Here is a 281,299-nt window from a genome sequence, read left to right on the forward strand (position 1 = left end):
AACTTAAATTTAAGATTATATAGTTTAATATAAAATTTATGTAATATAATATACGAAAAGTAATTCGGATCAAAATTTGGATCACGCTGCTGGAGTTGGTCAAAAATTTGGATCAGAATTTGAATCAGTTAATGATCTAAATTTGAATTTTTGGATCAACCGGGACCAGAACACAGGGACAGAGTTGGTTGGAGCTTGGAAAGCAAAAGCAGGACTTTACCAGATTTGTCATTTGTGGTTTGACCTCATCTCACATAAGATTTGGGTGATAAATCTTGGCCATTGAGATTAAAAACACAGTTTAATATTGAGTTCAAATTTAAACAATATAAAATTATACACTAGATGTATGGTTCATTGTAATATTTTTGCCTTATAATTTTTATATTTAACCCTTCGTGTCATAAGTTATAACTTTAAATGATTTTTGAGATAATTGCATATCGCACCCCCTAACTATCGTTCAAAAACGATATTGTACCCATATTTTGAGAAACTCAACTCGCACCCCATATCTTTACAATTTAAGCCCGAGATGCACCCCTTTGCCGTCAACGCCGTTAACTCCGTTAAGTCACTGTACAAGTAATTGCAAATCGGACCCTCTAACTTACGTTCAAAAACGATATTGTGCCCATACTTTTGGAAACTCAAATCGCACCACCTATTTTTACATTTCAAGAACGATACGCACCTCCCTCTGTTAACTTCCGTTAAAATACTCCATCCGTCCGAATTTACATGTTCTTTTTGCTTTTCGAGGAGTTAAATTGACTAATTTTTTACCAACTATTAGAAAATATTTATTTATTATTTTAGGAAATGGAAGGTTACATATTAAAATAGACTGGATTACTTTTTGATGATTTTAGATTTTTGTTTAATTAAGCTATTCCCAAGTCAAAATGATTTTACATATCGAATGATTTTAAATTTTTAGTGACATGTGTATTAAGTACTTAAAATATACACTATTTTAAATATAAAAATAAATATTATGTGATATTTATTATAAATAATACTTAAATTTATATAAATTTATATATTTTAGGGGGTGCGATATGCAATTACCTTTATATTTTATTCAATATATAATTTTATGTATTATTTATAATAAATATCACATAATATTTATTATATATATAAAATAGTGTATATTTTAAGTATCACTAATAATTTAAAATCATTTGATATGTAAAATCATTTTGACTTGAGGATAGCTTACCTAAACAAAAATTTTAAAAAAATATCATCAAAAAGTAAATCTAGTCTATGCTAATATGTAACTTTCTATTTCACAAAATAATAAATAAATATTTTCTAATAATTGTTCAAAAATTAGTCAATTTGACTCCTCGAAAAGCAAAAGAGACATGTAAATTGAGACGGATGGGCTATTTTAACAGAAGTTAGCGGAGGGGGGGGGGGGTGCGTATCGTTCTTGAAATGTAAAAATCAGTGGTGCGATTTGAGTTTTCAAAAGTATGGGTATAATATCGGTTTTGAACGTAAGTTAGTGGGTCCGATTTGCAATTACTTGTATAGTGACTTAACGGAGTTAACGGCGTTGACGGCAGAGGGTGCATCTCGGGCTTGAACTGTAAAGATATGGGGTGCGAGTTGACTTTCTCAAAGTATAGGCACAATATCGTTTTTGAACGATAGTTAGGGGGTGCGATATGCAATTACCTCATGATTTTTTTACAAGTAAGATTGCATGATAAAAGAACAGGTTTGTTAATATGATATAAGACATGTGTCAATATAATTTTAAGAATTTATCAAGAGTATATTTAAAAAAATTATACATTTTTTTAATTTTATAGGATATAAATATTTTTGATATATTTTGTATTCACTATGTGACAAAAAACAAGAATTTGGTTCAGATAAAATAAATCACATATACTTTTCTTCAAAAATAGGTGTTTATTTCTAAAAACTAAATTTAACCAAAAAAAATATAATAAGATTCAATTTGAAATTTTGAATATACAAAATTATATGTATAGCTAACTCTCTATTCGCAATTAAAATACATTTTCGAATTATTTAGTCTTTGTAGATGAGCACACATTAACAACCATTATTCAGGTAGGTGGTGGATTTTTATTAGTTATAATCGAACTAATAATAATGCTCCTGCATGTACAAAAGATTTTGACAGATATATTTCTCCTTCTGAAAAACATAGCTGCTAACGTGTCTAGAATGACAATATAATTATTCTATTAAAAAAGAGCACATAATATTTACTTTGAAAAAAATTCTAATAGACACACTAACAATTTACTTTTTATACAGATGAGAAATTTTAATTGATAAAAATTTTCGGATCAAAATTCACCATCTAAATAAAAAAATAGTACAGTAGTTAGCCCATGCCATGGCGCATGCTAGAAATTCGGTTGAAAAAAGGTTGCCACAAGTTCAAACAAACGCCTGTCGCCTGGTCTTGGCATTGTGGAGATTGGAGAACGATCAAAACTCAAAACCCCTTGAGCTGCCCTCAAGAAATGGCTACTACCAGATCTTCCATCACGCGTCTCCTACGCGCCGCCTTCTCTCACCACCCTGCCACCAAAACACTCCTCCGTCCCCACCACAACTCTCACCATCCTCTCCACACCTTCACACCCACCTCCCCACTCTCCTTCCTCCGCTCTCGCCCTTCCAACCTCCCCATTTCAAACTTCCACTTATTCTCCACTTCCCGGCCCGGACTCCCACGCGCCACCGAATCTGAACGACCTATATCCTCGCATTTGCCAGCTTCGTGTACGTTACCCGTTGCAGTAGTTGCATTCCAATGTTGGGTATTGTATGAGTTGTATAAAAAATTTCTAACACGTTTAGGAGATGGAGAGGGGACCAAGTTTAAAGGATCATTACCCAATTTGCTCCGTGAGGGACACTCTCTTGTCGTTGAGGGTAAAATTACGATGAATGAGCTGCCCTATCTTGAGTACTGCTTTGCAGCTACTGAGGTCTTGTCCAAGCCCGAGGAACTTGCTGCTGCAATGGAGAGAAATAACTACATTCTCGCCCAGAAACTCAAGGTTGCAGAGGAGGAGAAACTCAAGGTTACAGCGGAGGATAAACTAAATGTCGAGGACGGGGATAAGCTCAATGTTTCGGAGGAGACACAAAATATTGAGGATGAGAAGCAAAATGTTGCGGTGAAGGAGCCAGAGGTCATGGTTGATAGGTACTTTCTCCATTGCAATTCAAGAGTCTGTTCTTTTTTATTCTGTTTTGTTAATGTATGTTTTTATCCACTTGATTTGTTTACTGTTTTGGTTTGAGTTGTATCAGATTATTGTTTTACCAAGATATTAACAGCATGGTTTAGGGTTTGTGCAGTCATAGGAAAATGGTTGAACATAACTGGGGGAATTGAGATCATTTTTGTTATATGTATTATGTTGAGGGTCCTGGGCAATCAATTGCCAGGAGGACCGGAAAAGTAACATATAGTTTTTGGACCGTTGGAATGAATATCCCGGGGTCATGATTATAACATATTTTTAATAGGTCCGGCCCTTTTACCTGCCCAGTGGGTTAAAAAGCGCTGGACTTGTTAAAAAAAATTGTCCTGGATATTCATCCAACAGCCCAAAAACTGTATGTTACTCAATAGGTTCCTTGGCAATATAGCCAGGGACCAGGACCCTTATGTTTATTCTAGTTATCTAACCCATTCATCTGTTTATAATTAGCTTCTACAAACCTTTTTATGTTAGCATGGCCTAAATGAGTAAAGTTAATTTACGCTTAATCTGTAATTTATTTGCTTTTGTATTCTATGATCATTGGTATTTTATATGCAGTCCATTTCGAAGAATATGTACACACACTTCTTTGTAAATGCATGCGTCTGCTTTGTTGCAAGAAAGAGACTACTATCTTGTTTGTGATTGAGATACACTGTTAATTTAGGTGCACAATTCCCAGTGACAAAATCTTAAATGATGTCACCAATCGGCCAGAAGTTAAGATCTGCCCTGATGGATTAGTCTTTGAAGGAAGGGTAACTCAATCAAGAGGATTAACTCACACATGTGAGGTACTATCTGCCCCAATGATTAAGGTTGTTTTGGCCAAGTTTAAAGGCTTAACAGATGCGCTGCAAGAGGGATGCTCAATTGTCGTTGAGAGCTCTGTTAAATTGATTAAGCATGAGAGTAAGGAGGAAGATGAGTCAGGTAAATGTGTACTAGTAAAAGTTTCGGGTAAGGAACATCATTACTCAGCTGCGGTGTTCGCTAAGCATAACCACGAGAAGTATGTGCCACAGAATGAAGTAGGAGAAAGCTCTGGTTGATTTTAATTATGTTTATCTTCTGAAAGACTCTTCTACATTAAATGCCTTAAATCCTTAAAGTTATTTTGTTCCTAATCTGAAACATTTGTTCTAGGTGTAAGACTGCTAAGATTGGTTGTACTCTGGATCATATATTTATTAATCTTATGTTATTGCTTTTGATGGAAAGACGCTATTTATTTGAGCCTATTTATTTGTGTTACAGCTCATTCAATCTAATTCCATAATAATCACACATTAGACTATGATGTCTTCTCAGTCTGTATATCTTCGTTGGAATTGTTATATGTATCAGACATCCTTGCTAATCGTCATTCTAGCGCTCTATGTGACTATGTCATGCTCGGACTGGCCAGCTCATAAAACGAGTAAATATGTGTTCAGTGTGCCGTCTCACTGCCCTTCCACCACAACACTCCTCCGTCCACACCACAACTTCCACCATCCTCTCACCTCCACACCCACTTCCCCACTTTAAAGAATAAGTATAGAAGTACACTTCTTTGTGTCTGTTTGCTTTGTTGCTAAAACAATTAAACTACTATTTTGTTTGTCACTGAGATATGCTATTGATTTAAGTGTGTAACTCCGAGTGTCGATTACCCACTAGTCTTAGAAGGAGGTTAAAGCAGTCACTAGCATCCTATCTCAAGGCTGGAATAGTAATTTTTATGCTGAATTTGTGTAGTCTAGATTCTGTGAGGGCTTACGCCTTACAGGATGGGTTGCGTGAGGGACACTCATTTGTTGTCGTTTATGGGTCTTTTAAACTGATTAAGAACTGAATCACAAAGGAAGATGAGTTGGGTAAAAGTGTGGCAGTAAATATTTGGGTTTTGGAACGTCATCTCCAGCTGAGGTGTTCGCGTGAGCATGTGAAGTATATGCCAGAGGACGCTGCTGCTGCTGCTGCTGCTGCTGGTGGTGGTGGTGGTGGCGGCATTGATGAAGAAAAAGAAACAAATCAGGAAGTTGCAAAAAACTGGGTTAAAGGGTAGTTAATTTCTGCACATCCTCTGTGAAACTCTTGGTATGTCAATCCTTCAAGTTATATTCTTCTTATTCTCTAAGTTTTGATCTCTGTGTAAGCTTATTTTTACAAACATGTCAAATGTGTTCCTCATGTACCCTAGGAGCTAGGACTGTCAAATTTTAATGGTTTAGTTTTATGTTCTTTTACTAATAGTTTAGAGTTGAGTGTTTTATTGATGCGTAAATATTAAAATGAATATGAATGGGTCAGGCAGTAAATTGAAAGTCAAATATAGAGTTAATGACACCTTGTACCCCCTAACTTTGGCCCAAAAACAGTTTAGCACCTAGACTTTGAATTTTGACAGGTTGCAATCCATAGTTTACAATCTCCTGCAGTGTGTAACCTCTGCTCACTTTTCCGTTAAAAACCAGTGTTAACGTTAAGTGGCAGAGGGTAGCCTGGTAATTACATGCATGCATGGCAGAGTTTGCAGCTGATGCAAACTGAACATAGAAATACACATTCCAACTTCAGCAAAAATCACACACAAATACAGAACTAATGCAAATTGAACACATAACACAGAGCCATTAATTTGAATATATTAGCCAATACAATACCAACATTTCAAGAAATCCCACATTCCAGACTACAAAACAAACTTCCAGGCAATATAAAAGCCAATGCAGAAATGTCAACAGTCGACAAAATGATATCTCTCAATTTCTGTTCCATTAGTACCTAAACATGGTACAATGTTACCAAAAATAGCTGACTTCAAAAAGATAGTAACGAAAAGTGGCATTTATCCATGTGCTCCCTCAAAGTGTTGTAGTTTACATCTGAGCCAACCTCCTTCTCTGCTTCAGTTTCAGTGATCTGGTTCTTCTTCTCTGCTGTAATTTCACCGATCTGCACCCTCTCTCTGCTGTAGTTTCATTGACCTGTACCCCTTTCTGTGTTAATTCAGGCCCTTCATCTTCTATTATTACTGGTGTTTCTGAAGTGTTCTTAAATAAGCCCTGCAATGAGAATATCAATGCATTTGTCATATGCAATTCATAGTAATTGAACAAGAACAAAACTAGAATGCAAAAGAAAAAAAAAACTTACTCTTAGCATAGAATATCTGCCTTTTTTCCTTGTTCTGAATGGAGGGTTGGGGGGAGGAATCCTTCTCTTCTTTTTAGCCGGTTTCTTAACTACATCATCTGCCATTGGAGCTTTCTCTGCCTCAACCTCCACTCTCATATTCTCTATCCTTTCTATCCTTTCATCTTCAAAGAATTGAGTGAATGAAAAATCCATAAGCTCATTCGAAAGAGTAATCTTCTTAGTAGTGGCATAGAGCACCTGATGATGACTATAAGGTACCATATTCACAAAATCATCCAAATCAGTCTGAGTTTCCACCGGCAATATACCATGTGGCAATCCAGTTCCGGGGATAAGATAGAACAGCTCTATCTCTTGGATTTTCAGTCCCAACTCACCCAACATTGCACCTAATTCTTCCAATGTCATGTCAACTACACAACACATGTCAAAATAGTCTATATTTCCACCAACATACTCCGTACTAGTCTCGTTCAACTCTCCACCGTGATATAGTTTTATCGAAAAATACAAGGAATCATCTACATATAAAAATATAATATTTTAATCAGTATTGAATTACAAATTGCTACAGCAACAAAGAATGATCATTAAACAACCCTTTTTTGGTCAAAAATCAACATTCACTAAGCAACTTCAGTACAACGAAAAAGGGGCAACAGTCTTAAATACACTTCATCTACCCTATTTCATAATCAATACATAACCAAAAAGGGACAACAAAAGGACCACACTCATAACCCTAGCAGATATCACATGCATGCAAATATTCATCAAATTGACTGTTACAACTACTAAAACGCAAAGAGTAAAAGAAAGAAGAAGATTGCCTGCATAATCCGGATGTTCTGAACCCTCGACTGCGCTCCGATCAGTCGAATCATCATCCGGATTTTTAGCTCGAAGTCGCCCTCTCATTTTCTTTTGCTTTTTCGAACTGATTACTTCTGATTAGGGTTTATCGCAAAATGGGGATTGAGATTTGAGATTGCTTCTGATTAGGGTTTATCGCAAATGGGGGGAAAATGAAACGGGGATGGGAGGGAAGAAGTGCGAGAGTAGCCAGTAGGGGTATACAGACGAGCAGGGGTTTTCTTTTCCAACATACTCCTTTTTTTTCCGTTAAAATGTAACGTTAACTCTTTTTTTTTAACGGAAAATGTTAGCAGGGGTTACACATTGCAACGGATTGTAAACTATCGATTACAACCTGTCAAAGTTCAAAGTCTAGGTGCTAAACTGTTTTTGGGCCAAAGTTAGGGGGTACAAAGTGTCATTAACTCTCAAATATAAATACAAAGCGGCTCCCTTCAGCTCGGTAAAACGAATAAGGATATATTTTTACTATAAAATTTATATTTATCTGTTATTTTAATCCTTGTATTTGAATAAATAAATAAATAAATTTTTTAAAAATAAGTGACTTATTTCAACTTTCAAGACATAAATATCATTGTCATAAAATGAAAGATAATCTTAAATTTATATATGTCACTTATCTTTTTTATTATATTTTCACTTTGAATTACTCCAAAATGTTGTAAGGAAAAGATTTAGAAATTATATTTTTAGAAATTAAAAGATATTCTTCAAGATTTTTTATATAAATAACTTAAAAATCATCTACAAGAATTAATAAATTATAATAACATCATCCCAGAATAACTCTTCGAATCGTATAAAAAGCAAAATCGTGTTTGTGAGAACGCAGAAGACAGCGTGCATAAAATTCTGTCTTAAAGTTTAATCACTTGTTAATCATAAATCTTAAAACCCCATTTGTAAATGGCGACTCGATCACTACCTCGTCTCCTCCGCGCCGCCGCCGCCTACCACCGCATCACCATCCCCCTCCTCCGTCCCCACCACACCCTCACACTCACCTCTCCGATCTCCTTCCTCCGCTCCCACCCGACCAATCTCCCCTCCCTCCACTTCTTCTCCACCGCCCGGCGCGTCCCTACACGCGCTCCCAAAGTCGACATCGCCGCTCGCGCTCGTCAGATGCAGACGCGCCGCCTCTGGACCTACGCGCTCACCTTCAGCTGCATAGCAGGATTCATAGTCATAGTCCTCAACCAATTCCAAGACCAATTAGTCTTTTACATCACACCAGAAGAAGCAATCAACAAGTACTCAGCCGATCCTTCGAAATCGAAGTTTCGACTCGGCGGACTGGTGCTCGAAGGGAGCGTTAATCAGCCTGCCTCATCCTCCGAAATGGAGTTTGTTATAACCGATTTACGGAAAGATATATTAGTCCGGTACCAAGGCTCGTTGCCTGATTTGTTTCGAGAAGGTCACTCCGTTGTTGTGGAAGGATTTGTTAAGCCGTTTACCGAGGAAATTAGGGAGTGTAAGGAGGCGAAGAGTGTTACGATGAAAGCTAGGGCGTGGGATTGTTATTTCTCAGCGACTGAGGTTTTGGCGAAGCACGATGAGAAGTATATGCCTGCGGAAGTTGCCAATGCGTTGGAGAGGAATAAGAAGATTATTGCAGAAGAGGCCAAGGCAGCTGAGGAAAAGGCAGCTGCCGTGACTGGGTAGTTTTTTTATGAATTTTGACTGATGTTATCGATTTTGAGGATCATAGATATATATTGCTAATTGATTAATTAATCATTGTTGTGATGAGATATGGATTATAGTTATATTGTTTGCGGTTTGGCAATCATAGGGAATTTTTACGAATAAATGTCGAAAATTTTGGGGTTTCAGTTATATATGTTCATGCTGGATCAAATTCTTGATTGTAAGAAGTTTTATCTAGTTGGCTAATGCACGGCTTTGCAAAATTATTAATCTAAATGTCATAGTTTTTGGAGTTCATTTCTCTTGTTCTTTTACATTTGATTGCTTTTATATATACTCCAAGATTATTGATGGTTGATTCAACACCTATTTATTGATAAATTCATCTTTTTGAGTGAATATGATTCGTTTCGAGAACTGATTCCCATTTTGTTTGTAGTTATTAACTGAGCTTAGAGCCTTAAACTCTGATAATTTTGTTCAGATAACATACTCTTTTCATATGTTTCTTGTTTCATCCATTACTCTTCTCTATCTTTTTTGGTTTCATTGGTTAGCTTACTTGCTAATTGTTGTTTTTGACATCTATTTTAAACTTATACCAGTCTCCTTATAACAGCTGCTGATGTGTCCCCTGTTCAGTTAAAGTAGATTCTTTATCTTTGAATACAGTTGTCAAGTTTTACAAACTGGTTGCTCCCTACTGCCTTATTAAATTTAAGAAACAAATATATGTAGACATTGCGTTGTTTATAATTAGTGGCATTGTGTACCTTGTATAAATATGTTGTATCATATTGTCAGTGGAGTTTAGGCCAGGCAAGTAAGCAAGTCGTGAAGCATCTCTGATTAAATTAGCGTATGAAGTGTTAACAAGTTGAGTGTATGAACTTACTTTTACTTGGCATATTTAGCTTTGTTGTATTAAATGGTATATTCGTAATGTTACCTCATATTTGCAGTCAGATTTGAGGATGGCAGGAAAAATTAATGAATGTAAAAGTGAAAAATTAATGGTATATCTATATGAGATGATCTTTGCAACATCAGAAAGTTGACGTTATGAAGTTAAATCTTTATATCCAGCTTAATATGTTAAATGTTTTATTCTAAATATTGCTCTCAGAGTTTCCTATCAGAATTGCCATTGGTGGCTTACTGGTTTGATACCTTCACATTTGCATTAAATTCAGGTGTATTGCTATTAAGCAAGAGATGAAGAGAATAACTAGGTCTTAAGTAATGAATCGCAGAAGACCTTTTCTAGTCTGATGTATGTATGGGATGATCTTTGCAACATCAAGGACATGTTTAGACCACCACTATTTGGTTTATAAGATGCCCTGCACAGAACTGCTCTTAAAATATATTAAGGACACTTTCTTAGAATTTGCTTCTGTAAGGGGTATCTTTGCATCATTTAGGATTTAGATTTCACGACAACTATTTGTCCTCACAGATGCTGTGCTGGATTTGATTTATAATAAGAAAACATTTTCAGCATTCAAGCTTCAAACCCTCTGTGTTGCTAACTTGAATGTTGAATCGTTGGCTATTTTATATGAAATTGTAGCTACTTAAACTGTAAATATATTGCTCAGTCTTTGTTCTCTGTCCACAAAATTTCACATAAAAATATTAAATATCAATTTATGTTGCCTTCTTGGGAAGGGACTTTTCTTTTTTGGATATTCTTCTAGCTTTTTTGTGAATTATTAGTTACTTAGTTCATTTACTATCGTGGGTGCTCAGTTTTCAGTGGTAGAGTACTTGGTACTTGGTGTATCAACCAGGTACACCTCCTAAAGTGCCCTCTTAAATTAGCATTCTCACGATCCCATCTTTTGTTTGAGTAATAATTATTTCACTCTTTATTGACTGGACAGTTACTTGCTGAATGCTTTCTTTGTATGACAGGTAATATATTCCCATTTATTCTGTACTAGACCACTTTGAATTATAATTTTATTTATTTATTTAAGCTGTTACCTTCATCTCTCTGTTTGTTTTTGCAACACTCTATTTCTGGTTTCAGGTGTGTATGATAGAGTACTTTGTATTATTGACAAGTATATTTCTGTTTCTAACTTGCTTGTGATTAATAATTTAATCTATCAACTGTCTTGGATGCTAAGTTTTTAACAGGTTTGATGGAAATATACTTCAAGAGTGTATGAATCATGATAGACTACTTGGTGTTATTGACCAGGTACGCTTACTAAAAACCCTCTCAAATTGTAAAGCATACTCAACTTCGGTTTGTCATTAGACTGATTACAAAGCATGAGTATCAATTCTTTCACTGTAAAGTCTTGACTGGGGTTGTGACTTGTGAATATTGGTTGCTTGACTAATGGTTTCTTTTTATAAGGATGCCAGGATGTCTTAAAGATTGATAGTTTGGTATAAATTACTGCTACCTGGCGGTCATTAGATTGGAATTTGATAAATATATGTGTGCATGCATGGAGTTGTGTGCTTGTCTTTGTGCTTTGCTTAGTCATCACCTATGCAAATACAAACCTGAATGTCTTAAGGTGCAGAACCTTAGTGCCACTTAGTATTTTTTTTTCTTTGTCATGGCCCCCCTTGTTGTGTGTGCGCAAGCTATTTAGGCTTCCTTGATGGCCGACTAAAAAGCGAAAAGATAAGTTACTTGTGTCATCATGGACGAGCCTGTTTGTGCCGGGACTTAAAGTTGTATCCAACTTTAAGCTGAAAAATGTCTGTTTGTGTAATAAGTCAGAAGTTGACTTAAAGCCAGAAGTTAGTTTGAGTTACTTTTTTCAGTGACTTGTTTTTTTTTGATAAAAATTACCCCCAAGTCATAAATTACCCATAAACCAATTTTATTTTTATTTTTATATTTTTAATAACCTTCAAGTCATAAGTCATTAATAAGTCAAAATTACCCAAACGGACATTTTAAACTCCCAACTTATCATATACAGTAAGTCACTAAGTCATAAGTCACGGGCTCCCGGAGCCCCGTTTAGGTAACAACTACTCCCTCCGTCCCCCGTGGTTGTTTACGTTCACTGTTTGCACACATTTTGAGACTCCTATAAAGTATAGTTATATAACTTTTTTCTAAAATTTTCTTTTTTTGAATAAAAGTTTAAATATCAAATTTTTATTCAGAGAAAAAAATTTTAAAAAATATATTATGAAACTATACTTTAAATGAGTGTGGAAAAGCGTGCCGAAAAGTAACGTAAAGAAATGAGGAGATAAAGGGAGTAACAAGTATCCTCTTGTTTCGACTAAACTATAGGCTTATTGTACTACTCTATAGGCATTATATATACTAAGCAAGTAAATCCATTACTACAAGACAAAATGTTGGCATTTTCAGTGACACGTTCCTAATTTTTTTTAAAAAAAAAAGACAACTTGAAAAGGATATAAAACATGAAGCAACCCCATCATACAGATTGCTAGATTTTTCCCAAACAGGATCAGGAAGACAAATCGCAACAACAAAATATTTACACTTAATATTAAGATAAACACCCAAGACAACATAACATAATATGTACACTTTTAAGGTTAGACAAACAGCCAAGTGAAGTTAAAAGTTACTTCCCAAGTTCTAGTGCTGACTCCACTGAAAGGGAATTCAGTTTCTCCTCATCTTCTTGTTGCTCCAAGGTCTCATAAAGTGGTGCATCCTTTGTCTCAGGAAGCCAGAGGCTAAGCGTTCCACTAAAGATAGAAAGTATGCCGAAAACAAGGAATGAAAGTGAGGGGCTCAACCTTCCAAGAACTACGAATAGAGGAGCTATTGATGCACCCAACATCAAGGACTGTCGTAACATAGAAACCGCAAAGTTCCTTACATTGGTTGGGAAGAGCTCCACACAGTAGATATATAAAACATCAAAGGCTGTTGAAGCAGCCATGAAACCTATCCCTTCAACAAGTAGTTGAGTCCAGGCTCCTTTTGATTCAACTCCCTTCTTAAGCCCCCGAGAGAATAGGATGCAGATGATGGACGATATTCCAGCAATGTAAGCTGACCATGAGAAAAGTGAACGACGGTTTGTGAAGCTCAGTAGTACACTGCCAATAAAAACAGCTGGAATCTCCATCATTGCGTTAAGTCCAACTGAGAAGTAAAGATTAAAATCCAAGTTCTCAACATTGAGTTGCACCCCGTAGTAAACAGATCCAACCCCAAATCCTGCAATCATGAGAGTGATCATCCTTTTAGCAGCCCATTTAGTCGACCAGAGATTCATCCTTGCCTCTCCACAGCCAGTTTTCCCTTGAGAGGGTTCCAAGAGACACAGATTTGCAGGCAACTTCCTCCCATTGAGGTGTGCGTATCTTTTTAATATATCAAATGCTTCTTTGCTTCTTCCCTTAACAAGGAGCCACCTGGGTGACTCCGACACAAAGGGAATTATAATTAATGAGTATACAAGGGGTGGAATAGATAATATTCTATATATATTCCTCCAGCAGGTTCTATTAGGATAGGCGATTAATGGCAGGGAAAAGAAGCCAAATGTGAAGAAAAAGAAGCCATATTGCCCTACTTGGCCACGCCACTTGCGTCCAACGGCTTCTGTAGAGAGCACGAGGCAGCAAATGCCAATGCCAGATCGTGCAAACCCATTTGAGAAGCGAAGGAGAGCGTATACCCATATATTAGGGGAGAAGGAGGTGAGGAAAGAGGTTATGGATGACAAAAGGCATGATAGGAGTACTGTTTTCTTCCTTCCTAAATATGCATCTGCAATCCACCCATAAAAACCAGAACCTGCACGCACACATATTTTCTTATCAGTAATTAGGAAATTATGAAAAGTTTATAGTATAGAAGTTACATTTAAGTAAAATCTGAACATTTAAATGCATATTAATTTCATCTTTTGAATTTCTATCTGTTCTAAGCTTGTGTTATCCTATCGTTCAGCTCTCTTGAACATGATGTCTGCTGGTTAATTTCAATCTCATGAACTATTTGTTATTTACAGTTTGGGGTAATAAGGTTTGTACTTTGTCTTGTAATAAGTAGTGATAGAGTGTGAAAAATATTAGGTGACTATTCATCTGAGTTTTAGTCACTTGAATAGAATAGTTTCTATTTTCCGCTTTTTGAACAACTTATTGGTTCTGTATATGCTATATGCTTTTTGAACGACTTGTTGCTTCTTAGAGGCAAATCTACGAGTACTAGCAGTCTAGAAGAGGAAAGGTAAGGTCTGCATAAAAACACCCTTCCCGGACCCTATAACATATATTTACGGTTGCAGCCTGGAGTTTCACATCATATGCTTGGCTCCAAGTGGTAAGTCTGCCTATGTCTTAACTACCTTGTTAAAAGTAACCTGTGTTTGGCTGTAAGTCTCACCCTCTGTCCAGAACTCCTAATATATTAAGTACAGATAATTGTATATACATAATGAGTCTGTTATCTGTATGAATATAGGAGGTGATGTAGTGATCAGTGCTCTCTGAGTCATACTGTTTTATTCGTTCTAGGAGGCTCTTTTAAACTACATGTGTCTCATAAATTTACGTGGCAGATAATCGCTTCTTTTGCTGCCTCAGTCTAGACTCTGCCTTTCTTGGTTCGGGTGCCGATGTTTTATCATATTCATCCACCATTATATCTATTTATGAATAAATAAATTACATGAGATAATTGTATGTGCATACTAAAACTGTTGCCATAGTTTCAGAGCTTGCAAGACCAGGGTAATTTGTAAGAATGAATATCTGGAATCAAGTTTATAAGTTATAATTTGTAAAATCAAAGTAGTCATCTTTATCCTAGCATATGTTGTAGCTAGAGTTTGAATAGCCATTTCAGAATCTGTGTAAGTGTAATATTATAGATGTTTGTATAGTAAATATACCTAGTAGCGAACCAATGAAGAACAATGAAGCTGGAGCAGCAGCAAGAAACTTGCGATCACAAACAAGGCTCCATTCTGCAATAATCGAGCTCTTACTTCCTCCCATCCACTCCCAACTTCCTGCAACCATGCTACACACGGCAGCTGCGTTGGCAGTGTCATTGCGGATGCAAGGAGGCGATATGCACTGCCATGCAGCTGGCTGAGCGTCGGTGAAGATGGTGACCAGAGTGTTCTGAGAATCAAAAATCCATGCAAGTGAGACTAGAAACACATGAATTATTTGAGAGAATCCCAAGGAACCAACATACTCTTCCACTACTTCGTCTACTGTTAACTCTAGCTTTGTTGTTGTGTCCCTTATTCTATGAGGTGACACTGATATGGGTACTAGGTTTTGTGTTTCTTCCTCCATGCTTCTCCTCTGTTTTGTTTCATTTCTTGCACTCGCAGAGAATATATAGAATGAGTTATTACCTACTTACCTAGTGCTTTGTCATTATTATCATTATTTTAATGTAGCTGTGATGGAATATTTTTTCTTTTCTGAACCAGAGAAGAATAGGAAGTTTTAAAGTCACGTCTTGTGGCTGTAGTTCGAGTATTGAGACAGGGGAATGGATTACTCATCTTTTTAACTCATGATGACAAATGAAATTTACAGAAAAGGGTCTGTATATCGCTATTTTTACATTTAAGGCCGAATATCATAATTCAAAATGTCACCTGATAAAAACATATTAAATATCATTTTTAAATCGATTTCTAACACTAAATCATGTGACCTTTTTTTTATAAAATTTTAAATTTCAAAATATAATGGATAGCTATGTTTTTGTGTACTTGAGATACAAATGTGAATGGATGTGAAGAATGGACATAAAAATGTTAGGATTTATAAGAGAAGGTGAAGAAGATGACGGTCATGATTTGAAGAGTGTAGATGAGAAAACCCGCATGTCTCTTGTATACCTCCCGGAGCCATCATTTCATCTCTCTAATGTAAACACGGTGGTTAGATGGGTTTTACTTTTTTATTAACAGTATATAGATTTGAACATCAGGCGATGTAACTCTAGAGGTTCAAATGTTATATTATCCCGAATTAACAAGTGATATTTGAAATAATTTTTTAAATAAATGATACTTGGGAAATTATTTGTCGAAGTTGACCGACACCCCCAAAATTTATACTCTCATCCGACTTTCTTCGCGTAATATATTATCAGTTTTTTGTGATGATCGATAACTGAATCCAGAAACTTATATCATCTCCATATACAGAAGAACAGACCCTGTCAAGGGATGAACTTTTTAGTTTAACCTTAATTTTCCAATTTCCAAACTTACGAGTTCGATTTGGGATTCTCCCTACGGCCTACACTTTACTGTTATCGTGCGAAAGAATATAAGTTAAGTGTCTAAATTAATAACTAGCAAAAAAAAAAAAAAAGTGTCTAAATTAACCCGAGGAACCTTTTTAAGGTAAGTTATGTGAGTAAGACGAATATACGGGTATCAAACAAGGTGATGTGACCTCCGAATTTGATTCCGTAGTGGGGGAAGCAAATGGAAAACATATAGACATGCATTATTTTTTAATAGCCATCAATTGTTTGTGTTGTATGACGGATTAAGAACACTAATACAGTGTTTACGTTTGTAATCATAGTTATCTGGTGTAATCTGAGCAAGCCTAAACTAATTATATCACCATTCACCTGCTCCCCCATTCTTCAGCACATAGCTCTTATTCATTGATTTAGAAGCCGGTCATTAACGGTGATTAATTACCGATTAAAATCCCTATTTTGTAACTCGTCAAACTGATTAAATTTATGATTATTCGATTAATCATCTGATTAATCTTAATCAATCTAATTAATTCTTGTTTAATGTTTTCATCGATTAAGTCTGATTTTCTCTTTTTACAACATTGCTTGTGCTTGATCCGTTGGTATAACCTAAATGATGCCTGTTTTAGCACAAAAATAGTCGTAAAGGATGAACATTTTTGCTACAATCTTATAGCCTAGATGGTCAATATTTCGTATTAGTTTATCGCGTTAATTACAACTTTTTGTACAATATATATGTACTCGAAAAAATAATTTGAACGATTAATGGATGGCGGAAAGACAAAAATACAATACGGATTGGATGAGGTTTGTGTGCAAAGCTGGGGGGGACGTGTGTGGCACTAATTATGATCTGTTGGTGCTTTGTTAACTGATTACTGGGCCTAAACAATCGAGAGCAGCTAATAATGGACATTTGTTTACGATAAATTCGTTCCATATTCTTCCATTTATAATCGTAGTTAAGTTTTATTGGCTACTTTACACATCTTTTGTGACCTAATCTTAGATGATCGTGAATATAAGGCTGTGAACCTCTTTCGCCACCTCGTTCCTATTTCACAAAACACAGTTTTCTTTTTTATATCATAAAAATAAAAGAATATGGTTGTTGGCTTTGTGAAGTGAAAATGTTCTTTGGTTTTACTTTTGTTTTCTATTATTTCAGTATTAATCTACTCTTAAAGCTATCGATGGATCAAAATCAGACGACTCGCAGCTGATTATAGCATCTTAAACGAAATTGGTTGATTGATCGGTTACGATGATCGGTTTGAATATAAACAACAATATAAAATGTAAAACTTCAATAGTATCGCTTACCATGATCGGTTTGAATATAGACAACAATATAAAGTGTAAAACTTCAATAGTATCGCTTACCGCTTCTTATATTTCAGTAGTTAACTAAGATTCCAGTTCTTACGGATATGAGCAGGGATTCCAGGGCTTCTTATATGGTAAATTCTTGTTTAAACCCGTAAATTCTCACCCAAAACTTTCGATTTTGGTGTTTCGATCGGTTTCATCCAGAATTTATAACCGCTAATTCAAGCATGTACACGCTGGTTAGGGAAGTATAGAGTGTTAGCTTAAATTGACATAAAAGTTGTCTTTGTACCATTTCACATAGCTCATTTACCTTTTTACTCATCAGGTTGCGCTGGAATTATCTTGTCAGGGATGGTTCTCAGACAAAGGTTATAGTTCCGCCTCCTCTGCTTTAGGAAAAACCTCTTCATCCGTATCTGCTGATGGCCAAAGGCCTAAAGCACCAAAAAAACAACAGGATCCATGTCCATCTGCCGCTGCAGCTGCTGCTTAAAATCAATCTTGCATGTTAATATCAGTTTGAAGTGAGTATTGTGTTATCACAGAACCTAGAATAGTAGAATCTATATGATCACAGTCCAATCTCCAGTGCACCTCAGTGCATTCAAAAATAGGAATAACAAGATCATATTACCTGATGAACACTTTAAAGCTGTAACATCATTCTTCTCAATCCATCCTTTCTGGAGGCAAGTTCCATCTTTTATAAAACAATGACTTGTAAGCATTTATCCTACTTTCTTAAAAACTGAAGAACATATGAGATTGAAGTCTGAGCTTTGGTACCGGGACTCACGTCCTCATGAAAGCATGACTGTCTGAATTCTTTTTCCAACAACCTAACTAGAAGAGAGAAGGAAAAAACTGAAAATACTTCAAAAGAAAAGGAATAAAGCAAGCCTTTCGAAGTGAATAAGGGCTGCATAAGTGACAGTCAACTTGAGAATAATGCATGGTCTTGTAGTTGTTAAGTACATGTTCATGGGTAAAAATAAGGAACCAAACACACTCATTGTTTCTCCCTCAGAACTAGGATTTCTGGAAGTATGATTTAGTGGGGAGATGTTTAAGTTTTAGAAGGTTTGCTAGAGGAAACATGTACGTGATGTTTGTTGAATAGAAGTACATATACAGAAGTCAGCGGAGTATTATTCTTAATGAAATTTGATTACTTGCAACACGAGCAAAGAAAACAACACCTATATCGTAAGTGAAATAATAGCTCAATTAATCATGGTTAACCATCAATCTATTATACATCTTTAGATAGTTATGTGTATACAAAGACAGGTGGCGAAACAGAGGTACTGAAATCAATGAAATTGCATTCAGAACTCTTGCATCTGGAAATAAACAGATAAATGATGATCGCAAGTTTGATTCTGACGGTTGGACAGGCTGAAGCACAGTGCTACCATATACTTAGAAGCCGGTAAAATGCACCAACAGCTGGGGAACGAGACAAATATAATTCAGCTCGTCAGAATGTTCTTGAATTCTGATTTTGGCTTTTACGAAGCTCTGATCTGGGCTTCGCAACTTCAACAAATATGACTCTGCCATCCAGAAACTGAGGGCAAAAACTTTAGCATGTTGGTAGTTCACAGTTCACATGTTCTATTTAGAAAATAGGAAACAATGCCTAATAAAACTAGAACTGAGAACTTCTTGAATCTAAAGATCAATTGACATCCATAGCATATTTAGAAGGGAAAAACTAATAGAAACGGAACAATATGTAATATACTTTAGGGAGGAAGAGAAGATGAAACTTCTTATATAACTTTAAGCACATGGTACAGCATATCTGCATACATGGAATCCAAATCATATGTTGGACAACAGATATCAATTTCACTAAATATCAGCTACTACTTAGTTTCCACTTCTCATTCATACTAAACCATAAAGGACTAAAATGTAAACTGTGCATATTAAAAGAATCCACAGAGTTTAAAACCTTTCATGAGCTAATCAACAGTAAAAACTTAACTCCACAAACACAAACAATCAGGACTTCTGGATGATACCGATGTCTCATTTATCCCTATAAACATAAAATGATAGCATACCTTCCCATGCATCCCCTCGATGGCCTTCTTAGATTCCTCCTCTGTTGTGTAACGCAGAAAAGCAAAGCCCCTTGGCCTATTTGCTATTTTGTCCATCACCAAATTCACTGCAAATACAATTATACAGATAACCTATGTCAGTCAAGTGGCCTTACAGCAAAGCAACTTAGCATGTGTCCAATCACAGACATGGACATTGTAAGTATTGAAATCCAAACCTTCTGTGAGGTTCCCATATTTTTCGAAAGCATTTCTTAGACCCTCTTTAGTAGTTCGAAATGAAAGTCCTGCAAAGCAGAAATCTAGAACATCAATACACTGTTCGCTTGGGTTATTGGTCACCACTTCAATTTTGGAAGTGTAAAAGACAATGTAACTATTTTGTATGCAACAGAAACGACATAACTTTCATGTAAATTGCAAACTGAGAAATTAAAAAAAAAACCCATCACCCCCTGTTTGGTTGGAGGGAATTTAATATGACTGAATAAAATATGGAGTAAATTTTGAACTATTTTGGGAGATTTTTTCGAATTTTCAGTCACTCCTCCATTCCATTTTATTTCATGCATATCTAAAACAGAACCTCCTTATAACAATACAAAAAATAAATGTTCGTTTTTACCTCCCACTCATATCTTTCACAAATTTTATCACGAGAATATCTGAACTGTCATTTGTTTCCAGACCTCTCTCTTCTATCATATTCTTCCACCTAAACTATTCTTCACCGTTTCTCATTTCATTCCTTCTCCAATCCTTTTCTTCCGACCAAACAAAGCAGTATGATTTCATACATTCATAATCAAAATTATTAAGTAGAGCCCAATCGTACCCATAATAACGGTAAGTATATATGTGTGTGTGTATATATATATATATATTTCTACCATATAACCATCTCTCTCGAGGATTGTACGGTCATGCTTTTTCAAACTCATGATTTATCACTCTTATCATCTTCTTCCGCAATTACATTTCTTCACAATTATTCATTCAACATTTTACTCTCCCCAACCAAATCAAACGTGACACTTAACACTTATAATACATTCACAATCACAAGTCATAACTATAAAAATTAATTCCAATTTTCAAGCCTCGCATTCTAACAGAACCACTGCAATAAAAACCAAAACGTGAATTAAATTTTGAATGATCCACTTAACTCAAGTTCACATACCACACATAGATTACACCTAAAATTATCATATGAACCACTACAATAAAAGCTGAAATGTGGAACTAACTTCCATATTGATATAACGCAATTATATCAAACTCTAGTGTGTGTGTGTGTGTGTGTGTGTCCGTGTGAGAGATAGAGAGAGAGAGAGAGAGAGAGAGAGAGAGAGAGAGAGAGCGCGCGCTAACCACTAACATACAGCCTGGTGGAGGGCGAAGTGAAAGTAGCAGTATCAGGCGAATCCAAAGACGCCACTAACTGAAACCCTAACCTGGAGGAGGATAATTTAGAATTTGACAAGGAAGAAAAGGAGAGTGCTGTAGATAATGGTAATCTGCATCTAAATTGTAGCCTTGAAACTGATGATGATGATGATGATTGTAGTGGAACTGCAGGAGCAAAAACAAATGTTGCCAGCGCCATCTTATTACTTACTCAGTAATCAGGAAGAATCAAGTTCATAGATCAGTATATGTTGTAAATAAATTTCGATTGAGCCGGTTAACATCAGACGTGGAACCACTCTTTGGGGGTTTTCCTTTTCCGGAGCATTTGGGTTAATAGATTTTGTTAATTTTTTCATAAACATCCTTTTTTGTAAAATAAATAATAAATTTTGTAATTTTTAAATAGATATATCACAAATGCAACATTTAGTAATCATAAATATAACTTTTTCTAAAAAAATATTCAAAATAATTTTAATTAAGATGGGTGTCTCTCCGCCAAGAGGGAGGGCATCCAGATCCGTGGTCCAAATAATCAAAGGACTCAAAAATTATATAGTCCATGTTTTGTTACTAGTATATATATCATAAGAGTAGAAATGACTTAAATTTTTCATTATATTTTTTATTATTTTAATTTTCATATTTTCATGTGTGTATCATCTACCCTACACTATGCCCCTACCTAAACTAATAATACTATTAGTTAATATTCTAAATGCTGCACATTGACTACGTGCCCTAAGAGCATCTCCAATAGTCTCTTAACTCACTCCTAAATATAATATAAAATGTTGACTCTTACTGAGTTAAATGTGGGTTCAACTCCAACAACACTCCTTATATTCACTCCTTATTTTATTTTATATTATTAAAAAGTAAGTCATGTGCAAAAGAAAGTGGATGGAGAGAGAATGTTTGCTTACAAATTTATTATTAAAGTTAAGAGTGATTTAGTAGCTCCTAAAAGTGAGGGGAGAGAAGAGAAATTTAAGGAATTTAAGAGTGACTAGGAGCCTATCGGAGCAAGTAAAATTATAATCCTCTTCAAATTTCAATTTAAAAGCCTTTATAAAGAAACTATTGGAGATGCTCTAAACTAATAACACTATCACATGATGCGCACACGTAAATATTATTAAGTATTTGTTTAATCTTTTGTTTTCTACATTTAATACACATTAACTTACTAATCACATACGCATTAAAGATACGTTAATTAACTGACAAAAAAGAAGATACGTTAATTAAATATATACCCACACCAATATAATATATATTCTTAATATTAATTTTCATTTCATTAATTATATTTTAACTTTTTTTGTATATAATAGGTTCGAAAAATGAAGTATATAATTTTAGATACTCCGAGTTTGAGCTATTATCAATTTGTCTACTTCATATAAGGTGATTTGTTCCTTTTTTACCACTCCAATTATCCCTCTCCTTTCTTTATACTTTTTTTACATCGCGCTACACGTATTTAAAACGTATTTTAAAGCAAATATAATACATAATTTCATAATCTATTTTTAAAAAATTTCTTTTATGTACAAAAGTTTAGGTGATAAATTTTTATTTTTAAAAAAAATACAAAAATAATTTATCAAATTATATCATCTCCAATATACCTGTATGTACGATATCTAACCTCCTATATTTACCATATTAACCGGAGAACTTCCTGTTATCTAGTACTCTAGCATGAAACAATAACCTAGTCCTGTCATCTTCTCATAAGTAAATCAACTAACAGGCACCACAATCATCTAAACGGAAAAGGGGTTGTCTACCGTCTACCTGCTAACTTATGTTTACTTCAACAAATTGATAAATTTGTTCAAATAGTTAGATTTCAGCAAGTCAGCAACAATCACAAGTTAGGTTGATGAAAAACAAGACAGATTCACAAACATCAAAAGTAATGTTCAAAGCAACGGCAGCAATAAATAGTTCACACAAGGGCTCCAATTTTCCAAGACTTAGCAGTTGATTATAACCCTTATCAAATTCTTTGGAAAGGTGCTAGCAGCCGCATCAGCATTTGCTGTGGTGGTGCTTCCCCTGATCCCCATTCCTCCCTGGCTATCAGCAGCACCACTCACTGTTGACTCGCTATCCGATGTCTCAGGTTCCATTCTAAGGCGAGCTAGGGATGCTGCCTCATGATCATAACATGCAGGTACCACTGTAACAGAAAATTGGAGAATCAAAACACGTTGCATGATATGATAACCAGATAAAATTTGTTTAGAACTAGTTGAACACTAAAAATCGGTACTAACCTATTGAAATGGATCTTGGGTCCCTGGCATATCTGCAAACCATAAAATTGAATGTATATATCAAGCCACTAAGATAAAGTAACTTCGTATATCAAATTTTATTATGCCATTCATGTGCAAACTGTTGCAAAAGTGAACTTACATGTAAAATATATTTTTAAAGATTGACTGCACTCCAAGTTGCTCTGTAACAGAAATATTGAGACTCAAAACAAGTTGCATCGAATGTGATAACCAGATAATATTTGTTAAGTAGAATTAGTCGAACACTACTAGACAGTACTCACCTATTGACATGGATTTTGAACCCCCGGCATATCTGCAAATCACAGAATTGAATTATCAAGCAACTATGATACAGTAACATCATATATCAATTTTATTATGCCATCCTTGTGCAAACTGTTGAAAAAGTGGACTTACATGTGAGATAAATTGTTAGTGAGTGACTGCAACCCATCCGAAGAGAACTTGTTCTCGTCGTAAATCACATGATAATGTACTGGTGGGCTAGTATTCTGCTACACAACATACATATTAGACAATTTTCCACAGATTCCCTCAATTTTTTCCACCACTTCAAATTTATAAAAATTGAAAGTAATAATTTACTTGGACATAGAAGTCAAAGTCGGTAATTTGACAGTTTTCAGAATCCAAAACAGTCCCTGCAATTTCAGTATGTTTAACAAGTGATGAAGTATGACTCTTACAGTATGCATAACAACATAAATTACAATGTGAGAAACAAAGGAATACCAGGCAGAATATTTCCACTCCCAACATCTGAACTACGGACATGATGATTGTTGGCAAACCCGGTGAGATCGTTTTTCTGAACCACTACATACGTAACTGGAGGCTTATAATCTTGATCCAGTGCAGCACAAGCCTGATTTTGGCAGTTGATGCCGTTAAAAAATGCAAAAGATGCATTAGCTTAGAGCCTTAGACACAATAACTCACAAACAGTTGGAACCTAAACAACATAAATACCACCTCGCGAATTGCATCAAGTTCATACTGAAAAACTTGATTGATCTGCATCTCACTAATACCATCCCTGCAGGTTGCTCGCCATTAAAACATATCAACGGTAAGGACCATAAAAGTGCCTAGAACACTGACAATTATATAATAATAAACACCTGTAAAATATAACACGCTGGGGTTTCTGTCCAGTTGATCTGCGGAATGATATAAAGAGGTCCCTATAGCACAGAAACAAAATTGATATTATGAAAGCTTGATGATAAAAAATAAAAAAGGAACATTAAAATGAAAAAAGCACATCCAGGTCTACCACTTCCTATTATTTATCAGATTAAAGGGTGGGAAATGAACATACTTGATTATGCCACCTCTCATAGTCCCTCTTTTTGGATCCTCCCAGCTCTTGTAAAGATCCTGGATAAGCTCTTGTCCATGTGCTTGGGTACAAACCAAACCAGCATACTTTGTTAGATCTGGCCAATCCTGGGAGGCAACAACCTGGATTTCATACAACAAAACTTGTATCAAGATTATGAAACAACAATAGATAATAAGATCTTAATATTTAAATAGAGGCAACACATATTGTCACGTGAAAACATTGAACCAAGTGTGAATAAGTAGCTCTTAAAAGCTTCATATCATACTGCTGCAATTGAGTGGATAGAATCTTCTCCAGGATGAGGATGGATGACATCAGCACCAAAGATAATCGTAGGACGGTCGCGAAAAAGTGAATGTGGATGTGGAAACTGCGGCTGAGGGTGTGGAGGATGCTGAAGTACATTCTGTCTGGCACCAGAATCCTGGTGCTCTGAGCTCTCTCCCTCACCCGGAAGTTCAGTTAGCCTCCTTTCTGCCATGATGATAACTGTGTCCAGTGAATACATATAGCAAAATTAAATTATAGGGATTACAAAATGATACATGATAACAGTAAGACAAAGCACTATTAGATACAGGTGATAGCCAGCAATAATATGAGAAAACACACGTAATTTGACAGAGCTTCCAATAAAGCCATCAAGCTAATTAAATACACAAAAACCAAATATTCTCCCTGCACGAGTAATCAACTCTCATTCATATGTAAGACAAGCATAAGGAGCTTGCAACTCTAATACACAAACGGAACACCCAAACACACCCAAGTTGTTTACACAAAAAGATAGTTTTAATAATCAAACATGTATACAATCCCTTGCACCAATTTTAACACTAGAATGTTCAAAACTCAACAGCTTCAAGAATTAAAACAATAAATAGAAATATATTAAGATCAAAATCAGAAAATATGTTTTACATACACTAACCTGACTATCAAAAATCCCTAACATCATAATTTCAAACTTATATATACAGAAAGAACAGCCATACATGCAGTATGGACAATTATTAAGACCCTCCTTAAAATATTAGTACACAAACAACAACAGCAACAGATACATATGTACAATAATAGATAGATATATGAGCATTAAGACTGTAAACCATGAAAGCCATCAAAGTAAAGAATCGGTTGTGCATATGCAAGTAGATAACCTAATCTAAATACTTCCCTTCAACTTTATAAAAAAAATATAGAAAAATGGCCAAATCGCATTGAAGATGTAAAAAAAAACAACTAAATTAAAATTTCATATAATGATTAAACGAACACCTCAAATCAATACAGATCTAAGCAAATACACTGTAAAAAACATAAAAAAACAACTAGATCTAACTAAAAGAAATACAATTGGTAAAAATTAACGAGATACAACCGAAAACAATGTAAAATCTATTTAAAAAAGGGGGCATAGGAGACAAGCACTGTACATCTCATAGAATGATTAAACCAATACCTCAAATCAACACAGATCTAAGCAAATACGCGGTGATTAACCTAAAAATCAACTAGATCATCCAACTAGACATATACAATTGGTAAAAATTAATGAGAGTAACCGAAAACAATGTAAAAGCTAGTTAAAAAAGGGAGGATGGGATACCAGTAAATGCACGTCGACCACTCCTTGATGGAAAAATACTATATCTACCAACCGCACTACAGAGCCGCACACCCGCTACCTATAATCCGATATCTATACTATACTATTAACGCCGGAGCATTCAAAGTTTTGATTGGTTGTTTGGTTGGTCGGTGAGTATTTGGGCCGGTTATGGGCCTCTTTATTTTATAGCATGTTTTAATGAGTTCTTTTTTATCATAACTATAACACATTTAAACATTCGTCTTAAAACATGTCTCTCGGGCCTATTTATTTTTAAGTCTTTTAACGGGCCTAATCATCAAAAATCATTTAACATGACCAATAAAAATACATTAACCCAAAGAGGCCTATTAAAATTTAAAATTCTTTTAGTTAAAATATGTATATCATTCCAACATAAATGTATCTTCAAAACAACACAAAATATTATAACATATATAACAAAAGAAAATATATTTCAAGTCACCCGTGCATTGTACGGGTTATAAGCTAATATATATGTGAAGTGTATTATTAAACAACAAGTCTGCTACTTTGTATTATTTATCAGATTAGAAGGTCAGAAATGAACATACGTGATTATGCCACCTCTCATAGTCCCTCTTTTTGGATCCTCCCAGCTCTTGTAAAGATCCTAGATAAGCTCTTGTCCATGTGCTTGGGTACAAACCAAACCAGCTTACTTTGTTAGATCTGGCCAATCCTGGGAGGCAACAACGTGGATTTCACACAACAAAACTTGTATCAAGATTATGAAACAACAATAGATAATAAGATCTTAATATTTAAATAGAGGTGACAACACATATTGTCACGTGAAAGCATTGAACCAAGTGTGTATAAGTAGCTCTTAAAAACTTCATATCATACTGCTGCAATTGAGTGGATAGAATCTTCTCCAGGATGAGGATGGATGACATCAACATTAAATATAATTGTAGGACGGTCACTAAAAACTGAATGTGGATGTGGACCCTGAAGCTGAGGGTCTGGAGGATGCTGAAGTACATTCTGTCTGGCACCAGAATCCTGGTGCTCTGACCTCTCTCCCTCACACAGAAGTTCAGTTAACCTCCTTTCTGCCATGATGATAAATGTGTCGAGTGAATACATATAGCAAAATTAAACTATAAGGATTACAAAATGATACATGACAACAGTAAGACAAAGCACTATTAGATACAGCCATACAGGTGATAGCTAGCAATAATATGAGAAAACACACGTAATTTGACAGAGCTTTCAATAAAGTCAGCAAGCTAATTAAATACACAAAAACTAAATATTCTCCCTGCACGAGTAATCAACTCTCGTTCATATGTAAGACAAGCATAAGGAGCTTGCTATTGAGTATACAACAACGAAAGCAAAACCCAAAAGCGAATTAACAAGAACAAGAAAATAAACGACAATCACACAAAACAAAGATTTACGTGGTTCGGAAAATCCTACTCCACAAGCCCCACTAATTTTATTGATCTCTCACAATTTGTTGTGTTGTGATTTTACAATTACATGGGAGTATTTATAAGAGAAGAAACTGGCTTAACCAAAATAGGAGTCTGACTTTGAAATACCTAACTCTAATAGGAGTCCAATATTTCTAACCAAATTATAATCCTATTCTGAATCTGACTCCACAAACCCAACAATCTCCCACTTGGAGTCTGACCTCATCTTCACTTCACTTCACTTGTAAATCTAGTAAAACCCATTACTTTAATCAATAACTCAAACTAGTGTGGCGCCTTCTCATCAATCAATTCTGAAGGCCAGTTGAAGCTATGCAAAGTTTCAACTTTTCACTGGTAACCACCTTAGTCAACATATCTGCATGATTCTCTGAACCAATGATTTTCTTCAAGGACAAAGTATTATTTTTCTCGAGAGAATTCATCTCTTCTTCCATGGCTGATTTTCATTGAACTGAATCATCCACTTGAACTGCCTTTGAATAACACTGAGACTCTCCATCCTCGATCAATAACATATAATATGCTGAAGGTGAAAATCTTTGTGGTGGCTTCACAATTCTGCTAGATCTTCTTACCTCAGCCTCTAGAATAACTGGAACATTATCTGCACTCCCACTATTTCTTGCAAGATCTTTTTCTGTAATATCATCAAGCACCGCCTTCTCTTTTTCAGGTTGTTCCTTTGTAAATTCAGAATCGACTGCAAGATTATCCTTATATACTGCATTCTCATTAAAAGTAACATCTCTACTTCTAACAACCTTCTTCATTTGTTCATCCCAAAAACGATAACCCATATCATCGAGCCATAACCAATGAAGATACACTTCTTCGCTTTCGAATCAAGCTTGTCCCTGTCAGAATCTTTAACACGCACATAAGAAACACACCAAAAAACTCGCAAGTGTGAAAAATTTACCTCCTTTCCCTGCCACTCTTCTTCCGGAATCTTGAACCCCAAAGGAACTGAAGGTCCCCTATTTATGAGATACGCCGCTGTGCTAACTGCATCTGCCCAAAACATCTTTGGCAACCCTGCATGTAATCTCATACTCTTGACCCTCTCATTCAAGGTTCTATCTATGCGCTCCGCAACCCCATTCTGTTGTAGTGTCTCTGGAATAGTTTTAGTCATTCTAATCCCATATTCTGCGCAATAACTTTTAAACTCATCACTACTATACTCACCACCATTATCTGAAATCAAACTCTTAACCTTGAAACCAGTTTGATTTTCAACTCAGTCTTCCACTTCTTAAAAGTAACGAACACCTCTGATTTATTTTTCATAAAATAAACCCATACCTTTCTAGTGGAATCATCAATGAAAGTGACATAGTAGCGAGATCCTCCAAGTGACGCAACTATTGCTGGACCATATACATCCGTATGAATTAGCTCCAACTTCTCCGCCTTGGGTGTCCTCCCTGATTTTGCAAAAGTAACCCGTTCTTGTTTTCCAAGAACACATGGCTCGCAGAAACCAACTTCCACATTCTTCAGCTCTGGAATCTTCCCCTTGGAAGCTAACATCTTCATACCCTTTTCACTCATATGTCCAAGCCTTTGGTGCCAAAAAGTTAAGGAACCAATCTCATCTGCAATTGAATTTACTTCACAGCTAGATCGTTCAACTATATACAACGTCCCTTTTTCCTCACCGCGAGCAACAACAAAATTCCCCTTTATAACCTTCCATTGTCCATCTCCGAAAGTAACTCGATACCCCTCCTTGTCTAACTGACTCACATATAACATCTTCGGTCCAGGAATATACCTTAAATTCCAGTCAGTTCCTAAAGAGGTTTTGAGATTAATATCTCCCATGCCCACAATATCCAAAGTCTCATCATCAGCAAGACAAACTTTACCAAAATTTTCAGCTCTGAAATTTAACATAAAATCCTTGCAAGGGGTAGCATGGAATGACGCACCGGAATCCATAACCCTGATTCAACAGAACATTCAACACAGCAAATCAACGCATCATCATTCACCACTTCTTCAACTATATTAGCCGAATCATCCTCTTTCTTCTTACCTTTAGGAGCTGCGGGAGCCGTACACTGATCTGAAGTGACCCTTCTTTTGACAATTCCAACAAACAATATTCTTGCGATCTTTGGATTGTCCTCTCTTCTGTGACTTTGACCAGTGACGCCCCTGATTCTGCCCCCTTTCGGTCTTTCCGCCTCTACCCTCAGCACTCAACAAGGAACCTGACGACTCTCCTAAGTTTCTCCTACGAATATCTTCTCCAAGAATCGAATCTCGAACTCCATCAAAAGTCATCTTACCACTCCCTGATGAATTACAAATTATAGTGACAAATCCTGACCACCTATCCGGTAAAGTGGATACCAACAATAAGAATTGTACTTCATCATCGAATTTAATATCAACAGATGTCAGTCTTGATAGGATAGAATTAAATTCGTTTACATGATCAGCAACACAATCACCTTCATTCAATTTCGTGGCAAATAATAAGCGAATCAGATATACCTTATTTGAAGCAGACGGCTTCTCATACATGTTTGATAAAGCCTTGATCAATCCATAAGTTGTCGTTTCCTTGACAATATTGTAAGCAACGTTCTTCGCCAAAGCCAATCTGACAACACCCAGAGCCTGCCTGTCCAATAACAACCCAAAATCTCTTCCATTGAATTTGTTGATCTTTACTTCCCCATCTTCTGCCATCGCTCCCACTTGCCTGAAACCTCAGCTCTTGATACCAGTTGTTGGGCCAGCTAAGCGAGCCTAACTCCACAATAGTACGATATTGTCCGCTTTGGGCCTAGCCCGCACGGCTTTTTTTTTTTGCACCTCCCAAAAGGCCTCGTACTATTGGAGTTGTTGTGGCTGCTTATATTCCAGCTTTATGTCCCTCCCACAACCAATGTGGGACAACTCCTAACACTTGCAACTCTAATACACAAACTGAACACCCAAACACACACAAGTTGTTTACACAAAAAGATAGTTTTAATAATCAAACATGTATACAATCCCTTGCACCAATTTTAACACTAGAATGTTTAAAACATAACAGCTTCAAGAATTAAAACAATAAATAGCAATATATCAAGATCAAAATCAGAAAATATGTTTTACATGCACTAATCTGACTATCAAAAATCCCTAACATCATAATTTCAAACTTATATATACAGAAAAAACAACCATATATGGAGTATGGACGGCCCTCCTTAAAATATTTGTACACAAAAAACAATGGCAACAGATATATATGTACAATAATAGATAGATATATGAGCATTAAAACTATAAACCATGTAAGCCATCAAAGTAAAGAATTGGTTTTGCATATGCAAGTGGATAACCTAATATAAATACTTCCCTTCAACTTTATAAAAAAAATTATAGAAAAATGGCCAAATCGGCAATCGCATTGAAGATGTAAAAAGAACAACAAAATTAAAATTTCATATAATGATTAAACGAACACCTCAAATCAATACAGATCCAAGCAAATACACTGTAAAAAACATAAAAATCGACTAGATCTAACTAAAACAAATACAATCGGTAAAAATTAACGAGATACAACCGAAAACAATGTAAAATCTATTTTAAAAAGGGGGCATAGGAGACCAGTAATGTACATCTCATAAAATGATTAAACAAATACCTCAAATCAATACAGATTTAAGCAAAAACGATGTGATAAACCTAAAAATCAAGTAGATCATCCAACGAGACATATACAATCGGTAAAAAATTAATGAGAGTAACCGAAAATAATGTGAGAGCTACTTAAAAATGGGAGGACGGGATACTAGTAAATGCACGTCGACCACTCTTTGATGGAAAAATACTATATCTACCAACCGCACCACAGAGCCGCACACCCGCCTATTTATTTTATAACATGTTTTAATAAGTTTTTTATTCATAACTAAAACACATTTAATCATTCGTCTCAAAACATATCTCTCGGGCCTATTTATTTTCAAGTCTTTTAACGGGCCAAATTATCAAAAATTATTTAATGCCCAATAAAAATACATTAACCCAAAGAGGCCTATTAATAGCTAATAATCTTTTAGTTAAAATATGTATATTATTCCAACAAAAATGTATCTTCAAAACAAAATAACATACTATAACATATATCTTAAATCTTTGTAAGTTTATCATATTAAGTGCTTCTTTCCTAAAGCAAGCTCAACAATTTTATCCACTAAATTCGAGCACAATTTCAAATCATAGCCAACTAACACAATTAATACTGCCTAAACTAATCTCTCACAAGATTGCACATCAAGGTGGCACTTTTTACTTTTTTTATGTATCAGCACTGAAGGAATCAAAACATGGACTTGACATTGCTAATAAGTAATATTCTTTACACTGCAATAATGTTTCTCAATTTCAAACAAATAGTACAGCAATAATCAATTTATTTGTGGGTATTAATATGAGTTATATTGCTTGCTATGGTGAAGCGTTGTTAAGTTTCAAATTAAATTTCCATCATATCTAATCATTTGCATGTTATTGGCAATGAAAGTAATGTCGTGCAGAACACTTAAGCAGTTGCAGATGAGGAGTTGTTAAAGATATTTCAAGAGTAGGTATGCATAATTAATTAAAGAAGTGGTGTTGTATATTAGTTGTATTGATTAATGAAGCATAACAAGAAGACAATGGGATTTTTGTTATGCACCATATGGAGAATTGACTTATATGGTAACGTAAATAGGTTTAGATGTGGACTACCTATTAAAAATGTAAGTGATGCGAGAGCGAGACATGGGTTTACTTTAATTTCATGTGTTAGCAATAGTAAGTGTGGCAAAACAATTGAAACTGCATTTTCTAACAAACATGGCTATCAACATTTTCTAGTCGGTAAGCCGGGTAAGGTATATTGCTGCCATATCCTTACTTAGACAAGAAACAGTAAAAGACAACTAACTGCGGATGGGGTAGCAACTTACATCATAAACGGAAACTGAAAAATGAAGCAATTGCAGATGATGATCAGTATAACGATTGTGCAAGGAAACCCACAGCAAAGCTGCATGTCCTTGAAATTGAGATGATATGGTCTTTAATTTAATAGAAGTTGTTTAAATTACTGAGATTCTGTTGAGAGTTTCTGAATATATGAAATATTAGACATATTGCAAACTTTAGAGCAGGTACGGGTTTAGTTTTGAGTCTTTAACTATTATATTGGTTATGATATTTACTCCCTCCATTTTTTCTACTAAGTTTTGGCACGCAACTTTAGATGCTTTAACTGCATAGTAAAATTCATTATTTGCGATTAATTTTTTTGTGAATTAAGATTTTAATCATATATTTTAATTCAGAAAAATAAAATTAAAAAAATAATAATTTTAGCTATCTGGTCAAAGTACCTAAAGATGTATGCCAAAAGTCAAAGCATCAAATTGAAAAAACAGGAGTACTTCAAGATGATTTTGATATAATGCAAGGATGCAGTTTCTTTTGTTTTGATGTGTATAAGTTAGTAAGTTTATTATGATTGTTTTTTTTCTATAAAAATATGAAAAACTATGGTTGCAATAACAATGTTTGTGCTAATGTGCACAAAGGTCAGGTGATTAGAACAACAGGGGTACTGCTTGTGATTAAAGTGAAGTGGCATGACAAAGTAGTTGGTTAAGTCTTGATTTGGAGTATAGCTTTGTGTATTGCCATTAAGCTTATCTGGAATAGGTTGTCAGAATATGAGGATGATGATGGATACAGGGCAGTAGAACGTAGTGTATTTGTTTTGACCATAATGATATGTGTGGGACTAGTTGTTGTAGAGAATGTAAAGGACAATGTCCCAGTGAATGTAGCAATACAGAATCTTTGTATACAACTTTAGCACATGATACATCAGTAGATTAGTCACATGGCTATGCTCAAAACTGGTACTTCATTTTACAGTATGAAATCAGTTGACATGGCAACTTAAAGCATGCAACATTTTTCAGATATTAGTGTACCACACACTAGAACATAGATTCATCAAAACATTAGTGCAAGTAGATATCCTAAACTTAATACTTCCCTTCAACTTTATTAAAAAAAATATATAAAAATGGCCAAATCGCATTGAAGAGTAAAAAGAACAACAAATTTAAATTTTCATATAATAATTAAACGAAAACCTCAAATCAATACAGCTCTGAGCAAATACACTATAAAAAACATACAAATCAACTAGATCTAGCTAAAAGAAATACAATCGGTAAAAATTAACAAGATACAACCGAAAACAATGTAAAATTTATTTTAAAAAGGGAGCATAACAGACCAGTAATGTAAATCTCATAAAATGATTAAAATAATACCTCAAATCAATACAGATCTAAGCAAATAAGCTGTGATAAACAAATAAGCAATTTGAGAATTTGAAATTACAACTCAAATCATGTCATTTGAAATCCATCGTTTCAAATGAAATGCATGTTTCCAAACGGCCCCTAAGATTAATTAGAAATGAGTGGCTTAGATATTAAATAACTGAACGGCAAACTAGTATATATTACAACAGTGGGACTGCTTGTGATTAAAGTGAAGTTACATGACAAAGTAGTTGGTTAAGTCTAGATTTCGAGTATAGCTTTGTGTATTGCAATTAAGCTTATCAGAATAGGTTGTCAGAATATGATGATGATGGATACTGGGCAGTAGAACGTAGTGTATTTGTTTTGAGTATAATGATATTTGCGGGACTAGTTGTAGTAGAGAAAGTAAAGGACAATGTCCCTGTGAATGTAGCAATACAGAATCTTTGTATACAACTCTAAGCACATGGTACAGCACTAAATTAGTCACATGGCTATGCTCAAAACTGGTACTTCATTTTACATATGAAATCAGTTGATATGGCAACTTAAAGCATGCAACATTTTTCAAATATTAGTGTACTACACACTAGAACATAGATTTATCTAAAACATTAGTTCCCAATGGAAGGATAGCCTATTAAAGGACTAGAATTTGAGCTGTCTATATTAAAAGAAACCACAGAGTTTGAAACATGTCATGAGCTAATTAACACCAAAAACACAAATCCACAGACGAAAGCGCTCAGGACTTCTGCAAAATCTTAGCCACTATATATTTGATATTAAAAACGTGGTACGGTACCATACCTTCCCACGCATCCCCTCCACGTCCACCTTCGACACAAAAAAACAAAGCCTATTTGCTACTTTGTCCATCACCAAATTCACTGCAAATACAGATCAGCAAGCTTAATAGCAAAGGCACTTAGAATGTATCCAATCACAAACATGGCCATTGTAAATATTCCGATTCAGACCTTTTATGGGTTTCCCAAAATTTATAGAAGCATTTCTCCTACCATCATGAGAAGTCCGAAATGAAAGTCCTGTGAGGAAAATAAAAAAAAAAACATCAACACATTCTTCATTTGAGTTAATTGGCATTGCTTCAACTATAAAAAGCGCTAGTATGGGTGTAACTATTCCATTTTCTACCAATATAGGAATAATTTTTCTTTTTACCTCCTACTCATTCTTTCACAAAATTGATCATAAAAATGGGGCACTCTATCATTGTTTTCACACTCTTCTATTTCCATCCACAGAATTTTCATTTAATTCCCTTTCCATTTTATTCCTTCCAATAATAAAACGCATTATAGTTATCATCTATATACTATTTATGATCACAAATTCAAAGTAGAACTTAATCCTAAGGATAAAACAGATAATATTCATCTTTACATTGCAGCGGTATCTCTTATGAACTCGGTACTATCTGACCGAAAGTTTGCACACTATCTCATTTTTCACTCGTATCAATTTTCTTCGATTGCATTCACTTCCAAATAATTCAAATTCACATATAGTCCATAATATTCAGGCATACAAAATCTAAAACACTATAATATTGGCTGCACTGTGAAAATAATTCCATATTATGATATCATCCAGCGAAATCAAACATACAACACACGCACATTTATAGAGAGAGAGGGGGGGAGGGAGGAAAAGAGAGAGGGGAGGAGAGGGAGAGGGAGAGGGAGAGAGAGTACAAACTAATCTCGAAAGTCGAAATGGATGATAATTTGCATCGAAATCGAGTTGTTGAAATAACGTTGCTACCGCCATTTTTCCTGATCGAGCTTGTATCCTTATAATGTGGTGCTGGTGCACTTATGCAGTTGTCCAAGTAATATCGAGTCAGGGTTGGGTTTTGATAAAAAGTCCAGATTTTTCCATCTTCGAATATTTTCATAATGAACTAATTTAAAAAAAAGTAAATTTCGAACAAATATATATATAAATCAATCAGCTTGAAGTTCTTATTCTCACTAGCTTATAACTCGTGCAACGCACGAGCGGTTATAATATTTGTTATTTTATTGTATATATTCTAAATTTAACTAATTTTATTTTAAAAATAAAATTATGATAAAATAATATAATTAAGTAAAAATTTTATTTAACAGCGGAATAAATTCTTAATAGTTAAGTCTGTCAAATAGTAAATTAAAAATTATGTCGAACATATATATTTTAATGAGGATGTTAAAATATATTTTTTATACGTTATAATTTAAGAATACCTATAAACCCAGATATATATCAACCAATCAAAATATCGTTATTAATGATTAATAATATCGTATAGAATATATTATAAGTTAAAAAGACGCGTAAATCTAAATATCGACCCATCATACTGATCTAATTTACAATATTTTAGTCTAATTGGAAAATAAAAAATATACTATAATATGTTATAAATTAAGGAGGTCTGGGTCGAATACCAACCGGTTCGCCAAACTCGACAGACCGACCAACTGAACTTTTCATATTTCGACTTAAGTGATATAATAATATAAGTATAGTATAGCTTTATAATATTACTTTTAAAGTGAGACTATTAGAGTATTTAAAATAATGTCAATGTATTTTAATTGAAAAATATCACCGGTTATTTATTAATAATTATATATAATGATATTATAGTTTTATGTATGTGCCGCCCGTGTTAACTGTAGAAGATCTGTCTTTTTAAGTTAGAAAATCTAAAAAAGGATAATGTGTTTCAGTTATAAAGATAATTACTATGTTATTCTATGTTATTTTAGAAGATTGAGTTATTTTAGTTAGAAAATATAAAGAAGATAATCTATATTAGTTAAAAAGAATAATTTGTTATATAGATAGGCTGTATTTCGGCCCATGTATCGACTAATGTTTTACTTATAATAATATAGTATAAATATATAATAATATTGTCTTTTTTATACGTATGTTTCATGTGTTATATTTAGAAAAATCCGTTTTTAGTTAGGAATGTGAAAATGATAACGTGTTTTAGTTCGAATGGGTAATTTCATCATGTTGTCTAATATTATTTTAGAAAATTGAGTTTTTCTAGTTAGAAAATATAAAAAAGATAATAGTTTAGTTAAAAAGGATGCTTGATTATATAGATAGACCCATAACTCAGCCCAAGTACCGACCAACCAAATTTTTAATGTTTCAACTTTAATCTTGTTCTCGTATGAGTAGAAATATTCAGATTTATTCATTTTCAAATTATTTTAAAATCAAGATTTTCTTTAATATATGAATATTTTAAATTTTGGATCGAGTACACGTGTATATATAAAAGATCCAGATTTGAATTCTAATTCTGACAACGATTAAAATGTACAAAGTTCACTTGAAAATATCAAAGGTGCATTCCAGGCACCAAACGTTTGCAATATATAGGCCATGCTAGCTACATAATTATTTGCATGCTAATAATTAATAGGTAATTGTATTTTATTTTATCTTAGCCTTTTTGTAAATATAATCTTCCATTTTCCACATTTACTAAAAACGCTCATGTACTCTCTTAATTTTAATGGAACAAACTCCTAGCACCAAGAAACTAAATAAATATCTTAAATTAAACAAACTAATAGAAAAAAGATTTCGGGTGTTGCTAAATGCAATAAAAATTTACTTTGTGCAGTAACGAGTAATTACATCTAAACCCTTCTCACCATTAAATGGTTCACGATCCGATAAGTCTCTGTATCGAATGTTTCTTGCTAAATCAGTAGGACCGGTGACTATTACAATCTTAAACTAACCTGAACACAAATATAAAGTTTACTGAGTTTCTTGGCATTATCTTACGATCAAATACAAATATTTTTACAAAACAAATCAAAATATTCCTACACAAAACAATTCAACAAATTCCTAAGCAGAAGTATGCATAATCATATAATTTGAATTAAAATTATAGTATATAATAAATTAAATAAAACTTAAGTAAGGTAATCGTTAAAACTATATTATAATTATAATAGATAATAATATAATAACATCGAAGTAAATCTTAAAATTTTCTAAAGTTGTATTACATAATATTATAACTATTCATACCTATTTAACACACAGGAAAATAAAATGATATTATGTTTTTAATATTATAATTTGAAAACAAAAATTAATATTAAAAAAATAAATAAAAATAAAATCAATGAAATTGACCGATCAAATTGTAAGTAGAAAAAAGATTCAATGTGTAGAAATAATTTATATATTTAAATTTTGTATATTATAGAATGATAGATCTTTGAAAGAGTAATATGTTGTTTTTAGTAGTTATTTTAAATAATAAACTAAAATAATCATGTCGTCCCAATCAATTGTATACATATTTTTTTGGTATATTTTTTAAGATTTTTTAATATATATTCTCTCTATTTTGAAATATCGGTCGCTTCATTTTTTGGCCCACACTTCTAAGTTTTTTGACCGCATAGTAAAAATTTTTATTTTAAAATTTTTATTTATTTTAATATAATAATGATCATATATTTTTATTGAAAAAAAATTTTAACGATAGTGATTTTAACAATGGGGTCAAGAGACTTACAAGAGTGTGTCAAAAAATCAAACGACTTATATTACAAAAAAGAGGGAGTATATTTTTGCAATTTTTTTCAAAATAAAATTTTGATATTTAAACTTTTATTTAAAAATTTTAAAATTTTTTAATCTGAATTATATGAAATTGAACATAATTAAATATATGTTAATATGTTATACAGCCTACAGGCGTGAATGAGGAATAGTACGATAGAGGAATGAATATACTCCACAAGTCCACGGACAAAAACAAGACAGGGATATGTATGTAATTTGTGATTACTGCACAAAGCAAATTATCACTGCATTTAGCAATCATGATATATTCTAATCAACTCTTACTCCACCGAACTCATATCTGTTTAATAATTCAAATTCGAGCGGCAATAACTCTTCTAAGTAATGCAGATCAAAGGAGGTGGAGATTCAAAAACATCAAAAGTAAAGTTCAAAGCAACAGCATAAAGAGCTACTATCACACGTTTTCCGGTTCTCAAACATTTCTAGCAATAAAACATAACCCTCTTCACATTTTCTTTAAGAGCGGGCAAGGGCCTCACAGCTGCATTAGCATTTGCTGCCCTGGTGCTTCTTCCAACCCCCATTCCTCCACGACCACCAGCAGCACCACTTGCCATTGACTCACTATCAGATGTTTCAGGTTCCATATAGAAGCGAGCTCGAAATGCTGCCAAGTGAGCATAATATGCTGGAGGAACTGTAAAAAAAAACATGACTCGTTAAAGCAAGTCGAGTAAAATGACAACAATCAGATAAAAATTCTGAAATAGAACCAGTAAACATCGCTACTCACCTATTGAGACAGATCTTGTGCACCTGGCATAACTGCAAGACACACAATGAAGCCAGTAAAATGCAGTAACTTTATATATTAATTTTAATATGTTATTCATGAGCAAACAATAATAAAGGTGAACTTACGTGTAACATAGATTGTTAGTGAGGGACTGTAATCCATCTGCCGAGAACTTGTTCTCATCCCAAAGAACATGGTAATGTGCTGGTCGGCTAGTTCCCTGTTGCATAAAGGAATAATTAGATCAGACAATTGTCCTTGAGTCCCCCTCATTTTGTCCATAAACCACTTAAAAATCAACATGAATCATTTACTTGGATGCCAGCATGGCTGCAAAGGTAAAAGTCAAACTCCGTTGGGTGACAGATCTTGGAATCCACAACAGTCCCTGTTATTTCACAAGCAGAGAAACACTCTTAATACTGATACAGTGTGTACAACAATATAGATCAAGATGAAAGGAAAAACAAAGGAATACCGGGCAAAATATTTCCACTCCTATCAACTGAATTACGGTCGCGATGATTGTTGGCAAACAACCTAGTGTGATGGCGTTTCTGAACCACAACAAATGTAACCGGAGGCTGATAGTTTGGCTCTAATGAAGCACAAGCCTGTTTTATAAGTTCAAGCCATGAAAAATGCAACAGATATATTAGGTTGGACATCATGAGTCGCACATTTAAACAAAAAAAAAAAGTACAGATAATAGTACAATTATATTAGAGGACCAAAATTTTAGAGAAACAAAGATACCACCTTGCGAATTGCATCAAGTTCATACAGAAGAACTTGATAGAACTGCCCCTCACTAACACCATCCCTGCAGTTTGCTCATCATTAGGACACGACAATTACAAGTACCATACAAGCTCACTATAACACTGAGTAATTAATAGATACCTATAGAATATAATGCGCTGGGGTTTCTGTCCAGTTGATCTGCGGAATGAAATAAGGAGTTCCCTATAGCACAGAAACAAAACTGATACTGTAAAGAGCTTGATTTAAAAATTACCATAAACAGTACACATAGGTCTATTATCATTTATTATTCAGTCAGATAAGAGGTTGGGAGAGGAACATACTTGATCATGCCGCCTGATACAGTTCCTCTGTTTGGATCCTGCCAGCTCTTGTACAGATCCTGAATAAGCTCTTGTCTGTGGGCTTGAGCACAAACCAATCCAGCATACTTTGTTATCTCTGGCCAATCTTGTGAAGCAACCACCTGAATTTTATATAACAAATCTCATATCAACTTTAAGCAACAATAGATTATAAGACATTAAAAATAAACACATAATCCTGTCAAATACAGGCAAATCATATTAACACGTGCAAACATTAACTAAAGTACGTATAAGCAGTTCTACAAAATTTTATATCATACTGCTGCAATCGAGGGGCTGGAATCTTCTCCAGGATGAGGATGGGTGACGTCAGCACCAAAAATGATTGTAGGGCGGTCACTGACAAGTGGAATACGCCTCGATAAAGCATCAACAAGAACTGTATTTCTTCCCCCGACTTTGACGTTAATCTTTAAAGCCACATTCGCTAGGTATTGCTTGCTCATCTTGAAGACATGTTTTGTCAAGCAACACTGTGAAACTATTCCAAGGTCGGTCTCACAAATTCTCTTTAAATCGCCTTCATGAATAGTCAAAAACAGCGATCAGTGAGACAGATACCATTACACAGAAGTGTGAATGCAAGCAAAACCACGGATAGACAATCACACACACAGTCAATATAAGCACTGGACCTTTACAATCATCATAATAAGAATATTGAAAAAAGTTTACGTACCATATAGTGAGCCATTATTATCTGGAAGAATGACAATCAATAGGTCAAGCTCCTTCTTCAGTTTCTGTACCTCTTGAAAACGTGATTTTAACACTCTCTCCACCTGATCAGTGTGTGCGCCGGTAACTGGAAGCACCGGATTGGGATTGAACCGCTACACAGGAAAATATAGTTCAGTTTTAGTTCATATACTTGCCAATATGTCGATAACATCAACACAAACAGAGGTCTTCCGATATATACCATTCCCGATATTGTGCACATCTGTGCGAGTTCTGAACAAAACCCGCTAGCCAAATTATCTTGAACATTTCGTGCAAAGTTCACACACATCCAATTATTAACAATTCCTCCATCAACCATTTTCTGAAGCAAACATTAATAAATTAGAACAAAACGGTACACGGTGTGCAACTTTTAATCAGTGTTTGTTGTACTGTTCCATACAGGAACAAATGCAATGCCCTGACTTCAAAGGAACAGATTCAAGCAATATTGTCAATTACATTTTTATTCTTCAATAAAAAAGGATAAAAATCACGATCACAGAATGCCAATGTAATTGCAGTCTGCGTCGCCTACACTACCATATCAGAAATACAAAACTTGCCTTGTTCATCATATTCCACTGGCCAACTTGGGGTAGACATCGTGTCTCACGTCCAGTCTCATGGTATTTTAGCTGGCACAATAATGACTCATTCACTAAACCAACCAAAACAATTCGTCTTTCGGTATATGACTACAAAAAACTAAATGAAGATATATATTAAGTGAATACCCATGGTGGAGAGAGAATTCTGGCTTCTACAGAGGCTAGTTTGTCACTAATTTTGATACCAAACTCCTTCGCATAGGGATCATCAGCGTATGCATTGTGCTGAACAGTCTGAATAACAGGCACAGTAGAGAGAGTACAACATGAGTGCTGACTTGTATTATTAAGTTTTTAAAAACAAAAGACCTGACTGAACCACATACATTAGTAGACCAAGTTAAAATCAAGTCACATGCATATACAAAAGATAGAACATTACAAGTCAACTCAGAAGCACAAATCAAATGAACATCTAGCAAGCGACAAAGTACAAGACAGCTCCCAAACACCAAAACAATACATTACTGCAAAATACAGAAGAACTTCTGCATTAACTAACCCGTAGAATGTCGGCCTCCCTGTCACTAGGACGTTGACAAGTAACTTTAAGCAATGCAGTGATTTGCCTCTCGTTTAATCTTTTTGAGTACCTCTGCCCCTCCACAATTTTGCAAACCTGGACCAATAATTACATGAGTACACCTGTAGCTTGAAAAAATTAGAAGTAGAGAGCTAAAAGCACAAACCTCCATGGGCAGATAATTTGGCCTTCGCTGGTTACCGACTTCCAGGCAAGGTAATTGAGTTTGCTTGAGGATAACATCATAAGTCTCGCGGAAATACTCAACCACAGCTTTCATTGTACCTCTTTCATCAACTGGAAACCTAAAATGTAGGAAAAACAGTACCATGTCATCCAAGGCAAACATAACACCAGTGACTATTACCAAAGTTGGAGAAAATGCAAGTAACTCATACGTGAGCCCCCTGGTCGCCTGTGATGTTAAACCAGAAATACAATACTTCCTGCGCATTGTTCCACGGTGCAAAACCTCAACCTTCACTCCCTTCAAGGCCTTTCTGATCTGGCATGCAAAGGGAAGAATTAAAATTGATACCATCAGCACAATGTGAACAGAAGAAAGCTGAACATTATACAGAGCAAACCACAAAATAAAATAAGACGCACTAACAGGAGATACTTAAAGAGGAATATATTTAGGCCTAAGGGGGAAACATAATTCATAAAAAGACACAGAGGACAAGATATACTTGTTTATACTGTATATCCAATCCAAGCTGCAGTACAACACAAGATAATGCATAATTTACATCACACCATATTCAGGAACAATATCCTTTTTGCTCATAAAATGGAAGCATTATTATGCATGAATATATTAAACTTCAAAACACCAATAGACACCACAACTCCCGAACTTTTGCTATACAGCACCCATACATTGTGAAATACTAATGATAATACATAAAAACACCAATGACAACCTATGTTAGGATCTACCAGTAATAGACTGTATATGTAAATTTTGACTAATAGTAATCTAAATAATAAAGTGTTATCTAGCAAGTAGTAGGCAGAATAATGAAATTAGACCTTCACACGATCAGCATCTGACAGTGGCCTGGACGAAACGTCCCTATTCAACAGCTGTGAGGCAAACTCGATAACAGGAAGAGGCTCAATAAATGCAGTCGAGGACATATCTGTAGCATGAAAGTCATCTTTCATTGTCAATACAAAAGGACATTATGGAAAAAGAATTCGCTGATGATCATGTGATTGATGATAACATTAAAAAAACAGAACTAAAATAAACGAAACAAAACACATACCAATATTAAGAGACAATCCCATCTGCGTAGGGCGTATACTTTGATAAAAGCCTCTCCAGCTTTCCAAGCCTTCACCCAGTGGCTGCCTTTGTCGAATATCAGCTGAATAAAATGAGCGCCCCACAGGGGAATACCTATCACATAAAAGCCGAATAATTATTACAAATTGCTGTACATTGTATCTATACACATACATCAATAATTCTACATAAAAACACATGAGTATTGATGTGAATATTCATATAGCCTTTACCTGGCAGTAGGCAATTCCCTCAGAACAATGTCCAACACCTGCAAAGCTTCTTGGGGCGCGTCAGCCTGACTGCCCTTTAAAAACATTTCCAGGTGGTGCAGGTCAGCTCGAGAAGCTAATTTGATTACAACTTGGAAGTCCCTTTCTCTTCTGCATATAAGACAGCCAGTATTCAATTGTTAAATCAACACTTACTTGAAGATTTACGAACCTATGATTAATGCAAGGAGGCAATCCAGAATATACCTGGCACCACCTGACCCGTCATCTTCGTCGGTCAGAACTATTTTGAACTCCTTGTTGACAAAAGGAAGAGGCCCTGCTGTATACAAACTCTTTCTACCATCATACGCAGGGAGACGCTTCCCAAGATGAGATTCTCTATACAGTTTGACAAGCTGTTCCATCACAGCACGATTGACACCACGTGAACCGACTTCAGGGGAGATTGTTACCTAAATATGAAGACCGGATCTATTGGATGAGAAGATTGCACTACAGCAACGATATATAAAATTATTTTTACACACACACACACAAAGCAAATAATGCAAATGAACGTCAGTTCTTGGTGAAGAGTTCATATTCCGGACTGGAGGAATTTAAGAAAAATTTCTAGGTAACAAACGATGCAAGCACCTACTTCAGAGGTTTCATTTAATATTAAAGACAATAAGAGTAAGACATATAATAAGTATATAACAAAACAAGAGTACATTCAATCACACTCACATCATACTGATGCAAATCCTTATCAGGCAACTCTGCAAAGAAATGGTTGGCCTTTACAACGATACGAGAACCAGTGCTACCCCTGCCTGGACGGAGTGGAAATCTAAGAGCCTTGCTAGAAACAGGATTAGGCTGAGTATCCCCGATAGATGAGGATTCAGACTTCAAAGAAATATGCTGAAGCTGCTGCGTCACTTGCGAAGATGATGCTTCAACTGCACTAACAGAAGAGCTACCTTCTGACTGTGTCACTTCAGCCGGTATAATGCGGGGCATGGGATGAGTCGATACCCCTGCTTGAGGTGGAGCCTGGGAAGCTTGGTGCAGCTCGGGGACGGATGGCCTAGCACCAGCAGAAGGTACAAATCCTCCACGACCACCACCAGCTACGCCACCGCCACGGTGTTGGGGCAATGGTCCACGTGGTTGCTGCTGTTGGGCACCCCTGCCTTGCTGCTGATAAAGAGATTCACCAGTATACTGCTGAGAAGCCATACCACCCCGCGGGCCACCGCGTCCACCTTCATATCCTCCACGTCCTTGGTATCCTCCTCCCTGTTGTGGGGCAAAGCCTCTACCACCTGGACCCTGCTGCTGTGGGGCAAAGCCTCTACCTCCAAGAACCTGCTGCTGTTGGGGAAAGCCTCTACCTCCTGGTCCTTGCTGCTGTTGTGGATAGACTTGAGGTGCACCTCGTCCTTGCTGCTGTGGAGGGTGTTGAGGTGCACCCTGTCCAGCATTAGAATCCTGAGGCTCCGAGCTCTCTCCCCCACCAGCCTGGTCAGTTCTCCTCTTTCTTACCATGATGGTCACTACATCCAGTGAATACAAAGAGCAACATTGATTATTTGAACTTACAAACGTTATGTTATGTAACAATACTCAAAGACCCAACTGCTATTGACAGGCAACGACAAGCAAAACCTGAGAAACCAACCACATAGAATTTGGCAGAATGTACATTTAAGACAGTAATCTAAATAAATCCTTAACATCATAATTTCAAACTTATAAAAACAGAAAGAACAGCCATATACGGGGGTACGGACAGTTATTAAGACCCTCCTTAAAATATTAGTACACAAAAAACAACGGCAACAGATACATTTGTACAATAATAGATAGATATATGGGCATTAAAACAATAAACCATGTAAGCCATCAAAGTAAGGAATTGGTTGTGCATATGCAAGTAAATAACCTAACCTAAATACTTCCCTTCAACTTTATAAAAAAAATATAGAAAAATGGTCAAATCGCATTGAAGATGTAAAAAGAACAACAAAATTAAAATTTCATAATATGATTAAACAAACACCTCAAATCAATACAGATCTAAGCAAATAAACTGTAAAAAACATACAAATCAACTAGATCTAACTAAAAGAAATACAATCGGTAAAAATTAACGAGATACAACCGAAAAACAATGTATAGTCTATTTAAAAAAGGGGGCACAGGAGACCAGTAATGGACATCTCATAAAATGATTACACCAATACCTCAAATCAATACAGATCTAAGCTAATACGCTGTGATAAACCTAAAAATCAACTAGATCATCCAACTACGCATATACAATTGGTAAAAATTAATGAGAGTAACCAAAAACAATGTAAAAGCTAGTTAAAAAAGGGAGGATGGGATACCAGTAAATGCACGTCAACCACTCTTTGATGGAAAAATACTATATCTACCAACCGCACTACAGAGCCGCACACCCGCTACCTACAATCCTATATCTATATTATACTATTAAAGCCGGAACAATTAAAGTTTTGATTGGTTGGTTGGTCGGTCAGTATTTGGGCCGGTTATGGGCCTCTTTATTTTATAAAATGTTTTAATGAGTTTTTTTTATTATAACTAAAACACATTTAAACATTCGCTTAAAACATATCTCTCGGGCCTGTTTATTTTTAAGTCTTTTAACGGGCCTAAGTATCAAAATTTATTTAACATGACCAATAAAAATACATTAACCCAAAGAGGCCTATTAAAATTTAATAATCTTTTAGTTAAAATATGTATATTATTACAACATAAATGTCTCTTCGAAATAAAACAAAATATTATAACATACCCGTGCATCGTACGGGCTATAAGCTAATATATATGTGAAGTGTATTACCAAACAACAGGTCTACTACTTTGTTTTATTTATCAGATTAGAGGGTCGGAAATGAACATACTTGATTATGCCACCTCTCATAGTCCCTCTTTTTGGATCCTCCCAGCTCTTGTAAAGATCCTGGATAAGCTCTTGTCCATGTGCTTGGGTACAAACCAAACCAGCATACTTTGTTAGATCTGGCCAATCCTGGGAGGCAACAACCTGGATTTCATACAACAGAACTTGTATCAAGATTATGAAACAATAATAGATAATAACATTTTAATATTTAAATAGAGGCGACAACACATATTGTCACGTGAAAACATTGAACGAAGTGTGTATAAGTAGCTCTTAAAAACTTCATATCATACTGCTGCAATTGAGTAGATAGAACCTTCTCCAGGATGAGGATGGATGACATCAGCACCAAAGATAATCGTAGGACGTTCGCGAAAAAGAGAATGTGGATGTAGACCCTGCACCTGAGGGTGTGGAGGATGCTGAAGAACATTTTGTCTGGCACCAGAATCCTGGTGCTCTGAGTTCTCTCCCTCACCCGGAAGTTCAGTTAACCTCCTTTCTGCCCTGATGATAACTGTGTCCAGTGAATACATATGGCAAAATTAAATTATAGGGATTACAAAATGATAATGACAACAGTAAGACAAAGCACTATTAGATACAGCCATACAGGTGATAGCCGGCAATAATATGAGAAAACACACGTAACTTGACAGAGCTTCCAATAAAGTCAGCAAGCTAATTAAATACACAAAAACTAAATATTCTCCCTGCACGAGTAATCAACTCTCATTCATATGTAAGACAAGCATAAGGAGCTTGCAACTCTAATACGTAAACTGAACACCCAAACACACACAAGTTGTATACACAAAAAGATAGTTTTAATAATCAAACATGTATACAATCCCTTGCACCAATTTTAACACTAGAATGTTTAAAACTTAACAGCTTCAAGAATTAAAACAATAAATAGCAATAAATCAAGATCAAAATCAGAAAATATGTTTTACATGCACTAACTTGACTATCAAAAATCCCTAACATCATAATTTCAAACTTATATATACAGAAAGAACAGCCATATATGGAGTATGGACATTTATTAAGACCCTCCTTAAAATATTAGTACACAAAAAACAATGGCAAAAGATACATATGTACAATAATAGATAGATATATGAGTATTAATGTGAGCCATCAAAGTAAAGAATTGGTTGTGCAAGTAGATATCCTAAACTTAATACTTCCCTTCAACTTTATAAAAAAAAATATGAAAAAAATGGCCAAATCGCATTGAAGAGTAAAAAGAACAACAAATTTAAATTTTTATATAATAATTAAACGAAAACCTCAAATCAATACAGCTCTGAGCAAATACACTGTAAAAAAGATACAAATCAACTAGATCTAGCTAAAAGAAATACAATCGGTAAAAATTAACAAGATACAACCGAAAACAATGTAAAATCTATTTTAAAAAGGGAGCATAACAGACCAGTAATGTAAATCTCATAAAATGATTAAACTAATACCTCAAATCAATACAGATCTAAGCAAATAAGCTGTGATAAACCAAAAAATCAACTAGCTCATCCAACTAGACATATACAATGGGTAAAAATTAATGAGAGTAACCGAAAACAACGTAAAAGCTGGTTAAAAATTGGAGGATGGGAAACCAGTAAATGCACGTCGACCACTCGTTGATGGAAAAATACTATATCTACCAACCGCACTACAGAGCCGTACACCCGCCTAGTTATTTTATAACATGTTTTAATGTGTTTTTTAATCATAACTAAAACACATTTAAACATTCGTCTTAAAACATATCTCTCGGGCCTATTTATTTTTAAGTCTTTGAACGGGCCTAATTATCAAAAATTATTTAACATGCCCAATAAAAATTCATTAACCCGAAGAGGCCTATTATAATTTAATAATCTTTTAGTTAAAATATGTATATTATTCCATATAAATGTATCTTCAAAACAAAATAAAATATTATAACATATATAACAAAAGAGAAAATAATTCAAGTCACCCGTGCATCGTACGGGCTATAAGCTAATATCTACGTGAAGTTGTATTATATGTAGTACTAATTAAATTGTAGAGCCTCTAGAATTATCAACCACCAAAATGGCTTGTTTGGGAACCTGGATTTCATTTGATATTTTGGATTTGATCAAATAACCTGTTTGAGAATTTGAATTTGGATTTCATTTCACATTCAAATATTAGTATAAATTTGAGAAATTGAAATTACAACTCAAATCATGTCATTTGAAATCCATCGTTTCAAATGAAATGCATGTTTCCAAACGGCCCCTAAGATTAATTAGAAATGAGTGGCTTAGATATTAAATAACTGAACGGCAAACTAGTATATATTACTACAGTGGGACTGCTTGTGATTAAAGTGATGTTACATGACAAAGTAGTTGGTTAAGTCTTGATTTCGAGTATAGCTTTGTGTATTGCAATTAAGCTTATCAGAATAGGTTGTCAGAATATGATGATGATGGATACTAGGCAGTAGAACGTAGTGTATTTGTTTTGAGTATAATGATATTTGTGGGACTAGTTGTAGTAGAGAATGTAAAGGACAATGTCCCTATGAATGTAGCAATACAGAATCTTTGTATACAACTCTAAGCACATGGTACAGCACTAAATTAGTCACATGGCTATGCTCAAAACTGGTACTTCATTTTACATATGAAATCAGTTGATATGGCAACTTAAAGCATGCAACAGTTTTCAAATATTAGTGTACTACACACTAGAACATAGATTTATCTAAAACATTAGTGCCCAATGGAAGGATAGCCTACTAAAAGACTAGAATTTGAACTGTCTATATTAAAAGAAACCACAGAGTTTGAAACATGTCATGAGCTTATTAACACCAAAAACACAAATCCACAGACGAAAGCGCTCAGGACTTCTGCAAAATCTTAGCCACTATATATTTGATATTAAAAAAGTGGTATGGTACCATACCTTCCCACGCATCCCCTCCACGTCCACCTTAAACACAAAAGAACAAAGCCTATTTGCTACTTTGTCCATCACCAAATTCACTGCAAATATAGATAATAGCAAGCTTAATAGCAAAGGCACTTAGAATGTATCCAATCACAAACATGGCCATTGTAAATATTCCGATTCAGACCTTTTATGGGTTTCCCAAAATTTATAGAAGCAATTTCTCCCACCATCATGAGAAGTCCGAAATGGAAGTACTGTGAGGAAATAAAAAAAAAACATCAACACATTCTTCATTTGAGTTAATTGGCATTGCTTCAACTATAAAAAGCGCTAGTATGGGTGTAACTATTCCATTTTCTACCAGTATAGGAATAATTTTTCTTTTTACCTCCTACTCATTCTTTCACAAAATTGATCATAAAAATGGGGCACTCTATCATTGTTTTCACACTCTTCTATTTCCATCCACAGAATTTTCCCCTTTCCATTTTATTCCTTCCAATAATAAAACGCATTATAGTTATCATCTATATACTATTTATGATCACAAATTCAAAGTAGAACTTGATCCTAAGGATAAAACAAATAATATTCATTTTTACATTGCAGTGGTATCTCTTATGAACTCGGTACTATCTGACTGAAAGTTTGCACACTATCTCATTTTTCACTCGTATCAATTTTCTTCGATTTCATTCACTTCCAATTAATTCAAATTCACATATAGTCCATAATATTCAGGCATACAAAATCTAAAACACTATAATATTGGCTGCACTGTGAAAATAATTCCATATTATGATATTATCCTGCGAAATCAAACATACAACACACGCACATTTATAGAGAGAGGGGGGGGGAGGGAGGAAAAGAGAGAGGGGAGGAGAGGGAGAGAGAGAGAGAGAGAGAGAGAGAGAGAGAGAGAGAGAGAGAGAGAGAGAGAGAGAGAGAGGGAGGGAGGGAGGGGGAGAGTACAAACTAATCTCGAAAGTCGAAATGGATGATAATTTGCATCGAAATCGAGTTGTTGAAATAACGTTGCTACCGCCATTTTTCCTGATCGAGCTTGTTGTAGACTTGTAATGTTGTGCACTTGTGCGGGTAATATCCAGTCGAGTCAGGGTTTGGCTTTTGATAAAATGCCCAGATATTTCCATCTTCGAATATTTTCGTAATGTATTTAAAAGATTAAAATCTCGAGTATACTCAGGTATATATATAAATCAATCAGAACATTTGGCTTGAAATTTTTATTTTCATATTCAGGTCTTGTTATCGTATGACGGTATGAGTAAAAATATCCAGATTTATTCATTTTTTAAATAATTTTAAAATCAACATTTTTTTTAATATATGAATATTTTAAATTTGGATCAGCTACACTTATATATAAAAGATCCAGATTTGAATTCTAATTCTGGCAGCTATTAAAATGTACAAAGTTCAGTTAAAATTATCTAGGTGCACTCCAGACACCAAACGCAATATATATATCCCATGCTAACTATATAATCATTTGCATGTTTTTTTTTTTTTTTTTTGAACCCATAATCATTTGCATGTTAATAATTAATTGGTAATTGTATTTCATTTTATCTTAGCCTTTTTGTCAATCTAATCTTCCACTTTCCACATTTACTAAAAACACTCATGTACAAGCTCCTTGCACCAGAAAACTAAACAAATATCTTAAATTAAACAAACTAGTAGAAAAAGATATATTCTAATCAACTCTTCACCGAACTCATATTTGTTTAATAATTCGAATTCGAGCGGCAATAACTCTCTTCTAAGTAATGCAGATCAAAGGAGTTAAGAGATTCAAAAACATCAAAAGTAAAGTTCAAAGCAACAGCATAAAGAGCTACTATCACACGTTTTCCGGTTCTCAAACATTTCTAGCAATAAAACATAACCCTCTTCACATTTTCTTTAAGAGCGGGCAAGGGCCTCACAGCTGCATTAGCATTTGCTGCCCTGGTGCTTCTTCCAACCCCCATTCCTCCACGACCACCAGCAGCACCACTTGCCATTGACTCACTATCAGATGTTTCAGGTTCCATATAGAAGCGAGCTCGAAATGCTGCCAAGTGAGCATAATATGCTGGAGGAACTGTAAAAAAAAACATGACTCGTTAAAGCAAGTCGAGTAAAATGACAACAATCAGATAAAAATTCTGAAATAGAACCAGTAAACATCGCTACTCACCTATTGAGACAGATCTTGTGCACCTGGCATAACTGCAAGACACACAATGAAGCCAGTAAAATGCAGTAACTTTACATATTAATTTTAATATGTTATTCATGAGCAAACAATAATAAAGGTGAACTTACGTGTAACATAGATTGTTAGTGAGGGACTGTAGTCCATCTGCCGAGAACTTGTTCTCATCCCAAAGAACATGGTAATGTGCTGGTCGGCTAGTTCCCTGTGGCATAAAGGAATAATTAGATCAGACAATTGCCCTTGAGTCCCACTCATTTTGTCCATAAACCACTTAAAAATCAACATGAATCGTTTACTTGGATGCCAGCATGGCTGCAAAGGTAAAAGTCAAACTCCGTTGGGTGACAGATTTTGGAATCCACAACAGTCCCTGTTATTTCACAAGCAGAGAAACACTCTTAATACTGATACAGTGTGTATAACAATATAGATCAAGATGAAAGGAAAAACAAAGGAATACCGGGCAAAATATTTCCACTCCTATCAACTGAATTACGGTCGCGATGATTGTTGGCAAACAACCTAGTGTGATGGCGTTTCTGAACCACAACAAATGTAACCGGAGGCTGATAGTTTGGCTCTAATGAAGCACAAGCCTGTTTTATAAGTTCAAGCCATGAAAAATGCAACAGATGTATTAGGTTGGACATCATGAGTCGCACATTTAAACAAAAAAAAAAAGAAGTACAGATAATAGTACAATTAAATTAGAGGGCCAAAATTTTAGAGAAACAAAAATAACACCTTGCGAATTGCATCAAGTTCATACAGAAGAACTTGATAGAACTGCCCCTCACTAACACCATCCCTGCAGTTTGCTAATCATTAGGATACGACAATTACAAGTACCATACAAGCTCACTATAATACTGAGTAATAATAGATACCTATAGAATATAATGCGCTGGGGTTTCTGTCCAGTTGATCTGCGGAATGAAATAAGGAGTTCCCTATAGCACAGAAACAAAACTGATACTGTAAAGAGCTTGATTTAAAAATTACCATAAACATTACACATAGGTCTATTATCATTTATTATTCAGTCAGATAAGAGGTTGGGAGAGGAACATACTTGATCATGCCGCCTGATACAGTTCCTCTGTTTGGATCCTGCCAGCTCTTGTACAGATCCTGAATAAGCTCTTGTCTGTGGGCTTGAGCACAAACCAATCCCGCATACTTTGTTATCTCTGGCCAATCTTGTGAAGCAACCACCTGAATTTTATATAACAAATCTCATATCAACTTTATGCAACAATAGATGATAAGACATTAAAAATAAACACATAATCCTGTCAAATACAGGCAAATCATATCAACACATGCAAACATAAACTAAAGTACGTATAAGCATTTCTATAAAATTTTATATCATACTGCTGCAATCGAGGGGCTGGAATCTTCTCCAGGATGAGGATGGGTGACGTCAGCACCAAAAATGATTGTAGGGCGGTCACTGACAAGTGGAATACGCCTCGATAAAGCATCAACAAGAACTGTATTTCTTCCCCCGACTTTGACGTTAATCTTTAAAGCCACATTTGCCAGGTATTGCTTGCTCATCTTGAAGACATGTTTTGTCAAGCAACACTGTGAAACTATTCCAAGGTCAGTCTCACAGATTCTCTTCAAATCGCCTTCACAAGTCAAAAACAGCAATCAGTGAGACAGATGCCATTACACAGAAGTGTGAATGCAAGCAAAACCACGGACAGACAATCATGTAGACATTCAATAAAAGCAAAGGACCATTACAAATATCAGAATCAGAATATTGCAAATGGTTTACATACCATATAGTGAGCCATTATTATCTGGAAGGATAACAATTAACAGGTCAAGCTCCTTCTTCAGTTTCTGCACCTCTTGAAAACGTGATTTTAACACTCTCTCCACCTGATCAGTGCGCGCGCCGGTAACTGGAAGCACCGGATTGGGATTGAACCGCTACACACAGGAAATATAGTTCAGTTTTAGTTCATATACTTGACAATATGTAGAGAACATCAAAACAAACAGAGGTCTTGGGTATATACCATTCCCGATATAGTGCACATCTGTGCGAGTTCTGAACAAAAGCCGCTAGCCAAATTGTCTTGAACATTTCGTGCAAAGTTCACACACATCCAATTATTAACAATTCCTCCATCAACCATTTTCTGAAACAAACATTAACAAATTAGAACAAAGTGGTAAACGGTTTCTTCAGCATTTGTAGTACTGTTTCATACAGGATTACAAATGCAATGCCCTGACTTTAAAGGAACCAATTCAAGCAATATTGTCAATCACATTTCTATTCTTCAAGAAAAAAGGATAACAATTACGATCACAGAATGTCAATATAGTTGCAGTCTATGTGCCTGCCTGCACTACCATATTAAGAATACAAAACTTGCCTTGTTCATCATATTCCACTGACCAACTTGGGGTAGACATCGTGTCTCACGTCCAGTCTCATGGTATTTTAGCTGGCACAATAATCACGACTCATTCACTAAAACAAACTAAAGAATTTGGCTTTTGGTATATGACTACAAAAAACTAAATTAAGATATAAATCAAGTGAATACCCATGGTGGAGAGAGAATTCTTGCTTCTACAGAGGCTAGTTTGTCACTAATTTTGATTCCAAACTCCTTAGCATAGGGATCATCAGCGTATGCATTATGCTGAACGGTCTGAAAAACAGGCACAGTAGAGAGTAAACCATGAGTGCTGACTTGTATTATTAAGTTTTTAAAAACTAAAGACCTGACTGACCCACATACATTAGTAGACCAAGTTAGAATCAAGTCACATGCATATACAAGAAATAGAACATTACAAGTCAACTCATAAGCACAAATCAAATGAACATCCAGCGACAAAGTACAAGACAGCTCCCAAACAACAAAATAATACATTAGTGCAAAATACAGAATTAACTAACTCGAAGAATGTCAGCCTCCCTGTCACTAGGACGTTGGCAAGTAACTTTAAGCAACGCAGTGATCTGCCTTTCATTCAACCTTTTTGAGTACCTCTGCCCCTCCACAATTTTGCAAACCTGGACCAATAATTACATGAGTACACCTGTAGCTTGAAAACATTAGAAGTAGAGAGCTAAAAGCACAAACCTCCATGGGCAGATAATTTGGCCTCTGCTGGTTACCAACTTGCAAGCAAGGTAATTGAGTTTGCTTTAGGATAACATCATAAGTCTCGCGGAAATACTCAACCACGGCCTTCATTGTACCTCTTTCATCAACTGGAAACCTAAAATGTAGGAAAAACAGTACCATGTCATCCAAGGCAAACATAACACTGGTGAATACTACCAGAGAGAGAAAATGCAAGCAACTCATACGTGAGCTCCCTGGTCGCCTGTGATGTTAAACCAGAAATACGATACTTCCTGCGCATTGTTCCACGGTGCAAAACCTCAACCTTCACTCCCCTCAAGGCCTTTTTGATCTGGCATGCAAAGGGAAGAATTAAAATTGATACACCATCAGCACAATGTGAACAGAAGAAGGCTGAACATTACATAGAGCAATCCAAAAAATAGATAAGACGCACTAACAGGAGATACTTTCGGAGGAATATATTTCGGCCCAAGGGGGAAACATAATTCATAAAGACACACAGAGAAAAAAAATATACTTCGATGCTTGTTTATATTGTATATCCAATCTAAGCTGCAGCACAACACAAGATAATGCAAGATTCACATCACACCATATCAAGGAACAGTCTCCTTTTTGCTCATAAAATGGAAGATTATCAAACTTCAAAACACCTATATACGCCACACCTCCCGAGGTTTTGCTATACAGCACTCAATACATTGTGAAAAAACAATGATAATACATAAAAACACCAATGACAGCCTATGTAGGATCTACCAGTAATGTACTGTATATGTTAATTAGAATACATAATAGTGATTAGGATCCAAATAATAAAGTTTTATCTAGCAAGTAGTAGGCAGAATACTGAAATTAGACCTTCACACGATCAGCATCTGACAGTGGCCTGGACGAAACGTCCCTATTCAACAGCTGTGAAGCAAACTCGATAACAGGTAGAGGCTCAATAAATGCAGTCGAGGACATATCTGTATCATGAAAGTCAGCTTTCATTGTCAATACAAAAGAACAATATGGAAAAAGAATTCACAGATGATAATGTGATTTATGATACCATCAAAAAAACAGAACTAAAATAAACGAAAGAAAACCCATACCAATATTGAGTGACAAGCCCATCTGTGTAGGGCGTATACTTTGATAAAAGCCTCTCCAGCTTTCCAAGCCTTCACCCAGTGGCTGCCTTCGTCCAATATCAGGTGAATAAAATGAACGCCCCACAGGGGAATACCTATCATATAAAAGCCAAATAATTATTTCAAATTGCTGTACATTGTATCTATACACATACATACAAATACATCAATAATCCTACATAAAGACAGATGAATAATGATGTGAATATTTATATAGTCTTTACCTGGCAGTAGGCAATTCCCTCAAAACAATGTCCAACACCTGCAAAGCTTCTTGAGGTGCGTCAGCCTGACTGCCCTTTAAAAACATTTCTAGGTGGTGAAGGTCAGCTCGAGAAGCTAGTTTGATAACAACTTTGAAGTCCCTTTCTCTTCTGCATATAAGACAGCCAGTATTCAATTGTTAAATTAACACTTACTTGAAAACTCAAGAACCTAAGATTAATGCAAGGAGGCAATCCAGAATATACCTGGCACCACCAGATCCATCATCCTCATCGGTCAGGACAATTTTAAACTCCTTGTTGACAAAAGGAAGAGGCCCTGCTGTATACAAACTCTTTCTACCATCATACGCAGGGAGACGCTTCCCAAGATGAGATTCTCTATACAGTTTGACAAGCTGTTCCATCACAGCACGATTGACACCACGAGAACTGACTTCAGGGGAGATTGTTACCTAAATATGAAGACCGAATCTATTGGATGAGAAGATTGCACTACAACAACAATATAATATATGTATACACACACACACACACACACACACACGCAAATAATGCAAATGAACGTCAGTTCCTGTGAGAAGTTAATATTCCGGACAGGAGGAATTTAAGAAAAAATTCCAGGTAGCAAATGATGCAAGCACCTAATTCAGAGGTTTCATTTAACATTAAAGACAACAACAGAATAAGACATATACTTAGTATATAACAAAACAAGAGTACATTCAATCACACTCACATCATACTGATGCAAATCCTTATCAGGCAACTCTGCAAAGAAATGGTTGGCCTTTACAACGATACGAGAACCAGTGCTGCCCCTGCCCGGACGGAGTGGAAATCTAAGTGCCTTGCTAGAAACAGGATTAGGCTGAGCAGCCTCGATAGAAGAGGATTCAGATTTCAGAGAAATATGCTGAAGCTGCTGTGTCACTTGCGAAGATGATGCTTCAACTGCACTAACAGAAGAGCTACCTTCTGACTGTGTCACTTCAGCCGTTATAGCACGAGGCATGGGATAAGTCGATACCCCTGCTTGAGGTGGAGCCTGGGAAGCTTGGTGCAGCTCGGGGACTGATGGCCTAGCACCAGCAGAAGGTACAAATCCTCCACGACCACCACCAGCTACGCCACCGCCACGGTGTTGGGGCAATGGTCCACGTGGTTGCTGCTGTTGGGCACCCCTGCCTTGCTGCTGATAAGGAGATTCACCAGTATACTGCTGAGAAGCCATACCACCTCGCGGGCCACCGCGTCCACCTTCATATCCTCCACGTCCTTGGTATCCTCCCTGTTGTGGGGCAAAGCCTCTACCACCTGGACCCTGCTGCTGTGGGGCGAAGCCTCTACCTCCAGGAACCTGCTGCTGTTGGGGAAAGCCTCTACCTCCCGGTCCTTGCTGCTGTTGTGGATAGACTTGAGGTGCACCTCGTCCTTGCTGCTGTGGAGGGCGTTGAGGTGCACCCTGTCCAGCATTAGAATCCTGAGGCTCCGAGCTCTCTCCCCCACCAGCCTGGTCAGTTCTCCTCTTTCTTACCATGATGGTAACTACATCCAGTGAACACAAATAGCAACAAGAGATTATTGAAATTACAAATGTTATGTTATGTAACAATAGTCAAAGACTAATCAACTGCTATTGACAGGCAATTAGAAGGAAAAGCTGAGAAACCAACCACATAGAATTCGGCAGAATGTACATTAAAGACAGCAATCTAATTAAATACAGAAACATCAACATAGAATTCGGCAGAATGTACAATAAATACAGCAATCTAAATAAATACAGAAACATCAACATAGAATTCGACAGAATATACATTAAAGACAACAATCTAAATAAATACAGAAACATCAAAACCAAATCAAACACCAAATTCAAAAATAATATTCAGAAGTCCAAAAACATCAATTTCAAACCAAAACATATGAAAAATCAACAGCTTCAGCAGTTTTATAAACAGTGCACATATAAGCAACAACCCAACTACCACAAACCCACTAACATCACACCTGCAACACACACCTACAACACAAGCATATATCAACTCTACATAAATAAACAAAATCATTTCTAAAAATAATCATAACCAACTGCAATACACGCATATTAATTCTGAAGTTAATATTTAGGTTAGTTGCAATTTTAATGGTGTATCCATAAGCATAATATGTGTATTTATGTTCATTTATTATTTTACTTTTTGCTGAACATGATTAATTACTAATTTAACCCAACTACTTCTCCTACACTAAAACTTCAAACACACACACACACTGAGCAGGTACTTAAAAAACAAAAAGCAAAAATAAAATAAAATCATGAAATGATTGAACAAACACCTCAAAAACAACACAGATCTAAGCAAACACAGTCAAACAAGCCTAAAATCAGCTAGATCTAGCAATTAAACACACAAACATCACTAAAAGTCAACAAAAACGAACAAAAAATACACTACAACAGTAAAAAACGGCTAGGAATGCGATACCGCTAACGCACGCCTGAAAACCGGAGCCGGAATACCGCTATGAGCTCAAAAACCGCCGTCTACCGACCGCTGTGTGTATATATGGTGGCTGTATATGTGTGTATGTATAGATGAAGGCTAGTGTGTTTGCTTTGTGAAAATGCAAAAACAAGGCTCCACAGAGTGTATTTAAAGAGTAATAGGTGGGGGCTGGTGGAAAATGACGTTTCTGTCCCTACTTATGCTTGCCCTTTGGTCCTTATCATGTCCCTTGAGTTTCTCACTGAGTTGACTCGGAAATGACATGACCATCTCCTGTGGGCTCACTGTTCGGTGTGTGACGTGGACATGCCACGTGGCGGGAGAATGAGCGATGTATGGCATCCTATGCTTGTGTTTACATTATTGGGGTACCACTGTGTGACATAAGCTGAGTTTTAGTATATATTTTTGATGTTTTTGTATGTTAATATATTATTATTTTCTTATGGAAAGATGGTCATGTATATTTGAATAATTGTACTGAAATGTTTTTGCCAAGACACGATTATATTGGGTACATGAACCCAACTTTCTAAAATATATTCGAAAAAGTGAGGTGAGGTTTACGAATATATATATATATATATATATATATATATATATATATATATATAATTTTATATATAATTTTTTAAATATAAATTAATATTATAATAAGAATGAGGAGTTTTTTGGACCATAAATGGATCTTGAACTCGATCTTAGTGGGATCTATTGGACTGGGGAGTGACCAAATATTGATTTCGGAGTTGCGTAGAACCTCCGAGATCTATTTCGATACTTAACAACGCTCTGGTGGGTCCGAGATGGAGGATTATGTGGGGTCTGGGATGGGTTGGATCCCAGTTTATATTTAGTAATTCGGTGGGATCCATTGGACTGGGGTATGACCAAATATTGATTTCGGAGTTACGTAGAACTTTCGAGATCTATTTCGATACTTAACAACGCTCTGGTGGGTCTGAGATGGAGGATTAAGTGGGTCGGGATCGGTTGGATCGCAGTTTATATTTAATGTTCACGTGGAGGTACAAAATTACACAGATACAAATTATTAATATTAACATTGTAATGTTATAATAAAATTTAATAAATATTATTTTATAATTGATTTGTCATCATTTCATTATATATAACAAATAATTTACTAGTTTATAATATATTAAATGTTTTAACTTCAAATCATAATTTGTTTACCTTTTTTTTTGAAAATTAAAGACGCTTTCAATTATTAAGTTTTTGTTATAATTTAGTTGGTTCTAAAAATAAGAACTACATGTTTCTTATAATTTTGTTGGTTGTAAATTTAATAGATATGACGAATCACGCGTGTCCACACTAACAAATGTCTTTTGATTTTCTTGAAAATAAATATTTCCAAATCTAAAATGTATATCAATTATGAGCTAATATAAATATCAGTTACATTTTTTTTGTGAAAGATGATGTTATACTAGAAATATGTTTACATATGTGAACTTATCATAAAGTAGCTCATTTAATTGGAATAAAAAATGATATTTCTTAGATGGAACAGAGAGATGTATCCCAGCGAAGAAAGAAAGTTTCATCGTAAATCAAGAAATGAAAATTCTTCTGGTTCTAAAAAGGAAAACTCATTTTCTAGGTTAATTAGTGCGAGAGATCTTTATTTATTAAAAGATGATTCCACTTTTATATCAACAAGAAGAGGGTGCATTTTATGAACGGAAGAAAAAAAATTCTTGAAAGTAACAATCATTCTAAATCAAGGAAACAATTTCTTATAACCAAAAAACAACATTTACTTATAAAAGATAACTTATAATATTAAAATTCAGAGGCTTCATGAAAGTTTTTTCAAAAAAAATCATCGGAGATTACCGTGATTAGGGGTATACACGAATCAGATTAGACGGGTATTAAAAAATTTGAAATCCAAACCAATCAAATCGGGTTTATAAATTTAAACTTGTGATTCAATTCAATTTGTAATACTTCTATTCAGATTGGTGTCCACCAGATTAATCGAATTAGTAAATGTACGAAATAGTTCGGGTAGTTAAGCAAATACCCTTCCAGCTTTTCACTTGCCAACTGTATATTGGATGCAAAATTCTTTTAACGCCATCAAAGATAAAAATTAATTTTCAAATATTGAATATGGTTAAAACTCACATCCAACCAGCTAATATCGAGTTGACGTTTCATTAATCGAAACATATATCATATTAAAAAAATCAATCTAGATCAAGCGAAATAGGGTCGGTCCACATATTTAAATCATGTGCTCTGACAAATACTTTTCATTTTGGGATTGAGGTGATCACATGACTGAATCATTTACGAAAAAATCTTTCTTGTACTCTCGTAAGTTATCCTTGTCGGGAGGGAGCGTGTCTTAACCATTAAAATACCCGTCATGTGTTATTTGAGCCGCCACCCAATAGAAACTTTACAAACAAAGATAGCTTTTTAAGAACCAATGTGGGAAAAAATAAGTGATTTGACCACTAATCCTGGACATCAAACAAAACAGAACTCAACAGTTGTAAACAATCAACAATGTTTAGGCAAATATTTGGCCAATTATGAATATGATAGCACGTCTTCATAATTAAAGAATTGCAGCCGCTCCAAGCGTGTTTAGTGGTTTTAAGAGGCAAACATAGATATTTGAAAGGAAAAGTGTTTTGTTGGAAATTCGTAAAAGTAGTAGCAAAATTGCAGCAATTAGGCTAATGTTAGAAAAAATCATTACTTTAATATTTGTTTGGTATAAGCCCAGAACAAACTTTACATTCGTTTAAACTTTCAACAATCAGACTAATGCATCGATTGTCATCGTGACAATATAACATCAAATCATCCGCAAAGATCAGATTATGAATACCCAAAATTTTGATTAAGCAATTAGCCCAAGATAGGGGGAAATTAGATCCCTTATTTCAAAAGTGAACTTGCAATGAAAGAAATCTATTTTTTCTTCTAGAATATGCATATAATAATTTTTGTGATATTATAATTATTTTTTCTTATTTTGAATTTTCAATTCCCGTCCATACTTTCACGATGACATGTATTTTGGGGAAGAAACATATATACACTATGACAATTGACGAAAGAACAACAATACTCAAGTGGTAATATGGGGTTGTTTAGGTGAGCTAATTTTTTTTATTAAAATAAAAAAATGAAGTAAAAGTTAGAAACAAGTTAAGATTTATAAGTGATTAAAGTATGTGAGAAAAAAGTAGAAAACATGAAACAAAAGCTAGTATTTCCAACTTCTTATAAGTACTTCTTCACGTTTTATCTAAACGATACCAATAAGTGTTTGTAACTTATAAACTCAGAAACCATACTTTTGAACCCCGCCAAACAAAACAATCATGTGTATAGTATATTCCGTACATTTACTATAAACTTGATAAGATTGCGACTTTGTGAGCGACTATTATGCACTAACAACCTGTAAACTAAAAGGGGGAGCACATTTTTCACAAATAGTTTTCGTGTTTAGTGACAATATCCAATTTGATATGTCTGGTGGGTTACACGGGTCTTCCATTATAAATTTATACACCGCTGCTTTCATATCAATTACATTTACTAGTTATAGTGCTCTCAGTTTAATTATTCTGTACCATATTTTGTTTAATTTTTAGTATTGACAGTCGGAGTGATTCAGGAATTTCGTGATTGCTAAATAGTCAAGCAGTGGTTTTTTTTTTTTTTTTTTGACAGAAGTCAAGCAGTGGTTTAGTTAGCCACATTGGACTTGCCCAACAATGATCTGCAGGCTGCAGCTGTCGGAAAAAAATATGAACTCGCTAATTAAAAAGAGAAGAGTGATATGTATACATTCTTTACACCTTATTATTTTTAAAGCTCTCAATTTTATTTATGTATTCTCTAACCTGTTTGTCATGTTTATCGATTAATTTCATCTTTTATTTAATAAATATAATTAAATTAGATATTATTAACTTTTTATCATTCTTCCATATTTTTAACAAAAACAAGATAAAATTTATTATAAAATAATGAACAAATCTTTTGGAATAAAAAACAAAGAAAAGGGGATTCGAAAACAAAAATGGAGGGAATAATTCTTGTAAGAACCGTGAAAAAAAGTGATAAGATGATTTAAAACAAAATTTAGGTGTGCATAAATAAAGGTGTGCTTAAAAGAAAATAACTTACTTTTATTGGTGCTTGGAAATGAATCTGTTTTATATGAATTAGTTTTCTTCTTAATAAGTTAATTTGTTAAACGTAATTATAATTCCAAAAAAAATAAATAAAGAGCTTCTAAACTCAAGTGAAACTTAAAAACAAAAATTCTCTTTAATTTTATCTTTTATTTTGTAGCCAAATTTAGAAAAGTTATTTTGATTTCACCTTCTGTCACTTCACTTGGAGTTGTGCAGGCTGACTATTACCGTTAAGCAGTCTCTCTTTGTCAAACAGCCATTTGCAAATTCAAAGAGCTGTACTGAGCACCCCCAACATTACAATCTTCCTTTCCTTTGTCTTTGATCACAGGTTGGCACTTTTATGTATATGTTAATTATATCTTTTTTGTGTTCTTAGGCTTTGCAGAACAAGTGTTTGCTGAAATGTTTAAACGAGCATCTTGAATTAATCGTTCTTTGTATTTTTGGTGTAATTGAAACATCAAAAAGGGTTATGGAATCTTACTTTACTTTTACACGAGCCAAAGGCATTTAGAAATGCAATTTGCATTACACATCCACCTCGTTTATTATTACACGCAACAAAGAGAGGGGGAAGAGGGGGGAGGGGATAATATTAAGTAATTTCTGAATAATTATAGTGTTCTTTTAATGTCAAGTAATTTAGTCAAGTGTCTTCTTCAAGGCAATGAAAAGATGATCAAGGTTAGATACTTTTATAAACATAGTAGTTGTTATGATAAGTATTAAGAGTAAAGGTAGTTACGTGGTCACATTTGCATATGCCTATGTGCTGGATACTATAAACTTATACATATTTGTCTGGCACGGCAGTAATCTTGCAAATGTCCATTTTTATGTCTAAAGTTGGAACATAAAATAGATAATTTTTCCCGACTTTTTTACAGTGAAAACCAAAAGCTTATACTTTAATTGTATAAGAATTTTCATTTATTTGATACATGGCTTTGGTTTCTCAAGTCTCAACTAAGTTTATCATGCATTGTTTCTTTTTCAATTTCATTTTTAACCCTGTGCACATCCTTGTGAGTTGTGAGTCTTCTGACAATTTTTCTGTTTTGCAGCTTATTGCAGATATCTCATAATAATTTACAAGAAAAAGAATGGCACGTGATAAGAATCTTAGATGTGTTCACTGTGGGTTTCCAGTAAAATTATTATATATTCAATATTCACCTGGGAATATTCGTCTAATGAAATGTGTAAGTTGCCACCAGTTTTACTTTTCTTTATAAAGATGCCCCCTTCCTCTTTCTGTAAAAACCTTGTAATTAAATTTGACAGGAAAAATGCAAACAAGTTGCAGATGAGTACATTGAATGCGAAAACATGGTAATGTTACATCATCATGGTTAATAACATTTTTCTTACATTTGGATCATAATTTTATCTTTTGGGTTGGTCAGTATCATATAGTATTTTGTTGTTGCTGCAGATTCTCGTAATTGATTTAATCTTGCATAAGGAAAAGGTCTACAGGCATTTGTTTTATAATATGTTTACTAGAGAAACGCTGAACTTTGAGGTAAAAAATATTCATTTACTTATTTGAAATGCAATGCCTTATTTTTTGAAATGAACTTGGCTTATTCCGCTCCCTTCTCTCTCTCTATATATATATATTTTTTTTATCATATCTGCTTATTTGTTTTAGACACTTGTATTTACATTCGAGCTAATCAGCTTTATTAATACATATTTCATGCTTTGCAGGTTTGGCTGTGGAAACTAGCTTTTGGCTTTCTTGTATTGGATACTTGTATCTTTATTCCAGTTATTGAAATTCATTTATCATCTGGCACAAAAAACTGCAGTTCCTTAGGTTTCTCATGAGGTTGTGAATTATAAATAAATGGATATGATGGTTAAGATCTAGGAGGACTGACAGAGTTGGTTAAACATGTAGAAATTCACATGGCATTGCAGGGAAGAAATACAATAGATTGATACTAACAAAAGCTCTCAACATTACCATCTTAGTGAATTATATTTGATGCTATAATTCTGTTGTTCAATACGCAGTCACACATAGCTTCCTAATTTATTTTGCATTTTAATGAATAATGCTTAAAGTGTAAAGCTACAAATTATAATTATGGTTGCTTCCTTTCTTATAACTACTCCAATAATTGTAATCTGTTATTTCCCGCATGAAATTTTGACATCAGTGATGTAATATATGTAAATCCTTAGCTAACTCAGACAAAACACTTGTTCTTAGTAGAATTGAAGATGGTCTGAAATCATCCACGAGCTTTGCATCACTAGTTTCGTGCTATGGGAAGGTTTAAATTTCTTCTTTCTCTTTTGCGTATTAAAGGATATTTATTATAATTATGCAGTAGTGTTCTTTGCTAAGAGGGTTGCCATCTGTAATGTAGCTGTTGATGGATGTTGTTTTCGGGAACCTAATGTTTCTCATGATGTTGTTTCTCGGGATAAGAGTTTTGGCGAAGGCATCAGTTGGAAGTACAACGTACACATCTTGCCTCTTATTTTTGCATCCTTGAATAGTCATCTCAAGCTGACAAGCGAAAAGTCCATTTATGTCCTTGATAGTGACTTTTATAACCAAAGATTACTTGCCGAGAGGATCATTTCCATTCCCTTTTTTATATATATATCTTCTTTTCATATTTTTACAATGCTAGTGCTTGTACTTCTAGCTATTTATTTTCATTGTAACTCAATGGATTTTGTGATAACAAGATAGTATACTTGTTTTTTGATAAAGTATAGATAAATGTCATACTAGCTTATCTTCCGTGCATTACTTTGAATATCTATTTAAACCTTTAACTTTAGTAACATCATACAGATTTTAATATTTTATTTATATTTTAGAGAGGTGACCTTTTAAAATAGATCTAAATAAATAACTTAATTCTGTCTTTGGATTAATATGTTTCTAATAAGCCTGTTAAAATAAGTTTTTAATAATAGGATCCGTTCGATCTATATATAAACGGGCCCAAATATTGGGCCAAAAAGATGTATTTAAATTATAACATTTAAATATGTTTTAATTATAATGGAGTAGGCTCATTAAACTATGTTTAAATATAGTGACGTTTGTCAATCGCCCAAATACCGATCGATTGACCTACCAAAATTTTTAGTGTTTAATATTATAGTGTAGTATAGATTCTGCTAGAAAATCTATAATTGTAAGGGTCATTAGATCACATTGTCATTATAGTCGTCATATCTTATGGTTATGGACCTGTATAATTTGTTCTTTAAAGAAAAATTCCAAGCAGACACACGGTAGTTATTCTGGGACAGACATGTTTGTGTGAGTTCGGACCTAGGTTTAGCCTCCTTATTAATTGTTTAACTAGCACAGTTTAGGGTTATCTTATTTAGTTTGCTGCTGTTCTGACATCGGTATTCGAGGGTGAATTAAACGTTTTGACATTGATGCATGATTAATGGAGTGTAGAGAGATAACTTTAAATTAATCCAGAACACAGTTAAAATAGTAATATACTTACTTTTTTGCTAATCCAAATTTCTACTGTACACAGCTTCAAAGATACAGTGCTTGCAATCCTAGTTTCCAGTTACTTCAAGATCTTTCTCATCGCCACAATGGTATGGATGTTATAATCCAAATCTACAATACAGAACTGGGGTCTCTCCCTTTCTCGTTTATAATCAAATTTTATCTTAGGAGCTAATCGGCTCATAATCTTCGATTTCTTATTTTAAATCTGTAGATATGGGAATTTCCTTCTTCCGTGCTTTACATCAATGACATAGTTGTGCTGTCATCAAATACTGTGGCTTTAAAAGGTGAGAGGGTACACATTTTATCACAAACTTGAGTAGTGCGCTCAATGTTTTACCGATTTGAGTAATGTCGTAATGCATTATTTGTGGTTTGAGTGTTGGCAACATGTCTTGTGACTACTGTTACATGTTGGAGGTCAGGATCTGTATGTTTATCTGTTACTTTCATGACTAGTTAATTGGTATGCATGCATGTGGGCACAGATGGAGAAAAGGATTGGCGTGCCATCATGGCAACCACCCCAAACTTCGAAACTTATGCAAAATTAGTACTACTCTCTCTCTATATATATATAGAGGCTAGTGATCAATTTTTTTTTTTTTAATATTTAATTAGAGTCAAGTTCTTTGTAGACCGCTATTTCATTGGAGACGTGGGAGATCATCTGTGTTTTGCAAGTTATGCTAATGATAAATTTTTGTAATGTTTAAAGTTCGCCCGTCAAAATATTATATTATATTAATTGATGGGAAGTTTGAGTTTAATGCAAATGGCTAAAATATCTTCTGCCTTTTCAGTTGAAGCTCTCCTCGAACCATTTCTGATGATTGAGCCTTTCCTGAGTTAGTGAGAAAACTCTGGACTATTTTAACAGCCGGAACAGTAACAATGAAAATGGCTCCCCCTTTAGTGAGATTATATGAGCAAATGCCTGAACCAAAATATGTTATTGCTATTGAAGCATGTACAATTTCAGGGGGATGTTCAGTACTGATTCTTATAGTACTGTTCGGGGAGTCGATAAGTTAATTCCTGTTGATGTCTATGTGCCAGGTTGTCCACCAAAACCGAAAGCAGTTATAGATGCTATAACAAAACTTCGTAAGAAAATATCTCTAGAAATATATGAAGATAGAATTAAGTCTCAACGAGAGAATCGGTTATATATTCAGTATTTTTTTTGGTGGGTAGATTATGTACAAAATGTCATTTGTTTAATATATAATTTGTAAATCCCCCCAACTGCCAATCCTGGGCGCAGCGATCAAATCTTAACTCCATCTTCCCTGCATGTATAGATAGTACAATATGAAAAATGCTACTCTAATGTTTATATCATCTTGATCTTTAATATTGACCTTATTCCTGATTATTATGCCCCCCCTTTCAGAATTAATGTTTTGTTCGACCACCCAAGCCCTGTTATTTCGCTTGATTCTTTGTTTACTATGCAGAACATCATATAAAAATTTGAAGATTTTAGTGTTCCAAATAATTTGTTGGTGTAAATATTCTAAATGCCATTTCTCTTGCAATTTTTGGATTCAAAATGCACGGGGAACCTTCATTATGTAATTGATCACTACTGCCCTGCTCTTCCAAAATTAATAAGCACTTTGGTAATTTTCCTATTTATTATGAACCAGTGATCACGGAGTCATCAATGCCCAAGTGCTTAGCAGTCTGCTTCAGTGCATATGCAGTAAAGTTCTTGACAATGGAGATGTTGAATGGCGGCTTATTAATTTTTGGCGGCATTGACTGGGCTTAAGAGAAGTTCGTACCTATACAATTATGGTAAAGTAATTATTAGTATTGATGTATTGTGAATTTAGAATTTGTGATATATGATCAAATACTTATCTCATTGACATTCCATCAAAAAGTTGTCATTGAAGCAGATGCTTATGGTTCAACAGATATGACTTTTTTTTAAATAAGTTTTGACTGTTTGTTTTGAATATGGGGGGAATGAAATACTGGCTCAGTGTAAGCAATACATGACTTGAACCTTTCTTTGCACAATTTACAGAGACAAACCCCGAAATTGACCCATTTCTTAAAATTTTCTAGCCTGGACAAATTTTGGTTGGATTGACAAATGCGAAAACAATTTGAAACCTGAAATTGTCTCCTAAATGTCTCCCCCAACTTCCATTCAAAGACGCTCAATACAGTTGTATACTTGTACAGTATAGCTGAGGAAGGACTATAAAACTGAACTGAACTGTTAATTGTTTACCCAAATCAACCTCGACTCAGCGATTAAGCTTCCAAGTTCCAACTATAAATGCATGCAACTTTTCCCCTCTGGATAGATGAGAAGTTCACGCATGTTTCAATAACCACTCTAACATAAATGTTCTAGACTCCCAAGTTTTTTGTTCTCATGATCTTAATATTTATACAAGCTCTTGCTCCAGTTTTATGGCTGAAGCTTTGAAACAATCCGAATTGTTTAAATAATGCTTGAATATTGCAGTCTGCAGAGACCAGCCAAACTGAACCTTAGATGTATTGACTATATATTGATATATCTGTAATAAAGATTGCAGATGTACATAAATCTAAAAACTTTATAATTTTCAAAAATGTAAGGATTTGATTATGTTCTTTCTATAAATATTTAGCATTGGTTATAAAATTCTGTATTTTTGATGAAAAAAATACTCTCACTAATCTACTAGCGAGTTAATAAGTTAATAAAGTGTTTGGAAAAGAAGTAGAATTGTGAGAGAGAAGCTAGTATTCTCAGCTTTTTAAAAGTGCTTCTACTTATTTACACAAACGGGTCAAGAGAAGCAGAAGCCAGAAAAAAACTGCTTATGTCAAGAGAAGCAGAAGCCAGAAGAAAACTGCTTATGTCAAACAAACAACCCCATTATCTCAATTAAATTAAATTAATAAGTAATAGTCTCACCCAGTTAATATTTCTATCATGTGCCGACAAGATTATTCATGAACGCAGGGGCAAGACTTCAGTCCAATTCTGGATTTTAGGTCGATACAGCAGCAGAGTGCCTTCTCGATTCCCAGACTAAAAAAAGCAAGGCAAATTATGCATAAATAGAGATAATAAAATTTGAAACTTGAAACTGGCACTGAAAATATGTGAAGTCTGATAAAAATAAAATAAGTAAAATCCAACAGATGAAAAAGCATCAAGCAATAAGTCTGCTTCAGCAATGCTGATGACAAAAACTCAAGAGTTCTCAATCAACTCCATAAAAAGATATCCCCTTTTACATGGCATCACAGATCCATGCAATAACATCTACGAAAATGCAGTCTACAACTTGAAGAAGTAGCTCAACTCAAAGCAGCCTTTAGTTTATCTATGGTAATTCCCACACAAGTATTGAGTAAATTTGCAGACTCCAGGCTCATGCTGCCTGGAGTTGCACTGTTCTCAGACATTTGTAGCAGAACTGTAACAAGTGCTCCACCTGACATTGCTCCGGATATCACGAAGCCCGACGGAGATAGGGATAAGATGGAGGGGTCTTCACCACTCATGACTGCCTTTATGGCAGGTAGGGGTACAGGGCAGTACACAACAAGGGCACCTGATGGATCTGTCCAGCTTTCTTGAAGTATCAACTTGTTCTGCCCCGTACTGAAAGCCTGGTCATTGTAAGTAATTAGTTTACATGAATAAATTTTTGTTGAACTAACTAGAGTTGCATAAATTTTTGGCAAAGAAATGATTTTGGAGAAATTTTTGGGTGTTTTGGCGTTCTGTATTGACGCAACAGCTCAGATCATTCATGGACAGATGCATTCCCGATAGAGGTAAGTCACATGTGTTAGAAATCATGGGCCAAGGTAATATCTACTTATATTTCACACAAAATTATGTCTTGCACTAAGCCGGGGGTCTCACGGAAACAGCCTCCTTACTCTAAACGAGTAGGGGCATGGTCTGCGTACATTTTACCCTCTCCAGACCCTGCTCTAAGCGGGATATACTGGGTTTGTTTGGTTTGGTTTGGTTTAATATGTCCCGAACTGCATCCCGGTCAACAGTAGGATACACAGAAATAGCTCAGCATGATTTACAATACAATTTGGACCTATAGCATTAATCTAATTGCAACTTAACAAAGTATTAGATGGCCATACCTCGAGAAGGGAGATACAGTTCCCCGAATGAAATCCAATGCGGCCAGCCTCTCGGACCCAACCAATATCAGTAATAACATCCCACTAACAAAAAAGAAAAAGATTATGGAATGATAATAGGTATAAGATACATGATATTTTGGCAATACAGAAGAAATCTTATAGCAATTCACCTGAGGCCGACACTTCTCGTCTATTAAGAAATTGAAAATACTCAGGGGAGCAGAGGGGAACCAAGTGGTAGCTGCTGCGCTAAGAACCACGCTGTCAGGGTAAACCAGATCGGTGCACTTCCTAAATGTCGTATGTATTTCTAAATCATCTATCTTAGAAATCATGTCCTGCTGACCATCAGCCGGATTGATGCTAGAACAAAATCCATTGATCATTCTCTGGGAAAGTTTCATCAAATTTTTCCTTCCTAGAAGGGATGGATTTACTGGAAAACATGTTTGAAATTATTCTCCTTCTTGTTACATGACTGAATAAATATAGCTATGAATAGAATACGAAACAAAGATTGCTTACCTCCTCCAATATAAAAGAACGGAGTACTATAATCCAGTGGGCAATTGATTCTTTCGCACATTCTTTTAAGTACAGCGAGCCTCCTTTCAGCACCAAACGCCAGCCCACTCCATATATGTCCCCTGTAAAATTCATGAATTGATGCTCTGTCCTCAATTCGAGTGTGTTCCATCCATGTAACCTGTTATCGTAAATTTTTATGTAAAACTTTGAGTTACAAATTCAAATGCAGCATATTTTTTTGGATTGTTAAGTTGTTATAGACTTCTTACCTTGGACTGGCCATCAGGCATGGCTTGGATGTAGCATCCAGAAGGCATGCGACGAACTTGAGACTGAGAATCAAAAGATTCTCGAGGATCGTCATAGCTAACATCAACTATAGCCCATGAATTTTGATCAAGTTGTTTGCAGAAACGAAGGAAGCAGAATTTCCGGGTTTGTACTAGTGGGGATAGCACGTTTAGCTCTTCATACATCTTGCAACAAGAACAAATTTATTTTCGCAAGTTTTCAGAAACTGAACAATAATATATAAAATAATAAACAAAAATTTAGAAAAAAACAAATGAATTGCATCAAATTATTACAAGCTGCAACAGGTTATTTTGGTTTCCCATCAGTCCAGCTTTAATTACTGCAATTGTTCTTGCCTTCGAGACAATGGTAGGAAAAACCTCCATGTACTTGTTCTGCACATTAAGAACATATTAACAACAAATTTATAGAGTTAAAACAAAATACGAAAAATATTAAATATGAAAAACTTACTGCATCCATAAAAAATTCAACCAAGTCCAAGCTATTCATGAACACAACACCACAGTCCTTGGATGACTCAGTCCGAAGATTAGGACTATTAGGACCTCTTGAGAACCGCCTCTCGTAAGCTTGAAGATCAATGACTGTCCGTCCATCATCTGTCGAGTTCATCCAGAACTCATTGCTCTGCAGAAGAGTGTTGAATTCCTCCATAGCATGATGAGCCAACTCAACCATGAAGGCCTTATCCGTAGCAATAACACCTGAAGAATTGCTAAGAACATGATCACTTGGCTCTGTTGCCCGATGAAGTGAAATAGGCATTCCTGTATACTCCTCAACCTCGCGTGAAAGTCTTTCAAGCTGCAATACAAACATTGTGCTTAGAGCAAGTCTGACAATATCCCAGTAAGTGTCTTATAAATATAATAAAAAATAGTGTCCTAGTGATTTACGACATCGTTTCAAAGCATGCACACCTCTTCTTTCAAAAGAGCATTCTCTGCGCGTAATTTTTGTTGGTTGATGAATATATTTTCACCAACTTGACATGATTTTCCACAGAATCTGCATTCCAGAGCCTCGAGGACTTGCGCAATCTCATTAATTTCACCTCGAATTTCGTCGTTCAGAGCTCGTAAAGCAATGCTCTTCTCTTTTTCTTGTTTCGCCTGAAATAATTTAATTAGCACTAAATCGGAAAGAAAATACTAAATAGAAACTAAAAAGCGAATAATTGGTGAAAACCTTCGTCTGCGTTCTCTTGTTTTGGAACCAAAACTTAATTTGTGAAGGAGTCATTCCCAACTCCACGCTCAACTCCAGCCTCCGTGCTTCATCTGGGTGTTGGCATTCAGCGAAAATCCTTCATCAAATACAGAAAACAATTATACGAATACGTATTTTGCGACGGAAAAAATAAACATAAAACAATTAAATATATAGAGTAAAATATTTAAATGAAATATAGGTGACATTTGGTTCATGGTTAACGAGCCTGTTAACGAGAATGAATCGGAATCTCAAAACCATGCGTTGGTGTTTGGATTAATCATTTCGTGTCAATTCCAATCCCACCTGATGAATAAATTATTTCTATACTCATCTATTATCCAAACGCTCAGATAGATTTATCTAGACACATATGTATACAATATATCTCGACATTTGTAGCAAAACATATATCTTGACACTGAAATGTGAAACATATGTTCAAGTTTAAAATGTCACATTTCCAACTAAAATCTCTTAATAACGTCTCACAATAGCCGAGTTATATTGAGTATATCAACTGAAATAACATAAAGAGAACAAATATATCACTAATAATAATTTTGGTGGTACCCTTCGAGCCTTTGAATTTGTTGAGGCGTGTGTCTATGATATCGACTACTTCTCCTTCGGGGAGCCCTGCTGGTTTCTTCGCCAACCCCGTCACCTCCATTACTAGTAACGTCCATATGCACACTCAATTGGCTAGCTCTCTCTTCATATATTTTTATTAGTGTATAACAATGACATATATGTGTGTGCTAATAACAATGATATATAGAGCCTAGAGGGGCTAAGGTATTCTAAATGGTGTTCGAATGAGATTAGAATCTTTTAATATGTAGTTTTGAATAATATCTGCATGTATGATACAGTATCCTTGATAATATCGAATATACTATTCCTCGTCCCCTCGTTTGTTTACATTCTTTTTGGCACATTTTTTAGGACTCATTTAAAGTATTCCTCGTCCCCTGGTTTGTTTACATTCTTTTTGGCACGTTTTTTAGGACTCATTTAAAGTATACTTCTGTAATGTATTTTTAAAATTTTTTCTCCAGAATAAAAGTTTGAGGTATAAACTTTTATTCAAAAAAAGTAAATTTAAAAAGATAATTATGAAACTATAATTTATAGAAACCTCAAAATGCGTGCAAATACTGAACGTAAAGAACCTAAAGAGACACAGGAGTATGCATTTTATTAAAATTTACGATATCAGATGTCTGTCATATAAATATTATCAGATTTTTATTGTATTCTTGACATATAAATTATCAAATTTTCATAATTTACATTTTTAATATAAGAATTTTGTTATATATTCTATGATATGATTAATATTAAAGTATTTTATCTATTTTTAAATGAAATAATATAATAATTCTATTTTGAATACATAGAAATATATATATAAAAAAGAGGGGACTTATATCCTCTTGATCAGTTTCGACTCCTGAAGGGAGCAGAATTGTGATTATACCTCCTGGACCAAAGCTTGTTGCTTAATTGCGGTTCACATAGTTTGCGGGCTATTACGTGAGCTCGTGGGTTTACCCGTGCGCACCTGAAGGGTAGCGGCTGTGGGTTCCTATATAAAAAAAATATAATAACAATTTTATAAAATAAAAAATTATTACATAATACATAATTCTTAATATAACAGCAATATATAATTTACTGAAAATCTATGATACAATATTCTATCTTTGCTATAATTTACTCAAAATCTATAATACGATACCGTATCTTTGCTGTCAGATTTTTACTATATCCTTGACATATAAATACTAAGAGAGGATTTGTATCCTCTTGGTCACAAGTTCGATTCTCAAAAGAAGGAAAATTGTGATTATGCCTCATGAATCAGACCATGTCATTTAAGTGCAGTTTACTTTCATTCACATGGTTTGTAGGCTATTACGTGAGCTCATAGATTTACCCCGTGCACATCCGAAGAATATCGGCGGCAGGTTCCAACATTAAAAAAAACTATAAATTTAAAAACTATAAATTTTTCTAAATATGTCATTTTTGTGCCCAACATCTATGCGGGCTAAACTCGGCCCATCGGACTTAGGATCTAAGATTATATAGAGTATGGGACCGTTTGGGTTAACTTAAAAGAAGTAACTTCTTGCTTATTGTAAAGAAGTGGAGTAGAAGTGAGAAGTAAATAAGTTAATAAAGTGTTTGGAAAAGAAGCAGAAGCTGTGAGAGAGAAGCTAGCATTCTCAGCTTCTTAAAAGTGCTTCTACTTCTTTACACAAACGGGTCAAGAGAAGCAGAAGTCGGAAGCAGCTTCGGTTTCTCTCAACCAAACAGCCCTATATGAGCTTTTTTATGTGATGATGAAGAGCTATTTTTATGAGCTTTTCTTTAATTACTAATAATAAAAAAAAAAAAGTGTGTACATATATAAATAGAGAAGAAATAAAATAATAAAGAAATATTAATTAAACTTAAAAAAAAAAAAGAAATCTAACCAAAGGGATTTGGTTAAACACACGAAAACGGGTCAAGAGAAGCAGAAGTCGGAAGCAGCTTCGATTTCTCTCAACCAAACAGGCCCTATATGAGCTTTTTTATGTGATGATGAAGAGCTATTTTTATGAGCTTTTCTTTAATTACTAATAAAAAAACAAAAAAAAAAAAGAGTGTACATATATAAATAGAGAAGAAATAAAATAATAAAGAAATATTAATTAAACTTAAAAAAGAAAAAGAAATCTAACCAAAGGGATTTGGTTAAACACACGAAAGTTTGTGCCAAAAAGTCTTTGCAACTAATGGAAGAAAACCAATGTCTCTACTTGAAGTTTAACTGACTTATGAAAGAAAACGAATGTTCAAACAAAAAGCAGAAACTAACAAAAGAGAACAAAGGGAGTATCTAGCATCTTGTTGTATAGAAGAAACGGAAACGACTTATAGAAACTAACAAAGGGAAACAAAGGGAGTACATTGCATTTTTACTGGGATTCTTCCGTCTATGAAGACAAACTACTACTGTCAGTATAACTAAAACTTACAGTATATAGAGATACCATGTCAGGAATATAGAGATGTTACAAATAAATAAAATTCATACATAAATTTCACCGAACCAATTCAGATATATAATGCAAATCACTAAGATTAACACATTCGTTCATCTCGTACTAAGCAAACATATAAATCTACTTTAACAATCTATATCTGCCTGTACAGTTCCTAAAGAAAACAAAATATTTTTAATTTTATTTGGTCCTTCAAGGCATGCTTTCAAGTGTCTGGCAACTTCTCCCCCGTCAACATAACAAAAGATGGCTCGGTCCTATACCTTCATAGTAGTACCTGTTAGCAAAACATAAGGTTGTTTCAGAAAATAAAAATGGAAACCTAACCAGGTAAGAGATGTGCCCGAAAAAAAAGTGTGTGCGCGCGAGCGCGAGAGGAGATATATGCTATATAAATAAGAAATAAAATTGGCGGCGTTTGGGATTAATCTTTTGTTAAAACAAGAAAAGATAAATAAATGCAGTATCTGAAGAAACTTGTGTAAAACAACTTTTTTAAGTGAATGTTCAAAATTATATAATTAAAAGAGGAAAATTAAATAGAAATATATAGAAGGTAGGGGGAGAGGACAATTACGTACTATTAGCACGTATAGGACTGCTGGTAGAAAATCCCAAGAGTTCAGGCTTCCTTAACCAGTACTGTTGAAATCGTTGTCTTGCATACTCCTTGTAGTTGAAGTCAATTTCATTAACGAGTTCCTGAAAAAAATAAACAAAAAGATTAGGATGCTAAATGAAATTTTTAGCTAACATATACATAATTTAGCAACTGCAGATCATACAAATGGACCCTGACAATGGTTTACTATCTATTTTCAGCAAAGTTTACATACTTAGTGGTTAATTATAAGAAACTATACATATTACTTTAAAAATTAAGTTTAAAATTTTTATAAATATCAATTCTATAATAAATTCAGAATTTTAACAATGATTAAATTAAAAAAAATATGATTAAATTAGTTTATATAGGAACAAGGTTAATAATAGGTTTTGCTTACCATATTAGAGACTATATTATAACAAGGATTACAATGATTACTGTTTATTGTAAAAATTATAAATACTTTATTTTATTCAATCAAATATGAAGTAAAGAACCTGACAAAAAAAAATGAAGTAAACAAAAGATTACAAACTAAATTATAACCATATTCAACCATGTATAGATCTAAATTGACAAAAGTCTACAAATAGTGTTCTTTGGAACTACATGTTAGACTTTAACAAAAGGTAGCAAGATGGAGATGGTAAAAATTACCGATATTAATCCCCATAATCCCCAAAACAGATGATTTGCAAGAGTATACTTCTCGACTTCTTGTATTAAGTGTTCCAGTTCAGAATCGCTGGGTTCTTTACCTGCATGGCAATCAAATTTTACAAGTCCACAAAAAATACACAGTCCAGACTCTCTATTTATTGGATGTGCCCGTGAGAAGACTTGGTTGAAAGTACCGTACTATTTTACTCCAGTGCAACATGTTCTTCTTAGTAGCAGACAAATCTAGCTACGACACCAACATCTTTTTTTTGCTTCTATTTTAATTTCACAAGTAAATCTTGTAAACAGAGGACTTACAGATGCCAAGTTTCTAAACTTAATTAGTTGCCTCTTTCACCAACTTCTCAATAAACTAAACTCTTTATATATGTGCTTACCTGAACAACTGAGATATACCCGCAGAAATCTTTTACGCTCATCATAACCTAACAAAATATAAATATAAAGAGGTTAGTAAAATTTGAGGTTCATAACACAATACTGAGGTATAAACTACAGTTAGGATATATCCAAGTGGTCTGTACAAACAATAACAGCTATGAAACCCTCCCACCTGGGTATTTACTGTAGTCCATAAGATGAGGTGTCTCTGTATGATAGTCAGCCGCCATCTCACAAAAGTGGTTTGCAATATCGTAGGCAATGGGGTTGTAACAAGCATACTCGTAGTCCTACATTAAAAAAATATATTTTATAAAGAAAACAATAATACATAATTTAATGATACAAGTGCAGTACCAGAAGATGTCATACTAAAGAGATGCTGTTCACATAATACAGAATGCATTAATCTAATCTGAAATTTGTTTAATGATTTATTTTAATTTTTAATTCGAAATGGTTGACAAAGTGTTCTCCATTGTAATGCAGGAGGCTAGCTTGCAGTAAGCATTCTCACAGGTGAAGGCTAAGTATATTTCTCAGAAGACAGAGAAACTAACCAAGTCAAGTAAAATAGTAACCTTATAAATCAGGAACGGGTCGTAATATTTACCCTCTCAAAGATTTGTGAAGCAAATTTTTAACATGGTCCAATAATTAGGTGCCTGCGAGCTACACTAATAGTATTTATGATCAACAGCTCGTAAATCTTTCATCAAATTACTTTTAAAGTATAAGCTCATTACATTTTTCATCAAAAAGTATCAACAGCTTCAAACGAAAACTTAAACGAGAATTCGGGACAAAAAGCAATGTAGCACACAACACATTATGCATTACTGAAAAACCAGAGTTATTCAACCAATTTCAGAAAAATCATAGAGTTGGTACTTACAATTATGGTTATATAGCTTGTCTCCTCGTCTATCATTATGTTACCATATTGCAAGTCATTATGGCAAAATCCTGTAAGATGATCCGAAGAGAGAGCATTCTCCAGAAAAGATAATTCCTCCTCGATTAAGTTTAAGCCAAAGTCCCTAGCTTCTTCAGTTGAAGACATACGTTTGGCAACACTAAGGTAATTGCTGGGTCACAAAAGTCACCATTCAATATTACGATAAAGATGATAGTCTATGTGACTGTAACCACCAAAAACGCTGCAGGTGATAATGTAGACTTATATATCTTCTAGTTAAAGGTTCTTACCGCAGTCGGTCCCAAAGTAAGACGGTCTTTGGACCAGGCATATCAAGGTTGTGAAATTCCTTCATTTTAGTTGCTATAAGGGCAGATGTCTCTGGATCACGTAAATCAGCTGCCGATAACGTCTGAAAATCCCATAAGAAAGTCATCTACTTACAGTTTAAATGCTCAGTGAACCCAATAATTCGTTTATAATTTCTTTAACTTGATAAAATAACATTCATGAACTGCTGTACTCGTAAACAATAGTGCTTCATACATCAATTGAATTAATAGATGCTTAAAAATTTCTAGTGACTTGCAAAAGCTATCAGAGAGGGACAAAACCCGAGAATTCCAGCCCATTAGGCGGCTACGGGGAACCCAATTTTGGCATATGGATACAAATATCAGTTAGTTGACATGAATCTGCGTCATAAGAACCAACAATTGATGTATAAATCAGCTCACAGAAATCTTGGTTATATGTTCTCATTATTGGTTTGTCAACAATGTGAAGTACAACTAATCAGCAGGAAAAAGCTATGTATAAGCAAATTAAAATTGTGTATGCCACATAATCACAGGTAACGGTTACATTAGTCAAACAGATGCAAAAACAAGACACTAGGACAATTTAAGGCAATCTTATCAATTCACAGGGAAAAAACCAACAAGTTCCAAAAAGTTTAGCACAACTTTCTACAAGACTTTATTTGATAGTTCCTTCTAGGGCGTAGTCAATTGAAATTGCTTCCTCAAAGTGAATCACAACTACATTTAGGCTTGCAAACTATTCAATGTCTTTGATACCCTCCTAAACATGACTTCAGACCACCTCCATGTCTGGAAGTCCAAAACACAATACAGACCATCCATGGAGTTTAACTAATAGCAGAATGAAAAACTTCATGCTTAGGATATCAATGGCAGAAAAGGTAAGTTAGAACTTAGAACCTTCTCGAATCTATAACAAATCCAAAACAACAAACCAGATCCCTCTATAATAATAAATCTTTATGCTAACAGTCACAGTGAAGTAATGATATCTGTATACAGATGCATATATGTATATATGTTAAATATATATGTAAATATGTGCGTCTTTATATAGGGGAAATGATCAATACCCTTGCATGAATGAACTCCTCAATTCTGCCATTGGAGAACCGGCCCAATAACCTAGGTCCACGGCCCATTTTAGACATGAATTCAAATGTCCTGATCTCATTTTCCCTGTCAAAGAAAATATCTACCCCTTCACCATATATCCTAACCAAAACTTTTCTTGATCTCTCTGTTCTTGTAGGCCACTTGATTTGAAAAACCTGATTTGTCATAGCTCCTTTAACCCGGATTACCTGTAGCGCATTTGGATCAATAATATCATCCCATCCAGAAGCCAAAGATTGAAGAATCTTTGTTGCTTCTGAAGGTAAACGATCCTTCTTCTTCTCATTTTCCACAGAACCCATTTCTAAAGCAGCTATACCTAACCTTCAAATTTTAAGAACATAAATTTAGTTAACAATACAAGAAAACCCAATAAAGTTCAATCCTTAAACAATATAACTCAAGAAGTGAAAATATTCATTAAAACTGGTTATATAAACCTAATACAGCTTAAGCTTTCATCTTTACAATTCAAGGCGGCTAAACTTCTAATTAAAACTCGTAGTTGTGTAATAAAAAGTTAAAGAAAGCTACAAAAGCTTCAAACTTTGGAAATTAAACATTGGCTGGTACCATTTAAAAAAAAAAAAAGAAGTTCAAGCTATTATTTCTTAAATCTAAGAAGATTTAAAGAATTGATTTAATCATAAAAATCAGGAAATTTTAAAAAATGAAAACTAGCATCCATAAAAGAAAAACAAGGAAAGCCTAATAAAGCTTAATCTTTACAACTGGTTGGTGCCCATATCAAAAGTGAATAAAGAAAACCTAATCAAAGCTTCAATCTTTACAAGTCAAGAAGATTAAAGATTATCAAATCAATTGACAATTTGGCACCCATTTAACAAAAACTTAAAAGAATTCAACAAAGCTGATGCTGTGATCTTCAAACATTCAAGAACATGAAATTGGCCATCCAACAATAAAAAAATAAATGAAAGCAGAAGAAAGCTTTAATCTTTAAAATCCAAAATTCAAGAAACATAAAATTGCAGTACCCATAAAAGAAAAAAATAGAAGAAATGGTATACAGATTAGGGTTTTCTTACCTGGATGAAGAGAAGAAACGGGTCGGGTAAATTGGTTTGATTCGAGGGAGTTTAGAAAAATCTAGATTTTGGGAGAAACAAGTAGGGATTGTTTCTGCGGAGATGAATGGTAGCCGTCGGATGAGAGATGAAGAGCGGGAGATACGGTGCATTGAAAACAATGAAGAGCAGTGATAATAATTTGGAGTGGTCGATGACTACTGATTCAGTGAAGATGAGAATGAGTGAAATGGTGACAGGTGGGCTGCTTCAGAACGCTGAGTCATGCAGGCACAATCCCTCGGACAGTGAGATGTGTTATCCAAGAGCATCTCCGGGGTTGGCGGTAATCTTTGACTAAATTGGACAGACAAGACCTTAGGCCATCTCCAGCAGTTGTGATCCAAAAATTCAAATTTGGATCACCAACTGATCCAAATTCTGATCCAAATTTCTGACGAACTCCAGCAGCGTGATCCAAATTCTGATCCAAATTTTTTTTGTATATTATATTACATAAATTTCATATTAAACTATATAATCTTAAATTTAATATTTAATCATTATTAACTACTTATATTATATTTAATTAATTAATTTAAATATTTTTTTAACAACGATCAAAGTATTTAAATTATATATTTAATTGATAATATTTTGATTATCTCGGAGGGAACACAAGTTATAAACTATTTTAAAGTTTTTACTAAAACATTAATGTTATTAATTATTAATTATAAACTATTATTAATTAAATATTAATAAACACAAGTTAATTTTAAGTCCGATAAACGAAATATTTAGAAATAACAAAATCATTATTTTATAATAAAGTAGGTGATCCAAATTTGGATCAGTGAACAGTGGTGATCCAAATTTGGATCAGTACTATTCACTGATCCAAATTTGGATCACTTTTTGGATCACTGCTGGAGGAAAATTTGGGGTAATCTGCCCCAAATTTGGATCTTTGGATCACTGCTGGGTTTGCCCTTAGGTTAAACTAGTTCAGAAGCACGCACCGCATTGCGGTGCCCTATAAAAATTATATTAATAATCTAATATTAATATTTATATATTAATATAATTTTGTGGTCGTTTATAAAAAGTATATTAATGATTCAAAATTAATATTTGTAGGATAAAATAAATTTTATATTATAAAATTCTTGATGTAATACCATTAATAATATATAAAATTGCAAAATTGGACTATAATTCATGGTGAAAAAACGAAAATAAATTTATACACATAATTAACAATTTAAAGTGTACGACGAATCTTAATTTAATTTGTTTTTTTTAAAGTAATAATGTTCTTACATTATCACCTTCCTCCAATTTTTTTGGATTGATTGTGCACAAAAACATCTAACTTAAATCCGTGAGATAGTGGTATATAACTACGCTTACTTGTAACTGCTTTTATTTTTTTAATACTGTATAAACAGTCTTCACTTAAAAGTTGTTTGAACGGAGCAAACAGATAATGTATGAATAATTTTTTCCTGTATAAAAAGTAAATCATATAAAAATTAATAACAAAAAAACATGTCCGGTGAACGAAACAAATATTATAAAAGAATAACCAACAAACATATATCATTAACGATTAATTTATTGATATCATCCATCAATATCGTGTCAACACTATATTCTTTTCCGGTGTTTGGATTTATCGACTCCCACGTAGTGGTCTATAGCTACCTTTGCTTGCAACAACCTTTATTTTTTTAATACTGTATAAAAAGCCTTCACCTATCGTTGCAAAGAACGGTACCATCGAGTTAGGAATTGAGCAAGAGAACTCTCCTCAAAGAGTGGTAGGGTTGTGGTATTGAGAGAGAGGAGGTTGTGTTTAGATGATCCAAAACCCTACCATCTATAGGGGTATTTCTAATATACCAAAAACTAAAAAAGATAGTTCTAATTTTTGATATTTTTCATTCAAAAATTCCAAAAAATTAGAAAAATAGAACGGAGCGATGTGAGAGGCGCCACATACACGCCCCTCGCTTCTCCTTTATATAAGTATATTGATTTGCTGAACTTATAAGATATTTTGCTTCAATGATATTGATTGTACTGGTTGGTTATAATTTAAAAATAGTATGTTATTAATATTTTAGATTATTAAAATAGAATATTTCAGTTTAATATGATAATAAATGATGTGTAATATTCCTACAGATTTCTTACAGATCTGTAGAGCTTCGACAAATATAGTCATACATAGAAGCTTAGCTAAAATTATAGACAACCGATTAGTATGGTTGGAGTGCTATTTTTTCAGGACGTTGGCTATATTTTTTATTTTTGGAATGCCAACTCATTTTTTAGCCAAAGGCTGTGTATAATTAGAGATGCTCTAATGAACTACTCCCTCCGTTCCGTCCCAGTGGTTCAACGTTTACTTTCACCGTTTGCACGTATTTTGAGGCTTTTACGGAGGAGGAGTTCAATAACGTTTTTTTAATTTATATTTTATTCTGAATAAAATTTTAAACGTCAAACGTTTTTTCAAAAAAAATTTATAGAACTCTAACTTATAAGAGTCTTAAATGCGTGCCAAAAAATAGCGTAAAGAACATGACGGAGGGAATATGAACGTGAACATTTTCTTAGTTTTCATTTGCAACCATGATAATGAGTTACTGTTAACTCGTGTATATCTTTTAAAAGTACTAACTTATAGCCCGTGCAAGACACGAGAGCTTTTTAATTATTTATAAATTTTTTAAATGGTGTGAAAAAATTTAATTTATAAATAATAAATTAAAATTGTATGTATCATGCCAACGTATTAAATTTTTTCTATCAAATTTTAAATTATTTAAAGTAGAATATGTGACGCCAACTCCTATTAGATTATATTTATAAATGTATTTTATATTAGAATTATTATAATGTGATTTAAATATTTTTCTAAAAATTTTTATGGTTCGAGATTAAAATTGATAAACACAATTTGTTTTGAATTAAGAAGATGAATCATAAACATGCAATAAGATGGTAGAATTTGCTTTGGATTAAGAAAAAGTTTTTGTATTCGTTCCTCACATAAATCAGGCTTATTAATTTTGAAATATATTAGATAAAAATAATTTTGTGATGGTGCGATTTATATGATTCTACAAATAGAATTGGTAGAAAATATTTATTTTGGATTAAAAAAAATCATAAACACATGAAATACAGAATTTGTTTTGGATTCAGAAAAGTAATTATAAACATGCAAGTAGATATCAGTTTGTCTTATGGAACAGAAGTTAATTTTGTTCTAATCTAACGGTGCTTATTTGTTCAATATAGGATCGATGGATAAAAATAATTTTTTGACGGTGTGATTTATACGATTCTACAATTAAAATTTGTAGGAAATATTTATTTTGGATTAAAAAAACCAAAAACACATGAAAGACAACATTTGTTTTGGATTCGGAAAAGGAATTATAAACATGCAAGTAGATATCAGTTTGCTTATAGAACAGAATTTAATTTTGTTCTAATCTAACGATGCTTATTTGTTCAATATACGATCCAACGGACGATAAGCTTTTGGACCATGGGACCATGCGACCAAATTATATCCCTTACGCTTATTATATATAAGTATATAGGCAAGTGCTCAAATGAGAACCCCAACTAATGTGAGATATGAGATCTAATCTCAGCCCTCTATTTTATAATACAACTTTTAATCCCAACCCCTTATTTCTCCATAATCTCCTTTCTCTCCCGTGACTTCATCTCTGCCCATTTCATTTTTCATCTTTCTTGCATCCACCTCCCTCACCAACCACCACTGCTTCTCCTCCACTCCCCACGACTGTTACGACGTCGCTTCCACTAAGTCGTCGCAGCCGCCTTCCTAGTGACACGATCAACTGCTTCTTTGATTCTTTCGCCGCGATTCTTTTGGAACATCACCAGGCCAAACCATCGATTTCCGTCATGATGTTGGTGTGGAGCTTCTTGGCGGTGGCGATGGAGGAGCCGGTGAAGAAGAAGGAGGTGGAGTTTTCAGTGAAAAGGAAGAAGGAGAAGACGGGATCGGAGACAAAAGAGGAGATAGGGGAAGAAAGGGTTAATCGGTGGTGGAGGGGCGGTGTTTGAAGGTGGATATGCGTTGAAATGGGTGTTGTGGTGGTGTCGCCGGAGACGCTATTGTTGGATCTGTTTTGCTCCGCTTAGTAATTTCTGTTTTGGCGTTGGTGATTTTATTTTTCTGGAGTTGATTTTTTCCTTTACTGATGATGATTTTATATTTTACAGTGGTGATTTTTGTTTTCTAGCACTGATTTTGTTTTGTAGTTGGTGAATTTTCAGATTTAGGGTGTTTGTGGATGGTGGAGGTGGTCTGTAGATGGTGGTGATGTGGTGATTTTCGTTTTCAGACAGTGATTTTTAGTTTTGCAGCGGTGATTTTTAATTTTCCGGTGGTGATTTTCGGTATGACGGTGGTGATTTTATGTTTGCCGGTGGTGATTTTTCGGTGATCGCCGGAGGTGGTGGTGGCCGGAAATGATGGTCGGCGGTGGTGGGAGGTGGCAGGTGGTGGAATTAGAATGATAGATGGTGATAAAATAATTAAATATTAAAAATTAATGTGTGGTGAGAGATTGATGTAATGTATAAATTGAATGGTTAGGATTGGATCTCATATCTCACAATAATAATGGTTCTCATTGGAGCATGACTCTAAGTATATAATATGTTCATTTACGGATATATTAATAATATAATAACATATATTAATTATAGATTTTCTTACTAATATTTTATACGTTATTAATAATTTATACCTAACTTTTTTTACTCAGGTTTATATATGTTAATAATCTAAATTTTCATTTACCCCAAAATAAAAATATCTCATAATGATTAAATAATTATATATCAGTTATAAACTGAAAACAAAAGCTAAAATTAAATGATTAAATAAAAATATCTCATAATAATTAAATGATTAAATAATTATATATCAGTTATAAACAAACGAAATTTTTTCCAGTCAAGTTCCATCCTGCTTTCAATTGTCTATATGCTCGTCCATTATCAACTTGGTAACAAAAGATATTATTATTGAAAACTCAATAGTTACACAATAATAATTTATCTCTCTTTATTCCGGTAACTGCAACTAGCTTTCTATTGTTATGATCAGATTTTAAATAACTCGACACCACCATCTCTTGTGCAGCCCGTCCTAAACCTCTGAGCTCCGGTCGCTGAATCCTTATGTTTCTTCAAATCTATGCAACTCAAAACTAGAATGAATAAAGAGAAAAGTGCACTATGTGTACCTGTGCTTTGGCCTATACAGCACTTGCAATGCTGTAGTTTCAGATCTTACACATGAAGTATTGTACTTTCGAATTTTATGCGATCAATGTACAATCGTCAAATAAACACTAATGCCGTTGAGGTACATATGAAAATTATTACTTCAACGGCTCTTTTATCTTCTTTAAAGGCTCTCCTCGACCCAGAACCTTTCTACACTCCCAAAACCTTTAAAGGCCGGAACCACTCGATTTTGTCTCGTTACCGTTGTTTGCGGCCATTTTAGAAGAACATGGTTTAGGTCACTGTTTGGGATCAGGGTTTGTATGTTGAGGGAGGAGTGTAGAAAGGTTCTGGAGAGCCTTTAAAGAAGATAAAAACCGTTAAAATAATAGTTTCCATAAGTACCCTAACGGCGTCAGTGTTTATTTGACGGTTGTACACTGACTGCATAAAATTCGAAAGTACAATATTTCGAGTGTAGGATTTGAAACTACAATATTACAAGTGCTGTATAGGTCAAAGTACAAGTACGCAGTATGCACTTTTCTCATGAATAAATTATTAAGTTCCCTGCGTTATTATCCAAGAACCCATTTTACAACTTTAAACTGTATTATCTAATTGATTCCTAACCCATTTAGAATTAATCTTGATATAATCTAGCACAGCTTATTATATTTGCGACAATCTAACTATTTGGAAAACTTAATTAGCACATATAAAATAACAAGCTATATCACAAGATATCAATGTATTAAGCTAATATATAAAGATGGCTCGATAAAGTGTGATTATCAAAATTTGATATTTATAAAAAATAAAAATTATGAACTATGAATTTCATGATAGGAATCATAATTTTTTAACAAAACCTATTTGATTTAGAAAATAAATAAATAAGAATCTCATTATACTGATAAAACATATTTATATTTGTTTTGAAACATAAAAGATATAAATCTATTATAAATTTAAGTTATATGCATAAATATCTTTATTAAAGGGTGTAGTTGGTGTGAATGCACGAGGGCCATTATTATTAAATGGATGCAAGCCAATCAAAATATGAAAAAACTATCAAACTTTGCGCTTATTGTGTGCCCATGAGCACACCATTATAAAACCGATCTTTTAATATTATAATCTAAACCATTTATCAACTAATAAGATTCAACTATTCTTATTATTTTGTGATACCATACCAAGTAACAAAATTATTCTGTCTTTGCTCGTCTCATTCCCAAATCCTTGATCATATTCTGGTCGGCCATTATTTGATACCCGTCTCCATTTCTAAAGGGGATTTCATCTCTTAAAAAAAATAAAAAATAATAAACATACATTCTAAGCAAAATATAACCAATATTCTGGTCATGTTCCCCGCAAAGACTATTTTAAATAATTGAAGCTGCAGGAGGGCACATAAAAAAACACTTCGTGTGTTCTTAAAAGCTTCCAGTATTCAGCAAAGTATATAACATATGCCAACTGCACAATACGAATGCACTGAGGCACAGAAAAATTTCAGATTACCTATAGATATAATACATGTATAATCTATAAGGACTAATCACCAGAGTCAGTAGTTGTTAATATCAGAATCAGCTGTTGTTGCTCGACTTAGCCGCTTCTTCCTATATCTCCATGCAACTTGAATACGAGCTGCTGCTAATCCACGCCAGTAAGGGGATTCATACCTGCAAAGAAGGCAGCATTGATGTAATAGATTGATTATTTTATCGTGGCATGTAATTTATATTTCTTGTCTCTCATGGAGAACAGGAATCAAAATGGTCTTGTGCGTTTTACAGCGACATCCAAACTGACAGTTGTTTAAAAGTTACACATATTTTGTGCTGAACTTATAGCTCTTTTTAGAGATAACTCGAGTGTCTCAATTCTGGAAAAAGAAGGCATAGCTGAATAAAATGGATACGATTTATGGTAGTACAAAAACCTAACTTAGTGAGCACTAACATTAAATAGTAAATCGCTTCTCTTTGGACCAGTAGTCTAGTACTGGTGTAGACTTGTATCATTGCTTTAACCAAAAGGGCTAGAGAATACTTAGACGCTTATAGAAGCACAGAAAACTTGTACAAGTTCCAGACGGAAAAGGATACTTAACTGGGGAATAGCTTCTACCCTGTTACTCAACGAATGCAAAAATCAGAACTACATAATACACCTATTGATGATCTGAGGCTGATATATTATATATGGTACAAACTTTAAAAAAAATATTTACTATGAAACTAAATGTTTAAGAAATTATATAAGCAGAAACCAACAAGCAGGATTGTGGAACCACCCATATATATATACAAGGCTAGATTTAAGCTGCAATAAGACCGAAAACACAGCAGGAAGATGCAGTCTGGAGCCTAGCATAAGAAATCAATTTAGTAGATTATGTATGTATTTAAGGTCTTACCATTGCAAGCCGCAACAAGCATGGTGATCTATATCCATATAAGAAAGTTGGAAGGTAAAAATCTTGATGTTTGGAGAAGTTTCATTGTCTAAAATAAAGTTGAATGTCAATTGATCAAACTTTGGTGACTATTATTAAAGCTGCTGCATTGTCCAAATCTTAATACAAGAGTTGGAATGTAATATATGTGTTGCAAGCTCTGAAATTTAAATGTAAATGGAACTGCAAGAGGGTGCTGAAAGGAGAAAAAGATATAACAGTTACAGTTCAATATTCGGAAGTCATGTTTCATATATTTGTAAGAGCATTTGATAAACACAGAGAGCTTCATAAAACTTACCTCAGGGCACCTTGAACACGTGGATTTCTAAGAAACCTGGAGAAAAGACTAGTAACTTCTTCAAGGTCTGCAGCTCGAAGTGTAAATGCTTCTACATTTGTTTCGCATATCACCTCTCTATCGCTTTGCAACTTGTGTCCAGGAATCCTGATTCTTTCCTCATCTGCAGGGATTTTTTTTTATTTTTTTTTGTGAAATAAAATAAGTATTCTTGCAATATTGGTTATTTTTTCTTATGCCAAAAAAGCCATTACGGAACACTAATATAAACGGTTATAAATTCACATTATACATAATTTTTTTAAATAAAATATAACCAAACCATGCAATTACAACAGCCTAAACCCACAACCCAAAGTGAACTGGACCCCACAACCCACCAGAAGTCAGCCCGGAGAGCTAACAATTTCGGTACATATTAGTTATTGACTTGTGCTTATAAGGACCTCGAGCATTAATTACTTACCGACTTGTGCTTCCAACAGGCTCGAGCATTTTAAATCTCATCAATGTAAGATGTTACAAACATGCCGGGCCCACAAACATATCAACTGTATCCGCGAGCATTCATTAGTTATTGACTTGTGCTTATAAGCGCAGGTCCAGTGCTAAATTTAAAATGGCTATAGTCATTGCTATAATTTGAGACCAAAAAGTAATTTTTGATCTTAAAATACAACTAGTGCTCAATGCATAGTGAAATAGGACCAACTACTTTCAAAACTTACTAACTTTTCACCGAACTCTTATAGTTGGTTCCATGATGTGGCAAGGATGACTATAGCTATCTTTACTCCTAAATATTGGAACAACTATCCATTTATGCATTTATAGGACTAAGTGTAACCATGAATTGGAGTGGTGATTTTGCAAACTTAATTCTATTTTATAGTTATACAACCAATTATAGGTCTGCATTGGACTTGCTTGAAGGGCCTCGAGCATTCTAAATCTCATCGATGTAAGAGGTTACAAACACGTCGAACTCACGAACAAACCGATTATACTCGAGCAGTGCCAATACTTAGATATTGACTTGGCATTCTAAATCCCATCGATGTAAGATGTTATAAACACATCGAGCCCATGAACAAACCGACTATACTCGAGCAAGTTACCGACTTGTACTTACAAGGGCCTCAAGTATTCATTAGTTAGTAGTTACTGTACCGAGCAGTGCTGATGCTTAGTTATTGATTTGTGCTTATAAGGACCTCAGGGATTCATTAATTATACTTGAGCTTAGATCTGGGCTAGTCTCTGATAAAACATTTATAAATAACTTACAAATACCAATTAGATACAACAACCCACTACATGTTAGTCCAAAAGAGCTAGTGACTTTGGTATACATCTATACTATCTTACTAAACTATAATAACTGAACATAGGGATAATTTGTAGTTTGGTTAGATATTTTTGATCATCTCTAAATCACCCTTTTCTTGGCTCGTTTTTAAAATATTATAAAAAAAAACATTATAAACACAATGAGAGATAGACCAACGTGTCTCTTCTTAACACTAATGTGTTCTACTCCAAGAAAAACAGGAAGGCATCATGTAACCTCTTTCCTACAAATGGAGAAATAAGATATATAAAAAATATGATTTAAAATTAGTCAAAAAATTAAAAAAAAAAGGTAAAACTACCATCGTTAACACATATTAATATTAGAAAACATTTACAAATAGTCTATACTAAACTACAATAACTAAACATATGGATAATTTGTATTTTGGTCATCCAACCCTTTTCTTTGCTTTATTTTCAAAACCAAATTGGAAAAAATTAATAATATAAATAATGAGAGATAGACCAACTTGTCTCTTCTTAAGTTTGACATCCACTCCCAGACAAATCATGAGCCATGTAACTGATACAGGATAAATAATATTCTTTTTCTTACGAATGGAGAAATAAGAAATATGAAAAATATGATACAAATTAGTTTAAAAACAAAAAAAAAGAGTAAAACCTACCATCATTATCACATATTAATATTAGGAAAACATTTACAGATAGATGATGAAAATGTATATTGTTTTTACAACCCATTTACAATATAAAACACATTGTAAAAACAAATTTTTATGAGAAAATATAACCAAACAGTTAATTTAATCAAATTTCAATATGTGATCTTAAAATTCCTCATGCAAAATAAGTGGGCATCAACAATACTAAACTGTTAATATTTGATGTTAAAAATTAAATTATAAATAACAAATTCTGAATTATATACTCGCTCGTGCTTCGCACGGGTTCAGGCTAGTACTATTAAAGCCAAAACATGAAAAATTTTGATCGGTCAATATTTAAACCGATTGACAAGCCTATTTATTTCATGACATATTATAAGATTTATAACGGGGCCTGCTCTATTCTAATTAAAGAAAATTCAAACATTATAATTTAAACTCATTTATTGGGAATATCTATTTTAACAAATATGATTATCAAAAAACTTACTTTAACAGACCTAACAAAAATTTATTAATCCAAACACATTAAACAAGCTACTTAACTAGATTTCATTTTAAAAGGGTAATTATTTAATTAAAGAAACACTATCTATTCTAATACAAACACCTCTAAACAAAAGTAAATACCATAATCTATATTGTGTTATAATGCAATTTAAAAATTATATAATAATCAAGTAACCCATGCATCACACATGATATAAGCTTGTTGTTTAAGTTGTAATAATAAAGGGGTCAAACACTATTATTTTAAACATTGTAGGATGTTACAATAGTGTGTGGGCTTGGTAAAGATGTACACATAATTACATGCACGACTTGTCTATATATGCGTGTGTTTGGATAAAACTAGAGAACACAAGAGGGCTATGCTGTGCTTTTATATTTTAGGTAGCTTGTTAGAGCAGAGAGCTAAGATTAACTAAAAGAAAACAATGGGGGGCATTGGGCAATTAGCCTAGAAAAAGATGCAATGGACAAACTTACCCAGACTGATGTAATCATATTCACTTACATTCGAACACAATCACTAGGCGATATATGCCTATTTCATAGCATATAGTAATCTGTCTATTTAGTTTTTTATTTTTCTGGGGGCTTAGCCCAACGATAGTGTGTAGCTAGGTTCAAGATTATATAGCCCACAATTGAAGTTCAATGGAGGTGAAAATAAGCACCTCTATTCACAGAAGAATGCTCAAGGCAGCGTCTAAGAAGTTCTTCTCCGCAAACATCCCCTTCAAGCAAAGGGACTCTAATCATATCTTTTCCAATGCTCACAAGCTTCCCTCGAACAATGAAAACCATCTTATCAATCAGACCCCCACGAACTAAGATTCTGCTTTCTTTGACATATGTTTTTGTTTTCAATTTCTCACGCATGGCATCTAAAATAGGTTCTTCCATCATAGAAAAGATTCGGACCTAAAAATACAAAGTTTTTTAAGATGAATGACTTCATTTTGCTCGGTCAGAACCAAAGTATAGCATAAGAAAACAAAGCTCACTTTTTGGACAAATTTAAAGAGGTGCCGACGTATATCTCTTTGAAGATCTTCAGGTAGATTCTCCAATAGCATAGTTTCATTTACACCTCTAGTGGCAGACCAATTATAACGTTCTGATTCACGAATCAGCCTGCATAAGAGCTCAAAACAGGTCAACTTTGACTAAGGCCAACAATCAGGAATACAGGAATACAGAATGCTACATTAATAAGTAACAAAGAACAAAATATGTTATCTGACAAAAAGTTAATTTAAACGTTGAGGAAAAACACCCTTTTCTAAGGAAACGAACAAGAGAAAATCTATCTATACTATATTATTATAACCAGAATGGAGTATAATTAGTTGTATAATACTTTGGTTATCACGGTGTCCATAATTAATAGAATATTATTTATTATTAATTAATTAATTAGTTGAATTGTCTTTGACAGCTACAACACTCACTACAACTCACACTATAACAACAGAATGTAGCTACGAACACTCGCTACAACTCACACTCCAATTACAAGATAATTTCTTACAAAAACTAAATACAAATATATAAGTATTTATTTAAGTAAAATATAATTATAAATATACAAAACCTTGATTAATTAATTAATTAGTTGAATTGTCCTTGACATCTACAAACACTCACTACAACTTACATTTTAAAACAAAATCTTAACCCAACTAATTCTAAATATATAAGTATTTCTTTATATAAAATATAATTATAAATATTCAAAACCTTGAAAAATATTAAAACTCACTCTAACTCACATTACAACTACGATTTTTACACCAACTAAGCAAACAGAGAAGTATTTGTTTAAATAAAATTTAATTCCAAATATACAAGTATTTCTTTAAATAAGATATTTCTTGGATATCTATGAATTAATATAACTGTATGTTACGAATATGTGATGCTTGATGATACAAAGTTATTTCAATTTTGTACTTAGAGAAAAATCTATTGTGGCTGATCAACGGCTAGCATACTTATGTAGTAACAGCTGATGAGATTACCCATCAACGACTGATGTTGTGCTGTAACAAAACTGTAGTACCTTAGCAGTTGATAGATAAATTTTATGATCTTTAGATTAGCAATTGTTCTATCAATGGATAAATAGATAGAGTGACATAATTATAAATATTTGAAGTCATGTAATCTATTCAAGTGAAGTGAAGATCAATGGCTAGTCAAAAAGCATTGATGGCTAAATAAACAAGCTATCAACCGCTACATCAATTTCATCAATGGCTAATCAAGATGTGCTATCAATCGGTAACTCAAGTACTATCAACGGCTGAACTCTTCTAGCAGTTGATGACTATCAATTCACAGCTACAAGTCAAGTAAAGGACAAAAAACACATGGGTTGATGTGAAAGGTGCTGCACCAGTTTTGGAAGCTAAACTAAAAGCAGTTTAGTCAAATATTGAGAACCTCGGAGCCTACCATTTCTAGAAAAGCAACAAGAATTTCAAGCTGCCAAATGTACTATCAAGTCCAAAAAATTCTATATTTATAATTGCTAGAAAAAAGTTTAGGTTTATGCTTTTGCAGACTACGCTAGTTTGTATTAGTATATATTCACATTGTAATTTTAATTTCAATGTATCCAAACACTGAAAACTAAAGAGCAAAGCAGTAGAGTTAGCATGCAACAAATTGTAAGCTTCTGCTCTTCATTCTTTTGTAAGCAGCCAAGAATTTTTCTTGAAAGGTTCTTGATATAAAAATCTCTCAGGTGGATCAAACAATCCACCTGAAATTTTTAAGATCCTTGTTCTTTTAAATTTCTATTTAGATTTAATAATCACTTGTGAATTGAATATGATCTGTTAAACAAAATTAAGTTCAAATTTTTGTAGATTGTATTCAACCCCCCTTCTACAAATTAACTTATTGTTTGCATTGTCAAATAACACTGTACCTAGCCTAGCATCTAAAAACACACACTCCAACAATAAAATAGTTTTTACATAATTAATTTTACATAAACAATTATTGTGTTTAAATAAAGATAATTCCAGACATAAAAATATAATAAACGAAATGGGGGTATAATTGGTCGTAAATTAATATTGTTAACACATGTGCACAATTAATAAAATATTATTTAAAATTAATCAATTAATTAGTTTAATTATCCTTGATAGCTACAAACACACACTATAACTCACACTCCAAGTCAAGACAATTTTTTATACCAATTGAATGTCCTTGACATCTCCAAACACTCACCACAACTCACCCTCTAACTAGAAGACAATTTCTTAGCCCAACTAAATATAAATATAAGTATTTCTTTAAATAAAATATAATTATTAATATACAAAACCTTGATTAATTAATTAACTAGTTGAATTGTTTCGAGTATAATTGGTGCGTATAGTATTTTGAATAAAACAATATTTAAAATTAGGAAATTTCTATGATGTGCCCACGGGCACACAATAGTCACTAACTTTCATGAAAATGGTAAATTTTGTTTGGTGGATGAATAATAAATGTTAATGGCCCCTTGCATTCACACCAATTCCACCAATAAAAAGAAGCCATTTTCATGAGAGTTGGTGCTTATTGTGTGCCTTGGACACACATTAGAAAGACCGTTAAAATTAGTTGATTGATTAGTTGAATGTCCTTACATTAACTACTAAAACAACTTCCTTCGAGTAACTCATGCTCCAACTCTAAAACGATTTATTACATCATCTAATTCTAAACATACAAGTATTTTTTTAAATAAAATATATTCTAAATATACAATACAAAATTTTATTTAAAAAATATTTTAAATATACCTGACCTACAAACACTCCAAGCCTCCCACTCAAACTTCAAATATAATACAATTTATTACATCTACTAATTCCAAATATATTATTAAATACACAAATAATTTTATTAAATAAATAATTTTCAGTATCCATTACTTAATTAGTTTAATTGTCATTAGGCATTCACTTTAACTCACACTCAACTAAAAATAAAAATTCTTTTTAACACAAACTAAATCTGACCAAACAAATATTTCTCTCAATATATATAAATATAATTCTAAACAGACAAATATATCTTCATAAATATAAATTATAATTATTAAATAATATTTGATATTGGATGTATATACTTTTATAGTATTACATCAATCTATAATTTAATAATACGTAAATATATCAAAAAATAATACAATTCATTATACATTTAAATTTGAATAATATCAACATATGATATTTTAAACAAATATAAAAGAAAAATGATTATATTCCATCAAATTTTCTAGGGCTTTTTTCATAACTGCCTAACCTCTTAAATTTATTTACAAAAATAGTGTTGCAAATTTTTAATAATTTAAAAATACTAATTTTTATACATTATTTACAAAAATACGACTTGCAACTTTTGCAACCTCATTTACAACAACATTTTTCCATAGTTGCAAATAGTTGCAAATGAGAAATTAATTTGCAACGTCTGTAACAAATACTACTTGCAACTTGTGCAACCTCGTTTGCAACGCCATTTGCAACATTTGCAAATGAGATATTTCATTTGCAACTTATGCAACTTCATTTGCAACAGTTGCAAACTGATGTTGCAAATGAGGTTGCACAAGTTGCAAGTCGTATTTTTGTAAATAATTTGAAGAAAATTGTATTTAAAAAAAATCAACTTGATAATATTTTTGTAAATAATTTGTAATAAGTTGGCATATTTATAAATATTCCAATTTTCTAATTTTGATTGCTTTGCATTACAATTAATGAAAAATATTTAAAAGGAAATTTATATTTAAAATACAAAGGGAGTATATTTGACATTAAAATGATTAATATATCTAATTCACAAATTCAATGATTATCGATTTTTTTCAAAATAATTATGCAAGTATATATCGAATATTCAATAATCCCGATTTGTTTCCTAACAAAGTCATGCAATTATTCATCACAATTTTTCAAGTTTAAATGCGTCATATCGTATAATATAGTATTAATTACAAAAGCTAAATGTTAGAGTTTGACTAAATTGATCAATATTATATTGATCATAATATATACAAACCATGTTAAAAAATTATTTGTACTCCGTAAAATAAAAAATATCAAAATATTCTCACAAGGTATCAATTTATATCCTCATGTAAAGAAAATCACTTTATTCGAAACAAACACAATTTTGATATTATTATATATTTAGAGATATAAAGCACATAAATTTAGGACCACCAACCTAAGACACAATTACATAAAGGAAATTAAGTGATTGTCCACCAACCTAAGACACGATAACATGAAGGAAATTAAGCGATTGTCCATATTAATAACAAGAATTAAAATACAATAGTCAAATTATTATAAACTGAGAAAAGATAGATCAATCAACCAGAATAGTAGTAATTAAGATTTCAAAAATCATAAGTATTCAAAATTTACGTATCTTCTAACATGAACGGCCACATGCGATAAATTTGAGGTATTTTACTCATCCATTTATGTAGATAATTTCTAATGATCTTAAAGATTTTAGTAAAATCTAAGATATATTTTAACATAGATTTAAAATTTTTTACAGACATTATATGTACTATAGAATTTTAATATTTTTTAAACTAAAAGCTATTTATGACAAAAATCTATAGTAGTCATGCAATTATTTATCACAATCTTTCAAATATTTATGACGAAAGTCGGTGTAATTATTTCTCACTAACATCCGGATTATAACCACCCTCAATAATAATAATACACAAATTGATATAGATAAATTAAGTGACATATATAAAATCAAACCAAACAATTTATTATATGAATTATATATATGTGTGTGTGTATATAATGGTAGCCACTTGTTAAAAGCTAGTATGATATATAAATAGAATACCGAATTAAAAAACAAACGCCTTGTACTTCAAGTGAGTTAATTAAACTTTTAAGAACAACCAAAGTCACGTCTCAGTTGATGAGGCTTCAGCTGAATCAAATGTCTGTCTGAAAATGTTTATTTATATAAGATGGTCGTAAGCTTCACGTGAACTTGCTATAGAACTAGCATTAAACTTGCAAAAAAGATAGCATTCACCAGGCTCGAAAACTCATAATATGTGTGGATACATATATCTAGCAACATCTTGGCGACCAATATATTTGCTTAAAAATACTTTTTTCCTAAGACAAACAAGCTTGATGAGGACATCTGCCTAATAAAAGATAAACAATCATATTGCAGTATGAAGAAGGTAAGATTCAATTTTCACTAAGTTTGGACCAATAACTGGATAGTAAACATTAACATATCAGCTATTAAGAATTATATTTCATTAAAAGGATGATAAATAAAATGATAAAATCAAAGGAAGAAAAAAGCTAAAAAAAATTTACCTTCTATGTCGTTCAGGCAAGCGCCGATGACTCATCCACTGTTCAACATCCCGACGCCGTAAAGACATTTCTAACCTCCTAAAAGAGAAAGGTTGCACCAAAACATGAATACAAATATCTAAGCAAATGTTAGATTTAATTTGCAAAAATAGTCATTCTCCATAGCATTCGGAATGTAATATATCTTACATATACTTAAACACGATCTAATTTTACATTCATGCAATCTCCTCTCTCACGTGTAACTTTTGTGCTTGTTGCATGTAAAAATTTCTATTGGAAACATGAACAGACAAGAATAGATAAATGATTTCATGTTATACATGAAAAGGTTATAGGAATGACCTACTTTGACTATCACTTCTTCCATCTAAGCATGTGTTTATTCAGAATAATAAACACTTATCTCTCAGAAAAAGTAACCGCTTTACTTTTAATGAAAAATAAGTCAAGACAAACACTCCCCGAATGCTTTCACCTATACTTTCATTTACATAGCAATTTAGGAGTAACTAGAGCTTTTTCTATGTTGGCACTTGTTGTAATTAGAAGGCGGGAAAATAGATTTTTTTGTCACCGAACTTATTATGTTTTTAGAAACTTGCCACTCAACTAATTTTTTTTTCCTTTTAGTCACTGATGTTAGGTTCGGAATTTTTTTTGCCACTAAAGTTAGGTTCGGATTTGATTATTACCATTATATTAATTCTTTGTAGTATTATTAAAATATAGTGATAACCTGTAATATTTTGATGATTTGATATATGTTTATCTTTATATATAGTACTTTTATGTACCCAAGATCGTTTATCTTCGGTGATATGAGTTAAACACGCATTTTACGATTTCTAAAAGTGTACTCTCATAAATTATTTTATTTTTTCTTCCGAATAAAAATTTAGTGTTTGAATTTTTATACGCAAAAAGAAAATCTCATAAATCATTGAAAATTAAGTTTTCCTCTCTCTATTTATTTATCTTTACTTTGAAAATTATAATAAGATAAAGTTATTAAAAATTATGAAGATAAATTTAAGAGAGATCTTAGGCTGAACTAGGTGATTGAAACTTTAATAGTGAAGATGATGCATCGTATCACTCAATTAGACTTTATTTTATCATGGAGAGCATAAATTATTTGAAGTCATTGATTCCATACTGATGATTTACTGAATTTCTAGAATTTTAATTACAATTTTTCCTGATTTTAATATTATATCATCTCATTTTATGTTATTATTACTATATATACAAAGATATAAACATATATCATACTATCAAAAAATTATATACTATCACTATGTATTAATGATGCTACAAACAATTATCACAATGCTAATAATCATATCCGTACCTAAGTCCGTACCTAAGTTAGTGACTAAAAGCAAATCCAAACCTAACATCAGTGACTAAAAGGGAAAAAAATTTAGTTGAGTGGCAAATTTCTAAAAACATAATAAGTTCGGTGACAAAAAAATCTATTTTCCCTTAGAAGGCTGACTACTCCAATGATGGCACCGCTTATCGTGCACTACTCAATTAAAGAGAAAGATCACCTCTCAGATTTACAATCTCTTTTTTATTTTCAAATTTTGCTTGATCATTATTGCAACTCAGGACTGTGGCAGGAGGCAGCACACATAATGTTTTTTAAGAATATAGCAATACAAAACCATGTCTTGTCTGACAAGGTCTTTATTTTTTTCATTGCCGAGTAATATTAGAGTTTGACTATGCTCTTGGTGCAGTAGTGCATTGAGAACTACAAAAATTGAAAAGGTGAAGATTTCTATATTATGTATTGCAAGACTAACCAGTGACAAGAGCACTATTTTGTATGAAATAGACAATCAGAATATACATACTCCATAAAGGAAGTTTGGTAGATATATTTCTATCACCGATCAGTTGCTAGAACTTGGAGAATGCTCCTATAAAGTATAGTTCAATAATTTATTTTCAAAATTTTCTGTTGAATTTTTATTCATAATTTTTTTTTTTAAAAAAATAAGCTATAGAACTATACTTTATAGGAGCATTAAAGTGCGTGCCATGTCCCTGTCCCCAAATGTATACAATTCAGGGGGGACGAAAGGAGTAACATATTCTCAGTCTTTAAATAATCTCTACATAATATATTGCTGATAAAATATATACCTTCGTCCAAGTGCCTGGAGAAAATTCTGCATATTCCCTATGAGAAGAGCAAAAAGCAAAAGACCCAAGCCTATGATGGCCATGGTGAAGAGAACTTCCCAAACAAAATAACTTGGGGTTTGATTTCCAGCTAGAGTACTAATTTGCTGTGCAAAAAACAAAGATGATAACTTCAGTATGAAACAAGTCAAATTTACAATTATTGGAAGGAAAAAAGAAAACATAAAATACATGCACAACATTCAATCAAATTGTTTAACCTTTTTCCAATCATCAATGTAATAGTTCCACATTTGAAGGAATTATTCGATACATGTCATAGCGCTAAAAAGTGTAGAACCACCCGATCCCTCATAAGACTAAAGACAACTATGAAAAAACATTTGAGATGCTTTCACATCTCAACCAGATTTAACATATTGTTCTGCATTACTTATTACTCACTCTGTCCCAACCATTTCTTTACTCTTTCTGATATAGTATATTTTATATATATATTCTAGATAATTTTATTCTCATATTTAACTGTATTTTGCATTGATTTGGATATTTATTTAATAAATTTTAATGTTTTATTGTAGAGTGCAAGGAATTCCTAAAGTTGGAAGGAATTGAAGAAATAAAGCTTAATTGGACTCAAATTTGGATGGAAATGTGGATTTATTGGGCTACACATACTATTTCGTTTTTCAGGCCATATCTGGAATTCCGTACATCAGATTTTGACGATCTTACAACCCACACGAAGGTTAGAGATTTTTCTTTAATTCAGAGATGGTCCAATATCCAAAACCCTACTGGAACATCCCAGAAATTGTAAAGAAAACATAGTTACAAATTTTAATTATAGAATCCTATTCCGTTTCGTAGACTTCCTTGTATATTTATTAAAACATTAAAATACTTTCAGAGATATCAATTAGTTTTTATTTAGAGACATATACATACACATACATAGCAATAGTGAGAGAAGTGGGGAAGACTTTTACTTCTCTTCGTGTTCAAAGATTGAAGATTGTTTCCCTATTCTCAATAATAGTTTAATTATGTGTTTTTATTATTCCTTGTGTTTTGTTAGTTAAATTATGAGTGAGTAGATTTATAATCTGGGATTAAGTTGAACCCTGGCTATAATAAATGCATGATTCCCCCTAGAGAACCACCTAAAGTTCCAACTAAAAAGTAAAGTTCCAACTAAATTATCTCAATTGAGGTAATGAGCCCCCACTATTTGAGGGACTCATTACTTCAGGTTGAATAAAAATTCGATTGACCTTTTGATATAATCGCTATGCTTAGTGCTTCTAGAACTAGCTTGTGCTTCAAAAAAAAGGACTTCGATAATTCTTTGCGGATGAAGAGATGTCAAAGTACAGTGAGAGGTGCACAAGACCGGAAAGACTGCTAACACCGGTAACACAAAACTTCTCCACCAATTCGTTCTAGTCAAGCTTCTCGGTCTATCATCATACCTCGGGAAGTAGAAATAATTACAATTCCCATCCCACCTAAAATTCTAGGAATTCGTTTAAGTTATTATGTCAGCAATAATATCCCCACCCATGGTGAATTAAATTTGCTTATTGAGTTGTGTTAATTAATAAATAAATGTCAGGCATCATTATGTATATTGTTTGACCAATATATACTTATCAATGAAAGTTAAATTTAGATGTTTGTGATTTATCCAATAAAGACATGAACTTCTCTATGAAAATAGGTAGAAAGGTTTTTAGGAAGTCAGGATGTTTTCTTTAATGTCTCTAAAATGCATGATACCATGGAAATAGGTTTGATTGTATTTTTAAAGAAGCCATTAATACTCGGAAGAGGGTTATTGGTATTTTATAGGACGCATATTTCCTCTTGAGTAATATATCTGATTGATTGGGGTAGGGAATCGTAATTGCATTGATTCATGCTAGTGGGAATACTTAATTTTGGATGTTTTAATTAATTGATAAAACCCTTATTTGCCTCCGTATAATTAGTTTAATCATCTCCAAAAATATTATTGTGTTTTTTGCTTAGTTGAATTTGATTAGAAATAACTAGTGTTTGACACATTTGTCTCTGTGGGATCGACTTTGACTTGTCGTGCTACATTGTTAGGAGGATTAGTTAGAATTATTATTTGATAGGCACGCGACAGCCTTATCAAATTTTTGGCGAAGCTGTTTGGGAGACAACCCATGGTTCTTGTAAGTATGTATAATTATTATAATAAGTAAGATAATAATAAGGATAATATTTACTTTCTTTTTTGGGATTCCTATCCAATTCTTCACATTTCAAAACTTACCAAACATAGTAAAATTTTATAATATAAAAATCAACTAACCCCACTACTTTTCTCCACTATACTTACTTTATACATTAAATATCAATGGATCCCACCACTATCCTCACTTTTCTTACCTTTTCACCATTACTTTACTTACTTTCTTAACCTCCGTGCCCAACCCAAATGTACTAGTATCATTATAAGTGGATTCAAATGTGATTAATAATGGATCTAAATCTACTCCATATTATGATAAATTATTATAAATTGTATCATATCACCTATACTTTTTAATACACCTTGAGTACTAATAATAGACAATCGGCGCCTCGACATGGGTAGGAAAAGTCAAAACATCATTTTGAAGGTAAACATGCAAAAAATCTCATATTCCATTGCCAAGTTCAACAAGTTAAATGGTTCACTCAAACTAGAGGCCAACTTAATGGCAGGTATAACTGTCAACTCACTAAAACACTTTAACTTTCAATTACATCTTATGGACGGAAATGTAACTGTACTTGCTTAGGTGGATCAAAAACTCTCAAGGCGACTTGATGGATCATCACACCAATATTTATTATTTTATACCCATATATCCATCTGTAACCAACCCGACCCACCCATTTCTATCTACTTAAAACAGCCTAACTACTCTATCTCAACCATCACTTTCCTGCCAAATATGAATGACCAGCATGAAATTTTTATTCATCCCATCTACACACATAGCTACACATTTCAATATATCTTCAAATAATAAAAGCTCCTCTTCTCTATCATCTATATTCTTTAAACTTTGGTGGGTACTGTCCATGAACTTTTTTTGTTTCCGATGATATTTTGATGGTTTTTTTTACAGTAGTTAAATTGGAAGAAAAAATTGATTTTGGAGCCCCGAGTACTATCCATGTGAATTTAAGATCTAATTTTGATTTTTGGTCAGATTGTTTTGGACCTCCATTTGATTTCATATAGGAGATGATGGTGATTTCTTGGGCAAAATTAAAGTCAAATTTGGGTAATACTTGGAGCAGGTTAAAGTTTTTCAAGGTGGCAGCTTACATGGAAGCTGAAATGGAACATATGTGGCAAAAATTAACGGCTTTCGTTAAAAGTCAAACATAGTTAATGGCACTAAAAGTCTTGTTCAAGTTCAGTTCCCCAACTGAAAGGTTATTTATGTTTAGTTATTCAGATGCAAGTTTTTCGGTATGATGAGCCACCTCTAACTTGGGTCTTAGTTAAGTGATGAAATAGTCATTCAATTTCAAGTTCAAAACATGCATCTATTTTATGATGTTAGACACTTCCAACCTAACATATATGTAGACCAATTGCATTTTGATTTTTAATACCAACAAAATATTAATATTTAATTGGAATGAACAACTATGACTTCGGTAAAAACTAAATAATGTATTGATATAAGATACTTGCTACTAAATTAGTTACATATTCAATTTTGCGCTATTCAAAGATCTCTTTGTTGCATTACTTTATAGGTAACGTAATCCCCATTCAGTGAAAGTTATAGTACTATATTAAGTTAAAGCCTTTCCCTTATGGTTTGCAATCCATCATCTTTACGTCCTTTAGGGTATTGGTTTTTCTGCTATTTAATCACTCATTTTATCGACAATGAGGTTTTATCAAGGTAAGATAATTAATTTGGTAGGAGTTCTATACATTTAAAAAGTAAATTTTACACTAGTGGCATGTCCGTCTAATTGTCAATCATACTAAAGCTCATGTAAAACATGTCAGTAATTCACTGTCAAACTGAAGACCTTGTATATGTCACATCAGCGACAACAACCCATTATTAAAAAAAAATTGTAAATGAACAAAATATAGATCGGTGATATACCTGGAAACCCCAGAACAAAGAATATATGTATCTTGTTTTGAGATCTGGTTGTGTGGTAAGATTGACAGCTTGTTTATAGATTCCATATGTGAAACTTTCATCATAAAAACAAGCACCAGCAGTGGCGTTTGTTGTCCAATCTGTCCATTTTGGATCATTACTAAATGTCTCATTTTCATTTCCTCGCCCACAATCTATAAACCTTATGCACCAATCCTCAACACAGGCGTCTCTAAGACATTGATTTACCCTCTGCGAGTAGTCACACGGAGAAAAAGCTCATAGTTAAACAATTTACACCCCTAAAAAATGGAATTGCCAATCTTTTATCAGTGCAAGGACTGGGAAAATATATAAAACAGCACTGAAGAAATATATTAATCTGGCATTCTTAACATACTGGACAACACAGGAGTTTAGAGTTACAGTACATTAGGACAAGGTTAAATTTTGAAACTACGGAAAAATCATAGGCTTGAGTTCTTGGACAAAATAAAATTTAGAACATACCAGAACAATTTGGCATACCAAAACATGCTTACAAGTACATGGACATACAGCTTTGTTACATAGCCTCCATATATTAATTATTATAAATGCTGAAGTGACATTTACTAAAATAGTAAATATGATACATTGATTCAACACAGACAGGAGTATCATTCTACTAGTAGTAGCACTGTGAAGCGTACAAACTAAAAATGTATTAAGAATGAAAAGCACAAACTTTCAAGTTCTCTAAACAAATAAGATGAAAAAGTATGTAGACTGCATTCAAACTGTTAGAATTTGATATAGCTTATAGGAAAGCTACTATCATATGGACCAAAAAACAGACCTCTCCTAATTTTAATCTTTATAATCTTAACTACAATATCATCAATGAAGAAATTAAAGTATGTCCATTGTAATGCTCATTGTAGTATCAAACTTGATTTGATTTTTGCAACGTGCAGAAGGAAACTCTAATGTACTAATATTATGGTCAGTTAGCACAGAAATACCACATGAATATATTAAACCTGAATTTGACCCACCTGTAATCCAAAGAGGTACCAGCATGACCCAACCACATGGCCGGACAACACAAATGTGAGCAAATTGATTACAAAATTTGCCCATGCCGACTCAAATATGAAGCCACTCGCAGATTGACCGGCAAGCATAGGAAGAATCCTATACAGCCGAGGAATATACTGAATGAGAATTGCTGCTCGCAGAAAGTTTTTTGCAAAATTTGCTTCAGATGATCCTTTGAACTTTTTGAGGACCAGCCAAATAATAATCTACACAATGAAAATTACAAAATTCATATCCATGGGTAAATTAGTAAGTACAAACTGAGCATGTAATATAGAAGACAGGCTCAATATGAAACAAAAATTCCACATCGGTTTCATATTACAGCCTCCTACCATTACACCTGCCTTCGGTAAATAATTACATATATTATGACACAGTGATCAATAATGGAATCTTACACACGAGCTACGTGGAATCCTTATGTAAAGTTTGCTAAATAACAGCAGTAAAACTTACAAATTTAGTCCTAAATTTAGTCCTACATTTAGAAAGACGAATAACTCTTACATTTTCAGCAACTAAACTATTTAACAAAAGCATCTATATATTGTGCGGTTTAAATTATCATTAGTACAGCTCGTAGTAGCCAGAAAAAAAAATCAGCATAATTAAATTATATTATAAACTTAACATTTTTAGTATCGAAATATGACTGTGATATAATTTTTCAAGATAAAATTGACAAAGATATATAAAAAATGCTATGAATCTGATTGTTTCATTCAAACATGCTCCAGTATTTATCGGTATAGCAGAGCTATTTAGAGCTGCAAATCAGCCAACAAATCCCTTAATGTCAGGCTCTAAATTTGCCACCAAATCTTTTAATGCCAGCCTCTAAATCAGCCTATAGTATTATAAATACGAAATAACAGCCTGTATATTAGCTGTTAAGTATGCAGGGTAAAACTGTTGCACATGTAATATTTACAACTATGATATACACTTGAGCTGAAATAATATTGACAAAAAAAGACTCCAAGGCATGGAAATTGGGCATACTCATGTACTGGGAAGGCATGTGTACTCATGTACTGTGCACACATGCCTCCATTGAGGCTTCGATTTCGACCTTTTTTTAGATAGAAGAAGGGTCTGATAGGCTAAGCTTGGCAGATGCATAGGATATAAAATCATCACATTATGCCAGGGTATATGAAACTATAGACATACTATATATAAGTTCATACTTGGGGAAGTGGTAATACGACAAAAAAATCAATAAGAAAGTATCCCGAGAGATAGTTGAGAGCTATTTTCTTTGGATGGTCAACTAGATCACCAGAACCCACAACTCTCGTTTCCGGAGCAACATAAGCCAATCGAAACTGCAAGATGAAAATAAACAGCCATAAATCTATGAAGCATATGTCAATTATAAGTAAAAAAACAACCCTATGTGTGCATCAATGACATATTAATTTATATCTTTTACAAGATTTACATGTGCAAGAATTGGATAAGAAATATCATGATGCTATGATGTGCTCAAGTTTGTAGCAAATCACTTTCATAACTATAATCAGTTCATTCTGATAATGTTGTCAGTTACAACTCTACATACAAAACTAGATAATAGAAATTACCACTTCTAAAAAGATTTGTTAGTTTCCAGTTATAACTTATGCAGTTTATCAAAGAACACATCACACTTGTATATTTATATTAAGCTTTCTGACAAACTGACACAGTCCATGTTAAGCTTTAGTTCAATAAGTCATGTAAATTTTCTTCTTTAATATGCAGTGCTGGTCCATGATATGTGGCAACCTTAAGTTTAATGATAAGAGCATAATCGGCTTACCTGAAGAAGCATGTGTAGTAAGTAGATGAAATCGGTCAGGCTTCTTAAAGAGATAAGTACTTTTGTAAAGGTTGCATGAAATACTATGCATTTGTTATCCTGTTACAAAGAGAATGACATTATATGCCTTGTTTAGAATAACTGAAATAACAGAAAGCGTACACACAAAGAAACAATTTGACTACAAGTGTAGGTACAAATACTAATGTTGTTTGTGATATTTAAACACGTGCGACAGTTGTGGGTATGCTATTTGAGGAATTTGCAGTCATATATTCCAAGGAAATATTGAATTAGAAATGTATTACTGTAATATATTAAGTACAGTACTATAGGTAAATTTTGAACATATTCAAGTATAAGTATAAATTGAACTTTTGACTCACATTAGATTTATACCTTAAATAAGTCAAATTGACTTCTAAGTGTCATAATGGGTCATCTAATATTGAAGCAGAGGATCATCCTATAATATAGTAAAACATGGCAGATAAATGGCATCCACTCTCATTGTTTTCTGGGACAATTATGTAAGGTTTATTAAAATTTGCATCCAATGGAAGTGAGACTCGTAACATAGTAATCCAAGAAAACTTAGGTAGTAATGAAAGAATATCAGTAGCGGGTGAGATTTTACAACTCTTTATCATTCATAGATATATATATATATATATATATTCATACCTGCTTCACAGACAGCACAAAGAAGAAAAGTGGGTCCAGAAAAACTGCAAATAAGCAGGAGATGACGAAGAACTTGTTCCAATTTTGAACTTTTTTGTTATGAGGATTCATGACCCCGGGAATACATTGATACAGTGAAGAACAGGTTCTTCGCACCCAGCCTTTAGCATCTCCATAATTGATATTAGGGAACTGCTGCCCAAGCCCAAACACAAATAGTAAAATTCCGAGAAAAAACAGAGTAGGTAAACAATTAAAGTGCAATAGGATAAAAGTGATTTATAAGGATTGTTGGATACAAGATAATGAAACTAATTAAAAAGATTTGTATTCCCATAATATAAATCTTAAATGAACAAAAAGCAACCATAGTCAAGTATATAACTAATATAATAAGTAAAAACTTGAACGGCAAACAATAGACACCTCCAGTTCTACCCCCAATGATTCAATGTCCACAAGCAAAATGCTGTCTTATTTGCAGTGATGCCTTTTTTACATACTATAAACTCAGTGTTAGGCCAGTGTTTACTGTCCACAATAATCTCCAACAGAAAATATGCGATGTACTAAAAACTATCCAATCTTAGTCTGCAAACTTGACAACCTAAGAACATACCCGCTAAAGCAATACATAACCAACTACAATAGTCCTCATATCTCTACTAAAAAAAATCTGCTACAGCATGAATTGGGAAGTTCAACACTGTTATAAAACTTGTAAATAAACTTAGCAATGTAGAATGTATATCCTGTGGTAAAGAATGCACATATCTGACCAAAGTTACCTATTGGTGCTCAAATTGACCAATTTAAAATTTGGATAAGGAAGAAGGGATGAAGATATAAAAACTCAGACAAACAGTATAGAATTTGAGATTCATGGTTTTTCAGGATGATCAAACCTTCTGATCAAATACACTTGATGTTTTTACGTTCTTCCGGTTCCCCTCAAAGTAAGTTGGGCATGTTGTGCAGTATGGATCACTACACATTCCCAGTGGACCAGACTTTAATAAATGTTCATTTGTCCTCTCACGGTTTCTATCTGGCCAATCATTGTGATCCACTCCTTTGATTGAAGGGTACTTATCAAATGTAGCCTCAGTTGCTTTGCTACCTGTTGCACGTTGCTCAAACAAGGTGTCATTCCCACGCTTTGCATATAGAGGACCACTCATTTGTATGTACGGTATTTTTCTTTCACTACGCAGAGGACCAGTATGACCTATAAAAGTATTTGCTTTATCACTGGAATCCAAAGAAGGCATTGGAATTGATATTGATGCACTACGCATTCTGGTCGTGGACCTTGTAAACTGATGTTTCTCATTTTCATCCATTTGCATGTACGTGGATGATAGCATCGGTACCTCATCTTTTTCTGAAGCATCCATTACTCAAGTTGTACACCTATTACAAAAAGAGTAGATTAACTATCAGCATCCTTTCAACAAATTCAATATGCTACCCATGTCTGACAAGTGAAACAAATCAAACTATTCTTGTATGAAGCATTGTTCAAAATGAGAATCAATTGTCGAGGACAGAATTTATGATGTCTTAAAACGCCACATGAAAAATGGACAGGTTCAAATTCAAGATCAGTGGCAATTCATCTAAAGCAAATTCTGCCAATGCTAAAGAGCAATATCTAATGCATGAGGCAAAACCAATGCATAAAAAGTTTAATCTAAACATTAAATAACAATAATCATAATAAAAAGGATCCAGTATCAAGTTTTATTATTTCCAACCTTATTGATAGAATCTAATACTTGATTAAAGAAACGCAGAGTAGTACCTTTTGCATACAATATCAGATAAACCTTAATATAGGCCGCTACTTCTATTTCCTTTCTTTAATAATCAGCATATGTACATACCACATCCTTAAAAGTCACAACCAGATACTTGCCAATTCCTACAACAATTTTCCTCTTTTTAATAATCAGCATATGTACATACCACATCCTTAAAAGTCACAACCAGCTAAAATACTTGCCAATTCCTACAACAATTTATATGTTTCTTCACTTACAGGGCATTACAGTAATCCCAAAGTAAGTTCAACTAATTCCTCGGAAACCCTGGCTTTATTATTAAAGAGTACAAGCACGAATATAGAGCACCAAACTAACTTGCATATCACTGTAAATCCTTGTAGTCTGTAGAGTAAAGAAAACATGAGCTACAATACTTAGGCAATCATTTTAAATTCTGATCATCAGTCACTCCCCGGAACAAGTCATGGGTTCGAATCCTCACTCTTAACCCCGATCATTAAAAAAATCCAAAATGCTAAATTTAGCAAACATGGTCAAAATATAATGCCCATATACATAACAAAATTTGCACAACATTAAACAAAAATAAAACAAAAAATCAAACACATAGAGTTCAAACTATACGTACAGAAACCTGTGGCAGCAGCAGAAATGTTGAGGTGAAAATTCAAGAAGTGAGCATGGTGTGTGTGTCTGTGTATATATATGCTGAATTTGAGTTGTTGTGTAAAAAGGGCCGAAGACTAAAAGGCTTGACTTGAACATTTAACAAACGAAGTTTCTGAGTTTGTGAGTAGACAAGGAAGAGTCTCTGGTGGGCCATTGATAATATATGTACACATGTGTGTTTACTTGGACCAGTTCAATTGTTATAAATGATTTATGTACGACGAGTCTACAAGACAGTTGAACCACTTTATGCGAGATTAGGGGTGTGAAATGTTTTAATTGAGGTGCTTAATGTGAGTATAAAATTATTTTAATTAAAATATGAAATATATTAATATGTATAAAATTTTGTATATAATTATGTGGCCAAAGCATTTTCCGTTTATGTTGTAGAAATTTCTGATGGGGTCTGAGGTTCCGAGAACAAAGCCGCAGTCGGAAAAACGCCACATTCACATAAAGCAGCTTTGGCATGTCCTAAAGATTTTTCGAAATGTCGATTCATTCTTTTGCGTGGATTTGATAATTATTATTTAATAATTTATTAAATTGATTAAATTCTTATTATTTAATTAATTATCAGAGTAATTACTTAATTAAATCTTGTTTCATATTTCATGAATTAGGTCCCATTTACATTTTTTTATGAGGATTAGTTAAATATTATATAAATATAATAGTTGTGGACTGTTAAATTTTATTAAAAATCATCAAAATGGGAGGGAAGAAGTAATTATGTATAAATATAATAATATTTATTATAAATTAATAGTTGGGGACTGTTAAATTTTATTAATTTACAGAGATTATCAATTAATTATGATAAAATATATTATTATTATATTAATATCAATTGAAATATTGATTTTTTGTGAATTATAAATTAATTGATTATTAATTAATAGAGATTTTACTGTAAACACATTTTGACTTGAGACTTGAGAGGAGACTTAGGAGTGCATGCATCCTCAGTCCTCACAAGTGCAAAGGGGAACCATGACTCCACCAATGTCGGATACAAGTTTGTGAAAGCCGAATAATTGAAGATTTGATGGTGTATTACATGTTACATCACAGAGCCTCTTCTTGGAAAATTCAATGGAATTGACACATAGTGTTGGGACTCAAATTGTTGCTCACCGTACAAAATAAATTGGAAGATGAGGCGATGATAAGTGTTGAAAATAAGATAAATGACAATATTAATAAAAAAAGAAAAATTAGGATAGGAAAATGAAGAATATCTACTTGATATTAGGAAGATGCAGCCCCGGGGAGCACAGGCAATAAGCCTGAGGGAAGCACTATCTTGGATAAAGGACTGGAGGAGCTCTAAATGCATTTTTGAGTGTGATGCTAAGCTGGTGGTGGATGCAGTGAATGGAGATCGAGGAAATTCCTATCTTGATATGATTATCGATGATTGTATTGATATTCTTAAACACTTTGATGAAGTGTTGGTGGTTTTTGTCCATAGGTCTGCGAATAATGTAGCCCATTTGTTAGCTAAGGCTGCATATTCTATGTCAGGTTTACAGGAATGGGTACATACTGCTCCAGAGATTATTACTTGTATTCTTTGTATTCTTGCTTCTGAGTAAGTTTAATTTATGCAAGTTCGTTTCCTTCAAAAAAAAAAATAATGAATTCATTATGTTTGAATTACTTGGACGATATATTAATTTGAACCATAAACTGTAAACAAAAATAAAATTTGAACCATAAACTGTTGTAAATTTGCTAAACAAATTCATGTTTTTTTTCCTTCCCGGAATCACAGTTTCGTTCTCTCTATTTTTGAGTGATGTCGCGTCAACTTTTTCACAACTTGATCTTCCCTGCTCTTCGTTTTCAAAAAGAGAAGTAAAAGCGAGGCATACACGAAGATTAAACAACTTAATCACCATGTTAAGTACTACTTTCACGTTCTAACAATATGGATGTATATTTATATAATTAGTAATGCATTAAACATATGACTGTTGGATCCAGCACAGGAGCTTATCCTTCTTGACAATTGAATTTTCGTGGCTAAACTGACCAACAGTATTGAAGTCAAAACAGCATCAATGTTTCCCTACTTGTTCCTACCCCAACATACCTGAAACTTTTCGAGTTGAAGAGCTGCTGTCTTTGTAGTAAATACAGATTCATTCACTGTTGGTGCTCAAATATGTTCAATGGACAATGGTATAGAATAAAATAATTTAATTACTTCTTTTTTTTTTTGAAAGAAAAAAGAATTTGATTACTTAAAACAGTGTTCTGCTCAAAAATGAACCCACCCATATCTTATGTACCTCTATTATGGCTTCAACTTCCTAACACCCAACTTCACTTTACTACAAGCTCACAGACTACAACATACACTAAGATGATGGCAAATCACAATACAACAAAAGGGCATACATAAAATATCAGGGATTCTCGTTGTCTTGAAATGAGTGAAACGCATAAGCAACTTACTGGTCCCTTCCGACTCCAAGAATCAACTGTGCAAGATGAGTTAGGTATGGTTCTGCTTGGGCACTGCTACTCAATATTGGTCTCAAACTCCGTAGTTCATTGGTGAATTCCTTTTCAAATTTCCTGCAGATGTGCTCAAAATGTGAGTGATAAGACATGCACATACATGTGCATTTAGAGGCTAAGATTTTAACATACAGAATTGGTTCGACAAGGGTTTTGTCTTCACTGGCTAATTTTAGCTTTTGAGACGGATTCCTTCGTTTAACATTTTTTGATTTCTTTGTCTCATGTGAGGTATTTGATTGTGCGTCAGTCTTAGGAATATCAATTGAAGACGCAATCAACCATTGAGTTACGGCAGCATACTGAAGACATATTGATTTCAGCCTCTCCATTTTCTGCATATCAAAATCAATTTTCTGTTAAAAGACGATTAAAGATTGTTAAGTGCAAAAAAAAAAAAAAAACAAGACTTTCCTAAATCATATCATATTAACTAGGATACACTATGGCAAGTACACTGCAAAAAGATTGAAGTTAGATCCAAAGAGAGATGCTTAAGATACAATATAACAAATGAGAATGGTATTATCTTGTGCAATGTGCATGATGCATAAAATTTATCATCAGCCATTAAAACACCATATCTCATTAACTCTTGTTTTGTGTGTTGGTTATAATATGTGAAGTAAAACTTTTCCAAAATTTTCAACTCAAGAACTAACTGTTACAACAAAAGAGAAAATATTAATTAATTTCCAATTAAAATCAAACCAACCTTGTCTCTTTTTAATTTCCAATTAAAAAGAAAGTGACAAGACACATACTTCCAAACCAAAATTTGCAGAAGGGAGTTACAGTAACCAACCTTGAGTAGGACAGGGGAAAGCAGCAAGCATTCTCTGAGACACTTGTCTAGAAAAAAATCATGATACTGGATTACCTGAAATATAATAAATCATTTAGAAGTATCTAATAACAAACCAGGAGGGAGCAAAAGCCAGGCTCTATTGTGAGTGTTTGTCAGTCTAAATTTATAGCACTTCCAATGTAGGGGGGAAAAACACCTCGTCTATACTCTTGGCACCTTGAAGTCTATTGTGCATCACATGCCAATTGGGTTCAAGGACCTGAAATTATTAATATGTCTAAGAAAACAGAAAATCCTCATTTGAATACAAAAACTAAAAAACATAAACATTAGGCTACAACATAAAATTTGTTGGCTAAGACTAAAAAAAGAAGGCGACAAAAATATATCAACAAAGAAACAGCAGAAAACATATGAGAAAGTAAAAAATGAAGTCAACTCACGTAAGGTGGTAAGTGACAAACGTACATGCATGCAGAAAGAGAAGGGTTTGCTTAAATGGTTTAATAAAATGTTTGCATAGTGTTTTCCTCTTATCCTCGAGATGTTTATCTTTTACTAGTATCTTTTTCACAAGATGATGGAGTTCGGTAAAGAATTTGGTTCAAAGATGTAGAGTAACATAAAGTATAGACTTGCCTCGAATGTTAAATAGTGTAGAAGACTATTAATAAACTTCAGCATGCTGCGGCATAACAAAGATGATACAGAGACTGCTGTTCCTTTCATGTTGAGTGCGCGGATACCCTATAAGGAAAAAAAAAGAGTTTACTTCAGAAAAATAAATTGGGGAGGGGGGAGCTATTGGGCATCAACTGATAATGAATTGACTATTTTTCCTATTAAAAAACATATTAAATTAATAATGACATCCGCAGATTACTTGATGAATTTGCCATGCTTCACAAAGTTGCCGGTTCACGTGTTTACAATGAAACAAGAAGTGGAAGATCAATTGGTACTTTGTTAACGCTTTTCTTGATATGACTAAAGATAATGGCCACTGAACCTGTAACACATAACAATTAACAATGTCAATAGATCACATAACAAAGTAGTCCATCAATTACCATGAGCACAGACTAGATTGTTCTATTGATATATGGTTTATAAAAATTAAAAATAAATAAATTGGTACGGTACATACCCCATTAACTGCAGCAAACAAAAAATATCACATGTGCAGGATGGACAATTGATAAGGTAGATATAAGACATGCCATTGTGTAACACAAACACAAGGGATATCCGATACAGATTGCAGTAAGAGAGCCTATTTACCACAAAAGTAAAATACAAACCACTACAGTCACAGTATTCGATAAATTATATGCTGGAAGCATAAAAACAACACAAAAACACTATATTATTTACAGGTGCAATGTATCCAGTAATACCATAGATGCCGAGTTGAAGTATGTGTTCTTTACAGGATAATCCTAAGTAGAAACAATTCAGCTAATGGTACAAAAATAATTTAACAAAAGCGGAAGCTAGTAATCTAACCTTATAACTTAAGGAATATGTATCCATGCCAGTAATGTTCACTGGTTCATCCACGTCGTCTTTCTCAGGAACAGTCCCAATGAATTTGAGGTCTTTAAGTGTGCTCAACCTTTTTAGCAAAGTAGTTCTCTCCTAAAGTAAATGGAAAAGAGAAGTATTATGAATGTCATTTAACATCACCTTAGTGAAAGTAAATCAAAGATGTCACTGACCACACAGCACGTTAAGTCCTCATGGAAGGGGTCTGCTGCAGCTGCTGTGGTGCGCAAGGCAAGCTCCAGAAGAGACTGTGAAGTAAATCAAAGGCAATATCAAACATGGTGACAGCACTGAAACCTCTCATTTACATTATACATCAAAAACTTCCTCTGAATAATGGAAATAGAGCAAATATATATTAATAAAAGGAGAATACCTGCAATTTCTCTACTGAAATCTCATCTGGCCTTTTGACAAGCTCATCTCGAGCTATATCCATAAAGTGAACCAAGAAATCACCCTGGATATATATGTGAGAGAATAAAATCAGGTCCATAAAACAAAGAAAGCCTCCACAGCATAGACATATTCATAATTTACGGTCTGCATCAGTCATAAGACATTAATAAAAAGGGAAAAAATTCTAATTACCTATTACTCAGAAGCTTAACTTCGAAAACAGAAAGACTGATAGTTTTTATTTGGGAATGGGCGAGGCTAACGGGTCCAGAAAAAAAATATCATATCCGTCAGACTTGGTCATACCTGATCTAGAAGAAGATAATGCTTGATAGATCGCAGCTTTCCCATCAGGTCATACTACCAATTGCAGAAACAAAATTACTAATCATCACAACTAATTCACATATTTACATGCCATGAAGCAAAATTAAAGGTGATGCAAAATGTTCTTTAGAAAACAAGTCAAGAGGGATTGGAGGTGATGCCTATGGGAGATGTTCTTCAGATAATAAGTTAATACTTAATAGGTTCTCCTAAATTATACCTTCTCCTTTATAAGGTTTAAGAGCTCACTGCTAGAAAATTCATAAGCCGCCTTAATGCACTCAAGATAATGATGGCTTGATCCTGAGCTCATCAATTTTGTATTTTCTGACATGGGAACCTTCAACCAATATGTTTGTACACATTTATTAGCACCATTATACATACAAGTTTCTCATATATGAGTGGTAAGGATTCATCTTAAAACCTGAATCGTGTGTCCACATTCTCTCATAACATTTAAATATTTTCCAGTGGTCAAAATTGTTTCAGCAGCACTAGCAAGGAAGCTAGGAATTTCATCCTTAAGGCTGTAACGTTGCCGCCAATACTTAGCATCATAATCTTGAGAAAGACTCTCCTATTAAAAAAAGTGTCAGTGTCTGAAACAAACGTCACTGCTGACTGCATTAGCAGTATAATGGTAAAAGTACCTTCTGTAGAGATTTGTCCTCGGCAATGAAAAATTCGCCATGGGGATCATCAATCACACCTTCATACAACCATCTAAAAAGAATATCACAATCAACTTGAGGATTAATTTAATGTAATGTACTTTGGAGTCAAAGAACCAACAGTAGATATAATATTAAGTCTAGAAGAGCTTTGCCAAAAATATTTTCATAAGGCCGCAGCCAATAGTGATGCTGAACAAGGTCTGAAAATATATAGCAAGAGGCAGGGACGGAACCAGAAAATTTTCCGGGCAGGCGATATTTTACTAAAAAAAAATTAAGGACGAAGTTTATGAAACATGACAAGTTCAAAAGAGCAAAATAATGAATATTATAGATATTTAAATAAAAAAAGTGAATGATATGTAAAATTCCAAGAATAATTGGGAGAATTATATAAATATATTGAGTTGTGGCCTTGTGGGGGGACCAAATACACAAAATTATGAGTTTTGAGGGGACTAAATACTACAAATTATGAATTTCAATCATAAAAGTTGATTTTATATAAGACAACATGCCATACTTTATCTACTCTGGTAATCTCTTGCTTCTTTCAGAAAGTACCTTTCCAGTATGACGAGATAAGCAGAGCTTGCAGATTGTATCATTTTTTCTAGCAATGACCTCACTACATGATCACCAGCCATGGCCTTAGCCTAGGACAAACACTACAATTAGACAGCTACTGCAGTATCCACTGACTGATAAAAATATAGCAACACCTGACAGTTGTACATACAGTAATAGCCTACTGGGAACTCCCAAATTTCGGGGAAATATGTCAACCATTGATTGTATACCTGACTCTGCAAAAGGTTTAGCACTGCTGAACCCACTATACTTTTAGCCGAGGCCTTCTTTATAACAATGGAAAGCGCTTGCATTGACCCCATCATTGGCTGCAACAAATATTAACAAAATGCAGTACTCTACGCGAACTAATGAGCACCATCAGGGAAAAAAAAATTGAATATGTGTACCTGACAATAAAACCATAATCCTTGTATAGAAAGTCTCCCTAGTCGAAACTGATGTTCAAGCTGAGCCACCATAGCCTGGTAATCCTAAATTACATAGACGTAAACACAAATATTAGATTTGGCGAAGGTTTTAATTTTTTAATCACAATGTCATAGAAAAAAAAGAAGAACAAAATTATCACAACATCACTTAATTAAGAACAAAACGCTATATAAAACATGACAATCCAGGAATATGTACAAGATGATGAGAAATTTAAGTTTATAATTAGTAGTTGAGATAGATTGTCAATTGTAAACAAAACCATATACAGATGTTATACATGCACACTTGACGGGCCAACACATTAATGTGTAAGCTCATGGAAAACTTATGAGAAGTGTAATATATTTGATTATATAATGTATAAACTTACGAAGCAGATTTCAATAAAAAATAGATCTAATGTTAAATTTAATATTGTAACACACTAACATTACACTTTCACCAGCATAACATCGACCTATATCACAATTATAAAGTATATATATTTGGGTAATTGTGTTTACAAGATCTGTAATATTCGCGGCCATAGTCAGAATATAAACACAACAATGAGAGTAATGCCCTCACATGACAGGCACGCCAGTATGATCTTGTAATCAAATTTTATTTGACCTAAATAGTTTGTTGTGCAGTAGCTTTATACTCTAAGTGTTGAAGTATTTATGTACTTCTAATGCTAAATATATTTTGTCCCTCTGTGCACTAAGTAAATGTCATAAATCTTGTCAGGTTTGTCCCATAATCAGCAAATGTTCAATATTATTAGGAAAATATTATTAGGAAGGGTGACCTACTAAAAGAAGAGCTCTTAGGGCAGCAGCAAAAGCGTGATTAACTAAACCAGCCTTGAATTGGGACATTGACTCCACAAACTGATAGATCAACAAATAACTCTCGCATAATGGGAATATCCGCTTAGCTGATTCCTGCGATAAAAAAAAATGATTAGTTGAACTATGACTAATAAATATCGATGTAAGTGACACATGACAAATATCAAGCTTTGCAGATCCTAAGTTCTTACACAGAAATTTGCAGTAGTTTCTTGTTTTAAAATAAAGCTTCCAGAAGAACCTAAAAGTTTAAAGTTTATATCATAGTTGATTAGACAAAAATTGTGAAAAGTGGTAGCTCCATATAGATACTTTCAATTCATTCTTGTATAACAGCAATTACCAAATGGATTCACAGCCAAAAACTATTGTGCATCATCATAAATTATTGACAGATGATATTGTGTATATATTGTTCATGAAAAAGGACCTAGCTCCCAAAGACAAATTGACACAAGTGCAAGGGCACTGCTATACAGTTTGTCAATAATAGAACAGTTTCTCGAATAAGAGGTTTCAATTACTCACTTTAAACTTACATATACACAAAAAAACATGTTTACATAAGCATAGACCAGCTCATATACATATATAAATACATAGTATAACTGCACCCACTCAAACTGTTAAATTAAGAAAAGAACAAACTTATTTTCATTTATAATTACGGGCAAAAAATTATACCTGGAGTGCTAAATCCATTGACGCATCAATCTGGAAACTAATACTGTCCACGTTGCCCTTGACTCTTTTAATAGAGATATATCGTCCTTCAATTCCAACCAAACAAGATAGGAGATCATCTATAACAATCATTTCCTGCAGATTGTAACAAAACGAAAACAAATTCAACCAAATTCCTAAACATCAACGAGGATCATGAAAGCTTCGGGAAAAGGTACACATTACAAAGATATACATCTACACATGTACCTGAAGTGACGCATGGTAGCAAGCAATAGCCTTATCCAATCCAGGACTACATAACGATTCACAGCACGGAAACAAAATCACACACAATCAACCGAATAATGCTATTAACATATCAAAACAACTTACCACTAGTGGATACAAAAAATAAACGAAAAAAACTCGTGAATGCTGAAGTATACCTAAATGTCTCCATCGAAAAGCCTTTTGATTCACACAACCCCGACGCAGACTTCGTTTCCTAATAAACAAAATAATCTCATCATAACGCAGACTCTGACTACCAGTGATGTTCGTTACTTATAAGTAGGTGTGCATCGATCAGAATTGCGTAATTAACGTGCAATTTTCGCACTGTCTATTCTGTAATTAACCCTAATTCATTTTTTTTCAAAATTTTCTCATCGATTGTGCAAATGCTATCTGTGTGTAGGTACCTGGTGGAATCGGCCGGTGAGAAAGGGTCGATCGACGTTCCAGGAGGGAGTTGATTCCATTTTTCAACAGCCTTTTCTGTGATAATCTATGGAGCTTGTGAGACGAGAGTGGAGTGGAGACTTTCACTTTTTTGAACTTGCAACAACTCGCGCTACCGGGTCGGATCGGACGGCACTAATTTAAGTCCATTTCTGACTTGATATTTTTCTTATTTTAAATTTTAAAATAATTTCTAATGCTTTAATTCGATAAGTGCATAGCTTCAATTTTCAGTATGAATTATTAAAAAAATAGTATAAAATAAATTTGATATATTATTTATTTGAATGGTGAAAATAATTTTTATTAAAATAAATTATATAAAAGGATAAAAATATACATTCGATCAAATTCTGATTTTAAAATGGTTTATAGCTAGGGGTGTAATTCGGGCCGAGCGAGCCGGGCGTAATTCGAGCACTAATCGAGCCTAAATCCCTACCCGAACTCGACTCGTTTAATTTCACGAGTCGAGTCGAGCCGGCTCGTTTAGCTAAACGAGCTAAACGAGCCGGTTTTAGCGAGTCGGGCGAGCGGCTCGTTTAATTTTACACTTAATCGAGCCTAAACCTCTACCCGAACTTGGCTCGTTTAATTTCACAAGTCGAGTCGAGCCGGCTCGTTTAATTAAACGAGCCGAAACCTTTGTCTGAGCTCGGCTCGTATAACTAAACGAGCCGAGTCGAGCCTACTTAAACGAGTTTGAGCCGGGCGAGCTCACGAGCCGCCCAACTCGAATTACAGCTCTATTTATAGCTTAATTTTCCATTTATTATAGAAGAGAGATTTTCATTTTGAAAAACAGAATACCTGTATTGAGTTTTCCAACCACCAAAAGTAAATTCTACCCTTATAGAAACATGTTATATGAGGGTAGAGTTGATAAAATATATTTTCAATACAAAGCACAAACATCATTGAGCACTGAGTGTCTCTACATGTGCAATCAAAACAAAAACTAGTAACCAACACTACCTCTGAACATCCTGTAAATTGTAATCACTCTGCTCTTCTTCAGAGTTCCAACCTTTACAAATTTGATCGACAAATGCACCTTTCAATTATTAATCGGATAACTATCTGAATTCTGATCACAGAAAAACACCAACAGATGGAGCATTTTAGCCGTTCATAAATTTGAGCACGACAAAAACCAAAACAAACAAAACAGTGCCTGACAGCGTAAATAACCGCAATATAGTCTTATAAGAACATGTTTGTTTTTGTTTTTTTAGTTAGTATTGTGAGTATTGGAGAGCAATCAGAGTAATTTTTAGTGACTTTCTTTAGCTTCCAGTGTTTGATCTAAGAGGGAAGTGACAAAAGAAGATCTTTCAACCATCCCTTCCCAGGTATTTCAGTTATTCAAATTACTCTCAGTTCAGCATTATAATCAGCATCCATGACCATGAGGACCATGAATATGATGTTTACTTGCAAGTGCAAAAAACAATTTTATTCACTCATTTACAGAGCAATCCAAAAATGAAAGATGGTTGTCTAGTTGAGAGGTCCATTAGGCATTTGATGAACCACCCAAGAACTGGCTTGTTATCCTTCCACTGTGAGAAGAGACAGGTGTTCGCTGCTCTGTGGAGCCAGCCTCGCGCAGTGCCCTGAACTTTAGGAGCCATTGCCCCCAAGCCTTCGCTAGAGGACCCTAACCTCACTTCTCACTTGGATAGGGCAGGCCAGAGAAGCACCCAGATGGCCCAACCGTCAAGACCAGGCCAAACATCCAACCATCCAGCCCTCACTTGAGTTACAGGCTCGCGTTACCAAGCCCAGCTGGACAAGACAGTTCACTACTCGTTTATAATGTCTTGACATGTTTTAAAATTACTCGATGTGGGACTGAGAGGCAAATAAAACTAAGCATTGCTTCTTCTTTCATTCAGACATATGCCTTTGAAGATCAATTATCAGTTCCATTAGGACGTCAAAATGGTCTCACAACAAGCAAAAATGATTCTCAGAAGGAAACACTCCTTACCGTTTTACTCTCTCAATAACATTTCTGCAGAATTAAAGGTTAGACATGTCGAGATATAAACTATGCGCCATAAGGCACTGTCTTTGTGCTCTCAGATAAGCGTACAAGCTGTTCCATATACTGGTTCTGGCAAATCCCGATCCATTACTTATGCAACACTTATAAGCAGGCTTTCAATGTTCGAATCAGGATTACACTAATACTAACTCATTGGATATGTGACAATTGACATCTTTCGTAAGAACTTGTTTAACAACTTTGTCTGCCTCCGGATCAAACTCTTAACTCCGAGTTCTATCTGCTTTGGCATGTATAACATCAAGAACCCTTAAAAAAAATCTCAGTAGGTTAAGTTTACAATATCAGTGCACTTCCAGGCTAGGATGCAGACACTTAAAAATATAAATTAATTTAACTGTGAGAAATAATAGGTAAATCTAAGTTGTTGTGTCAAGTGAATTAATATTGTCAAGATACAGTGTCAGCTGATCAGTCTACTGCTGACATGGTCTTGCACCTTCACCCTTGAATCATTTGCTCTCGTGAAAAGTAATCATCAACAGTTATATCATCTTCTGTTCAATTTAGTTGATTTGCTTTAGAGTTTTTCTGGCTTGAAACCAGTTTTAAGTAACTCACTGGATTACTTTAACACGAACTCATTGGATACGAGACATCTTTCACAAGAACTTGTTAAACTACTTGATGTTGAAACATCATATATTTCCTTAAAATTGCACTAATTCCAAAATAAGCAGACATTTTCAGCTCAATGTGCTTCTCATGATTTATTTCCTTCATTTGTATGATTAATCGTCTCTCAACCCTTTGGATTTAACTAACATGAATTATTAAAAGAACGGTTAAGAAAAATAAGAGAAACAAATTGATCAGTGGAAAGTTATAGTGTAAAAAATAAATAAATGTACATGCTAATATTAAGTTTGGTAGATTTCTACAGCAATTACTGTTAACTTAAAAAGAATGTAAAATTTATAACTTGAAGACTAATTGTAGTAAATAGCAGGTATGGGAGGAACACATTTTACTTGTTCTGGAATGATTTTCAACTTGTCACAGTATTCTAATTCGAAACCTTTGAGAGAAGGCAGAGCTCCGTCCTCCACCTGCCATTCTTCCAGATTGGGGAGATTTCTTAATTCGAACAATCTAAGACATTGAAATGAATTAGGACTGCAAACCATTTTCTGCCCCACGTAAACATCATCCAAATCAAGTCCAGTGAGATTTGGCAAGCTTCCCAAAATGAACATAGGGTCTTCTGTGAACTCACTACCATAGAGTGATAAAACCATGACTGAATCTGGCAAAAACCTTAATTCTGATGGATCATTTATCCTACCTGTGAACATGATACTCTTGAGGCGTTTGCAAGATGAAAGAGGTTTGATTGTTGGAATGGGAGTGGTATGGAATTCGAGGAAGAATTTCTGGAGACTTTTTAAATTGGATATTGAGTCCAGGTTGTAGGCACCTCCTTTTATTGATGCATCTGTTATAACCAGTGTGCGAAGGTTGGTCAAATTGACAGTATTAACTTGGATCCAATCCTCATACCATATATCAAGAGTCTGAAGCTTTACTTGTTGGTTACCAATCTTCAAACTCCCTCTAGCTAGCCTCTGCGAAAAGTTTAGAAAATTAAGATGCCTCAGCTCTTTCAGGTCGCATATCTCTCTAGGAAATTTGTACTCATATGATAATGAACCACACAAAGTTTGAAGCCTTTTCAGTTTACCTATAGTTGGAGGAATTACCAAAGGTTCAGAAATCCCATGCATTAATCCTAAGAACTTTAGGAGAACCAAATCCCCAATTTCTTCTGGTATCCAGCGTGATGATACACTTAACATATCTAGCACCTTGATATATTTAAATCTCATGCACACCAACTTGACTTCTTCTAACTCGACACGTCTAGTTCCATAAATCAGTGCTAATGAACGCAGCTTTAAATCATCAGGGCTCGGTCCAAGTGATTCCAAATATTTACCAATTCCATTATTTATGGTATGCCGTGGTTGTCCTTGCAACAAAGAGCTTGGTTGTTGTTTACTTGAGTCAAAAATAGCCAAAAACTTCTCCTCTTTGGCCTTCTGTACGGCAAGGTCATGTACAAGATCATGGACCCTGCACTCCCGAACTTGTCCATCCCACAACAATGTTACAATCTGAATCATATTGCGGTTAATTAGCTCGTTCAGATTATCCTCAGCCACATCCTCCATGACTATTCCATCTCCTTCATCAGCTTCTGAAATAAATTCCTCTGCAATCCATATTTGCTTCAACTTGTGAACTCGAAAAGTCTGGTCTTCAGGGAACCTTGCAAGGTATAAAAAACATTGTCTGGTCTGGAAAGAAAGGTCATTGTAACTCAAGCTTAGTATCTCTTGAATCTCCACTGAGTTTCCCTTCAACTGTCTCCAAATATGATCTCTCACCTTTGACCAATCGTCGTAGTTCTTCTTGTGCAATAATAGCCCGCTTAGTACCACAATTGCAAGTGGCAAACCTTGACATTTACCTACCATATCCTTTCCTAACTTCTCCAGATTCTGAGCTGGTTCTACTCTCTTACAGAATAATTGCCAGCTTTCATCCTCCCTCAGAAAACGAAGCTCATGGACTAGACATCTGTCATCTACTCTCTGTGCAACGTTTTTGTTTCTCGTGGTTATGATTATCCTACTTCCATTCTTTTTGTCTGGAAAAGCTTTCTTAATCATTTCCCACGCCTCTAGATCCCATATATCATCAATCAGAACTAAGTAGCTACCTCCATCTAGTAGCTTTCGCAGGTGTTGCAGCAAGTCAACCTCATCCATCTTCCACAAATCCAAGTCATGTCCCATAAAAGATCTTATAATTCTCCTCAGGACATCTCCAATGTTATATTCCTGGGAGACACAAACCTTAGCACGAATCTTGAAATGGCCTAATTCGCTAGAGTGGTAAAGCTTATTCGCAAGTGTGGTCTTCCCCAAACCCCCCATTCCATGAATTGCAATTATTTTAAGCGAGGAATCCTCTCCCATGAGCTCGGCCAACAAAGCCCTGAAATCATCCTCAAAACCAACCACATCTACCTGGTTTTCAATGGCAGTTGTTCTTAGCAATACCGACATCTTTCTCTGTTGCCCCCTCAGAGTGGCTAACATGTTGGCAATACCATACTCTTCTCGCCTGTTCTTGATCTCAACAACTCTTCTCTTAAGTGACTCGATCTCCTTGCCAATATCATAAAGGCTAGCTTCTTTCTTGCACAGGCAAATAAGACTCAACAGACGACGATCCATACCACCTTGTTTCGTAGCTGCATGATCTTCTTCAAGGGCGCTAAACCTCTCCAGGATGATGACAGCATCATTAGCCACCTCTTTAATGTTGTTTATCCATTGTCGGATCCGGTGATCCAGTTCTTGTCTTGCTTCTGCATCTCTTACAGAAGATTGCAGGTAGGCCAGTTCATCTTTTAGCCACCTCACGCCATCTGTAACTCCTACTCTAGTGTTGACTTGTCTAGAAAGAAAATCATCAAGTTTTTCGATGGCAAAGGAAACAATTGCATCAACCATTAGTTTTTTATCAAGTAGAATAAGTTAAAGCCAGGCTATAAATTAATTGCAGAGAAATGGTTCTTGGATTGCTGTGGATAGAATTTGAGTGATAATCCTTGAGGTGGAGGTGGGTCTAGTGTTAACCAGTGGGAATCCAAGATCTGGTAAGTCAGGGTTAATGAGCTAGGAATTGTATAGTTGACTTGAAAAACACTACTGTGAATCTGTGATACTTATTAGCACCTGATGCATTGAACTTGAGTGATGCCATTTAGTCGGTGAAATGACTCATTTGTTTCTCCCTTCAGCACTATATTTCTGACCAGGAACAGGGCCTATCACAATAATATTTTTTTATTGAGCGATTGTTCTGAAATTTGAGAAAATATATATAAAGTATAAAAGGTTAATAAATTGGATCAAATAATATCAAATAATAAATTTGGAAAATGTGAAGCAAACCAGTGATTATAACTAATTTTTATTATAATTAAATGATACATTGGAAAATTTTAAAATATAAAATTGGAATTTGGAGGGGAGATTATAAAACAGAAGTGTAAATAGCTGTGACAATTTTTATTGTAACTACTGTATATATCTGGGAAAGAAATTCTGCAGCCATATATTACAACTGTAGCAGCAGGAGGAGGCAGAAACACGTCTTTAAGATGGTTAATTCCCACTAAACTTTAAGAAACAAACTAGATCAGGCTTCCATGCATGGCAAATATTGGCAATCAACTAAGACGGTTAGTTAGGCAGTGATGCACTGAAAGAAGACAACTACTACAACTTGAGTTACTGAGATAAGCGCTGCTTGCAAATTGTATCGTTTTTTCCAGCGATGAGGCATGATCACCGGCCATGGCCTTGGCCTGGAACAAAAACTATGTCAGGCAACTACTACGATATCAACTGTCTTATAAAACTATAGCAACACTAGACCATGGTGAAATTTTGGTCTATTAGCTAACCCCCAAATCTCTTAACATAAAGTCATCCACTAATTGCATGCCTGGGTTTAGCACTGCTGAACTGACTGTACTCTTAACTGGGGCCTTCTTTATAACAATGGAAAACTGGAAAGTGCTTGCATTGGGTCATTGACTCCATCATTGGTTGCATCAAATATTAAACCTGAAGAAGGTAGTCAAGGTACTCTATGAAATTTACAGGTAATCGGTTCCCTGTAGTATACCCGTTAATAAAACCATATTTGACAGTTGAGTGCCAGCTTATATATAGGGTTAAATAGCTAATTCATAACTGAGCTCATTAAAAACTTGCAATTTGGTCATGTTGTTGAAAAACCTTTCACATACATAACTTATAGCTACCTATAATTTTCAATCGAACTATGTTCCTAACAGAAACTTACATGTCTATTAAAAGTCATTGACTTTTAACGTTTTTCTTTAGTTTACCCGTTAACCCGACCCGACCAAATCCTATTTACATCCTATTTTTAAATTTTATTATCAAAAATGGTATTAATCAACTTACTATACATATACTTAATCAAAAATAGATTGATACTTGTATAATAGTATAACATTGACACATAATACCCGAATACCATTTATTAACGCTACTTCATGCAACATTTTGAATATATATCATAAACGCTATATCGTCTAGCCTTTTGTTGGGGTAAAAAAACATAATGCTATTTCATGCAGTGTTCTGTTAGGGTTAAAAGAACAAAACCTTACATCGTGTAGTGTAGCATTATGTTGGGGTTATGTAAACAGAACACTACTTCGTGTTGTATGTGTTGGGATCAAAAGAACAAAACGTTACATGATATAAGTTTCAATTCAAAATTGGAAATGCTCGTGATACTAACTGGCGTTTTAGGCCATTTTTCCCAATCATGTTATGTTGACAAATACAAGTTGTATATGCTCACGAGTCACGAATATATCAAGAATGCAATGCAGGAAATGGTCATATTGTTTTGTGAAAACTTGCAAAATAAGAGAACACTTGAGGTTGTTATATACAACAGGATTCTAACTAATTTTCAGTTATGCTGTAATGACCATACAACCCTTAGCTAGTATATTAAAGACTAACATGTCCATTAACACGCCCCCTCAAGCTGAGCGGGGAGGAGACAACTCCGAGTTTGGACAAGAGATAGGTAAGTTGCTTGGTCAGCATGTCAGCAACCTGTTCAATGGTAGACACATGCTGAGTGTGTAGCTGGCCAGATTTAAACTTGTCTCGATTGAAATGTAGTTGGCCAGATTTAAACTTGTCTCGATTGAAATGACAGTCCACCTCAACATGTTATTTTGAGAATTATCTCCGTATTTTATGAAATATGAGCTTTTTTCGCATATTCTTCTGTAATTAGGAAAACAAAAAAATCAAAAAAATATATTAAAAATTATTATCATGAACGATATTATCAAAAAACTCACCAAAATTTAATTATTATCATCGGGCGGCCTACGTCGGAGCTCCGATCCATCACTTAGTCCTTATCATAGCGAGTGTGAGACTGTTACACAGCGGTGAACTAGTTTGTAAAGATGTATGTATATACCACCACACCTACTAAACCCACCCCTCTCCACTCTTCTTCTTCTTCTTCTTCTTCCGCCACATTTATTCCTAAATTTCACCTTCATTTCTCCACTCCTAACCCTAATCCATCCTATCCTCATCAGGTACTTTTGCAATCACACTTCATTTCAATCACACTACAACTTTCAATTGCATTTCAATTTCATATGTATTTCATTGTCATTTTTTGTTTGCAGGTTATCAAGCATCGTCGTCATCGATTCGCGGTTCTGAGATGCTCTCATGCTTCAACTTCGCCACAATATGGAGGTATATTTGTATATGCAAATACCTATTACATTAGTTTACTTGTGTTTGTTCGGATTGGCGTGGAGTTTGTTATTGTATGTTTTGTCCATTGTCGAGTTTTGAGAAGTACACTTGAAACTATAGTGAATTATTGAATCATGGAATTGTGTTTTATGCGAAGAAGTTGAGCTAGTTTCCTTTTTGAAATGTGGATAAAGGTTGATTAGAGAATTTGTGATTGTGTTAGTTGGGAAGGGAATCTAGGCGTATATATTAAGATTAATATAATGAAAGAAAAGATATACTAATTCTTTGGCATTGCAGGCTTCATTTGTTTGGTGTAAAATGTTTTAGCTAAAAACATTTTCCCGAGTGTTAGTTTGTGTACGATTATATTAAAAATTCGTGCAATTTAAAGAAAAAAAGAGTTAAAAAAGTGATAAAAATATTTACTAATGTTTATATTATTTCACACATTCCATTCTTTTGCCTAATATTGGATACAATATTTTATGCAAAACAATCAGAGCCATGATGTCACTTCTATCCTTGACCCCCCTTCAGTAGTTCAGTTCCAAGTGATTGCTTCCTCGCATGGGGATGGGGCCATTTCTCTTATGTTGACTGTAATATGAATGATGTTGGCACACAAAGCTACATAACCAAACAATTATTGGTACACCTGTTGTGAGCTATGTTACCTGCACCTGGCCAGGAATGTCCAACACCGATGTGTCCAAGTGTCAGACTCTAGCATTCTTATTTGTAGCTTCACATGTTTTGCCCCCAAAATGAAGTGTCCACTGTCTAGTATTTGACACCGGGTACTCCGGGTGAAATAAAGACTTGAAGCAACATAGTCTATGGTATTCCCACACGTATAGGTTTCTTTCATCTGAGCAATAATAAGGCTCTAATTAATATTTTTTTCCAGGTACATATGATCCGGAACTGAACTATGTGCTTCAGCTTGCAACTGGTTCTGAATTGTATGAACTCAAACAAATTCTTTTTGGCAAAAGGTAGGTGCTACCTGAACTATGTATTCTTTTGTGGACAACTAAAAATCACTATTAAACTCAGATATTCTTACAGTAAATTAAAATAAAGCATGTCCAGAGGTGATTGGCAAACTTCAGAACTTATTAACTTAAAAAAAGTGATGCACCAGTTTTTAGTTTGAGAATTTTGAACAATTTCCTGACTGAGTGCACATTTAGGTGAATTAAGGAATTTGGAAGGAGCAAGGAAACAGAGATAGAAGTAGATGATGCTTATAATGTATTTGGGTCCTGTAAAAATGCTTAAAGCAATTAGCTAATCTTAAATCCAAGCTTTCTGACTGCTATGGAAGTAACAAACACGCACACACCCCTTTAACATGTGCGAAGGCCTAATTTTTTTTTGACCTGGATATTACAGTTATTTCAGTCCATTGTTGAAGTCAATTGCAAGGCCTAAGGACATCGACTATGTCATGATTGAACAAGATCCAGACGAAAGAGATGACTTTATTGCGATGCTTGAATCAAGATTCTTTTTCCTTGCTGCTGATGCACGTTCCACATTAAGGTTATTCATCTATTTTGCTAATTTCTTACATACTGCACACAAGCAGAAATATTTTATTACTTGTTTTTTTTGCTATAAAATTGTTATCAGTTTAATGGTTTGAACCTGGAGACCTTTTTGAAAGCTGCCATAGTTCAAATTATTTTTATTACTGCTCCTACAATGGATAATTCCAAAACTGAAGTTATTGATTTGTTAATGAAATCTGCTGCTATTCTGCCTATATTCGAAGTATGAAGTGGTATTTAAATTCACAGCATGAAGATTCGAATGGAGTACCAGACAGCCTTGTCATCATCATTATTAATATGATTTTGTGGTGTACATTATACACAATTTACAACTTCTAAAATAACACGCTATGGTTTGTAGTAGTTTCTCAAAAGATCAATTGTTAAATATTAGAACCTGCACTCACTCTGTCCAAATACTCCCAATAAATACTTCAGCTTGTTTCTTATAGCAGAATTCCCTTGCTTATATTCCTGATAAGTATATGTGATATTTATGGCAGGGGTTGGAGGCCATCATATAGGAATGTGTTGCTGGGTGTACGAAAAAGGCTGAAAATACCTTGCTCAGCCAAATTGAAAACGGAAGACCTAGAAGTAGAGATATTTCTTTATCTGCTGCAGGATTACTCTAGGTATTCTTATCAAAGTCAGTTGATTTTTCTAGCTATTCTACTCTACTTTTGGATTGTTTCCAGGTTGTTAGCAGATAATTGAACCATTTTTTATTAAATAAATTAAATTTATTATTTCAACTTTATACCACTCTTGTAAATGGATTCCAAATGCTTGTGTCTCTACCTGTGCCTGTGTGAATTCCACTTTTAACTTTAGCTTATAAAGTGAAATATTAGGATCTAATTTTTTGGGAATGCTGTGATGTTTAGCTCTCTCATGCATAATAATCATTTAGTAAATTTCTTATCTGGTACTATACTAATCACTTATTTTAGCTGTTGAAAAGTTATTGTTGATGCAGTGATGAAGCAGGAAGGCTAACCAAATCATTGACTCCTGATGGTCAGGGTAGTTTAGAAATTGGTCTCAGCCAGTGGAAAATTCAATCTGTTTCTGCTTTTAGGGCTGGAGCACTGGGACTCCGTTCAGTGATTTTAAAGGTTTTTTAGGATTTTATTCGTGGCTGTTATCCCATTGTCTTTCATTGACTTGACTATTATTTCTCTCTTTTTATATATTAGCTTCTATGTTCTTTTTCCAGGGTGGTGGAATTTTCACATTAGGGAAGTTATATAAGTTGGTAAGAGTGTAATCATGTGATTTGTTTAATTTTTTGTCTTTATCTTTAGCTGATTATTGCAATATTAACCTAGTCTTCTGGTCTAGTAGTTAGCAAGGGGGCTATCTGGAAAATTATTTTTGGAAGCTGCCAACTATCAGATAAAGAATGAAGTACTCAGGAAGGTACTTAGTTGACTAATTTATTAACTAAGTGAAATAACTTCTGCAATCTTTACCAACATCTTAAAAAGTTCTGTATCCACTCTTCTCTTTGCTATCGAAGTATACATGTGCAACATATGCACTATGAAATTCAATTGATCAATATAAATTTCTTCCCACCGCCTCACATTCTTAAATATATTTTGAAAGTTTGTTTAATTTTATTAATATGCCACTATTAAAAACATTGGACAGCATTCTGCATAGCGTGCTATATATTGTAATACAAGTGGACTAAGACAGTGCGTAACCTCACACCATACTCTTGTGCATCTAAAAGACTAAAATGTCATTTTGAGAGGTAAAATGTTCTACTTTATGGGCAAACAGATTCCTTTTCCCTTTGAATCCATAATATTTTGGTTCTACATTTCCTCGGGGTCTTGATAAATGATTGTCAGATGACTACCACTTAAAAGGAGAATTTATTGGAACTGAAATTGTTAATAAGTATGGAAATTAGAGGCTTTATTCAATGGCAAAAGCCAAAAGCAAATCATCCTCTACTGCTATGGTAATACCTTGACCAACTAGGCAATAACATTAAGAAGTCTTTGACGTGGTTGATTGCTGATATTGGATTCTTAAAAAGGCCTCAACAAGGTGATAACAATTGTATAGGTCTCGCTCCTATCTTGTTTCTTGAAATACAAACAACACTCTCCACCACCCAAAATTTAATTGTTAAGTTTCTTGTGGTGATTGTCCTATCCACTGATATTACACACACACACATGTGTAAACGACGTGGTATTGTTAAATTCTTTGTGTTAAATTAAATATTTTTTTTCGTTCAGTTTTACTTAAGTTGTATTCAAGCTATATGAAAGATCGAGTGTATTTATTTATTTAATATTGGTGTGATGTTTAAAATATGTTATATTTGAGTTATGCTGTCTTTCATCATTTCATGTACATTTTTGCTACCTCTTATTCAGCTTTTCTGCATTCATTATATATTACCTCCTCTTCTTTCTTTGTTCTAAATTTATCACTATTTACTTCTTTTTCAAGAATGTAACATGTTTCATCTACTTTTTTCTGTTTTAGGGTGGACACTTGGCCGCCATTAACTTGGAGTCAAGAGCGGCCTTGCTTGCAGCAAAACAGGTAATATCACTGTAAATATTTCATTTTAATTTTCATTTCAATAATATTTCAGAAGATAATAATTTTTTTTTTGATAAATAGAGTTCTGAGATGAGATGATAATTGTAATACTAAGCAAATAAGCATATCAGTCACATCAAATTTGTTTGTAGCTAGGTTCTGGCTTAGACTTTAGATGCTCTAGTGTAAATCAATGGTGGGCGTGTTTGGCCCCCTTTTTAGTGAAGATAAAGGACTTATTTCAGGAAAAAGTTTCACATTTACATAATATTTTTTGGTATTAAGTATTTTATAGGAGTTTAACATTCTTTATTTACAGAAGTAAGTCACTTATTTACAGATGAGATATCATGTTTATAGTATCTGATATATCAAAATTATATTCAACTAAGGATTTATTACCGAGGAAAGGAAACTCTTTAGTTGAGTTGAACAGTGTTTCAGCATTTGCCTGATGTATGTACACAATTTTTTGAATAGAAATTTCATATCAAACTGCACCATCTCAAAGGTCCAGTTGTGAAATTAATCTGATTTAGCATTAATACCAGAAAAAATTCTGGTTCAGTGTGTTGTTCATATTAAGCAGCATATCAGAATATAGAAGGGTGCTTACTGGTACCTTCACTTTTTAGAGTAATTGTCACGAGTTCAGCCTTACGCAGGCATACTTCATGTGCTTTCATTAATGTTGTGTTTGATAGGAGAGAATGGAATGGGGAAAGGAATAAATACGTGTGATTGAAATTCAAGGCAAAATAAAATGATGTAAGAAGGAAGATTGAACAAAAATAATGGAGTGTAAATCATACTATATGAGAGAAGTTTGTAATAGTCTGAACTCTAATTGGTGGGCTTGAACTCTAGTTTATATATATCTAGTAATGAAAAGGAGGGAATGTATTTATTTAATTTAACATAAATGAGTGCAAAATTTATTAATTGCATTCCCTACTAATCTCATTCACTAGTACCAAACACAACCAAAGAATATTCAATACTACTCATTATATAGTATATAGACCTCATGTATGTATTATGTTAGCACACTTTAAAGTGATTGGAAACATATCGAATCGTTTCTATTTGAATAACACATATCGCTCATCATGGACAGGGTTTAACAGGTGCTGCATCTAGGTACATTGGACTTAGGAGCATGATGACTTTGTTCGGACCAATGTATTTTCTCTTATTTACTACAGTTTCTTTACACCTCTATCATTTTCTAGAAATTTCCTACTTTAGGTATTTTGTTGCTATTATGCTTCGAAGTTTGGTTGTTTCTTGAATCTTGTCGCCATGTGGGTGTTTAATTTTTTGGTATTTTTTCATTAATTATGCAAAATTTGATCCTCAAATACCTCTCTAGCATCCTGGTAATAAGAAAATACAAGGTTGTGGTGAGCTTCATTTTGCTCTTCGAGTAAGTCCAAGTGTGGCTAAATGATGTCCTCAGTTAAAAGTTAAAACATAAGGAATCTTGTACAAAATAGTGTCCTAGTGGTGCCTTAAAAGCTAGAACAATCATCTTATGTGTTATTTTCAAGGCACCACCATGCATGCGTCATTTAATATTTAGTGAAAATATTTATTTCCCTCTTCTACACTTTATTTCCCCACCACTTCCACTTGCTACATGAAATATAATATTTTATTTTAATAATAAGGAACATGGATTAGAGATGTTGTTGGGGTTGATACATAAAAACAATGTCCTAAATCACTAGGAAAGTATTTTTTTTAATCATAAATATGAGGTACCTACTAGGACACTATCGGCATTGCTCTTAAGCCTAAAAAAAGAGTTATTTTATACCTCCATTTTTAACTTCATCCAAGCACACTCATTCTGTTTCCAAAAATTCTCTTCTCTTGTATGATTACTTCCAACCATATAAATGAGATAGCTGCATCTGAAATCACTAGGAAAATTCTGAATCACTTTTAACAAGAATGAGAAAAACTAGCAAGTCCGGGGACACAATAACCATCTGCTTCCTGCTCATTCTGTACAGTGAAAAGAGGGTGGTTACAAGATGCAATCTCTATAAGATTTTTAATCTGTATGTAGGTTAGGTTTTAGTCTTCATGTCTTTCGTGGAGCATCTTTCTAAGTAATTAGTTCGCAGGTAGCATTATCATAGTTCAGTATTGATCTGTTTAGCTGCTGTACAATTCCTTCTATCAAATGATGTCATTGCTTTTCCGAAAAACTTTAGTTGTCTGGATGATTCCTCACCAATGTGCTTTCTTGGCCCATATTAGGCTGTGGGGTACCTTGTTGGCAGATGTCGTCATTCAGATGCTTGGAACAGATTATGCTAGAATCCTTCGAGCAATTTATGCAATTGCACAGGTAATTGTCATTATTACACATAACACATGCTTAGATGGATTTTGTCTTGTTAGCGTTATCAAGTTTTTTTGTTGAGTTAGGAAAACATGTGATATACTGATATAGCTATCAGATTAGCATTGGATCTGCATATAGGCCCTCATTTTGGTTTCCCCCCCTATATTTTTTGCTTCAGATTCGGATTGCACGTACACATCAGTTACCAAATGATATCAGCTGAAGTCTGTTTCTTGCGGTATTGAGTTAATAGCTTCATATGGTTTAAAGCTTTGACAGCACCAAAGGTGTTCTCATGTTTTGATACTTGTGTTTATCACTATCTTTTCAATTTTTGCAAATTGTTAATAGGTCTGGACTGTTTACAGTTCTACAAATCATACTGTGTGATAGTTGTAGATACATTGTATAGGCTAGTTACATGTATATGTAGATTTTTAATTCACGTAGAATGGAAATTTTTTGTCTTATAATGTGCCGCTGGGAGGATTATGGGATGGTAAGTTACATCTCCTTGCACTTTTTTGATGACACAAGTCAGAGCTTGTTTAGCAACTCTTGAAAGCGAAGTTGATAGTGTTTGCAAGCAGAGAACATGGGAGAGGATAGTGTGTTCTTTCTAAAAATTTCTTTTAGCAATACGGAGTCATGATTTGTTATTTCTTTGTGGTTATTTATTTTTATAAATTATTGGAGAATTATTTAAATAAAAAAAAATGTGTGTTACATATAAGGTTTAACAAAAATTTTGCAAGTTCATCCAAATTCATTAGCATGTGTTTATGAGCACATCAGAAAATACTCTTTGTGAAAGATTCACTCGAATACTTAGTTATCCTGATAATTATTAATCTGTTTTGCAATATATTTTTGATTTCATTAAATAGAAAGTCATATTTAAAATTTTATTTTTAAAGCTAAACTTTTAAAAATTAATTATATAATTATGCAGTCAAAACTTTAGATTATTCGTTTGAATTCAATGAGCTCATTAAAATTGAGTTACGACATTTACGGGTTTATAAATTGAGATAAACTCAATAAAATTCACATTAGATTTGTATCCTCTTGGTCACAGGTTCGACTCTGAAGGGAGCGATATTTGTGATTATGCCTACTGGGCCAGAACCTGTCGCTTAAGCGGTTTACCTTGGTTCGTGCGTGGGTTTACCAGTGCGCACCCTTAGACACAAAATATATTTTAAATTACGTACTTAAAATCAACTAATATAACACTGATGAAATATTAATTTATGAATTTATAAATTTGAATATTTTAAAAATTTATACATCATGTTGATAGTGTCAAAACTCGTGGACAAAAAAAAATATGAACACTTACATGAACATTTATACGTCCACAAAAAAATCTAAACCACTTTACACTTCTATGGACATCGATCTATGTGGTGTTAATCTCATATATATTTGAAATGGCATCTTTACATATATGGTAATAAAATAATTATGCTCTTAGTCTCTTTCAATATCTCTAATAAAATTAAGATCTGTACGCATTTAATGAATTAAAATTGTATCTTTATGTATATGATAATACAATAATTATACTCTTTAAACCTATTTAGTCTCCTTCAATATTCTCAATAAAATTAAAATTTGCACATATCAGATGAATTAAATTAATTACTCATAAAAAATTAACATTTTAGACATATATTTTTAATTTCAAAATTGCATAAAGGAAATATTAGATGTTTATTTTGATAAATTATTATATAAGATACAAAATTACAACATATCTTTTATAGTATTATCAGGATGATCTACAAAAATATTCATGTTTCAAATTTATTACTAAAAACACGATAAAAATTACGCATAACGTTACAGCCCTTGTTTCAAAAAAAAAAAACAAAAAAAAAAAACAAACAACAACGTTACAGCCCTCCGTCGAAACGAGTTGCTTTTCAGCTTGCAGTAATCATGAGTGGATTACATTGTACTGTATTTTCGATTTTTTTATATGAAAAAAGTCTTTAATATTTTTATCTATTCCATTAATTTTTGGTAAATTTATAAAAACATTTATGTTTTAAAAAAATAAAAAACATGATCAAAATTACATTTATAGTTGTAATTTTTGTTGAATAATAATTGATTTTCAAGTTACACCAATTGCAAGTGAGTGAATTTGCATATAAAATTACACTATATTTATATAAAAAAAAATTATAAGTTGGATAATTTTTTTAAAAAGTCATTAATTTTAAAGTTTTTAAGTTTAACCGCGCTTACTACCTTGATGCTAAGCCCATAAAAGTAAATCAATAAATTTTCATTTTTAATCAATAATTATAATAATAACGAGATATTTCTTCTTTATAATTACAAATCTTCCGTTTTAAAACCAAAATTCCCTTAAACGAACTTTGCTGTATTAACTACGCGCAAGAAAATCACTGAGCTAATTTGTAACGGTCTAATCTTAAGGTCTATTGATTAGTCACACATCTTGCACAGGTAAACTATGTCCGTTGGCTAAGTCCATGAATTGTATGTAACTTTTGTAATAATTTTGTTTCTTTCATGAACCAAGACTTTGTTTATGCTGTTTTGATGTGATTATACATATAATTGCAGGTATATATGAGGTAAGGAACTATGGAGTGTAAAGAATTGGTTGCATGGGTGCCCTTGACTCCTCAAAAAGTGTGCTTAGAGTCTATCAGTGGAGTCAAGAACTGTAAAGATCCTAACTTTACTGAATCTGTGGATGTTAATAGTGATTTTTGTGATGGGAAAGTGGTTTCTTCAAATGGGGTTGAGATCACACTTGGAGTTGAAAAAGGTAAAGGGTTTTTCTTATCTTAGTTTTAGATTCATGCACTGTAGGTGTTTGCTTGAAAAAAAAGTTTGTTTCTTTAATTCTTTGTGGGTAAGTTTTAATTTTTGAGAGTTCTTTTTGGATTTCAGTATGTTCTAGTGTTTGTATTAATTGGGATAATGTGCAGATGAGAGTAGATGTACAGAAAAAGAGGGGCAGAGGGTGACTGAACTTGAGGATTCAGAAAGAAATCTTTATTGTGCTGGAAAGTTAATGGAGCACATGGATTCTCCTTCAGTTTCAACTCCGGGTCTGGGTGAGAAGCAAAATACCAGACCGAGGCACAATGATGGTATTCACTTTGTAATTGTCAGTTGTGTTTAGTATATCAACCTAGTGTTTTGGTTCTTTTGATTCTATTATGTACTAGGATTTATGTAAATGCTTAGATCACTTAGGATTTGACTGGACTAGTTATTTGGGATGTTTTTGTGCAGATGAGAGCAGACACACAGATAAAAAGGAGAACCAAGTCGGGAAGTTTGAGGATGAGGAGAGAAAACTCCATTGTGCTGAAAATTTACCAAGAGACATAGATTCTCCTTCGGTTTTAACTCCATGTCCAGCAGAGAAGCAAGACAGCAGGAAGAGGAACAACGATGGGATTGACTTGAACAAGAAACCCAAGCAAAGGCCTAAAGTAAAAAAGCATAGACCTAAAATAGCTGTTGATAGGTGGATGCCGAGGAAAATTCCAAAATCTCAAACTCCAAGGAACTCAACCCCAAAAGATAACAGACCTTCAACCACCAAAAATGTAAATTTACGTGGTAAAAGATATTTAGGAAAGTTGACTAACAGGAAAGGCTTTACTAGTACTTCAGAAGATGTCAGGGGAGATGCAAATTCTGAAACTTCCGCAGGTGTAGCAATTTTGTGTAAGCGATCGCTAAAATTTGAATGTGAAGCAGTTGATAAATGTGACTGTGTAGTAGAATCATGCAGTAGGCCTCATCAGGATCAGTTTCATCTGAGAAGTGTTGAAGGGTTACAAATGAGCACTGATTTAGATATGTGTTCGGATTTCAACGTCCAAAGCAAAGAAAGAGGTGAAAATTGTTCTAGTAGATTTTTGAATCAATATCAGCGTAGAATGAGAGGTGTGGACAAGCCCTCGTCGGAAGCGAACACTGGCATTAATATTGGAACCAAAGAGTGCACAAATTTGTCATTCAGTACAGATGAAAGTCAACTGATGTTTAGTAATCCACATGAATTAGAGAAACAAAGTGTTTTCCATCACAATAATCTTCATGATAACAGCAAAGCTGGTTGCCTGCAGTTTTATAGGAGAACATTTCGAGTAAACCAGTGTCGGCAGAATAGTAGAAAATCTGGACCCAATTTTCCGAAGATTTTCAAAAAATCAAGGACAATGAGACTGAAGGCAACTACATTCCTGACAATGTGGTCAATCGTAGACGGAGCAAGTGCTGGGGCAAAGAGGAAAGGAGCACATGGTAGGTGCAAACAAATTACCAGGAATTTTTGTTCTCAAATAAATTGGAAAGTTATGCGTAAAGGGGTCAGGTCCATTAGAAAATCCAAGTATCAAAGGCCCTTGAGTGTCCGCCATGAATTTCAAATAGAGAAACCACTTCTGAATATGATCCTGCCCACCAAAGAACAGACTCAGGCAGCACTAGCAGATCCAGAATCTTTTAAATGTGTCTTGGGTTTAAGTCCAATTGTCAAATCTAGGGGAAAGAGATCCAAGGGATCCACTCGTCAGATTATTCGTCAACCCTTAGTTGCAAGTTACAATTTTGAACAGGTGGTGGTGAATACACATGAAGAGATTGTTGGTGCAAGTTATGGCAGGAAGGTCTATGAGCCTCAAACTCTTCAAGAACCTCAACATGTAGAAAGTGAAAATCATCAATTTTGGAGAAAAAACTTGTCAGAATTCTGTAATGAAGATAGCATTGCTTGTCAAACTGACATGGACGGGCGGCATCCTATGAAAGACGCACTGACTCAAATTCTTGAAGAAGTTCAACTTATGAAATACGAAAATCACTTAAATTGTTCATTGAATACGGAAAGTATTTTTCTGGATAATATAGTGGTTCATGAAAATAGAAAGCTCCAGCCAGATGACAGTCACTTAGATTGTACATTGAATGCACCATGTTCTTTTCTAAGTGATGTAGAGGCTCAAGGCAGTGAAAGGCTTCAACCAGATGAAAATCACATAGGTTCTTCATTGAGTGCACCAATTTTTATTCTGGATGACGTAGAGGCTCATGGCAAGGGAAGGCTTCGACCAGAAAATTACTTAGATTGTTCATTGAATAACTGCCTTGACGTTGTTGTCAGTCAAGATGAAAATAATCAACCACGGCATAAAGCTGTACGGCATAAAGCTGTACCGCATAAAGCTGTACGGCATAAAGCTGTTCGGCCCACTCAAGAATGTAAACATAAAAATAGACATTTTACAAAACTCTCTTTATATGTTTAATGATTTTACTTTATGAACTAAGATGTATCTCTTACCTTCTGCTTCTACAATTAAACTGTTACAGGTTCCAACTATGCATTTGTAAGAGGATTAATGGACATCATTGTGAGATTGAAGTATTTGAACATCTATGATGAATGTCATGAACTTGTGGCTCAAGATCCGAAATTTCAGGGCGGAACTTTAGTAGAGATTGTTCCTCCTAAGAAGCGAAAAGTACGTCCAAAGTTGGCCCTTGACTCGGAGACTTTGAGGATGTTTAAATTACTGATGGACAATGATAGATGTGAATATTCTGAAGACACTGACAGGGATAAGAACGAATGGTGGGCAAAAGAGAGAGAAGTCTTCCGTGGACGGGCCAACTCTTTGATTGCTCGAATGCATCTTATGCAAGGTTAAGTGTTAGCTTACATCATCACTAATAGTTTTATCTAGTAATGATCTTATACGCTGTAATGTTTGTGATTCTCTTACATGATTTTTGTTTTGAATATTCTCACTACTATTAGAACCAAAAAGACTAGAACATACACAAAAACAGAAATTTTTTTGGTTAGGCAGTTGACCTACTCAACGAGGCAAACAAGTATATTACACACTGTTATGCACTCATGTTGCACAAACTTCACACACTAGTCCAGCTGGAAGTAAGAGTGGATATATTAGGCTACGACAAACATGATCCACTCTAATTGATGATTAAAATTATTGTTTAAAAGAAATTTGGGTTGGCTTGGTTATGTAGATACATTCATTAACACAAGAAAGGTGAAAACACAGCACATAAATTTACTGTAAGTTATTTTTTGGATCAGGGTTCTTGATTTAGGCTTAAAATTTTATTTATTCATTGTTCTATAATTATATCGTTTATATAAAAAATTATAGTTAATACTTTGGAATCTGTCAGTTCTACTATTTTTCGAAATGGCCTACCTTGTCCAAGTACGTTCTGTGATATAGTTTCCTCTATAATGACTGTAGTTCCAATTTTATCTCTCTGACGACATGTCTGAAAATTATTTCTGACATCTGTCTAAAGCGTGTCCTTCACAGGTGATAGACGGTTCTCCAAATGGAAAGGATCTGTTGTGGATTCTATAGTCGGAGTCTTTTTAACTCAGAACGTAGGGGACGTCACATCCAGGTAAGCTTGAGGCTGTACTGATTCATACAACTATATATGTAGGCAAATAAACAAAAATGTTTGCTATTACACATGTATTTACAATTTGTCAATTGTTGCATGAAGCTCTGTCTTCATACATTTGGCTGCAAAATATCCCGTGAAGCCTAGAAACAAAGAAATTTTTGAGGATGTGGGATCCATATTTGATAAGGAAACAGTTGGAAGTTATTCAAGAGGAGCAGATGCTCAAGTTGTTTGTGATAAATGTACAGATGTCAAAGACGATGGAGGCATTAAAAGAGTTGATTGCGAACAACCCTGTTCATATGCATTTCCGGCTAAAGATCTAAAAGCCTTTGATATGGAAAGAAATAATAAGCTCACTGGTGAAACTTTTAACTTTAGGAAGTCATTAGAATTGGAAAAACTTTGTTTTCTGCAGCAGTTTTATGGTGCTGAGAAAAAACTATCATCTTATAATGTGAACATGGAATTAAAACCGAGCACCGCGGAAAGAAGTATGCAGACATCAGTGAGTACTGCTCTTTTTGATCTGAATGCGGATCCACTAGGAATATCCAGAGAAGAAGCACAGAACAAAAGTGAAAGCAATGAAACCCTGGAGCTTTCAGGAAGTCAGATCAGAAGTCATCAAGTTGTTAATAATAAATGTACAGATGTCAAAAACGATGGAAACATAGAAGGAGTTGAGTGCGAACAACCCTGTTTACCTGCATTCCCAGTTCAAGATCTAGAAGCCTTGGTGCTTGATATGGATCTGGAAAGGAATAAAAATTTTGACACCGGTGAAACTTCTAGTTTTAGAAAGTCATTAGAATTGGAAGAACTTGGTTTTCTGCAGCAGTTTTATGGTGCTGAGAACAATTTATTACCATATAATGTGAACATGGAATTAAAACCTAGCGCTGCAAAAAGAAGTATGCAGGCATCAGTAAGTACTGCTACTCTTGATGCCAATGTGAATCCACTAAGAATTCCCAGAGAAGAAGCACAGAATAAAAGTGAAAGTATTGAAACCCTGGAGCTTTCAGGAAGTCAAATTACAAGTCATCAAAATGTCAGTAAGAAGTCAACACCAAAACATTATAGTGGTAAGGGTGAGAAGAAGAAAAAGGCAGGAACCGACTGGGAAGAACTGAGGAAAGCGTATAGTAATAATAATGAAAGAGGAAAGGATGATGACAGCATGGATGCTGTTGATTGGGAGGCAGTCAGAAAGGCTCCACACAAAGAAGTTTCTGACGTTTTAGTTGGAAGAGGAATGAACAATGTGATTGCAGCACGAATTAAGGTACATTGTTTTATTGAAATGGTTAATTTAGATGGACTTATATTTTCAGGGCACTGCTTGAGTTACTAAATGTCTTTATGATAATTATTTTTTTATCTTCAAATATATTGTAGGACTTCCTAGAACGAGTAGTCAAGGACCATGGAAAGATTGACCTTGAATGGCTAAGAGATATACCACCAGATACTGCAAAGTAAGTTAAAAAATTTGCTGTACCATGATAATTTACAGTTTATTATATATCTCAATTACTTATGCTTTTAGGGACTTTTTGCTGAGCATAGAAGGACTTGGACTCAAAAGTGTGGAGTGTGTGCGACTATTGACCTTACATCATCGCGCTTTTCCTGTACGATAGTAACTACCAACTATTCATCACTTACCAGCTTCCATCTTAATTCACATGATTTAATTTTTTGAATTTCATTGATACTTTTATTCATCAAGGTTGACACAAATGTTGCTCGAGTAGCAGTGCGTCTGGGATGGGTTCCACTGGCACCCCTACCTGAAGAACTGAAGTTGCATCTACTAGAGTCGTAAGTATATGAATTTCTGAATCTTTATCTGCAACAAAGAATAATATCTTTCTCAGATTAGTTACTAAATTGGACTAGGAGGAATCACTAGTTGACATATAGAGACCAGGAATATCACTAGTCACTTAGAGGATCTCCAATCCTCTAAAGCCCTTGGCTGAAATTGGATAAATGATACCGTAAAAAAAAATTATGTAGAATATGTGAAAAATTCTTCACTCTAACTACACATTCCCTTTGTCTAAAAATTTAGCCAACCGAGCACGGTTGGATAGCTCAAGTGGTTAAGAGCTTATCCTCTGTCGTCCCAGGTCCTGTCGTCCCAGGTCCTCCCAGGTCCTGAGTTCGACCCTGGCTCACCTCGAGAATTTATTAGAACATACTCAGCTATAAGCCATATTTGTCAAAAAAAATAAAATAAAATTAGCCAACCCCGTGATGTTGGCTATATTTGTCGAACCTCTAAAGACGTGTAGGAAGATTCTACATCATCTCTTACCATAGTAAGATAATATATTCTATTTATTATAACTTGAAAAAATAAGAACATACTATTTTTAAAATATATCCAGTACCATTAGAGCACAACGCCTTGCAGGTTTTAGCCAACACTGTTGGAGATGCTCTTAATATGTGTCTGTATTCCATAGTTTTGGGAGGGAAGAAATCACTTTAGAAGAAACATATTATGGCATCATCCTTCGCTCCTACTTAGCAAGTAATCCCATCTATGAGAAGTTAACTTTAGAGCTCACGTGATGTATATATACAGTCCGTATGGACACTGACCAGTTGCAGCATAGACTTTGTCAACGGTGAGGGGTGTCAATTTTTTGCCAGACTCAAGCAGTATATATTGAATTACTTTCCCCTTTGTTAATTACTGCAGATGAAATTGAGTTCACAGTATGGATAAAAATTGGTCTTTTGTTTAGAATACTGAATTTTAAATTTTATATTTTCGACAACAACACTCATATGTTTCTGGTTTCAGTTTTAGCATGAATCAGAAGTAACAAAATCAAGTACTGCATCCATTTGAAATTAAAGGGTTTTTGTAAAATACGAGTTTATTTCAGGTATCCTTTGCTGGACAAAATTCAGATGTATCTTTTTCCACGGCTATGCACCCTTGATCAGAAAACATTGTAAGTTCTATCTATGTGCACCATGTTAGATATATATTTGCAAATACCTCTGTTATATTTCTTTTATTATGGGTGTCTTTCTCAAATTGATGCGGATAGACAGGCTAAGAATATATTCAGCTGTAATCAAGTATCAGTGCCCCCAGAATAATGTTTCTTGATTTTGTCCACCTATATGCCCTATATTTGACATTAATTATGATGTTACTTATGGATGTTGACTTTAGAACTTTTACTAATTTGCATGTTTTCAAATACAGGTATGAGTTGCATTATCAATTGATTACATTTGGAAAGGTACCATTATACTAAATTATGCACTTGTATTTTTTACCTTCAAGTTTGTTCCAAAAACATCATTTGTCGTGTCAAAGCTTTGTAGGTATTCTGCACGAAGAAAAAACCAAACTGCAAAGCATGTCCATTGAAAGGAGAGTGCAAGCACTATGCAAGTTCAATTGCTAGGTTTGTACTATTTTCTAAACATATTTGATATCGCAAACTTCTAGCAAGTAATATTATACAAGTGAAGTTGCTAGCTCAACAAATGTGGATGGAGATATAGCTAGTTGTGTTCTTATATCTTTGGTACACTGGTTGGTGTATTCCCTTTAGCACTGAATTCCTCCACAGTCCTCATTATGACTTGGTCGGTTTTAACTGTACTTATTGCAGTTACTGGAAAAGATTTATAATATTAGTTATAGATCTCTGACGCTAAGAGCAATTATTGCTTATTGACCCATATTTTTTCTACCTGATTTATTATAGGTATCTATCATATGATTTAATGTCTTTTTGTTATTAGGAAAGAACATACCATGCATGCTATAGCCCAGAGCTCGTTTGTTTGATTTTCTAATTGTATGTGGAGTGAGTGCATCCTTTCATTTAAGATTACTAACATTCAATGGCCATTTGCTAATACTCGTAGTGCTATCTGTTGATACATTTTCAGCACTAAATCAAAACTAATTGCCAAACCATGTCAAGATAGCTAGGGGTCTGAAGAGGTTTTCTATTTTCTTGCATATTCTACAATTTTCATCTTAGATTTTGCATATAAATATGAATAGAAGATTCAAGATCAGCCTTTTAATATCTCTTCTGATTCAAGATTCTCTAGTTATTAGTGGAAATCAGTAATTGACCTTAATAAATCTTTTACAGAGAAAGCTGTAGATACTATTCGATTCCAGTCGTCAAGTAATCACTTAAGTAAAAATCAACATTAAATTATTCATTATCATTTTTAACAAAGAAGCATTAGTAATATATTCCTTGAAGCAAATTATAAATATTTGATTCTTAATGCAGTTCTCGGCTAGCTCTTCCTTGGTTCAAAGATAAAAATGTTGTGGCTTCCGACCAGAACCGTTCTATGTTCATTACACCACTCCCGGAGTCTCTCTTCGAGGTTAAAATCTCAGATGAAGCTGATCCAAATCTGTCCAAGATTAATATCTTGGATTCAGTGTATCAAACTCAAAATTGTGAACCAATAATTGAAGTTCCAGAATCTCCTAAACCTGAATCTGTAGAGCCAGAAGAATTAAGGGACATCGAGGATTACTTTACAGATGATGAGATACCTATCATCAGACTTAATGAACAAGAGCAAAAAAAAAAATTGCAGAATATAATAGAGACCGAATACATGTTTCAAGAAGGGGACATTGCAGATGCATCGACTGCTTTGACTAAAGAAGTTGCTTCAGTTCACCCCCAGAAGTACAAGTTAACTGGAAGGCTGAAAACAGTACACCAAGTGTAAGTTGATATGTTTGTGGTGCTGTTATGTATAATTTATTTGAATATTCTGTGTTTGTTGATCAAGTAGAAGTTCACTGTTCTTTGTGTGCTTCCAAGTGACACTGTCCAACTAAGTAGTAACACTTAGTTTCTATACCGAAGTCAAACTAGTTGCTTTGACATTTTTATTTGTAGCCAACACCTTAAGAGAGACCAAACTTTCTAATTATCTATGATAACATTTTTGAAATGGCTGTACTGTAGAGTGTTGGTAGTACAACTTTGTTTTAAATAAACATGTGAAGTATAATTTTGTGATCTTTTTCGCTCTTGAATGCAGCTTGGAGCTCCCTGATTTTCACCCTCTTCTAGAAAAGGTTACCATCTTGACTCATCTACTCAATTTGAATTTGTAAGACTAATTCATCCAACTTTCTTTTTAACTTCCAATTTATAAATATACAGTTTGAGGAAAGGGTAAATGGCGATCCATGCCCATACCTTCTTGCAATATGGACAACAACCGGTACAATAGTCCCCACAATAGCAAAAAGTCTTAACTATGTTGTTTGCAATGTATATACTAATGCTAAGGTGGTTGTGGGATATTTCTTCTTTAGATGTTACTTTAAAATCCTCCCAACATCACAGCAGCAGTGGTGGCAGCTCAAGGGAACCACATGAACCAGGAATGACCAATGAGATTGCAATATACCCTTCTATCAGAAGCAATGAAGGACAAACAATTAAAGGAACCATATTGGTAAGGGCAGTTGAAAGCGTTACACTTAGAGAGCTAATTTCTGAAATATGCATACCTTCTAAATAAAATCTATTTGACAATTAATATACAGATACCTTGCCGAACAGCAAATAGAGGAAAATTTCCACTTAATGGAACATATTTTCAGGTTAATGAGGTAAATGATTTGACATTGTATTTCTTTCTCTAATAGTTTTATCATATTGTTGAATTTGAAACAAAAAGATATAATTTGTAATGTAGGTATTTGCTGATTTTGAATCTAGCGAGCGCCCAATTGACATTCCAAAAGAATGGATATGCAATCTGCCAAGACGAAGTCTACATTGTGGAGGGACCGCAAGTGCAATATTTAGAGGTAAATAAATAGACTATTGTTGGTAACATTTCACGAAAATTCAATGTGGTTTTCCTTGGCAGTCTGCTACTATTACTTTTTCAATCACTAATTTCCTGGTTCCTTAATCAGGTTCAGTTATGGAGGAGATTCAATATTGCTTTTGGAGAGGTATGAAACATCTCGTCCTTGATGTCATTATTTATTTATTTGATAGAAAACAAACAATATGATATTTAATTCTAATTTTTGAGATGATTGAATGAATATGATATAGGATATATTTGTTTGAGAGGATTTGACAGAAGGAGGAGGATAACTTGGCCATTGCATCCGAGATTTCATATTTCTCCCTCGATGGCTAAGAAAATGAGAGAGGAACACGCACGCAGGAAGACAATGATTAATAAAGATATTTTGTGATTTGAAGGACTAGATTAACAAAGCTTTTATGTATGTGTAAAGTTTTCTTAGGCTGCTATTAGATCTATGTATTTGTTTAAAGTTTAGTCTTATATATGTTCAATATTTACTTACAATTATAATATATATTGTTAGATCTCGGTGACTCTTACTAGTAATACTGTATTATTCGTGGAGCTATTATTATATCAAATCATCATAAACATCCTGTATTTCTGAGCCATTGGCCAGATTGTCGAGAATATATATACATACGTATATATATATACATGCATACAATATATGGTTGTGTTTACTTAAATAAATAAATAGATAAATAAACATCAGAGGGAGGTGTTTTTCATATGGAGTTATATAGCAAACAATTGCAAATCATCAATTTTATTTATATATAAATCACGTTTTTCCAATTCTCATACCGCAAGTACATGTAGTGTTTTCAAATAAATTTGAACACATGCAATTCAAAGACAAAGATCAAAATTACAGATAAATGTTACTTAAATTGATTGAATATAGTAACAACACATAATAAATAATTTTTAGCTAATGTTTTGACATAAAAAAAATCGTAAAAAATATGATGGGACGGAGGGAGTATACAAGAATATTGTTCATGTGAAGCGGGCGGGTAAGCAAGAAAACAGAAGCAGCTGGAAGAGCTTACGAGGCATGGATCCTTGCAACATGTGAATGATGGCAGGACCAGTACAGTATTGTTTGTACGACAATGGTGCAGGTAATCAGAGTCCTTTTAGGTTTTTCAAATGTTGGGTGGCGAATGCAGACAAGGATTTCCCCACTCAGCCTCTGACACTCCCTCGATATTTGCTCAAACCTTGTTATTATCACCTACCCATCTAGACCTCCACTTTCCCTTTCTTTCCTCCTTCGATCTGTCCATCCCAGAAATCGACTAGCAGCGAAGAAATCAGAGTTTTGAAATTGTTACTCCCTCTGTCTCATTTTAACTGATGTTTGACTTTTTAACACGTACATTGAGGTGTGAAAAAATAATATCTACATTCAATAAAAAAATTCAATTCTTATATCAAATAAAAGTTTGGAATCTAAACTTTTATTTGATATAAATTTTATAAAAAATAATTATGTTTAGATGTGATTTTTTTAACACCTTAAAATACGTGTAAAAAAGTCAAAAACAGTTAAAATGGGACAGAGGGAGTACAAGAGTATCGGATTTTCTAATCTTCAAGAGTATAATGGTGACATTCGGTGGCATAAAAATTTCATCAATCAAATTTTTTTACATAGATAAAAATATAATTATTAGTGGGCACGTATTAGAAATGTTAAAAGAATATATATTTTTTAACTAATATAGTTTGAAGTTTTGTTTATAAGAATAATTTTTCTATTTATAACTAAAATTGTAGTTCAAAAATATATATCTCAATTGAGCTACTAGTGTAAGATTTATGATCATAAATAAGTTGAACAAAAAATACTGTGCAGCAAGATTCCCATTGGCCCCGCAGACAGTGACAGTCACTTGCATTATTCACTCCTCGAGAAGAAAAATCAAAATCTACCATCCCAGATTCCTAGTTCCCTAAATAACCCTTTTGTCAGGCTTATAAGTTGCAACACTGTCAACACTCAACACTACTACCATACTCTTGTTTTTGTGTATCTTCATCAAGAGATGGAAGCAAATGCAATGCTGTTCAGATCTCTCTTCTTTCTTATCTCCCTCTCCCTGCTATCTCTCCACATTTCAGGTATACACCCAGAACTTTTCTTTGAGTTTTACCTCTTTTTTTTTTGTGCTCTGTGTTTACTACTGTACTTCTTGGGTTGCCCTTAATGTGTTGGCTTATTTCCATTTTGTCTTAAAATCTGCAGTGTTTGTCTCATTTTGTTAAGTGCTAGTCTATAGGTGTTTAATCTGTACTCTTTGGTAATTATTAGGCTGAATCTGTGAAGTTTTATTGTTCAAGATTTATGATACAATCAACTCCATCACCTCCTAGTAGCATCATTCACCAGAGAGTTTGTTATTTTTCCTAACATTGCTTGCATAACATAGTTGATATACTTGATACTACTAAAGTCAGGTCAAAAAATGTTCTAAGTTTGAACATTCATATGACTGTTGGACTCTAAAGTTGAACATAGCGTAAAAAGATGGGCTTCTAGCGATCCACTCATGAAAACCTAGTTCCAAAAAAAAAAAAGGCTTGGTTTCCAATCAACCCATCCTGAGAGTTGGTTACTTAAAGCACTTGCATTTCCCTCCCAGACTGATATTATTTTCTGGGGCTCTATCTCTTTTGGAATTTCGTATGTTTTTCAATATAGAGATGGGGAGGATTCCAAGTCATGATGTTTGCCATGGGGCAAGGATGAGCATCGCTCTAGATCATTAATAATCGTCAACATTGTGGGCTTTGGTTTGCTGCTTCATTAGTTCTTTCCTGATTATGTGGTCTTCTCCAATACTATGTATCTGCTCTCAAAAATGTCAAATTGTTACTTTTCTTGAAGTAGATTACCGATGTTTACTTCCCAACTAGATGAAATCTTAATTTGGGTTTACTTTCAACTATATATCTTTTTGTGGTGTTGAATACAGTTTTAATATGTTTGTATTTGTTGATGTGATTCAGCCACATCAATCACCCTGTACAACAAGTGCAGTCACCCAGTGTGGCCTGGAATTCAACCAGGAGCAGGCCAGCCAATCTTGGCACGTGGCGGATTCAAACTCCTTCCAAAAAAATCATACACTCTACAGCTACCTCCTGCTTGGTCCGGTCGCTTATGGGGCCGGCATGGGTGCTCTTTCAACCGCCAAGGCCATGGAAAATGTGCCACTGGTGACTGTGGTGGAGCCCTTTTTTGTAATGGCATGGGTGGCACACCACCAGCAACTCTTGCGGAGATTACACTAGGGAGTGAACAGGATTTCTATGATGTCAGCCTTGTTGATGGCTACAATTTGGCCATATCTATCACACCAATCAAAGGCTCGGGAAAATGTACCTATGCTGGATGTGTCAGTGATCTCAATATGATGTGCCCGGTCGGACTTCAGGTTAGCCTAATCACAGTATCACACTCATATACATTGTAACCCCTATAATTTTGTGCGACAACTGACAATTGATATAGACTAGGATTAGAGCAAGTCCAATGCATAGCTATATATGGTTGTATAGCTATAGTGTAGAGCTAAATTTGCAAAATCACCACTCCAATGCATAGCTATACTTAGTCCTATAAATGCATAAATGGATAGTTGGTCCTATATTTAGGACCAAAGATAGCTGTAACCATCCTTGCCACATCACCCAATCAACAAAATTTAAAGTTTAGTGAAAAGTTAGTAAGATCTGAATGCAGTTGGTCCTATTTTCGAACTATGCACCAGTTATCTTAAGATCATGACTACTTTTTGATCTCAAATTATAGCAATGGCTATAGCCATTTTAACTTTAGCATTAGACTTGCTCTTATAAAGCAAACCATTTTAAACTTTGAACACGCTGTTTTTGTAACTTGTAAGTTGGGTATGGAAGGATGCCATGTCACAACTAGAGTAAAAACTGTTTCACGAAGATCCTCGACAAAGAGTAACATAAACTACTTTTAACGGTTTTATTCACATAGACACACAATAGACTACCTTGAATTTAACATAAATTTGTGTTTCTTCTAGGTTCGCTCTCATGACAATCGACAAGTGGTAGCGTGCAGAAGTGCTTGCGCTGCTTTCAATTCACCAAGGTACTGTTGCACAGGCACCTATGGGAGTCCACAATCATGCAAACCCACAGCTTACTCCAGGATCTTCAAGAACGCATGTCCACGGGCTTACTCTTATGCTTATGATGATCCTACCAGTATTGCTACTTGCACCGGTGGAAGCTATTTTCTCACATTTTGCCCTCACCATTAGTTTAGCATTTTCAGTTGCATGTGCTAATATCGTAACTGCACTTTAGATTTTTGGAGCTGGTTATGAAAAATGGTGCTGTTTGATGACAGTTTTAAGTTATCAAGTTGGTAGTATATTGAAGTATGTTGTCCGGACTCCGGAGGAGTAATGAAGGAATATTATAATGGCATTGAGAAAAATGTGAAAACCATATTTTGTTTTTCATTTCCTCTGCTGATGACCTTTCCTCTGCTCTCCTGTCTCCTTTATAGTATTCATGTTTGCAATTTATCTATATACTTTACTGCGGAAAAAGCACTTAGGTAGAGATGAATAGAAGGAAAAATATAAGCAAATTTCACGGAGAAACAAGATTGTATAAGTGAAATAGTCCATGAATATTAAATTAATGAAGAGGTCGATTTGAACATTCTTTTATAAGTTGCAAGCTTTCCATACACATCTCTTTTGAAAAAACGAAAATATTTCACATGTTTTTTTTTAAAATAAAAATGTCAGTTTACCTTGCTCCCGAGTTTTAAACAGGGAGGAAAACAAATGAAAAGAAAGTGAAGTTATCAAACTTTCACTCCTATTCGTGCTCCCAAATTTTTTAAAGGAAACTGGTGCAAATATAACACAATTTCACTCCAAAACTTTGGCTCCAAAAGTGGGATGAACTTTCACTTACATTCACTTACTGTAGCTTTCTCTCCTCGAGAAACTCGGGAGCAAAGCCTTAGTTTCTTTTTTGGTATTTTTAACTTTCCCTTACAATTACAATTACAATAAATTATATTACGTATGTATGTATATTAGTCAATTTTTTTTTGAAGAAAAAGGAGAAAATTCAATAAATAATAGCCATACGACATCTACAAGAATGATCGAGTCGAACAAACATAGAAAAGATTAACATGCCTGTCTTCATACTCAAGATGAGACAAATAAGCGATGTTGAAATTGACGATAGTACATGTATAGATCCTTGCTCTTTGTTCACCATCTTTTCTAAAAACTCCGTTTGAGCTATCGACCACAAATGCAATTCCCGAAAGGCTTATATCGATGAATCCAAATCACTCTCACAAAAGGAGAGAAAAATCACACACTCTCACCGGGGAGAGAAATCAAACTATAATCAAAACAAACTAAAACAATTAGATCTGCACCACGACTCGTAGGAGATAATTGATCCACTCACAAATTCAAAAAAGCCTCTGAAAGCGAATAAGAACGAAAATCGAAATTTCGGTGATACAGATTTAAGAAAACTTTCCCCAAAGAGGGAGATATATTAAAAAAATCAATGAAAAAGCAAGAAGAGTCAAAGAACTAGCAATCAAACGGAAAGATTTAATATTAGTCAAATATTTAATATTATAGTTGGGTGTATTATCTTGAGAAAATATTTAATTTAATTTTATTTTTATAAAAAAAGACTTTTTTTTTTCCAAAAAGAGAATGAGCAAAGTATTTGTAAATTTCTTCAAAACTGGAACTAAACGGAAAACTATGCAGGAACTAGCTGGAAGCTCCCCGTCAATCAGTACGCACATCCAAAACTCACCGTGGTTCTAACCAAAGCATGCTCAAACACACCAAATAATGTTCCTCACAAAACCCCAGTTTCTGAAAACATCAACAATCCTCACCTCAAAACACCTCCCACACACACACTCACTCTTCTCCACACACTCTTCCCCTTTACAAGAACACCACCACCTCACTGACACAACCAACACAAACTGGACCAAGAATATCCACGACCTCTGCACCACTCACCGCGACGTCGACTCCGCTCTTCGCCTCCTCGACCACCTCCGCCTCCACAACTACCACCCCAACTCACTCAATCTCAGCTCCATCATCCATGCACTCTGTGATGCTCATCGCTTCTCAGAAGCCCATCAAAGATTTCTTATGTTTATTAGCTGCGCTCATACTGTACCCGATGAGCGTACTTGTAATGTGATCATTGCCAGGTTGCTTAGTTATCGCAACCCGGAAGCTACATTGGTGGTTTTCAATCGTTTGGGGGAGATTAAGCCGCATTTCGTGGCGTCTTTGTGTAATTATAATCGGTTGATTGATCAGTTTTGTGGGGTCTTGAGGGTGCGTGATGCGCATAGGTTGGTTTTTGAGATGATTAGAAGAGGGCATTCTCCGAATGTGGTTTCGTATACTAGTTTGATTAATGGGTACTGTAAGGTGGGGGAGATTGGGGATGCGTTTAAGGTGTTTGATGAAATGTGTGAGAATGATGTGAGGCCTAATTCGCTTACGTACAGTGTTTTGATTCGCGGGGTTTTTAGAAAGAGGGATGTAGATCAGGGGAGGGTGTTGATGGGGAAGCTTTGGGGAGTGATGGGGGATGAGGACGAGGTTAGTGTTAATAGTTTGGCGTTTGGGAATTTGGTTGAGTGTTTGTGTAGTGAAGGGTTGTTTAGTGAGGTGTTTGAGATTGCGGAAACTATGCCCCAGGGGAAGAATGTTTGTGATGACTTTGCCTATGGGGAGATGATCAATACGCTTTGTAAGTATGGGAAGTATCATGGGGCATCAAGGATTACTTATATAATGAGGAAAAGAGGATTTGTACCGAGCTTTGTTTCTTACAATGCTATTATACACGGGCTTAGTAAAACGGGTGGATGTATGAGGGCTTATCAGTTGTTGGAAGAGGGAAATGGAGTTGGATACGTGCCATCGGAATATACTTATAAAGTTTTGCTGGAGAGTCTTTGTCGAGAGTCTGATATTGGTAAGGCAAGGAATGTGCTTGAGATTATGTTGAAAAAGGAAGGTGTTGATGTCACTAGGATTTACAATATATATCTGAGAGCCCTTTGCCTTGTGAATAACCCGAGTGAGCTACTGAATGTTCTTGTTTCTATGCTCCAGACGGAGTGTAAGCCTGATGTGATTACCCTCAACACTGTAATACATGGTTTCTGCAAGATGGAACAAATTGAGGAGCCATTACAAGTGTTGAGTGACATGATGGCGGGAAAGTTTTGCAGTCCTGATGCTGTGACATTTACCACAATTATATGTGGTTTGTTACGTCTTGGCAGGACTGAAGAAGCTCTTGATATATTACATAATGTTATGCCTGAAAACGGTTTTGTACCAGGAGTTGTGACTTATAATGCAGTTCTTCGTGGATTATTTAAATTAGACCGGACAAAAGAAGCAATGGATCTGTTTAACAGCATGTCAACTGGCAGTGTAGCTGCTGATAGTATTACTTGGACAATAGTAATTGAGGGATTGTTCAAATCTAACCAAGTAGACGAGGCTAAGAGTTTCTGGGACGATGTTGTGTGGCCATCGAAGATTCATGATAATTTTGTCTATTCGGCTATCCTTAAAGGGCTTTGCAACGCTGGAAAGTTTGACGAGGCATGTGACTTTCTATATGAGTTAGTTGATGCCGGGGTTAATCCAAATGCTGTGAGCTACAATATTCTTATGGATGCTGCTTGTAAGTTGGGTATGAAGAAAGAAGCATACAGGATTGTGGGAGAAATGAAGAAGAATGGATTGACTCCAGATGCAGTGTCATGGAGGATTCTTGATAAATTGCATGGGAATGTAAGAAGTAGATCTTTTGTGGAGGATTCAGGACTGCAAGATAAGATAAGAATTAAGCTGTAATGGCTCCAGAAGAATCTTGGTAATGTCTGGGTTTTTTTTATTAAAAAAAAAACAAATTATGAATGATAAAAATAGAATTAATTTGTGAATTTTTTTAGACATTTACCAAAATATTAGTGATATATCTGTATCTTGAACTGCCACAACCACTTGTGAGGTCATCCTCTCTTTCCAAATATAACCACTGTACTTGTCATAAATACAAATATGCCTTGATTCAATCTCTTCTTGTTCATTCATTGCTTTGCCTTCACCACCACAAACCCTAATGGATACGTCCCGCTCCTCTCTGTACCTTCAGGATCACGACGAGATCAAACGCGTCTTCGACCGCTTCGACACCAACAGTGACGGCCAGCTCTCCTCTGATGAGCTAGCTGAAGTGCTCAAAAACCTTGGCACTGCCCCCTCACCCGAAGAAATCGCGCGCATGATGGAGGAAATTGATACCGACAAAGACGGCTTCATTAGTTTCGATGAGTTTGAGAGGTTTTACTCGGCTGGAAGTGACAATGGGGAAGGGGAGATGCGAGAAGCTTTTGAAATGTATGATATAAATAAGAATGGCCTTATTTCGTCGTCGGAACTTCATCAGATCTTGACAAAGATTGGCGAGAAGTGCACGGAACAGGATTGTGTTAATATGATCACGTCCGTGGATGCGGATGGTGACGGGTTTGTAAATTTTGAGGAGTTTAAAACTATGATGAGTCGTGCTAATTAGGATTAATTTTGATCATATTAGTGGAGTAGGTTTGATTAGGTTGTAAACGCATGAATGTGTGTAATTAATATTTGGTTTAATAATTCAGAGGTACAATTTCCAGAATTGCTCTGACTGTACACTATTTGTCATTGTGCATTCTCTTCTGTCTTATAAATTTGATATTTTCTTTTTAGCGATTTCACGTGATGATTTTGTATAGAAAGATGCTCTGTACTCTCAAGTTGAAACGAATGCAACAAAACTTTTAGCTGGATTGGATGCAGCAAATTGTGAGAATGACAAGATATATGCAGATTTCAATCCTATTTTATTGAATAGAAAGCATGTTAATGCTTTAACAAGCTGGCCTGGTATAATGATCTTGTTAAGTTTCAGCAGCAATCTTAGAAAATACATGTTCAAAATGTTAAATGTTAAGTTTGCATGAGGTTTGGAGTGATGTTTGCGAGCAAGGATTCCAGTAAAGTAAAGCTCATGGAACTGAACAAGCAAACAAGGCATTCACAGGTTGAACAAAGCAGATAAATGGAACAAATAAGTGAGACTGATCAGCGGACACTGTATCTTGACAATATTAATTCACTTGACACAATCAACTTAGATATACATATTATTTCTTATAGTTAATTAACTTAATATATCTAAGTGTCTGCATCCAAGCCTGGAGGTGCACTGATATTGTAAACTAAACCTACTGAGAAAAATGTTCAAGGGTTCTTGATGTACATACCAAAGCAGACAGAACTCGTAGTTTCCTGTAAGAGTTTGATCCAGAGACAGACAAAGATGTTAAACAAGTTCTTATGAAAGATGTCACAAATCCAATGACTTAGTGTAATCCTGATCCGAGCATACATTTTGACAGTCTGCTTATAAGTGTTGCATAAGTAATGGATCGGGATTTGCCAGAACCACTATAACAGCTTGTACGCTTATCTGAGAGCACAAAGGCAGTGCCTTATGGCTCATCCATAGTTTATATCTCGACATGTCTAACCTTCATTCTGCAGAAATGTTACCGAGAGATTATGATGGTAAGGAGTGTTTCCTTTTAAGAATCATTTTTGGTTGTTGTGAGACCATTTTGATGTCCTAATGGAACTGATAATTGATCTTCAGAGGAGTATGTCTAAATGAAAGAAGAAGCAATGCTTAGTTTTATTTGCCTCTCAGTCCCACATCGACTAACTTTTAAACAAAACAAGACAATATAGACGAGTAGTAAACCTCCTTGTTCAGCTGGGCTTGGTAACGCGAGCCTGTAACTCAAGTGAGGGCTGGATGGTTGGATGTTGGGCCTGGTCTTGACGGTTGGGCCATCTGAGTGCTAATCTGGCCTGCCCTCTCCAAGTGAGAAGTGAGTTAGGGTCCTCTAGCGTAGGCTTGAGGGCAATGGCTCCTAAAGTACAGGGCACTGCGCGAGGCTGGCTCCACAGAGCAGCGAACACCTGTCTCTTCTCACAGTGGAAGGATAACAAGCCAGTTCTTGGGTGGTCCATCAAATGCCTGAAGGGCCTCTCAACTAGACAACCATCTTTTTGTTTTTGGATAGTTTTTTAGACTATTCGGCCTGTTAGGAACATGTCTCGTAAATCTCAAAAATTAGGACATTGTTGGAGCACCATTTTACTTCAAATGCTTTAAATTTTGATTTAGGACATGATTTTAGGGCACTCTTGGACTTGCTTTGAGAGATAAGAGACATAGGGCTAAAGAGAGCCAAAAAAGTCTTTTCTATTTAATCCTGTATAATCTCGAATGTTATCAGTTTCGGTACTTGGATCAAATAATACAAGGGTTTGTGTAGTGTGTGCCCATGGACACATGCTAAGCACGGAAACTCATAAATTTGGTGGGTTTTGATGGGTGTGATTGGTGTGAATGCAGGGAAACCATCATTATTAACGAGGTGTAAACCAATCAAAACAAAGAAAAACCATCAAATTTTGTGCTTATTGTGTGCCCATGGGCACACCATAGAAAAACCGATAATACAATGCAGGCAAACGTTCCTAGATTCATGGAGATCTAGAATAACATATAAGTTATCATGCTCATTTGAGTCTCCAACAATTATTTCAATATCCGATTTGACCTGTGGACAAATTTGCAAACATACGTTTCATGCTTGTTTGAGTTACAGCAATAGGATTCCCCAATATCATGCTAAGAGTAGCTAGGGTTTCCAGAAGAAAATGTCATTCATTTGATGAGACATAAAAAGGAATATCGAAAGTATATGCAAAAGCAGGGGCTAATATGAAATAGTAGTGACAATGTGTCATTATTGTGTTATTTGGCTGGTGCTTACAAAGGATAAACACTCTTTTCCAGGATATATATAATTAATCTGCTGGCCTAATAAGTTATCAAAATCAACTCGTATGGCTTGGAAAACCAAGACCCAAAACTTTGAAACCTTGATTACAACAAATTTGAACATGTTTTACAGGATGATACATGGCACTGAGGGCGGTGCCACAACCAAACCAAATATAGAGGGCAAAGAATGGAAGAAATATCACAATCAAGTCAACTGAAGTATACGTTCAATGTGATCTTCAAACAATTGTGTTCCTTGCTTTAGTTCCTGCAGTCCCATGCTGGCCTCTGTTGCAAGGCTTTCCAGGGGGTCATTTCCAGCTTGCTCTGTTGTTTACCCCTCTGTCTTCGTTGACATCTAAATACATCATGGCTGACCCTTCTCCTGCCCGCTGCTTGCTGAGGAAGGCAGTCTCGACACTTGTGAACTAGAAATCGGCTTTTCCTTCTCCCGCCAACTGTTTGCTGCAGAAGGCGGTCTTGGCACTTGTGAACTCGAAATCGGCTTTTGAAGTGGCTTCAACGCGGCCATGATTTCAGAAAATGTTGGTCGTAACTTTGGATCACTGCAGTTTTGATACATTGGAACATTAGGGGAAAAAATAACTATTCACTCTCTGCTTATGTAGAACATTGTAGATACCATAAACACGCATCGAAATATTGTTTGCAAAAAATCATACATTATACCAATATGGCAATATCCAACTCAATAAGCACTGTAACCAGAGTCAAGTTTCAACTTACGTTTGCCAGCATTTGCAGATGATATCTGCAATAGCAGGATCCATGTCATCTGGAATGTCAAGACGCCGATGTTGAAATCCAACAGCTCCAACAACTTGCATAGGGTTCAATCCTCCCCAGGGTTGTTGCAAAGTACATAGTTCCCATAATATTACACCATAACTATAAACATCGCACCTGTCATGCACCAGTTGAACTGTAAAGTCAATTGCCAGCATAAGCTCAAAAAAAAAAAATTAATATCACGGTATAATTTTCTAAAAATCTCCAAGAACTCAAAGGGAACCTATACTTCTCATTTGATGGTTCATTTCTTAGTACCTCTGGAGCCATCCACTCAGCCTGCAAATACCACAAGATAACAAAGACAAATGAATAAGTCTGCTACTTGGTAGTTGGTACTAATATTGCACTAGACTATGCATTACAGTCTTAACATAATACAGTTAACCTCAGAATGAGGTAATCGCATCCCCTTTGACTATCAAAATAGATTCTTACTAGAATTATCAAACTGACCCATACTTTGAAAACCAATGTAATTTAAATATTCAAATTGACATAATATTATGTGAAATCCCCTTATATTATGACCACTATTATGGAAAAATCAAATCTATAATTCTGATTTCTCGTCCTACGACTTATCACATAGTAATTAGGTCCTCTTATTACATCATAAAGTCCATATTCTGCTTTAATTTTCCGCCCTTTTTCTCCAAGTTACACAGTAGTTTATAACTTGAAATTATATTAGTAAATGCACCACAACTTCTAGAATAATGCTCCGAAATCATGTTTTGAGTAAAACATATTTTGTAAATGCCTTCAAAGTTAAAATTAAAGAACATTAATAGTTATATTCGAGGCTGCACATATGGTGAACCTTTCAGCGATCCAACTCTATACCGTAGCCTTGCTGGTGTGCTACAATATTTGAACTTTACCTGGCCAGAAATTAGTTATGCTGTTCAACAAGAGTGTTTATGCATGATCTACGTCAACCACATTTTTCTGCTATGAATCGTAATACTGCGCTATATTCAAGGGACACTATGTACTCATCTGCCTCACAGACTCTGGGTCTTACAGCTTATTCGGATGCTGACTGGGGATAGTGTCCAGACAATTAGTCATTCTACTCCAGGCTATTGTGTTTTCTTAGGAGCCAACCTCTTATCATGGTCAGCAAAACAACCCACTCTTTCCAGGTCCAGTTCTGAGGCTGAGTATCATGCTGTTGCTAATGTTGTTACAGAGACATCTTGGCTCCGGAATCTTTTACTTGAACTTCATTGTCCTCTTCGTAAACCCATGATTGTATACTGTGATAATATTAGTGCAGTGTACCTTTCCTACATATCATTGTCCGGTACCATATTTAAGTAACTACTTCATTTAAAACCTTAAGGTGTCATAGGAGATTCCCACGGGATCTTAAATTATTCAACACATGAAAACTTTTTTTCAGATTTAATTTCATGCGTATTCTAGACAACATATGCATTTACTACAAAGAAACTTGAGGGTACATGATTACCTTGTATGATTTCATATAATAGTTTAAATTTTTAAGACAACGCTTCCTCTTACTTTCTTAATTTTTCCCAACACTTTGCATCTCGATGTATGGTTGCATTCTAGTTGTTTCTACCACATGCTTTCCTATACTGACGAGTACATCTAAAATCAGGGATAGAAGGTCAGCATTTAGTTGCAACAATATGTAGAACACTTTATAAAAATTGGCTTACCGTCCCTGCCGTTGACCTTGAGGAAAGAAATGTGCTGTTCTTCATTTTCGACAACCCAAAATCACAAACCTGACAGGTAAACATACTCATTAAGGACTACAGAAGGAACTACCATTTAGCACTACGATTGGCAGAGAAGATGTTCACCTTCACTACCCAGTTCTTATCTACCAGAAGATTTGGAGATTTCAAATCACGATGAACTATAACCGGTGTACAATTGTGCAAATAATTCATTCCCCTAGCCTGAAAGTTTGATGTAATAGGATTAGTGTGATAGTAGAATAATTTTACTAGTTAACAATAGCTGAAACAATACTAGAATTAAGTCAACCAAGGACTGAGCACATACAGCATCTAGGGCCATCCTTAAACGTCTACGGATATCCAGTTGATTGTTGGGTCGGTGGATTAGCCTATACAAACTACCTCTGTAAAACAAAACAGTGCTTAAAATTCCATAACAAAAAAGTTAAATAGATATTATAATTCAATCAAAACGCTAAAAGTGATCATATGTTGATTACAAAAATTAATAGAAAGGTTGTGCCATACTATGCCTATATCTGTCGTGACTTCATACTTGTACTGATGCACTTGTAATCACTTGTTCATTAGGTTAGATCTCTTTATTAAAGCTTGCTATTTCTCCGTCTAGTAGGTAACATCTCGTTATTAATGTTGGACACTAATTCCTTGGACTGCACCCACAACTTTCCAAGTATTCTTGAAATGCTTTGTCAGTAACATACAAACCGAGGACAAGTAGAAAAATGCACACAAATACAATATATACATATATATATCTGTGTGTGTGTGTGTGTGTGTGTAGATTAGTAGATAATTTTTTAAACTTTCATTCTCATGTCTGGGAACTCTAAACCTCGAAAAAAGAACAATTAACAGAGTTAAGTGATTTAAATGGGACCACATTGATACCCGAAGCTCACTTCATTGACAACTTTTATAGTTGACGTAATTCCTAGGCCACTGATTCAGTATTATTTGAACTCACCGAGCTTACTGTTATTTAATTTCCCGATTTAACTACAATTGTTAGTACATAGTATTTCTCACTAAGTTTAAATCAATAGAACTTTTGCACATTTCTGACGCTAGAGAACTACTACAGATGAAAATCTGTCAGAACATAGAAACATAACATCTGGCAAGCCTCCAACCCAATTTTAAAGACTATATTAGGTGCCTAAAATTTATCAGTGTCAATCATTTGATGCGTGTTTCAAGGAAACCACTATATGTTGAATAAAACACAACACTTGGTATGGAGTCACACTGAGATGAATAATTGAGGCTCAAAATTAAAGTCTGGCATTTAGAAGTGAAAGAAATTCCATTTATTAAGCATCAGGATAGACTTTACAAAATTATATGAGTTTGTTAAGTAAACACCCCTTAAAACCTCAAAAGGAGTTAAAAGGTGTTACCAGGATCTTAATCTTATAATATATATACCGACACTCCTTGAGTGGATCACCGGGGGCCATCATCAATATATCATACCATGTTAAGTAACCAGCTCTCTCAGAACCTCAAGGTGTTGGAGGAGTTACAAGGATCCTGTATTATATTCTAGCAGAGTTCAACTACGGATATTTTTATAAATTTTAGCTAGTGTAATCAAGCATGGAAGGCATTAAAAAGAAAACTTATGCATTTCAATAACCTGAGTTTATCTAACTGTTGCATAACCATTTATCACCAATAACTATGACTCTTTTTACACGTATGTGTGAGTGTCAAACTTAATTATGTCATTCTCATTTTAAACTTATTTTAAGGTGAAAAATTAACTGGTGCCAACTTTTTTCTAATTACCCATTCAAACCCAAAATTAACAATTGCTATCTGCATTAACAACATTCACCAATTAGAACAACGTAAACTTCAGATGCTCTAGTTGGTACTCATATGACAAATTTTTTTTAATTAAAATATACACAAATACCCTACAATATTAAGTACTTATGCTATTACACGTTTCATTTTTGACATTCTGTTATATTTTGTTTTTTTTTTTCTAAATCACATTCTGTTATATGCGTTTAACTAGAGTGATTTGACTTTCTTATCATCAGGTTTTGGTTTGAATTTCTCTGAGTTTTAGAAGTCTTCATATCTCGAGCTGTGTAAACAATTTAAAGCTATGAAAGTGTGTGTATTTCGTCCACTTCTAGGGTAAGCAATTATAAGAGAGGTCTTTTTTTCATTTTCATATATAGCATGTTTCATATTGTTATTTATCATCATATATGTATAATTTTGTTGTCTTTTTGATAAGTTACGCCATGTAAATCATCATTTTATAGTATTATCTCAATCAAGTACGTTACAAACATGATATGAGGAGTAGAATGGATTTAACTCTTAGAAACTGTTGTTAATAAACACACAGACACACATACACAAAAAAAAAAATCTAGATATGATAGATTCGTTTTGGAGCTATACATGTTGCTTGTAGTTTTATAAAATGCAACATATTGTCAGTATATGAATACCTACTGATATTTGCATAAGTTTAACCATGACATATGAATTTTGACCCTAGCATATTGGTGTATAAAGAGTTATAGTATTAGTGAAAGAAGAATGGACAACAGTTAACAAATGGTAATATAACCAATTAGTGTCTTTGCTGCTTGATTAGCAACTAAAATTTAAGATAAAGTCCAGCACATAACTCATTATTATAGTCTACCACGGTACATAGCAATAGGAATTTATTTCCTTCTAAACGTGAACCTTAAAATTTTAATTTCAGTCATTGATCTCAGCTTAGTCCAGTTTCAAGTGTTTGCTTCTTTAATGTGTATATATATTGGTTTATTTTTATATAAAAAATATCTAAAATTATCATATTGATTCTCTCCTAATTAGAGAATGAGTGTGGAATGGTGATACATAACACAATGACATATATCTAAAATATTATGAAGTCCATATTAAATTTAAAGGGTCATGTTCTAGAGAGAACCATTAGGGAGAGAACCCTTAGAACCATTATCTTATTTCTAGTATTAGTTAGGGTTCTGCAGCGGAAGTGCACATGAAAAAACTATCTTATTTATGTATTATATTTTGAAATTACTTTTGAACACACACAACGATGCAAAAACCATGTATTTAAATTTAGATCCTGAAAATCTATGAAAAATATAGGGTTCCGCAGCAGAACCTTAGTGGTTCTATGGTTCTATTTTAAGCATTGGTTCTCTCTTGAGCGAGACCCTTGAATTTAATCTCCTCCAATTTAAAATCAAGATATTTACTTTCGACATACCTAGGAAGGAATTCTGTTACGATAGACAGATTTGGAGGACGAGTTACAGCACCCATGAAGAGAACGACATTCGGGTGTCTGACTCTTTTCATGATCCAAACCTTGCAAGCAAAACAATAACATAAATTAACCATCTATGATCTCTGAAGTCTAAAGTAGTATTGACATAGATCCACAGGATGAGCAACAATATGTTAATTAACTCAACAATGTAGGGAGTGGTAGAAGACAATGTATAGTTTAAGTGTATATCAGTGTCGAGGGAAGGCTTGGACCCTAGATGCCACTTAGGTGGTAAGGTGCTTGTGTAGGTGCCTACATGGCAGTTTTGAAGTCTGCCACTTAGGTATGTCTTGAATAGTTTAACATGGCAGTCTTCATAGCTTACAGACTGTATAGTTGGGCCAGGGGCGTAGCCAGGATACTAATTCAGCGGGGTCGAAAAATAGTTTTATAGAAAAATATATAGTAAATGAAACTTTAATCATAAATTTTGTTATAATCAATTTGTTTGTATTTTAATTTCTATGTTATTTATTATATTTGTACATTCTATTTAGTTTTAACTTGTTTTGCTATTTATCAAAAACAAAAAACTTGTTTTGCTAACTATTAAAGGATAAATATAATATTTCATAATTGTATCTACTTTTTTTATATCATATAAATATAATGGGGTCAAAAATAAATTTTAGTGGAGTCAAAAATAGAAATTTTAAATTCAATATAATACATATATGAAGATTTAGGGGTTCAGTGGGTGAACCCGACCCCCACCCATTAACGTAGCTACGCCCCTGAGTTAGGCAATACCTCGCAACTATGACCATAATTCCACAAAGAAACTATTTCAATAAAAGAACTGTGGTACAAGTGACCACCAATATATGCAGAAAGAGAACTGTATCAGAAACATTCTGTTCAGGAATGCAAGACAACTAAAAATTTTACAAGTTTAGTTTCGACCGACTTCCACTGTACATGCATATTAGTCACTAGATATGGTTTACCAACCTACCAGTGTCAAGAACTATGACGATAAGGCAACGGACACGAAATTCATTTGTTACATGGATGTCCCACCTGTTGGCTACAGGCATGGCCATATAGGCTTTAGGAACAGAAACAATAGTGCTTTCCGAGTTCAGAAGGGTATAGAGACTTGAAAAATGATACTAAGATATGGTTGCAGATACATGATTTGATTAATAAATACAAATAGAAGTGTTGGAAGTTGGCAATAAATGTAAGTATTGTCTTTTATTTAGCAGAGCTTTCCAAAAAGGCGTCCACATGAGTCCCTAGCTAACATGGCAGGTATCAGCATATACAGACTGAGTCTCTATCTACTAAGCTTTTATATATGATACAACTAATCCTAACCAAGAAAGGGATCCTAATATCTAAGGTTACTTCTACCGAATAATTTAACAGATCTATACAGGATTGAAAGAATTTCCTGGAGTGTATATTAGAGGATCATACCTCACTTCTGAATTCTTCAAGGGAATCACCAGTTAATTCTTGGTCTAGGAACTTCTTGACAGCAACTTCCTGGAGAGAGAAGTAGTTTCAAGTTTTTAACTCTTGGAAGAAAGCCAAGACCGTAATAGAGACCTCAGATATGCATCCACAAAAGAAATACTAATTACATATAAAATGTTGCTTGGTCTAGGAGTTAGTTTCTTTCGTTAATTTCACTACTGCTAGATGGAGTCCACATAATGGATGACTAGTTTACACATACCTGCATGGATAGTTTATGATAATAAAGTCAACTAAATAAGATTGAGGAGTAATTATTACTAATATATGTTGACAGGGCCACATTTTGCATAGGGAAAATATTTCAAGAATGTAAGCCAAGGCCATGCTCGTATTTTTAAATTTACAAGCCTACAATACCTTGACTTGATACGAAACAAACTAAATATTTCTACAGGAATATAAAGTCGAGGACAGTAACAAAAATCATATCATAAATTAAACCTCTCTTATCTAGAAAAAGATATACATGAACATACAGTTCCATGCCAGTCTCCACGATAGACCTCCCCATATGATCCTGCAGCAAATGATGAACTAAAGTTACCAAAAAAGATAAGCTATGCCAAACAATGGAAGGACATGAGCATAACCTAGCAACCTATAAGGTTCACAAATGTTGTGCACTATAGTCAATTAAAAATAAATCAGACCTAGTAAGCTCAACATAAACCTATAAAAAAGAATTAATGAATAAAGTCTAAAGGAATATTAACCAGTCATAATATTAATTTAGAGAAATGATATGCCCACAAGCCACAACCTTTCTCCAGCCTGAGAATCAGCAGCGGTCACTATTCATTTAGGTGCCTCAACTCTCATAAAAATCATGATTTCTCTATAAGTTACATATAATGAATCCACCAAATCATTAGTTACCAATACAAAAATGGTGGCAGAGTATAAATATTTGTAGAGATTCGAACACAAAAAAGAATGATGTAAGAAAAATACGAAGAACTTATCATCGAGCTTTTGTCACTTAAAGGTATGTCTCTCCAGGACCATATACATGTGTGTGTAAGAAAAATAATCTAAGATGTGGGGGCTTATAGCATAAATCATCTCAAAACTTGTTTTTCTGGTAAATGATAGAGGAACAACAACATTGTAAATATTGTTTCCCTTAAAGTTCTGACTCACTAGATTTCATTTTAGAGTATACCACTTTGCTATATCTTTTTAATTTATAGTTTTTTCAATAAAGAATGACAAAAACCACCTAGCTGCTTGCTGTAAGCTACACAACAAACACCAAAATCTTATGTACTGGCATGAAGTTTAAATGACAAAAAGCAGTAATGTGTGCATGTTTATACCAAGTCCGATACGCTCTCCCAATGTGATATCCTCCCACAGGATCTCGCAATCCGATATATCATCAAGTGAGATGTCAGACCTTGTACTATCATTACCTGCAGACCTATCTGATATTCTCTCACCTTCGGGATTTCCTCTTGCAGCATCAAGCAACTGGTCACCACTTCCTTGAGGATCATAGATTGTACCATCAGCATCTTCATTATATCTTGCACAACCCAGTGGGTTAAAGTATGGAATAGCAGCACTTGGTTCATTAGCATCCAAATTTTCATGCCGATTGCCAGCAGCTGCCGTGGTTGCCACCATAGCTGCAGCTGTACCAGTGGCTGCAGCAGCTACAGGAACAGGAAGTCCGGGATTTGTATCAGCAGTTGTCCTTGATGCAGCAACTACCATTGAAGATGCCACAACAGCTGCCGCTGCTGCCGCAGCTGCTGCAACAGGAACATTTCTCACGTGTTTTATGGGAGCCACATAAGCTTGTAAGAGAACTTTCTCACCAACTTCATTGATACCTGATTCTGATCGTCCATATTGACCTTGTTTCGCAAGTGCACTGTAGGATGGAAGGGGAGGCAAAAGGCGAGGCCGAATAGGATCAGGTTTATCCTCGGTTTTCAAAACCTCGTCGCTTGTTATAATCCTTTTATCATTTTCAGACGAGACCTTCTGCTCTTCTTTTTCTCTATTGACCTGCTCCTGGTATATTTCAGTAAAAAGATCTGGAGGGGCAACAACTCCACTTTCAAGTAACACATCATGAAGTTTTTGAGCCAAGTGTGGATTTTCTTTGGCGGCATCAATCATGTATTGTGAAACATCCTTTACCTTCATCTTGTGTGCAGCCGGGGAGCTTACACCTTCAGTCCAAGAAGGAGATCTTGCATGCATAAAAGAATAATTGGACTTGCGAGGTATTCCCCTAACCGTCTCCTTCCCTAAACTTTCAGGAATAGCTGACAATGTCTTAGACCCTCTCTCAGCTTTATTATGTAATAGCTCATTAGTAGAAGCCACAAATTCACTTCTGTCATCAAGCTTGATTTCTGCAGAATTAATATTACTAACTTTGGATCTAAGCTCTGGCGCCTGACGCTCCAAAGGTTGTTCATGTGAACTAGTATCACCACTATTTGCCATAGTTGTAGCAGAGGAACCAACGGCTGAAGAGGTAGAAGAGAGGAAAGAATTTTCATACCCAATATGTAGTCCTGTTGTGTCTGATGGAATAAGTGTACCAGGGTCTGCCATCAAATCAATAATGTATTCCCTGGATCCATGTCAGTCATTGTTTCAGTAGACATGAAAACTACAAAACATTCAAACTTAATATCTGACATACTTGTACACACAGACAACTGGAATGATTTGTTCAATGGAATTTTTGTCACAAAAACATTTGAACATAAGATTATATATTAAAGCTTGGCAAGAAGTTGCGGGAAATCCCAGAAAATATAGGGATAGAGCAAACTCAAGCTATTGATACTACTCCTGCCCCAGATTTCACCAATCTATCTAAGGCTCAGTATACCAAAATGTATATGATAGTCAACTCTTGATGCTGTATCAACTATCCGTACTTAATTTGGGTAAAAAATATTAAAAGATCTACACAATACAAAAAATACTAAAATAATGTAAGTACATACTAATGAATGCTTTCATTACGCCAAAATTGTCATATGTAACAAAGTCAAGTCCAACTAGAATGGGTATCAAGCTTTTCGTAAGCTTCACAAAATTTGTGATGCACACACATGATGAGATGCGGATACCATCACATATAGTCAATGCTTTGGACCATCTTGCTACAATGTAAAACCACTATATTAGTGATTTAATGATTGCTAGGCTGCTGTTTAATCCTTCCAGAAATCATATTATTTGTAAAATTTAAATTATCACAGGACAAAAACTTAGACCAAGTAAATTTTAAAGGCAGCTTTTCCAGAACATATGTATGTCATTAGCATACATCCAGCAAAAGAAAACGCTGGATGTAAAAAACCCTAGGGTTAGGCAATTTTCCGTTGAATGATACTATAGCACCCCTGTATATACATAAAAACTTAGGTTTAAGCTGTCCAACGCTTTTTTTCCGCTGAATGTATGCTGTTAACATATGTATTTTAAGAACCTGGACGGCTGGACCCATTTTAAAAATAGTAGAAACTCGCATTTTATAAATAAACAATAAAATAATCCCAGGAAAACACTTGAGACTAACTGGATAATAACTTGCTTGTATAAGAATTCGTAAAAAAAATATATTATATAATAATAACCTTGCACCATGTATCCTTACGAAGTTCATTGCCACGTCATCAGAACCAGTATATTGTTGTCCTTTCACTAAACGGCAAGGTACGCCAACACTATCAGCCAAAACCTATAAAACAAAGCACTTGATAATTTTAATCTGTAACTCACATTTCAACCCGACACCTTAAAATTACGGACAAGAGATAGACTTGGCAGTTCCCTAACACAAAAAGACTAACAATTATACGCTAAAAAAACTCCCTCAGTCCCATATTTTGTCTAACTTTAACAATTTGATTTTCAGCCAAATTGACCAAATTTTTACTGAGTTGAAAATTACTTTAAAATTTGCATCTTTTGATAGATAAAAATAGTTTTATACAACATGTTTTACAAAAACATATGTATTTTGATTTTTTTTTAAAAAAATTATTATTATATCATTCAGAAATTTGTATTACAAATTTGGTCTATTTGACCACAAAGCCTGAGACAAAGGGGGAGTATTTAGTCTTTCAGAATCTTAACTATTTAAATTCAACATTTCTGCGATTTTGGTCATTCAAATCTTTACGGACTGCAACAGTAATAGCAAATAACAGTCAAAACTTAGAAGGGAGGATATTTGCTAACAAAATCTCAGCTAAAAGTCAACACTTCATAGGAAACAAAAATTACCTCAGCTAAGATTAAAAAGTAAATGAAGTAGAAAGGTGTTCAATGACTAATTACAGTAACAATAAACATGTAGGTTATTAAACTTCATGTCATTTTATGACTAAGATATTAGATATTGAAATTAAATTTTGGAGGCTCTACGTTTGGTATCATAAAATACAGTCATACAAAGATATTCACATGCATACTAATGGACAAGTCAATTTTTTTCATAGCATAAAATTTGGAATTAATTAAAAAAGAATCAACAAAATTTTAGAATTAAAATGCTAAATAACTAACATCAGCAAATGGTCCAGCAAGTTATAAAGTAACAACCTATTTAAGAATACGATTGACAAAAGCAAGAATCATAAAAAATATAAAGACAACTGTGTTGGAAAAAATGCTTCAGAAAAAGAACTCCCCGAAATGGTATTTACCTTGAACAACAGTGCACGATGACGTGCCAACCCAATTGTCAAAGAACCAAGAGGTAAAACCATGCTCCCGAGATCTTTCTGCAGATAATGACTATGATTATTCCATGCCTTCAGCATATTATCGGGATCACCAACTGGCCCCCCCATGTGATCTGAAACCAAAACAGCAAGCCCCTGTACCAAAGTAGTTCCTTCAGAATTGCTATATTCTGACCTCAAATTTTCAGACATCTCCGAGGCCTTCTGTTCAAGGCGCAACAGCTTAGAATCGGAAGCCTTACTAACAAGAACTGCTTCCCAGCTGATGTTCTCAGACACTGGTGTTTGTTGAAGATCGACAAGGGAAGGCATCTTTGAAGAAGTAGACTTGATCAAAGAACCATATAGATCGTAAAAACCATCCAGAATCTTGTCATCATAGCTAAGAGCACTGTAATTCTGTCAAGCAGATAGACAAATGACTTGTACAAAGATAATAGATGACAACTAAGTACTGCGAGCAAATTTTTACTAAAAACTCTGTTGAGGTTAAAAGAGCTTTGGGGATTAGCATGGCCAAATTAATATACTACTGTGTGCAAGTTTTACAACAAACTAGAAGAAGCAATATAAATAGAACATAAAAGGAAACTGAACATAGATATAAGGACTGAAACCCAAAAAATCCACAATCAGAAATAATCAATAGTTACAAGGACATTTCCACTATACTATGAAAATCAAGAAGCAAGGAATATGATGACCCAAGGACATGTAAGAAGTAAGAACAACAATAGACCCGAATCTAGTTATTATTCTGCTTCGTATTATTTCCACCCACAACTAATCAGTATTTTTATGTTAGCAGATATGAAGTACACCTAGAAAAGGATTGTCATGAATGGAGTCTGTTTATGCATCTTTGTTGTCGCTTGGCACTTCAGAAACATGGCTCCAATAGAACTGATGTTATTAAATGAGATAAGAACTATAACTATTTTCCAACTTGAGTGCAAAAAATGTAACCCTGGATAGCAGCATAAAGCTTAGAATCTTGGCAGCTCTTGGATGGAGCAGAAATTTACTATACTTATTAAAAAAGGATTAACTACGTCATCATATCAATATGAAAAAACTCAGCCACCGTTAGGATTCTCAAAAGTCGAATTATCAATTAAAAATTGCTAAAAAGGTACTTTAAAAGAGTAGATCAACAACGGATCTGGGTGCAGACCCCTATGTGTGATCTTGTGCAGAAGATAAAAATTGTAAAGCCCAAAAACATTACGAAAAAGATTTGAAGGAACAGTGATTATTTACATTCTACGTTGGTGACTACCAGGCAATACTCAAAATTTGCTTACGAACTCAGGCAAACACACACGCACACTCACACACACACACACACACACACACTGTGGGTCAAGTACTAGGTTGAAGATGTGATATGTTTCGTTTAGTTTTTTACCGGTCATACAGATAGATGGCCGTGACTCCTGACCCCCGAGTGATGGTAAGAACTAACTGTGTTAGACAAGATGTTTGCACATGAAGCTATACATTCAAAGTCATATTTTTATCAGAGAGAAAAAGCATATTTGATGAGCTAAAAAATGACAGAGCACATACCCAATATCTATATGCAATAACTTCCGCAGGTGTATTTTCCGCAGGAAAGGAACCTAAACTAATCTGCTTAACTGCTTCAATCTGGACTGCTTCAGGATCCTCTTGTGCACTCAACTCTAAAGCCAGTTGTATCTGATGCTCCTCTTCTACAATACTAGGATCCCTCAAGTCGCTAGACTCCAAGTCAGGCCTCACAACATCCTGAGCATTACCATTCACATAATCTGACTGCTCAATTCTCTCTTTTCCAGTGACATTTAAAGATGAAGATGGAGCTGGACTAGGACTCCGTTTATTGGAAACTGAATTCAACCACCCGGAAAGAGCTGAAAATGTCTTGTCCTTATGCTCAGAATTAATATCGGACTGAGCCTGTAAAAGCCTATCAGGTGTCGAAACATCACCAAACCTATTGCTCTTTGATGAAGTAGAACCTTCTACATTTTCAGATTGATTCGACACGATGTGAAGTTTCTTCCAAAGATTCTTCATAATATTGTTACTAAACTACTCAAGTCAATGCTATACAAGAAACAATCTAGCCATAAGACTCCCTTCCACTGCCTTGTACCAAGCATGAGATCCTCAGTGATATAAACACATAAACAACAAGAGCAGAATTTCAACCAACCCTGAAAAATCAGTCCAAGTCAACACCAACACACTCTACATACACTAATCAAATCCATGAATCAAGAACAAGCATTTCCACTAAACCCCATCATAATCTACACAAAAATAAAAATACCCAGATGCCCAGATAGGAGATTCAACACTTTTCAACAATAAAGTTTCAATCTTTATGGGTTTTGAGAAAATAATATTATAAATGCAAACACAAATATACAACAACCACCATACAAGTTTGGTTTTTTAATTAGAATGTAAAACCAATCAAGAAAAAGGTAAGCAAACATGTAATAAAAAATGTATTGGGTGGGGTGAAGAGATACAAAAATGATATATTCTTGTGAAGATGAGGAAGAATAAACATAAAACAACTAGTTAATAAAGAAAAAATAGTGTCCATCTGAGGAAAGAGTTTCAGAAAAAAGAAAAGGAAGGCACACACTGCAAAAACTAGCAAGTGGAGTAGGAGAGAGAGGGAGAGAGAGATATGACCCACTTGAATGTTTTTGAGGCACAAGGATCTCCAAGGTCCCAGCAAAGAAACCCCACTTTCTCTCTCTACAAATATTCTCAACTTTCCCTCTCTCACTGTTAATAACTGTTGATAACTACAAGTATTGGCAGGTTGACATGAAATAATTTGTGAGCTGTGTATGAGTAGATCACTAGAAGTGTATAAAATAGAGATTAGGCCAGTATTATTATATTAAGATTTGGTTTTTATTTGAAATATTTAAAAAAATGTTTAGGTGATGTGATATTTCCTGTGTTTTTATTTTATCTGTACATGTTCCCAGCACAGTGATCATTACGAAGGAAATAATAGAGTTATTTTTTGTAAAGATGTGAATTATTCTTAAATCTATATAGCTCTACTCTCTCCCGAAATATTTAAAAAAGCTTCAAAAAACATAATTTTTAAGAAATTAGGATGTTTAAATGTGGAATTCCAACAAAAACGAGATTCATTTGAGCGGAGTTAATATATATTTTTAGGAAAATAGATGTTGACATTGACAGAGAGTGGAGGGAAAATATAGTTCTTAAATAACTACGTATATAAACATTTAGCGGCTACAAATCAAGAACTCGATAAACGAATCTGGCTTGTTGATAATGACCTGGCATATGCTTCAAAAAGTTTTTGCCCATCTTTTGATTCAATAGAATTGCGTTACTTCATATATACTTTTTGTTTATATATTGATTAATGAAAAAAGGCCACAAGCCCATTTAGGTTGAGCTTTCTTTACATCTTTTTATCCAAATTAGGCTTTAAAGAAAAAAGTCTTTCGCAGAGATAATGACAGGGAGTGGTATATGATCTACTTCTCTTTTCTTTTATTTGTTTGACCTTTAGAAACTCAAATACTTATCTTTGTGAGGGTGAGGAAAATGATTCCTAGCCGTTGAAATTTTGAGTGGCATTTCTTCTTATTATTTTTTGTTTTCGTGTTTGTAACACTAGAAGTGATCGCTGACATAATTTGTATATGAAACTTGTGTATTTACGGTTGATCAATTATGTAGGTAGAATATTTCATGTGTACTACTATTGATCACAATTCATGAACAAGAAATTTGAAATTATAAAATTAATAAATAACAATTTTTTTATAATTTATATGAATAATTAATAATATTTAAAATATTAGTAATTATTAGGCGGATTATATGATTATATTGAATTCTGAAGGACTTTGATATGAATTGTCAGGATAAAAAAGATATTACTCTGTCGGTTAGTCTCACGTAATTGTTGCATCAAGAGTAATGGTGATATTTTTTGAATGTGGCGCGTCAAAATACGACGTGATGACTTATCTGAAGACTCCTACTGGTGTGTTGTGTGATGATAGTTTACCTTTGAGGTTGAAGGAATTCTACTGATTAGCAGATAGGTCAGCATTATCATGTGATTTTGAGTGTTGAATATTAAGAAAGGTTCAAGAGCGTAGATTAGATACAACATAAATGTGTATGTTGTTGCGTTAGGTTTGTGGTAGCACGATGACATATCATTTATCAACTGTTTTTCGACATTTTTAGATGTTAGTCCATTTTTTAAGAAAATAAGGGAGAGCGTTTACGTTTGTACACACATTTGAAGCAAATGTAATTCAGTCTCGATTAGAAAGATTTGAACACATATCGATTCGAGGTAAGAGAAAGAGAAATCGGCCTGGTGGTCATACGTAAGCTGATCAATTAAGATTGGAGATGGGAATCTTCAATCTCACATCTCACAAGTGATATGACATTAGATAAAAATGATTGAAGACGGCATATTAGAGTGGCTGAGACTCAGTCTCTTGATTTAGGTCAGCTCATTTTGAAGAAACTCATGGCCATGTCTCATGGTTTACAGAAGAATTTCATTAGCTGTATTGACTCCAATTTTGAGGATTATGACACTTTGATTTGAAGAAAAAGCTCAGATCATTCAATGATAAAGGATTCCTTGACAAAGTGAGTCCTATATTTAAAAATATGAGCCATTATGTTATTTAACTGTATATATATCATACAATATTTTATCTTGTCGAGGGTTTTCACTAAAACAGCACCCATAATTTTTGAGAATAAAATCATGTCCGCATACATTTCACCTCCTCCTAATCTTTGAGAATAAGGTCGTGTTCGCACACATTTCACCTCATCTTAATCTTTGAGAATAAGATCATGTTTGCATACATTTCACCCTCCTCATATCCCGCTCTAAGCATGGCTTCTATATATATCTTAAAATATGTATTCCTTCATCCCGTTGAATTGTATACATCCATTGTTTGCACGTATTTCGACACTCCTATAAAGTATAGTTCCATAATATTTTTTTAAAATTTTCTTTTTTTGACTAAAAGTTTAAACTCGAACTTTTATTCAGAAAAAAAAAATTTAAAAATATATTATGAAACTATACTTTAAAAAGTCTTACAAAGCGTGCCAAAAAGTCACGTATACAATTGAATGGGATGGAGAGAGTATAATATATATACCAAACAGTGAAAAGAACCGTAAATAAATAAATAAAACAGTATAGAAACTATAAATTTTAATCACGTAAATGAAAGCAATATGAAGTCTACTGAAGGTTTGGGGATCAAGGTCTGCCCACCCCCACTTTTTTTCTCGCAGATACTACCTACACAGAGAGTACACACGCAGATAATTTATCCATGCCCCTAGTTTCAAAAAATGATTAATAAACCTGAACTAGCACAGAACTGCCACAGCAAAGACATTAGATAGAGAATTAAACATTTAAGGAGATAGATTGACCTAAAATCTTATTAAAAATAGCTACACACGACAAACTTCAAAAGGATAAACTACAACAGTTTTTGTCAATTTAGAAGTCTTGAAAGTTTACAGATCCGGTCCCTCTACCTGCACCTGGCCTACCTCAATTATCTCTACAAACACTATATCAATCATATTGACCATCTTAACTGAATCACCAAACAAGGCTGAACTGGGTCAGACAATCTAAATCTGATTCACAGGTTCTGACCCTTGAGCAGACAAAGGTGCAACTGGGTCACATACTGGTCCAGCTTGGTCACTCATCGGTGTACCATTTGTGCCAGTTACTGCTTCAGTTTCACCACGAATTGCTCCTCCGGCAGCTGGTGCACACAAATCCATCAAAGCAAGAGCTTCTATCTCTTGCAGCACCCCTACGGCAACAGGAGCAAGTTCATTGCTCAAGTAAGGCCTTAGAACTTCCACAGCATGTTTGACTCTGGATTGCTGCATATAAAGATAGAAACACATAAAACAAATTGTCAATCATGCATCTCCAAAAATCCAAATAAAAAAAATTGTTAATGTAAATTTAGTCAATGTGAACTTACAAAATGTGTAGTTCTGTCTTTCAGCTCTTGAAAGGATATCGACTCTTGGCCACTGGATTGAATAGCCAGAAGGGATGCACCCTGTATAATTCAAATCGGCAAGTAAATGTAACGAGTGAAATCAAATGTTTATACTACTGTGTGCAGTGAGAACATCAAAGCAATAATCAAGCACTCATATTCAGCTTCATTAGGATATGTGCATTTTGATCAGCTCTGAAGCAGTTTGTGGTGTTCCAATTCAAAAAGACAGTTACTTTTCCTGTCTAAACTAGAAAGGTAGTCTCAATTTCTTCTTTTAAACAACAAAAAACATAATGTTTTAAACATACCTATGTATTATTTATAAAAAAGTATTTACACGTATAAACAAACTCAAGGAGCTGTCTTAAAAGCTAAAATATTCCTCAACTTTGTTTTAATTCTTTTAATTACAGAGGAACATTAATTTTAAGGTGCCAAATTCAATCAACACAAAAGAACATATGAGATCGTGAGGGCCCCAACTTTCTCTTTATGTATCAACCATCCAGCAAATATAATAAATTAATAATAGACTTCTAAAGTTCTACTACCACAAAATCTTTAGCTATTTTGACTATCTCTAAATTTCAGTTTTCAGGATCATACAATCTCCTGCACTATTTGATCCGGTTCTTTAAGGGATTATTTAATTACAAAAGGGGACGACTTCTTTCCTATTGGAAGTTTCAGATGCATGCAAATGGATCACATAATCATGAAGTTCCAAATGCACAAACTTCACATAATTTCAAATTTATCAAGTAATAAAGACATTATGAGTTTTCAATTCATGTGTGAGAAACAAAGTTGGTTATTATTATATTGGAAGGAATAGGGCTATAGGCTATAGCTGAACTTTAGCAGATAAAATAAGGGTAATATATCAAAGCGCCCACCATTCTCATCAAAAACTATCAAGTGACTACGCGATCTCCACGGGGACTCATTTAAACCACTGTAATCACTATATATATCACTTGTTAAATCTTGAAAAAATACTAATGAAAAAGTTAACAAACATATGATGTGTTCGCTACAATCTTTTTATACTTCTTTGTAACCTTCAGTTTTAGATCTTTTTGTGACCCATGTGGCTACACATCATCTACTGATCATGATTCCATTAAGTTTTCTGTTAATTATTTTTCAAGAGTTAACACAGTGATATATATATATAGTGATTCTAGTGGCTAAAATGAGTCTCCATGGAGATTGGGTACTCATTTGATAGTTTTTGGCAACAACGGTGGGCACTATGATATAAAACCCGATAAAATAAAGAATCGAGTAATGAAATTGATGACGAAGCACCCACAAAAAACCTAAGTGCAAAGTGAAATATATATTTGGAAGTTTTAAGTGCATTAAACTAAAACTGGAAAATAAGAGAAAAAAACCATGTCAAATGTCAAATTAAGATAAATAAAAGGGCAGGGAGAAAAACAAGATCTTGTATAAGTTTTTAAATGTTGGTATGAAGTAGCTTTGACTGTATATAAACAAAATGGAACCATAGTGTTCAGTGGTTAGATTAAGATTTGAATTGGTTTGCGTGCAATTACCGCACACTTGTCGTGGATGCAACATTTGCGCCAAAAAAGTAATAACACTGTAGTGCATAAGTAATCACGAGCTAACATTTTAAACTCAAATTTCCTGCCCTCGAAAAGCAATCCAAAAATTTACAATCGCAGTTTTGAAATCTAACCCTAAAAGAGAGATGGAAGTTTTGTAGGAAACTGGACACCGAAGTTGTATGCATAAAACTTACAGTAAAAACATAATTAAAAGGTAGGCATGTAAAACAATAATATAATATCAATAGAGTTTTGATATGTAGTATAACATAAAACATTTACTGAAATCCAACATCTTAAAGATAATTAAGACTGATAAGAAAGCAAGTAAGATGCAATTTATCAAACCTGAAATTAACCATATATTTTTTTAAGGAAATTACCTTCTTTGGCCTGCCCAAAGGTTTTCCGCTAAGCTTTCTTGGCTTCCTTCTCACAGCCAATTTGGAAGGTCTGCCAGTATCTCCCATCCCCTCAACAGGCACGATAATTGCACTACCAATGCCTCCACCTACATTCTTTCGTGGCCGACCTCTTGGCTTTAGAACAGAACCCTTCCGCGGCCGCCCTCTTGGTCTCGGACCCATAACTGAACCAATTGGTCTCTTCTTAGTAGGTGGCCGCCCAGGCTTCCTCTTCAAACCAATGCCCATTCCCATTAATGCAGACACCATACCAGTTTTCTTAAATGGGGGGCCCCTTTTTCTCTTCCCCAATAATGACCCTCCTTCTCCAGCTGCAATAATTTCATTATTAACCTTCGGTGGCCTCCCAGGCCTCCTACCAGCTGGAACCACCCCAGTTCCTTTATTAACCTTCGGTGGCCTCCCGGGCTTCCTACCAACTTTAACCTTCTCCCCAACACCTGGCTCCGCCACCGCAATTGGCTCAGCCTCAACAGCAACCCCCTGCATTTTCGGTGGCCTTCCCGGGCGCCTCTTAACCACCGTCCCTCCATCAACCTCGCCCATTGGCACCACATTCGGCACAGCCCCAATCGGATCAAAAGGAGCAGTAACTTCCATAACACTCCTCGCACCATCAACCTCACCCATTGGCACCACATTCGGCACCGCCTCAATCGGATCAAAAGGAGCAGTAACCCCCAAACCCCCATTCACACTACCCACTCCACCTCCACTCACACCATCTACCCCACCACCATTCGCCTGAATCTTCGGAGGCCGACCCGGCTTCCTTTTAGTCCCCACAGAAGAAGCCTCCACAACAACAGCAGCCTGAGACTGACCAACCCCAGATCCAGGAAGCATGTATGAATGCTTATTCATCACCAGCTTCCCAGCAATTTTCATCTTTCTCAAATGTTGAGTCAGCAGACTCGCGTGACTCAGCGGCAAGTTTTTATACTCACTCTCGATAAACTTGGCAATAGCCTGCCTACTAGACCCATCCTTTTCTTTCATAGCCAAAATTGCAGCAGTGATCATCTACAAAAACACACACGACACAAAACAAAACAAACCCCACAAATCAAAACCCACAAAACATTCATAAAACCCCAAACTTTACAAATCAAGAAACACAAATACACAAACAAAAATCAAAACTTTATCAACAAAAACTGTTGTACCTCATCATACGGTGGATGGGTAGGCTGTGCAGCATCTGTGACGTTGGTGTTGACAATTTGGGTCTCCGACGCGGTGGCCGGCGGCAGATCTGGGTGAGGTTCCATGACAGTGGAAAGTGTGAAATTGCAGAAGAGAGAGAAATAGAAATCAGAGTATATGAGACAATAATACAATAAAGTAATGTGTAAAATACGTGTATAAATATTTGTGAATATAGAGTTCGATAGATGTATATTAACGTGGATGAGAGGATATTATAGATAAGAAAAAGGAGAAAAGGTGTGATCGACCCGTTGAGTTATGACATTGCATATTTTGTTTTCGGTATCATACCGAATATAATTAATAATAAAATATGGTGCGTTGAGCATGAAATTTAAAATTAATAATATTGTTACATCTACAAAAGAAAATGATTTCTGTACACCACGAAAATAAATTCAATTAAAATAGAAATTACAATAAATATTATAAATATCTCATATTAAAATTAGTTTGAACAATTTTTTTTCTAAATAAAAATTTAATGTTTAAATTTTATAAAAATAAAAAAATATGAAAAATATGTTTTTTATGAGTTTCAAAATGCGTGTCGAGCGGTGGAAAAGAAAAATCGTAAGAAAAATGAGAGAGACAGATGGAGTGTTATATTATCACTTTAAAAAAAATCATGTGCATCGCACCATAAATTTATAATAAGTTTTTTATAAAATTGGTATGGTTAAACGAATCAAATTCAAGCAACTCGTGTATATGAAACAAAACCTTAAACTAAGAAAAACACAATTCAAAGAAAAGTAAAAATATATATTGATGGAGATAACATAAAATTTTAAAATTTTATTTTGTACCTTCCTTGCGCGTCAGATCCAACTTATGATTTTCACCATATGGTACTAGAGCCATTGAATTAGAATCGGGAACAATCTTCTCTAATTCAACCGGATTTATGTCCCGAAACGGAGATATGTCATTATTTCGAGAGGACGGAGTGGATTCGAGAAAATTGGTGATAGGATCTTCGAACAAACGAGCAGCACAAACAAGAAGGTTCATTTTGCTAGAGGGAGTAGAAGCCATTAACAAAATCGGAGCAAATGTATTGTCTCGAAAAAAAAAAAAAATTAGGGGTTTCGGTCTATGATTTTACGAGTGTTGTCCTATTTATCGAGGATGGTATAGAACCGTTTAATCTTAACAACCGTTCCGGTTCAACTAAATTTATATGAAATTTAATGGTTGGACCGGAGATTTATAAAAAAAATATGTTGAATGCGTATATTCGGTCAATATAGGATGACTGTAACGTAATTAAACATATTTTTTCTAATAAAATTATCATATGTCTATTATTTTGCATTATATTATATATTACTAAATGGGTGGTGTGTATTTAATAATAACCTGACAATAGATTTTGGTATTCACATAAGTTTTTTTGTCGAACATCTTCGTAACCGTCTAAATATTAATTACATAATATCACGGCTTAATTTTGGACCACTCAATTGTAGACTCTTATGTGAACGTAAAAAATTCATGTTGTTTTATATGTTTTATTTCTTTTTTATAATCATTTTTTAAGATTTTAAATTTTATTCTATTAATGATTTATTTTTTTAATATAAATGAAGATGTAAAATAGTGTACAAATTTTGTGACATGAGCGGCGATTTTGATATGTTAAAATGAAACTACATATGAGTGGTGTTACTCTCTGCTCAAAGAGTACCGAAGAAGATATTGATTTATTATATATTACTAAATGGGTGGTGTGTATTTAATAATAACTTGACAATAGATTTTGGTATTCACATAAGTTTTTTTGTCGAACATCTTCATAACCGTCTAAATATTAATTACATAATATCACGGCTTAATTTTGGACCACTCAATTGTGGACTCTTATGTGAACGTAAAAAATTCATGTTGTTTTATATGTTTTATTTCTTTTTTATAATCATTTTTTAAGATTTCAAGTTTTATTCTATTAATGATTTATTTTTTTTAATATAAATGAAGATGTAAAATAGTGTACAAATTTTATGACATGAGCGGCGATTTTGATATGTTAAAAAACTACATCTGAGTAGTGTTACTCTCTGCTCAAAGAGTACCGAAGAAGATATTGATTTATTATATATTACTAAATGGGTGGTGTGTATTTAATAATAACCTGACAATAGATTTTGGTATTCACATAAGTTTTTTTTGTCGAACATCTTCATAACCGTCTAAATATTAATTACATAATATCACGGCTTAATTTTGGACCATTCAATTATGGACTATCATGTGAACGTAAAAAATTCATGTTGTTTTATATGTTTTATTTCTTTTTTATAATCATTTTTTAAGATTTTAAGTTTTATTCTATTAATGATTTATTTTTTTAATATAAATGAAGATGTAAAATAGTGTACAAATTTTATGGCATGAGCGGCGATTTTGATATGTTAAAATGAAACTACATCTGAGTGGTGTTACTCTCTACTCAAAGAGTACCAAAGAAGATATTGATTTATAAACGTGATATTTTCGAATATGTCAAGGATACAGATGTCATTTTTATTCAAAAAGTACCGAATAAGAAATTGGTTTGTCGATTTAGTTAACTTATCTTTATTACATCGTACATCTTATATATATTTTTATATTGTTAATCTTTATGATGATTGAAAATATATCCACAATATAAATGAATGTTAAATTATGTATAATTTTGTTAAATATTTCTTTATATGAGGTATTATAATTTATTAAATATAATGTTTTATCAGTCTTCGTCACTGAAAATAGAGATTATTACACTTCGTATTCCTGGATTTTGGGTCATTAGCAAATGAGTACACACACATTGAAACGTGATAGTTCGTACCTTCAAAGTTTACATGAGTTTTCAGTTTTTAATCCTGGCCCACCACTCCGTAAAAAAAAACCACTGTTAACTTTAACTGTTTGATAGATAACAATGTGTATATTAGTTTCTAACAGCTACTTTGTCCTCTCTGACCCCTCAAAGTTTATGTATTGTATTTTGAAATTAATTCAGAACACACACAACGATGTAAAAAAATTTAAAATAAATTTTCAGATTCCAAATCTAAATACAGATTTTTTTAAATAAATAATACATATCCTTTACAGCAGTCCCAAAATTTGAATAAATTTCCAAATTCTAACTCTAAATACATATTTTTTTACATCATTGTGTATGTTCAGAAATGAATTCAAAATATAATACATAAATTTTTAGGGGTCACATGAGGTAAAGTAGCTGTTAGAAACTAATATACATACTGGTACATCTCAAACAGTTAAAGCTAACAGTTGTTTTTAACGGAGTGGTGGACCATGGTTACAAATTAAAAGCTAATACAAACTTTGGGTATGAACTGGTACATTTGAAACACTTAAAGTTAATGATTGTTTTTAACGGAGCTTTGGGTATGAACTCTCACGTTTCAAAATGTAGATATTCGTTTATAAATGATCCAAAGTTCAGAGGTACAAAATGCAATAATCATCTAAAAATAATTAAGAAAAAGGTCTAATAATCTTACCGTGCATGAAGTTAGAATCGAAAACTACATTTTTCTCTCCATGTGGTTAGATTTACTTTGGGATCTTTTTAAAAATACTCATCTGTAAAATTATTTTTTTAAAAATACTACCATCTTTTTCATTATTTTTAAAAATACCTTTTCATAATTTTTTTTTTTCAAAAATACGATTTGCAACTTTTGCAACCTCATTTGCAACCTTGGCCGGCGCAGCCGTAAAAGTTGCAAATGAGGTTGCAAAAGTTGCAAATGAGTTGGCAAAAGTTGCAAATGAGGTTGCAAAAGTTGCAAATAAAAATGGAAAGTTGCAACTGTTGCAACTGCAATTACAACTAATTCAACTGAAAACTGTAAGTTGCAAAAGTTGCAAATGAGGTTGCAAATGAAGTTGCAACCTCAGTTGCAACTAAATGCAACTGAAAACTATATATAGTTGTAAATGAGGTTGTAAAAGTTGCAAATGAGGTTGCAACTGCAGTTGCAACTGCAGTTGCAACTTTTGCAACTTCATTTGCAACCTCAGTTGCAACTAAATGCAACTGAAAACTGTAAGTAACAACAGATGTATGGTGTGCCCCTGGCGGGACCATTAGATTACAATAGAATCAACTGAATGCAACCATATGCAACTGAATACAACCATATGCAACCATATATGCAATTACAAATCCTGATTTCAAGTTTCAGTTTTCAAATGTAATGACATTTGAAAACTGGAACTTGAAATCAGGAATTCAGCTGCATATGAAGTTGCAAAAGAGGTTGCAACACGGCTGGCGCTGCCTGTAGTTGCAAATGAGGTTGCAAAAGTTGCAAACAGTATTTTTGATTATTTTTTTTTATGAAAAGGTATTTTTAAAAATAATTCTGGAAGGTAGTATTTTTGAAAACAATAAAAGAAAAGGTAGGTAGTTTTGTAGATTTCCCATTTACTTTTAGGATTTCTTGTACTCCGTCTCAGCTATGTTTTCTGTTTGCACGCATTTTGGGGTTCTTGTAAAGTATAGTTATATAACATATTTTTAAAATTCTTTCTTTTTTGAATAAAAGTTTAGACGTTAAACTCTTTTTTAGCAATTTTTAAATAAATATATATATATATATATATATATATATATATATATATATATATATATATATTATGCAAGTATACTTTATAGAAGCCTTAAAATGCGTGCCAAAAAATAACGTAAAGAACCTGATGGGACAGAGGGAGTAGTTGATTATAAGATATTATAATATATATTTTTATTATAATATATCTTTAATTATAATTGAATTATATTTAAAATAATGTGTTTGAATATATTTTTTGAACATATTTATCTATATGCTTTCCAAGTTTTAACGGGTTTAACTTAAAAAGCTTATGTAATATGGCTTATAAGAATATTTATTTAACACAACCAATAAAATATATTAATTCAAAAAAAATTAATTATTTAAGAATTTATTTTAGTTAAATTAAATATTAAAATATATACGATAAAAATTTAATATTATAAGCCGCTCTGCATTATCAGAGTTATCAGTTATAAATAATAACACAAAGTAGCTTATAACCTTTGCAATGCACCTATAATATTATAATATTTGTAGTTTTATTGTAAGCGTAAATATTTTAATTTATTTGTAATATGAAATTACGTTAAAATAATATATGTTTATAAGTAAAATAGATTTTAAATGATTATTAAACATATTTGGGTTAATGTATTTTAATAAATGCTTAATAAGTTTCTTATTTAACATGGTGAATGAGTTCTTAACAGTTTAATTCAAAAAGTTAAATTAAATGATCTGAAACACATATACCACTGACTTGATACAGTTTTTTTTTTTCAATTTAAACTTATATTTTTTACAAATAAATATCCATTCTAATATTTTTCGAGACGAGGGAGAGACGAACCCAGCAAAAAAAAATGATTGTTCTTATTTTTTTTTGAAACCCCCCTGAAATACCAAAATACACCCTACTGTACTATAATTACATTTTGTGCTTTTCTTGTCTCTTCAGTGACGCCGCTATATACTCTCCCTCGCTCCCCTCTCTCTCCCACCTAAATCGGCAACACGTAAGAACACCCATCAACACACAGCACACAAAAACCAGCATAACACTGTATACACACACGCAAATATAGAGAGAGAAAGGGCGGGAATGCTGAGATTGATTGGCACTATATCAACTTGATAAATATAAATATATATAGAGTATATGGGGAGCAACAAAACATTTGTGGATGGGGTTCGTAGATTGTTTCAGCGTAGGTCTACATCATCTTCTTCATCAGTGAATGATAATACTAATGATCAGAAAAATACCCATTTGACTGTCAGTAATATTGGGCCTAAAATAGTTGAGAAGGAAGAAGAAGGGCTTAAAATCACTGAAGATTTTGACTTTTCCGGGCTTTCTGTTATTAAAGTACCTAAACGTGTTACTCTTGTTATGGATCCTCACAAAAAGGTGTGTTTCTTGATCTTTTTGTTATGGGTTTAGATCTGTTTGATTGATTGGTTTCTTTTTTTTGGTCAATGGGTTGAATAAAGTTGCAAACTTCAGTCTTTTTTGATGTGGGGTTTTGATGTTTTGATTGATATGTGATTTGATCTTTAGTGGAAATTTGGTGTAGACTATAGTATGGCTTTCTTTGTTCAGACTTAAATGGGTTGATGAGTAAAGTTGGAAACTTGGTTTTTAAATGTTGGTTGTAGATGTTTTGGGTGGTATGTGATTTGTTTTAGTGGGAATTTTGGTATTTATAGTAATAATGTTTCTTGGTCATATGGGCCGAGTAAAGTAGCAAGCTTGAGTCTTTTTAATGTTAGTTAATGATGTTTCAGTTGAAATCTGACTTGAGGTTAGTGAGGATTCTGGTAGTTAGATAAGTGTTTTTGCTCGGTCAAATCACAAATAGTTTAAGCAAAGTTGCAAACTCTAGTCTTTTTAATGATAAGTTATTGATGTTCTTGTTGATGCTAGATTTGATCTTTTGGGGCGATTTATTTTTAATAATATATAGATTCTGATGCTAATAAATGATGTTCTTTGCTTATTAAAGTTATACCTTTTTGAGCAGGAATGTAACATTTAGTATTACTTGCTGGTAACCCGGCATCTGATTCCAATGACTAAGAGTTCTACCTATTTGTGTTAAATATGAGTCTGCATTTTGTGTAGTTTTGGCCTTTCGGAGTTTGGATTTGAAGTATGTTTGACATGATTAAATTCAGAACTATGATATAAGAAAGAAAAACATAGGGCTTTCTTCTGAGACTAAGGAAATGTTATAGTTTTTTGTGCTTGATCATGTTGTCTTTGGACTAGCAAAGATGCCTGGAAAATTTATCTTGGTCTTGCATATAAGAAATGCCTTGTGCAGTAAGTTAGAATTGCAGAATAGTGTGCATGAAGGAACTCTGGTTGTTGATTTGAATGTAGGATATGTATTAGATTTAATAACTGTAATTTAGTATCTGGAGACCAGACAGTGGATGTGTAAGTATAATCTTAGACAACCATGTATACTACCATCTGCTGTCCTTGTTTACACAAGGAATAGAAGTGATAAATGAAAATGCATGTATATTTTCCCTTCATTCTTATGCACACATGTATCTGTTGCCATTCATGTTAAAAATAGTTTTAACAAGCTCTAATTTTGACTTGCCTTGATTATTATTTTCAGAACTCGTTGGATAAAGAGTTCTTTACAGAGTATGGGGAGGCAAATAGATACCAAATTCAAGAAGTTGTTGGGAAAGGTAGCTATGGTGTTGTCGGTTCTGCAGTAGATACCCACACGGGCGAAAGAGTTGCAATTAAGAAAATTAATGATGTATTTGATCATGTGTCTGATGCAACCAGAATCCTTAGAGAAATAAAGCTCCTTAGGCTGCTAAAGCATCCTGATATCGTTGAAATAAAGCATATTATGCTTCCTCCTTCTCGGAGGGAGTTTAGAGATATCTATGTTGTTTTTGAGTTGATGGAATCTGACCTTCACCAAGTAATTAGAGCTAATGATGATCTCACACCTGAGCATCATCAGTTTTTCTTGTACCAGCTTCTTCGTAGCCTAAAGTATATGCACTCAGGTTCTTTGTTTCCGCCGACATCTTAATTATACTTATGCTAACTTCTACTCTGTTGCGCCAGTTTTGTTCATGTTATATATTCAATTATAATTTTTTTTTTGCAGCTAATGTATTTCATCGTGATTTAAAGCCAAAAAATATCCTTGCCAATGCTGACTGTAAATTAAAGATTTGTGATTTTGGACTTGCACGAGTATCATTTAACGATGCCCCATCTGCTATTTTTTGGACCGTGAGTTTGTATCCTTTTCTGTTTTCATATCCAATTTTTTGTGTCTTATAATATATTCTTAAACACTTATAAAATTCTCTTAATATATTTATTTGCAATATTGAAGGACTATGTGGCAACAAGATGGTATCGTGCTCCCGAACTCTGTGGCTCCTTCTTCTCTAAAGTAAGATATTAGCAACAATGCATCTGATTCCCCTTTTCGTATTGTTCTGTAAATTAAGAGAGTCTTATATAGGTTACATAAGATTTGGTCTAATATGGTTGTCTTTCCAAGTGAGGTTGAGGGTTATTTTTTCTTGAATTCTAATGTTATAAATAAAAGTAGTCTCACATTATAATCACTTTACTTGAAAATAATTAGGCCCTTAATCAAAAAAATTAAAATAAAATAATGAGACCCTTGATAGAAACAAAAATTATAATTAATGATATTGTCTTTTGATATTGCTGTTTTTCTTTTTCTCTCTTATCTTTAAAAGTATAGAGTTCAAAAAATTTACAGTGAGATACTTGTATGTTTTATATTTGGTAGCAATTGTATTCTGAAATACAGTAAGAATCCAGCTCTGTCACAGAGTCTGTGTACATCTTTTGATTTGTCCAAAATGTGGCATCATTTCTGGATAAAGATGCTCCTTGTTTCCCTTTCGGATGTATTAAGCTGCATCCTCATGTATAAATAACACAATTTAATATTACCATCGAACAATATATGCACAATTTAGAAAATGTTAATGTTTTTGCAGTATACTCCTGCAATTGATATTTGGAGCATTGGATGCATATTTGCCGAGATGCTTACTGGAAGACCTTTGTTTCCTGGAAAAAATGTTGTACATCAGTTGGATCTCATGACTGATTTGCTTGGTACTTCTCCCCCTGAAACAATTGCAAGGGTTGGTACTCTCAGTTTCACATTTACCCCTACTATAGATAAACCTTTCTTATAAATGCCTAAGCAAATGCTTTCTTTAAAGTCATTTACGCACATCACTGTTGTGCGCTTCAGATCTGATTTTTGTGGCCTTCTCAAGTTCTGTTTTCTGATAGTTAATACCAACCCAACGTGTGGTTTGATGGCAGATTCGGAATGAAAAGGCCCGGAGATATTTAAATAGTATGCGTAGAAAACAGCCAGTGCCGTTTTCACAGAAATTCCCTAAGGCTGATCCTTTGGCACTTCGGCTGTTGGAGCGTTTGCTCTCTTTTGATCCTAAGGACAGACCATCAGCTGCAGAGGTAGTAATGTTTATGTTTGAATTCAATTTTCATAATTAAATTGGTTTAGGTGAAGAGAATTCCAGCATGATTTGGTTGGAGACCACTTTCATCATGGTTCTTGTGTTTGCAGGCACTAGCTGATCCCTACTTTCAAGGTTTGGCAAATGTGGAACGGGAACCATCGACTCAACCCATTTCAAAACTCGAGTTTGAATTTGACAGGAAAAAATTAGCAAAAGATGATGTTAGGGAGCTGATTTACAGAGAGGTTCGGTCTTGCACTTTATGGAAAAATTATTGTCTTAGCAATTGACTGATAAGCTATACTTATTATTAACTTCCTCTTCAAAACAAATAGATTTTGGAGTATCACCCACAAATGCTTCAGGAGTATCTTCGTGGTGGAGAACAGACTAGCTTCATGTACCCAAGGTCAGAACCTGGTCTCAAATCTTGGTCCTCATATTTTTTCCCCTTACAATGTGAAGTTGTTAGTTGTAATTAATAACTGTGTACCTTTACATGTAAAGTGAAGTGTTGATGCAAGTATACTGTCAGTTTTACCTTTTGCTAGATCTTCATCCTATAAGGGCAAAGGGTCTTCCTACTTTCATGTCAGGGGTACATTGCAAAACAAAATTCTAGTCAAGAATATTATGTCGAATAGATATTTTTCGGTGGATATAGTGGAACGAGAATTTTTCAGAGAATTGAAGTTATAATTGTCTTTCACTTTCTTAAATTTTTTCAGCACTGGTTGTGTATTTCGGTTCATCTTATAGTGTGTTGAATCCATTCTTGCACTATTTTATCTGTGAAACGCTATCTCCTCTAGTTGTCTCTCCTAGATTGGTTTTACGACATTAGCACAATGATTATTGAATGTTAATTTTTTATTGAATAAAGAGCAATGATGGAATATTTTTCGATTGTTTTTTCCATCTAAAGGTCCCACTTCATTTCTCTTGCTTCGTTCTGCTTGTGTTGTTTTAACATGATTGAAAGTAGAGAAGATAGAAGATACAACTAAGCTAGATATTGTTTCCTACTAAGATTGCATGTAGAGGAAACTATAGATACAACCATGCTAGATGAGGGGTATGCAGCTGTCAGGACCTGTGCCTCATTAGTACCATCGTCATGCCTTGTTAGTACTACACTAATGTAGTGGTATGACATTTAGGGGTATAATAGTCTTTTTCAGAGTTAGTTTTTAATACGAGCCTATAAGTAGAAGTTGTAATTTTACTTTTTAGATTATGATGCGTATATATGTAAATGGGACTTAGTTCACCACAACATACACACTCTCTCTCTTTACTGTTTCCATCTCTAAAACTGTCTTTCTCTACAGGTTTCTAACCGAAATTCTGTTATCTTTCTACATTTTTGATCTATTCTTCTCTGTTTCTGCATCTAAACACCTGATTCTATCTCCAAATTCTACTCTTTCTGCCTTGTTTCTTACTCTAAACTATAGAAAACCACAAAAATACACTAAAAATCTCAGGAACCATTGATTCCTGACAGCAGCCTTGTTTTAATCTTTTTAATAGCATTGTATTAATTTCTTGATACCTTTTACTCTATGTTAACTGTGCGGACAGTTGTGCTTGGGTTGTAATATGGCAATTTTTTTAGGCTATAGACCTATCAATATTTGGACGTAGTTAAGTGTATAGGACCAGTAGACTTATAGTATTCTATTAGAATAAAGTTGCAGATGACAATATCCTCCTGTCAGGACTTCAAAGTTACTGGGCAGTCTGCATATTATATATATGGCAACCATATTCAATAATCCTTTGAACACACCAACGTGTTTGAAATTATTATCTAAACTTTTTATAATGACAGTAATTTATTATCATCGAGTGAACACTATTTTTTTTATCTATTTTCATACCAACTTTATCGTACTAGAGTAGTTTATGTAGCTGACAGTCTGACACTGTAGCATTCTTTCATCTTTCAATTTCTAGTGTGCTTATGTAGTAATTTCATCTTGAAAAAGCTCATTGCAATACATTAAGGTTGGTTCTAATTTCTTGTCATTTATGATTATCTGAAAACTGATTATATTCTATTTGTATATTGGTTAGTGGCGTTGATCGGTTTAAGCGACAATTCGCGCATCTTGAGGAGCATCCTGGTAAAGGTGGAAAAAATACTCCTCTCCAGAGACAACATGCATCATTGCCCAGGCAAGTCTTAAGATCAAACTTTTAGGCAATGATATTATTCATTTTGATCTGCATATCAATCTCCGCGAACCCATTTTAATCTGTTTTCATTATCCCTAAACCTCAAACATAGTTAATATACCTAAAAAACTGTTAAATACTATTGTTGTCTTTAGGTATGAAAATGTTGTACATGAGCAAAAAGCTGTTTAAACGGCTTAGTCCTCATGGTACTTTAATTGCACTACTAATTTCCACTTCATTACCTGCACTTTCTGTTTTATAAAGCAATAAGATTTTAATGGTTCAAATTATTCGAGCCCCCCCCAACATAACACCGTTTTTGTCATCACATCATTGTATATTTACTGGGGCTACAGAACTAAGTTCTATGATATATATATCAATGCTGTTTTTTTTTTCTCCAGAGAACGGGTTCCGGCACCCAAGGATGAAGCTACTACTCATGAAAGTAATGATTTTGAGAAGCGTACTGCAGATTCTGTTGCTTCAACGCTTCATAGTCCTCCCGGACAGTCTGACAGTGCACGCAGCTTGTTAAAGAGTGCTAGTATAAGTGCTTCCAAGTGTATTGGAGTACAACCAACAAAAGAGGCTGAAGTAAGTCTACACAGTTTTATTTTTTTTGCACTTTCTGGAATGTGTTCTGAGCAAAATTTTGGCATGATCCCTTTGTCCTTTCCCGATTATGGAGTAGCTTATCACCTTTACACCTGACAGATGCATGTATCAGTGGTTAAAAAGCCGGGACACTTGGGTAGTTATGTTACTTAGCGCACCTAATCTGATACTCCAATACTTGTATCGAAAGCAAAATATTGATTGTAATTAGCAAACTAAAAAGTATTGATGCTTATGTCCACTTCTACAAACAATAATTTTTTTGTATTTTGTAGTATGAAAAATGCATTTAATTTCAATTGTGTAAAATGTTTCGGTCCTAGCAAATTCTCTATAATATATGCACCGTATTTCCTGAACCTGAATTTCCATTGTATTATATTTCTCTGAGGCTGTGTATCCCCGTAAGTATTCTATTTTTTTAGATTAGAGGAGATTGCTGAATTGTTTGCGTCTGGCCCTAACCTGTGGGTTTATTGTCTACCATAAGAATGTGAAATCTTTTCCACATTAAAATATCATATAAGAATGTGGAGAAGTGGCAATATGTGATCAACTACCTATCATGAGACACAAAACCCTCAGAGGCCTTTATAAAACTTAACTAATGAAGATATGAATTAGGATAACCTATTGGAGCATGAAAAAGGCAGGAGTTCTCTTTACAATTTTTGGTGATGGTCTTCTAAGAGACTAGAGAGCACTAGAAAATGTCTGAATGTACTAAAAGATGTTCAATAGGTCATATATAATCAGTATCGATGTGAGTTTTTCTTGGATGTATAACTCCCTGTTTTGTGATAATATTTACTTGTTAGTATTAATTACATTACATATTAAAATAATTGATATTTAGAAAGTATCAGTTGTGTATATGCAGATATTCTAAGAAAAGAACTTAGGAAGAGAGTAAACTAAAATGCCTGGACGCAGGATTGTTGAAGTTTCTGGAGTGCATGTATTATTATTACTCTTCTGTAGAGCGTCATCAGCTTAAGATTATTATGCTACATATTACAGGAAGATGCACTAGCTGAGAAACTGGAGGAGGTTGAAGGGGTAACTAAAGCTGTTGCAGCCGTTGTTGTCTGAATGAAATATAGCAGTTAGTGGCCTTGGAAGTTTGTTTACGAGCTGATCCCTTGGCTCAATGGACTCAAAACGCTTATCTTATGTGCTGCTCTCTTGGTTTCCTTCGCTGTACTGTCTGAATTGATTAAACCAGTTCTCCCGTCATAGTTTGGTTTGTTTCAGGCAGTAATAGCTCTAGGACCGCAATGAAGAAATGATCCCTATATGTCACTGGTTTTGTAGCAGAGAAGCTAATAGATACAACTAGTATTTTTTGCATTCTGGTGAATTTGTATTATAGTTTTGATGTGTCGGTAAAATCAGAAATATTATATCTTTTCTAGTCAAATTTGGACCTGGTTACACTTACACAGAGCACTGGAATATTTGGCATTTTTTTTTTGTTGCTAAATCATACTGTAGTTGGTATGTGTGGCTCAGTTATTTTAAACAACTAGGATTTAATTTTGAAAAGTGCACATACATGTTATATTTTTTGATAGAGGTACGTACTTTAGCATTATTTATCTTTAATAAAGTATGTTGGTATATTGTTATCGCGGACAAATTGATAAATATTTAACTTTAATGACAAATTCTAACACAAATTAAAGTTAACCACCTAAAATCTAGCTTGCAAACTCAACACCACATTGTCATATTATCAGTTAAAAAAGAAATGAAACTGTGTGAATGTAGAAAAGTTAATCCTGTAAGGCAGAAGAGAACACATTTTATGTATGTTAAAAGCATAATTTGCATGCAGAGTGTATGAGCAGAAATTAAAAGAATCTTACAGAGGAGATAGGAAACAATGACTAATAGTGTCATTATGGAACACTGTTGTTTTTAATCTTCAACAAGTTACTTGAGCTTCTTCATAAACACACTGATCAGGTTATTTTGATATGGCTCCAATGACATTCAAATCTGGTAAGTGTTACACATCAATTGCTATTATTGATAAATGAGAAACTAAATGAAATGTGACTCCTGAATTTGTGTTGTTTTTTGCTGTTTCATGGACCTCTAATAGATCAGGCAATGCATAAAAACAAACTGCAAGAGTATGCACAGAAGTCTGGCTTGCCGCTTCCTGTCTACACAACTGATAATGGTGGTTTTGATCACAAGCCGAAGTTTCAGTCCACTGTGTTGGTGGATGGGATGGAATATAGATCAGAACGAAGCTTCTCACGTATCATATTTGCTGAAAATGATGTTGCAAAAATTGCACTGGAGTGTATAAAGAAGAACATGAAAATTGCAGAATCCTGTAGTATCCACATGCAGGTTTGTTCTACTACTTATCTTGTGTATTTGTACATTATTCAACATAAAGACTCCAAGCTTCTTTTAACATGTCTATGAGACTATGACTTATGTTAAATATTCAGGAGCCAAAAATTTCAAAGTCGATTCTGTATGAATTTGCAATCAAGAGCAGAACTGAAGTTCCTACGTACAGAACTAACTGTGCGGAAGAGGCAGAACCAGTTTTTGTCTCTACATGTACCTTCAATGGCAAAAGCTACACTAGTGAGATAGCTGGAAGCAAGAAAATGGCGGAACAGTTTGCAGCACGCAAAGCCATACAATCACTTCTCGGTAATAATAGATCACTAAATGCTAGTCTCTAAATTATTGCTAAAGGAATGATATTTCATTGACATATAGAATGTGTTTCGAAGTGTTTGATTCAGGTAACGTTCTCTCCCAAATAATCAAGTCCAAGAGTAAGCCTAATTCGGCACAAAGCTGCATTAAGCCCACTGGTGTAAAATCAGGTAAATCAGCATAATTGTATTACTTGGTAATGATATATCAGTTAAATATAACTAATGATTTTCTTATGAATTGATGCATATTTATCCAGAAAATCGTCCAGATCATACCTCTGCTACTCAGGTAAGTTGTGGTGGATTTTGAATCTCTAACTTCGTCCCTGCATTGTGTTGTTGATCATTTGAAGAAACAATTGAATTCTAAACGAAATACAAATATGTCTAATTCTTATAGCGACCTTTCTTGAAAATTTGACATTAGCATTCATCTAGTTGAATTATAACAGTTGTTTTCATGAGTAATTCACAGTGACATCCATGCATTTGTAGGCATTAAAATTTCATTAGGCCGCTATTACTAATCTTTGATTCTCACTTTTGCAGTATGGAGGAATGTTGGGTGATAGCAATCAGCGCAAACGCAGGAATGAAGTGAACTATAGTGGTGTAAAAAGGGTCCGAATTGGTGAATTTTGATTCCTTTGTTGCATTTGTTCATGACTGCCAATGTGCGATCGTCTGTTTAATTAGTTGAATGTGATTGTAGTGAAAACTATATTACAGGCCATTTATTGGCTTTTGAAGGTATGTACTATATATCGAAACCTGTGACCCTGGAAACAGGAGAACAATGAACTTCGCTAGACCTTTATTGCCCTTTCTCTGTTTGCGCACTGCTAATTATGTAACATCAATAGTTCTGGTCTGTTTAAATTTCAAGCCAAATCTGGTCTCTGTTGCCAACAGCAATAGAAAAATCCCCCTAGTTTCTCCAACTCTTGTGTATTTAATAAACCTGCGTTTGCGGTGGTTGGTGTTAGAAGTCGGGAATAGATATCAGCTAGTCCCCGTTATGCTTAATTCGAAAGAAGTAATTTAGTGCTTAAAATAAAGAAGAGAATTTGAAGTGAAAAATGAACTTAAGCTTATAATTTTTTTTTAAAAATACTTATATAGTTTTATTTATACGTCAATTGAATGTTCGGCAATAAAAATTTATAAATTAAAAAAGAGTTCAAAATACAAAAAATTTCATTTCGCATTAAAAATTTCATAACAAAATGCAAATCACTAAACAAATGCGCAAAAAAAGCTAGTATTTCTACTTCCGGCTTCCAACTTGCGCCCGCGCACCGACGCAAACGCACGCACACGCTGTAACAACCCAGTCCCACATCGAGTCGTGTGGAGACTTTAGTTCAGTTTATAAGCATAAGTACTACTACTAATTGCACCAACAAATCATGATCTTTTGGGGGGCCTGTGGTGGGCTTGTGGATTACCCAAGTTGTTGCAATTGGGCCAGTTTATTTCGGCTTATTTTCGGATTCGGAATTCGGGACTTGACCCGATTCTCGAAAAAGACTCGGGATTTGACCCGGGTTGTTTCATATCAGTTCAGTTTTGATATGATTTGTGATTTAACGGTGACGTAGTATATGCCGTACACGTTATCCGGTTTGTTGCGCACATTAGGTACCCTATGATGTGTGTATTTGTATATGTTCTGATCTCGGTATGAAATATCCTAACCACTCGTTGCTTCAGCCTGTTATTTTAAAATAATTGTTTTATATTATCGCCAAAATATTTAAAATGTTTCTTGTTTTGTAAATAATTCCAATCCGTACTGGGCATTTGGCTCATGCCGTATTCTTCTTCTGGCAGGTTCTTAGGGGGATCCGGGACTGTGTGATGTGATTTAGAATTATGGATCTTTAGTGTTATTAAGAATTTATGGTTAGTGATTCTATTTACTGAAGTTTGGAACATATTAGTACTCTGTTTGCAGATTTTGGATTTGTAGGTAACCTCTCGTCTTAATTTAAGATGGGGGTGTTACAAAGTATGGTATCAGAGCCAGGTTCTCGAAAGCTTGATTCGTCAAGTTGCCAGAGGTGGGGACACGAAGGATGGTGGTATTATCCCGCAATGGACAGAGATCCGGAGGCGGGGACACGAAACCAGCCGGTATTATCCCACAATGGCTAGAGAGGTTCGATCTAGGCCTATGGGCTGTCCGTTTCGGCCTGACGAGGACGTCAGGAATTTAAGTGGGGGAGTTTGTAACACCCCAGTCCCACATCGAGTCGTGTGGAGACTTTAGTTCAGTTTATAAGCATAAGTACTACTACTAATTACACTAACAAATCATGATCTTTTGGGGGCCTGTGGTGGGCTTGTGGATTACCGAAGTTGTTGCAATTGGGCCAGTTTATTTCGGCTTATTTTCAGATTCGGAATTCGGGACTTGACCCGATTCTCGAAAAAGACTCGGGATTTGACCCGGGTTGTTTCATATCAGTTCAGTTTTGATATGATTTGTGATTTGACGGTGACGTAGTATATGTCGTACACGTTATCCGGTTTGTTGCGCACATTAAGTACCCTATGATGTGTGTATTTGTATATGTTCTGATCTCGGTATGAAATATCCTAACCACTCGTTGCTTCAGCCTGTTATTTTAAAATAATTGTTTTATATTATCGCCAAAATATTTAAAATGTTTCTTGTTTTGTAAATAATTCCAATCCGTACTGGGCATTTGGCACATGCCGTATTCTTCTTCTGACAGGTTCTTAGGGGGATCCGGGACTGTGTGATGGAGAGCTACCCTCGGTTACAGTGATTTAGAATTATGGACCTTTAGTGTTATTAAGAATTTATGGTTAGTGATTCTATTTACTGAAGTTTGGAACATATTAGTACTCTGTTTGCAGATTTTGGATTTGTAGGTAACCTCTCGTCTTAATCTAAGATGGGGGTGTTACACACGCGTACGCAGTGTTTTATCACGAGGAAACTGTCCGTCGAGGGAGGCGCCATTCACAAAAGAATTCTGTTTGTGTTGCCAAACAGTCATCAAGAAGCTGTTTTTTGGGCAAAAGAAGCACAAGCTACTTATTGCGCCACCAAATCTAATATTATGTTGGTTCAAGGTCAAAAGCCGTGAGCTGGTTCTGCCATCGGCTTAAACAGAAGTCATATAGTAGCTACGCGAAGCTAGGGCTGTCAAACGGATAATTCGGATACGGATATGCCTATATCCGTATCCGTATCCGCAATGGTCGGATTCGGATACGGATAATATCCGCTTTATTTCGGATACGGATAATATCCGCTTTTTCTCGGATACGAATGCTGATATTTCGGACGGATGTCGGATATTTTTGATGATTCTACCGTATTAACGATGATTTTCGAACAATTTTTTATGACTAAGCTCAAATAATATTTTTATATATGTATAAAGTGTTTGAGTATTTGTACAATTATATAAAATTTATGTAAACGTATTATTTAATGCATAAACACACACTACAAGCTAAATAAAATAAAATTTTAATTACATATACTTATATATTATATAATTTAAATATCATATATGTATTTAATTTCGGATTCGAATATCACGGATTCGGATACGGATAATATCCGTTTTATTTCGAATACGAATAATATCCGCTTTTTCTCGGATACGGTTGCGGATTTTTCGGACGGATATCGGATCTTTCGAATTTTTTTGACAGCCCTACGCGAAGCTTAAAAAACTGATCATGAAATTTGCGTGTCCGTATACTCGGACATACACAAAGTGTGGTGCTCCAAAATGTTGAATTTGCCTATTCATGTATGCCGTGTTACAGCCCCGCCCCGCCCCGCACTCATACTGCTGGCTTCAGAGGCATAATATATATGTAATCGTTTTGTGCCCGACACTTACTAACAACTGGTCTCTCCGTCCCATTTATTTTTATAGGTTTTTTCACAGCTTGTGTGTATTTTAATATTTTGTTAAAACATTGTTATGTAACTTATTTTCAATTTTTTCTAAATAAAATTTTAAATTTTTATTCAGAATATTCTTTTTTTTTATAAAAGGTATAAAACTATATTTTACAAAAACATTAAAGTGCGTGTCATATCCTCAATCGTGTAAGCAATTCAAGAAAACAGAGAAAGTACCTTTTACTTAAACGATTTTTATTATTGAAAATTTTTATATATATGCAAAAAGTCATTATTATTAATGAAATTGAATTTAACAAAATCTCAACCGCCCAACCGAAAAGTGGTTAGTGCGGTTATTGGCGGGTGCACCAAAAATCCATATATATAATAGAAGTATGCAGCATACATAAGAACAATCTTCATGGTTTACAAACAACTACAAACTCTTGTACGTCCAAGCAAACATAATATTAGACAAATTATACATTGTATGCATTAATAAATAGTATTACTTAATGTACAGGGAAGATGTGGAGGCTGAAGATCGGTGAGGGAGCAAGTAATCCGCATTTGTACAGCACCAATAATTTCATAGGACGACAAACATGGGAGTTTGATGCAGACTATGGAACGCCAGAAGAGAGAGCTGAGGTTGAGCAGGCTCGTCTTCATTTCTGGAATAATCGCCACAAGATTAAACCTAATGGTGATCTCATCTGGCGTTTGCAGGTCTTAACTCTTAACTGTTCTTTGATTTTTTATTTTTTTTATAATTCGTGCATATGTTATATTTTTATCTACTTTGATTTTAGCAAGCTACTGAAGAAAAAACGGGAAAAATATGTGAAGAAATGATTGGGACGGAGGGAGTAATACTTCTGATATAAGCTCGTGTATGAAATATTGAAATGATAAGTAATTTTGATTTCTGGTGTATTTAGTTTTTACGGGAGAAGAATTTCAAGCAAACCATACCCCAAGTAATGGTGGAAGAAGGCGAAGAAATTAGCTACGAAACAGTGACAACTACACTGAGAAGGGCTGTCCACTTTTTTGCAGCCTTGCAGGCTGATGATGGTCACTGGCCTGCAGAAATTGCTGGACCATTGTTTTTCCTTCCGCCTTTGGTCAGTCTTCTTATATAAATTGTTGCTATAAAAACTCTTACTGTCCATGGAAATTGACATTTTGATTAAATTGCCTGGTGCTTGCAGGTCATGTGTGTTTATATTACCGGACATCTCAATTCTGTATTCCCACCAGAGTATTGCAAGGAGATCTTCCGCTACATTTACTGTCATCAGGTGAGACGACTTGTTTTTACTTTTTAGTTTTCTCAGAGTCTGCATAAAGGTATCATGGCATAATGGAAATGTTTTTGCGGCCTGTTTCAGAATGAGGATGGTGGCTGGGGATTACATATTGAGGGCCACAGCACCATGTTTTGTACCGTCTTGAACTACATTACAATGCGCATACTTGGAGAAGGAGCTGATGGTGGTAAATACAATGCATGTGCTAGAGCAAGAAAATGGATCCTAGATCATGGAAGTGCAACCGCGATACCTTCTTGGGGCAAGACATGGCTTGCAGTAAGGGAGACCTATATAATATTTAAATCTTCAAAAAAAGTATAAATGATTTACGGTTGAGCTTGACTCTTGCCACATATCATTCATTCTACAGATACTTGGGGTATTTGATTGGTCTGGATGTAACCCGATGCCCCCAGAATTCTGGCTTCTTCCTTCTTGGCTTCCTATGCATCCAGGTTAGTTAGTTCTAGATTACCAGTCCATAGCTGTATATATAAAAGCATAGTCCATAAATTTTAACAATGCACACTATCACATTGAGCTTGCTCATATTCTTTAGCAAAAATGTGGTGCTATTGCCGGATGATTTACATGCCTATGTCATATCTCTACGGGAAGAGATTTGTTGGGCCAATCAATCCTCTCGTATTGCAATTGAGAGAAGAGCTCTATTTACAACCTTATGACCAAATTAATTGGATGAAAGTACGGCATAATGTTGCCAAGGTATATTTTATCACATAATTATTTTACAATTTTCACTATACATAGAATATAGTTTAGAGACGAACTTGTTATTGCAGGAAGACATCTACTATCCTCATCCTTTCATACAAGATTTAATATGGGATGGTCTGTACATATTTCTGGAGCCTTTACTGAATTGTTGGCCATGTAAAAGATTAAGAGAAAAAGCTTTGCAAACAACTATGAAACATATACATTACGAAGATGAAAATAGTCGGTACATCACTATTGGTTGCGTGGAGAAGGTAATGTGATCGTGCCAAATATAATGACTAACATGGTGAAAGTATGTAGTTATACCTAGCAATTATGAGTTATGACATCCATTGATTTTTATTAAAATTTTGAATTCAATTTATTCACTTTTAGTAGGTTTTGTGTATGCTTGCTTGCTGGGTTGAAGATCCTAACAGTGAATATTTCAAGAAGCACCTAGCTAGGATCCCAGATTATTTGTGGGTTGCTGAAGATGGAATGACAATGCAGGTTGGATTTCAGATTTATAACATACTTGTTTCAAAATTGAAACGGACTACAAATGATGCTAACGCCATTACATAACATAGTAAAATTTACTATCTTTGATCAATTACAAGTGCATTGATTGTACTTATAAAATGACACTGAAATGCAGAGTTTTGGCAGTCAAGAGTGGGATACTGGTTTTGCAATACAAGCATTATTGGCTAGCGATCTTACTAATGAGATCACTGAAACTCTTATGAAAGGGCATCACTTTATTAAAGAGTCGCAGGTTTACATGTGAAATTTATGAATTAAAAGCTTACTATTTGTTTACACCAACTAGTACTTTTATCATAGGTGTTTTTGGTTTTACATAAATTCTAGAAAGTTTGAAATTTAGATAGAAACTTCTCAGATTAAAGATAATCCTTCTGGAGATTTTAAGAGCATGTATCGTCACATGTCTAAAGGATCATGGACCTTTTCAGATCAAGATCATGGATGGCAAGTTTCTGATTGTACTGCAGAAGGTCTAAAGGTATATGATGTGCTTTGAATCCTTTAACATATGTGCTATTATAGTAATAGATAAACAAAATTTGATTTTTTAAATCCTCAAGTTCTTCCTATTTCTTTCTCTCTCTAGTGTTGCCTTCTTTTTTCACTGATGCCTCCAGAAGTTGTTGGCGACAAAATGGAAGATATACAATTTTTTGATGCTGTCAATATAATACTATCCTTACAGGTAGCTAAAGATGAACTCAAGTTTGTATTGAAACATCTTATACAATAATTTATAGTGCATATAAATACAAATATAATGTTTTTATTAGTACTTTATTAAAATTTACTATTTTTATTTTTATTTTCCATTACAAGCACTAAGAACTATTATATAATACATATGTACATTTGAGTATCGGATCTTATGAATAAAATGATGTAGCATTTAAAGTAATGCACAAATTCTAGTACCCTCACTAAGTTTACATACTTTAACCTGAAACAGAATGTTCACTTGCATACATAGTGATTCAATTAACCTTCTTCATATGTGACTGCAGAGTAAAAATGGCGGTCTACCAGCATGGGAACTAGCAGGGTCCTCAAAGTGGTTGGAGGTACATTCATTAAATATAAGAAGTTGTATTAGTTTCTCTATTATTGATCAATATTATCTACATCGCATATAAGCCTAATTCTCTTCCTCTTTTACTAAGTTCAGTTCTATATAACATTATAGTCTTACTACTTCATAATAATCCTTAAAGAAGCTAAAAATTATACTAAGTTTTGAAATTATTAATCTTCGAGTATTGGTGGCTTGTCATAGAAAAGTTCAATGTGCAATGTGCCCTTTATTGTGTATAATCTAATTCTTAATTTTCAAAATTGTTTGTTCAAAGCAGATGCTCAATCCTACAGAGTTCTTCGAAGGCATTGTCATCGAATATGAGTATGATTCTTGGGTATTAATCTTTTAAAATAATTCATGGTATCATCAAATCATACTAATGCACGAGTCTTCTAGGTATGTTGAATGCACTTCATCTGCAATAGACGCACTGACGATGTTTAAGAAATCATACCCTAAGCATAGGAGGGTAGAGATTGAAGTTTTTATAGAAAATGCTATACGGTACCTTGAAAATGTACAAACACCAGATGGTTCATGGTATATATCTTCGTTGATGTTTCATATTTCAAAAGCTTAAATATTTTGGCGAGAAGGCTATATCGTACACATATATATATGTAGGTATGGTTGTTGGGGTGTGTGCTTTACATATGGTACTTGGTTTGCTCTGGGAGCTCTAACAGCAGCTGGAAAGACATACGACAATTCTGAATCTATTCGAAAAGGTGTTGATTTTCTTTTAAAAATACAGTGCAGTGATGGTGGTTGGGGAGAAAGCTACCTTTCTTGCCCTAAAAAGGTAAACATAGTTGCCTAAAATATACACATAACGATCTCTGGAAATTAAAATCTCAAATAGTTATCAACTTCGAATATTGCTTTGTCTTGAGGGTCTAAGCGTTAGGCACTGTGTATACAAAAGTTTCTCACACTATGTCTTAACTAACTAATTCTAGTGTATATTGTATTTAACTTTTAGAGTTTTGCATAATTTGGCTCTACATTGAATCATTAAACCAAACCCAAACATAATAAATTATAGATAACTACTACAAATATGAACAAATATCACCATGTGTAGGAAACAACTTAATTGAAAAAGAGTCCTATAGTAACATCATTTAAAGATCATTCTGGTTAAGCAATGTCAAATATATATAATTTTCTTTCCTTATTGAAATTTGTACTAAATTATGGCTAAAAGATGTAATATATAACTACACCGAATTTCAGTTGACTAGGCATTCCTAATATTATTGTACAAAGTATTGCTACAAGTAAATATGTGTTAAACAGATATATACACCATTAGAAGGAAATCGATCAAATCTGGTACAAACTGCATGGGCCATGATGGGTCTAATTTCTTCTGGACAGGTCAGTGAGTAAGTACTTGTGAGTAACAAAATAATGTAGTAGTGATAATGAGTTTCAACTAAATAGTTTCCTATGATTATTTTTTACTCTAAATAGGCCAAGAGAGACGCAACACCTCTTCATCGTGCTGCAAAATTGCTCATTAATTCGCAAATGGAAAACGGTGATTTCCCCCAACAAGTAAGCTAAGACCATCTCCAATAATAATTTTATAAATAAAGCAACTTCATCTTCATTTTCACATTTTTCACTTTATATCTTTATTCCATCTCCAACCATTACTTCATTTTATAAATAAAGGAATTTGTGCTTTATCTTCAAGTTCAACTTCATATATAGAGTATGATAGTGCATGACTTTATATATAAAGATAGAGTAAAGGATGATTGGAGATGGATTACTCTATTTATAAAGTTTGAAGTGAAGAAATATGAAGTTTAGAGTGATGGTTGGAGATGCCCTAATAACCAACTTGATGCAAATCAAGATAACAGTAGTATCCTCTGTGTATATTAAGAAATCTATGTATGAAATATATTCTTGAAAGCATATATATATTCTTGCAACTCAAGGCACTTTAATTGCAGGAAATCACCGGAGTTTTTAATAGGAATTGTACGTTACACTACACATGTTATAGAAACATATATCCATTGTGGGCGTTGGCCAAGTATCGCAACATTGTCAAGTGACATCTAAAAGCTTCCAAGATCGAAGATTCGGTTAACAGGATATTAGTCATAGACTCGACTGATATATAAATCAAAATAATATGAATAAATGTACGAATTCATTACTATTACTATTCTTTGTCTCGGTATGCATGTGTGCTCATCAATTATCTATGATGGGCGATATTACAAATTAAGAAATTCATCAAGCTAACTAAATAAATAAATTGTCCACTTCATCATCAAATTAAGATAACAATGCCATGACCAACTTTAATAGTACGTGATCTATTTAAGACTTCTGTTAACAATCTAATGTTCAAATAGATTTAACGTCGGATAAAATGAAACGTTAATACTATTTGATTGTTATTATAATAAGTACACCGTGCTAAAAAAGATTCCACTATGTGATTCTTAGAGTAGAAATTTTAATCAAAGTAATAATAATAATGTCTACCTGAATTGCCCCCGACTTTCAATAACGAGTCGAGAGTAATATATTAAGACATCGACTCGAATGTGAGTAAAAGCTACCTCTTCGCAAACACAGATATGTCCTGGAACGCATGTTAAGTGCATTACGATACCGAGTATGTGGGCATATAAACAACATTCCTATTATACTTATCAGAAGTCTTTTGCAGAAGGTGATAATTTTAAAGCAACGAGTCATTGTGCGTATCCATCATGATTGAACGACATTAGTAGTATCTGGATTCAGTAACATGATGTGACACAATAACAAGATATATATCATAGTGATCAATGGTTCATGATGAGTCAAGTGGTGAAGGTTGGTTGATATTATGTAAGATTATTTTTTATGAACATGTATCGCCTCTTTTTTAGCGCAATTTTCTTTTGAAACAAATTAAATTACTCACACACACATATAATAGACTTTTAGACTCTGCCTGATAAATTAATACCTTAATCTGTATGACGAATTTTTAATAAACTTTACATATTTATTAAGTATCTAGTATCATAGATGTTTTGTCAGATGTCAAATTTTTCGGTTGATCAAATACTGCATATATTTTGTCACATTATTTTGGCTCTTTAAATTCAAGAATGACTTGTAAGAACAGATTCTTTTTCCAGTTAAATTTGTTAATGTCGAACAAACAAATCAAAAGATAAGAGTACTTGAAATCGGCTCTATAAAGAGTGCTCGTGTGTGTGTGTGTGTCTATATATATATATATATATATATATATATATATATATATATATATATATATATATGTAATTGAGATTAATTCATTCACACGGATTAGAGGAACAATATAAATTAGAAATTTTATTATTGTAATTAACTTTTGTTTAATTATAATAATATAGAGACTTATATAACCATATTTAAACAATAATAAAAGAAACAATCATTATAAGAAGACTAATATGATAATAGTACAAACTATTTTATAATTCTACATTGTTATGATAGTAATATATGTGCTAACACACATGGACATAATTCGAAAGAGAAAACTAAAAGAAATACAAAAATTGGAGTATTCATCTCAATTCAATTAAGAGGAAAAAAATGAGTTTAATAAGATGATAAACTGAGATGATCATTTTAAATTGTGTAGTAAATCGAGTATATATTTTTTTTGATGAAAGTAAATCGAGTATATAGTTTATACACGACGAATCCATTGAGTGGCACGAGACGTATTCCTGTAAATTTTTTATTATTATCTTAAATTTCATAAAATTATAAAAAAAACTCTCAAAAAATTTGAAAATATAAAAATATTTAACAAAAATCTAGTTCCCGACTCCAGAAAAGATCCCACATGCAACGATCTCCCGTAATTTTAGTAGAAAATTAAAAATTCGGTATGAGGCACGTTTTACATCTACAGTGTTACTATAGTGCAGCAAGAATTAATACAGTAATTCTCGTTAATCGGGCTGCAACTCAGAAATGATGGTGTAATAATTTAAGAGATGAGACAGTCGAGGTTAACAAAAGATACCAGACCTGAATACTCCACAAACCACCAATATGCTCTACCAACTAAATCCAAATCATATGCCGTTTTTACCAACTCCCAGTCATATTTCTCCTGTAGAGCAACGAAAATTACAAAAAACACCTTAACAACCCACTAATTTTTTAGTTTAAAGTCTATTATTATAGTAGTAAAAGTTTGATGCTAACTTTTAGATTAAAGACAGCCTCTGGATGTTTGTGATTTCGTTCAATGAGCATTGAGCTAACTACTGAGTGATTATGGTTGCGTCGAACGTGTATATATTTTATTTGTGTAGTTTGGTTTTTTTTATAGCTGTGGAATATGACGACCAATCTTAAAGCTTTACATTGTTAAAAATACCAACCTAATTTCTAGGAGTTGGATTTGTTAAGAGCATCTCCAATAGTCTCTTAAATCACTCCTAAATATAATATAAAATATTGACTCTTGGTGATTTAATGTAGGTTCAACTTCAACAACACCTCTTATATTCCCTCTTTATTTGTTTTTATATTATTAAAAGCAAGTCATGTGCATAAAAGTACAAAAGAAAATGGATGGAGAGAGAATGAGTGCTTACAAATTTATTATAAAATATTTGTTAAGAGTGACTAGTACCTCTTACAATTGAGGAGAGAGATTTAGAGAATTTAAGAGTGACTAGGAGTCTATTGGAGCAAGCAAAATTACAATGCTCTTCAAATTTCAATTTAAAAGCCACTATAAAGAGGCTATTGGAGATGCTCTAAGTGATCAATTCTCGTATAATATCGAAGTGTTAGGAGGAGGATTTATCAAGATCATATTTTAACATTCTCCTAAAACGTCAAATGTTAAGAGGAAAGTTTACCAGTCAAGTGTCAGGAGGAAGACTTATCAGGATCACATTCTAACTTTCGACATCACCAGGAACTCAGAAAACATCTAACACTACAATTAAACACTACTAATGGAGGGAAAACTGTTCGATTTAGCTTAACTTCTCACCGTTAAGGCGTGCAAGAAGGACGTCGGGTGTAAGATTGAGCAGCCAAAAAAATTAATAGAAAAAAGTTTTGAGTTGGTAAAAGTTTTTATATTCAAAACAATTTTAATAAATTTCATCAACTAACTAAAAAGTGATTAATAATACGTGTTCACGTATTATTGAAAATCGATTCTTCCACGACTATCTGAGAATCCAATTATAGCCCCAACTTTCAACCACTAGTTGCTCAAACTCATTATAACTTTGAAAATTAATCATTATCCTCAAAAGGTCAGATGCACACGAAAACTTCGTCATGGCTGTTAACATTCGAAGGTGTACCGTGAAATTTTTCCTTTCTCTTTTTGGTATGATTACAGTAAAGTAAAACATTCATTTTATGAATTAAATTTGGATTCACTTGGACAAAATGACTAAGATGAATTCAAAATTCGGGAAAAAAAAATATTTGAATAAAAATGATAATCCACTTATTTTAGAAAACTATTTCCATTTCATCTCTTTATCATTTTTCTTTCGATCATGATCATTAAAATAATTTAGACTTCCTCATCTCATCAACTATTGTATTGTAAAATTTTATCCTCACAAAATGTGTTCATATTTTTTAATTTCATTTTCACTTGAGGAAGTGAACGCAACCATACGGCTGAATTAAATTCAACGATAATTATTTTTGATAAACATGATTTTAGCAAGTTTTAGCTTTGCCGTCCTTGAAACGGTTTATTTATGTTGGCACAAGTCCATTTTACAAATTTAAATGCCTACGTTATTTTCTCAAGGGACACAGATTCCAGCCCTGTCACTTAAAAAACGACATTCTACCTGCGTACCTTCAGTACTAGAGTTAGAATGCAGTAGTTCAAATGATCAATTTTATGGATTTTCGTTTTCTTCGGTTCGATTTGCGTATAGAATGCAAATTTTCTTCATGCTCACCTACAAAATTCAAACATGCCATAACCAATAACAAAGCCGCCTCGCATATCGCTATCCCCACGCTGCCACTTTCGTCCATATCGCAACATACAAATTTTACAGTAAAATTAACTGAGGTTAGAGCATCTCCAAGAGACTCTTCATTTAGGCTCTTAACTTGAGATTTGAGGAAGGAGAGGAAAAATGTTGCTCCAAGAGATTTTTAAGTGGCTCTTAAATCACTAAGAGCCACTTGTTTCTCTCTCCTCTCTCCTCAAAGTTAAGAGTCACCACATGGCTCCTAACTTATTTTTTCACAATAAAAAAATCCTTCTCTCCAATTCACTTTCATCTTTCCTTCTCTTTTGTTATGGTGGAGCCCAATATATGAATAAAATATGAAATAGAGAAGAGATTTAGAGAGTATTGTTGGAGTTCACACTCTTAACTTTGTCCTAAATTACTAAGAGCCACATTTTTTATACTATTATATTTAGGAGTTAATAAGGAATCTCTTGGAGATGCTCTTATAAGTTATAAAAGTAGTTCACCTGACCAAATTAAAAACTATAGTGAACTGGCCAGCAAAGTACACTCTCAGTCCCATTCAATTATACATGTCACTGCTCGGTATATGTTTGTTTTTCACTGCTTGGTACGTATTTTAAGACTCTTATAAAATATATACTTCTTTAACTTATTTTTAAAATTTTATTTTTCGGATAAAAAATATAAATATTATATTTTAATACAGAAAAAAAAATCTTAAAAATGAATTACAGAACTATAATTTATTAAAGTATTAAAATTCGTGTCGCGTCCCGTACTATTGGTTGGGACGGCGCGCGGGACTAGTAGTTACTCCTATAAATACGGGTGCGCTCGTGCACAAGATTAACATATTCTATACACACCCTTGTCACTAGAGCGAGTGTTCTGTTTTGTTCTACTTATCACAGCTACTGTTCTGTTTTGTTCTCTTTGATAAGTAGGTGGTTTCTGTTCTCAGAATGGAGTCGTCGCTGATACTTGGAGTACTTCTAGTTCTGTTCATCACCCTTCCGACTTCGTCGTGCTCCCCGAAAACCAGGCGTTTCGAGTTCAATGTAGGTTACATCTCTTTGATTTCGATTTCTCCGATTGTTTGTTTGTAGTAAATGTATACAGGGAAGTTTAAGTCGGTCGTTGAAGTTTATCCATTTTTTCATTTTTACGGCCGGAATTTCAAATTTACCATGAGGTTGTCATATACTCTATTGTTTTAGTTATTAGAAAGGTAGTTGAGGCTTACTTTTTTGAGAAAAAACTTAAGTGGCTGGCGATCATTTTTTTGAAACATAAAAATAATGTTTAGTCACTTATTTGTAAATTTGAAATTTTCGTTACATACGAAAACGTTGTGCCCTACTAATGATGGTGATGTGTTTTCAGGTAGAATGGAAAAATGTAACACGACTATGCAATACGGTGAGAGTGCTAACAGTGAACGGAGAGTATCCGGGGCCAACCATAACGGTTTACGAAGGTGATAATGTGCAGATTAAAGTCAATAATCGCGGTCCTGACAACACGACGATACACTGGTTAGAACTTTCTATCTGGCATTCGATGTTTTTCATGTTTTACGTGATTCGGCAGCAGTGTTATTTTTCACATCTATATAATGTGCGCGCCCCTCATCTGTGCATGCAATTATATAATGGTTAGTACTTAGTAGGTCTGCTACCACATGTTACTCAAGTCTCAGGGAGTGAAACGAAAAATATGAGGAAGAAGGTGATAGGTGGGAAAGTAGATGAAGGGAATTACAACAATATATAACTATAATTTGAATTTCACATGCATGTAAGTATGTAATGCATATAATTTGTTGTTGCCGGGTTGGGTCCGGCGGGGTAAATTTCAGGTATTCTTGCATGTATGTTGTCGGATTTTATCCAACGAGAAATATTGTCAGTTTGCTGCGTAGATATAAATGGAGGAAGAAATTAAATATGTGATTCTTATTTAAAATATATTAACATATAATTTTACTCATTATGCGAATCACGTTTTCTTAAGATGGAATAATTCTATCATTTTTATCGAGTATTAAGTTTAGAAAGCGTCATAATTTTCAACATTCGTCATAAGTATGATAAAAAGTATAGCACTTTTAACCTCCTAAATTTCACAACTTCGTCATTATAATAATTTTACGTCATAAAAAGCGCGGCGCGGAGTAGATTTATCGTAAATAGCCTTTTATTGTATTGAACTTTTCGAACATTTATATATATTATATATATAATTATTCAATAATATAAATAATTTTATTATAATGCATTTCTCTTCGAACATTTGTGAATATCATGTATATTATTATTTGATAATATAAATTATAATAAATGGGAAGGAGAATATTTGTGATTTAAAAAAGCCCTAGTCATTGTCAAGATAGTTCTCGTCGGGCATACTGTGGATATTATATATGCTGTTATAATATTCTGGCACTCCATGTTAGTACTGTGAATGGATAATATATATAATAAACAGATGATATTCTTTTTCTGCACGTATATATACAAAGTGGGATCATCTCTTCAAGATTGGTTGGAAAGCCAATATATTTTTAATACTTGTCTGAAAATATTAAGCTAAAATATATACTATTCTTTTTGTTCGCATGTTTTTGGTTTGTTGCTCTGATTACATATTCACTTCCGGTCGCGTTTCAAAATTTTCAATTCAGAAACTCACATGTATGCACATGGATGATGTGTGTAACTGTGTATATTGATTTAAAAAATATATAATAAGAAGTTTAGTATACAAATGACTTCTTTAATTACTTCTAACGACAGAAATCGCCAATTATTAATCACCAGTTGACAATTGTCACTTGGGCTAGTTGCCATTGAACGAGGATCTCTTTACACTTGAGAATTAATCCCGAGCACTATACACAGACACACATATATAATTGTTTTAGCAAAGTAGTGAAGTACATACATGAGCGAAGAAGACAATAAAGACTTAGAAGAATGGGAAGCATATATAGAACACCTCACACAGCCACTGAACAAACTACCTAGCTACATGCATATATGTACCGAATCCTCCAGTATTTGATGGTGCAAATTTAGCATATCCGATAAGCATGCCCCACCAGTAATGGTTCATATACAATGTCACTGTTCGGTACTGCAAATGTCCGCTTTTCTTGTCTATACAACATTAAGAAGTTAGCCAACAAGGTGTTGGTGCGGTGGTTGAGCTCTTGTACATTTTTACGGGAGATCAGGAGTTTGACTCCGGGTATGTCATGTAGAATCACTCGGTTAGTGTAAGTTAGGCCACCTCCGATCATTATAATATATAAAGCAACTTCATCTTATTTTTTACCTTTTTCATTGATTTCATTTTCAACCATTACTTCAAATGTTATTTTGTATACTACTTCAAACTCAAACATAGATTATAGTATAAACTTCTGCTTTATATGTACAATAAAGCAGTACAGTAAATTACTTTACATATAAAGATAAAGTAACGGATGATAGTAATGGACTAGTTTTGGATTTGATTATAAACCCATGTTGGTTCGTGGACTGTTCCGATACCTGAGATTGCTCGCCTACTTAATTTTAGACCAGTTTTGGATTTGATTATAAACCCATGTCGATTCGTGGACTGTTCCGATACCTGAGATTGCTCGCCTACTTAATCAACACTGGTTTACGCAACATTGATTCTATACTAAAGTAGCATAAAATAACATGCACTGATCTGCTCCCAGCACGTATACATCGTTTAAATTTTATTGTTGAACCATAAATAGGCATGGAGTAAAGCAGCTGAGAACAGGATGGGCTGATGGACCTGCTTATGTGACTCAATGCCCCATCACACAAGGCAACTCATACACATACAAGTTCACCGTGACTGCCCAAAGAGGCACCCTCTGGTGGCATGCCCATTATTCATGGCAGCGCGCCACCGTCCACGGCGCTTTCATCATTAAACCTCGAAAGCCTTATCCCTTTCCAGCTCGAATCCGCGAAGAAATTCCTATAATACTAGGTAATTAACTGTCCACCAAGCACGTCAGGTCTAAAAATTGTGCATGTTTTTGTAACAAATAGTGTTTCTGTTAATAAAAAACGGTTTAACTTTTCTTGACCCGTTTGTGTAAATACTGACCAGAAGCTCCGATTTGTCTATATTGACATGTATAGGTGAATGGTGGAATGGACCTGTTCAAGCTATTGAAGATTATATGAAATTGACTGGTGATGGCCCTAATTCTTCAAATGCCTACACTTTTAATGGCTTGCCAGGATCACTTTATCCCTGCTCAAACAAAGGTAAATGTGGAGTGCATTTGCCAACTTAGTACTTAAGCAAGCAGCTTTTGTGCTAGTTACAACACACGCACACCACCTGTGGTTCGAACTAATGACCTTCCTTGGAGAAGCCCAGAGCTCGAACCACTACACCAACACACGCACCCTAAGCAGCTAGTTCAACTTCAATTACTTGAACTAAATTATTTGTGTTATCGGCTTATTGCAGACACATTTGTTCAGAAAGTCGAAGGAGGCCAGACGTATATGCTTAGAATAATCAATGCAGCTCTCAACCAGGAATTATTCTTCACAGTAGAGAATCATACCATGACGGTTGTAGAAGTGGATGCTACTTACACTAAACCTTTCACCACAACCGCGATAATGATCACGCCTGGACAGACCACGACTGTTTTGCTTGCAACAGATCAAAAACCTGGTTCAACCGGCATGTTTGTGATGGCTGCAAGGCCTTACCTTACATCACTCTTCCCCTTCGACAATTCCACCAGTATAGGATTTTTGAAGTACAAAGCCTCAGGAACCTTAAAGCTTAAGCCTCAAACACCTTCTCTTGGTTATATTCCTTCTAGTCTTCCCAAAATGGAAGATACTGTGTTTGCCACAAAATTCACAGATAATCTTCGAAGCCTTGGGACTACAGAGTACCCCTGTAATGTGCCAAAACAGATAGACAAACGCGTGATAACAACTATAAGTCTGAACCTCCAGGATTGTCCGAAGAATAAAACCTGCAAGGGGCTTTATGGGAAGATATTCTCTGCTTCGATGAACAACATTTCATTTGTTCGCCCAAAAATGTCGATACTGGAATGTCATTACAAGAACCTTAGCAACAGTGGCATAGACAACAATTTTCCAGAGAAGCCACCAAATGCTTTTGATTACACTGGTGTGGATGCGTTGAGCGAAAACATGAACTCAGAGTTTGGTACTAAGATTTTGGCAGTGCCCTATGGGACAAAGCTCGAAATTGTTTTGCAGGATACAGGGTTTATGAATTTGGAAAACCATCCAATCCATATTCATGGGCACAACTTTTACATTGTGGGGACTGGACTAGGCAACTTCAATCCTGCCAAGGATCCGGCTAACTACAATCTTGTTGATCCTCCAGAAAGGAACACTGTGGGAGTTCCTATGGGGGGTTGGGCTGCACTTCGAATCAATGCAGACAATCCAGGAGTATGGTTCATTCACTGTCATCTCGAGGAACACACTAGTTGGGGTCTGGCTATGGGCTTGATGGTAAAAAGTGGTTCAAAGCCATCTCAGTGCATGCTTCCTTTACCTGATGATTTTCCCTCCTGCTAAAACAGTAATACTCTTTGATAGAAAATGCAGACAAAGGCGGATCTAGGAAAGGGTACGGGCCTGGGATATGCATCCCCGGAAAAAAAATGAAAAATATTTCCTGATCTGCCCTTCAATGCAAATGATTTTGAGGGACTGAAACAAGATAGTTACTTGTAAGTAATAGTGAATTGGTTTTCTGCTGTATTTTAGTTTAGTATACCGCATATAGAATGTACTTTGAATAAAATCTTGAATTGTTATGTAGAATAATCCTTGTAATCCACCGCAACAATACTTCCATGTTAGAATATAATATGATCGTGTTAAGTCTTACTCCCAACACTTTGAGGTTCTGGGAAAATTGGTCACTCCTCCCAACACCTTGAGGTTTTGGGAAAATTGGTCACTTAACATGATACCAGAGCTCAGACATGCAGGATCCCGTGATCTATACACTGGACTAGAATGCAATGCTATTACAGAGATAGTCGCATAACATAGCTACTCATTGATCACCATATTGTACAACGAAAAGAATTACATTCTCTAAGTTACTAATAACTAAATGAAAGCTGAATGGCGAAATGAAATGAATGAACCTACCAAATTTCTAAATTATACACGGAGGCCATGTAAGACAATGACAGTGTTGTAACTAAAAGATAAACTGGTGACATGAGACGAGGAATGGAGGGCTGACTGTTGATCTCAAAGGAGTTCACCGCTAGGGGCATTCCGTCGCTGTTAAGACTGCATGACTGAGGACTGGAACCGTCCTTGCTCATCATAATTGCTCTGAGGACCGATGAAACTGTGTGGATGTACGCTGATCGGTTCTTTGCAAGGAGCCATGTTAGTCCCATGAGCTCGCAATCTCTGTTGTGCATTTTATCGTTTCTTTCTTCGGATTTACTTGAATTGCTGGTCTTATTCTCATTAAGCTGCATCAAAATATAGTATTTTTGGAATAAAGTTAGAAATTAGGATTTAGGGGTAACTTTTCAAGAAATTTATATTGATGAAATGAATGTGGTTACCAGGTGGAGAGTGTTTAAGCACTTGGAACATCCATCAAGACCAATAAGGCCATTAGGATCAGTACTTAAACAATTTTTCTCGAGCTTCTTCACGGTAGAATCACCGACAAGTTTACCAGTTTTTTGCGAAACAAAAAATGACTCTGGACAGCTTAAGGGGTGAAGTGTAATCCCACAATAGCAGTATACCAGATCACAAGTCTCATTAGGTTTTACTAGTTTCATCCCTTTGTTTGTCAGCCCTTTTTCGAGATTCTTGACACAAGTCTCTGACTCATCAGGGAGCATTGGGAGATCTGATGTCTTCTCGGGCACATGACTAATCCTTCCCAGGGCAGTGTCCGAGTAGGCCGTGTACAGCCAGGCTGCCAGAACAGGGCAGCAGCGGCTACGGTGCAGCTGAGGTGAGTTGAGTTTGGTTTTGGTAGCAGCACAGGCATCGTTGATGCCTGTGAAAAGGTCGTCAGAGAAACGCAAGGTGCAGGCTGAGGAGACGTCGGATTGCTCGATGAATGCTGGGATGGTTGGTGGTGGTGATTGGAGTGATAATGGAGGTGAAAAGAGAAGCAAGTGAGACCAAAAGAGGATGGGAAAGTGGTGAAACATGGCTTGGCTATGGGACTAATGGAGAATAAAGCACAAAGAATTTGTTCAATGCTTGGTGGTGTTTTAAAGAAGAAAAGATTAGATGAACATAGAGGCTACAGCTTTATAAAGCTAGAGTCTGGAATACTATGCACCCCAATGATTTTTGTGTTTCCTTTCATTTCCCATCATCTTTGATCATTTATATAACACTTGCACAAGCTCACTCACATGCTATGTTCTTGATGGCAAGTAGAGTTCTTAATTATGCACCTTTATAAACACTTTAGCTAATCAAAACGCTAAAACTGCGTTCACTTAGATGGAATGGAATTCGGAACATGGTACATAATATTTGTCGCAATTTATGTGCGTTTTTACCACAAGTGACAGCTAAAAAATGTTATGTACGTGCCTATCAGCTGTTATCTATAATCTGTTAAACATTCATCATTGTAATCATATATATGGAACCTACACAAAGAATATGGTACTTCCTGAATATGACTAAACAACTAATTAACCAAAATGCATCTACTCTCATCACTAATTAAATGGCTCCCAAACTTACAGTTAACCCAAACTCACATAGACATACTGAGAATTTCAGTGTCATCTTTATATTATCTAGAGCTGTAATCCAGGCTGGGAAGCTGCCTAACTCGTCCAGTCCAGCTCAAACTCGTTTTACTAGACTTGTTAAAACCAGTTGGTTTAGCTAAACGAGTAGGCTCAACTTGATTCGTAAAATTATAAAGTCTAAGTTGCGGGAGAGGTATTAACTCAATTAAGTTAAACGAGCCAGCTCCTGACTCGATTATCCTCAGCTCAAAACTCGACTCGCTCGGTCGGAATTATACACTAAAAACTCTTTTAACTCGTGCAGAAAATCTCAAAGTAATTTATTTGAGATAACTTATAATTTGCGCTAAACTAAATTTGAGGTCAATCACTAGTTGAAAACAATAATCATTGCACTAGGATTCATGAAATTAGAAATAGCAACTTTTGTTTAATTTTGTTTTTTTCTTTGTTAGAAATGTTAAATAAAGGTTTAGCTTTTTCTTCCGAAATGAAAAAGTGCTCATTGATGATTATTACTAAAGTAGGGATTTCGCAATTATGAGCTTTAAACTTTCTCACTTTTTATCAATCATGTAGCAAGCTGTTATCCAAGAAGGTAAAATTTAGGGACTTTGAATTTATTTATATTTTGGCGACATTAAAATATATTTTAGAAAGTAATTGATTTACTACAAGAATACTATTCAGGCACTTCAATGTATAATTTATTTTTGACAGGAAAAAGAATATTTCTAACGTGAAATAGGCTTTTAGAAGTAACGAAAAAATATGAATCCTTAAAGGAAGATGAACATGATTTGTGGACGCGTGCACTCCTCCATGTTTAAAGCTGCTATGGTTCAGAAAGAAGACGTTTCCACTTCAAGAGAGGCTGTTTCTTTTTCTTTTCTCTGTGTGTGTGTGTTTTGACATAATTTGTAGCTTTTTTTCTCTCTTTTTTGCAAGGGTCTGATTCTTTAATTCATGATGATATAAAATACAGTAAGGTTGAATTTAGATGCTCGGTGCTGGTGGCAGAAAGATCACACAAACGAGCAAAATACTTTCATTACTATGTTGCTCTCAAGCATGAAATCACTAAAACCAATCAGAAAACTAAAACCGATCAGAAAAGTTTGCAGCAAAGAAAACCGTTAGGCTAGTAGGAATGACGATCATGGCATCACTCTGTGTGAGTTTGGCTCAGTGTGCTGCTATTCACAGTTATTTAGGACTGGTCATTGCATATATATAAAAAAAAAACTAGCAACAATGCGGCAAAATCATTAGAAAAATTGGAAAACAAATGTCAATCCAGATTTTAGTTATGGTACACCTGCCTCGGAGATCCACAATCTTGGCTATGGTATAATTGCACCCTTGAGAATGACAGTGTTATCAAAAAAGTGTGATAGTATATGATATATCTGACATTTAACACGGTCCTTCAAGGATTAGCCGGTTCAAAGGCTGGCTAATCCTTCTACACTAAATTCAGAGGTGACCATCCTCTTGATAAAATCTGGTACACAATTTCATAGTGGTGGGCCTCTCACATTCCTTCGCTCAAATATGCTTTTGATTCACTATGGTTTGGCCAAAATTTTTATAGATATGGTGATAGGCACAAACACCGTCTACATATCTGGTATCATCTGTTCCTGGGCTTCACAAATTTCCCTCTGGAGGCTTTCTTTTCCATCTTTTCTCTCTTCTTTCTAGTCTTTTCATCCTCCTCAGCTCCCTGTGAAAATGTTTGCAAATTAATTAAGAAAACAAGTCCAGTAAGGCTTTACAGCAGGACACGTGGTAGGAGAGAACAGAAGATGCGCCTTTACCTCTGAACCTTGCGGCAAAAATCCCTTTACAAGCCCAAAGAGTTGGTACCCTGCGAACGCTGGGATCTAGTAAAAAATGAATATTAGCACCTAAAGTTTCCCTGAACAGCTATATTAACAGATACATTAAATAGTTTAGATATACATAAACACCTATGATTTTTTACTTAATTACCAAGCGTGCTAGTAAAGATAGATAACAGAAGACCACAAGTGTCATTGAAAAATTTCATGCATCTACGTCAGTTTGGAAACATACATAAATTGTTAAGCGACAGACTATTATATCACTAAATTATCACCATGATTCTTGTAAATTATGTAAACCTTTATATAATAAATAAATAATCATATGTAGTCATTTCACACTTCATTTTGAGTTTCTCAGTCTAAAAATGTGTATGACAAAGGCATACCACAAAACTTTTTAAACAATCAAGCACAAATCCTTGACTTGATTCAATATATGTGGACCCATTGTTTTAGTGACAAGCTACAGACATTTGTCAATAGTCTTCACTCTTTAAAATTATTTATGCATCTAAATAAGAATCAAGAAGTGGCCGGGGACCGAAACGGTGCCTAATGCTACAAGCTCTAGAAGATAAGGGATCTAGAGTTTGATTCTCACCTCCCTCTACACTTTAAATTATAAATAAACTATTCATATACACAAATATGCAAAGACTTGTATAAATGCCAGCATGAATGACTTTAAACTTCAAAGTACGATAAATATGAAGAGATGGATCTTACCACTAAATATATGTACCAAAACTTGTCAGAGATGATAGAAGCGAGTTGGACGAAGCAGGTAATGTAGATTACGTCATGTAAGTATCTGTAGCATACAAGCAAGTTAATATAATTCAATCATATATTACAACAGTAACACATTTAGAGATTCAAGCTTTGTTGCAACGCCAAAAACATCTAGAGATGACAACAAACTAAGTAAGAAACAATAAGCTGAAGAATTTTCTTTCCATAAGAAAAAGAAAATTTAAAATCTAATTCAAAATAAAATTAGCCCCCCCCCCCCCCCCCCCCCCCCCCCCCTCCTCTTCTCAAGCAAGAATTAAGGGTTTCGCAAAAATCAGTATCAGATCATGTATAAGATACCAGGATGAAGAAACAGTAAAACAGATAAAACTCTTAGGTGGTGTTAAAATGCTTAGTCAACTTTTCTAAGATCTTATTTGCACTTCTCCGGTTTCTTCAAACAAAACAATCCCTCCCTTTTCCTGATCCCAGACTCCTCTTCTCACCTAGTGAACCAAGCAATTTATATAATCTTATTTAATAATGTAACTCCGTGATCTTCGCCTAAGTATCCTCATAATGATCTACTGATTTTGCATTAACATACACTTTTCCTTTTGCTCACTACACTTCGCAACACTTCAGCAAAGTGTTTTAAATATACTAACCGGAACGCCAAGGCAATATATTTATGTTAAAGAACTAGTTTAGCTAGTAGCAACATTTAATCACCACTTCTGGCACTAAAAATGTCAGACAGACACAGGGCTTCAGTTTGGTTTATTGCTTCTACCATGTGTCTGCATTCAACCTTGCAAATGAGTACTTTGCTCACGTTATATTAACAACATATAAATTATAAAAGCATACATCATGTGTAGAAGAAAAGTAAAAATTACATGATATAGTTTCCTGGTAACAAAAAACGAACTGAGAGCTGATTCATTTAGTGATGCGGTCGATAATTTAGTCCTAAATTAAGGCTGAAAATTAGTAGACATCTTTCTTTTTTGTACAACTACTATTTCTCAATCTATCAACAAGCTCTCAACCAGTAAACTCACTTTAAGTTAAAATTAATGTTGCCAAGCACTGTTGTTCTAGGATTTTAAAGTGAAAACATTCTCACGGCCAAAAGTTTTTGGACCCACAGTTAGTGATACAATGACATAAATATGACAAACCAGCAAGTTTCCAAATTATTTCACCAAGCCAAGATTAACTATCAGAGAAAACATCCGTGCAAGAACACGACATTATGCATGTTTAGCATAAATTATAAAGAATGCCCAGATCCAAACAAAAGATAATGTTATACAAAGTACAGATAAAAACATCATATCTAGTGTGCAGAGTAAATATTTGAAGGAAAATGGCACAACTCAGGTAACCAAATATTGGCTAGTAACACCAGATATTCTGAGTATCTAAATAGGAAAGACAATGAACTTCGATACACATACCCGCAAACACCACCAGTACTCATATCGAACCCTCCATCCAACAGGTCTCCATCATCAGCATAAGCAGGCTTTGCCATTCCTTCAAGTTGTTTATAGGGAAAGAAGTAGGCAACTGAAGTCAAAACTAGGCCAAGCCAATGCTTCCATTTGAAAGTAGAATGGAAGATTCCGGCCCTGACCAACAAATATACAACCTGAATTGGCACCAACTAAAAAATTAGGCCAGTATATGCAAAACCTACATTTTCCACTATTTATTTTATTACACAATTTTTCAGTGAAACTAATCGCTGGATTATCAACTTAAATCCCTAGAAACAGAGTACAAAGGTGGAAATTTTTTACATAACTCTATTAGAGTGTTACCGTACAATCAAAAGACTACAGAAGCTCAAAAACAACACACTGACTGTCATTCAGTTAGGAGAAATATTAATAATATCTATACAACAGCCATTTCCATCTCAACAGATATTTATTGTTTCCGGTTACCAAATGCAACATTATCCTTCAACCCGCTTCAGTGAACCTCACAAGCTCCAACTTTGAAGTAAATGTCTATTACTGTCCAACAAAATCAAGATCACATATTTGCTTGTCTTAAAACCACATAATACCTTATGTCCAGACTCCGGAACTAGCACGAGACCATGTATACTGAACAGACTTTCCATAAACACATAAGTAGCCTAGCTGATACTCCTTTCCTCTTACTAATAATGGAGAGTATCTAGTATTCTAGATTCCCAATTAACTAATAAAATACGCTAAAATTCCCCAACAAAGCACTAGACAAATATATAAATTTAGTTTCTAGACAAGTCAAATTCGATTAGACGGTAACACTTATCAACATGATTATCCGATCTACGATAACCGATCACTAAAGGACTATACCAATTGCAGTAATTCAATCAGATTTTGCCTGAGTGTTATAACTAGAGCTCCTGATAAATTGAAAGCGATGAGAGGAGTTGCTTACATTGCAAAAGATGATGACACGAAGGAGGTTCTTCATGTGACGAGCATTCTCTTCCTTTCGCTTCTTTGCACCCTGATTTGCCATCGCTCAACTCTGTCTGTCTACGAGTTTTGCCCTAATTCGATCAAAATGAAAATTAAGAGGTATCAACTGGAGACTGTGTTGACAAACGGGTCGGGCACAAAGCAGCTACCGGCTAAGCTTGGATTTTAGGGATTGCAAATATGCAATTAGGCTCGCTATTGTTTTTTCTTTTTTAAAGATAGGCTCGTTATTGTTAGTAAGTGGATATGAATTTATTTAATTATTATATTAATATGTAAAATTTCGTTTGATTTTAAATAAAGTTTTTGAAATTATTGAAATACTAATAATTCACAAATTTCATAATTTAATAAATACAAAATATTTATATATGTTTAGCTATTATCAAACTTTAAACAAATTTAGGAAATTATGTTCGCTCGGTTTAGATTAAATTTCCAAATTATGAGACAGTTTTAATCTTAATTGTTTATTATAAAATTTATGATAGATTTTTTCAGTGTCAGATAAATATGATTGGAGTTTGGCGATCTAAAAACTTTTTTATAATTTATATGTCTATTCCCTTCGAATAACAAATAAATAATTTTTAATTATATATTTTCTATTTAATTTACAAATATATATATATATATATATATATATATATATATATAGTTAAGTTTATATTAACTTCGTAAATTTGTTAGTAAACTTGAACTTTGATTGGATGAAGCTTGGTCGATTAAATTCGAATAAAATACAAATCCGTTTAGATGAAAAATAATATTTGTTAAAAATGTAAATTCTAACACATTTATTAGTGATATTAAGATTCATTTTGTTTGAAATATATATGTTTAATAATATTTATAATATTTTAAGTATAAAAGTTAAATCTAAATATTTCTTTAATATGAATTTTAGTGATGAATGAAGTTGGAAGCTAAATTTCAGTCATGTTTTATAAATTGTACAATTACTACCCTAACTTGTTTATGTTCAACGAAGTTTTGTCCCGATGAATAAAACTAACTCAAAGTAAATTTTTATAGAAAAGAAGAAGGTCTGCTTAGCTCACTTAAATTTATTATACATGATTTCGCTTTCCCATTATAGCAGAGAAAAAGAAGAAATAGGAGAGGAAAAATATTGATTTTTCTACAACCGAGCTCTGTACAAAAATGGAGAGCATGTGAAAATGATATGAAAAATGATATTTTCTGTTTAAAAATCCTACGAAATAGGGTAGTGATTTTTGTATTGTTCTCATTCAGGTCCTGTAGCAAATATAATGCATAGTTATGATTAGTTGTATAGAGTAAAATTTTTTTTTTTTGCATAGTTGGTCCTAAATACTAAAGATCAAACTTACCAGCCTTCAGAATTCTGGTTGAATTTAATCTCACTTTCATGGTTAATATTGCTAGCAAATGGAGATCCAGGATTGCGAATAATGAAAAAACAACTTCATGATATTATATAGGGTTTACGATCAAAATAACAACAGTGACAAATTTTGAATCATACACCAATCACCAGATAGTAGAAAATAGTCCCAAATTGTAGACTACATCGAGTACTTCGTCGTATTTTCTAACATGGACCTCCTCTGATGAAAAGATTGTCAAACTGATTCTAAGGCTGGTATGAGAGAGAATAGGAACCTGTCTTCGGATCTTGGACAGCTTTAAAGTTGTCTACACTCATCCCAAATTTCCCCAGTATAGTGTTTCCCACGTCCTTCAACTTTCCTGCTCACACAACACATCCAATGTATCAGTCAAGAAAATTGACATAAAACATGAAGTATTATCCTTACAGCAAAAATCAACAAATAGTTTTTGCACAAAAACCAGGAGCTGGATTTAGAAACAAGTATATAATAATTACTGATTTATCTCTTTGTTTGCAGGTATCTCTAAGAAATAGAAAAACGCCTAACTTCTTCTGGTTCGTAGAATTAAAAAGGAAAGCGAAACTAATTAGCATGAATGGTCAAACTTTACCTATCATTTCTTCCTTCATCTTCTCACGCTTTTCACTAGCCAATGACTCCAAACGAATGGCAGATCTCTTGACCCCAACATTAGAAGGTTCCATTTCAAGAAATTTTTTTAAGTCTGCAAAGCAAATAAAAATAAACTTGTTGATGCTGTCCAACCAGGTAAGTGAAGCAGAGCAACCATACAACAGTGTACAATTTATGCTAAATAACCAGCATCTCCACACAAAGTATACCATCACAAATAAACACATTTTTCAACAGAAATTCAAATTTACCAGCAACAGCTTCTTCAAAGTGTTCCAATTTTTCATGAGCTTCAGCTCTTCTAAGCAGTATCTTTTTGTATACAGGATTTAGTTCTAGAGCCTTAGTGCATTCCTTGATCGAGTCCTCATACTTTCCCTGTGTAACATACATGCGACCATATGAGTTCACCATAGCACAACTCCTCAAAATCAGAAATGCGAAACTAGTTGCTGATTATTTATAGTTGCAATATAGTTTTTCTTTTTAATTAACCATAATCCATGGTATATAACCTACCAGTAGCAGAAATGTTTTTTTTACGAAATGGAGTAAAGATTATGCAACTAAAACTCTAAATAGTCATAACAAATATAAAACATTACTGAAAATAAAACTAGACCATCAAGGCATTCAAGTCGACAATGCCTTCTTAATACTTGTGTTTTCTCACTAGTCGATGCTTAGTATGAATATAGAGTCCAAGACTAAAACGGGTTTTTAAATATCACTGACATTCGATTCCTGGACTGCACATACCATCTTTAGGAAACATGCACCACGGTTTCCATGACATACTGAACGTAATTCATCTGATGAGGGCACCTCAGATACAAGTTGTAGAGCAAGATCATACTTCAAAAGAGCATCTTCATACTGTGTACTTCCAAACAGCTCATTTCCTCGTAATTTTGCATCATTTGCTTCTTCTAAAGCTTTCTGCATCTCAAATATAAAAAAAAATGTAAAGTTCGTGTTTTGCAAATGACTGCCACTTCAAAATGTATATCTACATGTTCATTTAGTTTTATTAGAAAAAAATAGATTGATGGAAACCATTGAAGAATGGAAAGGAAACCTAAATTGAAAAAGAATTCTCGTATCATAAATGTTTTTACATCTATCTGTCTTTTATGTCATATTATAATCATAATTGGTTTTTATATCAGGTATTCAGGCCATTTCCCCTTACTAGTATAGGGGCACATGGGACCATCATTCTTTGCACATAGACTGCTAAGATCCAAACACCCTGATGATGCTACTTTAAAATCTCCTAAATATTTTTAAAATTAATCATACTTGTGCATAAAAATATGATTCTAATATAGAATACTAATCATAAATGACCCACGCACAAACAATTTAACACTCACAACTTAAGTAAAAATTTGATTTTTAATTTTGGTGCTACTGCAGACCACTTTGGACAAATATGGTTCTACTGTAGAACCAGCTGAGATATTATGGTTAATTTTCAATAATATTTTTGGAGAAAAATGATGAATCTCTATTTTTGAATTTATTGATTAAATATTTGATGGATAATACCTTTGATATATGTATTTTATGCATATATAGAGGTGTTTTCTATTGGACTCTATATAAGATGACTGTCCATGAAGTGTGACTCATATGTGCGTGCGCACGCGCAAGCGTGCATGTGTGTGTGTAAGTGTAAGGGACATTTGAAGCCAATTAAATTAGACATTACTTATTATCTTTTATTTAAAAAAATTTCCTAATAATTATTTTTAACATTTTCACGTCTCTTTAATCTTCTTATTGAATTGGAAACATAGATTAGGTTGTGATTTATAGGAGTTATATTCTTGCAATTCAGGACAATCTTCTTAATGAGATTAACATAATGTGCATTTCATATTTTTTTCTCTTGTAGTTAAAGGTCTGCTCCAAAACCCAATCCCACCCGACATCCCCAATTATCTTAGTAACAATGTACCAAACTCCAAAGTCTCAACATCCAGCCTCCCCTGCTACCAAATATGTCCTAAATTTCTTATTTTAAAAAATAATTCAACATCTGCACTTGCTTGATCCAACAATAATCTACAGGAATGACCAAGTCCAGAGAGCACATTCCGACTGTATCCAGCGAGCACATTCTGACCAAGTGACAAGATTCTACATTATCACTTAACTGTTAACTCGCACGTAGCACTCACATTTGAGAATGTCAATAAATTGACGGCTTCTTAAATGAATAGCATAAATGAGAGAGGTAAAGAAATGCAGCTGCGGCAACCATCATTGCTGCAGACACAACTTTTTTGTGTCTTTTGCCAGCTGATGCGCTCAAGTTTTTAAGCAGGGGCAAAAGAAACAATGAGGTAACAATACACAGGACTGGGGAAACATATTAAATTGGGAAAGCAGATACTTTTTCTTTATTAGGAATTGTCTCTACTCTCTACTAATCATCTTTTAAGCTTGAACTGAATCAGAAAAGTAGATATTTTGATTAAACACACTCTTTTACTTTTCAAAAACAATTTTTCATTATATAGCTCAATATATTGATGATTTTTAACCTTGGCAAGAAGAATACCGGAAATCACCCCAAATATTGACTCCACTTATTATCCCCTATCACACCAACATAATTTTCCCCATTTTGCTCCAATTATGGAAAGGCACGGTATAAAAGCAATAAATTCCACAACATCAGTACAATTACGTGCTCGAATTAGCATACTCCACACACACAAAAAAACTACAATGAACAGTTTCTAGTTCATTCACAGCCTATTATCGAGGAAGATAGGATTTGAGTAATACTCACTTGTGAATGCAACTAATTTATACTACTTAAACTCAGAAATTTTTACTGGGGAATTTTTCGCTAATATATTTGTTAGTTGTGAAGATTGAATCAAACAATACACATCTAAAATTGACAACTAACGAAAACAGAAAAGGTGAAACAAATGAAGACCTGATGAATTTGATCGTCGGTGAGAGAATCATGGTAAGGATGAATATCTTCTCCGGTGACAGGCACGGATTGATCATTATCATCATCTCGAGTAATTTGTTCCTCATCTTTGTTGTTGTGATGATCATTCTCATCGTTAATCACATCGCTTTCACTGGCGGTTTCGAATCCGTCAGATGCGTAACCCTCCGCCGCCGTTGTGGGCTTCTTCTCCGAACTCGTATCTAGTTCGATGACTACCATCTCTCTCCTTTACTATCTGTCTTTGGCTCGCTCTCTCTCTCGGCTCTTCAACTTTCCGATCTTTTCTTCCCCGGATATTTGTTTATGTATATTTTACTTTTACTTGTTTCTCACTTCGAGAAACTTCTATGGACGGAGCTCGATTCGAGCCGAGAGAGTTCTTAATATTTTTCTATTAATATGTAACTAGCTGTGAAGGCGCTAGCTGGCGCCAGTAAAAATTATATTAATAATTTAATATTATTATTTGTTGAATAAAATAATTTTGTGCTAATCTATAAAAAGTATATTAATTATTCAAAATTAATATTTGTAGGATAAAATAAATTTTATATTATAAAATTTTTAATATAATACAAATACTTACTAATATATAAAAGTGCAAAATTGGACTATAATTCATGGTGAAAAAATGAAAATACATTTATACACGTAATTAACAATTCAAAGCACGACGAATCTTAATTTTATTTGTTTTTTTAAAAGTAATCATGCTCTTACATTATCACCTACCTCTAATTTTTTTTGAATGAATTGTGCACAAAAACATCTTAAATCTGTGAGATAGCGGTGTATAAGCACCCTTGCTTGTAATAACCTTAATTTTTAATACTGTATAAATAGCCTTCACTTTTTTAATACTGTATAAACAATCTTCACTTAAAAGTTGCTTGAACGGAGCAAACGAATAATGTATGAATAATTTTTTCATGTGTACAAAGAAAATCATATAAAAATTAACAACAACAAACATGTCCGATGAACAAAACAGATATTATAAAAGGATAACTAACAAACATACATCACTAATAGTTAATTTATTAATTTCAAAAAAAATAGTTAATTTATTGATATCATCCATCAATATCATGTCAAGACTATAATTTTTTCCCCTTATTTGGATTTGTCGACTCCCACGTATCGGTCTATAACTACCTTTGCTTGCAACAACTTTTTTTTTTTAAACTGTACAAACAAACAGCCTTTACTTATCGTTGCAGAAAAACGGCACCACCGAGTTACTATCACCAGAGAGAGGTAAGATTGTGGTATGAGATAGAGGAGGTTGTGTTTAGAAGATCCAAAACCCTATAATCGATACGGGTATTCATAGGTGTAGAGAGATTTGTGTGCTACTAATAATCTGAAACAAAATCAAATTAAAACTCTCAAGTTACTATATTTCATAAATAATCTGAAACAAAACCAGATTAAAACTTTCAAGTTACTATATGCCATAAATAATCTGAAACAAAATCAGATTCTGAAACTTGTTTCTAATACACCCAAAACTAAAAAAGATAGTTCTAATTTTCGATATTTTTCATCCAAAAATTCCAAGAAAATTAGAAAAAGAGAAGGGAGCGATGTGAGAGGCGCCACCTACACGCCTCTCGCTTCTCTTTTATATAAGTATATTGATTGATTGATGATTGATTGATATATTGATTTTATTTTTTTTCGAAGCAGAATTATACTCCCTCCGTCCCAGTCATTTCTATACAGTTTCATCTCTGGGATGTCTTATCATTTTTATACATTCCTAAAATAGCAACTTTTAATAATGTAAAATACTATTACACCAACTACTTTCTTCTATTATCTTCATTTTATAATAATATAAACACTATTACACACACTACTTTCCTCCACTATCACAAATATATAATCAAATACAAATGAGTTTCGCCACTTTACCCACTTTTCATCTAACTTTACTCATTTTTTACACTTTTTCTTGGTATCCGTGTCTACACCAAATGTATATAACCTATTGGGACGGAGGGAGTACTACATTAATGACGGTAGATTCAATCAAATACTCCCTCCGTCCCATTTCATGTGATCTCATTTCTTTTTTTAGACGTCCCAAAAAGAATGAACCTATAATACTTACTTCCTCTGTCCCATTTAATTGTATACGTTTCTTTTCAACTGCTCGACACGCATTTCAATGCTCTTATAAAACATAGTTCTGTAACTTATTTTTGAGATTTTCTTTTTCTGAATAAAAATATAACATCCAAACTTTAATTCAGAAAAAGAAAATTCTAAAAATAAATTACACAACTATACTTTACAAGAGCATTAAACTCCGTGCCGCGTCCCCGTCCCCCAATGTATACAACTCAAGGGGACGGAGGGAGTACTATTTTTGAACATTACTTTTCGCTGTTCCACCCACTACCTCTATATTTTATACTTTCTTTTTATTAAATAAACACTATTACACCCACTACTTTACTCCACTATCTCCAATCTATTATTAAATATTAATAGATCCCATCACTTTACTCACTTTTCAACTACATTTACTATATTTTTCTTAATTTCCGTGAAAGTCAAACCAATTCACATAATAAGGGACGGAGGGAGTATATATCTTCATTAGCATTTGGGCTTTAATCCGTCAGAAACTACGAGTACATCTGTGGCCCGAGTCCTTCTTTCGCTCGGTAAGCATGTACGGCCCAAGTATACTAATTATTACCCCACATCTTTCATATATATATATATATATATATATATATATATATATATATATATATATAAATATTTTTATTTTGTTTAATATATAAATTTATGATAATTTTTATGTAATACTTATTTTTTATATTTGTAATAGTATTTTGGATTCTTATAAATAATTATACATATATTTTTTTATGAGAACATTAATAATTATATTTATATTTTACGCAAAATTTATACATCATTCATATATTTTTTTGAAATAATTTGTATATTAATATAACATTTAAACTATTAAATTTTTAACGAGTACTATAGCAGAAAAGATAGAAATCGCATAATTTATAATAACGTAAAAATTATGAAAAGTAAAATATATATTATTTATTTAAACAATATATATATTAAATTTATTAAATACTTGCACATATCACTGAAAAATTCAAAATCATTTACTTCAACTAATTCTATCTTTTTAACTTTATCTTATTTATATTACTATTTTTTTTATTATTATATATATTTTTTAAATTTAAACAATTACTCCCTCCGTCCCCCTCAATAGTTTACATTGAGATTGGACACGGAGGTCAAGAAATATGTATAAAGTAGTGGAAAAGAGAAAGAAAAGTGGGTGAAGTGGTGGGACCCATTGATTTTTAATATATAAAAAAGAGATAGTGGAGTAAAAATAGTGTGAAAAGGAAGAAAAAGTGGGAAAGTGGCGGGATCCATTAACTATGTTAGGAAATTTTTGTAATGTAAAGAAATGAGAGGGACATCCAAAAGAGGAAACTGTAAAGAATCTAGAGGGACAGTAGGAGTAATATTTATTTTCATAAATACAAATCAAAATTTAACTATTATAATCTAAATATATATATAAAACTATAAAAAAAATTGAGTCACTTCATAATATGGAGGCCTAAACAACCGCTTGAGTTTACTTCACTTTTGACCCGGCCCGCTGTTTACGTCCTTTTTATTAAGCAGCCTTGTAGCTCATATAGTAGAGTTGTTGCCGGAGAGATGTTCTAGGAGCAGGAGCAGCGAAAGCAAAACAAAACAAAGGTTTAACAAAGTAATCAAACACTAATTACATCTTCGTAAGTGCTTCACTTCTGTTTTTTTACATATCCTCTATGTAACGACAATTTGTTTAACAAGTTATTCAAGATTTTTTTGTGATTCATGTTTAACTTATATGATATAATCCATTCAGCATTATCTAATTCTCAATTTCCCCATGTCTTCTTTTGTTTTTATAATAATATTTAAGCACTGTGTTTAGTTTTGTTTTATTTAAGCACACTGCACACCAAGTGTTTGATTCGACTCCTCTGCAAATGCACTAGTCATGAGCGGACGTCTATTTTAAATGTGTCTTTGAATTGGGATGAAATATCTCTGTAGTTGGAGGTGAGGTGAATTACGAGAACCGCTTTTGAGGATAACCAATTGATTGAGTATGGGGAGGCGTTAATTAGGTTTTATGCTTGAGACTTTAGGGAGAGAATAAGTTGAAATTTACTTTTACTATGATCCTAATTAAGAATGATTGCATAGAGAGTCTCGAGGAGCATACTGGGAACAATTGGTTCTAGGATATCTCAGCAAACTTTCTAAAAAGAGTTGATAATGTTTTATGTGAGGTAGACAGTGTTTTATTAGTATAAGAAGTAGAGGATGCTCTGGGAGCACAAACATAATGTGGGAGTGTCAGCATTTAGCAATGCTTCAGTCATGTAACTGATGAGCATAATATATCGTACGGGCGTTATGACGAACACGTGACTAACCTAAACACAAGAACATGTCCACATTGTTACGGACCAGTAGAGAAATAGAGATAATTTTGTCCTTAACATTTTTAACATTTATCTTTAGGGGTCCTGAAAAAAATGTTTGTGTTAGGCCTGGTATTCCTCAGGAGCGGTCCTGATAATATTTTGCTTACGATACGCTCAAGGTTTTCTGTGTGCTGGATGTTACTCCATGCCAATCCTCACAACCAACTTTCTTAACATATTGTTCTCTCATCCCCAGACCACATGATTCTCCCACTTTCTTTATAAACAAGTATATAATGTACAGTTTTCTTAATTTTACATCGACGGCGTTGATAAACTAACTATAACGTCCCATGGAGAGTTATTACCGTTAATTTGCTTCTAGATATTAAAGTTAAAAGGGATTTTTTTGCCGGCAACCTTCGTCTTTAACTAATTTTTAATTATTTTTTTAATCTTCTGGAGCAAATATAAAGCCAAAGCCAAATGAGAGCGAAAAATAGAGAGGAGAATGAAGGAATGACTGGTTTAGGTTTTTATTCAGAACTTGGTGCTGATTTACGGTTTTGATTTATTTTCACTTTTTTCAAAATTATACAATATTACACTTGTATTATATACCTTTGCTCTGATGCTTATGCTTCTTATTGTGCATCTTATGAATTTTATGTGACATATTTAAATAATTTGTTGGGGATTTTAGATAGAAGCCATGCCTTTATGTTTTGCCTCTCTGTTTGCTCCTTGTTCCATATCATATCTTCATCTTTGACTTTTTTACCTACTCTCATACGCAACTAAAGTTATTTAATATATTTTTAAATTCTCGCTTACCGAGAAACATTATTAGACACTGTACAGCAGAAAGTGGGATGGAAGGAAAGTATGCAAGTTAATATAGGAGGTAAAGAGAAATGAATTTATGTGGCGAACTATAAGGTTAAAATTCTGAGTAGCAGTAGACAACTCGGTGCACTTCACTAAAAAAACCTCTGAAGCTTATAGCATTCCGAATAAAACAATCAAACTGACAAATGGGACTTGCAAAGGAGGGAACTTCTTCTTTTCAAGCCATAGTTTAAAATTTTAAACCTGCTTTTTCCAGTGAGACTTATAACTGTTAGCCTGTAACTGAGTTATTCTACTGTACATATGTTAATCTTGGTCTGTTCACTAGCCTTGAGTAGTCTGTTTATTACAAAATCTTTATTTGTTCTTATTATTAAGTTCTTCCTCTTTGTTGTATTTAGTGCGAGCCATCAAGGGATTAACGTTCTGCTTAATAGTTCTTGGATTGCAAGATTCATCATAAATTAAGTATGCCCCGAAAGATAACAAGAAGACTAAGATCCCATCCCATCACTTTCTCCCGCTTTGCTCGTACACTGGCCCTTGCCTCTGTTTGCAAGGTCAATCGCAATATTCGTAACTCCAAAAATAGTGGACAGGCTTCTCTCATCTCTTCAGGTAACTATATTGCAGTAATTCTTTTAACGAGTGTTTACCTTGTGAAGTTTGTCTATAGTCATTTATTCCATCCTTTAATTACTTGTTACTGTCATACTCGTTCGTATCACAATCTTTTGATTTTATCAATGCTACTTGTAGTGATTCTGTCGACATGTTTTCAGGTAAAAGTGGTGTAAATCTAGCCATGAAAAATCATAAATCACAACCTGAATCTTCTGATGATGAAGAGTTCGAAGTAAGCTACTTATGAGACTACAATAAGTTTTTGGTATTTATGTTTTTGAATTACTGTTTTGGACATGTTTAATACTTCTATATCATCTTATCTTTTTTTTGAAGGGAAGTGTCCAAGCAGATTTTGCCTTCTTTGATCCGAAGCCGGATGACTTCCATGGTGTTAAGGTCCTCCTGCAGAACTACCTTGATGATAAACAATGGGATTCTAGTGGCTTTACAGACTTGATACTGGCGCAAACCACTGTAGGGACTGTTGTTAAAATCGAGGATGATGAAGATAATGGAGTATATGCAGTGGCCACCGTCTTGAACTTGGAAAGATATAAGGTAAGTACTGTATATACATGTGTGTGTGTGTGTGTATGGAGAGAGATATGTGTATGTGTGCTGTATCAGACTCCTTGGTCTATTTTAGGACTTCTCATTGTTTTTGCAAAAAAGTTGCTGTCGCCATGATGCTACGTCAGGAACTAGTTGATTTCCTGAGCTGTTTAATGCTATTTTTGGTGTTTTCTGTGTATATCAGCTGAGATCATAAGCAGAATAGAGCAAGAGAGGTAGATTGAGAGAGTTTAAGAGAGAATTTATATAGAAAGAGAGAGATTATGCAGAGAGTTAGAGAGAGAAAGAATAACAGAATTTAGAGAAAGAAATAAGTAACATTCCTTTTCATATATTTGCATCCTCTCAAAGTACAGGACTTAACAACTATTTATAGACCATGAACTCTGTAACTAACTCTACAATAGTAAATGACTATATTACCCTAGACTACTACTAAGCTGATTCCTAACATTTCTCCCCCCTTGAAAATTAGCCATTTCCTCATGGTTGATCTTGCATTTTTCAACTTCTTTCCACCTAAATCAATTAGATGTCTGCCAAGTGCCAAATCCACTTTTTCTTTCAAGTAAAGCTCTTTTCCCTTGAGAAGATACATGTAACAGGTGTTGAAGTCCTAGAATACAAGTAGAACACCAAGTAGAACATCTTGGAGACAAACTTAAATCTCCTCCTGGATCAAATATGTATATTATAACACTTTCCTCCGAAGCTTGATGGTATTCAGGACTCATGGACTTCTTCATTTCAAGTTTATGTTCGTCCAGTACCATGTACTCATGCTTGTAGGGTAGTGCAATCATCCTAGTTTCCACATAATCAACATGTTGCTGATTAATCTCACTGACAATTTGATCAAATCCATCACTCACTTTCAGAATATTTTGGCCTTGCCTAGGAGGATTCCTAACCTCAAAAATAAACACCTTGCTCTTCAACTGAGAAGGTTCCTTCAGTAGTTGACTATTGCCAAGAATTTCAAATCAAGATCCTGCACATGCCTAAGCTGACCCTTAACCGGGAGTTGAATAGCAGCTTCTTCTAGCTTCACCTCACTCCAGATCACATCTTTGAACTCGTTATAATCACCTTTTAGTTCTTATTTTGCACCTGACCACCACCAGGATCAAAGATAAGCACGTTTTCCTTACCAAAATTGCAAGATTTCATACCTAAACCATTAGGAATGTTAGCTGTTTGAAATTCTCTGTCAATTCTTTTGCTAAGTAAAGCCCCAACAATCTCTCTCATGTTGGTAAAGTTCATAGAAGATACTACTTCGACAACACCGTGTCTTTTCTCGACTTTGTAACTATCTACATTCTTAGTCATATCATCCTGTCCAGAGAACCATAACTTCATGTCACTATCTTCTTCGCTTCCCCCCTTCATGATAGAGATATTAAATTCATCTCCAATTTCATTTCTTGCTGTCTTTCATTTGGTATCTTTTTCGAACAACTTGGTCTCCAGTGAGCAATCAAATATTTACACCAAAAAGTTTATCCTGCTTTTCTGATAAGTTTCCAACATTGCCAACCTCATCTGGTACCTTTCTAGGCATATATGCAACGTCAGAAGGAAAATTTGATGGAGAGGGTTCCATATAGTCAGAAATACATTCCCACACCTTGGCACCAGCAGAATTGCTGTCATAATTCTGCCTGGGCTTAAAGGAATCCTCCAGGTCCAAAGCTACACAAATGATTTCCTCTTATTGCCAATCTTCTTTATCTTCACATGGAATTATATCATAAACAACTTCCTCTTCTTCAATTATACTCACTTCACTGTCCATGTCTCTTTATTCTTCCTCATTGAATAAGGCTCCCAGATGCTCCACCTTTTTTGCACTTAGACTTCTTCTCTGGAAATCTTTACAGATTTCATAAGAATCCTGAGGCTTATCTTGAAGAGATCTACCTATCTTTAACTTTAACTCTGCTGCATAATCTTGGTACCATTGTTTGACTTCTCCTTCAAGAGGCATCTTTGCAATTGCACCTTCCTTCAAATCCCTAATGTCAAAGAGTGCACAGTATTGCTTAAATTGCTCAGAGTTCTGTAGCGAATCATCCACATTAACTACTTCAGATTTATGAGGATTTAACTGGAGGTTCTGTAAGGGCTCACATGTAGACCTTTCTGATGGCATGGGATTGCCATGTTCTTTCTTAGTTTTCCACCCACAAGTAGTCATGAGACCTTCCTCTCGTTTCTTGGGCTTCATGTCCTTTAATACAGCCATTTTCTGATTAGCCCAAGTCAATTAACTCTTCCAACTTCACAAGTTTCTTACTAGACTTCTCTCTTTACCAGAGAAATTGTTGTTGAACTTCTTGTAAGAGATCATTAAAAGTTCCATCTCCTCATCTCTTACTAGCTCCATTTTCTCTTGCCACAACTAACTGAACTCAAAAGAACTTCAGCACACCACTGTTTTTCAACACTATAGAATCAACAATCCAAAATCACAATTCTTCACCTAAATTCCACGACTCCACAATAGAGTTTCCTCAATAACGACAATACAACCACAAGGTGTTCACACAGTCAATTTATCACACAATGTGCACAATACTTTTGATGTATATCAGCTCTTGTACTAATCAATTCAAAGAAGTACTTCCATCCTTCAGTATATACAAACTTCCTTCACATCTGTAGTAACTCATCCTCACAGATAATTGTCGAACAGTTTGTATGTACCACTCTTCAATTACTTCAGCAACACTCCATTACTTCAACACACAAAAATTTCAGTTTCACAGTTCTCACCAGCAATTCTCCCAAGCAATTGACCAAACACTAATAGGCACTGAGAAAACAACACACTTCCTACTCCTTATCACAATTGCTCCAACTATCATTCAACTCAAAACTCAAATTCTCTGATGTAAGCTTACGACAATAACAAAATCACACAGTTCTTACTTCAATTTACTGAGTCAACTACACAGCCACTGAGTCACACCTCAATTAACAGAGAACACTCTACAACAACTTCGTTTGTGATTCTCTGATAATAAAAAACTGTAACTGCTAATTACTAGAAACGAACTAAAATCAACTAAACTTCACTTCAAATTCACAGAAACAACCACACAATCACAGATCTGATGAGAACAGCTAAGAAAACAGAGTACCTGGACTGTTTTGATCATAACTTCCAAACTACAACTGCGATTACTGTGATTCCACAACCGCACACCTCATTTATACCAGCACAACGCAATTGAAGCAGTGGCTGATCGTTTATAGGAGCTCTGATACCAATGACTCTATTACCCTTACTACTACTATAGACTACTACTAAGCTGATTCCTAACATGCTATAATTTTGTTCACTTAATGCATGGTACTTGCGCATAGTTATGCAAATGTGGGAGTAATGTATTATACAATTCATACTTAATTTGCTACTTTTACTATCAAGTTTGGGGCCTGTGGTTACTGTTTAGATATATACTAGTACCTGGACAGCTTAGTAAATAAAACTATATCATACAAGCCTGCATCTTTTCTATGACCAGGATCAGAAGTGCATAATGGACATCAAGCAATTCCTGCTTGAAGTGTGTCAAGAGAAAAGTATACAACAGAGCATGGAAACTATGTTAGGAGAGCAAGCACAGGATGTTGGACTATTGATTTCTCAGCGAGTAGTAAATCTACCACCTCAGCTTTTGCCACCACTTTATGATGCTCTGTTTGATGAAGTTTCTTGGGCAATAGAAGATGAGGTACATGCCAATACTTTTACAATGGATTTAGTGGCAAACCTCTCTTGCATCCTCTGTCAATTGTCATGTCCTTTTTTCCCCCCACAACTGTTAAAATTTTACCCATTTAGGTTCTGTGTGTTTTCTGGAAAACAGCTTGAATTTGGAGAACATTTTCAGATAATAAACTCCTGTAGAATAGTATTCTGCAATTGATTTATCTGACTATAGAGGACTGTCTTGAAAGAAGTATGAAAAATGGTGAGAAATCGATCAATTTGGAATATGTTTCTCTCTTTCTGAAAGAGGGAGTCATGTTTTAGATTTTATAATATTTTCCAAAGGAATTTACCTATTAAAAATATATTGTTCTCCTTGAACCAAACTAATACAGGACAGTCCTAATATTATTTTCACAAAATTTATAAGTGCCATAAAATCAAAATTTGAAAATATCTTCCTTGGACCTAACAAAAACCGGAAAACCAGGAAATGGACGGAGCCTTAGTATCATTATTTTTCACATGGATCTGTAAGGGCTTTGAAAGATTACCTTGATCTCTTTTAGTATTTATTCTTTTCTTTGCAACGGATTTTATTTTGAAATTGTAACATTTTGCTCCTTTTCTTTCTGAAGCCAACAAAGGAACTGAGAAATTCATTTTGTTTCAAGTATTACTTAATTGTTGGCAAGATATATGAGGTAATTGATATACTTTTCCCCTGTGGTTGTACTTTTTCTATTGATCTCCCATTGATCCACAAATGCGTGAAATTCTTGTTGGTATTTTATTGTTACTTGCAGCTTAAGAAAATTAACAACAAACATAATAGGACAAGTAGCAGTGAAGAAGCTATCATATATACTAAGCCCGAAGAAGAAATTTTACATGAGGTATATAAGTTTTTTTTGAATTCGTGAGAGCACATTGTAACGTTACCTCATCTAAATAACTCTCCACCTTTGTTGCAGCTCTGCTCATGGTCGTTCAAATTTCCTTTACATTCCCAAGGGCATACAGCTCACGAGGTAAATTTTGGCACTGATTAGGAAAGGAACCAAACTAATACAACCTTCACCATCTGAAGAAGAAAGTAGTAATCTTCTCTTGATTTTTAGTTACAGGAGGGGGTACAAAGATCTATACAAAATTTCATAATAATTCTAAATTAACATGTGCATCTCATGTATTATGCAATGCTTACTGTTTATTCTTAATGAAATTATGTATAAGTCAAGAATTAGGTCTTTTCATGATGGAGGGACAGTTATTGCAATAACTATTGTTGAGTTGAAATGTTTTTTAGTAGATAGGTAAATCAACTTTTGTGCAATATTTGTAACTCATGTGATGCTTTGTTGTACGGGAACAGCCATCAGTTTGGAATCAAATTTCAATGTTTGCTCAGTATATCTACCTATTGTTACAGTTGAAAAACTACAAGATAGTGGGTTTAGCCATGGCTGTTGAAGCAACCAAAGTCGCCACATTCAGAGAACAGTTGCGGAGTTTGATTGAAGAGTGAAGGTATCAAATTGTTCCCTTTTTTTCAATTTTTGTTGTGTTCCAGATATTCTAAAACATGAATCTACGAGAATTTAATTCGGAATCCCCTTCATTATTTTGTTTTACAGTGTAAGGTGCAGTAATTCTGAGTTTGGGTTGATGCCGTACTGGAAGTTCTTGCAAGAATTATTGCTAGAGAATGCTTTGCTGGGAATCATATTAATGACCCATATGCAGGTTTTCATAGGGTGATGCCCCCCCAAATTTTGAATTAAATATCGATCTATAATTTTGAAGGGGAGGCTGTGTGTCATGTTTAATTTAAAACACTTTTTAGCTGTGTAGATTTTTTTTTTTTTTATAAAAATTATATCCATTTGATTATGCATGATGCTGGCAGGCAGCTTATCCTTGGGCCCAGTTGAGGTCCTTGAGGATATCTATCATAGTTTTAGACCAATTATTTATAGCATGTACTCCCTCTGTCCCTCTCATTTGTTTACAGTTACTATTTTGGGATGTCCCTCTCATTTCTTTACATTACCATAAATAGTAAGTTTTTCTCATCATTACATCCACCATCTTCCCCCACTATCTCATATTTAACAATAAAAACTACTATTAGAGCAACTTCAACGGGTTCTCTAAACAAGCTCCTAAGTCCAAATTTTAGGAGCAAATCAAAATCTAGTGCTCCAATGGGCTTCTAGATACTCTTTAAAAATTTAGGAGGTTACTCTCTCTCCTTTCTTTTAAAGAGCATCTAGTAGCTCTTAACTCAATATAATATTATTTTCTTTCCAATCTTCTCTCTCTTTTAGTTAACTTTTTCCTCCCATTTATATAAAATAAATATAAAATATGAATTAGGAGCTAACTATAAAGAGTAGCATTGGAGTTCTCACGTTTTCCGATGTATTAACTTCCTAGGAGCCACATTTTATATTATTTTTTAAGGAATGATTTAGGAGCACCATTGGAGATGCTCTTACACCCACTATTTTCCTCCACTATCTCACATCTATTATTAAATATTGATAGGTCCCACCACTTTACCCACTTTTCATCTAACTTTACTCATTTTTCATACATTGTCTTGGTCTCCGTGTCCCCCTCCAATGTAAACAATTGAGGGGGACGGAGGGAGTAACACATGTCCAGTAATATATATTATAGCATGTGTTTGGAAATGCATGTGTGATGAGTATATGTTTAGGGTCCTGGCCCCAAGCTATATAGTACTTGTACTTTGATGAAGAATGTCAAAAATAATGTGAAGGGGATAAATAAAAAAATTATATTAATGTTAATTTGGCAAAATTGACATGTTTTAAAAAGTGTCATTAAGTGTTTCAGCAAAGAATATCCCTACTCTCATTATTATGTACATGCCAAACCACGTTGTGTAGAATGTATGCCAAGGTCCAAAGAAAATTACTACTAATTGTTATTATTTGTTTGCGGTGCTTCCTAATTTTTATTGACAACAATAAATCTATAACAAATTAGGGTGCCATCATAATATACGATTCAGAACAGTTTTACCAGGGATTGATAACAGGGAGTAACGAAGGAATTTGTTAGATCAAAAATGAAATCAGAGACTCGGATGATTTAGATCTAAAGAAATGAACTCAAAAAGCCAAACAATAGTAATGATTAAGAAAGACAAAAATAAACAAAACAAACTAGAAAGATTGGGGCTTTGTACTTGGATAACTTGCGATGTATTTAAGGGTAATATTTCTCATTTTGTTATGTAATTAGTTTATTTAGGTGACCTTTGGCTTGTGGATGACTTTGTCCTTTAACTTACTCCCATTAATAGGAGACTCTTGACCCTCCACTATACTTGTAACCTATATCTCATGGCCTATATAAAGGCATTTTGTATTGCTTGAAATTATATGAAAATCCTCACCATTCTCTTAGTCATTTTGTTCTTCTATTTGCTCTCTTTATAGTATATATTATATAATACGTTATCAGCACGATAGTGTAAATAGGTATTGGAAATCCAAGAAGTGGAAGGATTCTACGAAAATCTTGTTATTTCGCTTTGCCCATCAAGTAAGTACACTTCTTGTAGTTTACTTTAGGCCTGTACGCGGTTCGGATTGGTTCGGTTGGAGGGTAATAACCGAACCAAACCGCAACTTGCGGTTTTCTAAAATCTCAAACCGCGACCAAACCGTTGGTTAAAAAAAACCAACCAAATCCACCCATGTAATTGCGGTTGGTTGCGGTTTGAATTGCGGTTCAACCGCTAAAATAGTTAGACAAAGAAATTCTATCATACACTCTGATATAAGTTTCCATTTGGAGCATCGAAATAAATTACAGTCATGGACACATTGACTAATTTATATTGGGGCTTGCTCAACGAGTCCAAATTTCAGTAATTTAGTAACTTTTATTTATTTATGTGAATATCTATATGTAAATATATAAACATATATAATAAAAATATTTAAATTTATATAATGTGCGGTTGGTGGTTGCGGTTGGTTTACTGCGGTTTTAAAAAAATGAATCCGCAACCAAACCGCAAATTAATGGTTATTAAAAAATCCATCCGCGACCGCTCACATTGTGCGGTTATCCATAATACACGGATCGGTTGCGGGTGGTTGTTGCGGTTGATGCGGTTGAGCGGATTGAATGTACAGCCCTAGTTTACTTTGTTTTGCTTGCAATAGTATTGATTTTTATGTGCTTATTATGTGTTTGAGTCTTATAAATTTCGTATTTGGTTCATTATTCATCGGAATACATTGATCTTATATTCGTTGCAAAGGTCTTTTGATCCTCTACAATTTTTCTTCTTCGCATATTTCTATAATATGCTCGTAAGTATGTCAAAATCTGCATTTTGTGTAATCTGATTGTATGATTCAAGTTGATATGCTGTCACCTCTAAAATTCATAGTAAATTGAATACTTTTCCAAATATCATGAGCAATACCATTCTGGAAACCTCTTTTCGATATCTACTTTTTGTCTTTACACTCCATTTCGATCTTCTGTGATTTCGATGTCTTAAATATCAAAATACTATCATAATCAGAAGTTGATTTTGCATCTGCAGTCCACAAATATTCGTTTTCTGAATTCGTTACTTGTTCGTTTTTAACGAGCCTTACCATTCTGAAAAGATCTCGGAATATTCTATATTTTTCGTGTTTTATACTTTTCCAGATAAAATCGTCTTCATAGAGTAAATTGACATTCTTTGAAACTGATCAGATTTGATTTTATCATAGAATTATGACTTATCATAGAGTAAATTGCTATTCTTTGATTTATGATATTGGATTAATATGTTTTGAGGTTATTCTTGATATTATTCTTAATTTGGGAGATTTAAGATATTTGAGCATGTGATTTTTGAGTATGTGTTTTTGGTATTTAACACAAATAGGATGTTTGGTTAGTATAGACCTATTTGTGATATACATAATAAATTTATTAAAATCTTACCTTGATGTTTACTCTCTAGATAATTTGTTTTAGTATTTGAAATATCAAATCTTATAAAACTTGAGTTCAATGTACTTGATGTCACCCGAAAAAAAGAAAAAATATTACTTGACATGGATTTTGGATGTGGAAATCCATCTAAGTGCCATGAGCCTTGGTGACACAATAAATGAGGAAAATAAGGCCTCTGAGTAAGATAAAGCAAAGGCTATGATTTTTTTTTTTTTGAAAAGATCCACACTCTTTGGATGGATCTGAAAGAAAAATATGACAACAAAAAAAAAAAAAACGGAAGTGATACTTCCCAAGGCTCGCTATGATTGGCATCACTTGCGCTTGCAAGACTATAAAAGTGAGAGCAAGTATAACTTTGCAATGTTTAAAATTACATCCCCACTAAAGTTGTGTGGCGAGAATATCACTGATAAAGATATGTTGGAGAAAACAAACTCCACATTCCCCGTCACATGCTCTTTCATCAACAATATCGTGAACGTGGATTCACAAAATATTCTGAGCTTATTTTAAGTATTGCTCCTTGATGAACAAAACCATGAACCCGATTGGTTCAACACCATTCCCTGAAGTGAATGTTGTGTCTATTCATGACTGTAAAAAAATAATAATAATAAGACCTTTTGACGTGGTCATGGACATGCCCGTGATTGTGGTTTTGGGCATGGTCGAGGTCATGATTACCACAGTTTCTCCATTTTTAATAAAATTAAAAAAAAAAAATGCTCACCTCTAGAATTGGAGGAAAAATGAGGAGAAACCAAAGAAAAATGTGATGCCCCAAAGGATCACATCAGAATTAGTGATTTCTTTGAAAATGTGAATGTGGAGATGAACGAATTTGATGGTGGCGATAATTAAATCATATATTTAAAAGCCTTGCTTTGCTTATTGAATATACAAATATTTACATTCGAACTCTGAAATGATTGCTTGAGTATATATTATGAAATCTCCTTCTGTTTAAATTATTTCAAATATTTTATTTTCTAAAATATTTATATATTTTTCTTTTGAAGAAATATGGCCGGTAGCCTTTCATTATGTGACATGAAAGATGAAGAATCATTTTGTTTGGCGGATAGTGCAACAACACATACAATTTTGAAAAATAAAGCATATTTTTCGCATCTAACATTAGCCAAAGCTAATGTTAATACAATATCGGGTGCATCAGATATAATTGAAGGCTCCGGAAGAGCAAGTATAATGCTACCTAATGGTGCATGTTTATTGATTGAAAATGCAATGTTTTCCCCCCGATCAAAAAGAAATCTTTTGAGCTTTAAAGATATACGCCACAATGGCTATCATATTGAGACGACAAATGAACGTGATAATGAATATTTATGTATCACAACTATAGTCTCAGGGAGAAAACATGTGATAGAAAAACTCCCATCATATAATTCTGGATTATATTATACTTTCATAAATCCAGTTGAGTCACATATGACTATTAATAAAAGTTCTGTTGACCCGAGAAATTTTATTATATGGCATGATCGTTTAGGCCATCCGGGTTCAACAATGATGCGAAGAATTATTGAAAATTCAAATGGACATCCGCTCAAAAATAAAATTGTTCCATTGTCCAAAGATTTTTCATGTGTTGCTTGTATTCAAGGAAAATTGATAACAAAACCATCTCCTGTGAAAGTTGCCATTGAATGCCCAAAATTTTTGGAGCGAATTCAAGGAGATATATGTGGACCAATTACCCCATCTAGTGGGCCATTTCAGTACTTTATGGTACTCATTGATGCATCAACAAGATGGTCACACGTTAGTTTATTGTCCACTCGTAATGTTGCTTTTGCACGACTCCTTGCTCAAATAATTCGATTACGAGCACAATTTCCTGATTATAATATAAAGAAAATACGATTGGACAATGCAGGAGAATTTACATCCCAATCTTTTAAAGATTATTGTATGTCTATTGGGATTGAAGTGGAGCATTCTGTTGCCCACACACACACTCAAAATGGTCTTGCCGAGTCTTTCATTAAAAGGCTACAACTAATTGCGAGACCATTACTTATGAGAACAAATTTACCAACTACTGCCTGGGGACATGCAATATTACATGCGGCTTCTTTAGTTCGGTTAAGACCGACTTCTTATCATAAATATTCCCCACTGCAACTGGTAAATGGTCAAGAACCAAATATCTCTCACTTGAAAATTTTTGGGTGTGCTGTTTATGTTCCAATATCCCCTCCCCAACGAACAAAAATGGGACCCCAAAGAAGATTAGGGGTATATATTGGATTTGATTCTCCCTCAATTATTAAATATTTGGAGCCCAAGACTGGTGATTTATTCACGGCAAGATTTGCCGATTGTCAATTTGATGAGACAGTTTTTCCTGCATTAGGGGGAGATAAGACAAAATTTGAAAAAGAAAAGCAAGAAATTTTGTGGAATGCAGTATCCCTGTCTCATTATGATCCTCGTACAAATCAATGTGAACTTGAAGTTCAAAAGATTATCCACCTACAAGAAGTCGCAAATAGCTTGCCTGATTCATTTACTGATGTCAAAAATGTGACAAAGTCACATATACCAGCTGTTAATGTTCCTTGTAAGATTAAACTTCCTGAAGAAGATAATAAAATCATGCTAGCAAATGAGTCTAAAGCACGCCAGAAGCGTGGTAGACCTATTGGATCCAAGGATAAAACTCCAAGAAAAACAAGGAGACTTGATAATAAAGTTGGAACATCAAATGACATCGCAGAATTGATCACTGAAGAGACGTCTTCCAAAGATGATCAAACACCTGAAATTGTTGACAATGAAGAGATCTCGATAAATTATGTCATTTCAGGAAAGAGGTGGAACAGAAAAGAAATTGTCATGGATGATATATTTGCATATGCAGCTGCACTTGACATTTTTGAGGAAATCGAGGATCATGAACCTAGATCAATCTATGAATGTAAAAGAAGAAATGATTGGCCAAAATGGAAAGAAGCTATTGAAGCTGAACTGAAATCACTTGAAAAACGCCAAGTTTTTGGACCTATTGTCCAAACACCTGCAGGTATAAAACCCGTCGGATATAGATGGGTATTTGTGCGTAAAAGAAATGAGAAAAATGAAATTGTGAGATACAAGGCACGCCTTGTTGCTCAAGGCTTCTCACAAAGACCGGGAATCGATTACGAAGAAACTTATTCCCCGGTAATGGATGCAACAACATTCAGATTTTTAATAAGTTTATCAATTCTAGAAGGGCTCCGAATGAATTTAATGGATGTTGTAACTGCCTACTTGTATGGATCACTCGATAGTGACATTTACATGAAAATCCCTGATGAGTTAAAAATGCCTGAAGCATATAGTTCAAGACCCCGAGAGATTTACTCAATTAAATTACAGAGATCATTATACGGATTGAAACAGTCGGATCGTATGTGGTACAATCGTCTCAGTGAATATCTCTTGAAAGATGGATATACCAATAATGTAATATGTCCATGTGTTTTTATTAAAAGGACAAAATTGGGGTTTACTATCATTGCAGTATATGTTGATGATTTAAACATCATTGGAACCCCAAATGAACTTCATGAGACGATTGGATATTTGAAAAGAGAGTTTGAAATGAAAGACTTGGGTAAAACAAAACTCTGTCTTGGTTTTCAAGTTGAACATTTATCTAAAGGAATCTTTGTCCACCAGTCTTCATATATTGAAAAGATTTTGAAACGGTTTATTATGGATAAGGCATATCCTGTGAGTACACCTATGGTTGTACGATCCTTAGAAAAGAATAAGGATCCATTTCGCCCAAGAGAAAAGGGAGAAGAACTTCTTGGTCCTGAAGTACCATATCTTAGTGCCATTGGTGCACTAATGTATCTTGCCAATTGTACACGTCCCGATATTGCATTTTCTGTTAACCTTTTGGCAAGACATAGTTCTGCTCCAACTCGAAGACATTGGACTGGCGTGAAACAAATATTTAGATATCTTCGAGGAACAATGGATATGGGTTTGTTTTATTCTAAAGACTCAAAAATTGAATTAGTTGGTTATGCAGATGCTGGATATCGGTCTGATCCCCACAAAGGTAGATCTCAAACAGGTTATGTATTCACATATGGTGATACCGCAATATCTTGGAGGTCTACAAAGCAGACTCTTGCAGCAACTTCTTCGAATCATGCTGAATTATTGGCACTACATGAAACTAGCCGGGAATGCGTGTGGCTAAGGTCTTTGGTCCATCATATTCGAGAATCATGTGGTCTTTCAGTTAATAAAGGAACTCATACTATTCTTTACGAAGATAATGAAGCATGTATCACTCAGACCAGGGAAGGCTACATTAAAGGCGATCGAACAAAGCACATTGATCCGAAATTCTTCTTCACTCACGAACTTCAGCAGATGGGAGATATTAATGTTTGTCAAATTCGCTCATGTGAAAATCCAGCAGATTTGTTTACAAAAGCACTTCCAACATCTTCTTTCGAGAAGTTAGTACACAAGATTGGAATGCGCAAACTTCGGGACATCTTGTAGTTATGTTAAAATGAGGGGGAGACATTATTTTAAACTATGTACAACACATGTACTCTTTTTCCTTCACTAGGGTTTTTCCTAGTAAGGTTTTAATGAGGCATGATGTGAGTACAAGTCATCCAAGGGGGAGTGTTATGTAATTAGTTTATTTAGGTGACCTTTGGCTTGTGGATGACTTTGTCCTTTAACTTACTCCCATTAATAGGAGACTCTTGACCCTCCACTATACTTGTAACCTATATCTCATGGCCTATATAAAGGCATTTTGTATTGCTTGAAATTATATGAAAATCCTCACCATTCTCTTAGTCATTTTGTTCTTCTATTTGCTCTCTTTATAGTATATATTATATAATACATTTTTAATTCTTACTTTTTTTGGCTCGGACTTTAGCTGGCTCAGCCCCAATGTCTCGCAGATTACCACAACCTTCTTCTTTTGTTTTATTTGCATTCCATGACATGAGTCGACTTGAAGAGAGAACCAATAATAATCCAGAACTTAAATTTTAGATAGATCTTTAGGGTCTAAATCTAATATATGTTTTTTACATTATCGCTTGTGTTCAAAAATAATTTTACATAATTTTTTGGATCATTCTGTGTGTTAAAAATAATTTCAAATTATAATATATCGACAGGATATCTTTTGTAGATGGAGTTCTGCTGCAGAACCTTAATAAAAACTACAAATATATAAGTTTAAGGTTTCGAGGGTCTTTAGGCTAAAAGTTTTAAGAGGAACATGACCAATAAAAACTAACTTAAAAATAAGAACATATCCTTATTTGTAAGACTAATAAGCCTAAAATGCCAAAAAAAAAAAATCAAATAAATAGTAATCTAAATTAAGAAATAAATACATTCCAAACACGTTCGAAACACCTAGCTAGGCAGAGGTTGATAATCCTCCAGCACCACGAAGAATGAAATAAACCTATGATGATCATAATACACCAAGTAGTCTAAATTAACTGCTGAAATCAAAACATCATAAAGAACATCACTTCTAACCAAAAAAAAATTCTATCTTCCAACGCTCTCAAACATAGAAACGATAAACAGAATCAGATGCACGATAAAGAGTAAGCTGGCAACTGAAATCAACAAGGATCCCAATATGATCCACTTTCTCCCGACCGTTCTTCTAAACCCTTCTTTGCAGCTATTGCAGTTATAACATAATATGGATTCTTGATTCGTCCACACATCGCAGTCACTGTCATGTGCTCTACTCTTATCTTCTGATGCGTCCCTTCTTTCCCAGTATGTCGCGTTCACGTACTCCATGTTACAGCTTGCTGGTGGCCTGCAACACCCCGCCTGAAACGTTTCCATAACTCAATGTTATTTGGCTATCGGATTGAGTTCATATAAGAAAACTAGCAGACTACTCTCTCTGTTTTCAAATAAATGACGTTTGATTTTTTGACGCAAATTTTTAAGTTCATTGTCTTCATGGTTATAGTTATTAATTTTCAACTTTTCTTTGTCTGAATCAAAATATAAATTTAATATTTTTATTTCATAATAATTATAGATGCTCTTAGAAAAGTCGAACGTCGTGTATTTGAAAACAGGAGTAGTTCAGAGGCAATGCCCTTTGATACCTGAACTGTTGACAGTTTTTTTACTGTGTAATCATAAGGCTTGATACTCGTCCTGTATGCTAAAATTTGACAGATACTTTTGTCGTACAAGCAGGATTTGATGGAGCTCCAGCGATTCGTGTCATATATATGCAGCTTCAGCCGTTGAGGCGAACCAGGCATGGATCTACTTTCCATCTGAAATCCTCCAACTACTCCAAGTCCCACAATAAACACCACGATCACCGGGATCATGACTAAGATTACAGCTGGCATTCGCAATGCAGGTTTCGTGATCATGAACAATGCCGCACAATCCAGTACAAGCAATACTACAAGAGCAGAAACAATGCCGACATATAGCTTGTTCATTCTCAACAAATATTCGCAGTCATATCCATCATGCATGAAGAGTAGCCATGCGATTATAGCAATAATGGGGAGGGATAGAAGGAATGCTAACATGATCAATCTATCCTTCATGAATTTCATTTTGTTTTTCGGTTGTTCTGAATCCACCATTTCTGTGTGGACCGGTGGAGTTTCTTCTTTGGTTGGCGGCGTTGGTGGTGGTAATGATGGCGGTGGTTGTTCTGGTTCTGGTTCCGGTGTTGGTTCGGGTTCGGGTTGAGGTTCAGGTTGAGGGGCAGTTAAGGTATGGTTGGAATGCGGATGTTCAGCCATTTAGATGTAAGAATTTGAAGAAGAAAGTTATGACAGTGTTGTATCAAAATGGCCGACTAGTTAGGGTTCAAGTGCTGACTAAGTTTCATGTTTTAAGGGATTGGTAGTTGAGGAATAGGTTAGAGATTTGACTGCATCTGATTATCCTAATCCTAAACCAAAATATTTGGATCTGTCAATTTTATCCAGTGTCACCTTGAGATGAGATTCACATTTGTAGATAACTTATACTCTTGTAACAAGTGGAAAGTGGCTCAAGTAAAACACATATTCTTACATAGTTCTTGTGCTTGTTGTGCACCTCAGATTAGACTCTACGTGAAGTTAAAAATAATAAAATTTGCTTGACTTTATTTGTTTTATTCACTTCATAAAAAATATTTGCAAGTACATTTCCGGTTTTTCGGAAAGATAGGTAATCCTTTTTCTTAAACCAAGAGATAGATACTCTTCCTTAATATTTTGTTGAAAAAGAACTTATTAATATTCTTTTTCTTATCAAAAATAGATCCACATCCAAAAAAGAATCAGAACACTAAAGTCTATTTAAAACAACGAAATTGGAGCCATTAAATTTTATTAATTTATCAAAAATATTACTTAATCGAGATTCACTATTGTAAGAATAAAAATCTCTATTAATTATTAAATTATCATTCATTATTAATTAATTGAAATTTAAATAATACCCATTTTCGAAAATTAAAATTAAGCCGTCAACCTCTGCTGCTTTTTAAATGGACTATTAGCGGTTTTGACATTTGAGATTGGCCCATTGGCCCCATTATCATTCATTTTCCGATTAATTTTAGATATAGCTAATCAATTGGGTCGGTCCGGAAAAAACGGGTAAACAAGTATTGAGTAAATCAACTCACGCTCTCAGCATTTCGCCCTTTGATCTCATTAAAAATGGCTGAGGTAATCTTAATGAAAAATCAGTTGCTTTTGTTTTATGTTTATACTTATACGCACTGTATATGTAATTGCATTGGTTATTTTTTATGTGTTATCGATGTACGTATTGAAACATGATGTTTGCATAATTGTAATCAGGTGATTTATGATTTAAACCAGGATACCACCATATTAGTAATTGAAAAAATTGATTGCTGGAAATAGTTGAGCTGTTCTTCATTGAGAAATAGTCCTGAATTGCTCGTTACGAGATGATTTAGGGGTAGGGGAATTCTAGGTTCAGTGAATGTGAATAGTGATCTAAACCTAGGTAGTTGATCTGAGAAATTTGGGGTAAATGAATTTGAGATGCCGTTAGAGATTTAACAAATTAACGTGGAGGCAATCTGTATTTGTCGAGCCATTTACCGAACATATTTTCAATATTGTGAACCAATAGTATGTTTGTTGTGGTTGCTTGGTGTTTACATATGCATCAAATATGTGAAGAGAATTATCGTATAAAGGATATCCTTTGAGCCTTTGCCGAATATTATAGAAAATTACAGGCATTGACAATTTGTGTAAACTCTTCTTGTTTTCTTCCTCATTATATTTTCTGTTTTTTTTTCAGATTGAACTTAAAACTGCACCAGCTGATTTCCGCTTTCCAACAACAAATCAAAGTAGACATTGCTTTACACGCTACATTGAGTTTCATAGGTATGTTTACTCAAACTTGTTAAAACTTGCTGAATTTGTATATACAATCAACTAAAGTATAAAGTGCGTCATAGTGTATTTACAAGTAGTATTGAAATGAACATTATGAAAGCTTAACCCTACTAGCTAACTCTGGAACTATATATATTAACACACTAACTAGCAGAATCAAGCAGCATATTCTGTTTATAACCAGCTCTAACTAGCTGACTCGAGTGACAGCCAGGATGTCTGAGCTGGCACTCTCTGAATGAAACAGCTGGAACCATTTAGAACCTTTATGCTACCACTAGGAATAGCATCAGCATCATAATCTTCAACAAAACTACAGTATTGTTTTGGGGTCTTGTTGAAAATTGTGTATTGCAGCATATAGTGCAATTGATCAATCGTTGTGCTGTCTTTTATTCAAAGTTATTAAGTTTATTGCTGCATCCTGCAAGTACGAATCCAATTAGTTTGTGTAACTTCCCTGTACAATATTTTCGTGGTCCTTGTTTTTTACCTAGCCTTTATGTGGGTGAGGTGATGTGTGGATGATCCGGGATTATAGTCTTTGCAAGTGAACAACTGAAGATACCCATAGTTCATTGCATAACTTGAACTTTCAGGGACTTTTTTTTGGGAAGGATCAGCCACACTCAAACCGTTGTCAGAAATCTCTATAAAAAAATTAGTGCAATGTTGCTAAAGCTCACTGATTAATTATTATTCATGATAAATCTAATCGAGCAGTACTATTCTGTTATAATTTCATGTGAGATGATCTTTTATGATAGTAATTCTATCTATATATAACCTATTACTCCCTCCTTCCCATTTTTCTTGCCCCCTGTCAAAATCCACGTTTTATTCAGTCATACTATATAAGCTATATGTTACCAAAAATTTGTATTGTTTTTCGAAGAATTACCAAATTTAACATGTAATTTACCGTATTAACTAAATATGGACAACCTTTTTGGGACAAAGAAACAAGGAAATGGGGACTTGAAAATTGGGACGGAGGGAGTATGATGCTTCTGAATGATTTTAGATAATTGCTGACCTGTATACTTTCACCATTCACCCTTGTTATTTTGATTTAATTCTGCAGGTGCTTAGCAGCAAAGGGTGATGGATCTGCTGAATGTGAGAAATTCGCGAAATACTACCGTTCCCTGTGCCCAGGTGAATGGGTAAGCCATTTGCTAATCCTTCTTATGTCGCATGAACTAGATTTCAGGTGCTTTTGTTTATGAAGTCTAATGAATTTCTTAATCTCACGACGTGGGGAAGGTAAAAGTAGGCTGCTCCTTAGCATATGTTCCTTTGCTAGTTTACTAATCTTGGCTGCCACACGAAGTTATCTGTTTACCTTTTCCTGCACATGCTGCCTTGAATTGATTGATTGCTGAATTGAATTTTTTGAGTATTGGAAATTCGGAAGTGTATTTTTCACTGTTTCCTTCTAAAATTGTCTACTTGTGGGCTATACTATGCTTTGTAGTTTCATTCTTTGTACATGTTCAAAATTCCCATGTCTTTATATTACCCTATATATCTTAGAGTTGTATCACGGGGCTTAGAATTTTCGTAACAGCAATTATCTGTCTATTGATGGGAAATATTATTATATATTGCTGGATACAAATCCTTTGTTTGGTTAAATTTTAGTGTTCCGTTTGGGAAATGAATGCAATGAAAATTGAACGGTGAAGATATGAAACAGTGCAAATTTTCTAGGATAAGGTCTGTGGATTGAATGAGTATGAAGGGAAGAATGCAGCATTCATCCTTAAAATGGTGGATGTGAGCTTTAGTTTTATTTGGCATGGATGGATGGAGAAATGAGTGGAACTCGTTTAATTGTTTTTTGCTAATTGAAAACTGTGTGTCTGTATAGATATGTCTTCATTATTCTCTCTTGAATCGGAAAAGAGAGACGATGTCATATACTTGAATCATTAATTATTGATTTACATTCTACAGGTTGATAGGTGGAATGAGCAGAGAGAGAATGGTATTTTCCCAGGGCCTCTCTAAGTTATCACAATCTCATGGAATGTGACATGGAAATTCATAATGACATTCCCGTGCCTCCCAATATTGGTTTTTTTTGTATTGCTTGAAGACCATTCCATAAATAAGCAGTTATTTCCTTTAGTACTATCTCATGAAATGTTAATGGTTTTTACGTTGTATTTTGATGGTATTGATTGTTAAGATTCGGTAAATATAACCAGGGGATTGGGCAAAATTTTAGCCAAAGAAAATGACTTGTTTCTATGATATTTAATGATGACATATCAAATGGATTTTTAGCTAAACGTCTTTTTCGTTGGAGATGCTCTAAAAAGTAAAAGGATAATAATCCGGTAAATTCACTTTCAATCATAAAAGATTATATATATCAAAATAATATTTAAAAAGATTGTGCATATTAAAAGAGCATATATATTAAGATGCAATTGTTTTATTTAATACATGAGAAATTATTAGGATATATCTCAGTTTCTTTTTCTGTTAATTTAATTTATTTTTTAAGAGCAATGTTAGAGATCCTGAAATAGTTCTCAAATTTGTTTTTGAATGTCAAATGGTTTGAATTGATTTGTAAATGTGCTGTTTGTTTAATTTATTTTTTTAAAGAGAAATGTTAGAGATCCTCAAATGGTTCCTGAATTTGTTTTTGAATGTCAAATGGCTTGAACTAATTCTTTCTATTTATATTGCACAGGAGCTTCTTTATTTTTTATCCTGAACTATATCCGATCAATTTTCTGTCATGAAAGAATTGTAGAACCAGTTCCAGATTACCAGCATTTCTCCTCTCTCGATCATTTCAAATCTATACATAATATTTGGATGCTTTATAAAAAGATTCAGCTTTTGGTATCAGGATTGTGTCGTAAATGAGATTGATTGGTTTTTCTTTTCAAACATTGGATTGCTTTGGATTTAGTTTTGATCGTGTCATTTAATAAAAATCTCTCATTCCACCTTCACATATAAATGTAGAATCTGATTTCACACAATTAGAGTATAATTTACACAAAATGGTTCGAATAAGTAACAACATCTTGACAATCTTAAACACAATCTCATTCCTCTTATCAATCCCAATCGTAGTAGTCGGAGTATGGCTTTCACGTCAAGGCGCTACCGAATGTGAGCACTACCTAGAAAAAGTTTTCTTAGCAACCGGTATTTTCTTAATGATCATCTCTTTAGCAGGGATGATAGGCGCCTGTTGTCGCGTCTCATGGCTACTCTGGCTCTATCTTTTTGTCATGCTTGGCCTCATTGTTTTGCTCATCTTCTCAACTATCTTTACTCTGGTGATGATCAACAAAGGCGCGGGACAGTCTTTATCAGGCAAAGCTTACAAGGAATACAGGTTGGGGGATTACTCTGTTTGGCTACAGAAGAGAGTGAATAATGATGATGAGAATTGGAGGAGGATCAAGAGTTGTTTACAGTATAGTAAGGTTTGCGAAAGGATGGGTACTGATGAAGCTTCAAGTGGTCGCGCTGATGATCTGTTTTACTCGAAACGCCTTTCTGCCATTCAGGTTCTTGAAAAATTTATATGATTGTGCTTTGTTATCTTATTTGTCTTTTGAAATGTTCTATTGAGAATGATTTCTGCTAACTGTAAGGGCGAGATGTGATTTTGTAAATTATTTCACTGATTCCTGATGCTAGAATCAAAATTAACAACAATTTTCTAGGAGTGTATTGAACTAAGATTTTAATAGATTATATCTGATTTTGATTTATATGGACTGTGGATAAAATGTCGTAATGGATTATATTTTCATTTTTTATGAAAGATAAAATGTCGTAGAGTAGATGTAGAGTTCTTAAGATTTAAGGACAATGTTTCAAAATCTCATGAATTTTGGTTGAACTTCAAAAAACTTAAAATACACTGAACAATCTAACAAAATATCAAGTCCAAAAATATCTATAGGCATTTTAATATCATCAGATTTTAATGGATTTTAAACAATCTCAACTGAATGTCATCGGATTTTTAAACATAATTTAAAATCCTGATTTAATACCACCAAATTTTGTAACATAATTTAATATATCAACTGAATATCCCAGATTCTGATATATTATTTAAAATCCGAGTTGAATAAACTTGGATTTCATGAATGATTTTTTTTCAAATCCCTAAAGTTTGTAGATCATTGTTATTGTTATTCTGTTAAAATCTATTGTTGATTATTGTTAATCACTAAAATCTAAAACTATGTATTTGTATAGTGTAGATTGTGAAGATTACACTCCTTTCCCGGTCTGGGAACTGACCAGTATATGCTCTGTATCACTGTATGTGATGATTCAAAACATAATTTCGCCTATTTATAATGAAATATAGTATGTTAGGACTTTCTGTTTCCATAAAGGAGTAACAGATTCAGCCAGTGCTCTATTTATTCAAGTAAATCTTCATGAACTCTTTAGAGTTTGAAATTGTATGTTCATTCTCCTACTCACACACCAAGTCTCAGTTTCTGACATGATCTTTTACTTGAGTTGTACTCTGTTCACTAGTTAGTGAAATTAAGTGGTCTGTTGATGACGAATTGTTTTTTGTATTGCAGTCTGGTTGCTGCAAGCCCTCTGATTCATGTAACTTTACATATGTGAGCCCTACTTACTGGAATAAAACGACGAAAGCACTACCTAATACAGACTGTGCGTTATGGGGTAATGATCCTAATGTTTTGTGCTTCAACTGTGACTCGTGCAAAGCAGGATTTCTGGACAACTTGAAGAACAGGTGGAAGAGAGTTGCTGTTAGTAATGTCGTTTATCTGGTCTGTTTGATCATCGTGTACTCCATTGGGTGTTGTGCATTAAGGAACAATAAACGTGACAACTCCTGGAGGCAGTGATACTTTTAATTGAGCTGATTCAATAATTACTTTGACAAGATATCACTATTATTATCTTGATTGTTGAATATTTACCAATTTTCTGATAGAGCGGAACTAAAACAATGAAACAATTTATTCTGCCATGAAAAAACAACTGACTTAATATGATTTTGGCGGGTCTAAAGCAACCTAAACAAGACATTGGATAGCACAAGCAAGATTCTACAGCAAATAAGAAGAAAAGATCAGCACAAGGTTCGCAACAAAAGACTGCATTCTGTGTGTCATTTATCATTATGGCCGACCTGTGGGAGTCAGAGAGGAGCTGATATGATGCATAAGCATAACTCTCACTTTATATGAACTATAAAGGATTATTGACGAATATATCAAAGATCTTGGGTCAAGATAATATTATGTTGGTTAACTTCATCTTACGGGACATGGGATCTGAATGAATATGTTTGTGGTTAGTGTTAACATATAGCTTCTGATTTCCGACTAGTGTTGACGAATTGAATCTAATGTTTTGGCTAATTGATTGAAGTAATTGTTTTAATTAGTGAATTGATCGAATTAACTGTTTTATAGGAAATTATTTGATAAATAATTGTCTTTTTTAACTTTAAATATTTTAAGTTGACACATCAAACCACTAATTGAAAAAATTTCTCTGAGCAACTCTTTCAAAATTAGATTTCCGAGTATAAACTGCTATTTCAATCCACTAACTATCAAACATCAAAATTTGATGATTCACTTGATCAAACATCTAAACCAGTATTATTGACCGAAACCTCTAACGTCCACCAAGGTGCTAGTAACAAAATTTAATTAGTCTAAACAATGTTTAGGATTTTCATTACAAGAAACAAGGTCATTAGCGATTGATAATCAACTACAAGAGTTGGTAGCTGATATCCAACAGCGACCGAATGCAGTAGCTATTTATTGTCGCACAAAAACCGATCACTAAAGTGTAAATTAGCGACTGGTTTTAGCGACCACAATGTCATCGACGACAAACTGCTATTGCTAGTCACAAATCCGAATCAGCAAAGCTGGAGCATTTGTCCACATGTTTGTGATCACATTCGTGACAGGCTGCTGTCGCTAAGTCAGCAACCGATATTGATTTTAGCTACGAAATGCCGTCACTAGCTATTGAGACGTGTATTAGCTACCAGATGTGGTAGCTGATGTTTAATTTGGTTGCATTTGGAAATATTTGTTCAATATCTACAACTAAGGAGTAGTTTACTCTTCCGATGAACTAAATTATTTTTTATGTCTTGACACATATGATCGAAAATAAGTACACAGCCACCTCATTCTCCTGGTAGAAGAGTCTAAACATCTAAATTCAATAACAATGTTGGTTCTTCTGATCGATCATCAGAATTCATGATTAGGTGTGCATCTAAATGGAGTAATTAGCTATATGACAGATATAGGAATAATATTGCTGGCTTTGCTCTCGTTATATAGACTATTCAAATAAAGAAGTCAATCTTCTGATTAGTAGGTGCTTCACTGAGCTTGATTCTTTAAATGCTTAAGCTGTGAGCACTGTTAGGTATGAACTTGAGCATTTTGAAGAATTAAGTATTAAGAGTAACGATTAATAATTTTAGCAATAAAAATATTAATAATTTTGTTTGGATTCTGGTTAATGAGAATTGAAATCTCAAACCCCATATGTCGGTGTTTTGGATTAGTAATTTTATAATATCGAAAGAAAACACCATACTATTCACTCTATATATCCTCGATTTTCATTGACAATTCTCATTTTCACTCATGATCCAAATGCCTCTTAATTCTTATACTCTAATATGTACGTAAACTAATGGAATTTAAATCATAAACCCGTATCTTATTCATTCTTTAGTTTATTTTTTTGGATATCCAATTCTCTCCCATATGAAATTTAAATCAGAACTGAAAAAAGACTAAAAGCATCAACGATGCTTGTAACTTTCTCTTGAATAAGAACAACCCCTAAGCCAGCGTACAAAACATCAGAAAGACATTAAATCTGGGATGGTCTAAACCTTAAAAGTCAAGTGTTTTTAAAGAGCTTATTGGCCCTTGGAGGAGGAAGCGTGGAAATGCTCTGAATTCGGAAGCAACCGAGGATAAGAGTCGGCACCCCAGTACTATGTGAATTTATGGAACAAATTAATTGTACGTTGAGGCGGCTAACAGCTAGCAACTTTCACATGAATTTGTCAAAACATTTATATTCAGGCATGCATGTATAATGTATTTAACAATGCATACAATCTGCTCAAACCTCGGGCTTACTTAGGCTTAATATCGGATTCGAAACCTGAAATTTTGTGAAATTTTTATGTCTAATTTAAAACAAAACATATATTATATATATAATAATATATTAATCAACGGAACATATCTGATATATATCGCTCGCAACATGAAAAACATATATCTCTCTATCTATTAGAATTTGAAACACAACTGTATATCTCTCTATCTGTATCTGCGACCCTCGGTCCTTCAACCTGAATCGGACGTCTTAATAGCGTACAGCATGGGCTAAGCAGCAGCCTATGCTAGTTGAAGTCAGAAATGAGGTCCATACCATTCTTCATTACACTCGCCGTAGCATTAGCGTTCGTTGCATCTTAACTGAACTATGTACATATTGGTAGCTACAGCCCACGTGGACCTTTAGGTGTATTTTAATCACATAACATGCTGTCCACATGCTCCCATTTTACTACTCCCTCCGTTTCAATTTACATGTCCACTTTTGAAAAAAAAAATTGTTTCAAATTAGTTGTCCACTTAAACTTTCAATGCAAAATCATATTTCCAAAATGAATTTCACTCCACATATCTCTTATTTATATTTCCTAGATCAACCTAATATCACATATTATGATCATTTAATGCAATTAATTTGTAAACAACCACTTTTTTTAAACTGCGTGATTTTTTTAAGGTGGACATGTAATTTGAAACGGAGGGAGTATTATATAAAAACATTGGAGTATTGGAGTACAGATCAAATTTTTTTAGTTTGATCCTATATAATATCTTTGATTATCCAAATTTTGATATAATCTATCATTTATAAGTTGTCTTGCACATAATTGTCAATTAATCATTAATATCTTTCAACTTTAACAAGTATTAAGATTATTGTTCTGCTTATTAGTTATATTGCAGAACATAGAGTCCTATGATTTATAAAAGTAATTATTCTACCATTTGATCACGATGTTTATGTTGCAAAACATAATGTGCAGGTTGTCAAATATTTACAAATATTATTGGACAAAAAAATTGAAATTTAGATGACTAGATTACATTTTATCAAACTTTGTACTCCAATACTCCAATTTTTTTTGTACTCCATAGAACTTAACTCTATATATATTTATATATATTAATTTTAAAAATTGTTTATTATACTTTGTAAGATGATGAAAAAAATTTACGATGAAATATATATATGTGGTATGATTTTTCGACATGTGTCTATATACACACGATAACAATTTTTTAATTAGATAATATATTTTTATCAGTTTTAATCTTATTTAATAATGATAGTCCGTTATATATATATATATATATATATATATATATATATATATATATATATATATATTAATTCTGCAACCTAAATAAAAATTAACCATTTTATTTGTAAGAAATGTACCATTGATTTAAGGGTATTTGGCAAAAATACCAATCTTAAAATATTTTTGTAAATGTATTATTTTCTGAAAAAATTTGTAAATATATTATTCAACTAAATGCAATCGATTTTCATGTTTTTGATGTTATCTTATGCAAACAAGATTTTAAAGGCAAACCAAGAAATTGTTGAAATGATCTTTAAGGAAGGAAGACAGGTTGGGCTCGAGAAGAGGAAAACCGCATTCACAGACTGAAAAAATTGGTCGTGGTTTATTTTTGCCATCTCCAATACTGCCCAACTCAGTGAAGGATCGTTATTCAAGTAAGTCGCGAAAAGACCAGAATCTACCGGATGAAACCAGGATTCAGACCTGGAGAGAGACAAAGAAAGAGATGGAGAAGGAAAATAAAGACACGGGGAGAAAGAAGTCTGGTTGGTCATTATTAGTTGATTTTATGATTTGTTTTTAATTGATTTTTTGGTTGTTTTAGTTAATTATGGGTTGATTTTGGTATTAGTATTGACCCCGTAAGGATATATATATTTTCGAGTTTTGTAACCAATTACAATTTAAAAGGAAATTCTCAATGATACACTCGTGATTTTGACTTTTCTAGATGATACGCAAATAATTCTCGCTTTCAATTGACGCACTTGGACTATAGTACCATTTATACCATACCCTTGCCGTCAAATTCTGTCAAACAAACGTTTACAATTTCTATATTAATTCTAAAATAAAATAATAAAAAAATCTAAAGACATAATAAAAGCTTATTTACACGAGTTAAGAGTCGGGTTAGGTTAAAGGAGAGGGAATATGACTATTTAACATTGAGATTTGAATCCAAAGTGTAGGAAATGGGGGTTGTTTAACATGAGAAGAATAGGATTATTAGAGTTTTTGGTACAGGGGGAAATCATATTCAAAACTTAATTTGGAAGGTGAGGTTATATATACACACACATGCTTGTGTGTTGATTTTTTTTTGTGATTCAAGGAAACGACAGTGGTTTGCGGTGATTATGTATTGCGGCCGCGAGGAAGAGGAATTAGGTGGTGTTGGATTACTTTGTCGGCGGTGTGGCAATTGGTTTCAATCGGTGAAGGCAGCATTGTGTTGGCAATTGTAGTTGAATTGATGGGTTGTGTTGAATGTTCGATTGTCATAGTAAAGATGGGATAAGTGAGGCAACGAAAGTTGTATGGTTACGTGGTGGTAAGGTGAGTTGTGTTGATATAAAGAGAAGGACGGATAGTAGATGGGTTGTTGCTCAAAATTGTTGTTGGCTTAGTTAATCGGAGATTGCAGCGATTGTAACGTCGTAAACAAGGAAGATGAGGGAGGTGTGAGTGAAAACAAGAAGAAAAAAAAATAATAGGCGGCAAAAACATTTGTTTAATATAGAACTTAACCGGTAAGAGTATGGTATAAAATAGTATAATGATTTAAGTGGACTACCGGAAGCCAAAGTATTTTATGTAATATCATTCAAAATTGTAATTTATAATTTTATATAAAAATTTGAAATTAACTTAATTTTGTTATCTAGACAATAAGAACTGCTTGTAAAACCATCTCAAGTCATAGTTTTATAAATAAAGCAATTTCATCTTCATTTTCACCTTTTCACTTTATATCTTTATTTCATCTTAAACTAGTACTTCATTTTATAAATAAAGCAATTTGTGCTTTATCTTCAAATTCAACTTCATATATAGAGTATGATAGTGCTTAACTTTATATAAAAAGATAGAGTAATGAATGATTGTAGATAGATTACTCTATTTATAAAGTTAAAAAAGAAGAATTATGAAATTTAGAGTGATAGTCAGAAATGCCCTAAGCCCGATAGCCGGCAAAAGCCAAACAAGGAGACTAGGAGAGCATGCTCTGCGAAGTTTGATCCAGTGACAAGTCAAACAAGGAAAATGCTTGATGCACATAATTGTGTACAAAAATATATACATAATGACATGTGGCGGATTTTAATTGGATGGCCCCCTGCATTTACACCAACCACCCCAATTAAAACCCACCAAATCACTTGCCACATCATTATGTACAAATTTTCTGTACACAATTATGTGCACCTAGCACTACTCGTCAAACAAATTAAATAGGGCAGATAGAATACTGTAGTGTGCATATTTGTCTGTGCGCATGTACGTATAATTTTGATCTGATTAGTCGGACTGTTAGACATAGCAACATACTATTTGAATAGTACATTACTGTTTACTGTTTTTCTATAAACTTCGCGAGGATATACGATCTTGCCAGTGTTGCCGATTATAAGAAAAATCAAGGATTTTCTGGAAATGGTACTAATATCTAGCGATCTATTTCTTAATAGTAATATTTAATAAAAAATTGTGTCACGATGATCCAACTGAAATTATCAATCCATGCAGGATTAAAAAACATTTACCGCATCATTGATGTTTCTAAACAGGCTTTCAATTAACCGAAGAACTCATATTCTTGAACTATACGCGAACTGATTTCAACTAGTCCTACTAACCGAATCCCTGCAATATCAGCTATCTAAATACTGATTTGAATGAATCAAATTGCAAACCATAATGTGTGGTAACAGACGGATGAAATGAGGGCAGAAGCAACAAACAGTAATATTGTATCCTACTGTTTATTCATAATGCAGATCTTATTAAAGTGCAACAGCCAAACCAGTATTATTACTAGTACTTGTTCCCTCTGGAAACCAAGTAGGACATTCCTGCTAGTAGAAATAGGAAAGGAAAGAGTGACACGCACTCTTAGCTAGTTTCTTGTTGGGCTGTCACTTTTCGTCAGGTAAAACTGCTTAGCTTGCTCACATGATATTATCAACATTAGGACCCTAAGCTAAAATAAGCACATCACAGATCGAAAATTGAAGCCACATTATAACAATTTGTAAATATTTTTCTATACATAGTTCACCACAGTTGCACACCCGTCTTGTCTTTGACAAGGCTCGAACCTTATAAACGTTAAAGATAATTTCTGGTGCATTTATTAGATCATGGTCGATTACTGTAGTAGTATAGTAGTACTAGTGTTTTCACTTCCGGAGTTGATTTCACAATAATTTGTGAATTTATGACTTACGGGGTATATAATGCTGATTATAAGTTAAGCAGTAGAAAATTTCTGACGCGTTATCGACATTGACCACCGTCAAGAGTAAGGCGCTGAGCAAACGAAAGGAATTAATTGGAGGTCTAACTGTATTTCCATGCTTGATCTACTGTTATTTTACACTATATAAGCATGTCTCTGCATGCAGAGGAAGTACAACTCTAAAGTTTATTATATCTGTAATCACTGAGAAATATTAACGAAGGCCCTCTAGCTCTATCAGTGCAGTTTGATCTGGTAACATTTCAACAAATATTAATCATGTTTACAAAATGGGAAGACTTGGGTTCCCTGAAGGTATTGAAGAAACTATAATCTGCCAACATATATAGAAATGCAAATGTTCATAATTATTGTCAGTTTATTATATTTTGATCATCATTTGTTTCTAAGAGTCAAATTGTTTGTTTGGCTTACAATTGAATTATGCAGTATCTGGTGTATGCACCTTTCGTCGTAAGAGGTCTAGTTTCGAGTTTGGGAGACGATAGCATGGACTGGTGCATCCATGTTGTCATCCTATGTGCTCTAAGGGCTACCTTGTATTCGTGCTGGACCTCGTACTGTAATATGTATTTCCTTAACAGAAACCGCCGCATCATTCAACAAGGTGTCGACTTCAAGCAGATCGACAAAGAATGGCACTGGTACGCACATTTGTAATACTTATGTTCATAGTAGTAGTAGAATGCCATAAATTTTGTGCTGAAAATTAAATTATTCTTGATTTTCAGGGATAACTTCATAATTCTTCAAGGTATGATCGCCTCTTTAGGGCTGTACATGTTCCCGCTGCTAACAGAGGTTATTCCAGTGTGGGAACCTAAAGGCCTCATTGCTATTATGATACTTCACATAATAGTTTCAGAACCTCTCTACTACTGGGCGCATAGATGGTTCCATGGTCACTACCTTTTCAGCAGATTTCATTCATTCCACCATTCTTCCGCGGTACCCCAACCATTTACTGGTAATTTCAACTAATTGATTCTGTTCTTGCTAATTTACAATGTATAATATCTGGAATTTTCCATGATTTGATAATGGGGGTGTTTGGCCGGGCTTAAAAGCCCGGCTTCTGGGTTTATAAGTTAGAAGCATTTATTCGTACCATTTGTGTAAAAAGTCAAGAAGTACTTATAAGAAGTTGAGAATGCTAACTTTTGTTTCAGGGCTTCTACTTATTTCTCAAACATTTTAATCATTTGCAAGTCTTAACTTGCTTTTATCTTCTACTTCACTTCTTCATTTACTTTAAGTAAAAAGCACTTATTTAAGCTCACCCAAATGGCCCTGATATCTTGTTGCAGCTGCAAGTGCAACCTGGTTGGAACAACTTCTACTGACTGCAGTTATGGGGATCCCCATTCTCGGGTCGAGTTTGATTGGTTATGGATCAATTAGCATGATATATGTTTATGTACTCAGCTTTGATTTCTTGAGATGTCTGGGACACTGCAATGTTGAAGTCATTCCTCACCAGATCTTCGACATTTTTCCGGTCTTTAAATATCTTCTCTACACTCCAACGTAAGTAACCTAAGTTGCCATACCTCTTTGTCTCTATGTCATTTGTGTTATTGTGTACGTGTTGATCATTTAAGGATAGTTTGATATACATGAACCGAAAAAATAAATATGCATGTGAGTGTGGGAACTGAATAGTGATTATTGGACCACATCAGGATGATTGATGAATGTTCCATTGGTTTTAATTATGTGAATTTCGCTGCCTGTTGGCTACATCTACTTCACTGTTTTTGGATGGTTGAATTTACCCCACAATATTAACTTCAAATCACTGATCAAGTGAACACAGCGTAAGTGTTCAGAGTTCATTCCATCCTTAGCTCAAACCAGTGGCAACAAGCTCAAATGTACATTTTTATTACTGGAACTATTGGCCTCATACATCCTCCTGTTTACCATATACACCCTGTTTCGGAATTTAGAAGCATCACAAAGGCAGAAAGAAAAAAGATAATTTTATTTGCATTTAGCTAGATTGCCAAGTACTTGTTTTGTAAGATTATGAGCTAATTTGGTGCATTCTTGGTTGGTGTGACTAACGCAGATATCACAGCTTACACCATACAGAAATGGATAGCAATTATTGCCTCTTTATGCCTCTATATGATGCACTGGGCAATACCTTAAATAACAAAGCCTGGGAACTCCATAGGACAATTAGCATAAATTCAGGTACATAAAATACATCATATTACATGATGAAACTCACATCGTTTCAGATATATATAAGCGAAGAAAAATGCTGCAGCAGATATAATTGAAGAGAAAATTTGAAAAGATTGTAATTTTAAACTTTCACACGCAGGCAAAAATAAATGTGTACCAAATTTTGTGTTCCTCGCTCATGTTGTGGACATAACATCTTCCACACATGTACAATTCATCTTGCGGTCCGTGGCCTCCATGCCTTATACCACCAGAATCTTCATGTTGCCCTTGTGGCCAGTGGCCTTTGTTATAATGCTACTGATGTGGGCAAAATCTAAGGTTTTCTTGATCTCATTTTACAATCTCAGAGGCAAGTTGCACCAGACATGGGCTGTTCCTCGGTTTGGCTTTCAGGTTTGGTTATATGTTTAATCATGATGACTAAACTAATACTATTTACTGCTATAATAATATACATATTGTGGTACTAAGATATGCTGGTGTGTTTTTTTGTTCAGTATTTCTTGCCATTTGCCAAAAGAGGCATCAATAAGCAAATAGAGAATGCGATTCTCAGGGCTGATCGACTGGGTGTTAAAGTAATTAGCCTTGCTGCTTTGAATAAGGTTTCCTTCTTTCCCTAGTATGCACATAGAACTTTATTATGTAACTTACTAGGGTCTTAAACAATAAAAGGAATGTCAAGGAAAAAAACCTTAAGCAGCCTAATAGAACTGACGATTCATTTATGGTAAAAATAAAAAAGAAACTACATAACCAGAAAAGATAGTAAGATAATATTATCAGAGGAACCTTTTTTCTTAAGTAGGATGAACAGTTTTAATTTGGCTAAACTTATCCATTATATGCAGAATGAAGCTCTAAATGGTGGTGGTTTGCTCTTTGTGAACAAGCACCCCAATCTCAAAGTTAGAGTGGTTCATGGGAATACATTGACTGCTGCAGTGACTCTTAATGAGATCAACGAGGATGTAACAGAAGTATTCTTGACTGGAGCGACTTCTAAGCTTGGAAGAGCCATTGCTCTTTACCTATGTAGACGAAGAATAAGAGTTCTTGTAAGTAAAACCATAGATTTTAAAATATCATAGTTCCATTTCAAATTTTATTATTAGATTAAAACATCCAACAATATTTATGCTGTATTCTCATAGTAGACTCAGTATATTCTAAATTAAATTTACATCTGCAGATGCTAACCTCATCAGCTGATAGATTTCAAAAGATACAAAAAGAAGCCCCTGCAGATTGTCAGAAGTACTTGGTCCTGGTGACCAAGTACCAAGCGGCAAAACACTGCAAGGTATATATATTTTCTTTGTTTAGGCCTAATAGTAATATCAATAACGCAAAGTATCTAATGATCAATGATGTGCGCATTAGACATGGATTGTTGGAAAGTGGATCACTGCAAAAGAACAAAACTGGGCACCCCCGGGGACACATTTTCATCAGTTCGTAGTGCCCCCAATATTCACATTCCGAAAAGACTGCACATATGGTGATCTTGCAGCCATGAGACTACCTGAAGATGTCGAAGGCCTTGGATGTTGTGAGGTAACTAAAACATAGAATTTCTACCCTTATATCAGATATGGTAAAATCATTTCTGACTCTCATATTTCTTTTGATGGATATTTATTGTACAGTATACAATGGAAAGAGGAGTAGTCCATGCTTGCCATGCAGGTGGTGCAGTTCACTACTTAGAAGGCTGGACTCACCATGAAGTAGGAGCTCTGGATGTCGATAGAATTGACATAGTTTGGGAAGCTGCACTGAAGCATGGGTTCAGGCCAGTTTCAAACAAAAACAACATTTCCCCCAAGCAGAAATCAAATGTGAATATTAATGATATATGAAAATACACGCACAGATCATGATGATTGTTTTCTTTTGATTTCTGTGTGGATGTTGTACAAGTGAATCTACTTGATGAGCTTAGGTAGAGTTCACTTTCTGTAATTTGTTGGATTTGATTGTATAAATACCCATTGTTGAATCTGATTTTATATAGAGATGGCCAAGTCTTCCAAGTAGAGTATAATTTTATAGACGGTTTCATTCTTGTCATATTTCTATTTTTGGTGGTCAAATTGACTAACTTTTGGTCAAAGATTATAAGTCATTCTTTTATTATTTTAAAAAACTGAAAATTACATCTTAAAATAGATTAAAAGTTATTTCCGATGACATATTTTTTTTATTTTTTCAATTGATAAAATATTACGCCCTCCGTCCCATTTTAACTGTTTTTGACTTTTTTACACGTATTTTAAGATATTAAAAAAATCACATCTAAATATAATTATTCTTTATAAAATTTATATCAAATAAAAGTTTAGAATCTAAACTTTTATTTGATATAAAAATTGAATTTTTTTATTAAGCGTAGACATTGTCTTTTTACACCTCAATATACGTGTTAAAAAGTCAAAAATCAGTTAAAATGGGATAGAGGCAGTAATAAATTTCAGTCAAACTTTGGTCAATTTGACCGGCACAAAATCAAATGTTACAACTAAAATGAGACGGAGGGAGTATTTTTTTTTTTAATAAAAATAAATTAATAAATTTTATCAATATATATCTGATAATGCAGTAAGTAGGACAGAAGAATTATTTACACAATATTTTTAATAAAATGCTAAAATTAATACACAAATATTACATATACAAACATACTGAATCAAAGCATGATAGCTATGACAGTCGTTGCTGCTGCTACCAAATCAAAACCCATCAATCCTTCGCATCTTACCACCATTGTTATTCACATACAAAATGCTCAATCTTACCACACTCACAAATCATCACCCAAACATTCTAAACCTCACAAGCCGCCTCGCAAGCCTATACAGTTCCTCACCGAAATCAAACAAATTCAAGACCCAGATGAAGCTTTATCACTCTTTCATCAATATCATCACTTGGGCTTCAAACATCACTATCCTTCTTACTCCTCCCTCATTTACAAGCTCGCCAAAGCTCGAAACTTTGACGCAGTCGATACCCTTCTTGGGTATGCCAATACCTATAATGTTCGATGTGGAGAAGCCCTTTTTATTGGGCTTATTAAGCATTTAGGGAAAGCTAAGATGATTGATGAGGCCATTCATGTGTTTAACAATATCAAGGCTTTTAATTGTGTTCCAACCGTGCAGTCGTTTAATACGATGTTGAATGTGCTTGTTGACAATGACAGGATTGATGATGCGGATTTGATGTTTGGGAATGCCAGGAAAATGGGGTTTAGGTTGAATTCGGTTTCGTTTAATGTTATGATCAAGATGTGGTTGCGAAAGGGGGAGTGGGACGCTGCTCGACTAGTGTTTGATGAAATGCTTGAGAGACAAGTGGAACCGAGTGTCGTGACTTATAATTGTCAGATTGGGTTTTTGTGCAGAAGGGGTGAGTTGGATAAGGCCAAGGGTTTGTTTGATGATATGAATAGGAGGGGTCAACGTGCGAATGCGGTTACTTATGGGTTGTTGATGGAAGGTTTGTGTTGTTTAGGGAAGTTTAAAGAAGCGAAGAAGTTGATGTTTGATATGGAGTACCAAGGGTGTAAGCCTCGGCTTCTCAATTATGGTGTTTTAATGACTGATGTAGTGAGGAACGGAAAGTGGGATGAAGCTAAAACTATCCTTGTTGAGATGAAGAGAAGGCGAATTAAGCCGGATGCTGTCATCTACAACATTTTGATTAACTACTTGTGCAAGGAAGGAAGGACTATGGATGCCTATAAATTTTTAGTTGAAATGCAGGTTGAGGGTTGTGAGCCAAATGCTGCTACATACAGGATGATGGTGGATGGTTTTTGTAGCGTCGATGACTTTGAAGGAGGTTTGAAGGTTTTAAATGCCATGTTGACGACTAATCATTGTCCGCGTGTGGAAACATTTTGCTGTTTGATCGTAGGACTAAGCAGAGGTGGAAAGATCGATGATGCTTGTTACATTTTGGAGGAGATGTATAAGAGGAAGTTGAGAGTTAATTTGAAATTATGGGAATCCATACTTCCAGCTGTTAGCAGAAAGGGTGAAGCTGCAATTGAGCTTGTTAATGAACTCATTTTTGCCGGATAATGTCTCTCTATTTTAAGGTTAATTAATACAATTACAGGAAAACTTCAATTATTTAAATTTGTTTGAAAGGAGAAAAAAAAAAGGGAACGGAACCAATCGCGACAATGCAAATTTACCAGAGTTCGTCCAAGTTCGTCCAAAAGTAACATCTGTTAAGAGGGCGATTCTCAGTGATCTGGACAAGAGGTACGCGATACAAATGTTGGACCAGGCTCACTGGTTACTGAGCTTTAAAATGGCTACAATGGCGCTAACAGTTCGGAATTTTAAGTATTTTGTGAGCTCTCCTTTGATTAGAAAGAATGGATGTGAAGCAGCGGGGCTGAATACGTATTATCTTTTGTCTGAAACAAAACTAGCTGAAATTGCACTTAACTGGTAAGAAAAATACCCCCAGTATTGAACTCCTTGATATGGAAAATCAATAGTAGCAGAAATTGGAATTGACACTAATCAGTTACCTATTAAGATTTATCAAAAAAAAAAATTATAAATTAGAGATTTTTAATTAATTCAAAGTAAATTAATCGAAATTTTCAGAAAGAGAAAATTACGTTATTATCCGTCAACAGAAAAGAAATATAAGCATCAAAATTATAGAGTACTTAGTTACGAGTTTTGTGTTTTTTGGATTAGATGTTAGAGACCACCACGTGTCGGTCATTCGTGCCAGTTGTGTTATCTGTGTGACAGGTGTTGCATTTCCCCCCTGAAGATTACACCTGTTCTTAGAGCAACTTTTTTCATATATTTATTCCCGAAATTTTTTACAGCATTCTTCTGATATTTATCATCCCCAAAAATTTCCGCAACACTCTTCCGAGAGATTTGTACAAAGCAATAACGAATTTATCGATTGTCGATGAAGAGAGTGTCACCTTCTTCCATCTCCGGACTTCTAAACAAAATAAAAATGAAAAAGAAGTCGGGAGAAAAGCTAAAAAATACTCTCAAGAATGTCTTGAGGTATCTCAGCTCGGACTCTCATATGTACTCTCCCATGCTTTCAGACAAACCTTCTTCTGTTAGTTCATCTCAGCTTCAAGTTAACAAAGGTAGAATACTTTCTTTCTTCTCCTTGTTTCTCACATGTTGATTGTTAATCCAAAAAAAAAAAAATTGCTCTTGGACTTATATATGTGTTTGTATGCAGGAGGGATGGCAATGAAAAGAACAAAAAGAGCCAAGAACAAAAACAAGTTTGTACATAAGTTGGTAGATTATTTGAAGTCGGATTGTTACTTGTATGCACCGTTGGTTGATTACTCGTCATCTATGCAAGGTGAATAATGTTATTCTTCCTGTCGAAAGTGTTCATCATTCGTGTTTAGTGAATATTGAAAATTTATTGTTGGAATTATGTTAGTAACTAGAGCATGAGAGTTCGAGTTTTTCCTGAAGGGTCGATTTGAGGACTAGAATATTGAATTTTGTTCAAATTCTTCTACTTTAATCAACATATCCGGTTTGAGCATGTTAACAAGTTAGTTGAGTTGCTCAGAATTTTAAGTTGGTTTATTAGGCATTTCCAGTTATTAAGGTCAACTACAAGCATATCCAGTTAAAGCATGTTAACATTGTATGAAAAAATATATCATCATCTTCGAGTTTTGAGCTCAGCAAAAATTTGAGACTCGTATCAACTTGGTTTCATTATTAATCCTAAATGTTTGTTTGAGCTTGAGATCTTAACCCAAGTTGAGTGGAGCTATTTTATAAAGTCAAGCTGGCTCACTTATCCTTTTTAGAAGTACCTTCATAGTTTACGTATGATTTGTAATGTGTTCTTGATATGAAGTGTTCCTGTAGCCAGGGGCGGACGCAGAAGTTTATTCATGGGGTCAAAATAGATTATTCAATTCATACTTCATCGAAATAGAGATAGTTCTAATACATTAAAATTGAGACTATCAGCTCTTTTAAGACATGAAAATCATCTATGATACCTGATACAGATGTAGAGATAATAATGTGAAACTACGGGAGAGCAGTTGAGTAGTTCTGCGATTATCTTTGTTGGATATGCACCGACCAGGCAGAGGTAGACAGTGAACTCAGAAAACGGAGATGCAGGGTAACGACTAACAAAAACTTGTCTACTGAGTGGAGTTCTGCTTTAGTACTATTTAGTATTTTACATAGTATTATTTTGGTATTTTGCTTGCTTTTTGATTAGGGATGTTAGGAAACTAAACAAAGTTTAATAATAGAAGTCCAATTGAGCTGATGGTTATATTAATGTAAGGGGCATATCCTATTTGGGCCAACTGGTTAAGGTATTTCTGCCAAATGATCCAGAGTCACCTAATTACATTTATAGACATATATACCGAGGCTCTGCTTGAAGTCTGGGGGTGGCCCTGTCCCCTGCCAGCCATGCTGTGCGTCCGCTCCTGCCTGTAGCTAATTGAGTTCTTTAGTATTCACTTTGAATGTAATATGAACATGATCAATATAGCTGTAGATTTAATATTATCGTGAGAATAGGATAACTTGATCTATAAGTATCCCCTCCCCTCTCTGTTTTCTTGTCATTATTGTACTTCTTAACAAAGAGACAATGGCAGCTGCTCCAGAAAGTAACGGAGCTACTAAAATCAGTCGACCTTCTAAGCGAGCAGCAAAGCGACCCAATGGGAAAAAATCCTCTCCGAGGAGTACTCTGGTAAAAAATACTCTAGCATTTCGACGGGAGGAGAAGTGCCTGATTAACTCAGTTGGTCGCTCTCCATCGTCCTCAGGTTTCTCTTCTTTAACCAGCCCACTTGCTTTTTTCCTCAATTATCATGTTTTCGAACTATGTTTCACAGTTTGATCTTGTTGTATGACTGTTTGTAAATTTTCTTTCTTTATCTTGCTCCGCGGGCTATGACATATACTTGATTTGTTTCAAATCGATGGTTGTATTTCTTGATACACAGTGGATAATGATTTTGTTTATTTTTATATGAGAAACTTACTCTGCTGGAGATCATACTGCTGGATGCATGAAATAAGGCGTATAGCAGAACTTACAATTGCTCTCAAGTTTGAACAAAATCTGCAAGTTCTGATAATGAAATGGATATACCATGGTGTTTTGTGTTGCAGGGGGGCTGTCTAAAGGATTTAGAATACCTAAAACGACGACTATTTGGACTGGGGAGGAGGTTTTGAAGATTATCAAAGATGGGGCATAAATTATAAGATGTCACGATGGTCTCATACTATCTCCATTTACTGGATTGGTCGTCCAAACTTGACAATGGAGGAAGGCCGTGCTGATCAATATGAGTTGTATATGAGTTGTACAATTTGGTGTTCATGTTCGTAAATTGTCTGTTGTGATCCTCTGAGACTCTTACGATATGATATTTGTAATAATAGAACTTTGCTAAGTAGGCTTGAATCTGTTGTGATCTTTGAGTTCTGTACCATTTGGTGGTGGTCATTTGTAATGATAAAACTTGCGAAGTAGGCTTGAATCTGTTGTAATCTTTAAGCTCTGTATCATTTGCTAATGGGCATTTGTAATAGTAAAACTTCGTAATACTCTCTATGTCCCATTATGTCGGTCTTGTTGAAAGTTGATTGTTTCCTATTTTCATATATATATTTTAGTAGGTGAATTCAAAATTTTTCCAGTTTATATTTTTCATGCAATACAAATAATAGTTTAGTTTGATTTTATTAGGAATCATTATGTAAAAATATTCATCTCAATGAAAGATTGGTTTTTGTGTGTCTCTCAAAAAAGCAGTAAAATGAAAAAATAATCAGGAAACGTAAAGAATATTTTATTTGTTTTAGTATGAAATTTAGACTTAAAATTTTATAATAAAAGCAACATCGTAATTTTCAATGCAATTAATATGCTAAAATATTTTGGCTCAATACATACCGTATCCTTCTTTCCTTTGCATAGTAGAAGAACTGATGCTACCCATCAGCACCCAAATGAGCAGTTTCGAACCGGTCATCACCCAAATGAGCGGTTCCGAACCGCTCGTTCGGAATCGAACCGTCAACTACGTTGAAATTCGATCAATGAGCGAATTTGAGCTGATTCGGCCCGAACCACTAAAAACAATGAAACGAATACGGGTCGCTAAGTTGAAAACCGGAACCGGTCCGTGAATCCAACAAATTGAGCGTGTTCGTGAATCAACGAATTATTCGTGAACTATTCGGCCCGCGAATCAACTCACTCCTGTTCTGTGCACCGCAATAGCTAGCTGCTCTCCCCACTTACTGATCTCTGGCCTCTGCTCAGTGTTTTTGCAGCAACAACGGCTAGCTGGCTACTATAAATACCTCCATGGCTCCTTCCCGTCCTCACCTCATATTCATCTTCATCACTCGTTCTCTCATCTCAAGTCTCAGTTCTCTCACTGGCATTTCGTGAAACACTTGCTTTGCACTCAAAATTATATATTTTAATTCAGTTTTTATTTATTTTTTAGTTAATTTTATTTGTATTTGAAATAAAGTGACAATGAAAGAAGGCAGAGGTACCATTTCATCTCAAGAATCGACACGAGCAAGCCTAGAGTCCCCGAAGAAGGCATTGATTTTTTTAATTGTAATAAATTTATTTTAATTTTATTGTTAATTAATTAAATATTTATATATTAATGTATAATTAATTAAATAAACTTTTTTATAGGTGGTGGCAATGGTTTGTTCCGTTTTTTAGGGAGAAGTCCTCTCATATTATTTGTAAAATATCTTTTTAATTAACAAAATTTATAAGAGCCTAGGAGGTACCATCCTCATTATTTTAAAAATAAAAAAAATTGATTAAACTAAACTGAAATGCAAAATTATTAAAATTAAATTTAAAAAAAACCGCCCCAAACCCACAAATCGGTCATGGGTCATGGGATCCGTCGGCTGAGGATCTACCGAGGACCGGACCGCCTAAGCAAACGGGGCGATCACTAGTCAAGCTCCCATTGGTCGATTTGCTGCCAACTCGGCTGGCCCGACTCAGGCCGCCCGAGTGGCCAGCACTACTACCCATGGTAGATATTTTTTTTCTCCCTCGCAGATATCTACATAGCTTCAATAGTTAGGCAACACCATACTACTTCAATATAACTGCTTATCATTACAAATAAACTAAAGATCATAAATATTCAACAATTGCCCTGAGGGGGGCTTCGTGTTAATGTATTCTATAATTACAGATGGTAGCAGTTAGAAAGATCAGACCACAAAAGGATTCTTCGAGGACGATCCAAGAAACGGGCTTGCCATGCAGGTTCATCATTCTCATGAACAAATCCACTTTTAATGTACAAATTTTTTGCTGCCTCGTTGTCAAAAGCAACATGAACATATAAATCAGTTATTCCTGCAAAGATACAGAAATTTTACACCACAGCAAGGCTTATTAAATCATTTGACAGGTGCTCTATTTATATGTTCGAATAAGCAGTTAACACATTTCCTATCAAAAGAAATTAATCCTGTTATTCTTGTACATTCTCTACATTTTAGATTCAAATCAGATGCAAACTATACTTGGTATTAGTATATTATTTATGCTAATTATTAATAACCCACCAAGTTACATTTCCAAATCTGAAAAGATAAATGTGAGTGTGCATCAGATACTGAGAAGTGCAGAGACTTAAGCAACTGGCGCATTACACTAGAGGATAAGGAGAAGTAAAGAGTGCATATACAAAATTACCCCAATGTCCGGCCACCCTCTTTGACTCGGCAACAAGTGCGTAGCCCAGCCCATTCCGGTACAATTCCTCGGCAACACATACATTACTTATATAGGCCCTAGCAAAATCAGCTTTAAGTCCCTGCAACAAGTAAAGATCATGATCCAAAAGTTGGGGCCTTAATTCTCATGAAATATTAAAAGCATTGTTGTTGTGACGCCATTACGCCAAGCTGTTGGTAAGGTACCAACAAGGCATCTGTATGGCGCTACATTAACTGTGAATTATACCTCCAATATATATATATATATAACCATCTATAAATGTACGATCACGTATGTATAGATTATATTGTTTAGTAATAGTGTAATACACATTGGAGTAATCTGCACATATATGACTACTATTTAAAGATCTTAATACCCTTTAAAAATAATTACTGCTAATACAATTACAACTATAAGATATAGTAATATATTCTATGTTATAACATGCAAGTTCAATCAAAAATTCATATTACATCTAATAATTATAAGAAATATTCATATATTGTTTATTTGCCTTGCATCTCATATTATGTTTATTATTATAATGTATATGATTCATATATTTATTAACTGCATTTGATTAGAATGAGAGAGAACTGGAAAACAGAAACGAAGAGAAGAGACAAAAATAGAAAATAAGAGAACAGCATGAGCAGCGCCTTGGTGACACCATAATAAACATCCCTTCAAGAAAGCAAATATTTTTTTTCCTCAACTTCAACAAACACAATGTCTATAAGAAATTTTATAATTGAATGTACTACGATGATTAAAATTTAAAACCTATTTTCAAGTGAAGGTATATCTCCGTTTATGCTATCAGAATACGCAGAATGATGAAACAACTCAAAAAAGGCTTATACAAGGAAACTCTATAACAAAGTCAACCAGTACCTCCGGCTTCATTCCTGTAATCTCATCTGGAAGCCTAATACACTGGTTTATATCCAGGGACCCAACAACTACTCGATCTTCGCCGCAAAGTGAAATCTACAAAGATCAGAAAAAGGATTGATACTTGCATTATACAATAATATATGTACAAGAACATTATACAACAACAAAAGAAAATATCTACGCACTATAAATCTAAATGATATCATGGCATGTCTGGGATTTTAAAAACTCTTTTGAAATTCTGGATTTGGTATAGATGACATGTTCGGATAACTAAAATAATTTGGATTTGAATTTATTTCAATCCAAAACAATCAAATATAAGCACAAAATTGAAAATTTGTCTTGTCATATGAAATCCATCATTAAAAATGAATGTCATGTTCTCAAACACAAGTTCAAGTGATTTGGCCTTGTAACAGACACTAAAAGGCTAAAAGCTAATGGGCAAGTGACACTAAAACATTTGAAAGACAAACACTTGAGCTGTAAAGGTGGCCTTTTATTGATTTTGACGTCTGGATGGAATGAAGCGCATATGTCTGATATATGTCAGACTCAGACATACAGTACCTTGCATCAGACAAGACAACGGTATATTACCTTACATGTATTGCTTAGATCTTCAGAAATACTTGAGATCTGTGACAACGGAAGTGTAGCATTTATGCATGAAACTCTTTTAAAACCAAGTCTTTTCCCTGCAACTCTTTCCTTCAAGGCTTCATACTCACGTTCAGCCAAGTACTTTTTATGATCCTAATAGAACTTGACAAATAGAATATACCATCAGCGGCAACATAAACAAAACTAAGTTGTTGGTAAACAACAACATTTAACATTAATGTGTTCCTACTTGTATTTTCTCGGGAAAAAGATAAAGAAGCATTAACACTATTCAGAAGAAATAACAAACAAACAAATAAACTGATGAAGTTATTAATCACAAGAGCAATTAGAACTTGCAAGTATATAACATAAGAAAACATATAACAGCATCTGACTGAATTTCGTATTTTTCTAAAATGATATTGGTAAAATTTGCAATTTTGTAGCAATCATGACTCTTGAATAAGAACAAGTAGCACTAGTAGACAAGTGTAAACAAAGTACGGGTTCGACCCGAGTCAAGTATTTAAATTTCTGAAATCGACATATACTACCAAAGAGTAGCTTATTCAGTATAGCTGAGAGCCAATACTGCAATACAGCACTACGACTATCTTACATAGAGCAATTGAAGACATAATTATTTATCCTAAACACCAAAATAGGAGGCGACTCTCTGTCTACACAAACTACTTGCAGAAATGTATGCTGCGATATCGCCGGGCACAAACGTAATTAGACGGTTATTGAAATAACTTGTAGAAAATAAGTAAAAAATAAAAGTAAATAAGAATGAAGCTCACTTGGATGGCAAAGGTGGAGGGTTTGAAGTCGTAGAAGGATCGGACACGGAGAGCAGAGGCCGCCCAGAGCTCACCTTCAGAGATAGCTTCGGAGACCTTTAAGGTGGATTTGTCTAATTTTATTGTTTGAAGCTGAGATGCTCTGATGAGCAAACGCCGTTGACCTGACCGCAGGCGTTGACTTCGGAATAGTGGGTTCTGAGTGGTGGGGAAGAACAAGGTAGGTAGAGGCGATGAATATACGTGGACCGCCATTTCTTTATCCTCTTCTCTCAGATTCTGAGGACTTGTTTTCTGCTGCGTGTTCCGTGTAAATTTGATTTTTTACGCTAATTTCCCGTTTAGTTCCCGGCGATCTATTAATATGTCAAAAAATAAATTTTAGCTAATTTATATATTGAATTTTTATAATATTTGATTAATGATATGGTAAAAATAACAAATAAAAATGATAGTTTTAGAAGATTATTGAGAGATATACTCCATCCGTCCCAAAAAAAAATTGACTCTCTGACTTTTTCACACAATTCAATGTATAATTCAATGTACTCGAAAGAGGTACGGGTGATTATTACTTTTTAATTTTCTTTTTGTTTTGTCTAAAAATATGAATCTTGTACTTTTATACAAAATAAAAAAATTTAAATAATATTATTTATAAGTACTTCTACTGATCAAACTAATTTGAGATACATGCTTTTATCTAAAGATCAAAGTATAAATTAATGGTCCTGTTCGAAAGTTGGAGTTTTTGAGTAACATTAGAGTTTTGAGGTATTTTAGAATTTTGACCAATAAAATCCGTTAATATATTAGAGTTTGGCAGTTAGCATATTTGGTTTTAGAACCAAGAAGCTGTTTTAAGGAGTTTTTTGGGTTAGAGATTTTGGTTCGTGTCAGAAAAAACTAATCAATCAATTATTCACCAAAGAGTTTTACGAGAAACTTATCATTCAACTTATCATTTATATTTTATTATGTTTATTATATTTAGGTTTTTTGATGCACAATAATTGAGAAAAATAAGATATTGATGAAATGAATATAATTTTTGTATTGCGCATATAAAATTAAATAAAATGTTAATATTCATACATAATAATTCATAATATTTCAATATAATATACTTACATATAACATATAATATATATAACTCTATATATATATACATATAATATTTTGTATCGGGTTTTGGGGGATCGGGTTTAAATCGGGTTTCGTGTTTCGGGTCGAGTCTTGGTTCGGAATACCTGAGATCCAGATCCAGATCCAAACATTTTCGGGTCTAAAAATAAGATCCATATCCGGATCCAGATCCAAAAAAATCGGGTTCGGGTAGATGCAATCGGATCGGAACGGGTCAGGTATCCATTGGGTCGGGTAATACTGTCATCCCTAATGACACACTGTACCGGGGCCGTTAAATCTATATTTTAAGGGCTCAGATTTAATTTTTTTTAAGTATCCGCTATATATCCGCGGAAACGGGGGTTCCTTTTACGCGGATCGAGAGTTTGCCCTTCCGCGGATATTATCCGCGAAACCATTAAAAAAAATTTGAATCTGAGCTCTTAAAATATAGATCGCGGTAAAGTGTGTTTGATAACCCCTTTTTGACACACTGGTTGTCGGGGAATAGCACCCTTTATCGTTATCTTTCTTCCCCTTCTTTTCATAGAGTTTTTGGCAAGGGAGTCTCCATTTATCTCCTAGACAACCTTCCGCATTCAACTCCAGATTACACAGCCATCAATGTTTCTCCCAAGGAGAAGCTCCGATTCTACCTCTCCATAACTTTTCTTATCCTATTACTCAAACATAAGACTATAGGAGTATTTATTGATCCTTGGGCCAGATTCCTTACGCACATAAAATTTCAATAACAAGAATTGGAAGACGGAATAGAACTGAAACCCAACATGATCAAAAGAAAAAACCACAGATCCATTACCATAAAATAATCATAAATTTCAAATCTCGAAAATTTGTTACTCTATTCTGCTAACGGTTTTTCTATGGTGCACACACTAAGCACTAAAAACTACTCCCTCTGTTTTTTAATATATGACGTTTGACTTTTTGGCACACACTTTTAAATGCTTTGACCGGGTAGTTAAAAGTATTATTTTAAAAAATTTCTTTTTCTAAATAAAAATATATAATCAAAATTTTAATTTACAAAAAAAATCAATTAAAAATAACATTTTTTACTAGCCGGTCAACCCACCTAAAACTACGTGCCCAAGTCAAAAGTGACATATAAAAAAAACAAGGGAGTATAAATTTGGGAAATTTTGATTGGCTTACACTCTTTAATAATAATGGCCCCCTGAATTTACAACAACCACACCAATCAAATCTCTCCAATTTTATACTGTAAGTTTTAGTGCTTAGCATGTGCCAATGGACGCTAGCCAAACCCTTCTACTAATACACTAATTTATGATTTGCTGTAATAAATGTACATCGATGAGGATAATAAATGTACATCGATGAGGATGCCATTTCTTTCTTCGAAGTCAACCCGAAATTTCTGGCAAAATCTTAACCCCTACTTAATGCTCGTTACATAATTTCATATGAATCAGGAGTATTTAAAACGGAGAACATGATTTTACTATGTCATCAATAAGCATTGCTTGCTGTCTCCTACAGCAGATTTATTGCTCTCTGTACGTGACATTTATTCACATATTAATCTCACACCTTCCCCGCTTGTTTTCTTATAGCATGTTTCTTTCTTCAACCCCTGTTCCTTTTTATTGTGCCCGAAATATTTTGGGAGCTCTAGCATTTCTCGAAAAATAATATGAACCAGATTTCCGTTCACAGTAAAGATGGAAGGTTACTCTCTCCGACACAGCAACCATTTTCTACTGAAGCCTCGCCAAGCTCAGACATGTTCAGTTTGAACAACTTGGTGAGTCCAACTATTCTACTAATCATTATAATTCTCGCAATTATATTCTTTATATCTGGTTTGCTTCACCTCTTAGTTAGATTTCTGCCGAGGCCTTTATATAGAGACCCTGATGATTTTGATGATGCCACGGCCCTTCAAGGCCCATTACAGCAACTATTTCATTTACACGATGCTGGAGTTGATCAGTCGTTTATTGATAATTTGCCGATATTTTGTTATAAATCTGTTATTGGTGTGAAAGATCCGTTTGATTGTGCTGTTTGTTTGTGTGAATTTGAGGGTGAAGATAAGCTGAGGTTGCTGCCTAAATGTAGCCATGCTTTTCATATGGATTGTGTTGATACATGGTTATTGTCCCACTCGACTTGTCCCCTTTGTCGATCTTGTATACTCTCTGATTTTCCGTCATTTAATAATAATAATTATCGTCCCCCGCTGGTTCTTGTGCTGGAATCTGGTAGTGAGACTTCGAGAGAGATTGTGAGTGATAGAGAGGCTAATTTAGATGGTATAAGTGTGAATTCCCAATTTGGATCAGGCCGGATTGAGATCTCTCGTAAGTCTTGCGAAATTGATGTGAAAGAGGATGAGAATGATCAAGAAAAGAGGAAATGTGGAGAGGAAAAAATTGTGACAGTTAAGCTAGGGAAATTTAAGAATGTCGATGGAAGATGTACAGAAGAAAGTAGTGATGGTAATAATGGTAATGTTGATGCTAGAAGATGTTTTTCGATGGGGTCATTTGAGTATGTAATGGATGAGGATTCGGTATTAAAAGTACCTGTCAGGACCCCGATGAAGAAATTGTCAAGTAAGAAGCCTTCTCTACCTCTGTTTCCTGGCAAAAGGCTAGCACTGTCCGAGTGTGATTGTGAATCTAGACGACATGTCGATGATCTTGAAGCATTTAGAGGCTTTAACAAGAATGCTGGTACTAGCAGCAAGATTATTGCCACCAGTGCTGATACTAGCAATGGGAATAGCCAGAGCCCAGAGGGAGAGTTTTTCGATGTCAAAGGTATGGCTTCGAGGGAAGAAGGACAATTCTGATTCAAGTAGAGGGCAGTCTTCTAGCCGAATTTCTTCCTTCAGGTTTCCATTGCACCAAAATATGGTTGCTGATGACGGAATGAAGGCTAAGAAATATGGACGTGATAGTAGGACTGGTTCTGAAATTGATATTAGGAGTGAAATGAGCTGTGATGAAGAAAATCAAAGCTGCAATAGTTTAGAGTCTCAAGCAACCACACAATCTTTTCCCCGGAGGACTCTGCTTTGGCTTATGGGAAGGCAAAACAAGGTGGTGCACTCATCATTTCCCTCCAATGTTTGATCTAGTTTTTTCATTGATTTTATTACCTCTAGGAGAAAATTAGGTTATGCACTTCATTTTATTAATTTTTTTGGACTATTATAAAATTTTGGGTTGTATTAGTTTATGAAAATTTCAATTTGGATATTGAGCTCGTATGACCAAGAACATAGAAGTGCCCAAGATGTTCATAAAAGGAAATGAAGAAAATATATAAAATATCTATGGAAGCAATCTAAGGTTTAAATGCAGGTTTATAATTTCATTCGATATAGACATTTGAAGTTCGATTTTTTCCATGTGTGACAATGTACATAAAATAACAAGAGTTAATTATACTTTGTAACCCCTGAGTTTGCTCCAAACGCAGTTTAGTACCCGAACTTTAAAACGTGGCAATATGTATCCTAAACTTAATATTTCCGTGCAAGTTGTAACCCCTAGTTACTATTCCGTCCAAATCTACCGTTAAATTTAACTGTTTGAGCGGTAACTGTGTGTATATCAGTTTCAAACAGCTACTTTACCCACTGTGACTCCTCAAAAATTATGTATTATATTTCGAAATTATTTCTGAATATACACAACGATGTAAAAAAATTCAAAATAATTTTAAAAATATGTATCTAGATTTAGAATCTGAAAATTTATTTATTTTTAAATAAAAGATGTAACTTATTTTAAAATTTTAAAATAAGTACATATTTTAAAATTTATTTTATAGTTTTTTTTAAAATACAAATTGCTCTCGATATTAAAATATGCTCTGTGTTAGGTCCCGATAGATGGTTTAATTAAGCTAGAAGGGGGGGTTGAATAGCTTAATCACCAATTAAAAATATTTATGTCGTTTTAAAAAGTTTTCACCCCTTCTTTAGAACTTGTATCGAGAGTATTGGCAGTTACGTGCGGAAGTGTAAGAAAAGAAAAGGAAGATATCACACGAGCGATTTTATCCTGGTTCGCGGTGGCTAACTCAACCCTTGGAGTCCACTCACCCCTAGTCCAGTCCCCGAGCTCCTCCCCGGACTCGAGATTTTCTCTACTATAAAGAACTCCTTTACAGTAGGCGGAGAAGCCTTTACAAATATATATCTTGGAGCGCAACTCTTCGTTACCTCCTCACTATAAATGTAAATTACAAGACTTGTCTCGGAACGTAACTATCCTCGTTACTTCCTCAAAGTCGTTGCACCTCCAGTGGTCTTTGTACTTCTAAACCTTTCGCCGGTCTTGGATCTTAGGTATTAGGTCTTGGGTCTTTCCTCTTCTTCACGGTGCGATGACTATCAACTCCCCGTCAATACGTCAAAGACTTGGGTCTTAGAACGAAGATCACCTCACTTCACTTCACCTCACTGCAAAAGTTAGAACACAATATCCACAAGCAAATATATCCTTGTTTTATAAAAGTTTTGGTTCCGCAAGTTTTAGTCCGATTTTAACCACGTTGAAATTAGTCGATTATAACGTTTTAGTATGGTGGTTAAGTCGTTGGTTCAATTTTAACAAATTATATCGCGCGGAGAAATATAAGTTGTTGATTTTAATAAGATCGAGTGATGAGTGAGTTTTGAAAAGACGGAGTCGAAGTCGAGCAAGATATATCGCACACTCACACTAACGCAATCGAACCAAGTAGCTTGTTCGGATAACACCCCGCGATAGCGAAAAGGCCCAAACGGGGTTTACCACCGAAACAAGTAAAATCACTCACGTCACACACGTTTGGAAAATAAACACGTAATACCACGTATCTTATCTTAATGATATCCCCACCGAGCACAGGGCTGAAAAATGGGTTTCTCACTAAAACAAGAAGGGTATGGGAGTGATGGGAATGGGA

General features: G+C 34.3%; 35 protein-coding genes and 1 pseudogene across 52 annotated transcripts; 18 read left to right on the top strand and 18 right to left on the bottom strand.

The window, feature by feature from the left end:
- The first annotated feature begins 2,378 nt into the window (after positions 1-2,378).
- LOC108218044 (uncharacterized) lies at positions 2,379-4,486 on the top strand. Of its 2 annotated transcripts, none has more exons than XM_064091362.1 (2): positions 2,379-3,208; positions 3,955-4,486. In XM_064091362.1, the coding sequence occupies exons 1-2, from the start codon at positions 2,382-2,384 to the stop codon at positions 4,322-4,324; spliced, it is 1,197 nt and encodes a 398-aa protein (XP_063947432.1). In that variant the 5' UTR covers positions 2,379-2,381; the 3' UTR covers positions 4,325-4,486. The 2 variants fall into 2 exon arrangements, with proteins under 2 accessions (XP_063947432.1, XP_017246453.2); XM_017390964.2 differs by having other exon boundaries at positions 2,380-3,208; positions 3,940-4,486.
- Positions 4,487-8,100: 3,614 nt separating this feature from the next.
- LOC108217304 (cytochrome c-type biogenesis protein CcmE homolog, mitochondrial) lies at positions 8,101-9,245 on the top strand. Its single transcript, XM_017390140.2, has one exon. It carries the CDS (start codon positions 8,202-8,204, stop codon positions 8,961-8,963), a length of 762 nt encoding a protein of 253 aa, XP_017245629.2. The 5' UTR covers positions 8,101-8,201; the 3' UTR covers positions 8,964-9,245.
- Positions 9,246-12,330: 3,085 nt separating this feature from the next.
- On the bottom strand, positions 12,331-15,259 carry LOC108216624 (organic cation/carnitine transporter 1). The gene is made up of 2 exons (XM_017389440.2): positions 14,816-15,259; positions 12,331-13,713 (listed from the first exon to the last, which is right to left on the bottom strand). Exons 1-2 carry the CDS (start codon positions 15,228-15,230, stop codon positions 12,527-12,529), a joined length of 1,602 nt encoding a protein of 533 aa, XP_017244929.1. The 5' UTR covers positions 15,231-15,259; the 3' UTR covers positions 12,331-12,526.
- A 3,453-nt stretch (positions 15,260-18,712) lies between these two features.
- Positions 18,713-21,327, bottom strand: LOC108216617 (organelle RRM domain-containing protein 6, chloroplastic). Its single transcript, XM_017389430.2, has 4 exons — positions 20,952-21,327; positions 19,796-19,864; positions 19,578-19,684; positions 18,713-19,075 (listed from the first exon to the last, which is right to left on the bottom strand). The coding sequence occupies exons 1-4, from the start codon at positions 21,184-21,186 to the stop codon at positions 18,986-18,988; spliced, it is 501 nt and encodes a 166-aa protein (XP_017244919.1). The 5' UTR covers positions 21,187-21,327; the 3' UTR covers positions 18,713-18,985.
- A 1,390-nt stretch (positions 21,328-22,717) lies between these two features.
- On the bottom strand, positions 22,718-26,340 carry LOC108217305 (protein argonaute 1-like). The gene is made up of 12 exons (XM_064092553.1): positions 26,263-26,340; positions 24,919-25,142; positions 24,627-24,769; positions 24,427-24,489; positions 24,278-24,341; positions 24,038-24,170; positions 23,891-23,946; positions 23,702-23,796; positions 23,566-23,597; positions 23,421-23,463; positions 23,279-23,310; positions 22,718-23,181 (listed from the first exon to the last, which is right to left on the bottom strand). The coding sequence occupies exons 2-12, from the start codon at positions 25,132-25,134 to the stop codon at positions 22,976-22,978; spliced, it is 1,083 nt and encodes a 360-aa protein (XP_063948623.1). The 5' UTR covers positions 25,135-25,142; positions 26,263-26,340; the 3' UTR covers positions 22,718-22,975.
- Positions 26,341-38,988: 12,648 nt separating this feature from the next.
- On the bottom strand, positions 38,989-47,185 carry LOC108217917 (protein argonaute 1-like). Of its 2 annotated transcripts, XM_017390828.2 has the most exons (22): positions 46,903-47,184; positions 44,711-45,522; positions 44,225-44,433; positions 43,979-44,128; positions 43,726-43,859; positions 43,487-43,596; positions 42,850-42,956; positions 42,618-42,756; positions 42,431-42,547; positions 42,055-42,162; positions 41,884-41,955; positions 41,517-41,639; positions 41,274-41,427; positions 40,855-41,114; positions 40,550-40,692; positions 40,365-40,427; positions 40,221-40,284; positions 39,940-40,075; positions 39,776-39,849; positions 39,587-39,681; positions 39,459-39,490; positions 38,989-39,362 (listed from the first exon to the last, which is right to left on the bottom strand). In XM_017390828.2, coding segments are annotated over exons 1-22 (3,318 nt in total). In that variant the 5' UTR covers positions 46,904-47,184; the 3' UTR covers positions 38,989-39,147. The 2 variants fall into 2 exon arrangements, with proteins under 2 accessions (XP_017246317.1, XP_063948622.1); XM_064092552.1 differs by having other exon boundaries at positions 42,618-42,956; positions 46,903-47,185.
- Positions 47,186-51,548: 4,363 nt separating this feature from the next.
- LOC108217918 (protein argonaute 1-like) lies at positions 51,549-59,198 on the bottom strand. The gene is made up of 22 exons (XM_017390829.2): positions 59,058-59,198; positions 57,305-58,113; positions 56,812-57,020; positions 56,566-56,715; positions 56,303-56,436; positions 56,064-56,173; positions 55,424-55,530; positions 55,194-55,332; positions 55,007-55,123; positions 54,648-54,755; positions 54,474-54,545; positions 54,111-54,233; positions 53,868-54,021; positions 53,452-53,711; positions 53,147-53,289; positions 52,962-53,024; positions 52,819-52,882; positions 52,535-52,670; positions 52,371-52,444; positions 52,182-52,276; positions 52,054-52,085; positions 51,549-51,957 (listed from the first exon to the last, which is right to left on the bottom strand). The coding sequence occupies exons 2-22, from the start codon at positions 58,103-58,105 to the stop codon at positions 51,743-51,745; spliced, it is 3,306 nt and encodes a 1,101-aa protein (XP_017246318.1). The 5' UTR covers positions 58,106-58,113; positions 59,058-59,198; the 3' UTR covers positions 51,549-51,742.
- Positions 59,199-63,443: 4,245 nt separating this feature from the next.
- LOC108216408 (protein ARV 2) lies at positions 63,444-68,754 on the top strand. The gene is made up of 10 exons (XM_017389161.2): positions 63,444-63,605; positions 64,342-64,479; positions 64,562-64,609; positions 64,713-64,802; positions 64,991-65,036; positions 65,480-65,562; positions 65,659-65,753; positions 66,805-66,871; positions 66,997-67,072; positions 68,438-68,754. Exons 2-10 carry the CDS (start codon positions 64,381-64,383, stop codon positions 68,560-68,562), a joined length of 729 nt encoding a protein of 242 aa, XP_017244650.1. The 5' UTR covers positions 63,444-63,605; positions 64,342-64,380; the 3' UTR covers positions 68,563-68,754.
- Positions 68,755-69,893: 1,139 nt separating this feature from the next.
- On the bottom strand, positions 69,894-71,348 carry LOC135152436 (homeobox-leucine zipper protein ROC8-like). Its single transcript, XM_064092747.1, has 3 exons — positions 71,087-71,348; positions 70,914-70,997; positions 69,894-70,415 (listed from the first exon to the last, which is right to left on the bottom strand). The coding sequence occupies exons 1-3, from the start codon at positions 71,318-71,320 to the stop codon at positions 70,101-70,103; spliced, it is 633 nt and encodes a 210-aa protein (XP_063948817.1). The 5' UTR covers positions 71,321-71,348; the 3' UTR covers positions 69,894-70,100.
- Position 71,349: 1 nt separating this feature from the next.
- LOC108217306 (homeobox-leucine zipper protein HDG12) lies at positions 71,350-73,663 on the bottom strand. Its single transcript, XM_064092182.1, has 7 exons — positions 73,548-73,663; positions 72,951-73,068; positions 72,683-72,874; positions 72,213-72,566; positions 72,032-72,133; positions 71,714-71,920; positions 71,350-71,622 (listed from the first exon to the last, which is right to left on the bottom strand). Exons 1-7 carry the CDS (start codon positions 73,661-73,663, stop codon positions 71,350-71,352), a joined length of 1,362 nt encoding a protein of 453 aa, XP_063948252.1.
- A 2,362-nt stretch (positions 73,664-76,025) lies between these two features.
- On the bottom strand, positions 76,026-81,432 carry LOC108215733 (probable choline kinase 2). Its single transcript, XM_017388287.2, has 9 exons — positions 81,110-81,432; positions 80,018-80,384; positions 78,912-79,033; positions 78,598-78,790; positions 77,875-77,992; positions 77,699-77,746; positions 77,298-77,398; positions 76,615-76,735; positions 76,026-76,310 (listed from the first exon to the last, which is right to left on the bottom strand). Exons 1-9 carry the CDS (start codon positions 81,259-81,261, stop codon positions 76,291-76,293), a joined length of 1,242 nt encoding a protein of 413 aa, XP_017243776.1. The 5' UTR covers positions 81,262-81,432; the 3' UTR covers positions 76,026-76,290.
- Positions 81,433-87,794: 6,362 nt separating this feature from the next.
- On the bottom strand, positions 87,795-110,466 carry LOC108218856 (probable cyclic nucleotide-gated ion channel 20, chloroplastic). 4 transcript variants are annotated; one of them, XM_017391992.2, is made up of 13 exons: positions 110,333-110,466; positions 108,817-109,324; positions 107,912-108,106; positions 107,228-107,326; positions 106,614-106,751; positions 105,378-105,626; positions 104,341-104,592; positions 100,187-100,332; positions 98,030-98,107; positions 92,645-92,774; positions 92,315-92,561; positions 89,152-89,314; positions 87,795-88,074 (listed from the first exon to the last, which is right to left on the bottom strand). In XM_017391992.2, the coding sequence occupies exons 2-13, from the start codon at positions 109,306-109,308 to the stop codon at positions 87,957-87,959; spliced, it is 2,307 nt and encodes a 768-aa protein (XP_017247481.1). In that variant the 5' UTR covers positions 109,309-109,324; positions 110,333-110,466; the 3' UTR covers positions 87,795-87,956. The 4 variants fall into 4 exon arrangements, with proteins under 4 accessions (XP_017247481.1, XP_017247482.1, XP_017247480.1 ...); XM_017391993.2 differs by having other exon boundaries at positions 107,912-108,103; positions 110,327-110,465; XM_017391991.2 differs by having other exon boundaries at positions 110,327-110,465.
- Positions 110,467-112,560: 2,094 nt separating this feature from the next.
- Positions 112,561-120,054, bottom strand: LOC108219584 (gamma-tubulin complex component 2). The gene is made up of 21 exons (XM_017393096.2): positions 119,882-120,054; positions 119,627-119,685; positions 119,448-119,493; positions 119,199-119,333; positions 118,476-118,607; positions 117,636-117,719; positions 117,456-117,554; positions 117,220-117,311; positions 116,632-116,704; positions 116,406-116,558; positions 116,199-116,318; positions 115,958-116,011; positions 115,629-115,712; positions 115,426-115,500; positions 115,214-115,345; positions 114,591-114,716; positions 114,347-114,454; positions 113,904-113,966; positions 113,705-113,779; positions 113,032-113,234; positions 112,561-112,956 (listed from the first exon to the last, which is right to left on the bottom strand). Exons 1-21 carry the CDS (start codon positions 119,939-119,941, stop codon positions 112,830-112,832), a joined length of 2,100 nt encoding a protein of 699 aa, XP_017248585.1. The 5' UTR covers positions 119,942-120,054; the 3' UTR covers positions 112,561-112,829.
- Positions 120,055-122,823: 2,769 nt separating this feature from the next.
- LOC108215797 (putative disease resistance RPP13-like protein 3) lies at positions 122,824-125,694 on the bottom strand. 2 transcript variants are annotated; one of them, XM_017388370.2, is made up of 2 exons: positions 123,674-125,647; positions 122,824-123,557 (listed from the first exon to the last, which is right to left on the bottom strand). In XM_017388370.2, the coding sequence occupies exons 1-2, from the start codon at positions 125,511-125,513 to the stop codon at positions 123,547-123,549; spliced, it is 1,851 nt and encodes a 616-aa protein (XP_017243859.1). In that variant the 5' UTR covers positions 125,514-125,647; the 3' UTR covers positions 122,824-123,546. The 2 variants fall into 2 exon arrangements, with proteins under 2 accessions (XP_017243859.1, XP_017243858.1); XM_017388369.2 differs by having other exon boundaries at positions 122,824-125,694.
- Positions 125,695-127,936: 2,242 nt separating this feature from the next.
- Positions 127,937-135,301, top strand: LOC108216154 (uncharacterized). Its single transcript, XM_017388841.2, has 12 exons — positions 127,937-128,173; positions 128,267-128,339; positions 129,253-129,340; positions 129,741-129,890; positions 130,405-130,536; positions 130,881-131,019; positions 131,121-131,159; positions 131,249-131,323; positions 132,413-132,472; positions 133,590-133,654; positions 134,741-134,831; positions 135,007-135,301. The coding sequence occupies exons 1-12, from the start codon at positions 128,036-128,038 to the stop codon at positions 135,049-135,051; spliced, it is 1,095 nt and encodes a 364-aa protein (XP_017244330.1). The 5' UTR covers positions 127,937-128,035; the 3' UTR covers positions 135,052-135,301.
- Positions 135,302-137,185: 1,884 nt separating this feature from the next.
- Positions 137,186-147,755, top strand: LOC108218564 (protein ROS1C-like). Of its 3 annotated transcripts, none has more exons than XR_010291364.1 (21): positions 137,186-137,309; positions 137,430-137,637; positions 137,801-137,965; positions 138,111-140,090; positions 140,202-140,534; positions 141,197-141,287; positions 141,393-142,581; positions 142,695-142,774; positions 142,846-142,930; positions 143,029-143,120; positions 144,200-144,268; positions 144,529-144,565; positions 144,643-144,733; positions 145,586-146,038; positions 146,361-146,397; positions 146,486-146,546; positions 146,641-146,783; positions 146,875-146,940; positions 147,027-147,141; positions 147,253-147,291; positions 147,398-147,755. XR_010291364.1 is itself a non-coding variant. In XM_017391554.2 (21 exons), the coding sequence occupies exons 2-21, from the start codon at positions 137,451-137,453 to the stop codon at positions 147,541-147,543; spliced, it is 5,451 nt and encodes a 1,816-aa protein (XP_017247043.1). In that variant the 5' UTR covers positions 137,186-137,309; positions 137,430-137,450; the 3' UTR covers positions 147,544-147,683. The 3 variants fall into 3 exon arrangements, 2 of the variants coding, with proteins under 2 accessions (XP_017247043.1, XP_017247045.1); XM_017391554.2 differs by having other exon boundaries at positions 144,651-144,733; positions 147,398-147,683; XM_017391556.2 differs by having other exon boundaries at positions 137,225-137,342; positions 144,651-144,733; positions 147,398-147,683.
- A 1,355-nt stretch (positions 147,756-149,110) lies between these two features.
- Positions 149,111-151,669, top strand: LOC108218479 (thaumatin-like protein). The gene is made up of 3 exons (XM_017391439.2): positions 149,111-149,285; positions 150,174-150,601; positions 151,226-151,669. Exons 1-3 carry the CDS (start codon positions 149,210-149,212, stop codon positions 151,463-151,465), a joined length of 744 nt encoding a protein of 247 aa, XP_017246928.1. The 5' UTR covers positions 149,111-149,209; the 3' UTR covers positions 151,466-151,669.
- Positions 151,670-152,923: 1,254 nt separating this feature from the next.
- LOC108218478 (pentatricopeptide repeat-containing protein At3g18020) lies at positions 152,924-155,545 on the top strand. Its single transcript, XM_017391437.2, has 2 exons — positions 152,924-155,123; positions 155,406-155,545. Exon 1 carries the CDS (start codon positions 153,053-153,055, stop codon positions 155,102-155,104), a length of 2,052 nt encoding a protein of 683 aa, XP_017246926.1. The 5' UTR covers positions 152,924-153,052; the 3' UTR covers positions 155,105-155,123; positions 155,406-155,545.
- LOC108218480 (calcium-binding allergen Ole e 8-like) lies at positions 155,373-155,828 on the top strand. The gene has a single exon (XM_017391440.2). The coding sequence runs from the start codon at positions 155,373-155,375 to the stop codon at positions 155,826-155,828; it is 456 nt and encodes a 151-aa protein (XP_017246929.1).
- Positions 155,829-158,232: 2,404 nt separating this feature from the next.
- LOC108218477 (probable serine/threonine-protein kinase SIS8) lies at positions 158,233-173,070 on the bottom strand. 6 transcript variants are annotated; one of them, XM_064092289.1, is made up of 14 exons: positions 172,926-173,070; positions 171,800-172,431; positions 170,192-170,629; positions 169,115-169,218; positions 166,823-168,096; positions 165,983-166,023; positions 165,444-165,512; positions 163,959-164,059; positions 161,007-161,085; positions 160,802-160,900; positions 160,655-160,723; positions 159,187-159,242; positions 158,901-159,077; positions 158,233-158,719 (listed from the first exon to the last, which is right to left on the bottom strand). In XM_064092289.1, the coding sequence occupies exons 2-14, from the start codon at positions 172,289-172,291 to the stop codon at positions 158,521-158,523; spliced, it is 3,198 nt and encodes a 1,065-aa protein (XP_063948359.1). In that variant the 5' UTR covers positions 172,292-172,431; positions 172,926-173,070; the 3' UTR covers positions 158,233-158,520. The 6 variants fall into 6 exon arrangements, 5 of the variants coding, with proteins under 5 accessions (XP_063948359.1, XP_017246922.1, XP_017246924.1 ...); XM_017391433.2 differs by lacking the exon at positions 172,926-173,070 and having other exon boundaries at positions 171,800-172,900; XM_017391435.2 differs by lacking the exon at positions 172,926-173,070 and having other exon boundaries at positions 159,193-159,242; positions 171,800-172,899.
- A 2,608-nt stretch (positions 173,071-175,678) lies between these two features.
- Positions 175,679-179,703, bottom strand: LOC108219115 (uncharacterized). Its single transcript, XM_017392402.2, has 4 exons — positions 179,479-179,703; positions 178,271-179,335; positions 176,287-176,367; positions 175,679-176,182 (listed from the first exon to the last, which is right to left on the bottom strand). Exons 1-4 carry the CDS (start codon positions 179,581-179,583, stop codon positions 175,919-175,921), a joined length of 1,515 nt encoding a protein of 504 aa, XP_017247891.1. The 5' UTR covers positions 179,584-179,703; the 3' UTR covers positions 175,679-175,918.
- A 5,327-nt stretch (positions 179,704-185,030) lies between these two features.
- On the top strand, positions 185,031-192,867 carry LOC108219222 (mitogen-activated protein kinase 9). Its single transcript, XM_017392546.2, has 11 exons — positions 185,031-185,515; positions 186,738-187,146; positions 187,251-187,378; positions 187,485-187,544; positions 188,128-188,277; positions 188,465-188,620; positions 188,733-188,870; positions 188,961-189,034; positions 190,705-190,806; positions 191,214-191,406; positions 192,448-192,867. Exons 1-11 carry the CDS (start codon positions 185,264-185,266, stop codon positions 192,517-192,519), a joined length of 1,734 nt encoding a protein of 577 aa, XP_017248035.1. The 5' UTR covers positions 185,031-185,263; the 3' UTR covers positions 192,520-192,867.
- Positions 192,868-193,489: 622 nt separating this feature from the next.
- On the top strand, positions 193,490-194,759 carry LOC108218241 (double-stranded RNA-binding protein 4-like). Its single transcript, XM_017391148.2, has 5 exons — positions 193,490-193,791; positions 193,896-194,106; positions 194,190-194,285; positions 194,375-194,406; positions 194,667-194,759. Exons 1-5 carry the CDS (start codon positions 193,543-193,545, stop codon positions 194,757-194,759), a joined length of 681 nt encoding a protein of 226 aa, XP_017246637.2. The 5' UTR covers positions 193,490-193,542.
- A 3,595-nt stretch (positions 194,760-198,354) lies between these two features.
- Positions 198,355-203,966, top strand: LOC108216250 (beta-amyrin synthase 2-like). 3 transcript variants are annotated; one of them, XM_017388958.2, is made up of 19 exons: positions 198,356-198,463; positions 198,539-198,744; positions 198,957-199,142; positions 199,230-199,319; positions 199,410-199,607; positions 199,702-199,786; positions 199,891-200,057; positions 200,135-200,323; positions 200,451-200,564; positions 200,713-200,832; positions 200,959-201,081; positions 201,190-201,288; positions 201,608-201,664; positions 201,953-201,999; positions 202,075-202,218; positions 202,303-202,480; positions 202,978-203,058; positions 203,155-203,238; positions 203,646-203,966. In XM_017388958.2, exons 2-19 carry the CDS (start codon positions 198,544-198,546, stop codon positions 203,748-203,750), a joined length of 2,268 nt encoding a protein of 755 aa, XP_017244447.1. In that variant the 5' UTR covers positions 198,356-198,463; positions 198,539-198,543; the 3' UTR covers positions 203,751-203,966. The 3 variants fall into 3 exon arrangements, with proteins under 3 accessions (XP_017244448.1, XP_017244447.1, XP_017244446.1); XM_017388957.2 differs by having other exon boundaries at positions 202,978-203,066; positions 203,646-203,960; XM_017388959.2 differs by lacking the exon at positions 201,190-201,288 and having other exon boundaries at positions 198,355-198,463; positions 202,978-203,066; positions 203,646-203,961.
- Positions 203,967-208,540: 4,574 nt separating this feature from the next.
- On the top strand, positions 208,541-213,544 carry LOC108217957 (laccase-1). Its single transcript, XM_017390870.2, has 5 exons — positions 208,541-208,735; positions 209,061-209,212; positions 211,450-211,691; positions 211,847-211,975; positions 212,184-213,544. The coding sequence occupies exons 1-5, from the start codon at positions 208,640-208,642 to the stop codon at positions 213,290-213,292; spliced, it is 1,728 nt and encodes a 575-aa protein (XP_017246359.1). The 5' UTR covers positions 208,541-208,639; the 3' UTR covers positions 213,293-213,544.
- A 217-nt stretch (positions 213,545-213,761) lies between these two features.
- LOC108216750 (uncharacterized GPI-anchored protein At4g28100) lies at positions 213,762-215,149 on the bottom strand. Its single transcript, XM_017389588.2, has 2 exons — positions 214,312-215,149; positions 213,762-214,215 (listed from the first exon to the last, which is right to left on the bottom strand). Exons 1-2 carry the CDS (start codon positions 214,915-214,917, stop codon positions 213,874-213,876), a joined length of 948 nt encoding a protein of 315 aa, XP_017245077.1. The 5' UTR covers positions 214,918-215,149; the 3' UTR covers positions 213,762-213,873.
- Positions 215,150-216,712: 1,563 nt separating this feature from the next.
- Positions 216,713-220,737, bottom strand: LOC108216346 (uncharacterized). The gene is made up of 5 exons (XM_017389090.2): positions 220,506-220,737; positions 219,524-219,717; positions 218,055-218,139; positions 217,299-217,364; positions 216,713-217,204 (listed from the first exon to the last, which is right to left on the bottom strand). The coding sequence occupies exons 1-5, from the start codon at positions 220,587-220,589 to the stop codon at positions 217,112-217,114; spliced, it is 522 nt and encodes a 173-aa protein (XP_017244579.1). The 5' UTR covers positions 220,590-220,737; the 3' UTR covers positions 216,713-217,111.
- A 1,246-nt stretch (positions 220,738-221,983) lies between these two features.
- On the bottom strand, positions 221,984-225,955 carry LOC108216110 (uncharacterized). The gene is made up of 5 exons (XM_017388790.2): positions 225,518-225,955; positions 223,321-223,500; positions 222,813-222,939; positions 222,539-222,652; positions 221,984-222,283 (listed from the first exon to the last, which is right to left on the bottom strand). Exons 1-5 carry the CDS (start codon positions 225,758-225,760, stop codon positions 222,168-222,170), a joined length of 780 nt encoding a protein of 259 aa, XP_017244279.1. The 5' UTR covers positions 225,761-225,955; the 3' UTR covers positions 221,984-222,167.
- A 3,189-nt stretch (positions 225,956-229,144) lies between these two features.
- Positions 229,145-237,788, top strand: LOC108216244 (protein BCCIP homolog). 2 transcript variants are annotated; one of them, XM_017388951.2, is made up of 10 exons: positions 229,145-229,338; positions 231,273-231,489; positions 231,654-231,727; positions 231,832-232,056; positions 235,605-235,814; positions 236,431-236,496; positions 236,599-236,688; positions 236,767-236,823; positions 237,225-237,322; positions 237,430-237,788. In XM_017388951.2, exons 2-9 carry the CDS (start codon positions 231,342-231,344, stop codon positions 237,318-237,320), a joined length of 966 nt encoding a protein of 321 aa, XP_017244440.1. In that variant the 5' UTR covers positions 229,145-229,338; positions 231,273-231,341; the 3' UTR covers positions 237,321-237,322; positions 237,430-237,788. The 2 variants fall into 2 exon arrangements, with proteins under 2 accessions (XP_017244440.1, XP_063948730.1); XM_064092660.1 differs by having other exon boundaries at positions 229,201-229,338; positions 231,309-231,489; positions 237,430-237,568.
- An 8,570-nt stretch (positions 237,789-246,358) lies between these two features.
- On the bottom strand, positions 246,359-247,605 carry LOC108217308 (tetraspanin-15). The gene is made up of 2 exons (XM_017390143.1): positions 246,943-247,605; positions 246,359-246,655 (listed from the first exon to the last, which is right to left on the bottom strand). Exons 1-2 carry the CDS (start codon positions 247,603-247,605, stop codon positions 246,359-246,361), a joined length of 960 nt encoding a protein of 319 aa, XP_017245632.1.
- Positions 247,606-248,383: 778 nt separating this feature from the next.
- On the top strand, positions 248,384-251,480 carry LOC108216745 (cytochrome c oxidase subunit 6b-2). Its single transcript, XM_017389582.2, has 4 exons — positions 248,384-248,526; positions 249,137-249,225; positions 250,322-250,403; positions 251,197-251,480. The coding sequence occupies exons 1-4, from the start codon at positions 248,518-248,520 to the stop codon at positions 251,248-251,250; spliced, it is 234 nt and encodes a 77-aa protein (XP_017245071.1). The 5' UTR covers positions 248,384-248,517; the 3' UTR covers positions 251,251-251,480.
- Positions 251,481-251,629: 149 nt separating this feature from the next.
- LOC108218152 (tetraspanin-8) lies at positions 251,630-254,218 on the top strand. The gene is made up of 2 exons (XM_017391070.2): positions 251,630-252,779; positions 253,824-254,218. The coding sequence occupies exons 1-2, from the start codon at positions 252,264-252,266 to the stop codon at positions 254,115-254,117; spliced, it is 810 nt and encodes a 269-aa protein (XP_017246559.1). The 5' UTR covers positions 251,630-252,263; the 3' UTR covers positions 254,118-254,218.
- Positions 254,219-261,023: 6,805 nt separating this feature from the next.
- On the top strand, positions 261,024-265,190 carry LOC108216809 (very-long-chain aldehyde decarbonylase CER3). The gene is made up of 11 exons (XM_017389650.2): positions 261,024-261,215; positions 261,351-261,565; positions 261,653-261,888; positions 262,229-262,448; positions 262,993-263,120; positions 263,254-263,510; positions 263,615-263,722; positions 263,969-264,175; positions 264,310-264,420; positions 264,501-264,674; positions 264,767-265,190. The coding sequence occupies exons 1-11, from the start codon at positions 261,180-261,182 to the stop codon at positions 264,977-264,979; spliced, it is 1,905 nt and encodes a 634-aa protein (XP_017245139.1). The 5' UTR covers positions 261,024-261,179; the 3' UTR covers positions 264,980-265,190.
- A 614-nt stretch (positions 265,191-265,804) lies between these two features.
- LOC108216058 (pentatricopeptide repeat-containing protein At1g07740, mitochondrial) lies at positions 265,805-270,759 on the top strand. Of its 2 annotated transcripts, XM_017388720.2 has the most exons (5): positions 265,805-267,583; positions 267,979-268,260; positions 268,359-268,487; positions 269,773-269,946; positions 270,296-270,758. In XM_017388720.2, exon 1 carries the CDS (start codon positions 265,814-265,816, stop codon positions 267,203-267,205), a length of 1,392 nt encoding a protein of 463 aa, XP_017244209.1. In that variant the 5' UTR covers positions 265,805-265,813; the 3' UTR covers positions 267,206-267,583; positions 267,979-268,260; positions 268,359-268,487; positions 269,773-269,946; positions 270,296-270,758. The 2 variants fall into 2 exon arrangements, with proteins under 2 accessions (XP_017244209.1, XP_017244208.1); XM_017388719.2 differs by having other exon boundaries at positions 265,805-268,260; positions 270,296-270,759.
- Positions 270,760-272,255: 1,496 nt separating this feature from the next.
- Positions 272,256-275,549, bottom strand: LOC108216427 (GCN5-related N-acetyltransferase 7, chloroplastic). The gene is made up of 5 exons (XM_017389184.2): positions 275,219-275,549; positions 274,410-274,565; positions 273,804-273,899; positions 272,883-273,003; positions 272,256-272,540 (listed from the first exon to the last, which is right to left on the bottom strand). The coding sequence occupies exons 1-5, from the start codon at positions 275,471-275,473 to the stop codon at positions 272,368-272,370; spliced, it is 801 nt and encodes a 266-aa protein (XP_017244673.1). The 5' UTR covers positions 275,474-275,549; the 3' UTR covers positions 272,256-272,367.
- A 2,010-nt stretch (positions 275,550-277,559) lies between these two features.
- LOC108217861 (RING-H2 finger protein ATL13-like) lies at positions 277,560-279,651 on the top strand (annotated as a pseudogene).
- The last annotated feature ends 1,648 nt before the right edge of the window (positions 279,652-281,299 follow it).

Source organism: Daucus carota, chromosome 4 (genome assembly GCF_001625215.2).
Source record: "Daucus carota subsp. sativus chromosome 4, DH1 v3.0, whole genome shotgun sequence".
Taxonomy (NCBI): Eukaryota; Viridiplantae; Streptophyta; class Magnoliopsida; order Apiales; family Apiaceae; genus Daucus; species Daucus carota.

What these genes read in the sequence shown, in the direction of transcription:
- LOC108218044 (XM_017390964.2), top strand. Translation starts at nt 2,382, where the DNA reads ATGCCATGGCGCATGCTAGAAATTCGGTTGAAAAAAGGTTGCCACAAG. An exon ending in CCAGAGGTCATGGTTGATAG is followed by an intron (nt 3,209 to 3,939) that starts GTACTTTCTCCA and finishes CTGTTAATTTAG; the next exon opens with GTGCACAATTCCCAGTGACA.
- LOC108217304 (XM_017390140.2), top strand. Translation starts at nt 8,202, where the DNA reads ATGGCGACTCGATCACTACCTCGTCTCCTCCGCGCCGCCGCCGCCTAC.
- LOC108216624 (XM_017389440.2), bottom strand. Translation starts at nt 15,230, where the DNA reads ATGGAGGAAGAAACACAAAACCTAGTACCCATATCAGTGTCACCTCAT. An exon ending in CTTCATTGGTTCGCTACTAG is followed by an intron (nt 13,714 to 14,815) that starts GTATATTTACTA and finishes GTGTGCGTGCAG; the next exon opens with GTTCTGGTTTTTATGGGTGG.
- LOC108216617 (XM_017389430.2), bottom strand. Translation starts at nt 21,186, where the DNA reads ATGGCGCTGGCAACATTTGTTTTTGCTCCTGCAGTTCCACTACAATCA. An exon ending in CACCAGGCTGTATGTTAGTG is followed by an intron (nt 19,865 to 20,951) that starts GTTAGCGCGCGC and finishes TCTGCTTTGCAG; the next exon opens with GACTTTCATTTCGAACTACT. An exon ending in ATATGGGAACCTCACAGAAG is followed by an intron (nt 19,685 to 19,795) that starts GTTTGGATTTCA and finishes TTGTATTTGCAG; the next exon opens with TGAATTTGGTGATGGACAAA.
- LOC108217305 (XM_064092553.1), bottom strand. Translation starts at nt 25,134, where the DNA reads ATGGCAGAAAGGAGGCTAACTGAACTTCCGGGTGAGGGAGAGAGCTCA. An exon ending in CTATCCACTCAATTGCAGCA is followed by an intron (nt 24,770 to 24,918) that starts GTATGATATGAA and finishes TATGAAATCCAG; the next exon opens with GTTGTTGCCTCCCAGGATTG. An exon ending in ACTTTGACTTCTATGTCCAA is followed by an intron (nt 23,797 to 23,890) that starts GTAAATTATTAC and finishes GTTGTGTAGCAG; the next exon opens with AATACTAGCCCACCAGTACA.
- LOC108217917 (XM_064092552.1), bottom strand. An exon ending in CCAGCCCCTCGATTGCAGCA is followed by an intron (nt 40,693 to 40,854) that starts GTATGATATAAA and finishes TATAAAATTCAG; the next exon opens with GTGGTTGCTTCACAAGATTG. An exon ending in GCAGCCATGCTGGCATCCAA is followed by an intron (nt 39,682 to 39,775) that starts GTAAATGATTCA and finishes TTTATGCAACAG; the next exon opens with GGAACTAGCCGACCAGCACA.
- LOC108217918 (XM_017390829.2), bottom strand. Translation starts at nt 58,105, where the DNA reads ATGGTAAGAAAGAGGAGAACTGACCAGGCTGGTGGGGGAGAGAGCTCG. An exon ending in CAGCGCATTATATTCTATAG is followed by an intron (nt 52,883 to 52,961) that starts GTATCTATTATT and finishes AGCAAACTGCAG; the next exon opens with GGATGGTGTTAGTGAGGGGC. An exon ending in CACAAGATCTGTCTCAATAG is followed by an intron (nt 51,958 to 52,053) that starts GTGAGTAGCGAT and finishes TTTTTTTTACAG; the next exon opens with TTCCTCCAGCATATTATGCT.
- LOC108216408 (XM_017389161.2), top strand. Translation starts at nt 64,381, where the DNA reads ATGGCACGTGATAAGAATCTTAGATGTGTTCACTGTGGGTTTCCAGTA. An exon ending in GAGAAACGCTGAACTTTGAG is followed by an intron (nt 64,803 to 64,990) that starts GTAAAAAATATT and finishes CATGCTTTGCAG; the next exon opens with GTTTGGCTGTGGAAACTAGC. An exon ending in GCATCAGTTGGAAGTACAAC is followed by an intron (nt 65,754 to 66,804) that starts GTACACATCTTG and finishes TACTGTACACAG; the next exon opens with CTTCAAAGATACAGTGCTTG.
- LOC135152436 (XM_064092747.1), bottom strand. Translation starts at nt 71,320, where the DNA reads ATGAAACTTTCCCAGAGAATGATCAATGGATTTTGTTCTAGCATCAAT. An exon ending in ACGAGAAGTGTCGGCCTCAG is followed by an intron (nt 70,998 to 71,086) that starts GTGAATTGCTAT and finishes CTTTTTTGTTAG; the next exon opens with TGGGATGTTATTACTGATAT. An exon ending in ACTGTATCTCCCTTCTCGAG is followed by an intron (nt 70,416 to 70,913) that starts GTATGGCCATCT and finishes TACAATGACCAG; the next exon opens with GCTTTCAGTACGGGGCAGAA.
- LOC108217306 (XM_064092182.1), bottom strand. Translation starts at nt 73,663, where the DNA reads ATGGACGTTACTAGTAATGGAGGTGACGGGGTTGGCGAAGAAACCAGC. An exon ending in ATGCTCTTTTGAAAGAAGAG is followed by an intron (nt 72,567 to 72,682) that starts GTGTGCATGCTT and finishes TTTGTATTGCAG; the next exon opens with CTTGAAAGACTTTCACGCGA. An exon ending in AAAATAACCTGTTGCAGCTT is followed by an intron (nt 71,921 to 72,031) that starts GTAATAATTTGA and finishes TCTTGTTGCAAG; the next exon opens with ATGTATGAAGAGCTAAACGT.
- LOC108215733 (XM_017388287.2), bottom strand. Translation starts at nt 81,261, where the DNA reads ATGCACCGTATCTCCCGCTCTTCATCTCTCATCCGACGGCTACCATTC. An exon ending in GGACTACAGTAAATACCCAG is followed by an intron (nt 77,747 to 77,874) that starts GTGGGAGGGTTT and finishes ATATTTTGTTAG; the next exon opens with GTTATGATGAGCGTAAAAGA. An exon ending in GATTATGGGGATTAATATCG is followed by an intron (nt 76,736 to 77,297) that starts GTAATTTTTACC and finishes TATTTTTTTCAG; the next exon opens with GAACTCGTTAATGAAATTGA.
- LOC108218856 (XM_017391992.2), bottom strand. Translation starts at nt 109,308, where the DNA reads ATGGATGCTTCAGAAAAAGATGAGGTACCGATGCTATCATCCACGTAC. An exon ending in TCTTTAAATTTGTCCAAAAA is followed by an intron (nt 92,562 to 92,644) that starts GTGAGCTTTGTT and finishes TTGTATTTTTAG; the next exon opens with GTCCGAATCTTTTCTATGAT. An exon ending in CGTGTTCAAGGTGCCCTGAG is followed by an intron (nt 88,075 to 89,151) that starts GTAAGTTTTATG and finishes CCTTCTTTGCAG; the next exon opens with GTATGAATCCCCTTACTGGC.
- LOC108219584 (XM_017393096.2), bottom strand. Translation starts at nt 119,941, where the DNA reads ATGGAATCAACTCCCTCCTGGAACGTCGATCGACCCTTTCTCACCGGC. An exon ending in TCACCGGCCGATTCCACCAG is followed by an intron (nt 119,686 to 119,881) that starts GTACCTACACAC and finishes TTTGTTTATTAG; the next exon opens with GAAACGAAGTCTGCGTCGGG. An exon ending in GATTATGGTTTTATTGTCAG is followed by an intron (nt 117,555 to 117,635) that starts GTACACATATTC and finishes TATTTGTTGCAG; the next exon opens with CCAATGATGGGGTCAATGCA.
- LOC108215797 (XM_017388369.2), bottom strand. Translation starts at nt 125,513, where the DNA reads ATGGTTGATGCAATTGTTTCCTTTGCCATCGAAAAACTTGATGATTTT.
- LOC108216154 (XM_017388841.2), top strand. Translation starts at nt 128,036, where the DNA reads ATGTATGTATATACCACCACACCTACTAAACCCACCCCTCTCCACTCT. An exon ending in CTGCTGCAGGATTACTCTAG is followed by an intron (nt 130,537 to 130,880) that starts GTATTCTTATCA and finishes TTGTTGATGCAG; the next exon opens with TGATGAAGCAGGAAGGCTAA. An exon ending in TCCGTTCAGTGATTTTAAAG is followed by an intron (nt 131,020 to 131,120) that starts GTTTTTTAGGAT and finishes TTCTTTTTCCAG; the next exon opens with GGTGGTGGAATTTTCACATT.
- LOC108218564 (XM_017391554.2), top strand. Translation starts at nt 137,451, where the DNA reads ATGGAGTGTAAAGAATTGGTTGCATGGGTGCCCTTGACTCCTCAAAAA. An exon ending in CATATTTTCAGGTTAATGAG is followed by an intron (nt 146,941 to 147,026) that starts GTAAATGATTTG and finishes TTTGTAATGTAG; the next exon opens with GTATTTGCTGATTTTGAATC. An exon ending in TCAATATTGCTTTTGGAGAG is followed by an intron (nt 147,292 to 147,397) that starts GTATGAAACATC and finishes AATATGATATAG; the next exon opens with GATATATTTGTTTGAGAGGA.
- LOC108218479 (XM_017391439.2), top strand. Translation starts at nt 149,210, where the DNA reads ATGGAAGCAAATGCAATGCTGTTCAGATCTCTCTTCTTTCTTATCTCC. An exon ending in GCTATCTCTCCACATTTCAG is followed by an intron (nt 149,286 to 150,173) that starts GTATACACCCAG and finishes GATGTGATTCAG; the next exon opens with CCACATCAATCACCCTGTAC. An exon ending in TGTGCCCGGTCGGACTTCAG is followed by an intron (nt 150,602 to 151,225) that starts GTTAGCCTAATC and finishes TGTTTCTTCTAG; the next exon opens with GTTCGCTCTCATGACAATCG.
- LOC108218478 (XM_017391437.2), top strand. Translation starts at nt 153,053, where the DNA reads ATGTTCCTCACAAAACCCCAGTTTCTGAAAACATCAACAATCCTCACC.
- LOC108218480 (XM_017391440.2), top strand. Translation starts at nt 155,373, where the DNA reads ATGGATACGTCCCGCTCCTCTCTGTACCTTCAGGATCACGACGAGATC.
- LOC108218477 (XM_064092289.1), bottom strand. Translation starts at nt 172,291, where the DNA reads ATGAAGAATCTTTGGAAGAAACTTCACATCGTGTCGAATCAATCTGAA. An exon ending in TTATTGCATATAGATATTGG is followed by an intron (nt 170,630 to 171,799) that starts GTATGTGCTCTG and finishes TCTGCTTGACAG; the next exon opens with AATTACAGTGCTCTTAGCTA. An exon ending in TTGAAGAATTCAGAAGTGAG is followed by an intron (nt 164,060 to 165,443) that starts GTATGATCCTCT and finishes TTTGCTTGCAAG; the next exon opens with GTTTGGATCATGAAAAGAGT.
- LOC108219115 (XM_017392402.2), bottom strand. Translation starts at nt 179,583, where the DNA reads ATGGAACCTCACCCAGATCTGCCGCCGGCCACCGCGTCGGAGACCCAA. An exon ending in CCCATCCACCGTATGATGAG is followed by an intron (nt 179,336 to 179,478) that starts GTACAACAGTTT and finishes GTGTTTTTGTAG; the next exon opens with ATGATCACTGCTGCAATTTT. An exon ending in CTTTGGGCAGGCCAAAGAAG is followed by an intron (nt 176,368 to 178,270) that starts GTAATTTCCTTA and finishes TGAATTATACAG; the next exon opens with GGTGCATCCCTTCTGGCTAT.
- LOC108219222 (XM_017392546.2), top strand. Translation starts at nt 185,264, where the DNA reads ATGGGGAGCAACAAAACATTTGTGGATGGGGTTCGTAGATTGTTTCAG. An exon ending in CCTAAAGTATATGCACTCAG is followed by an intron (nt 187,147 to 187,250) that starts GTTCTTTGTTTC and finishes TTTTTTTTGCAG; the next exon opens with CTAATGTATTTCATCGTGAT. An exon ending in CCCCTGAAACAATTGCAAGG is followed by an intron (nt 188,278 to 188,464) that starts GTTGGTACTCTC and finishes GTTTGATGGCAG; the next exon opens with ATTCGGAATGAAAAGGCCCG.
- LOC108218241 (XM_017391148.2), top strand. Translation starts at nt 193,543, where the DNA reads ATGCATAAAAACAAACTGCAAGAGTATGCACAGAAGTCTGGCTTGCCG. An exon ending in GCCCACTGGTGTAAAATCAG is followed by an intron (nt 194,286 to 194,374) that starts GTAAATCAGCAT and finishes ATATTTATCCAG; the next exon opens with AAAATCGTCCAGATCATACC. An exon ending in ATCATACCTCTGCTACTCAG is followed by an intron (nt 194,407 to 194,666) that starts GTAAGTTGTGGT and finishes TCACTTTTGCAG; the next exon opens with TATGGAGGAATGTTGGGTGA.
- LOC108216250 (XM_017388957.2), top strand. Translation starts at nt 198,544, where the DNA reads ATGTGGAGGCTGAAGATCGGTGAGGGAGCAAGTAATCCGCATTTGTAC. An exon ending in GCTACATTTACTGTCATCAG is followed by an intron (nt 199,320 to 199,409) that starts GTGAGACGACTT and finishes GGCCTGTTTCAG; the next exon opens with AATGAGGATGGTGGCTGGGG. An exon ending in CAAACACCAGATGGTTCATG is followed by an intron (nt 202,219 to 202,302) that starts GTATATATCTTC and finishes ATATATATGTAG; the next exon opens with GTATGGTTGTTGGGGTGTGT.
- LOC108217957 (XM_017390870.2), top strand. Translation starts at nt 208,640, where the DNA reads ATGGAGTCGTCGCTGATACTTGGAGTACTTCTAGTTCTGTTCATCACC. An exon ending in CCAGGCGTTTCGAGTTCAAT is followed by an intron (nt 208,736 to 209,060) that starts GTAGGTTACATC and finishes ATGTGTTTTCAG; the next exon opens with GTAGAATGGAAAAATGTAAC. An exon ending in GACAACACGACGATACACTG is followed by an intron (nt 209,213 to 211,449) that starts GTTAGAACTTTC and finishes AACCATAAATAG; the next exon opens with GCATGGAGTAAAGCAGCTGA.
- LOC108216750 (XM_017389588.2), bottom strand. Translation starts at nt 214,917, where the DNA reads ATGTTTCACCACTTTCCCATCCTCTTTTGGTCTCACTTGCTTCTCTTT. An exon ending in GCTTAAACACTCTCCACCTG is followed by an intron (nt 214,216 to 214,311) that starts GTAACCACATTC and finishes ATTTTGATGCAG; the next exon opens with CTTAATGAGAATAAGACCAG.
- LOC108216346 (XM_017389090.2), bottom strand. Translation starts at nt 220,589, where the DNA reads ATGGCAAATCAGGGTGCAAAGAAGCGAAAGGAAGAGAATGCTCGTCAC. An exon ending in GTGTCATCATCTTTTGCAAT is followed by an intron (nt 219,718 to 220,505) that starts GTAAGCAACTCC and finishes GTGCCAATTCAG; the next exon opens with GTTGTATATTTGTTGGTCAG. An exon ending in TTTTGCCGCAAGGTTCAGAG is followed by an intron (nt 217,205 to 217,298) that starts GTAAAGGCGCAT and finishes ACATTTTCACAG; the next exon opens with GGAGCTGAGGAGGATGAAAA.
- LOC108216110 (XM_017388790.2), bottom strand. Translation starts at nt 225,760, where the DNA reads ATGGTAGTCATCGAACTAGATACGAGTTCGGAGAAGAAGCCCACAACG. An exon ending in CCGACGATCAAATTCATCAG is followed by an intron (nt 223,501 to 225,517) that starts GTCTTCATTTGT and finishes TTTGAGATGCAG; the next exon opens with AAAGCTTTAGAAGAAGCAAA. An exon ending in CTTTGAAGAAGCTGTTGCTG is followed by an intron (nt 222,653 to 222,812) that starts GTAAATTTGAAT and finishes TTTGCTTTGCAG; the next exon opens with ACTTAAAAAAATTTCTTGAA.
- LOC108216244 (XM_017388951.2), top strand. Translation starts at nt 231,342, where the DNA reads ATGCCCCGAAAGATAACAAGAAGACTAAGATCCCATCCCATCACTTTC. An exon ending in GGCTTCTCTCATCTCTTCAG is followed by an intron (nt 231,490 to 231,653) that starts GTAACTATATTG and finishes ACATGTTTTCAG; the next exon opens with GTAAAAGTGGTGTAAATCTA. An exon ending in AAGGGCATACAGCTCACGAG is followed by an intron (nt 236,824 to 237,224) that starts GTAAATTTTGGC and finishes CTATTGTTACAG; the next exon opens with TTGAAAAACTACAAGATAGT.
- LOC108217308 (XM_017390143.1), bottom strand. Translation starts at nt 247,605, where the DNA reads ATGGCTGAACATCCGCATTCCAACCATACCTTAACTGCCCCTCAACCT. An exon ending in AAAAACTGTCAACAGTTCAG is followed by an intron (nt 246,656 to 246,942) that starts GTATCAAAGGGC and finishes GAAACGTTTCAG; the next exon opens with GCGGGGTGTTGCAGGCCACC.
- LOC108216745 (XM_017389582.2), top strand. An exon ending in CGCTACATTGAGTTTCATAG is followed by an intron (nt 249,226 to 250,321) that starts GTATGTTTACTC and finishes TTAATTCTGCAG; the next exon opens with GTGCTTAGCAGCAAAGGGTG. An exon ending in CCCTGTGCCCAGGTGAATGG is followed by an intron (nt 250,404 to 251,196) that starts GTAAGCCATTTG and finishes TACATTCTACAG; the next exon opens with GTTGATAGGTGGAATGAGCA.
- LOC108218152 (XM_017391070.2), top strand. Translation starts at nt 252,264, where the DNA reads ATGGTTCGAATAAGTAACAACATCTTGACAATCTTAAACACAATCTCA. An exon ending in AACGCCTTTCTGCCATTCAG is followed by an intron (nt 252,780 to 253,823) that starts GTTCTTGAAAAA and finishes TTTGTATTGCAG; the next exon opens with TCTGGTTGCTGCAAGCCCTC.
- LOC108216809 (XM_017389650.2), top strand. Translation starts at nt 261,180, where the DNA reads ATGTTTACAAAATGGGAAGACTTGGGTTCCCTGAAG. An exon ending in ATCGACAAAGAATGGCACTG is followed by an intron (nt 261,566 to 261,652) that starts GTACGCACATTT and finishes CTTGATTTTCAG; the next exon opens with GGATAACTTCATAATTCTTC. An exon ending in GCCTTGCTGCTTTGAATAAG is followed by an intron (nt 263,723 to 263,968) that starts GTTTCCTTCTTT and finishes CATTATATGCAG; the next exon opens with AATGAAGCTCTAAATGGTGG.
- LOC108216058 (XM_017388719.2), top strand. Translation starts at nt 265,814, where the DNA reads ATGATAGCTATGACAGTCGTTGCTGCTGCTACCAAATCAAAACCCATC.
- LOC108216427 (XM_017389184.2), bottom strand. Translation starts at nt 275,473, where the DNA reads ATGGCGGTCCACGTATATTCATCGCCTCTACCTACCTTGTTCTTCCCC. An exon ending in ATCTAAGCAATACATGTAAG is followed by an intron (nt 273,900 to 274,409) that starts GTAATATACCGT and finishes TGATCTTTGTAG; the next exon opens with ATTTCACTTTGCGGCGAAGA. An exon ending in GAGGGTGGCCGGACATTGGG is followed by an intron (nt 272,541 to 272,882) that starts GTAATTTTGTAT and finishes GTATCTTTGCAG; the next exon opens with GAATAACTGATTTATATGTT.